Source organism: Rhinolophus hipposideros (assembly GCF_964194185.1).
Source record: "Rhinolophus hipposideros genome assembly, chromosome: 2".
NCBI lineage: Eukaryota > Metazoa > Chordata > Mammalia > Chiroptera > Rhinolophidae > Rhinolophus > Rhinolophus hipposideros.
Genome location: NC_138048.1, coordinates 10,220,798 through 10,464,590, shown reverse-complemented (window position 1 = coordinate 10,464,590; position 243,793 = coordinate 10,220,798). Strand labels below are relative to the sequence as shown.

Sequence of the window (243,793 nt, the reverse complement as noted above, 5' to 3'; positions counted from 1 at the left end):
AGGAGGAAAGGAGGATAAATTTTGGGCCTTTCAACCAAATGGAATCTTTAATACAGTCGTTAGGCCACTTATAGAGACATAAAGGATATACACGTTAAGACTCCCTAAAGCAGCACTCACCATAGAATTGTCAAATGTGTATTTTTACATCGTCTAGTAGCCACATTAAAAAAGTAAAGAGAAATAGGTGAAATGAATTTGAATAACACATTTGTTTAACCTAATATAGCCAAAATATTATCATTTCAACATGGTGATCAACTTTCTAATGTATTAAGGAGATATTTTACTTTCTTTCTTTATACAAGTCTTAGAAATCTGGTGTGATTCTCACACTTACAACACATCTCATTTCAGACTGGCCATATTTCACATGTTCAAAGGTTATATGTGGCTCATGGCTACCATGTTTGTCAGCCCAGCTCGAAAGGGGTATTTTAAGCCTACTGAACCTATAATATACGGGATTTTAGTAAGATCACTGAGGAAGCAGATGGGTTGCCAAATTAAAACAACTAAAAGTAATGAAAAGAATAAAACAAAAGAATGCTGAAGAAGTAAAGAAGAAAAGTAAAGACAACTTGGGAAGACAATGGATACCCAAAAAGCTCTTAGTTGCTAGTCAAATGGAAGTATCTAGGGGGGCAAGGACATGGAAAGAAAAGTCTGGGGACTGAAAAGTCAAAGTATGTGATAAGAGATTTTTGAATTACAAAGCTCAGTCAATGACAAGGCTAAAGATTTAATTTCCTTCCCCAGCAAAATGGTGCCTGCCACACCTACAAAAACGCTGGTCACATACGATGTGTGACAATTAAGTTTGTGAACTTGCCACCATGCGCTTACCTTGGCAGCATTGAACCAACAGCGTGGTGAGATTTTCATAACCTTGGTATATCAGTGTCTCACAGCTGTGTTCGTGTCAACGTGTGGCCGTGTCTTGCTGAGTGGCGTTCATTATTATTGTTGCATGTTTTTGTGTGCCATCACGAGAATGTCTGAGCTTGAATTAGAGCAACAAACAAACATTAAATTTCTTGTTAAACTGGCAATAGTGGAAGTGAAATCAGGGACATGTTAGTCCAAGTTTATGGGGATAATGCCATGAAGAAAACGGCAGTGTACAAATGGATTAAACATTTTTCTGAGGGAAGAGAACACGTCACAGATGAAGAGAGGTCAGGGCGGCCAGTAACAAGTAGTCCTGATGAAAACATTGCAAAAATTCGTCAAATAGTCCATCAAAATCATCGGCTGACTGTGAGACGCGTAGCAGACCAAGGAAACACAGATAAAGAAACAGGAAAATCTTCACTGAAAATCTTGGCATGAGAAAGGTGTGTGCAAAAATGGTCCCAAGGGAGCTCACCGATGAACCAAAGCAAAGGAGAGTTGAAGTTTGCCAAGAATTTTGGAGAAGCAAGACAATGTTTTGGGCCGTGTTATCATGGTGATGAAACATGGGTGTAACCAATACGACCCTCAAACAAAGCCTCAAAGTGCACCATGGAAGTCAGCCAATTCTCCACGACCAAAAAACTTCCATCAGCCCAAAGCAAGAATAAAAACGATGTTGCTAACCTTTTTTGATATCAGAGGGATTATTCATTACGAATTTGTACCAACTGGACAGTTAACCAAGTTTACTATTTGGAAGTGCTGAAAAGGCTGAGTGAAAAAGTTAGACGACCTGAACTTTTCGCCAACAATTCATGGCTCTTGCATCACGACAATGCACCAGCTCACACGGCACTGGCTGTGAGGGAGGTTTTAGCCAGTAAACAAATAACTGTATTGGAACACCCTCTCTACTTACCTGATCTGGCCCCCAATGGCTTCTTTCTTTACCCAAAGATAAAGGAAATATTGAAAGGAAGACATTTTGATGACATTCAGGACACCAAGGGTAATACAATGACAGCCCTGATGGGCATTCCAGAAAAAGAGTTCCAAAATTGCTTGAAAGGGTGGATGACGGGCTGGCATTGGTGCATAGCTTCCCAAGGGGAGTACTTCAAAGGTAACCATAGTGATATTCAGCAGTGAGGTATGTAGCACATGTTCTAGGATGAGTTCACGAACTTAATTGTCACACCTCATATTCAGCGTTTCCGCACCAGACTCTTAATTTGTTAGTTTCCTCAGAGCTATTCAGAGCTCTACAAAACAGACACGTACTAGACAGACTCAAGAAAGTGTTCAGTAGAAAATCAGAATGATAATTTTTTTATACACAGGAATAGGAAATTGGTATATCTCCTTATTCAGATCACCCCTTTGCTAGTTTTAAAGTTGTTGTAAAACAGATTAGTAAGCAGAAGTTTCCTTGGTGAGCATAAAGTTAAAGCAAAGGGAATTGGATAATCTCCAAGGATTGTTTACTCAGACTGCCCCACAGTAGAAGTCACCTCCCTGTGACAGAAATGGGACAGGTGCCACACCTCAGTCCACTTGTCCATTTGGTGGGTACACAGACAGGTGGTTACTGTCCAGTGCCTTCATTTTTCATACCAGAGCTTCCTGATGGTCCACAAACATGTTTTTTGTTTGTTTGTTTGTTTATTTTTTTTTTTTAGGTTTGTTTGTATTGCTTTAGGTTTGCATACTTCTGGACTCTCTAGAAAATCTGTGTCCACATTCTCAACTGACATGGGTCTGTTGGAGCTGAGCTGGACCTGCTTCTTTGAGTGTGAGCTGTTGTTACAGCCCCAACTGACCAGTTCCTTCAGAGGGATGGTTTACCTGGCTGGCTTCTCCAGCTCGTGAGCGTGAGACCCTATTATATGGAGACCTCTGCTAACCAGGCCTGGCCTCACGTTTTCCTGCAGAGAGAGAGACAGAGAGAGACAGAGACAGACAGAGACAGAGAGAGACAGAGAGAGGCTTTCTTATTGTTAACTAGTCAAGGATCCAGACTTCATCATCTGTTAGTTACAGAGTATAACCCATCTGTTAGGATGGGTTACATCTGATGAAAGTTAATCTTATATCTATTAATTAAGAAATATTTCAGTTCTCAGAGGATTATTTCTTTTCCCTGTTCTAGGGACATCCTCTTATACTTTTTTATATAACTGCTACAGCCACACAGAGCGAGAAAGCATGGAAAATATACTGGATGGCACAATCTGAATATTATACAAAATATCTTGACAGATTGAAATGATAAACTAAATGTCACAGAATCAAATTTTACACAAGAATAAACTTTTTACTCCCATCTACTGGACATATCAAAGATGCTTTGGTATATCTGTTGTTTGCTAAATCTAAAGCTTAAATTTTAAGCAATAAAAAATAAATATTGCCAACTGTTTGGTCTCAGTAGCATTTGGGAAATAGTAGTGCACAGATCAATTACATGAATCCTGTATATAACAGCATTTTTTTATTAGTACTGTTACACCATTGCCCAACATTCCCACCACTGTGCTTTTCCCAGAGCTGTTAACAAATAATAAAATTTACCAATTTGATTTTCATCTTCCTTCATTTCTTCTGCTCACCCTCTGGCAGAGATGCTGTCAATTGGCCAAGATGGTCAGCTAGAGGATGAAATTTTGAAAAGAGAAGCAGAATTCCTGCTAAGTCTTCACATAGGAAACCCGGGACTTGCCTCTAGAATTGACCACAAATGACTAGATAAAGGCAGTGGCTCAGGCCTCTCCTTCTGCTTCCCCCAGTGTAATTAACTTGACCTTCGGCACTTCTCCCTCGCTGCTCTAGCCTGACCCAGCCAATCTCTGCTCCCCACTTCTTTTCCAGTCCAGGCTGCTCACAGCCTCTCCAGCCTCTATTTACTGCCCCTCAAAAGGAACTCCTCTGTCTCCTCAAACCCAAGATGCCCCAACTTGAACTTAATGTCTTCCTTGCTTGTCACTGCACTCCCAGTTGGCTCCTGTATCCTGTAAGCAGGACAGAACCAGGTGGATGGAGTTCCAGGACTCAGGAGAAAAGGAAGAACAGTTCTTGGCTACAGTTGTGGTATGTGGAGCTGCGGAGCGAATATAAAAATTATGTCTCAGAGACAGTTACAAGTAAAGATGGAGAAGCGTGTCTCCTAGGGAGCCTGGAGGAGGTGGGAGCTGTCAGCCCAGGTGAATGGGACGTGGTTATGGTAAACGTGGGAGACGAGGGAATTGGGGTACTTTTAGTGCATACGCCTGCCAGAGCAAATAGAGGACAGACATCTCCCAACTTTCCAGTGTAGAATCATTTTATAGCTCTATCCACACTTCAGGCTATTGAATCTTTCTGGCCCAAGTCTCTCAGATTCATCCAGTTCTCAATAATCTCTCAGCTACAGCTCTAGCCCAGCCCTGCAACTTTTCTTACTTGGGATTATCTTTATATCTCACCTTGTCTCCCTGCCCCAGTTACTTCTCTTTTTGAAATCTAATGCACAAGGTTATCAGATAAAATTTTCTAAATTCCTCATTTCATACAGAAAACTCTTTGCTAAATCACTGCTACTTTGAATATACAGTTTAAACTCCTCAGCCTACAAATCAAGGTTTTCTCACAATGTGCTGCAGGGATGGGGCTGATGAGGGCGACATTTGGGGAGTCCATGGCGCCGTCATCCAGAGAGGTTTAGACCTCCTCTTCTTTAGAGTCCAGAGTCCATCCCTGAGCAATGGCAGCATGGCGGGGGCATACACAAATGTGGAACTGCTTAAACCAGTGTGACCAAGCAGTCATTTGCAACTCCACTGCCTCTTGCACTTAAACAAGATTATAGGTGCACCAGAAGTGGAGCCTTGGAAAGTTCTGGCTCCCTCTGGGGTAAAACAAAAGGTGGAGAAGAACAGGAGTAAAAAGCATTCCCATATCTGTACCACAGTGAGACCATCATCGTCTGGGCAGAGCCTGAGTTCTTACAAGGAGCTGGGGACAGGACTGAAGGGCTAAGCCAGCATCCTCCATTTCCAGCAGCGTGGCATTTTCAGGCAAAGAAAAAAGTAGTCATATGTGCCACAGTAGACCCATAACTGCTCCTTCCTAATGATGAAAGAAGGAAGTAGGTGTCCTTTTCCCCAATAAGCCTCAGTAACCCATTCAGAACAAACCACACCCAGCCAGGTCCAGTAAGGAAGAAGGTGTGCCCTCATAGCACGTGATGCTTTCACTCTCATTGGATACAAATGTCAATGAAGTAGGCTAGACTATTGAGATGTGTGGTCTGGGCCAGTTCACCCCTTAAATCTGTAGTGAGACCTTCCTGGATCTGGATCTGGAGTCCAAAGCAGTCCAGTATTCTGGGCAAGCAGGTGGAATCTAATCACATACTGGCCCCATGTTCCCCACCAGGCCAAGCCAGTAGACCTGCATCTACTTGGGGAGAGTTGTCAAGAAACTCCATTTGCTTCACACACGTTTGAGCATCTACTATGCACCAGGTACTTTAAATGCAGGGGTCACAACAGCAATGACTCTCCGTTGATGGCACTTTAGACTATAGAAGAGACAGACAATGAAGTAATCACGCACACTAGTATAAAAGTGCAACTCTGATAAGGGCCTCAAGGAGAAGGACATGAGTCTCTGAGGTTCGAGAAAGGGGATTTCTCATGGAAGCAATGCTTGAGCTGAGATCTAAAAACTGAATAGGAATTAGTTAGGCAAAAAGGAGGGAAGAATGTTCTAAGCAGCAACAGCATGTGCCAACAGCCTGTGGCCATTCAGACCAAAAGAAACCAGTGTACCTGGAGAGGAGAGTAAAGAGGAGCCAGGTGTGAAGTGAGGCTAGGAGGGAGAGAGGGACCAGAGCATGTAGAACAGGATAAGCTATTGAGGAGTTTTGTCTTTATTCAATAGGAAATGGGAAACCATTTAATGATGTTAAGCAGAAGAGTGTCACAATGAGGTTTATATGGTGAAGAGATCACTCTGTCTGCAACATAGAACATATTTTGGAGGAGAAGTGGTCAGAGTGGATGAGGGAGGACCAGTTAGTATGTAATTATCATAAGTCCAAGCAGGAAATGATGGTGGTTCTACTAGGCTGACAGGGGTAGTGGTGGAGATAAAGCGAGCAGATATGAGTGATGTAGGAGAAATAAACCGACAGGATTTATCTGTGATCAGACATGGGGGTTACGGTTGATGAGACAGTCCAGAACGACTCCTACGTTTCTGGATTGCAGGGCAGGAATGATGGTGGTGGTAGTCACTGAGAAAGAGAAACCTGGAGGGGAGCCACATTTCTGGGCTGGTGGGGTAGGTTAAGAGAGAATTTCATTTTGGAATAAGAATGAATGTGAGGTCACGTAGTAGGCATCCTCTAAAATGACTCCCAGTGATTCCTCATTCCTACTATTCACGTCCTTATGTAATCCCTTCCCCTTGTGTGAATTTGGACCTAGTGTTTTGTTTGTATTGAATAAAATAAAGCAAAAGTGATGGGATGTCACTTACAAAGAGACTGTGATTTCCATCTTCCTCTCACCCACCTGCTCCCCATCTCTGAATCCTCACTCTGGAAGCAAGCCGCCACGCTACAAGGAGCCCTAGGAAGAGGTCCCGTGGTAAGGAATGGACATCCCTGAGCAACAGCCTATGCAGACCTGAGACCCAACGACAGCCACCTGAGTGGCTTTAAGGTGGGTCCTCCCCCATTTGACCGAGCTCTGGCCAACATCTTGTTTGCAGCCTCCTGAGAGACTCTGAGCCAGAAGATCTTGCTAGGCCATGCCTGGATTCCTGATCCACAGAAACTATGAGACAATAAATGTTTGCTGTTTTAAGTGCTAAGCTTTGCTTTGGTACACAGCAATAGATAATTAATACAGTTGACTTTTATTTTATAAAGTCAAGTATTTCATACAAGAATATATATTAAGTTGAAAATTACATGTTATAGGTCTGGAGCTCAGGGACATCTAGACTGAAGATATACTCTTGAGACTCCTGAGCACTTAGGAAGAGGTATAAAGTGAAGGAGGAAAGATTATTGAAACAAGCCTTGAGGATCTCCATGATTTCCTGGCCAAGTACAGATGAATGAGCTCGCAAAGGAGATAGAAAAGAAACAGCTAGAGAGGTAGGAAGACAGCCAAGAGAAAGCTGAATCGTGTAAATAGAAGGCAGTGTTTCAAGAAAGTAGGGAATGGCCAAGTAAGAGAAATACTGAAATATTGGCTTTAGTCTGAGAGTAATCCACAATTCCAGCAAAAGCTTATGGTAAGACTGGGAAGGCAGAATGGTGTGGATTGAGGATGGGATATACAGAATCAAGACAGAAAAACATAGATAGCACTCTACAGAATTTGACCTGTGGAGGTGAGAAGATAGATCAGGTCATAACTGGAAGTGGATGGTAGTTGTTATTTTTTTTTAATGAGAGAAGTGTGAAATGTATAAATAAAATGGGAAGGATTCAAGTAAGAGAAAAAGATTGAGTATACACGTAGGAAAAAAGAAATAGTAGATAGTGTAATGTTCCTAGAAGGCAGGAGGGAATTCTCTTTAGATGGGAGGTAAGTCAGCTCTGCTACTAGAACGGGAGGGAAGAACCCGCAGCATAAGTGCTGAAGTCCTCACGAGGTTGTGTCCCTGCGTGAGAGCTCCTATTTTTTCTCTAACATAGTATGAGGAGGTCATCTGTTCAGAGAAGAAAAGAAGGAGATTGGAGTCTTGAGGAAAGGAGAAAGGTTTCCACAGTCACTGTGGAAAATGGGAGAATGAGAAACAGAACTGTAGAAAGTGTTCTGTGAGTGTGAGGACCTGTTTGAAGTTAATGACGTTGACCTTATAGCGGAATCAGCCTGCCTCATTAGGTAATGCTCAGCTGCATGGATGCAGGCACAGAGAAACAGATTGTTGGATTCACCTAGGTATAGACCTTAGACAAATGGAGGCAACGGAGGGGTAAGGGGGTCTATGAGAGTAGAAATGGGAGTAGAGAAATGTAGGGCATAGAAGGGAGTAGAGAAATCCTGCTCATGAAATCCATGCTGGGTAGAAAGGAAAAGGTTCATGGATGAGGAGAGAGCAGAGGACAGGCAGTGCCAAGGATGCTGAAAGGCCAATGATCCTCTTTTTGGTACTCCTCCCCCTGGAAGAAGGGGAGGTCACAGTCAAGCAGTCAAGCTTGAATCAGTAATTTAGGAGAAATAGCATTATAGGTGGTGACAATATCCAGAGAGTGTCTATGGGAGTGGGTGGCTGGAGTGGAGAGAGAAATCACTGGAGACAAAGGGAAGGTGAGCGCCTGAGTGGCTATGGTGTGGGACAGGCCACCCACCTGAGTGTCATCCAGACTGATCAAAGCTTGGATGTACTGCACAAGCAACTGATTTGTCCTAAGGAGTGGTAAGCTTTTTGCCCGTTGTCAATATATATAGTGAAAGAGAGGACCCCTAGTAGATGACAACAACACAGGGGGTAAAGCAGAATGTCTAAATGGCAGGAGCACAAAGGAGCAGGGTCTTAAATAAAACAGTGGAAATATACTGTGGGGGCATAAGGGAGTCACTGTGGCAGGCGCTGCTTGTTCTCTGCCTGATACTGCTGTCTCTTTTCTTTCTTACTAACAAAATTCTGGTTTTCTTCTGGAGTTCAATATGCCAGCTAAATACACCTATCTACCTAGATTCTCTTGCGTTAAGAAGCAGCCACTTGGCACACATCTAGCCAGTGAGATACAGCTTAACTTTACTAGGGAATTTGAGAATGGTTTTGGTTTCCTGATGCAGACAACACTCCTTCTTGCCTGAATTCAGGCATGATGGCTGGGCTGCAGTGGCCATACTGCAACCAGGAGGTTATACATATGAGGAAAAAGCAAAGATAGTCACAGACATATGAGCCCTTATTTTGACTGGCCACCAGAACAATGCCAGCAGCCATTTCTCATTATATGAAGATGAACCCTACTTCTTTAAGTCAGTGCTCTGCTCGTTGGCTTTTCTATTATTTGTAATTAATTATATTTCACATAGAGATATCAACCCACCTTGTTCTGAAATACAAGGGATCGGAGAACATAGTTGCCACATGAGAGGGCTGCAGGAGAATTAGTGCCCTCGGGGAAGAGGTCAGCTTCAGCAAGGTAAGAAGGAGGAAGGGAGTGCTATAGAAGAAACTACAGGTAGGGCGACTGCTAGTTATGGAGAAAAGATTCAAGGGCCAGGGTGGAAATGAATTAAGGAGGAGAGGAGGGGTGGATGGCTGAGGCAGAAGGGTGCACAAAACTTCATGAAAATGACTTCATGAACAGCAGATCAAATGACCATGTGGGAGTGGAGGTAGAGGTTACACGTTGGACCTTGACCAATGCAAACAGAAACGAGAAGCACGATGGATTTGATGTGCAAGTCCGTTTGAGGGCAGAAACCTGTGTTACCTTCCCAGAGAGATTACCAGGTTGCATGAGTGGGGCCATAACCTTCCCACACCTTCAGTTAGGCAAGAAAAGAGAAATGTCATCCTTTTGGCTTCTCTAGAGAATCAAGATGCAGGTTCAAAGCTGCATAATGAAACCTGGCAATTTCTCTGGATTCCTTCCAAATATCCCCAAGGGCAGGAATAGAAGCGGCCCTAGGGAGAAGGAGGGGCTGCGGACCACAGGGCCTGCCAGGGCAGAGTGAGGGAGGCATTCTGCCCTCTCCTCTGGTAATTGGCCCACTAGCGTTGTTATCTCCCTCAGGAGGCTGATGTTCCCCTCGCTGAGCCTTCATAGTCCCAAAGCTGAGTGACAGCTGTGCCTGATAGATCATCCACGTTGCCATGGCAACAGGCTTGGCCCTGGAGCCATGGGTTCATGACAAAATAATCAGGCCTCTCTTAAAGGTTACTGATGGGGGTTTGAGTAGGATGCAGACGGGAGGTAGGGGTTGGAGGGGGGGAGGTCCTGAAGGCCCAGAGTCAAGAATATTCAGGGTAGGAATATTACCCCAAGTGGTCAAAAGCCTGAAGAGTCTGAGAACAAGTACAAGCTAAATCCAACAAGGAGCCAGGGGTCAAAGGGAAGAAGTAGCATTTGGTCATTAAGTCTAAAAGACATTCCTGATGAATTTGGGGGTGGAAGAGGCTGATAGTGAGAATATGGGAAGAAGCTAGAGCAAAATGGGTGAGTGTCTGTGGTTCCATTTCATTGGCTGCTGGCTGCATGGTGTGGTGGCTGAGCTGCTTTAATATTCAGGGACTCTGGGAGGACACTGGCTGTCCCCAACCCTGTTCAGCCATGAAGAGCTTGCCTTTCAGGCTCTCTGCGGACTACACCTCCATTCTTGCTCTGAGTTAATAAAAACCAATTTGGATGCTGTTAGGACTCCATCCTCACCTTCTACCTCAATCCTCTTCCCTGATGGAGTTCTCAGCGTCTCTCTGTGGGCCCACGAAACTGCAGATACCATCCAGGATATCTGACCAATCTCTACCACACGACCTGGTTGGTAGTTTGTGCTATAGTTCTCAGCTAGGACTGGATATTTTGAGCTAGGACAGTTCTCTGGGTTAAGACCTAGACCCTTTCATAAGGAAAGGGTCTTTGAGAGTGTATCACTGTATTCCTAATATGTAGTGCAGAGCCTGTCACATAGTAGAATCTTAATAAATATGCATTGAATGAATGGGTCACAAAAAAACCTTCCCAGTCCTTGCTCACACTCCAGGACTCTTCTGTGGACACCTGCCATTGACCCTGAAAATCTTCCTTCTTCCAGGGTGGACCCTCTTAGAACTCAGACCTTCCACAACTTGCCACAGAGAACACCTGTGACCAGAAATTCCTGGTGTTATCCCCCTGGGTGGACCTTTGGACACTGGTGCCCGCCTGGACTGGGATAAGATTTCAAATGTTCCTTTAGCCACTGCAGTGGTAGCTCCTGTAGCCCCTCTTCGGTGACAATACATTAGTCCCCTGTCCCATTCTCAGTCTCAGCCTACTTCCTTCTCCTCATGAACTGAGGACCTATCATCCTTCACAGCCAAGCCCTGTGAGTCTGTGGGTGTTGTGGTGATGTCCCAGATGGCCTTAAAGTTCTCCCCGCTTCAATAGCCTAGGAGTAAAATGAGAATTAGAATCATGTAATTTTATTCTGAATCATAACTGAAGAAAAGCAAAATACAGTATCTAAAATTGTATTGTAAATAGTATAATAGTGTGTACGTGTATACACACACACACACACACACACACACATATATATATGTTTATTTTCTTATAGCACGTACCACTCTTTGAAATTATTTATGTATTTGTTAAATTGTTTTGTTGTGTTTTTTTCCAGTCTCTCCCATTGGAACATAACCTCCACGATGGCAGGGATTTTGTCCACTTTGTTCACTACCTAAATAGTAGGTATCCAGTCACATTGAATAGATGGATAAATTACTTCCGGAGAGTCTCAGAACGGCCCTCTGTGTACCTAGGAACCCCGTTCTCTGGCTGCCTGGGGTATGCCCATTTTCCTTTTCCATCTCTCCATTGGCATGTGTGTAGCCATTGACTCTGACTGCCAGCACCGCTGCCAAGGCACCAGTGCTTGCTTTGCTACCAAATGTCCAGTGCCATCTCCCACCCAGCTCTGCCCAAAACTGTTCAGCAGGGCCCAAGGCTGCACTTCCACTGACCCTGATGGCACGGTGGGGCAGAGCTGCAAGTCTGGTTCCCCACTGAAGAGGCAGCAGTCTCTTTCTCCACTCTTTGTATTACCCACATCCCAGAGCAAGGCTGCCTTGAGCTTCCAGATATTTTTTTGTAAAAATAACTCCTTTTGATTTTGGTGGTCAGTGCCTTTGCCTGGGAATCCAGCATAAGGCCATGTCAGTGACAGGCACAGTGGTGTATGCAGGTGTATTGCACCAAGCTCACGTGCATTGTCTTTGTCCTGTGGTCACTTTTATCCATTGAGGTCCCTTAATTTCTCCTTACAGTCCGTAGGAAGGTCTGCTGCCACTTGTCCCCTTGGCATGACCTGACATGCCTAAATCCTCCTGTGGGCACAGTTAGAACAGCATCTGGAATGGCCACAACACAAGGACTTTGGACTTTATTCTGTGAGTGATGAGGAGCAGATGAAGGCTTTGGAAGAGATTATCTTGAAGAACCAGTGCCTTAGGGAAAGACATTTATTGTCTATGTATACAATGAGACATGGGAGAAGACTCTAGCATACTTTTGGTCATCGTAATTCATTCCCCAAAGGTCCTGAAAGAACAGAATTCCACATCCTTCTCACAACTGGGAGTCAATGGTTCTCTCTGATTCTGGCTCTCTGCATATCTAGTAGGATATCACTTTACGGCCCTCTGTGGTTGGCTTTGTCATATGACCAGTTGTGGCCAATGAATTGTGGTGAGAAGTAATGTGTCACTTTGATTTAATTGCAGATGTGTGACCCTTCAGGGTTTTCTTTCCTTCTTGTGTGAAGAGTAAACTATACACCGTGACACAGTGGTGACAGTGGTAGGAAGTGGATTCACACTGGGACCATCACCTTAACCACCCACCATACCTAGCAGCCCTGAGATGGTGTCCACTCCATCAGGCTGGACCCCGAGATGCCTTGAGGAGCAGAGCCCTTGCCACGGATCTGTGAAGGATGAGGAGAATGAATAAGGTAGAAATCTCGTTTTAGTCCATTGAGGCTTGGATTGTTGTTACAGCTCAGCCCAGCCTATCCTGACTAGTATGTCTCCTTCTCAACTTTCTTCTCTGTTTTTCTTATCAAGTAATTGATAACTTCCAGGAGGCCCTGAAACCTTCCTTCCTGGCCAGGAACCTAGGGGGTTCCAGAGCCAGAAAAATGACAACTTAATCACAAGAGCAACACTTCAAATAAGACATAGTCATAGGGCTACATGCTCACCCGTGTAACCATTGGAGGTCGAAATCATGCGAGCATCAATTTAAACTACTGATTTTCTACAAAGCACAAAAACCTCTAGAAACATTGTCTTCTAGCATTGTAGGGAAGGGGACACCAGCCCTGAAATTTTTTTCTAATGTCTTTCTTTCTTGTTTTTTTAAAGATTTTATTGGGGAAGGGGAACAGGACTTTATTGGGGAACAGTGTGTACTTCAGGACTTTTTTGTTTTTCCAAATCAAATTGTTATCTTTTCAATCTTAGTTGTGGAGGGTGCCGTTCAGCTTCAAGTTGTTGTCCTTTCAGTCTTAGTTGTGGAGGGCGCAGCTAAGCTCCAGGTCCAGTTGCCGTTGCATTTGCTAGTTGCAGGGGGATCTGCCCACCATCCCTTGCGGGACTCGAGGAGTTGAGCTGGCAACCTTGTGGTTGAGAGCCCACTGGCCCATGTGGGAATTGAACGGCAGCCTTTGGAGTTAGGAGCATGGAGCTCCAACCGCCTGAGCCACCGGGTCAACCCCTAACAGTCCCTTTATGTGTTTTTCTGCTCCTCGTGTCTGAGTGAGTCTGTATTGGGCCTTTCTTAGTCCCTCCTTTTTTCTGTCTTTTTCTTCCTCTTAGGCTCCTGAGATTTGGTGGGGAGAAAGACTTAGGCCTTGGGCTTTTTACGTGAACTTACTTAGATGTTGTCAGTAAATGTGGTGATTTGTATTGTGTCAATTTAGCTAAACAGAAACTATTAATATGTTCCCCAGACTTCCCTTCCCTGTGTACTTCTGAGTCTACATGGACCTAAAGACACATTTTGTGCAAGATTTGGGTGGTGGAGTGGAAGCAGCCGATATATCCTCTTCATCCTTTGCACTTTCAGGAGGTTGGTGAGGTACGGCCCCCACAGTTGAGATTTGTGGGTTTGCCTTGTAGGTGTGGCATGACAGCCAGGCCCACAGCTCCTCCAAGCTGCCAGTCGATCCTCTCTCACCTTCTCTGACTCCTTAGTCAGGGGGCTTATGTAGCTTGGTGACAGGCACGAGTTTCTGCAGGACCCCTGTCATCAAAGTGGGAGGTCTGGAGGCGCTGGGAAACAACCTGGGTGCCAGCTCGTTCCACGGGAGTCCCACTCTCCCTGCTTCCCTTCCTGAGGGCCTGCCCTACAGTTCGAGGCCCAGCACCAGAAGCAGAGCCAACAGCCTTGTATGGATGGTTACGCAGCTCCTACTATGGTGTCCAGTCCCCACAGTAAATCACTTACTACTAGATAGCACTCTTCATTCTTCTAGTGAGCCCTGACTGAAACACACAGAGATGACTAATTTTCCCTCCCATTTTAATTGTTTGCCGAGCATTCTTGGAAATCACATGGGCGATGGGGATAATTAGCAAGCAGGCCAGGCATTCCTGAGTTCGCTCATCACCTCATCCAAATTGCTTCAGGTACCCCTTGTACAACAATATAGAAACACTGACGTCCTTAAAATGGCTGAAATGTGTCTTGTGAACTCAGCACCCACAGGATACCCAAGGTCCAAAACACTGTGTTAACACTTAACAAAACAAGGATGGTAAGGAATACATAGGCTAATTAAAGAGATGAGAGGACAAATGGAGAAAATAATATCTACTTCACATGATTTGGGGGAAGATTAAATGGGATAACGTTTGGATGGCACTTAGCCAAACACCTGAAAGGATGAAAATAAAAGAATGGATAAGTAAATCCATAGCTAATAAACATCAAGGGGTGTGAACTTCCTACAAGCGTGTCTGACTTTTAATGTGACTCAGCAGCTACACCATGTGCCAGCAGCCAATGAAAAGGAACTATAGACGCTCCTGCTCCATCTGGATTGACCAATGAACATTTTGCCACATTTATTGTTATTGTTGTTGTTGTTGTTGTTATTATTATTATTATTATTATCGATACTAGTAGTAACAGCAGTATTTTGGTAGAAATATTTGAGAGTAAATTGCAGACTTCATGACATTTTATCCCTCAAATTCATATATGTCTCCTAATAGCAAAGACATTCTATTTCACAGTAAAATCACAAATTCAGGAAATTTAACAGTGATACAACATTATTAGCTAATTCACAGTCTATATTAAAATTTTCCAATTGTCCTAGTGATGTCCTTTATAGTATTTCCCCCCACAATCCAGGATCACATATAGTTGTCATTTTTTTTGTCATATTGAAAAATCTTAGTCTAGTTCAAAATCACAAAGATTTTCTTTCTCTTTTCTTTTAGAAGTTTTATCATTTTAACTCTTATTTTTAAGTCAACAAATGGACTATTTGCTTACACAATGGTAATATACTCTATTAACATCATTGTTTATTTGATACTCATATAGTTCCAGTTTGGCCAATAGAAGGCCTTCCAAGCCAGTTTCCATATCCTTTTGAAAGTTTCCCATAACTTTTTGAGCACGTTCTTATTTTTTGGCACAATAAGATGATCCAGTCTCATCTTGTATTAATACTGTGTTTCCCCGAAAATAAGACCAGGTCTTAAATTAATTTTTGCTCCAAAAGATACATTAGGGCTTATTTTCAGGGGATGTCTTATTTTTTCATGTACAACAATCTACATTTGTTCAAATATAGTCATGTCATCTTCTTCTGGAACATCATCATAACGTACTAAATGTGTCCGACTGGCTGACGATCTAACTGGGGCTTATTTTCGGAGGTCTTATTTTTGGGGAAACACGGTATTATACTTTACTGGCCCCAGCCCTGAAATCAGCCATTTTTCCAAGGATCCCTGGTTTCTTTTAGTAGAGTGATGTTTAAAAACCAAGATCTGGGCACCAGCTTGCTCATTGCTATTGGAGAATTATTGGTTCTGCCTTCCTGTCTCAAAGATATGGTTGCAGCCTACTGGATGGCAGAGAGTTTGCTGAGTTCCCTAGGACAAAGTTTTCCACAGTTGCCAGGCAAGCAGTAAACAAGCCTCTGATACATAGTAGGTTCACAGAGTCGGTCAGGGCCCCACCTGGAATACTTGTTATCCCCACCAGGAGGTCCACAGCAAGCCGTCTCTCTTGTATACCTGTCTATCGAGCTTACTCTAATTCCAGTGCAACACATACCTCAGTATTCTCTTTAGTCTCCATTTCGTATTTCTGTCTGTCTTCTCCCACAGTGAGAAACCTGGCTTCTAACACATCAAGGTATTGACTTGTTTGCTTAATTCTACAATACACTAGTTTCGGAACTGTTACAACCATGGTCTACAAAAAACCTACCACGCAAATTTTAATTTTTTTTGGACTAGGTAATTAGTTAAAGTATTTGTTCAAATATTACTTGAATTAATTCTTTTGTTTTTCTTCCATGTGGTCATGCTATTAATTTGAAATGTGGTTCATTGGTTTCTGTTTGCATTTAATTTTCACTTTTCTCATAATTGTTGATTTAATTTTATTTTTGAATGTGTAAAACATTAACAATGTTTTGAAATTAAAACTATACAAAAAGGTACATGCAGAGAAGTGTTGATTCCTCTTTTATTCCTTTCGTTCTATTTCAACCCACCATCTGTAGGTAACTGATGTTACTAATTTCTGGCTTATCCTTCCTGTGTTTCTTTTTGAAGAAATAAGCTTTCTTACTGATATGACATACTACATATATTCTTTGGTGTGTTTTCTTTTTCTTTTCTTTTGCTTCAAAACATACCCTGAAAGTCACTTCATACCAGTTCACAGAGATCTCCTAATTTGTTTTCATAGCTGGAGAGCCCTCCATTGTATAGATAAATCAATCTCCATGTTAAGGCATTTAGATTGTTTAACTTTACTTTTTTTTTTACAATTACAAGTAATGCTGCATAAATAACCTTTGCATAGGTATTTTTGTATTGCTGGATGTGCTGTCAGTCTGGAGACAGAAACCATGCAGTAATTGAAATAGAAGTTTAATATTAAAAATTATTAATCTATGATAGGAGAATAATATAAAGATGTAAAGAGAACTCTAAAGGTAGAGTTGGCAAACTTTTTATGTAAGACATATGTCAGACAGTAAGTATTTTAGGCTTTGTCAGGTACTGTTTCTGTCAATATCATTCAACACACTATAGACAACATCTAAATAAATGGGCATGGCTGTGTGCCAATAAAATTTCATTTACAAAACAGTAGGTAAGATGGATTTGGCCAGCAGGCCATAGTTTGCCAACCCCTGCTCTAAAGAATGCCCTAGGGCTGAGAGAGAGTACCCAAGGAAGGATAAATTGGAAAAGGTCCCCGTCCAATGAGGTTAAAATCTAATTGGAGAAGACATGGTTGCAGCGTGCTGAATCCAGAGAGTTTGTTGGATTCCCTAGGCCAAAGTTTTCTACAGTTGCCAGGCAAGCAGTAAACAGCCCTCTGATACATAGGCACACAGAATAGGTCAGGGTCCCACCTGGAATACTCAGAATCCCCACCGGAAGGTCCACAGGAAGCTACGAGATCTGACAATTCAGTTCATGAATGTGTTGCAACGATGTTGCTAACGTTTTTTGATATCAGAGGGATTATTCATCACAAATTTGTACCAAATGGACACACAGTTAACCAAGTTTTACTGTTTGGAAGTGCTGAAAAGGCTGTGCGAAAAAGTTAAATGACCTGAACTTTTTACCAACGATTCATGGCTCTTGCATCATGACAATGCACCAGCTCACACGGTACTGTCTGTGAGGGAGGTTTTAGCCAGTAAACAAATAACTGTACTGGAACACCCTCCCTACTCACCTGATCTGGCCCCCAATGACTTCTTTCTTTACCCAAAGATAAAGGAAATATTGAAAGGAAGATATTTTGATGACATTCAGGACATCAAGGGTAATACCACAATAGTTCTGATGGCCATTCCAGAAAAAGAGTTCCGAAATTGCTTTGAAGGGTGGACTAGGCACTGGCATTGGTGCATAGCTTCCCAAGGGGAGTACTTTGAAGGTGACCGTAGTGATATTCACCAATGAGGTATGCAGCACTTTTTCTATTATAGTATGAGTTTGCGAACTTAATTGTCAGACCTCATAGTCTGGGTCTGGGGGGTGTCCCTAAGGGATCAGGCATTCTGGTACCACCTGGTTTCATCACCTTCTTTCCTACTCCCCCATCCCTGTTGCACACCATTAATGGACTCAATAGCTGGGAGCAAGTAAAAGCAAAGCGGGGCACCCCAGAAAGACACTAGCCCCCTTCCTCCTGCAATGTTCCTCCTGCGCCCTCTACTGACAAAGCTTAACATCGTGCTGTCTGATAAGGAGAAAGGCTTTGAGTCCAGTCCATTATCACAGAGCAGGTACTAAAGGGTAAAATTGAAGATGAGAGGCTCCTGTAGTAAATTGTTAAAAGTTGGATTTGTGAATCAAAGGGTAAATGATTTGGCAATTTATGAAAAATTTATCTCCATAGGGGTTTATCATTGTGTTTTTTCACCAACAATATATGAGAGTGCCCTGTTGTTATCTTACCACTTCATTAACAAAGAGCGTTGCCAAATTTTTTTGTCAAGTACAAAATCTTATTTCTTTTTAGTTTTAATTTACATTTCTTTTACTATTAGTAAAATTGGCCATCTTTCCACATATACTGAGTCATTTTGTTGTAAATTGTCTGTTTATGTCTTTTGTCCATCTTTTTATAGGGTGATAAAATAAGCTCTTAACTAGTTTAGAGCAGGAAAAAAATCAACTACAACTGCAAATGACTTGCGGAGACACAGTTTTGTAGAGTTTTTGTTGTTGTTGTTTTCCTGTACATTAGAGACCAAAGTTCAAATCAAAGTTTAGTTTATTTCAATATTTACTCAGTCCTTCCTATGGGTCCAGGCACCTAGGCAGACTAAGACATGGCCCTTGCTCTTAAGGAGCTTATGTCTTAGTGGGAAAATGTGTGAATTGTTTGGGAGACAATAGAACATAATGATTAAAATATGGATTAGGAGATAATACATGGGCTTGGATTCAAATTCTGGCATTGGTATTTCAACAATTAGCTGTATAATATTGGGTGGGTCACTTCCATCTTCGTGCCTCAGTTTCTTAAGATGGAAATAATAATACTTACCTCATAGAGTTATTATAAGAACCACATGAGTTATTATACGAAAATAACTAAGATACTGCCTGGTACATAATAATATACACTGAATGGTAGCTAAATAATAATAAATAAAAATGTTTATAATAATAGTGACAAAAGTGATAGAGGAATTTGTAGAGTACTATGGTATCATATATATGCTCATTAAATTTTAGTTGAATTTAAAAGTGTATTATGACTAAGTCATCAAAAATGTTTAAACCATAACAGTATATCTGGTTTAATAATAAAAAAACCTACTAAATTTTGTCATACAATTTTCTTAATATTGATGAAATAAAAGTAAATGCTTAAGTTGATAGAAAAATAACAAATATAGAAAGAACAAATCTGGCAATCTGACTTGTTAATTATATAAATAAAGTATTAGTGTAAAATGCAAGACTGTAGAATTCACACGTGATTGTCATCCATTGTTGGTTTTAAAGACTTAGTTTGATTCGTTTAGTAATTTTCTTTCAGTCTGTTAATCACCTAATTTATACTGTAAAACAAAAGTTGAATTCAAAGCTCATGTCTAATTTAAATATAAAATCCCAAATATTTAAATATATTTAATAAAGATGTTCAATTCATATGCTAATATCTACCTCATCTAACTCAAAAATGTTAGCAAAAATGTCCCAGGAACTATGATCTGGAATGCCCTGAAAATACAGCTTTAAGAAAAGACATTTGTTAATTTGGAGAGTTGCTGTGAGCTGCTGTCAGAAACTGATGGAGGACTGGCTACTTACTGCCTCAGCAGGGGGTGGGAATGGGGGAAATGGGGGATGGGGGGTGGCACACACACCCACTACACAACTAGACTGAGAAACAACGGCTTGAATCGGAGTAGGGGGGGGGGCGGAAAAAGGGGAAAAAAACCAAACCACATTTGTTTACTTTTACTTGATCACAAATGTCCCAGTTATGCCTTGAAGGAAATTTACGAAATACAGAAAAGTAAAAAAGAAGAAAAGGCATATGTAATCCTATCACTTATAGATAAATTTGGGTTGTACCATATTCAAAAAAATTCAACAAATATTTACTAATCTCCTACGACGTGCCAGTTCTAGTTTTAAACACTGGGACTGCTCCTGCCCCAGGGAGGTGAGAAGAAACCGTGTGTAGTTAGTCTCCTCCCTCCTGAATGAATGATGGCCCCTGCTCCCTGCATTCAAGACATGGCCTGTAATATCTACTCTGGAGCTATATTACACATGAAATAGCCATATGTTTTCTGGGGACTTCGATGACCATACACAGCACTATTTAGAACACAGACTGTAAATTCTAACAACACAATGCAAATATAACTTTTCCCAATGGCTTTCATCTTGGCTTGAACAAGAAAAGTATTTAACCATGGAAATCTTGACACAATTTAAAGCCTTGCCTTGCTTTAAAGAAACCTGAAATATAAAACCAAACTCTCAAAACATGAACAATCAGGTGATTATTCTTATTTAAATAGTGATCTTCTTTACTAAAGGATTTGCTGCAATCACTTTTTAATTTTACTACATTAACTGAACTATGAGTTGTTTTCATTCAAATCCTCCCCAGTGCTTTTAAATATTCTATTTAATTTACCAGAAATTGAAGCATAAAATTTTGAGAACATATTAACTGCATACATCTCTAAATATCTCAAATTTTAGCTCTTGCTTGAGTCTGTGGAGGATCTGGCTTAATGACTTAGCATGTTGTTTCTGCTAACTTTCGTTCTGTTAGAATGCAACTCAATAGATGGGGCTTCAAAACTTGGCCAAAATTGCATCGGTTTGCAGAATAGCTATAGTTGTGTTAAGATTCATATCTTTCATAACAGCTTCTAATTTTAAACTTTAAAGATCCTAAATGGATTTAGGTTTCTTGATAGGTTCTCAGAACCTATCATCCTTTTGCTTCTCATCCTTTCTCCTGTGTCCCCATGTCATTATTGGTATCAGAAGCACTTCAGGGACTTCTTCAAAAATCAAAATATAAGAATAAATATACAAGTCTAAAATGTGTCTGTCACCTTGCAGCCTTAGACTCCAAGGACATTTTCTTCTGGTATATTTAATTAAATAAAAGGCATACTGCTCAGCAATTGCCACTTTGACATATTCTATTTAAGGACTGATTGCATTTTATAACATTTGTGAGTGATATTAATATTCAAAAAAGAATCACAAGGGACCATCTGGAGTTGGATGGAAAGCAAGCATTCAATGAATGATTCTCAGAATGACTGCCCAACAATTTCATATGTTACTGGTGAGAGTGTAAATTGGTAGAACCCTTCTAGAAAGCAATTTTGCATTCCATGATTTGATTTATTGATTCCATCTGGGAATTTATCATAAGGAAATAATAAGAGATAAAAAGATGTTTGCCCTAAGATGCTTAGCATGGCAATTGGTATAATGGTGAAAATTAGGGGGAAAAGACTAAATACTGCTTCACAGGAGCTTGATTAAATAAAATATTACACCCATATAGTGCTGTGGCAGAGATTGCTGGCTGCCCAACATCTATTCTCTTATTTGTCATTAACAAGACCAGCAATGTGCTTAGCTAAAAACACTACATTTCAAAGCCTCCCTGTAAGGACAAGGGTGGCCAATAAGACATAAGCAGAAGCACTTGGGCGGGACTTCAAGTGCCTGGATTGCTGCCTGGAACCAGCTGTCTTCATCACCGAAATGACGGCTTGAGTTCCGATAGTATTTTGGGGACCATGAAAGAAAAGCCAGGAGAATTGCACTGACTGCAGTTCTGACATCCCTGAACCACTGTAACAAAGCCATCAGCTAGCTTCCAGATGTCTCATTATATGAGAGAAAAATAAACCATTACACGTTTATGCTAGTCAAACTGTTCATACCATGTTTCCTCCAAAATAAGACCTAGGCAGACAATCAGCTCTAACGCATCTTTTGGAGCAAAAATTAATATAAGACCCGCTCTTATGTTATATAAAATCCACTCTTATGTTATAGTAAAATAAGACTGGATCTTATATTAATTTTTGCTCCAAAAGATGCATTAGAACTGATTGTCTGGCTAGGTCTTATTTTTGGGGAAACACGGTAGCAGCCAAACATAATTCCTAACTTACACAGACAAAACATTTTGCAACCATTTAAAATTATCTTTCTGAAAAATGGAATGTAATATTAAGTGAAAAAGCCAGAATACAAAACTCTATAAGTGGTATGTTCTATTTTGTTCTTAAATTATGTATGTATGTTATATATGCATAAAAGATTATAAGATACATTAAAATGTTAATAGTGGCTGTCTCAGTATTGTACATTATTCATTACTATGATGACTTACACTTTTCTATGCTTTCTAAATGTGCCACATTGACAAGTTTTAAAAAGTTTTTAGAATTGCCCAATACACACAAATGATCAAAAGCTTTTATAGTTTTATGCTCTTTAACTGTCTATTTCCACTTTGACCTATCTCACTTGGTAAAATGAGACTCAGACAAAGAATTATGCACAATGATGTTTGATAAATATTATTTTTGATACTGAAAGAATGGAAACACTAAACACTAAATACCCAACATTAGGAAAGTTTATAATTAAATAAATTATGGTATATCCATCCTCTACTATGAATATTTAGAAATCATGATCAAAGTTAGAGAGAGAAGACTTTGGAACTAGTTTTAGAGCTATTTCCATGTCCCTAAATACCTCCACCCACCCACTGAAGTAATGATGGGCATATGGGATGGGGAGGTACCCTCTGAACTAGAAGGCATTTCTAGCCACAACTGAAATTAGATTTTTATGAGTCTACAGCAAGAAAATAGCTTTGCTGAGAAAGGGAGAAGATTTTTCTAAATTATGTTTATGTGTCAAGAGCCATGCCTGGAGGAGTTAGCTTTTCAGGTTCTGCCTGTCTGCCATGGCAGTAAGACGCTAATATGGCTGCCTAGGAGGAATGCATGATGTAATAAACATAGAAGCCTGAAGTGTACCCCTTCCTGATTAGAGGAAGAAGCAGCTAGTTTTTGTGCTCTGCCCACATGCTCTTGGCTAATTCATGTTTCAGTGAAAGCTATGTTGGAGGCTTCTATGCATGATCACAGCCCCCATCCAAATACCACTGTTCATCTCTCCATCTTCTGTAGCCAGGTGGGGAAGTGGGCTGGACACACTCAACTAATGAAAGATGGAAGTCAGTGGATAAATGTTCCATCCTTCCATCCTTTGGAGGAAATATTCTGAGGGAATTCTACCTAGTTTCCCAGAAGTTCCCCGGTGGGATTGAGCCCCAGTCACTTACAACAGCAACTACCTCAATAACACACCTTGTTTCAGCTTTTCCTTCTTCTCATTTCTGCACTCTGTTTTAGATATGACATCCCAAATAAATAAATTGCATCTCAACTCTTACCTCAGGCTCTACTTCTAGGGCAAACCAACCAAGACAGATGGAAAGATGTAAGAAGAGAGAGGTACCAATTCTCATTTATCCAAATTTGGGAACCCAAGAACATTAAGAGTAGTAACCCATTTCCCCTGGTATATTTGACCACATTTTCAGGAAAAAAAAATTAAATAGAATAAAAATATGTCAGATTTCCAGTCAAGATGGTAGAATAGGTAAATGCTGTGCTCACCTCCTTTCGGGACCACCTTAAAATTACAACTAAACTACAGGGCAACCATTATTGGCAATTGCCTGAAGTCTAGCTGAACCAAAGCCCTACAACTAAGGACACGCAGAAGCCACCTCAAGACTAGTAGGAGGGGCAGAGACATGGAATGGGTTGGTCCCACACCCCGGTGTGACCACTAAAAACCAGGAAGAGATATCTCAGCTGGGGAAGTGCCCCTGTGAGGATCAAGGGGTACCAGCCCCACCCCAGCCAGGGTTTCAGTGCTCGGGAGAGAAGGCCCCATAACTTCTGGCTGTGAGAACCAGTAGATTGTGGCTGAGTGGGACAGAGGGCAGCTGACTGGGCACTCCTCTTAAAGGGCCCATGCACAGACTTACTCATGGATGGAATCACTTGCTCTGAGCTCCAGCACTGGGACGGCAGCTTGAAAGTCACCAGGGACATACAGGGAGGAACTGAATTGTCTGGCACCAGAGCGAGGGCTGGAGAGGCAGGTTTCTCCCAGACACAGGCACTGATGAAAGCCATTGTTTCTTTGTTGAGCACTCTCTCTCCCTGCATGCAGACAAGCCAGATGCCATATCTGAGACTCCATCAGCCTGGCTATCACCTTTCCCTGCCCCACCCTAGTGATTCCCTGAGACCACACCCCACCCAACTTTCAGACACATCCCAGCCAATTCCAGTGGCTTTTCCATATAAACAGCATGTCTTGACTCATGCGATGGACTTACCTAAAATCTCTCAAAGGTTCACAAAACCCAACCAAGCAGCATCTGGCTTCAGCATGTCTCATACCTCTGGCTGACCAACTCTAGGCCTGGCACAAGCAACAGCTGGCCTTGGTTTGCAGCTTAGCTTCTCAAGGCACCTCCAAATACACCTCGGGTGGCAGGCATCTTTGGATTGCTTTGTTGTTCATGCTAGTTCTCATCCCAGGCAGGACACAGACTGCAGCTGAACTTGGCCTGTAGCAAATCCCCTCCTAGGAGGCCCTGGAGCTGGCAGACCCAACGGCTAACTTTAGACTGTGCCAGAGCATCACCCGGCCACCTCCAAGGAAGACACACTCAAGGGGCTGACTGGACAGGAACCAGAGCCCTGCTAGAGCAAACCGGCTCTGTAGGCTCAGCCCCTGCACAACAGCTCCTCCACTGTAGTTGCACCCAGTCCTCACAACCAATCAGCCTGAGGGCCAATCCCTCCCACTGATGGGCAAACAGCATTCAAGTCTCAACTACAGAAGGAGGACACAAGGGACACACCTGGAGCACCCAGCTCAGGTGACCAGGGAGACTGCACCACTGGATCCCACAGGACACCTACTACATAAGGCCAATCTACTAACACAAGCAGACATAGCAGCCTTGCATAAAAGAAAACACAAGGAGGCAGCCAAAAAGGGGAGACAAAGAAACGTCCCAAATAAAAGTACAGAACAAAGCTCCAGAAAAAGAACTAAACAAAGTGAAGAGAAGCAATCTGCCAGACACAGAGTTCGAATCACTGGTTATGTGGATGCTCAATGATGTTAAGGAGAAGTCACAAAGAGATAGGAAACATAAAAATGGAGATACAAAATATTAAAAAGAACCAGTCAGAAATGACGAATACAATAACTGAAATGAAATATACATTAGAGGGAATCAAGACTAGAATAGATGAAACAGAGGATCGAGTCAACAATTTAAAATATAAGGTAGCAGAAAACACCCAATCAGAACAGCAAAAAGAAAAAAGAATCCAAAAAAATGCGGACAGTTTAAGGGGCCTTTGGGACACTATCAAGCATACCAATATTGGCATCACAGTAGTATGAGAAGAAGAAGAGCGAGAACCAGGAATTGAAAACCTATTTGAAGAAATAATGACTGAAAACCTCCCTAACCTGGTGAAGGAAATAAACATTCAAGCCCAGGGAGCACAGAGAGTCCCAAACAAGATCAACCCCAAGAGGCCCACACCAAGACACATCATAATTAAAATGCCAAAGGTTAAAGACAAAGAGAGAATCTTAAAAGCAGCAAGAGAAAAGCAATTAGTTACCTACAAGAGAGATCCCATAAGACAGTCAGCTGATTTCTCAACAGAAACTTTGCAGGCCATGAGGGATTGCAGGACATATTCAAAGTGATGAAAAGAAAGGACTTACAATGAAAATTAGTCCACCCAGCAGAGTTATCATTTAAGATTGAAGGACAGATAAAGAGCTTCTCAGAAAAGAAAAAGTTAAAGGAGTTCCTCACGCCAAACCAGTATTACAAGGAATGTTAGAGGGAATTTATTAATACAAAAAAAAAGATTAAAAAATAGGAATAATAAAATGGCACTAACTATATGTCTATCAACAATTATTAGGTTGGTGCAAAAGCAATTGGAGTTTTTGCAATTATTTTTAACCTTTTAAACTTTAAATGTAAATGGATTAAATGTTCTAATCAAAAGGTAGGGTGTCTGAATGGATAAGAAAAGACCCTTACATATACTGCCTACAAGAGACTCACTTCAGATAAAAAGACACACATAGACTGAAAGTAAAGGGATGGGGGAAAAAATATTTCATGAAAATGAAAACAAAACAAAAAAGTTATGGTAGCAATATTTATAACAGATAAAATAGACTTTAAAACAAAGGCTAAAACAAGTGACAAAGAAGGACTCAGTAATCCCACTTCTGGATATTTATCTGAAGACACCCAAACGCTACTTCAAGGGTACGTGTGCACCCATATGTTCATTGCAGCATTGTTTACAATGGCCAAGATGTGGAGGCAGCCTGGGTGTCCATCGATGGATGAATGGATAAAGAGGAGGTGGTACATATCTATAATGAGATATTGCTCGGCATGGAAGGGAATGAGTTCTTGCTGTCTGTGACGGCATGGATGGACCTGGTGGATACTGTGCTGAGTGGAGAATGTCAGACAGTGAAAGACAGATGCAATGTGATTTCATTTATATGTGGAATATAAAGAACAAAGCAAACAAAACAGAAACAAACTCATAAATACAGAAAACATTTTGATGGTTGCCAGATGGGAGGGTGGTTTGGGCTGTGAGTGAAAAAGGGGAAAGGATTAAGAAGTACAAATTGGTTGTTACACAGTAGTCATGAGAATGTAGGGTACAGCATAAGGAATATAGTCAATAATATTGTAATAACTGTGGTGTTAGATGGGTACTAGATTTATTGGGGTGATAGATAGGAGGGGCTTGGGGGACAGGATAAAGTACAAGTTAGTAGCTACAAAATAGTCATGAGGATGTAAAGTAAAGCATAGGGAATATAGTCAATAATATGGTAATAACTATGGATAGTGCCAGGTGGATACTAGTCTAGTCAGGGGGAATCACTTCTTAAATTATATAAATGTCTAACCACTATGCTGTACATCTGAAATTAATATAAAAAATTGTCAACTATAATTGAAAAATTTAAAAAGGGAGGTGTTAAAGGTCAAGGGGAATAAGAGGTCCAAATTTCCAGGTATAAAACAAATAACTCACAGGGATGTAATGTACAGCATGGGGAATACACTCAATAACATTGTGATAGCTGGTACTGTGTCAGACAGTTGCTGGAATTATGGTGATTAATTCTTTAGGTATATAAATGTTGAATAACTATTGTGTGTACCTGAAATTCATACAATATTGTATGTTAGCTATGTTTTAATAAAAAATCTTTTTAAAAAGAAAAAATACATCAGTGCATAGCATGTAGTAAGGGTGAGTATTGTTTCATGAAATTTTTGTTTCAGGAGTGTGTGCGTCTGAGTATAGGGTCCTAATGTATTTCTCCTTGTGGACTGTGGTTAAAAAAAGAAAAAAGGCTAGAAAGCCACTGATCAAAAGGATACTGCATGAGTCCAAAGATTCCCTGCTCTGCTGCCCCCAAATCACCTAAATATTTATGAAAAAGTGCAATGACATGGAAAACTACTTACAAACCATTATCAAGATTGGGACTAGGAGTGATGGGAAAAAAAAATCATAAAATGTTGAATACAGTATGACTTCAACTATGAAAGAGAAAATCTATGAAGGAAAAGACCAGACTCATTCACTCATTTCCAAATCTATCCAATGGGGTAATTTCCTAAAATACTATTAGTAATGAAAAGGCACTTAATTTCAAATGAGTATTGTCGGCGGGTCTCCTGTGGGGTCTCTGCTCCTGCTCCCCACATAAGAATGCAGGAAATGGCTAGGCCAAAAAGGAACACCCACAGAGCCATAGGTAGGGAAGACATACCACTATGGTTTCACTGGAGGCTGGGTTTAAACGACATGCGACCTGCTGTCCGCTTTGCTGCCAACCGACCGACACTCCTCCACTCTCCTTGGCTTCCCTCCGTAGCCCGGCAGTTATATCAGTGGCCAATGGCTCAATGGTTACAGCTGACGGCCAACTACTACCTGAGCCGGCACCTCCCCTCATGAAGCCAAGAGCCTGGAAACTGCTCTCTAAGGCTCTGTCCCCACAAGTATTCTCATGTGAAATAAGGGAAAAGCAGAAGACACAGGGCAGAGATTCTGTGGGTCTTTTTCCACATGCCTAGAATCGTCTTTGCTACACAGAAGGCACGAACTATTTGTTGGACAAAGAGGGAAAGTTAAGAAGCTACATGTTCTCAGAGCCTAGTTTTAGAAGCACACAGCCTTGCCTGGCTCCAGGAAGGAGGGAGAGGCTGAGTGATGGCCCTGCCCCAAATGTTGTAGATAATTAGTTTTCCATTAGAAACAAATGGAATGAGAAGGTGAAATTATTTGAGTAGGAGAGGGTTTTGCTGAATCCTCAGACTGGAAGGCATCTGAAACAGGGTAGTTTTCTTTTTTTCTAGAATATGTATTGATCACTGAGTGACAAAAAGATTCAGTCACGTTCAATTTCAAATAAACCAAACTTATATCCCCTCACGTATGATTGTTCAATTGCATCCACCGCCTTTCTTCATAGATTGTGCTCTTCAACCTGCATTTGATTTTAGATTCATCCTCCCAGACCCATTCAGCTAAGCCAGTAATTCAACCTTGATGGGATGTCAATGATCCCCCAGGAAGATAGCAGTCACAGTCCTTCCAGGGACGAAGTTTTAAAAGACTGGTTTCTTTCACCTCTTTTCCTCCTGTGTATTAGAAAGATTTCTCCAAGTCAAGGAATTCATTAAATAGCATCATTTTGGCCTGGTGATTCTGAGATGCCCCAGCTGCACTTTGTTATTTAATCACCTGCAAAAAAAAAAAGCCATTTATTGCTTCTGGTACTTGAGCAGTAGATGGACATTGGATTTCAAATCTTCTATGAGTCCACTAAGATTCTGCTCTGAGGAAAATCAGGTGGCATTAGAACGCAGAATATTTGGGAGCAATTTTTTGCTAAAAGGCCTTACCTACTGAGGATATTATTTTGGGCAACTGGAAAATAAAGACTGAATTATAAAGCAATTTGTGTCCAGATACAAGTAATAGCCACTGAAATAACAAATGAATGCTGTATTATCACTGCTACTGAAATGAGTCAAAATTAATTCACAGAGAACCACTTTTCTAAAGATGGAAAGAATTAGTGGCTTTACTATCATGAACCCCCAAGAGAAGACGTTAGCATTTGTCAAATACTAAATGCAAATATTCAGAGAATTAAATAACATCGGAAAAGGCGAGGGAACAGATATTTTCCTTTTGAGTTCATAGAACAAAACCTGACACCTCTTTGAGTTACCTGATTGAGAATAATTTATTGAAGACAGAGATGAAGTTGGACTTGGTCTTACAATAACGGACGGAACACTTCCTTCTATCCCTGTATTCTGAGAAATTCATCTGACGAGAAGTTCTAGGCTTAGGAGAGGCACTGTTTAACACTTGACACGATAGTAGGATATATCCAAATGAATATTTCCATCCGTTGACTGCAGATGGAAACTTCCAGAAAGGAAGTTTAGGAAAGCAGATTTTAGGAAGTTTAGGAAAGTACATTTTTTCTATATTTTTGTATTTTTCAAGAATGAATAACAATAGGAAATTTTTATACATAAAAATGTCATTTATATACAAAGCAGCTGTCACGCAGGGGACCCTGCTCGCTGCGCCATTTGTCGTGCAAGGTCTCAGCTCCCACTCCCCGCCCAAGAACGCAGGACACGGTAAGGCCAAAAAGGAACACCCATGGAGCCATAAGTAGGGGAGTCAAACCAATATATTCTCGCTGGCGGCTGGGCTGGAGACACAGGAAGCAGGATCTACATAATCTGCCTAACAGCAGTCCGCGCTTGCCAGCCACCATCCTCTTGCTAGCCCCCATTCTCTCTCTGCTAGCGTAGCCACAGCCGTTATATTAGTGGCCAATGGCCTACGGGTTACAGCTGACGGCCAACTAGCCACAGCTGCTGGCATCTGATCACAGTTGATGGCCATTTACTACCCGAGCCAGCACCTTTCTATGTGAGGCCGAGAGCCTGGAAACTGCTTTTTTGGGGTTTTGTCCCCACAGCAGCTCAAATTGTTATTGTTAAATGCATAAAATAGTCAAAATATCAACTTACTGGTTTTTTGTGTGGATTTCTGACACATTTTGAAAAAAAGTTGAAATCAATTCACGATGAGAAGAGGTGAATCTCTTTACATCACTAACTCTCTGCTTCAGTCACACAGAGACAAATCTGCGTTTTCACATTTCAGACACCCAAGTGTAAGAGCTGCAAATACCCCAAGTATTGTCCTGTTCATGCTTCCTGTCACCACCAGGGAATCACTGTGGAGACACTGTGGCATGATGGGAAGCATGGGAATTGAAATAAAACACACCAGAGTTCAAGTCTTGGCTGGGCCATTTGCTAACTGTGTGATTCTAAATCATTTCCCTAGCCTCTTGGAGATTCATTTAACACAAATGGAGTTAATGTTACCTAATCCTTAGAATGATGAGGGTTAAATAAGTTACCACACACCAAGCACTTAGTCCAGTCAATAAAGGGTTACTGCTAGTGTACTCATGCTCACTTCAACAGTTTGTAATTACCATGTTGAGAATCTACCATGTTTCTCCATTCTCTGCAGAATAAAGCCCAATGTAGACTGACAGGCAGCAACCTCCAGATTAGTTCCCCTTCCACGCCCAGCTAGTTAACTCACTAAACCCTGAGTATTCTTTGGGTTTTCCTATTTGTTTATTCACTCATTCAATCTTTTATGAATTTATCAAATATTTATTGAGTGGCCTTTATAAAACAGGTGTCCAGATAAATGCTGGGGTTCTTCCAAAGATCAGTAAGACACAATCCCTACCCTCAAAGCGGGTCTAACAGAGGAGACAGCTCTCTATTTACACTGCAATGGGTACGTTGCTATGAAAGACCTAATGTGCTAGGAGAGCACAAAGAAAAAGCATTCACTCTGGACCTTTTTCTCTTTCTCCTCAATGTCTTCCTCCATCTCTATTGTAGAAATTTTATTCAGCTTTCAAAACTGAACAATTCCAAACGTGGACCTCGTCAGCAAACACGTATCGTGTGCATATTGAATGCTTAGCCCCATGCATAGTGCTGAGTAGTCATTAGAAAGGGTGTTTTCACAACTCTGAATTGCTGCTCATGTTATTATCTATCATAGATTCTCTTGTACATAGTCTCAATTATACCATCATGAGTCTCTATTCTTCAATTTAATTTTGTGTACCTTGAAACAAAGGATTGGGGGTTTTGGGGTTTTTTTTTGGATGAATGCCTACAGCTGCTAACAAAGCAGAAAGTAGATGATCAGTAAGTTTATTTATTGCTTCTAAGTCTAAGTGCAAGTTAAGTTTGAGGTCCAAAGTAAATTCTACAGATTGTTTAAAAGAATTAAATTGATTTAAAATAGTGTGCAGCATAGGCTATTGGCAGTGGCTACCTGAACAAAAAGGGGAATGGATTCTGGACAGACACTAACAAGCTCAGCCATATCTCTGCATGGGATTCTTTTGTTTTTCCTTTTGGATGTTATTACATTTGTTATTTATTTTGTCAGTTTGATATAACAAACAATACATATTCATTATGGAAAATTTAAAAATACAGATGAGAAAAGTTTTATGAAATGTATAATATATAAAAACAATATACTAAAGTATCAACAATAATAATGAAATCCATCTTGACATAGCCACCACTTGACTGATTCCTTAAGCACCTTTTTGTCCTTCCATCTCATCATTTCCCTCCTCCAGAAGCAACCACCTTCCTGAATTTTATCATTTTTTTACTTATCTATATGCTTTTATCACAAGAATGTATCCCTGAACTTAAATTTTGCATGTTTTTGAATTTTATAAAGTAGATTCATATGCCATGGTATTCTTAATATAGGATAACTGGGTTCCACTATTCAACACTGTGAATGTTTTGTAAGTATTATGTATTAATAAGATATTAATAAGTACTATTATGCATTAATAAGATATTGTCATCGGATGACGTTCACTTTAATGAATTTTCATCTTGAAAGAACTGATACAAATTTTCTGGGGCAAATGCCATTACGATAATTTAAATCCTCGATCAATTTTCTATGAAATTATTTCCATTTCTGTTTTATACTCCCATTTTTATTTTATTGAAATTATTTTCATTGAAATCAGATCTCCTTTATGTAGAATTTCCAACAGAGGTTTGATTTTCCATTCAAGTTTTTGTCCATATCAAACTTCTCTGATTATATTTTTGCTGCCTTGGGTTTTCTTTTGTAGCCCTCATTTTTTCTAATTCCAATTTTATCTGGGTCAAATCGAACAGATCTAAATATTATTAAGAAGGTCTAATGTTTGGAGTTTTGTTTTGTGTTCATAATTTCTATGAGTCTAATTTTCCATGGCAATTTTTAGTTTTCAATATCACGAGAAAGATATTCTCAGCAAGTTTGTGCTTTTGTAATACATTTTATTTGTGAGCAGTATTAGCCATTGTCAGTTGATTACTTCTCACAAGTCTAATGTTTGCTGGTTGTCTGTTCAAATTGTCCTTGGGGTGAAAACAGCAGAGTCCAAATAGTACTGTCAGTGGAGAAGGATCATAATTTCACGCTTCAGAAGTCACACACTGGAGATGCAATAGTTTTCCCTTTCTACTCTTAAAATACAATCTGGAAGAACAAGATGTCAAAATATCAGTTGGTGAGAGGCAAGTAATTGAGAATATATACTCCGCAGGACTGCCAGGGTTCAAACCCCACCGCTACCATTTACGCTCTATGACTTTTGACGGGTTATTTACTAATTTGTGCCTCAGGTTCCTCATTTTTGAAATAGGATAGTTGGGAGAATTAAATGAATTAATGAGCTCAGAACAATACTTGGCACATAATGACTACTCGGTGAAAGTGAGGTTCCATTACTACCGTTAGCCAGAACAATTATTTCAATGTCCCCCAAACATACTGTTCATATCTCTCTGTTCAACTGTGCCCCAGTTTCCTCTTCTGAAAAATGGGGCTATTGATAGTACCTACCTCGGAGGTAGGTACTACTATTGATAGTACCTACCTCATAGAGTTGTTGTGCAATCTGAATGTGTTTTACAAATGCTTAGAACAATGCCTAATGCAGGGTTAAGTGTTATGTTACCAGTTGCTTTTTTTTTTGTTTTAACCTTAGAGTGAGTTTACAGCCTCCTAAGGGCTTAAGAGCTAGTTTTCATAGAGATCATTAGAGAGACAACACAAGGACCCTTCGGCTCTGAGGTCAAAAGGTGCCACCAACAAGTATGAAAATATATTAAAAGCAAAAGGGAATTATGCAGCTATTTAAAATGATAATCCACAATACTGTAAGCTCTGTGAGGATAGAGATTGTTGTCCTTTTCTTTCTCTGTGTACTCAGCACCCAGAACAGTGCCTGGCACATCTTAGGCAGTCAAATATTTATTACATGATTGAATGCCTATGAATGCCTATGAACACCAAAAGTGTTTCTTTTTTTTTTTTTTACTTTAAAAAAAAATTATTGGGGTGACGTTTGTTAGTAAATTACATACATTTCAGGTGTAAAATTCTGTATTACATCATCTATAAATCCCACTGTGTGTTCATATCCAGAATCAGTTCTCCTTCTATCACCATATATTTGATCCCCCTTACTCTCATCTTCCACCCCCCTAAAAGTGTTTCTTATACGGTATTAAGTAAATAATGCAAGATGTTAAGTTACACTACGATCACAGCTTTGCAGAAATATATATACAGAGGGTGAAGACTAGAAAGTAATGTGTAGGACTGAAAATAGTTGTATTGTTATACTACCTGTAATATTGTTATATTGCCTTTTCATAAGGTGAAACAATGAAGGTGAAGGCAAAAAGTTCCTAAAGAAAAATTACAGCCATGTCAGAACTTTACATAATGTGGGGAACCACATCATTATCCTTTTAAAGCTGGTCTTGAGAAATCTAATTATGATCACATAGAAAAAAAATGTGACTTAAATCAATTAACTGGGACATGATTATTTTTTATTTCTGATTTCAAGAGAAAAGCACAAAGATACACAGACACAAATGGAATACATGGGATATGTGTATCACACACGCACACTTTTTCCGATTATAGCTTGCGCTGACTATCCATTCAACACAATCTCCTCAACTGTCTACGTCGTCCACCATATAATACAATGAGTATTTATGTTCATAATGATCTTTCTGGGGCACTGCAAGGACTTCGATTATCAAACAAAGATTCAATTACATTAACCATCCTGTACTTCCTAAGGCATTAAAGGGGCTAATGCATTTTTGAAAGATTTTTCTATGAAAAGATTTCAACAAAGAGTGTTGGGTTCATTTTTAGTTTACCAGAAAATTTAATTAATCGGAATGACTCTTCCCCTGAACATTCCCATTAAATGAGGTTTGTTTGTATTTTGATTTCTGAAAGCCTGTCCAGCTTCTTCCTATTAATAGTACCTAGTATAAAAGATGCAGTTCTTAAGTCAAAGTGCTTGGGGAAGACTAGATTGTCCTCAGTCTTTAAAACAAAAAGAGAACAGGCAAAAACCAACCAAACCAACAAACAATAAACCAAAAACAACCCCAAACACATCCTCTTCTTGAATGATTTTCTGACTTTGACTCTTAGATATGCCCCATGAAAGAATTAGCCCAATAAGAGAGAAAACAAGAGTTTGGGGTCTTATAGTTTCTATTTAAACCTATATTAATAAGTCTCATTTTGAGAAAATATATATTAATCATTAAAATCATTTATTTTCATTTGTTTTCCAGATTAATGGTTCTTCTAAAATCGAAAATTGAATGAGAACTTTGTTAGTTATCCCATTTGCCAAAGTTAACTGAAGCACATATTTGTGAAATTAGACATGGAGAAGTTCACCACCACCATCCACTCAACCACAACGAGAATGACTTTTTTACTGACGAGACAGGATTAAAAAAGAAGGAGAAATTAATATGTGTGTGATAATTCCTTCACCTTCCTTCTCAGTCCTGCCGGTGCTTCTTAAGGAGGAATCTGGGTCTCTTGTGACGATAATGGAGATAATGAGCGGAGCCGAAAACCTCAGAGGTGGGAGACAGATGAGAGGAGAACCCCTATGCATTGGTTTTGGTGCTTTTTAAAGAAAATATATTCATTTTCAAGTTTATCAATGTTTACCTGCACGCAAATAGATTAAGAGGACAATTATTTGCAAAGCGTTTAGAAGCGGCCTGCAGCCCCCAGGCCTCCTGCCTCCCCCCTCCCCCCGGCAGCAGGCCTCCTCACAGCCCGTCCAGCAGCATCCCCATCCCCAAGGGGCACAGCCCAGTACACTAGCGCGCATCTGTGTGCGGGCCAGGTTTGCGGGCACAGTGGTCCTGCGGTATCCGCAGCGGAACTCGTTCCAGGACCCTCGTGTCCCGAATGTAAAATGGCAGAGTAGTTGCACATGACTGTATTCGCATCTAGGCTACAACAGCGTCTCCCCGCACATCACTTCATTCGGGTGGATTCAGTGTCGTGCTTGGTCCGGGGCAAATTCAAGTTTTGCTTTTTCAAACTTTCTAGGGTTTTTTAACAAAAATATTTTCAATCTTACAATGTGGTTGAATGTGAGGATGTGAAACTCACGGTTACAGCAGGCTGACGATTGGCCAAATCAAGTCACGTGGCCACACCACAGCTAGTGTGGGAGGGGATACACGGGGCAGGCATACTGACTGCCTTCAGATACCATGAGAACCTCCAACACATCTTGAAACAACATAACTGTCTCTTGGGTTAATAATTTCCATTCTCCGAACTCAAAGATAAAAGTCACAGAGCCGAGTATTTTTATGGCTCCATCTCAGGTTAAGTGACGTCTTCTCAGGATTGCCCCAGGGGCTCTTCGTTCGCAACATACAGCAAGTTTCCAGTGTTCTCTTTCCCCATCTTTCCCTCTGCCTCTCTCACGTGCACTGAAGCAGTCTCCCTGTATTTGTTTTCAATTGCTGCTGCAACAAATTGCTGCAAATTTAGCGACTTTTTAAAGCCACCACTTATAATCTGTAAGTCAAAGTCCAGGGTACACTGCTGGGTGCCAGGCTAAAAGCAAGGTGTCAGCCAGCCTGGAGAGAATCTGCTTCTGGCTCCCTCAAGGTGCTGGAAGCATTCGGTGTTAGAACTATAGGAGGGAGGTCCTTATTTCCTTGCTAACTGTAGGCCAGGGGTTGTCTCAGCTTCCAGAGGCGGATCACATTCCTTGGCTCATGGTCCACAGTGCCTTCAAAGTCAACAATTGCAGATCAAGTCCTTCTCAAGTCTCCCATCTCTCTGACCTCTCCTACCTCGACCCCCTGCTTCTCTTCTGCCACATCTCTCTGACTGACTCTTCTGCCTATTTAAGGGCTCAGTTGATTACATTGGGCCCACCAGGAAAATCCACGATAATCTCCCTCTTAGTAGCTTTAATTCCATTTGCAAAGTTCTTCACAGCAATACTCAGATTAGTGTTTGGATAGAGGACACAAATCCTGGGACGACACCTTTAGAATTCTACCTATCATATCCCCCAGTCTCTTTTCTATGTTATAGTTCTCACAAAAATTTTCCTAAAATCCAGTCCGCAGTGGTGGAGTAAAAAGATTTCTTTCTCCTTTCCTCTTTGAAAATATTCTCAAACCACAAGGAGAATAATAAATTCAAACACAAACTCCGTTTTTTTAAATTAAACTAGAAAACATCTTTTCTACCACAATATATGGATAGAGAAAGCAGATGGAAGAATTATAAATTGATACTAAGTGTTGATGATGAGAAACAAGTCAATTTGCCTCATAGAAGTCCCAGAAAGTCTCATGAATTCAAGATACCTAAAAGCAAAGAACCCTACAGTTACTAATATTTGACATTCCCCAGTGAAAATTCCAGCTGACTCACCTGTGGGAAGCTCACCAGTGGTCATACCCCACTCATGCACACAGAGGTTCCAGTCAAATTTCTACTGTTTGGCTCTTTAATATAAACAGAGAACCAAAGATCACTAGACATTTGTAAAGACAAAGACCAAACAAACCAAGTCAAAACAACAACAACAACAACAAAAAAAAGACCCCAGAGGAAACTCAAGGGAACAGAAAACTCAGAAGTAAATATAATTAATATTGTCAGGGAGAAACAAGAAACTGCTCCCTTAAAATAAGAAGAGTATGCTGTAAAAGAGTAATTAGAAAACAAGAACGTCTTACAAATTAAAAATGTTAATCAAAATGAAAAAGTTAATATATGGCTTGAAAGATGAAGTGTAGGAAATCTCCCAGAAAATGGCTAAATTGAGAGGTGCAATAGGAAAGTGAAGATAAGAGCATTAAAAGATCATTATAAAACATCAAATATGTGAATAATAGGCGTTCCGGAAAGGGAGAGAAGGAAAAAAGGAAGAGGGGAAGTGTTATTAAAAGAAGAGTACAACTTTTCTAGACTTAAGGACCAAAAGAGCGTCACCCATGTTCCCAGCACAATGTATGATAAAAGGCTTATCCTAATGCACATTATTGTGAAATTTCAGAAAACCAGAACAAAGGAAAGATTCTGGAAAAAATAACCCACACTCAAAGATCAGGCATCAGTGCATTGCTGGTCCTCTCAACAGCAAGAGGAGACGTTTACAAAGAGAAGAGCAAAAGCATTTCTCACCTAGAATTCTGCGTCCAGATTATCAATCACATATAAGGATAGAATAAAGATATTGTTAGACTTACAGAGTTTCAAAACCCAAAAATCTCTTGTTCTCCCTTTTGCAGAGTGTTATTGGAGTATATGTCCACTCCACCTCACCCACCCACATATACGCACCTCTGTGCAATAAGGAAATAAACTAGGCAGGAAGATCCAGGTACAGGAAATGCAACAAAGAAGGAAAGAAAATTCCTAAGATGCTGGCGAAGGAAGCCCAGCTCTACAGCTGGGCAATGGACCTAAAGAGAAATCAGTGAAACCTGGAGAATGGAGGGATTCCGGAAGAATCTCTTCAATTAAAAAAAGAAAAAAGTGAAATAAGGCAGGAGAAATGATAAATTTTATGACAGATTTGACCATGTAGAAAAGTTACTAAGGGCTACTTTATAAAATGATTACAGTGTGTAGGAAGACCTCAACTATTTTTTTAAGAGCTCAAATAATTGAAAAATGAGATAACTTCTAAATTTCAAGGGGGAAAAGTAGTTAATGTTAAGTGTAATCTTAGTGCAATACTTGGGTCAAGATCTAACGATACAAATAAAAACTGCAGGGGGCTTTAATTAAAAAACAGAGATATGATTATATTACAGGATGGTAGACAGGCAAGAGAGAGTGTAAGTGAATGAGTTAGAAACTGAGTGGACCGCAAGACACAGCTAGAAGAGTTGAAAGTAGTTGCCTCCAGGGTGCTGGATGGCTGGGGGGAAAGGGGCTTGAGGGGCTACAGGTTTATTATAAACTTTTTAGAAATAATTATCTTTTTTATGTTTATCTGTTTCATGTAAACATTGATAAAATTAATGTTTTAGGAAGCACAAAATGCAGTTCCCAAGGTTTCCTTTCTCTCGTTGAGCTCTTAACTCCCTGGGATGTTTAGCTTCCGCCATAGAGAACAGAACCAGCAGACCCTCCAGCTGAATGCAGCCTCGTGACTAGTCTAGGTGAAACCCAGAAATCCCCAGACGACCGACAGAACTGTGAGATGCAATAGATAGTTGTTGTTTTAAGCCACTAGGTTTTGGAGTGGTTTGTTACACAGCAATAGATGAGTGATACAACATGTGACTAAAACCAATAGGTTTTTTCCTCCACAGGTACCTTAACCAGTATGCAATGTGTGTGAGAAGCACATTGCATACTGCTTAAGTGCACAGACTCTTAACTAAACATTTGCTAGCCATTTTTCACCTTGAGGCCTGGGGTGAATTACTAACCTGTCTCTCATTTTTCTCATCTGTGAAATGGGGATGATAGTAATAATGAATTACTGCATAGGGTTGTGAGGATTAAAGGAGTTGATACAAAATATAAGAAAAAAAAACATAAGGAAGGTAAAGCATTCAGAGCATGCTGAAGTCCACATACACCCTTAGTGTTAGCTATTATATCGTCATTATTCTTTAAGCAGATAAAAATGGTCAAACTCCAACTACTCTACCTGTAAATATAAATCTGAGTGGCAGTAAATTTGAGAGGCAAAATCCCTAGGAATAAGATGAGACGAACTGACTAGTCAGGCAGGCTTTTGTTTGTTTAACTTTTTATAATGGAAAAGTTTAAACGTATGCAAAAGTAGAGAAAATTGTTTGATAAATGCCTGTGGACTTAGCTTCAGTAGTTATCAACTCATGCCCAACCTGTTTCATTTAAATTTCCTCTTCCTGTCCCACACTGGATTATTCAAAGCAAATACTAGATATGTCATTTCATCTTTAAATATTTTAGTATGTATCTGAAAAAGATGAGGCTCTTTCTTGTAAATATAACCAAATGTCAGTACCACTCCTAAAAGTTAATAACTCTTTAATACCATCAAATATTAGAGTCAGAGTCAAATTGCCTTGAACTTTTTTCTCATACTTTGTTCAAATTAGTATCTAACCAAGACCTATATATTGCAATGGTTGATAGATAAGCCTGAGGTATGGTTTATAGAGTAAAAGCAGAGTAAATGCTTGATTCTTGCCCCTTATTTACCACTTTTCAGCCTGAGAGTTTGGAATCCCAGATCCTCAAAAGTTGAGCATTCTCTTCATCCTTTCTGGTCCCCATGTAAAATCAGAGGATGGGTTAGGTAATATCTAAGCTCTTTCCACCTCTATGACTCTGACATTTAATCTGGAGATTAATTACAAATTATTAATACTTGTAATAATGTAAGTATTACATTGAGGTGGGCTTTTCTCTAACCACTTTCTCCCTTCTGAGTGATCTTTCTCCTGTTTTCTGCCCAGCCAACTCCTAGTCATCCTGTAAAGCCCAGCTAGGATGTTACCTCACTGTAACATACATTTCATGAAACAAATGTTTTGTTTGTTTGTTTGTTTGTTTTTATAAGTAACCACAAGATTGCTACGGGGTTATGAAAGTCAATTTGGGGAATGTAATCATGAAACTAATGTTAAACGGGTGCTTATCACTTTCCACTTCCTGCCTCTCTACTCACACCATTCACTCCTCTGTCTACTCTCCTCCCATAGCACCTTGTACCCAATCTTTTGGAGTCATTATTATGGTGTGTGTTAGTTATTTGACCACATATGTGTTTCCTATGATCACATGTTGATTCCCTGGGTCAGTGAAATCACAAAAGAAATGTGGGTCTTATTGGCATTATCCAATATGGCTTCATGCCTCAAAGATAGTGATGAGTTTCAGGAACTAATAATGTTGGTGAATTCTCAAAGGCTCTTCACCTTTCGTTATCTCCATTCAACTTCCTATATATAGGATACTAAATGTGCTCCGTTGCCTATAGAATGGTCTTTATATGGGTGTAGGCACCCTGAAGTAAATGGTAGCCATAATCTCCTAGCAGTTCTCATCAGCCACGAAAACAGGTGTATCTTACCATATGGCATTTAGATGTGGCTGGGAACACCAGTTTGGGGAAATTCAACCACTGTGAACCCAAGAGAAGTGGGATTACTTTTCCGTGTGTGTGTGTGTGTGTGTGTGTGTGTGTGTGTATGTGTGTGTGTGTGTCAATGTGCATACAGGCTTCTGTCATTCACCCTCACTCATTTGACTTCAAAGCACGGGTTGCCAGTCAAATAATAAAAACAAGAATGAATATCCGATAACTTATCTGGCAAACACTTTGCATAAAGCCGCAGGGTGGGAACCACCAAAGATGGGAGTCCCTGCTCTCCTAGGAGAATGAAACTAATCCTCTCTGAGTTCTAGTTTGCTCTGAAATATAATGACAAGGGCTCGAAATGACTTGGCCAGAATGTGTGTGATGTTTTAAGCAGATCTGTGCTTTTGTGCAAAAAAGAAAGAAAGAAAAAGAAGCGAAACGTGAGCCCAGCATGCATTTTGAAGGGCTCCTTAAAATTTTGGAAGGTGTCTTAGAAATTACTTCAGCAACAGTTTGAAACAGTAACATTCCTGTGACCCATGGAGAGTTAGATACTTCAGGGTGCTATAAATATTACAGGGTCAGAATGCTCAGGGGAAAAAATATGGTTATTAACCACTCAAATTGGGTTGGGGCCATTCTTTGTTCTTTATTTTTACATATAATCCCTAATAGTTCCAAGAGACGGAGGACACAAAAATGACATTGCTGTTGATGTTTTTTGATGTCAGGAGCTACATAAACATTATGATTCAATGAGTATTTTTGCCAGGGTCCTTAAATGTGTTCCAGACCCTTCGGGAAATTATTTCCAACTCCGAAGGACCAGTGGAAAGTAGGCAGAGGCCGCAGCCACTAAACTTCATGTGAGGAACCAGGGCTGCTAAAGTACTTCTCTGTCCTCTCTGCCCCCCCCCCCCAGGGAAAACAAAACAACCACACCATGTATACTAAACAAAAACAAACTAATGCCTTAAAAATCCATTAAAGATGACTTAAAATTTATGTAACACATTGGTATAAATTCAATCCTGTCCCACCTCCCCCCATCCCTCGCCCAAAGGACGTTTTAGCATAGGCTGCGTGCAGCGTCTGATTGCTCCATATCCCACTGAGATTATTTTAGGCATAATGGACACCTCGCGCATATTACCTCGCTTATTCTGCCATAGCAGGCAGTTACAGTTCCAGAGGCGGTGAAGCCTTCAGGGTTAGACTGACATTGTCAAAACTCTCAGGGGACTTATACACACACACCCCACAGGCCAGACTGCCAATTTGTTAACCTGACTGAGAACTCAAGATTTGAGGAGGCTGAGCTGCCCGGCACGTCTGCTCCTTCTTGCAGCAAAGCCCCTGGGGAAAGCCAGGGCACTCTTGGAACGATACCTGGTATAGTCACAGGCATGGGACCTGAAGGGAGAGTGGAAGCTGGTGAGCCAGGCATGCACAGTACACCAGGCCTGGGGGCGAGTCTCCTGCACAGCCTTCCTTCCTCACACTTTGGATACTCCTATTCTAGAATCAAGTCATTCAACTAGAACAGTAACTGATGACACGTACTGTTCTAGGTCCTGGGAACAGAAGATAACCCAAGTTGTCTAGCAGCTTCCTATTCAGCGAGGGAACATGAGAGCTAATAATCAGCACTTGGGCAAGTTAGCCAATCAGCCCATCCGTTGCAGTGTTACTCAGAGGAAGCCACGCTGCATTCTCCGGAATCCGCTATTGCTCTATGAAACTTTTTTCATGTGTGTTTTCCTTTCAATGACAATCTAAAAAAATGGAATATGAGCACATGTTATTTCATCTGGATGGCCATCTTGTAAGTGAGAGTGGCAGAAGAACTTAATCATACACAAGACAGAGGAGGCAGGCCAAATACCAAGGCTGCTCTGCAGCCGGCAGGAGGATATGGGGAGAAGCAACTGCGTTTTAGCCACCACTTCAAACTGTGCTGTCAACTTGAATTTTATTGGTTTTTCAATTTTGTTTGTATTTCATGTACTTGTTTGTTTCGATTCATAATAATATAAGCTCTATAAGTGTAAGGTATTTATGTATCACTTTATACACATTCAAGAAACATTATCATAAACACAATGGAGATCAACCCAGGGGTCCATCAGAAAGTTTTCACTTTTCAAAGGGCTCCCCATCGTCCGCAGATTTGAGAAGCACTGGCTATGGCTGTCTTCAGTTGTGTTCTAAGCATGAGCACCTTGATCAGATTCTCTGCTAGCAACATGTTTGGGATACCTGTGCACGTGGGGATGGATTACCCTTTTGTGTTACATTATATTTACTGAACTCTCAGGATGCTGTACCACAAACTCCGCACATTGACTACACTACAGAAGCTATGTTCATTTCATATGTCATTCCCTCTCTCTTCCTCTTGTCTTTCTGTCAACATACGCAGGCATCGCACGAGAGCCTGAGTGTAATGAGTATAAATACGAAAGAGATAGGAATGACTCCCGCTTTCATGCAGCCCACAGGCCCGAGTGATGTTTTCCCAATGCTCCTGATGATAAGCCCACATGGAGACTTGTCAAAACACCCCTTTTCGGAGCCCATCTCAAGTTCACTGGACTAGATTCTCCAGGCAAAGGATCCAAGAAGCTGAAAATTTAGCAAGCGCCCCAGGTGAGTGCTACCATGAACAATTTTATGAACTTTTCTGGTGGACTCCACTTCTGTAAGTCTGAGGTAGAGTCTAGGCACTGACTGTGATCCTAAAGGAAGGAAGAAGTCAGCATTGTGTCTTAAGTAGGATAGGAGGTAATGATGTCTGCCTGAGAGCCAGGGATCACACCACCTATGTGGATAATGGATCAGTAAGGGGGGAATTAGAGCCCTGAGATGCGTCAGGAAGCAGATGGGCTACTCAGGACAAAACACATACTGACTCAGACTCCCCAGTGGCAGTGGGAGTTGAAATAGCTGAACAGACTTGACAGGAATTTAAGAGGAGAATCTACAGGACCTAAGAACGAATTGGTGTGGGGTTGAGGGAGAGAGAAAAGCCAAGGTTGACTCCTGAATTTCTGGGCTTAGGCTCCTGAGTGGATGAAAAGGCCTTTTGCTGGGATAGAAAGAGCAGCCGAAGAAACGTTTTGGGGTGTGGAAAGGGTTGATCATTAGTTTAGCCTTGGAAAATTTGAGACTAAAATGCTATAGGTATATCTATGTAAAGACAGATGTTCAGTATGAATCTATATGTATGACTCCTACTAAACACTGAGTGTTTGTGTCCCCCCCCCAAATTCATATGTTGAAACCGAATCCCCAGTGTGATGGAAGTGATTAGACCAGGACGGCAGTCCCTCATGGATGGGACTCCTGCGCTCACAAAAGAGGCCCGAGAGACTCTCACCCCTCCCACCAAGTGAGGCTACAGCAAGGAGACTGCTCTCGGTGAACCAGGAAGGGGCTTTTCACCAGAGTCTGCTGGAGCCTTGCTTGATCTTGGACTTCCAGCCTCCAGGACAGTGAGAAATAATTGTTTGCTGTCTGTACCCTGCCCAGTCCGTAGTATTTTTGTTGTAGCAGCCCGAGTGAAAACTAAATCCCTAGCTCAGGAGAAGAATCTAGGATGGATATTTTCACTTGGGAACCATCAGATAAAGGAATCCATGAAGATATGGCGATGGATAAGATGGCGCCGGGAGTGTGGACATAGAGAGACATGACAATGCCTAAGGCAAAAAGAACGCTGAAGAACATTTAAAGAAAGAAAATAACACATGGAGACATAAGATGGAGAAGAGATAGCCAGAGAGATAAAATGAAAACCAGAAGAGTAAGAAGTCATGGAAACCAAGGGGGGGGAAATGTTTCAATGGCCAGCACTGTGTGCCACCAGGGGATCAAATTTGATAAGAACTGAACACTGTCCACTGGACTTAACAAGTATTTCATTGGCCATCTCAAAATGAGAACAGTTTCACTGATACAATGAAGGCAGATACGAGCTTGCAGAGGAGGGGGAGGGGGTCAGGGAGTGCACTCTCTCAGGAAGTTTATCCATGAAGGGAAGGAGCAGGCGTGCAGGATACAAGGTGGAATGGTGAGAATGAGGGTGGGAGAGCGTGCTCAATGCTAACGGGGGGAACATATAAAGAAGAAATATTCGTAGCTGCAGAAGAATACTGTAAAACATAAGGTGTCTGGAAGGCTGGAGGGGAGAGGAAAGAAGATCAGTGAAGGGACTGGGCTGAGATGGAAGGTGATTTCAGCACATCCACTGAGGTGGTGGTGACGGGGAGGAAAGATGGAAGCAGAGGCTGTGTGAGCTTGTTGGCACACTGCTGGGGGTGAGTTGGGCCCAGAGTCAGAGGTCTGAGGAGAGCAGAGCACAGAAGAGGTGACGAACAAAACGTGGCAGCACTCTGGTGGCACTGAGCTTTGCTCAGTGAGCATGAAACAGTTGGCTCGGGGTGACTTCTTCATCAGCACCAACCCTCTGGGTAGAAAGGCAAAAAAGGTGGGTAACTGGATTCAAACAGGGGAGAGGATTTTCCAGATGAGTTTAGTGGACGAAAAATATAGAAGGCGTTGAAGTTATAGGTAAGAAAGTGGTTGAGGTGGAGAGGGAAAATTATGGTTTGTGACTGTGTGGGTGGGTAGCTACAGTGAAGTCACCAAGGTTATTTGAGTGAAGGATATTAGTTAAGGCAATGGCGAGCTGCTGGAACAAATCAACTCCAAAATCTCAGTAGCGGAACGCAGCAAAAGGTTTTTGTTTTTTTCCTTTCACTCACATACTAGGCTGATGCAGGTGTTCCTCACTGGACAGCTCTGCTCCAAGTTGTGAGCCAAGAACCCACCCACACTCCTTTCTCTGTGTGCCTCTGACATCGTCTACAAGGGGGCCCCACGGCCATGCTGAGGTTCTCCACTCTAGTTAGCAAAGGCGTGGCTAGCATGTGTGAAAGGTTTTTGCGGCCCAAACCAGAAAGTGGCATATACAGTTGTCCACCTTTTCTGAGGTTTCACTTTCCATGGTTTCGATGACCCATGGTCAATTATGGTCCAAAAATATTAAACAGAAAATTCCAGAAATAAGCAATTCCTAAGTTTTAAATTGTGTGCTGTTCTGAGTAGGATAATGAAATCTCTCGCTACCCCACTTGGAATATAAATCATCCCTTTGGCCATGTTTACCCTACCTATCTGTCAGTCACTTTGTAGCCATCTAGATTATCAGATTAGTTATGAGAGAGGGAAAGAGAGAGAGACAGAGACAGAGAGAGGGAGAGAGAGACCACATTCACATAATTTTTATTACAGTATAACGCATATTGTTATAATTGTTCTCTTCTATGATTAGTTATTGTTGTTAATCTCTTACTGTGCCTAATAAATTAAACTTTACCATAGATATGTGTGTATAGGAGAAACGTAGTATATATAGGGTTCAGTACTATCTGTGGTTTTAGGCATCCACTGGGGGGCTGGGAACACATCCCCCATGGATAAGGGGAACTGCTGTATGGCTTGTGCCCACACTGCATGGGCTAGAGCTCAGTCCCATGGCCCGTGTGCCAAGGATGCTGGGACATGAATGCCCAAGAAGACTAGGAAGTAGGGTTGGTGATCAACCAGAAGACTTGGTGACAGAGATCAGAGTGTTAGACCGTCATCCATTTGGATGCAGAGCCACCCAGATTGAGTGGAGGCTGAGGAGTGGAACTGTCTTGGTGCAAATTCCTTCAGCAAGAGGGACAGTGATAAGATGGCTGGGGAAGGTGGTAAAATGGGGCCAGGGGGTGAATGGCAAGAAGCTGAAAGGCACAGTTTGGGCCCGGCTTCCCTGAGGGTGGACATGAAAGGTGTGCAGGCTTTGGGGTGGGGGAGGATGGGCAGGGTAACCTCCACTAAGTGGCTGCAGCCTGGCGGGCACATAGCATCCGTTAGAGTGAACCTGGGATAGTCTTTAGGGAAGCAGCTTAGGATGTAAAGGATTTTATGAACTATGGAACAGCAGAGGGAGGCAGGGAAGAAGTTCAAGGGAAAAGCCCAGAGCAGGATGGACAGAAGAGAGATGACCAGAAGAAATTACACCTGAGTGGTGAGCAAGTGTTACAGGGGTATGTGGAAAGGAGGATTTAGCTGGCCCCAAAGTTTCCGAAAGAATTGGTATCGGCCATTCCCAGTGGTTGGAGGTACTCAAATCTAGTTACAACCTAGGCAGGTTATTCTTCCCACAGAATTCACATCTCTGGAGGATGAAAAGATGCTAGTCCCTCTGGAAGGAGTCAGCAGAGCTGTGGCTTTGAGGGTAAAGAGACAGAAGAGAGGCTCAGTCAGGGCTCCAGGCTGAGGCGATAGGAATGGGGCTGGGAGGCCCAGGCTGGGGCGGGAAAGTTCTCAGAGGGCCTCACGTGAACTCCTGGCACAGAGCAGGCAGGCTGGTGTCCTGAATTCCACTATAACGTGATCATTTGAGAGGAATAGAGAGCTACCAAGTCACGGCTCTCCGTTCACTGTTTCAGAGGTGAGAGGGCTCTGAGAACACAATGCAGGGATGGAAGCTGCCTGCTCACATCTCGACAGCACAGTAGCAAGCATAGCACAGTGGCTTGCTATGATGCATGATGAGGTAGTTCAGTATGAGGAGAAAGAAAACCCATGTTATTGGTTTGGGGGCCAAAAAATCAAAGCATAAGACCATCAGATTTGTGGCAGCAGTTTACGTTCAAAGATGGGTTTTATAAGTAATCAGAGTAGGAGACCTTGTCGGGTAAGGCATGGGTCTTTCCAAAAACTGTTAACTGGCACAGGAGGATGCCAACTTGATCCTACTTTAACGCTTATTCTGTTACTCTAATAGGAATGGAAGAATTACACTAACCGTGAGCATAGTGCCCACATCCCAGTGAAGTATTTCCTTTTCCTGTATTCACAGAAATGTTGTCTGATCTATTCCGAGATTCAGTGGAATGCATGTGAGCCAGAAATTGCAATAATAGGAAGGTAGAGGGAAGAGAGTTAGAGATGCAAGAAGAGAATTTATCAAATTTTGTATTTATCAAAATTTGTATTTATTTTGATTTATTTTGTATGTATTATTATTTTTGTATTTATTATTATTTTTGTATTTATTATTATTTTTGTATTTATTATTATTTTTGTATTTATTTTGTATTTATTTTGATAAATACAAATTTGTATGTATTTATTGTAATTTGTATTTATCAAAATTTGTATTATTTTGTATTTATCAAAATACAATTTATCAAAATTTGTATTTTACCATATGAATAATGGCATCTTTATTTTCTTTCTTTCTTTCTTTCTTTCTTTCTTTCTTTCTTTCTTTCTTTCTTTCTTTCTTTCTTTCTTTCTTTCTTTCTTCCTTCTCTTTTGTTAACAATAGGAACAATAGGAAGTATATAGTATTATAGTGCATTGAGACGAACAGTGTGTTAAGAGGTACCAGTAAGTCAGGCCTCCATTTCTGTAGTACTAACATCACTGATAGAGTTTGATCTGAAAGCAGTTTTATCATCTGTCCCATAGATACAAACCTCAAGAAGAGGTGTGGGTTTTAGAGGTGACTTTGTCTTTACAAATTAAAGGGGAAACCAGGAGGTGCGGCATGCCTCACTACTTTTGAACCACCCTATATAAATAACGCCGCACTTTATAGTGAAAATGCATTTGACCTTTAGGGAAAGACCTTTTTCACAAGGCAATCGAGTTTTTGCCGTTCCCTAGAGCATTTACTTAAGAAAGATTTTTCCTGTGCTCCAGCTTCCCTAGCCAAGACATTATTTTTAACAAACACTAGTTCTTCACTCAAAATTGTGTGGTTTAAAATCCATGCTTCGAGTGTGCTGTGATATTCTCTAATGGTAGAGAGGCATCACGACTTGAATGGATGATTTCAGGTTAGTCTGCAGAACTCTGAATGGAGACATTATGCTCTAAAAAGGAGTTTTTCAGGGTTTTTTTTTCTATCACAAATTGTTTTGACAGTTTTACCATCCATGGCAGATCTCTTGAGATTGCAAAAGAAATTTATTAAAAAGAACATAGGCCCTTCCCCTTTCTGACTCCATACTAGACTAGAAATGTCTTTGGGGAAGAGAGACCTTAACAAGGCATGGAGGAAAGGCATCCACAGAACCCTTATTATTCTCTTGACTTCCTTTCTTCAAAGTATTATAATTGAGGTCATTATAAGTCTTTGAAAGCAACACTTCTCTCCTGCATGCTATACCCACTCCCAGAAGATATTTATAGAAATAAAATAGTTCTCACATCCCTTCAGTAAAATTCCATGAAGCTGGTTCCAAATAAAAAAGAATGAATAATGTTTATCTAGGTCTGGCAGATGATGCTAAAATGCAAAAAAATTGATTAGTCCATCAATTCTATTATGTGCTGACACGAACACCCTAGCATTTGGGAGGTTGGCTTATTTTTAAGAGAAAATGATTTAGAAGATGCAAGGAAAAAACAAAAGAAAAACCCATTAATAGATATCGATTTCGTTGTAACATTAATTTGATAACTTTGCAATTGTATTTTAACAATGGTGAACTAGGTGACTTAGTATGCCTTGATGAAAACAAATGTATCTAAAACACATATGCATGTCAAGTTTATCATTTCTATTTCAGGGTCACAGAAAAGATTTGAGATCTGAAAGTCTGGATGTTGACATGCATTAGAAATCAATTCTCAACCATGGCAATTCAGACTGCTTCTTCCTGATAGCCAAAGAGTAAATATGAATCTTGACCAACTGATAATATCATCTTTCCCTCCTATGTTTCAGAGGAGAAGATTCCTCTATATTGAAGGTATATACACAGTAGGTCCTCAAATAACATTCTTTCATTCAATGTTGTTTTATTATGACATTCATGAGATCACAGGAACTTAACTCTTGTTTATATTAGTTAGCCTGTGGTGAATTCATTTTGTTACATGCAGTTTCACCACAGTTCCAAGAACCTATCGATAAACAGTGTTAATTGAGGACTTACTGTATTTGAAGTAATAAAGCTCTGCTTGCAGTACTTTCTTTAAGTACCTGCCTTAAAGCATCACATTTAAGCTTAGATTACTCCTAAGATTTCAGGAAAACATACACATACGTATTAAAGGCCCAGAAAGCTGTCAACTTACATTTATTTCATTTCTTGAGTTTTGAGGCAGCAATCTTACTGTGTTCATCTTTATAACCTGGGTTCCTTGCATGATGCCACACATAGTGGGTCTTCTATCAATGTCTGTTGGATAGAAGAGTGAGTGAATGACTGAATGAGGCTTTAGGAGAAGGGAAAAATCTGTATTGTAACTTCACTCACATGATTCAACCTGAAGCATTCTGAAGCCTCTTTCATTGGAATCAATTGATTTTCACATTCACATTCTGGTACAGATGCAGCCCTGGGCTCTTAAATTTCTTCAAGAGGAGGAATATTAGCATTCATCACATTATATTAAGGTTTGTTGAATGTGTTCAGAATCTCTCTAAGAAGATTCTGAACTCTATACCTGTTCCAGTTTTATATTCCTGTTGCCTAGCCTGGCATGTGACACATGATAGATTTTTCAATAGATATTCCATGAATGAATTAGAAGACTTCTGGAATTACATCCTAGTCTTTGAAGTCAAGTCACTGCACCCCTGTGGGTCACAGTTTCCTCATCCATAAAATGGAAACCTTTTATATTCTGTGACTCCTGCTAACAGACTAGAAAGAAATACTAGACTGAAGAGTAGTATCAAAGATTAGGTAACTTGTGGGAAATTTTCTCCATTGCAGAATTTTCAGGAAGGAGAAGGGGAAAAGAACTAGCACTTACCATATGACTTAAATAATCAACTTTACAGCCACTGTGTGAGATAGGATGTTATTATTCCAACTTTATGGATAAGAAAATTAGCTTCAGAGGGGTACATATTTTGCCCAAGATCACACAGCGAGTCAATGGTTGGGTCAGGATTCAAACACAGTTCTACTGATGCCAAAGCTCATTTATTTTATTGTTTGCATATGATTCTATCTGCTAAAATTCTGATAAGAAAAGAGAACTGGGGGAGCGAGGAACCGGGGAAGCGAGAGCTGCCAGGCCGGAGGAGCTGCCTTGCACATCCTATGTCTCAAAACTTGGAATGTTAAAACAACAAAATAACCTTTGCACTGGGCCCATGGCAACATTGTGTCCCAAAGTACTGTTGGCAGAGACAACAAGAAAGCAGATATCACAACTACTGGCCTGAAAATTAAAAACATTGTTTAGAATTAACGTCATTATGTTAGGTTATCTACACCAAGAGAAACGCCTTCCTTCTATTGATGTAATTGTTCCCCTTCCCTTTCTCCTAAATATCTATTGCCTTTTACTCCTAATTGGAACACTTGTGCCTATATTAGTATTCAATAAGAATACTAACTGGTATTCTTATTGATCTCAAATATGTGCTTTTTTGTCTCTCAAAAAAAACCAAAAACCAAAAAACAAAAGAAAGAGAGAGAAAGAAAGAGAGAGAACCAGCGAGGGTAGGATATACCATTTTCATCTTGTGTTTCTCTCTTTTACAATTTGAATCAAGAAAACATATGGGAGATTCTTGCTGGGAATATATTTCCTAATTCTATTTTATCGGTTTAAGCTCCGTGAAGGAATTAAAAACTGAGGGCATATCAAAATAAAAGAGAGAGGCTGTGAGGCAAATCGTAAGCAAGATGGCTCTACTAACTGGACACTAATAATAAGAGAAGGACTAGTGGAAAAATGAGAAAGTGGCCGGAAAGGCATGCCTGAATGGAAGGAGAGCAAAGAGTGTTTGCCTGATCAAAGCAAAAGGAGCAGGTGATAGGGATCGACGTAGGCGTAGGAATGACAAGTGTGTGGTAGTTTCACAAAAGTCCCATAAGGACCTCTGCACCATGTTCCTTATACTGGACACCTCGGCAGACATCAGGGTGGGATAGGCCAAACGTACATTTCTGATCTAATATCAGACCTCTCCTAGTTTCAAGGACTACTCTTTAAGCCTTTTACTGCTTGCTTTTGTTTTAACGGGTTCACCTTCAACATAACATGTTTAGGTGTGTAAGCCGAAAAGTACTAGGGATCGCTATGTTAATGAGGTCCTACTGCCCCCAGGCAATCCCAGGAGCCCTGTGGGATGAATGTGCTGCTGCTCTCCACAGGAAATCTGAAGCAAATCGATACTATATTTGACCGGAAATATACATGGATTTCTGTGAGGCCCAAGTTTCTCCCAGATGCCTTAGGTTTTCTCAAAAGTTACACATTAACTCACTACACTTCGGTAACCTTCTAAACTTCTAAAATAAGAAGTTTTCTCCAAATGGAAATTTGAAAAATCGAACTTTGACGGGAAGAAAGGGAGCAGAGAAGCTCCTATAAAGTGTATATGTGCAAGAAGCCAGGTAGCTGAGGATCAGCTAACCAAGAGGTTGTTGGCTCAGCCTGGGATGAACCAAATTAGCTGGGGCATTTTTTTTACACTTTAAGAAAGAGCATATATCATAAAGATCTTTGTTTCTAACACCATTCTCAATTCAAAGAACCAGGACTACTTAGAGAAATGGGTGATTTTCAGCCTGGAACAGGAACGTGCAAGATGAGCCTGGAGCATCTTAAAGTGCCAGAAAGTAAGGAAGTGCTCAAAGAAACAAAATAAAACCATTATTGGGGGGTATGTCAAAGGAGCACAGATGCCAATTGAAAGAGCTCCCAATAGGCAAAGCTAGAACTGTTTCAGCAAATAAGTAAAGTAGTATTGGATTACAATCCAAAGTGCAAAATAAATATCCATGAGTCCATACTGATATAAATAAATGATTAAATAAACACACAAATAAATGGGAGAGAAGAGACAAATCTCTTATGCAGAATAATTTATGAAACACTGCCCTCTAGGAGGTAGAGCATAACTGCCTTCTCCTTAACTCTTTCACTGCATTAATTGATTTCAAGCTTTTTTCCCCCCAAAAAAAGTACAATAAACAAAAAGTTGGTATTTTGACAATTCTATGCATTTAATAATAACAGTGTGAGCTGCTTTGTATATAAATGATATTGTTTTTAGGTATAAAAATTATTCATTCTTGAAAAACACAAAAATATAGAAAAATGTACATCTGCTTTCCTAAACTTCCTTTCTGGAAGTTTCCATCTGCAATCAGTGGATGGAAATATTCGTTTGGATATATCTGACCGTTGCGGCAAAAGGGTTAAGTGTGGGCACTGCAGAGTGACTTCCATCTTAAAAGCACATGGGAAGGTGGTAAGAGGAGGAGAATAACTTTGCCGCAGAGAAACTTGACAAGCACTATCTCACAAAAGGTCAACCTCAACAATGATACGTCATGTTTATAGTGTGCACCCCTGATGGGACTTAAGGAAAATGGCACTTTCCTTCGGTGGCTTTCCTCCCCCAAACCTATACCCAGTATAATGATCCTGAGAAAAACATCAGACAAATCCCCGGACAGAACATCTTACCACATTCCTGACCAGAACTTCTCAAAGCTATCAAGATCATCAAAGGCAAGGAAAATATGAGAAATTTTCATAGCCTAGAGGAGACCAAGGGACTAAATGTAAAGCAGCGTCCTGGATGGGCTCCTAGAATAGAAAACCTTAGATTTAAACTAAGGAAGTCAGAATAAACTACAGACTTTAATAACCACATTCATACTGGCTCATTAATTATAACAAACGTGCCACGCTAATGTAGAATGTTAACAGTAAGGGAACTTGGGTGCAGTGGAAATCGGGGACGAATAGAATATTTGTGAATTTGTTTTCTGTGAGGCAGGGGTAGACTGTGGCCTGAGCAATGGGATAAGTAGGAAATGAATGCTAACAGGACCTTTCACATTTCATTCAGCATCATTCCATTCTGTTCAAAACTCTTACATTGAAAATGTTTATAATCTGTGCAATTAAGAAAGTAAATGAAAAGTAATGTTTTAAGGTTTGTTTTGAAGTATTTGACGGCTACCTAATAATCTGAAGGTGGAGGATGTTTTCTAGGACGCAGAGGACGCAAGACACTTTTCGCACGAATAGGAACCAAACTTGTGACATCGTCCATGTGGTGTGTTTACGGACTACCCAGTCTCCCTGCTTTGGGCTGGTGTGGTAGCCGGTCCTCCAGTGAGGTCACTGTCAAATCCCCCTTTTGGTGCTCCTCACATCAGAGGAAGCTTAGTGGCCCCCACCTTGAATCTGGGCTTTTTGTCACTGACTTTAACCTACAGAATAGGGTAGAAGTGACATTCTGAAACTTGCACAGCTAGGCTTTAGAAAGAACAGCAGATGCCACTTCCCATCTCTTGGAAACCAGCCTTCATGCTGTGACAAGCCTAAGTCACATGGAGAGGCTCCACTTGCTTCCCTCTCTCTCTCACTCTCTCTCTCTCTCTAACAATATTTATTGTAAAAATTCTAAGAATATTAAATTATTTCAAGCAAAAAGAAAAATCCTGCCCCTCTCATTTGTTCTATATATCCATTCCCACCTTTTAGAATTAATAGTTTGATGGGTATTCAGGTGTGTGTCTGTGTGTGTGTGGGGGGGGTGGGTGTGTGTATGTTTAGAAAATGTTTTGTACTTCTTGTGTGGTCCTTCTTGTGTGGCTGCTACGTTCCCAGTAATATTTCTTTCTTTGAGAATGACTTCAATATAGAAAAATGGGTCTGGGAATATCCTCCATATTTTGTACCCTTCTCACACAGAGTGGATTGATCCAAGAATGGGCACCTGACCTAAGCCAAGACAATCACATTTCCTCTGTCCAGTGGCGTGTCGGGGAGCCTGCGAGTTGGGAGCTGAAACAGTGGTAGTGAGCTAAAGAGGCCTGTGTCCTGGGGCTGAGGTCTCGCCCTGGTTCTTCTCCTTCCCATTCCTGCATCGCAAGAACTCAGCATGGGCCTCCAGGCCATCAGTTACCTCAAGGACTCATCCAGAAAACAATTTTATTTTAATTTTTGCTGACGCTAAGCCAAACTAGCTTTTATTACTTGAAATCAAAAGGCTTTAGTGTATATATACATGTAATATTTCTGAAATAGGATCACGGAATTCATCATGTTCTGATGCTTCTTTCTTTCCCCCTTTGTTCTATGTATTGTGAACATCATTCAACATATTCTTTTTAGTGACTTACAGCATGTTATATGCTCTATATGGATGTGCTACGATATATTTAGTCATGCTCCTTTGGATAGGTTCTTTGAGCATTTTGGCCATAGAAACAATGCTGAGCACAGGGGGTAATTATGAGAAGCTGAAGGGAGAGAGGATATGGCTCCTTTCTTCTCCACTTTTAACTCCAATCTGTCCTCTCTCCCGAGTTTTAAGAAGCTCTAGACTCTGTAAAAGTTCCAGCAAAGAGAATTTTATACTCTGTGGACAGGGGAAGCCAACTAGAGAGTTCTGTCTGCCCACAGCCCCCATTCCTGGGAGCTTTGCGCAAAGCAGAGAATCCTGTGAAAGCCTTGACGTCAGACATTTGAGGCCCTCAGGGGCAATGAGCGCAGTCCCACTAAGTGTGCCATATCTCCGTGGTTCCAGGGACCTAAAGGAAATAACCGAGAATTCTCTGTGCGTCGGAGGCTGGGGAGTAAGCAAGCATCCTCCACAGATGCTGGGGAGTAAGCAAGCATCCTCCACAGATTCTGGGGAGTAAGCAAGCATCCTCAAGGTGACTCCGGAGGGGCTGGCAGCCTGCTGTTCTACACTGCAGCCTCACGGGAGGTGAGGTGAGGCGAGGCGAGACTGCTCCATCCTCTGCCACCTGCAGGAATGCTGCCCTGAAGGCGACTCCAGCAGACATGAGCCTCAGGAAGTGGACAAGAGCAACAAACACACCTCTAATGTGGTCTAGCAATCAGAAAGAGGAAGACCACTCAGGTCAACCAGAACATACATCCAGTAAAGTCAAGCTTTGGGAAGAGAAAGGTGGAAAGTTGATCAAGGAAGGAGAACTTGAGATGCAAGTAATTGCATACACGCACACGTACACACACACACACACACACACACACACCCCACTTTATTGAGCTGAAAACATGATTTCACACCTGAAAAATTCAATAGACAAAGGAGATTTACTAATAGTCTGGTAAATCAAATTGAAGAGTTATCTCAAAACAGAGAGCAAAAATGAAAGAGAGGGGAATCATTCGGGAAGAGGTAAGAGATGTGGAGGGTACATTAAGGGTACTAACTAGCAAATAATAGGTGTTCCAAAGAAGCTAAAGGAACTGATGGAGGAGAGGCAATAATTAAACAAATTAGAAGAACATTTCCCTGCAATGAATGAAAATTCGAATCTGAAAACTGAAAGGGCTCACCAAGTTCCAGAAATGAGTGATGAACAAACATACACCTTTAGGCATAGCTTGCTAAAATTTCTGAATTCTAGAAATAAAAAGAACAATCTTATATGCCCCTAGAACAGAAAAAAAAAGTTACCTACAAAAGAAAAAGAGTAAGACTCTCATAGCACTTCTCATTGGCCATATAGACAACTACTGCTAAGAGGGAAAACAGCCGTCCAAGAATCTGATCACACCAAGTTCTCATTCACCTGACTGGGTGGGCAAGGTGTTTTATGGACATGGCAGCCATCAGACCATACCTGTAATCCACAAGCCCTCACTATGGCAAAGATCAGCGTTTCTCAACTGGAATGTGCATCTCCTGAGGATCTTGTTACAATACAGATTCCAATTCAGCAGGTCTGACATGCAGATCAGAGATTCTGTTTTGTAAACAAGTTCCCAGGCGGTACCCATGTGGCTGGAGCCTGGACCGCAGACATCGACACTCGGGATGACCCTTTGGGTTTGAATCCTTGGCTCTACCTCTTCCTGGCTGCGTGAGCTTGTTCTTTTCTATGCTTGTTTTTTTTCAACTGTAAAATGAGAACAATGATAGCACCTGTCTCACCGATTTGTAAAAACTAAGAGAGATAACACAGATAACACTATACGCCAAGCACATAGTAAGCATTTGATAAATATTGCCTATTAAAGTAACGAAAGACTCCCTGGGGATGTGTAATGTGAGTGTTAAAAAACAGGTTTTTGGGACAGAAGCAGCATGCTGCAAAGGTCATTTTATTATTGTAACTGAAAGTATTGAATGACGTCAGCAAGTCTGGGACACTGGGGAGTGGGGAGGGATGAGTGCCAGCAGTGCCAAGATGTCCTCTGGGAAAGACAGAGGGGAGCGGAGAAACAAGTGCATCAGAACTATTGTAGAGTTCATCCTGTCAGAATAATTGTTAGCTTGTTTTCAGACAATAGAGAAAATGTCTTCCTATGAGCATAGGAGTACAGAAGGTACCTTGTCTGTTAACAGGATATAAAAGAACAGTAGAATTTCCATATTAACACAAAAAAATAAAATGAACTGAACAGAAAATAGATTAAACCAGCCAGAAAAAAATAAAGAATGCAATGTGAATCTTACAAATCTTGCAACAAAAAAAAAATCTAGAAAATGGAAAGTACAATCTAGGAGCACGGGAAGCCTTCTGGACAAATCCTGATAAACTAGACTCTTTCCTCCACCCCAATTGATCCACTTGACTATATAAAAGTGGCAAATTTGGAAAAATATTCATAAATATATATAACTATGAGAGAGACTGGCTAGCTGTTCACAAAACTGATTCCTTTTCCTCAAGGGACATACTTTCCTTCCACATAATATTTTTACAGTTTTATTGAGGTTAAACAAACCACACTTAATTGAAGTGTACAATATGCTGAGTGAAATAAGTCAGACAGCAAAAGACAAACACCATATGATTTCATTTTTATGTGGAATCTAAAAAGCAAAATAAAATTAAATAAACAAAACAGAAAGAAACTCACAGATACAGAGAACAAAGTGGTGGTGGCCAGATGGGAGGAGGGTTGGGGGATAGGTGAAAAAGGTGAAAGGGGTTAAGAAGCACAAACTTTTTTAATAGTTTTTTTTATTTTTCAATTACAGTTGGCATACAATATTGTTTGACATACAATTAGTTTCAGTTGTACAACATTATGATTAGACATTTATATAACTTACGAAGTGATCACCCCAATAAATCTACTACCCATCTGACACCATACAGTTATTACAATAGTATTGGCTATATTCCTTATGCAATACTTTACATCCCCATGAGTATTGTGTAATTACCAATTTGTACTTCTTAATTCCTTTAGCATTTTCATCCATCCCCCCCAACTGCCCTCCCATCTGGCAACCCTCAAAATGTTCCCTGTATCTATGAGGCTTTTTTTCTTTTTTGTTTGTTCATTTATTTTGTTCTTTAGATTTCACATATAAATGAAATCATATGGCATTTGTCTTTGTCTGACTTATTCCACTCAGCATAATACCCTCAAGGTCTGTCCATGTTGCTGCAGATGGCAAGATTTCATTCTTTTTTATGGCTGAGTAATATTCCATTGTATATATGTACCACATCTTTACCCATTCATCCATGGATGGACACCCAGGCTGCCTCCACATCTTGGAGGAATGCCTGGGAGTGCAGCACCCTCGTCTCACTCAGCCACAGTCTCCACTGGTTTTCTCTCCCTAGCACCAGAACGGGCTGGGGAGCTTGGTGTAGGGCTGGGACCCCTCACTCTTCAGAGGGGCCCGCTACAGCTGAGATATCCCGCTTGTCAGTTTTTAACTGCCACATGCAGGTGTGGGACCAGCCTGTTCCACGTCTCCATCCCTCCTACCAGTGTTGAGGTGGCTTCTTCTGTTTGTCCTTAGTTGTAGGGCTTCAGTTCGGCTACTTAAGGCTATTCTGAAGGATGGTTGTTCTGTAGTGTAGTTGTAATTTTGATATGGTCATGAGAGGAGGTGAGCACAGCTTTTACCCACTCTGCCATCTTGACCAGAAATCCCAAGAAGTACAAATTGCCAGTTATAAAAATAGTCACAGGGATGTAAAGTACAGCATAGGGAATATAGTCAATAACATTGTAATAAGTACATATAGTATCAGATGGGTATTAGACTTATGGGGCTGATCAGTTCGTCAGAGTTATAAACGTCTCAGCACTATGTTGTACACCTGAAACTAATATAATATTGTATGTCAACTGTAACTGAAGAATAAATTTTAAAATAAGAGTGAATTGAGCAAATGCCAAAAACAAACAAACAAACAAATAAATAAATAAATAAAGTATAAAGTATACAATTTGATGTGTCTTACTATCCATATAACACCCATGAAATCATCACCACGGCCAAGGTAAAGAACATGTTCATCACCCCCAAAGGTTTCTTGGTGCCCCCACAGTAATCCATTCATCACTCTCCACTCTACTCCAATGGGCTTACAGGTAGACTACATTTCTTCGTCTTCCTATAGGATATGGCCCAGTGCCTAGGTGCTAGTCAAAGGGATGTGTGTGAAAACAAGAGCGTTCCTCCAGGCCTGGCCTCCCACCTATGAGTCTTTCTATCTTCCCCTATGTCCTAGCTGGATGTTGACAGCCGAGGTGACCTCGGAAGACACGGCTGAGGATAGCAGCCCTCATTAACCTGGTTTTCTGAAGGACTGCATGAAGCCGAGTACTCCATCCCATTGCCAATTAACCTCTGTTTGTTAAACGACTGAGATTTGGATGTTTCTTGCTGCAATTTGTATTACCTTAGCTTGTACAACAATATTCACAGAGCTCTTACAAATTGACAAGAAATAAGCAAAGAACACAATGGGAAAAGGTTAAGTTCCCATAAGAGCAAATCCAAATTATAAACATGTGAAATATATGGAGAGATGTCCATATACTGGTAAGTATGGAAATTCAAATTAAAGTAACATATTAGACTATCATCAATTAAAGAGATTAATAATACTTGTTGGCAGGGATAAAGCGGAAAGGATACTGAATCATTAGTGGCAAAAATGTGAATTGTTAGGACTTTTGGAAAATTAATCTGGCAATATATACTAAAATGCTAAATACAATTATTCTTTGTTTTAGTAGTTCTACTCCTGGGAACCCATCCCAGGCAATAAAGATGATACAAGGATATCTCTGTAGGAGGATATTTATTACAGATTGTGTGTATGACAAAGACAAAAACAATTAAAACTTGAAACAAAAGGAATAATGGTCAGTAAAAGAATGGTTGAATAAATGATAGACTATTCATTCCATGCAAAGTTATGCTGCAAATTTGAAAAAGTAAATTACAGCTAAATCAGATGACCTGAGGGATTTCCATGAGGTTCGGTTGAGTAAGAAAAGGAAAACGCAGAAAAGTGTACATAACACAAATGCATTTTCATTAATCAATGACCAATGTCTTCTGGTACATATGTGTATAAATACGTGAGTATGTGCACGTGTGTGTGAAATTAACTGATCATGGAAAAGTATTTAAAGATAACTTAAGACATTGAACCATGGACTATCTAGTAGGATGGGAAAGGCGGTAAACAGGCTGAATAATAGGCCCTCTCCCCACCAAAAAATGACCATGTCTTAATCCTCAGACATATAATTATTACCTTATATGGCCAAAAGGACTTTGCAGGTATAATTAAATTAAGGATGTCAAAGCACCGCAAGGGTCCTTATAAGAGGGAGGCAGGTAATTAAAGAGACAGAAGAGAGCAATGCGATGGTGCAAGGAGGGACTGGAGTGATGCAGTCACAACCAGGGAATGCTGGCAGCCACCAAAAGCTGGAAAAGGCGAGGAACAGAGTCTCCTCTGCAGCTTCCAGAAGGATCCTGTCTACACCCGGATTTTAACCCTGTAAGACTCGTTTTGGACTTCTGGCCTCCAGAACTGTAAGAGAAAACAATTGTGTTTTAAGCCACTACATTTGTGGCAATTTGTTACCCATGATAGGAAACTAATATAGGGGTGAAGTTGGCAGAGGGTGTGTTAAGCAAAAATCTAAGATGACTCCCTAGTGACCCTCACGCTTATATATAATCCTCTCCCCATTGAGTGTGGGTGGAACCTGTGAAGGTGAAGGGATATTGCTCCTGTGATAATGTTATATGGAAATGGTGAAGGAATTTTTGAAGACGTAATTAGGTTTGACTTTGAGTTCATCAAAAAGAGATTATCCCAGATGACCTCACTTAATCATGTGAACTCTTTAAAAGAGGGCTTAGGCCTTCCTGGAGATCAGGGAGTGGAAGCTGCAGAGCCTCTGTCCTGCTGGCCTTGGAGAAGCTGGTCACCATGAGTTCTACAGCCATGGGACATGAACCATATGAGCATAGAAAGGGACCCGAGCCTCGCATGACACAGCAGCCCCCAAACACCCTGGATTTCAGCCTGTGAGACACTGAACAGAGGGTCCAGCTAAGCCATGCCCAGACTTCTGAACAAGAGAGAACAAAGGAAAAACCAAGGGAAAGAAAGAAATCACTGTACTAAAAAAAAAAAATGGTGATTATATTTATAATCATGTAAAACCATATAGATGTATATAAAGTAAAAATAAATATTTTCAAAGTTGAAAAATAAACCTCACACATGTTTGGAATTTTTAAGCACAATTGTACACTGAATTTAGAAGAATTTGGGGGAGTTGCGTGTGAGAAAGAGAGAAGGGTGGAGGTACACGTGCTGCTGTCATGTGAGATGAGAAAAATATAAAAGGGAAGGATTTTAAGAAGTGTAGCTGTGTGTTATAAGAGGAATTCTGTTTGGTGCACATTTGGGAGGTTTCCGTTGAGATTTTCATTGCATTCAATGATTTGGGGATGTCAGTGATATTCCTTTTGGATATAAGACGGTGCCAAGGCTGTCCAGAAGGTGGCACCTCCTTCTACAGATTGTGCTCCCCCATACTCCTCACGGCTCCCTAGAGCCCACCAGCAAAAGGTCACACTCCTTTAGCAGGTCTTCCAAAGCTCTTATCTTTGGCCCAACCTGTCTGTATACAGGGCTTTAGCTTTTTCCATTTAAATCGCAAAGTCATATTACTACCCTTAAAAATGTTGCAACAATAAATATTTTTATACATATATGGAGCCTTCCTATGTGGATGTATCAATAGGATAGATTCTTATCAGTGAAATTACTGGCTGAAAGAATATGCACATCAAAGTTTGAATCGTTATCATTTCAAACTGGGTCTCCATAAAAAAGCCTGTACCAATCATAGGTCTCCTTCATAGAGGGTCTGAGAGAGCCCATTTCCCCATATCTTGCTGCAATAGTATCGATATTTATAATACTGTTTATCACAAATCTTTTTAATTTTTACCTATCAGGCAAAAAAATGCTAAGAGCACATTTTTCTGATATGCATCAGCCATTTGTATTATTTCTCTGAATTGCCTGTACATAACCTTCCAGTCTGAAATGATTGTCGCCAAACGAAAGGCAAACCATCTTCTGTGGGATGTAGTGATAGAAAACCTTTCCCCTTCTAGCAATATCACTGTGGAGCAGTGAAGGAGTGAGTATCACACCATCTAAGATATTTTGTTACTCTAAAAAGCTGCTTTGGGAAAACATTCCGGTGAGTAACAGTAAAAAAATTCCTGCCAACTAAGGTACGTGATGCAGCACAAATGAATCATTAAAAGCATTGTAAGAAAAGCTCTCATTTAAGTATATAAAAATCAGCAGGGAGAGTTTTTCAGGGTTTCCTACAATAAACTACGCTGACTAATGCCTTCTCTCTTACAAGGTGCTAAAGCGTTGCCAAATTTATCTTGTTCACCTGCCTCACTCCGCTAACTTTCAAAGGAGCTGGGTCTACACTGTTGAAACTTCATCGGGTAATATTTAGTTATCCTTATTTTAAAAATACCTGGCTGAGCCAGCAAGGATAGCTCACTTCATTTATTTGTTCGTTCATTCATTCATTTATTCATTCATTCATTCATTCATCCATTCATCCATTCAAAAACTACTTAGCATGGATTACACACTAGGCATTCTGTAAGACTAAGAATACAGTGATGAACATCTGACATATAACCTGTCTTCATGGATTTATAGTTTAGTAGGAGAAACAAACTCAATAAAAGACCATTATTATACAGTGCAATGAAGGAGGCAGTTCAGATCATTGGAGGTGGCTGGTTTAGGGTGAGCATGGGGAAGAGAGCTCCAACCAGAGGAAAGCAGATGTCTTTTGTCAAAGAACTACCATCATGACCATGTGGTATTACCTAAGTGTGCACGTCACTACTTGGGCAACCATGGAATCAGCAACCAAATCTTGTGGAAGTTTTAAGAACCTCATTACAAAATCTCAGGCTTGTATTCAAGGTTTATGTTCCACGAGCATCTCTGCCCCTGCTGGCCAGGGAAGAGTTTCACTAGGATTGCTGGAAGCTCTTGCCTGCCCAACATTCATCTGACATTTGTAGAGCACCTCTTCCATGCCAGACTGTGAGCTGGGCATTGTGAATACCTGGCTGAATCAGATGCTATCCTGAGGGGTCACGTGGAGATGGGGAAGGAAATAGACAATAAATATTATTATAACTCAAGAGGAGAAATACGTAGCAGAGGAAGTGTGCACAACATGAGGTGAGAATGAAAGAAAGGAATGAACTCCCTACACCCAGGATTTGGGGATTGATTCACAGATCTTGATGAGTAGATATCTACCAGGCAGTCAAATTGGGGAAGGTTATGTGCTTCTTTCTTTAAAGAAAGAACACAAAGGCTGAAAAGAAAAAGAAATGTATGCAAGTAAAGAATGTGGCAGTGACCAAAGAACAAGATGCATGGTGGGCAGCAGAGATAAAGAGAAAGATGAGCAGTCTCCCACTGATGAGGGCCTTGACTGGGTGATTAAGCAATAATATGTGAACTATTATCAGTAAGAGGGGACAGTTGAAGGTGTTACACAGGAAGTATCCTGACAACAACCACCTGTGCAATGGGGGATTTATTTGCAGAGCCCACTCCAAAGAGTTTAATCAAGAGTTTGGCCCATGCCAAAAGAAGCTTAATCTACCTTTTCCTTCCCTCTCCCCCATTACAGCTCCAAATAATGCAGTCCCACAGTGGTACTGTGTACCCCAGGTCTGGAGATACAACTGCCTGAAACCAGCCATCCCGGAGGCTAATGTTCAGAAGCTAAGAACTACCTGCAAAAGTAATAAAAGCCGAAGGTAAAAAGTGAGCACCCCTGCACAGGTACCCCCAGGAACCAAACAGTGAGGAGCACAGAGGAATGCTGTTAAAAATTATTACCAGTTTCTTAGCGAGGATCAACTAGAGACAAATAAAACAAGCCGTTATCCGAGGTCAGACAAGTAAGTTCACGAACTCATCCTAGAAAAAGTGCTACATACCTCATTGCTGACTATCACTATGATCACCTTTGAAATACTGCCCTTGAGAAGCTATGCACTGATGCCAGTGCCTAGTCCACCCTTCAAAGCAATGTTGGAACTGTTTTTCTGGAATGGCCATCAGAGCTGTCTTTGTATTACCCTTGATGTCCTGAATGTCATCAAAATGTCTTCCTTTCAATATTTCCTTTGTCTTCAGGTAAAGAAAGAAGTCATTGGGGGCCAGATCAGGTGAGGAGGGAGGGTGTTCCAATGCAGTTATTTGTTTACTGGCTAAAAACTCCCTCACAGACAGTGTGAGCTGGGGCATTGTTGTGATGCAAGAGCCAGGAATAGTTGTTGAAAGTTTAGGTCGTCTAACTTTTTCACGCAGCCTTTTCAGCACTTCCAAATAGTCAACTAGGTTAACTCTTTGTCCAGTTAGTACAAATTTATAAGGAATATTCCCTCTGATATCAAAATAAGTTAGCAACATCCTTGCAACAAGTTCACGAACTTAATTGTCACACCTCGTCTATCCCTTTTATGTTTAGCTGACTATAACGACGCATGATAAACTTTACAGAGCTCTCATTTCAGAGTGTGATTTCAGTTATCCTCTTTTTTGCCATCTTCATACATTTCCAAGTTAAAGAACCCCTCTGGATATAGTTTTGTGTGTAGTTGTCTGTACTGAGCAGAGAGTCAAGAGCTCGGTATCCAGAGTGGACAAAACCAGTTAACAGGGCCCCCATCTGACTGCTGTCTGGATGTGTTACCTGCCATGCCAGTTTAAATGGTTTGGACTTCATTCTACTGCCAGAACATCTCTGTACAGTGATGAGGCTACACTGGTCCTCCTCGACCTTGGGGTAACCAGATAGCACCTGGGCTCTTTGCTTTCAGTCATAGTCCTGGGCTCTCTGCCTTCAGCTACAAATAATCTCTTGCATTTAGACCGATGGGAGGCTAAAAACATTACTGTTTCCTCTGCTTGAAAGGTGAAGAGATCAGGAAACACTTCTGCAATGGGGAGCTGTAATGAGCTCTGGTCATCATGCCTCTATCACCCTGAAACGTGGGCATGTCCAACTCAAAGCTCTGAATGCCTCTCTGAATGTGCCAAGGAAATATGCTTGCAGAATAGAAGACCTGGAATCGAGATAATGAAGGCAGATTAGCAGGAAGGATTTCAAGCAGAGAGGTGAACTCATTGTTCAATTACCATTTGAGATGCAATTACATGAAAGATATGAATAGCTGTTATCCATCGCTTCTTAGAAATGAAATGGAGCTGGGTTTAAACTGCAGCCTGAGGAGTTCATGTTAGATAAAAGTATGCAACAGGACCACTTCATGCTCCCGTCACCAGTGTTTATGAGAGGTTTACCCGCGTAGCTATCGGAGTCTGCTTGATTTGGAGTTATCAGTGCATTCGTCTGCTGCGCTCATTCATTTTCTTATCCACAATTCCTAGTACAGTGCCTCAAACAGAGTGGGCTCTCAATAAATGTCACATTGTATTAACTTGTTAAGTGATGGTGATCAGAAGAGACAGGCTGATCTTCTCTGAGGTTTGTTAAATACAGAACAGTGTTTCTCACCTGAAAGTCTTAGGAATTGTGCACTGTGGAACTATGACATATGCTTCTGTTCCTCCTTTTTATGGTTCACATTCCTGTCTCAAATTCTAAACCGGGAAACTCATATTCCCTTCCATGGAGATCACTGACTCACTGAATTTTCAAGAGTGAAATGTTATTGGTTGTGTTTCTAAATCTATGAGATGTCCTTTAGTACAAAGGCATTCTATAGATGAAGATTTATCATTCTGTTTGCTACACGTGATGAATTTATCATGCAGTTCCTGATTCTTAAGTTGCAAATTTTTCGCTTCCCCGTGCAGTCATCTTGTTCCCTCCCTGTCTACACACACTGCCTGTGCTGGACAAAGAACCAATTAATGTACTGTTTCTTTCTGCTCTGTGAACTTCACTATCTTGAAAGAGGAAGGGAGCATAAAAGCAAAACATTGTCTTTGCTATTTGTCTGAATTTAAACAATGTCACAGCTTTACTAAGACTTCTTTAAAAATGAATCATTGGCAATGAATAAAAGTCCAATCTGCATATAATGCCACAAGTCTTAAAATCCACTGTCTCTGTCAGGCTCCTGACAGGGAACAGGGGATACACTCAATTACCTAGGAATAATTGAGAAGAGTTTAATGAAAGGAGTCTTTCACAAAGATGGGCCAGAGTTATGGGACAACAAGAAATGGCGAAGCACTCAGGGGTGAGCACCACGGAGGAGTTACTCGTAGAGTTACAAGGACAAAGTGGTGGACCTGGAAAGAGCTGAGCACTGGGCAAGGGGCTGCCTGGCTGAAGAGGTGGTCTTAAACTGAAGAATACAACTGCCGAACCAAAACCTTACATGGAATAAATAACCCACCCTTTTTTCCCTGCCATCAGATCTCCTGATGGTGGCTCCCATTGGCCAAACCCAACTGGAGGTCTCCAGAGAACTCTGGGGGTACAAAATGTGTGTAGTGGGGAGGATAAAGAATATTTTGGAATATGTAGCCACTCACTGTATTGGTCGGGGTTCAATAGGAACAAATGGCAATCCCTAGTTGGAATAGTTCATCGAGAGTTCATTTACAAGATGTCTATTTACAAAAGTATGGGCAGGACAGGGGAAACCAAAAAGGACAGTGCAGAAATATGGAGTTAGGAGCAGAGGAGCTGTTACCACCTAAGGATTTCGGTACCAATTCCAGTGTGTGGGTTTTCTCCCCAAACCACTAAACAATTCTCAGCTGCTACTTGAGTGTCCTACAATTTAACTCAATTCTCACACTATCTACCCAGAGATAGCATCAGATGCCACAGGTTAAGGGCTCAGTCCCACAAGACTGCCCTCCACTCGAAATGCCATTCCCAAGTCCAGGTGGTCACCTGTGTCACCAAGACTCATTCCTTGGTTTGATTAAGCTAGAGCAGCTAACAAAACTCAAGAAACCAGTTTACTCATTAGATTACCAGTTTATTACAAATATTATTAAAAGATACAAGTCAACAGTCAGATGAAGAGATACATAGAAAGAGGTCCTGAACCAATGAGCTTCTGGCCCTGTGTAGTTGGGGGCCCGGCACCATGGCGCATGGAAGCATTCTGCTTCCCCATCCTGGAAGCTTTCTGGATACCAGCCTTTTGGGTTTTTATGGAGGCCTCATTACATAGACATGATTGATTAAACCCCTGGCCATCGGTGATTGAACTCAATCTCAAGCCCCTCTCCCCTCTCCTAGAGGTCAGGTTGACAGGACTGAAGTTCCAACCCTCCAACTACTTAGTGGTTTCCCTGGCAACCAGCCCCCATCCTCAGAGTACTAGGGGCTTTCCAAAAGTCATCTCATTAGCATAACAACAGATGATTTTATCGCTTTCAACACTTAGGGAATTATAAGGGTTTTAGGAGTGCTGTGCCAGGAATAAAGGAAGACCGAATGTATATTTCTTATTATAAATCACAATATCATACCACCTAGCCCCAAAGAAACAAGAGGAGAATGCTGATATCAGAATCGAGAAGGAGAGTGTGTGTAAAAGAGACTGCCTAGCGAGGAATAGTGAGCCTTGGTAAAGGAACACAACCAGCCTACGAGGGCCAAGGCAGTACATACCCTGATCTCCCCACCAATCTCCCCACCAATCTCCCTTCCAGGATTCCACCAGGGCTTCCTACTGGCCCAAACAAACTGGAGTCCAAGGCAAGGACAGTGGCATTCTGGGGATGTGTCCCTGTTGCTCAGCCTTGGAAACTGGAGTCCAAGGCAAGGACAGTGGCATTCTGGGGATGTGTCCCTGTTGCTCAGCCTCCCGACAGAGAGGTAGAGAAGGGTGAAAAGTGAATCTGGAGAGGCAACCAGATGCCTGGTACACTTGCTCTTAACTAAGTCCATTCCTTCCTTCTTTCCTTCCTTCTTTCCTTCCTTCTTTCCTTCCTTCTTTCCTTCTTTCCTTCCACTAAACTTTATTAACTTTTGTATCAAGCACTGTGCTAAATGCTCTCACAGATTATTTTGGTTAACCCTTAAATTTTCTCTCTCAGGCAGGGAATATAGCTTTTCCCTAAGCAAGCATCCTCCATCATGTTGACCTTTCAGCAGTTTTCAAACTTTTTTTGTGTGCAGCCATTTCCATTTATTATTCTCTTGGCTTTTGGAATCTTGTTTTCTCTCTCCATTTTTTTCTATGACTTTAAATGGCATTTTATTGAGTCCAGTTTCTTTTTTTTTCGTTAATCCCCTTTTTTATTTTTTATTTTTATTTATTTATTTATTTAAATTAATTTAAATTATTGGGGTGACAATTGTTAGTAAATTTACATAGATTTCAGGTGTACAATTCTGTATTATATCATCTATAAATCCCATTGTGTGTTCACCTCCCAGAGTCAGTTCTCCTTCATCACCATATATTTGATCCCCCTTACCCTCATCTCCCAACCCCCACCCCCTTCTTTTTAAAAAATTAAACCTCACTGGAACCCTAACATATGAAACTAAGAAAGCAGTATTTATTAGCGGAAATCGTAAAATGTAAATTTACAACATGGCATTATTAAGTTAACCAAGGAGAACAATAATGAGGTTTTTGATTAATGCAAAAGTTTAAAATCAGTTTGGCCTATGTTGACATCATCAATCACAAATATTGATAGACTCCCTGCAATAGAGTTTGACAACCACTGGTATAAGTGACTGGGAAAACACGAAGCTCCAATTTTTTTCCAGCCTACAACATTGGGAAAGTCCCTTTTGTAATCAAAATCTGACTGCTAGAACACAGGAAATACTACTGACAGCTGCACTTTTCTGGTCACCTGCTCAGGAAATATCTCATCCCTCTGAAAACTCATCCTTTACGCATCAGTTATCGAACACTTTGGAGCAGCTTAGCCTAGGAAATGAAGGCTCTTGTTAAAAACAGAGATTTTGGAAGCCAAGATGTGATTAACCATGTTGGCATCTTGCCAAATGAGCCGTTAACAAGGGCCAAAAAAACCCACAAGTGCTGATTAGTAATCCCTGGGTTTACAAAAGGGTTTTAGACCCAATCCTAACAATCCACTGTGACAGATGAGAAAATTCCCACCCTATTGTAGCTGCAACCGTGCTGCCTTTAAAAAAAAAGTATTAGTCTAATCAAAATTTGTTCATCAGTGCCTCTACTCATAAAGAAAAAAAAAATCCCATAAGATTATTTATATTTAAATTTAGCAGACTGGAAATCTCCTAGGCACTCTCCATAAAACATAAAATTAAACTTTGAATCTACTCATGAGGTTTCTAATGGTTAATGTTTGTTTTAAAAATGATCTGACATCAAATTTAGTCATTCATTCATTCATTCATTCATTCATTCATTCATTCAACCAATATTTGCATGCAGGTCATGTACCAAGAGCTGTTCTAAATTCTGGTGATACGTCTCAGTGACCTATACCAGAAAAAACACTGGCTCTGAAGTTGATTGGAATTGGTATACCAGTTTTGAATGCATTTAGTTCAAGTAAAAGAATACCAAAATGACACTGACTCAAACTGCCGTTTGATTTTTGTCCAGTCACCAGAAGTCTGCTGCCCGTGGTTTGGGGATTGGACCATAAGGGGCCACATCTCTGCTGTGCTTCTTGCATTTCTCTTCTATTCATCATTTCATGGTACCCAGAGGGCTCTGAGGGAAGGAGGAACGTGAGGAAATGGGTTGGTAACGGTGCTGTTGGAGGAGGGTTGTGGTGAATGACAGGTTCTGCTTGGGGCATGTTGAGTCAGGGGACTTGGTGATGTGATGACACTCAGCACACATGTCCTGGAGGCAATTAGAGGTACAGACTAGATTTGAGGAGGATGACTGAAGGAGCAAGAAGACGTGAGGAGTCTAAGCTGAGAGCTTAGGGAAGAGTTTCTTCTTAGATCTGAGAGAAATACTCTCTCTATAAATGGGGTGGTTTGAAGTGGAGGTGTGTGCAGACTGAACAGCTGAAGTATTATATAATGGCCTCATTCAAGTGGGGCCCTCGGGCTGAGGGGATTGGGGCCATACTGAGTGGTTTAGATTGGAAACAACTAGTGTGAGGACGTACAAGGGCTGAAGAAAGTTGGCTCAGCTGGTAGCATGATAAAACTTGTCATGATTCAGGTCCGCAGATTTCCAAAGTGTCCACAGCAGAAGTTCAGGGCCTCGGAGTGGAAACCAAGCTAGAGGACATGGATAATACAGGGTTGGTGATAGCCATGGGATGGAGTCAGGAGTACCCATGATGACCAGGTAGAAGGAGCTGACTAGAATCCAGGCCAGGCAGGAAGAGCATTCAGAGAATCAACCCTCTATGACTAAACCCCGTGGGGCCAGGCTCCTTCTCCTCCTTGGTCCATTATCCCTACAAGATACACACTAGGGATAGTCCTACACACTACACACTAGGATTCCAGTGGTAGATGAGTTTTCCCAAAAGAAAACAGACAAGGAACAATGGGAATCACGGCCATGAAGAAGTTGGCCTAGCTCCGGTTCTAGTGAAATTCCTACGTAATAAAACTTTATATCCAGATCCTAGACCACTTCTGAGGGGTTAAGTCTAAGTCCTACTGCATTGACATGTTCTCTCTTACTTTTATACTTTGTCTCTTATTCTTGTATTTTTAAGAGTGGGGCTCTTCAAGCCTCCCCTCCCCTATGGGAGGGTTTTCACTTAGAAGCAGGACATGCTGGTATCCCTGGTAAGAAGTTCCCTCTACTAGTTCCACCCAGCAGTGGCACTGATGCAGAATTAGCCGAACTCTTGTCACAGGATGGTCATTGACACTTCTGTGGCCTTCCAGAGTCATCCTTGGTTCATGGGGCAGTTCCTCCCCTGAAGATGGCGGGGTGGGGAGGTAAGCAAATTGCGAGGATTGAAGGATCTATTGTGGATAGAGAACCACGTCCGAAAAAAGTAGAGGGATGTGATTGGAGAACACCAAAAATGCCAAATATGAAGTCTTTCAAGTGGAAGGAACAGTGTCATGAGAATTTCTGAACTGCTGAAATCAAATAACAGCTCTTTTGTCTCTCCACATCTTCACTTGAGAAAAGAACTCTTTTGAAAGATGGTTTCTCTAGTCCCACAGAATTCAAGGCTGTTAGTATTGGAAGGTCATCTACCGGTCGGTCATCTAGTCCAGGCTTTTACCTGAAGCAGCAGGCACTTCTGAAACAGGCTTGGCAGCTAGCTGGCTTTTTGGATTCTCCTCAAACACTCACGGGGATGGGAATTCATTATTTGGTGAAGCAGTTCACTACTTTCTGGACAGGCCTGATTCCTAGACAACTGTATCTGTCACGGGATTGTCATGCCCTTCCCTGTAGCTTTCATTTATTTGTCCCAGTTTTGTTCTCTGGTGCTTCATGAAGTAGACATATTTTTGTTTCTCAAATGAGGATCCTTCCAATATTGCAATGCTCCTCTCAGGTTTCCATTAATATCCCCCTCCCCTTTTTTGAGACCGAACACCCCCAGTTCTTTAACTTCCCCTTCAGTGCATGACTTTGGACGCTTCACCATGCTGGTCTTCATTGCTCAGTTGGTCCTGCAAGCATGAGGTACCCAGATCTGGACATAGCATTGAGGACATAGGCTGACCAGGACGAAGAACATGGAACAATTCCTTCCCCTAAACTGGGCATCCATGATACAACTACTATAGCCCAAGCCTGCATTCGTCTCTTAAGTCTGATGAGGCTATAACCCCATCTTCTGGGATTTCAGTGTACTACCACTTAGCTCTGTCTTCTTACGGTTTTGTAGCTATAGTATACATGAAACTTGTCTTGAATTCTCCCTCTCTGAAGTCTTGGGCTGAATTCCATACCTCTTTTTGATCCCTGGGAAATTTCTTATCACCAATTGACTGCCATGATTGCTGCTCCCATTTTCCTGAATGAGGTATTAGTTCAGTTTAGTTTAGCAATATTTATTGAGTCATGCCATGTGCCGTGAAGTGTATTAGATGTTAGGTGGGGAGAGAGAATACAAGTGGCTTAGGGTATGATTTCTACCTTAGGGCAACTTGCTGGCTGGAGGGAGAAGACACTCACATAAATACACCATTACAGTGTGATATAGGAAGAACTGAAATAAATAAATGCAGGGGTTATGGGGACCCAGATGAAGGATTCTGGGCCCAAACTGGAAATTCAGGGAAGGTTTCCCAGAAAGAGAAGTAATTTGAATATTAAGTAAGAATTAGAGGGTACTGGGAAGAATGTGGGGAGACAGAAAAGACAGAGCGAGTCACGGAGGCAGGAAGCATAGCGGTGTGTGAGAGGAGCTACAGGTTACTTGGCAGAACTAGACAGAGCGTCAGGTAGCAGAAAAGGAGGGGTGAGGTCCCTGAAAACCTCACTCACTGCCTCCGGCATCACTCAGTAGGCAATGGGAGCCCTGAAATGTTTTAAGAAGATGGGAGAGTAATCAGATTTGCCTTTATCAGTCTGGCCTCAGTAGGAAAAATGGATTTTAAAAGGGCTAACCTGGAAGCAGACAGATGGGTTGGGAACACTCAGGAGTCTAATGTGTTAGGTCAATCAGGAGAGGTTGAAGGTGTTATAAAGACAGTGGTAGCAGGATGGGATGGATCCAGCAATGTAATGGGCATAATTGGCAAGCCTTGCTTGTAGATAGCTGCAAATAACAGAGAACAACAATAACAAAAAATCCAGATTAACTCCCAGAGATCTGGATTGAATGGCTAGGAAGATGGTGATACAACTAGCTGAGAAGGTAGAGGAGATGGCTGAGGAACCATGAATTCAAGTTTGGACATGTAGAACTTGAATGACTTATTGAATATACAATTATAATGTCCAAAAAATAATGGGACTTATGCATCTGAATGTCACAGGAGAGACCAGGCTGGGAGATGGGAGTTCTCAGTTCCTTAGTGGGAGTTAAAATCATGAGAATGAATGAGCCAGTACAAGAAGAATATGTAAAGAAATAGCCATGGACCCAGTATACGACTGTGAGATACACGAATATTTAAGGCAGACTTTACAAACAAATTCAGCAATGTTTTCTTTGGTTGCCACCGCCAAATTTGATTTTGTTGCTAATATTTAAAAATCAGGAAATTTTACCTGAAAGTTAGACTTTCCAGATTCTCTTAAAATCAGTATTTCTGGACCCACTAGGCTTGCATTTTCACATACGCAAACTGAGTAGCAGCTTTCTCTGTTAAATGGGATACATGTTCTCTAATTTTTTTACAGCCTCTTCTACTCCCCCCTCCCTAACACCAAGTCTAATGCCAACTTCCATTATCATTACTATGGTGCTGTTATTTCATATACTTGATTCATTTATTTGTAATACTTGTCTGGCCCTGGTAGATACTTTAATTTTTAATTCCCAGCTTAAGAGGTGAATAAAGTAAGAGGATCCTACTGAGAGAGACCAAGAGGTACAGTCAAAGAAATGGAAAGAATCCAGGAGAGAAATATCCCTGTTGCCAAGAAATTTCAAGAATGAGAAGTCCAGTAGTGTTAAGTACTGGAGCAAGATCTAATAAGATAGGGATTGAAAAGTGCCCATTGGGTTTTCAACATGAAGAATGTTAGAGATCTCTGCCAGAATCATTTTCAACAGAGGGATGGATAATGGAAGTGAGATCTCAGAGATGTGAGGAGTGAATGGGAGCTGAGGAAATGGAGAAACAAGTTAATTTTCCTCTTTCCAGATACTTGGCTAGAAAGAGAAGCAGAAATCTGGGCAGTAGCCATAGGCATTGGGAGGCAAAACGGCCAAAAGAGATTGTTCTTTTCCAGAAGGAAGGCTTTGAAAATATCTATGGATTGTATGCAAAGAGCCAGTAGAAAGGAGAAAATTGGTGATATACAGAATGATAATACATAGAAGAAGGTGCCAGAAATGGGAGGCATGAGGTCAAGAGTAAAGACAAAGCGGCTGACTTTGAACTGAAGAAGGAATTCTTTATTCCCATGAATGGTGTAGAGGAGAAGATGATGGGAAATGGCAAGTTTGTAAAGTCAAATCCTATGTCTCATCACTTTCTTGATAAAGTAGAGGGAGGGTCATCTGCTAAATGTGAGAACTGCAGACAGGAAATAAAGTTCTCATGGAGAATGGTGAAGGGTCGTCAGAGCTCCTGGGTAGGAAGGGGAGAAGGGGACCATCACAAGGGTTGTTGAAAGGCTGCAAGGATCCAGCCACTGCCGGAGGCTGGGAATTCTCAGTGACGCCAGTCTGGATGGTTGAGTGATTTTCAGTGGCCCCTTAGATATAAACTCAGATATGTAGTGTATTTACTACAGCACATGGCAATCTTTAGGGGTGGCGAACACTGCGGCTAAAAATACAGACCTAGTGAAAAAGCATGTGTCACTGTCATCTTTAAAGCATCAATGTTCTAGCAACTTCGGGTGATCTCTTGGTGTCATCTTTTACATATTTCCCAAGTTTTAGCAGCAGGAGGAAGGTAGTACTTGGCTCAAAAAAGGCTCTCATCATAATTGGTTTTTCCAGTTTTCAGCTCACTGAAAATTGCTCATTCTGGTCCAGACTAACTTGACCGTGTGTCACGGAAGTTCAAAGCACAAGACAGAGGTAGAGGCCAGAGCCTAGCCAAGGGGAGGGTTACAACGCGAATTGAGAAGATATTCTCAAGAAAGAGCCAGCAAGAAGGCAGCACGAATTTAGGGGCAAAGCCTGGAGTGGGGTAGGAGTCAGGGACAGAGGGGAACAGAAGGAAGGGAATTAAGAAAAGAGAGAAAGAAGAGAGGAAGGGAGAAGTTGAAAGTACAGAGACAGAGAGAAAGAGAAGCATTAAAAAAGAAAAGTGAGGAATAAAGCAAGAAAAAAGGATAATCCCAACTCTGGAACTAAGAAGCCTGCCTGGGAATCAGACCCTCCCAACTGCCTTGGGAGCTGGGCCTGGGGCCCCACCTGTGAGTCTCTCCGTGTTGGTACCACAAACACTGGGGACACACCCGTTCCCACCCACATCCTCCATCCTGCTGCTGAGAGTCCAGGCCTTTCTGTTTTAAAATGTCTATGTCAATTACATGGACAGTGGTGTCCGGGGGAAGCTGTAAGAATATAACTCGGCAGAAATGTCTTCCCTTTTTCATTGCTTAGTCTCCATGTAAACACAGTAGGGTGCCACTAAGCCTCACAACTAGGTCTATTTTGCTGAAAAGACAAAAGTTAAAATAAATTGAGAGGTTTAAAACTTTCTTCAGCCCTCGCCTGGGTATATGATCACCGGTCCTCCACTTAAGCAATCTGAGCCTATGTAAGTTTTTAAAAAATTGTAAATAAGGCTCCATTCAACTCATCATTCTATAAAATGACCTTCTCTGAGTATGAAGGTACAAATATCTTGCAAAACCCCATCCTCAAGGAGCTTACTGACTAGCAGAGGGAAAACACATACCGTGTTTCCCAGAAAATAAGACCTAACTGGAAAATAAGCCCGAGCATGATTTTTCAGGATGACATCCCCTGAACATAAGCCCTAATGCGTCTTTTGGAGCAAAATATTAATATGAGACCCGGTCTTATTTTTGGGGAAACAGTTTTTGGGGGTATTGCCAATGCCAAGGTGGCTCTTAGCTGAGGGGCTGTTAGCATCCCCAAAATACCCCTTAGGTGTTATCCCAGGTTTTTACTGTTGATATTTTGTATTTGTCTTTTATTTGTTTTAAATAACAGCTTTATTGAGACTCACCTTCATTTTTTATGTGATGTTGTAAACTACACCGCCACCGTCTTCCAATTGGATTGCCTACTTAATCCCCTCTTTCTAGAAATTCTGGAGTTCCCCAGTGTGTCACAGACTACCCCCAGGTTTGGTGTTCGCTAGGACTTGTGAGACTCATGGCGAGGGCTAATTACGGTGAAAGGTACAAAGCAAAGTCAGCAAAGGGAAAAGGCTCCTGGGGTGAAGTGTGGGGGAAGCTGGCACAGGTTTCCAAGAGTCCTCTCCCAACGGAGTCACACAGGATGTGCTCAATTCTTCCCACAATGCATTGTGACATCAAGTCTGAACAGTTGTCCACTAGGAAAGCTCAATAGAGATTCAGTGCTCAGGGTTTTTATTTAGTACCCCAGGGTTTTTACTGGAAGCTGGTCACCTCTGCCTAACACACCAAAATTCCTGACTCCCAGAGGGAAAACAGGTGTTCAGATGGTTTTGGCATTCTCGTCACTTCCTTTTTTATCAGTGTAGAGAACTGTTCACCATCAAACTCCCAGACACAGGCCAGTGGCCAACCTTGCCAGCAGCCTTTCCAAGCACATTATTTTCTGCAAAGCAACGTAATTAAGATATTTATTGGTTATAACACATTGACTTTGTAATATTGCCTGGGAGCACTTAACACTAACATTATAATATATTACATACATCTGTATGTATTCAGTTGCCTCGTTGTTTAATTTCTGCCTCTCCTAGTAGAATGTAGCTCATGGGTGTTAGGACTTTGTCACATTTACTGCAGTACCTTTAGCACCGGGAACTGGGCTTCTCCCATCATAGATGGTACTCGACAAACACTGGCTGAAGGAGGGAAAGAGGAGGCCAGCAGTTCAGCCTCGGGCAGATTCAGGCGGGAGCTTCCCTGGAATCCTCAGGGAACACAACTAACTCCTTCCTGGGTAGCCCTGGTGATAAGATGGGACTAGGGCCTGAGGAGTACTTTTTAAAGGAAGTATTTTGATCGAGATTCCTGGTTTGGTGCAATTCTAAAGTCAGTCTCCGGAGTTCTCACCTGCAGTTGTATGAAGAAAACATAAGAATGTTCTGTATCTGCTCATGACTTTTCCTTTCTCTTATTAAAGATAAACTCGGTGCTGTGTTTCTCCCCACTCTCAGAAATATTTCTAATGTCCAGATTAAGTATTTCCTAAGGGTAGAAAAAACGATATTACTTTTGAAAAGCAACTGTCTGTGCAGCTTGGAGAAACCCTGAAGGACTCATGAATGGAAAGGGATCTCTGGACTGAAAATCAGTTCACACTTAATGTCTCCTCCAGCTATTGCTCTGGCAGTTGAATGGGGTCAGGTTTCCATCTTATGTAATATGATGGGACAATTCAACTTTCAATGAGTGTAGCAAATTTCCCTAGAGCTACATAGGACAGAGCTAAGTGGTTACATAAACACATACGGAGACTTAGAAATTTTAAAGGGAGACTTAGAAATTTTAAAGAGAGGCTAAATACTCGGAGGGACATGTCACCTCCAGGGAAATTAACAGCTGGGTCAACAAGCAGAACTCTCCTCCAAGTTACACGTGGATCTCATACAGTTTTATGACTGTACTACGGAAGGAGGAAATGACTTTAGGTACACATTTTTCATGACTCACTCTGTGAAGAATAAAATGATCAATACCTTTTATCTTAGGATACCAGAATAAAAGAAAGGTAATACATCCCTAAATGACTGCAGGGCATAGTGTTTGGGGTCAGAATGACGTATCAGTTGGGGATGCAGCAGGAAGCAGCCCACTCAAACGGACTGGCTGAAAGGGTTTCACAAAGGGACTAGTGACAGAGGTGTGGACAGGTTATGGGAACTAACAAGGGACAGTGGGGACCCAGGGACTAAGGACTGCAGGAAGCTTATACGAGTTTTAGGCCTGATGAGAACAAAGGACACAAGTGGTGTTACTGGAATCAGCAAGCTCTGGAGTTTCAGAAGAGCCACCCACCAGGACCCGGAGCTGTAGGCAGACAGGCTCAGAACCAGGAGAAAACTGTGTGGAGAAGGGACAGGGGCTGATAAGTATCCCAACCTCTCTTCCTTCCTCCTCACCAATATCCTGCTGATGCTTCCTACTGCCCAAAGGCAACAGGAAGCCAGGCACAAGGAAGTCTGTGTAAGACAGGAGAGTACAGAAGGCACGGAGCAAGCCAGAGAAGGGCAGAGAGGGGGTAGGCAAGCTGGAGGGCATGTGGACAAAAGTCAGCACAAGTGAGCACCGCTGCTCTCACTACCACTCATCTGCCACCAGTGGTTGGCCCCTGTTGAATGTGTTAGGCACAGGCCTACGTCCTTTCCATGAAGAATCACACTTCACACTCAGGAAGTGATTTACCACAAAACTAACCAAGTGAAGCTTCAGAGCCTCTCACTTGTACAGACATCTTTCTAGGTTCTTAGAGGGACTCTAAAAAACTAGTTTATATAGTCATGTTTTGACAATTTGTAGATGTAAGCCATGTTTACGTTAAGTAATTAAGATGGCCGTCTCTTTCCATTCAGACTTCCCTACCATCAGCTTTCCCTTCTTGTCAGGTCACACAGAGCGCCTGTGGGAGTTTTTTGGATCTGGTTAATGAGGAGTTGGGATTATACTTAATTGGGTTCAATGGGATATTTTTAGGTGGTTTACAATCACCCTGGTGGAGAGATGGCTTTCAGGAATGCTCCCTCTGTCCATGGATAGATTCATCATGAAATAGCTTCAGAGCCAGGGATCACATCATGATATGAAAGTGACCAAAGCATATCATGCTGGATATGTGGCTGTGCAAGAGAAACAAGATTTGAAAGAAACCGAGCCAGAAGCTAGTCTCTGAAATTTTTTTCCAGTTATCAGATGTGTAAAATTGTAAGGGGAGGATTGAATTCTCATTGATGTCTAGACAAAACAGAAGTTCTCTCTTGGCAAGAACATACTGTATAGTTCAGAGCCTACAATTGTAATAGCATTGTACTACCCTCTCCACTTTTTTGATGAGAATTGTGTGAAATGGAAGGGTAGAATCCCTGTGCCAGTTGGGCATAGACCAATTATCAGCACTGCTTATATGCAAGCTATTATAAATTCTGTATCTTATGATAGATCTTGTAAGTCACATAATCAAAACTACAGAAACACATCTATGTAAATATATTCTAAAACAATGTAATAATAGCTGATATTTACAGAGCATGTGTTATATGTCTGACAATGTGCTAAGTACTTTACAGATAATTCATTTAATCTTCACAACCTTTTGAGGTAGGTATTATTGTTATTCTCTTTCTGGCTTTTATTTTCAAAAGTCTAAACCCATTGTTGAGAAAAAAATTTGAGGTGAGAGATGAATACCTTTCCGGGAAGCGTGATCAAAGAAAGACTTTTCTCAAAATAAAGCTCCAAGGACTGGAGCAGACCACAGTGGATGGATGGCAGGCTTTTGTAACCATGATGAGCAAGGCCAAAGCATGGTATGGAAATAGCTACATGCAGACTTGAAGGAAAAACTTGGGCTGGGACAGTGAACACTTCAGCAGAAATGAGAACATCTAGCAGGATAGAGACCTAAAATTACGATGAAGTTGATTTACAAAAATTAAAGAAATAATTCTTTTTGGACTTGTAAGTTTGAGGACTAATATTTATATCTAAGTTTAACTCTGTGAAAACAAAATCAAAGGAATTATACACCTTAGCGTCACCTCTTTCAAAATCTGGGTTAACTAACAGAAAGCATATTGGTTTTGGGGCCAAAATCACCGGCTTCAAATCCCAGTTCTGCTATTTATTAGCTAAGTGACCTTGAAAATTGTTATTAAATCTCCCCCAGCCTCAGTTTTCTCAACTGTAAAATGAGTGTTATTGAGGAAATTAAGTTAGGTAGTACATTTAAAACTCCTAGCCTGCTACTACATGACAGGCACTTAAATATCGGTTCCCCTTTCAAATGAAAATAAAATCTAAACACATTTTCTGGCGGAAAGTGTTGCAGAAGCACAATACATAGTGCTGTTCCAACAACACCTAGCTAATATGCTTTATGAAGAAACCCACTTGTAACTTAAGAAATTTTTGAACTTACCCAACATTTCCCCTCTGCTTTCTAAAAGTGGAAACCAAGGAGGTAACGCGTTTCCATCTGTGCACCCACACCCTTCTGAATATGAATTTACATAAAAGCCATTTCAGTCTGTTTATACAGGACTACTTGGCTCTGAGGCAGATAGATCTGCTTCAATTAGAACCTAATCCTGCTCACCTCACACTGGCAACGCTCTCCCTAAAACCAGCGAGAAAGAAAAACAATAGTCCATTTAATTAAATTATGCTGAAGCCCGAATTCAATCCATCCATGTATAAAGAAGTAAGATTTTCAATGTTGATTACTACTCCACGTATAAAACTCTTACTACCTGCTCCCAAATCTCTTCCTAATAAACAATGATGTTTTCCCGCCTGGCAGTTTTTATTTTATTTTTAAAACAAATTAAATGGGTCCAGGTCTAGACACACAAAAATTATATTGTTTCCCTTTCTCCCTTTTTTCAGCTCTCAGCTTTTGGGACTTCCTCTCTGTCTTTACCCCAACTATCCCATCTAAGGTGACCCCTTTCCTCCTGCTGCCCAGTGATGTTCCGTTCCTTGGGCAGTACCCGAGCTACCACTACATCTCTTTCCCCTGTGCCTTGCCCTTTTCTTTCTGCTAACTAGTCCTTGTTAGCAGAATGCATAGCTCTGCCTGGGACCTCACCCTGAGCTATGCTAGGCCTCTCCTATTTTTGCCTGCCTAGAAGTTACATCAAGGGTTGTGTATGGAAACCAGAGTTCACTAAGGCCCTGACTAATGTATTGAATGATTTGGTGGCCAATATAGAGTCTGCAGCCCAACCCAGCTCTGAATGAAGGGCTCAGTAAATTTCTGACTCCATATTGCTCTGTGTGAAAGTGTTAAGGGCCTGCTTCCTGGAGTAATTGGCTAAGGAGGAAGAATTAGGTAGACAGATTAAAGATTCGAGAGTAGAGCAGTTACATGCAAGCCTGATTGTGCCATAAAATAATCCAGGGAGCTTTTAAATAATATTGAAGTCCTAGCCCCATTCCACCTGATTTAATTTATCTGGTATGGGATTTGGGGTGGGTCTTTTTTTAAATTGTGATAAAAAACAGATAATTTTCCAGCATAACCATTTTTAAGTGTATAAATTCAGTAGTGTTAAGTATATTTGCATTTTTATGAAACAAATCTCTAGTACTTTTTATCTTCAAATCTGAACTCTATACTCATTAAACAATAACTTCCCCATTGCCCCTTGCCCCAGACCCTGGTAACCGCCATCTGACATTCTATCTCTATCAATTTGACTACTTTAGATATTTTATTTAAGTGGAATCATAAGGTACTTGTCTTTTTGTGACTAGCCTATTTCACTTAGCATAATATTTTGAAGAGTCAGCCAAGTTGTAATCTGTGACAGGATTTCCTTCCTTTTTAAGACTGAATAATATTCCATTGTATTTACGAGGTCTGACAGTTAAGTTTGCAACACATCCTAGAAAACGTGCTCCATACCTCATTGCTGAATATCACTACGGTCACCTTTGAAGTACTCCCCTTGGGAAGCTATGCAGTGACACCAGCATCTAGTCTACCCTTCAAAGCAATTTTGGAACTCTTTCTGGAATGGCCATCAGAGCTGTTGTCGTATTACCCTTGATGTCCTGAATATCATCAAAATATCTTCCTTTCAATATTTCCTTTATCTTTGGGTAAAGAAAGAAGTCATTGGGGGCCAGATCAGGTGAATAGGGAGGGTGTTCCAATACAGTTATTTGTTTACTGGCTAAAAACTCCCTCACAAACAGTGCCGTGTGAGCTGGTGCATTGTCGTGATGCAAGAGCCATGAATTTTTGGCGAAAAGTTCAGGTCATGTAGTAAACTTGGTTAACTGTTTGTCCAGTTGGTGCAAATTCATACTGAATAATCCCTCTGATATCAAAAAAGGTTAGCAACATCGTTGCAAGTTGGCAAACTTAACTATACCACATTTTGTTTATCTCTTCATCTTTTGATAGACATTTGGTTTGCTTCCATCTCTTGGCTATTGTGAATAATGTTGCAATAAATGTGGGCATGCAACTATCTCTTCAAACCCTGTTTTGGATTCTTTTGGATATATACCTAGAAGTGGGAATGCTGGATCATATGGTAGTTCTGTTTTTAACATTTTTAGGAGCCTCCATACTGTTTTCTATAGTGGCTGTACCATTTTACATTCCCAGCAGTGGTTCCAATTTCTCCACATCCTTGTCAACACTGGCTATTTTCTAGGATTTTTGTTTGTTTATCTTATAATAACCGTTCTAATGGTTATGAGGAATGACTGTGGTAATGGTATGAGGAATGACTGTGATATCTCATTGTGATTTTGATTTGAATTTCTCTAATGATTAGTGATATTGAGCATCTTTTCATATGCCTGTTGGCTATTTACATCATCTTTGGAGAAATACCTATTCAAATATTTTAGCTACTTTTTAAATCAGGTTATTTGATTTTTTATTGTTGTTGTTGCTGTTGTTGAGTTGCAGGCGTTCTTTTTCTTTTTTTTTATAAGGAGGGCACAGCTCACAGTGGCCCATGCAGGGATTGGACTGGCAACCTTGGTGTGACTAGCAGCCCACTCTACCCAACTGAGCTAACCGGCCACCCCATAGGAGTTCTTTATATATTCTGGATATTAATCCCTTATCAGATATGTGATTTACAAATATTTTCTCCCATTCCATAGATTGCTTTTTCACTCTGCTGATTGTGTCCTTTGATGAATAAAAGTTTTAAGTTTGGAATATTTCCATTTGTCTATTTTTGCTTTTTTTATCTGTGCTTTTAATGTCATAACCAAGAAACCATTGCCAAATCCAATATCATTAAAGTTTTCCCCTATGTTTTCTTCGAGGAGTTTTATAGTTTTGGTTCTTACATTTAGGTCTTTAATCTACTTTGGGTGGCTTTTTGTATGTGGTGTACGATAAGGGTCCAACTTTATTATTATTATTATTATTATTATTTTGCATATGGATATTTAATTTTCCCAACACCATTTGTTAAAGAGATTTTCCTTTCTCCACTGAGTGGTCTTGGTACCCTTATCAAAGATCATTTGACCATATAAGCAAGGATTTATTTTTGTCCCACTGGTCTATATATCCGCCTTTATGCTAGTTTCACACTGCTTGGATTACTGTAATTGGTGTCCTATCAGGAAGTGTGAGTCCTCCAACTTTGGTTTGTTTGTTTTCAAAATTGTTTGGGCTATTTAGGGTCCCTTGAGATTCTACAGAAGTTTCAGGATGAATTTTTCTATGTCGAAAACAAATGCCATTGGGATTTTGATAATAATTACATTAAATGTGTAGATCATTTTGAGTAGTGTGGACAACTTAATAATATTAAGTCTTTCAATCCATGAACACAGGTTGTCTATCTATTTATTTGTGGCCCATCAGAGCTTACATTTCCCCCTAGCCACAGTCATTTCTTCGGAGATGGGCACATTGCCCCTTCAGAGCCAAGGAGACAAAGGGAGAATTTTCTTTAGATTTCTGAAGCAAAAGCAAGTTCTATTCCCATGTGTTTTGCACTGAGGGCATGCAGAGACTGAAGCTGTTGTCACCATCAACCCATGAAGCCTGAGATGGATGTCAACACAGTTAAAGGCTGAGACAGGAGATGGAGTGATATGGAACATGGATGATTTCCTCTGAGCCCAGAGGCCATCACTACTCCTGATCTTTTCAGTTATATGAGCCCAAACAATTCCCTTTATGCCTAAACCAGTTTTCGGTTGGCATTTTGGTTATTTGCAACCAAGATCCCAGCTGATTTAGAAAACAAGACAGCTTTTCAAAGAGTGGGAGACCAGGGAGCCAGACCCAGGCAGCCGTCCTGGGCCTGAGCTTTCAGCCACCAGACAACGATGCCCTTGAGCAGAGCCTCATCCCTGGGGAAGGCCAACCTACAATTCAAACAGTTGGCCAGCTTGCAAGAATTGCTGCAGTCTCCAAACCCATCGCATCTGAGAGATGTTTGCAGGTTATGCTCTTCCCTTCCTCCACCTCTATTCCTTAGGCTCGCAGCACCAATTCTCTTCTTCCCATCAACATTGCTCTCAGGGAAAGCTCTAACTAATTCATTCACGCTAAGGTTTACGTGACTCATACTTGTTAAAATATCTACATTTTAAAAGGGGACGAAATATCTTCATCATGAATAAAATTTCTAGTGATGGAATTTTTTAGACACATGTGAGTAGTCACTTAAATAAAATGTTAAATTGCCTTGGTTCCTTGCACTGTCTTTGAAGTCTAATTCATTGCAGACAAATGAATTTGTCTATGCCTATATAGCTCTGTATTGATCATAAACACAATGATACAGTACTTTATTAATCATTATAGAATGCAGCAATTCACAGTAGGCCTTGTAGTTTACCCACCTCCTATTTGAAAAAGTGCAAACTGCCCTCAGAAACATCAATGAAAAATCACCATGACCAATAGTTATTGAACACTTATTATGTGTTCCATATGCTAGGCATTTTTCTAAGAACTATATATACATTACCTGATGTAATCCTCACTGACACTCTAGGAGGTACCCACATTTTAAATCTCACATCGCAGCTGAGGAAATTAAGGTGCAGAGAAGTTAAGTAACTTGTTCAAAGTGGCACTGTTACTAAGCAGAAGAAAACTACGGAGCTAAAAATCTACATGGGCACCAGGGTGGACCAGGCCTCCAGGGCTCCTCTTAGGCCCCAGGAATCACAACTTGGTATCTAATGAAATCAAGACTGAAAAATTATTATTTTAGAATCACCGAACTTGGGATTATCCAATGTGCCATTGAAATAAGAGAAAAATGAGATCTAGCCAGAATATCAGAAATAAAACTAGACCAGACATCTAATACTTTCCAGTCTGTGCTCTCTGCATTCATTCATTCACTCCTTCATTTATCCAGTATAAACATTCCATAGAAAATGTTGATTTACTACACATGGAAAATGTTGGGAATGCCAAAATTAAAAACATAAACCTATAAGCAAAACAAATAAGCTCTTTGCTCTCAGAGAAACAATAGTGTTGGAGAAAAGGTGTTGAATCATTACCATAAAGTGCAATAACGCACCAATCAGCCACTTACAAGTAGGAGCCAACTCTGTGTGTGTGGGTGGGGGGGGGTACCAGGAAGTCTTCACAGGGGAGAAAGAGCAGGAACTTTCTAAGGAAGCCAATGAAGGAAAGAACGATCAGGGAGAGAAGGTGAGACCAGGTATGAGATGCAGGTGAAGTGTCTGGGGAATTGCAGGGGTCTGGTCACAGGAATTGGGGCCAGGAAGATGGGCAGAGAGGGTAGTAAGCATTTCTTATGCCAGGCGAGGAATAATTCTTTTTTGGGGTCATGGGTGTTCTTGGTCAGATTTGCAATTGGAAACGAATTAAAATTTTAAAAGTCTGTGGAGAAGGGGGTAGAGCTGCGGAGGTGTGCTGGGTGAGGGATTTTAAGTATGGAAACCATCAGGTCAGATTTACTGCAGGGCTGAGATGGGGGTACCTCTGAGGAGCTGGGAGGAAAATGGATGGGGTTGTAGGAGTCAGGTTCAGAGGCCTGCATTAGTCAGAAGAGAGCTCATGAGAACCTACCTTAGGCAGGGCTGCAGAGATGGGGAGCAAGGGTGCATTTGAACGGAAACGCACACGACTTGGTCACGGATCAGGTACGGAGGGTGAGAAGAGCAAAAAGAGGCAAGTCTGCCTCCCTGGTTTCTGAGCTGTGCGACAGAACGGATGGTAAGCTTTCCACTTCTTTTCCACAGTACAGGCAGGGTGTAGACAATTCAACAATGCAAAGCTCAAGAAGTAACAGTGAAAGCTCCCTTGTCCTCATCCTCCTTCACCTCCAGTGTCACTCCCCAAGCTGAAGCCACTGTTAATATTTTGGTCAATTCCTTCAGATGTTTTTCTATGCCCGTGTCAAACTCAGTTACTTTTTTAAACACAAAGAGCACTTCTGCTACAAAGACATACTGGCAGATCGTTCAAGTTTCTCGAGAGAATGTTTGCAGTCCACCATGGGTAGCACTGCGTTGGCCAAAGTTTCGTGGGGGTGTGGGGGGAGAGCCCCTCTCTGGGAGTTCATTCTGGGCCGTCATCGATTCAGCCCTTGTTATAGCACCGTCATTCATAAGCCCAAAAAACAGCTGCACAATGCCCAAGAGTAACACAGCCTTCACGAAATCGATAAACCTTCTTAATGAACAATTCGCCTATAATACAGGTACATCCATCTCCAAAGTTAAATATAAAATACATTCTCTTTGGTATTCAATGCCCTGGAAATCCCAACAGGACTGTTTGTATGTACATCAGCTTTCAATTGGAGAATTAGATATGGACATTTTTCTTTCTCCTGTGACGTGGATAATATTACTTCTACAAATTAAAAATAAGGCAAATGTCATAAGGATGTAAAGAGCTGACTTTGATGGCATATGCAACTGCAGTTAAGAGGGATATCTCTTTCATACACACACACACACACACACACACACACACAATATAAAAAAAATCACTTGATTTTCAGAGGAAAATAAAATCTACCTTTTTTTATAGAGCTAAAACAAATCATATTGCACACACTAAATTGTGCATATTCCCATAGGGAATTCACTGGTTGGGAGACACAACAAGGACTAAAAATGGAATAAAATAGCCCCATCTGAGAACTCTAAATCTTTCCAAAGTTTTGTTTCAGAGAGAACCTGTATCAAAAGATATATTAGGATGGTAACTATGCATACTGGGACATTAGGTAAGAAAAAAATTAAGCCTAAATTTGTCAAAAATTTAAGTCTCATGTTTAATATTTTTAACTTGATATGAAAATAGAAACTAATATGTATAACTGTTAATTCTTGATTCATTGGTTTTCTTAAAATGTGCTTAATATTTTAGCTGTTTCAAGTGAGGCATCTCCCCAGTTCAGAAAGTAATTATAATATGAACAATAATAATTATTATAAAGTATAACTAGACTTTATCAGTTTATCGAGCATTTATTATATGCCAGGCACTATTTCAAGGTGCTTATATTATTATTCCATTTTATCCTTGCAATCCATTATTACCCCACATTTAGTACTGTGTATTATAAACTCAAGGGCTGCTTCACCAAGGGGTTGCTTTGGGATGACAAAACATTCAATGAGGTTTCAACAACATTTGTGAGAGGAAGCCTTGTCCAAATCTGCTATTTGGATCTGCTTCATAGCTGAGAGTCGGGTATAGAATAAAGTGGAACATAAGCTCCTGCTTCCCCCGCTGGTACTCACAGCGTCCAAACTCAGAAACATTACCCTTTTGCATCTTGCACTAGTGGTTGTCAGGATAGGGTGTCCAATGTGAACACAGAAGGGAATGGCTTCCAGGTCTCAAATTAAAGAGAGGGTGTGTATGTCTCGGGGAGCTGCAGTGGGTGACGGTGGAGACATGCACAGACAAGGACACCCCCAGCAACAATGAGAGCCCACCCCAAACAGACTTATTAAAGGTAGAATTTATTGCTGTCAAAATAATCAGACAGCCCAAACAACCAAAACAATCATATACATGTTGCATTCGAATGCTTACAAAGGCATTTTATTAAATGAAAAAAGCCCGATGTAGAGTTTGCATGGGATATGATCATCTGTTTAGAAAGTAGGTGGATAGAAAGAAATAGGGATAAATAAGAGAGAGGGAAGGAAAGGAAGGGAGGGAGGGAGGGGGAGGGAGGGAAAGGAGGAAGGGAAAGAGGAGGGGGGGAGAACCAGAAGAAAATACATTTGAAGAAGGGTGGTGTAGAGGTGCTGCTTGCCTGGGGCACCACATTCCAGACTCTGGCCCTCAGCTTTGCAGATGCCTTAACTAGATTTTCCTAGCGCTCAGAGAACAGTTCTCTTCCTGGGGGTAGACTCTCACTAAGGGCACAAAATCGGAAGAATAAATCAAAACACCAGTTTCCTTATTTAAAGCAAAAGCTGAAACTTCCAAAGGGACTGGCACTCTCCCGCTCTGGACAGCACCTTCGTCCTGGCAGAGGGACCCACACGGAAAGCCAGATGACCCCTGGGAGCAGACAGCTGTGGTCAGGTGATGGGGTTCCGTGAGTGTCCTGTAAAGGCTCAAGCATCATCATCTTTTTGTGTCTGCGTCCATTGCCAGGACGATCCTGTATCAGGAACCCAACACATTAGATTCAAGGACCAAAATCTCCCTCGCCCAGCAACTGACGGCACATTGCTAACTTTTCTCTCTCTGACATTCTCTTTTAAATTTTCTTGGCTGATACTTCTGATTGACACATTTTCTCTTTAGACATGTTAATACCATTTATTCTGCAAAGGCTTTAGACAGGCTACTATAGCCAGGCTTTATTTGCTCCTCCCACTTCTGATCTGGAGAAACATTTTGCCTTTAGGGCTTCATTTGCACGTAGGTACACCCATTTATTCCACAGTTAATGGTATTTCTTGAGGGGCCACTCTGTGTCAGCAGATATTTGTTCCATGCCCTGGAGATATAATGGGGAACAGGAAAGCTCCCTGTCCTCATGGAGCTCACATTGTAGTGGACAAACAATGATCAGGCTGACCAACAAATAAATCCTATAATACAATTTCGGTGGCAATAGGAAGACAATAAAACAGCAATGCGATAGACAGTGGCTGGTCAAGGCATGCTGCTTAGGTAGAGTGGTCCATAAGGAACCCTCTGAGAAGGTAATATTTGAGCTGAGATCGGCATGGAGAGAAGGCACCAGCTTTTGGAAGGTCTGAGGGACAACCACTGGCCGCACAGGGAAAAGCCAGGGTCAAGTCCCTGAGGCTGACACAAGCATCAAGTGTCCTAGGAACAGCAGGCAGGCTGTGTGCTGAGCCCTGGGAGAGAGGATAAGAGGAGATGTCATGGGGTAGACGAGTAGGACCACAGAGGGATTTGCAGGCCACATGAGTGTGCAATGGTATGGTAAGTGCAATAGGAAGTCACCAGAATGTCTCTCAGGAGTTTGGTGGGATCTGACTTACATTTATAAAGAGAGGACAGTTGCCTGCTGAATTGAGAGTGACTTGCCCAGGCAGAGACGTTAGAAGGCAATTGCTAGAGCCCGGGCCAGAGACCATGGGGACTATGAGCAGGGTGACATCAGGGGACATAGTGACCTGTGGTCAGGATCAGGTGCAGCAGAAAGAATGTGTTGACAGACTGAATGCAGCAGAATAGGGGGTGGTGAAATAAATCAAGGACAGCTCTTTGGATTTTGGCCTCAGCTGGGGTGGGACAGGAGTGCCACTGATGAGATGGGAAAAGCTCAAGACGGGAGGAGAAATAGGAACTGTGTGTTGTTCTTGGTAAATGATTTATCCAATCACCACAGTTTCATGATTCATCTCTCAGAGTTTTAGAGGAGACTCAGCTTACATTCTTATTCTTAGAACTCCTGTTCCTTCCCCCAACCCCATAATACATGGAGCCAGAAAACTCAAATAACTGAATTTTTCCTTCTTTCTATTTTATGAAAAAGAAACACATGACAAATAAACCAAAGTGGAGTTATTTAAAAAAAAATAAATACAGAACTTCCTGGGTGTCATAGGGTCAATACAGTTTCAGCCTAATCCTCTATACCATCTGCACCCTCTGCCCCGCCTGACAAGAGCTAATGGTCCAAGTGGTGGTCACTGTGGTGATTCCAGACGATTGTAGAGTATGCGTGCCTTCTGAACTGTCACAGAAAGATGAACCTGTGTGCAGCAGAAGGTTAGTGTTAGGTAGACACTGCCTTACATGTTTTACGCCCTTGGCAGAATACCAGAATGAACTGAAACACTTCACAGAGATTATTTAATTCAATAATTTTTCAAACAAGTTGGGGGTGACTCCCGCAAGAATTTCAGATGTGTGGTAACTTTTAAAATGCCCCCCGCCAAAGATACTAAAATTATCCCTTGGGGTTTTTTTCTTCCTTGGCTGCTTCTCTCAACCCATTGTGATGACAGCTCTTGCCAATGACAGTGTTCCTTATCTGCTGCCTAGGCAGAGAAAGGTTGAGAACCACCAATCTTGTCAAATCTACCAGTGTGAAATAGCAAAAAATAAAAGTCAAAGAGGAAAGTTACGTCCGTGGTAATGGCTAAGTTAGTGTCAAGACCGATCATGGAGGCCGGGTCTCCTGGCTATGCCACTTCTTCTAAAACATGCTGACTGTTTATAGTAGAACGAATTTTGGAAGAAGTAGTTCTTGAATTATAGTTTGTTTGGAAGAAGTGGTCTCTGTATGTAATAGTATATATAACTCTGTTAAACAAACTATTGAATTGATTAGAATACCCTATTTTTCTATTCTGAGAAAGAGGTTAATTCACATTTAACTTATTACATGAGAAAATATCTAGAGAGCAATATGATGAGTGTTGGCATTTCAAAATATTTTAATTATTTAACTGTTTTTCTTTCTTTTAGGTGTAATTTAACTAGGTATAATTTACATTTAATATAATTTTCCCTTTCTACGTGTACAGTTCTAGAAATTTTGACAATTTTTTAAAAAATTTTAATGCAGATTTAAATTTTTTTTTTTAATTGGGGAATATTGAGGAAGAGTGTGTTTCTCCAGGGCCCATCAGCTCCAAGTTGTTGTCTTTCAATCTAGTTGTGGAGGGAGCAGCTCAGCTCCAAGTCCAGTCACCGTTTTCAATCTTTAGTTGCAGGGGCCACAGCCCACCATCCCATGAGGGAATTGAACCAGCAACCTTGTGGTTCAGAGCCCACACTGCAATCAATGGACCCATCAGCCGCCCCGACAAATGTTTTTAGGCATGTAAGCCCACCATGATCATGACTCTGCAAAGTTCCCTCTTGCCTTTTAATAATCAACACCTTTCCCCACCGTTAGGCCGTGACAATCATTGATATAATTTTTGTCCCAACAGTTTTGCCTTTTCCAGCTATCACGTAAATGAAATAATTCAATAGCATCTGACTTTTTTACTTGACAAAAAGCATTTGAGACTCATCCATTTTGGTGCATGTGTGAGTAGTCTGTTCCTTTTTGCTCCTAAGAAGTATCTCATTATCTAGGTGTACCCCAGCCATGCACAGTTGGTGGACATTTGGGTTGATTATGAATAAAAACCACTATAAATATTTGTGTACAAGTTTTTATGTGGCCGTATGCTTTCATTTCTCTTTAATAAATATCTGGAGTGGGGCCATTTTGAAAGTGTATGTTTAACTTTTGAAGGAACTGCTAAACTGTTTCCCAAAGAAGGTGCTATTTTCCATTCCCACCAAGATATGTGAGTTTCAGTTGCTCTGTATCTTTGTCAATACATCCTCTGTATTGTCAGGTTTTTGCTTGTTAGTTTTTTTAGTCATTTGAAAGAGTGGGTTGTGGCACCCCACTGTGGTTTTGCCTAATGCTATTCAGCATCTTTGTGTGGGCTTATTTGCCACCTCTCTCTCTTCTCTGATGAAGTGTCATTAAAATACTTTGCCCACTCTTTTTTTCTTGGGATAGTTGTTTCCTTATTGTTCACTTTTGAGGGGTCTTTATATGTTCTGTACACAAGCCTTTTATCAGATATATATTTTTCACATATTTCCTGCCAGTCTGTGGCTCTCCTTTTCATTTTTTATTATAGTGCCCTTCAAAGCCTAGAATTTTAAAAAATTTATCAGTTTGTTTATAATTTTAGGGTTCATATTTTCTTTCTCTAAGAAATCTTTACCAACGCAAGGTCACAAAGATTTTCTCCTCGAAGTTTCTCATATTTTAGGCTTTACATTTAGATCTATAAACATACTTCTAATTAATTTTTGAATAGGGTATGCTTTTTCCTTTTTAAACATCTTTGTTAAGATAATCTTTTTCATAATGGTAAAACATTTCTTGTGTCAATAATATGACAAAGTCATTGGCTAGCCTTCATTCCAAGAGAAGCGAAAGCTGAAATGAAGCTTGGTTCTCTTTCCTAAGGAGCCCAGGTTCACTGAATTTACATCTCTTCTCAGAGTGCCCATGGCTCAGTGCCCAGGTATTTTACACCATTTAAAAACACAGTGTAACGTCTGATCCGCCTTGCTGGTGATTTTCAGCACATGAAAAGTCACAGTTTTGGCTCCCAAGTATGGTAATTCCATAGGCTGTTGCCAGTCTAGCTTGGGTTTCTCAGTACTCACCACCCTGTTACCTGTCTTTGGCTGCTCATCTTGGAGAGAGACTTTAAAGATAAGGCATTCATAGCCCTCTAGGTTGCTTGGTCTACAATTTGCCTTTATTATTTTCCAAATAAGAACTATGCACAGAGAACACACACAGAGCAGTCAGAAAATTAATAAAGATTTTATATGAATTTCAATCTGAATTTCCTGGCAAGGGACTCTTAACCTAGAAAATCTGCCTTGCTTTCCAAGTGCTTAATGAAACTGTCTAGGCCACTAGGTTTAAATGTTTGGCTTTAACACGTCACTGCCCAAGTGACCAGCCTGTGTTTCACCATCCACGGGGACAGTATGGTCTAGTTTTTCTAAGAGGCATCAATAGACAGTTCATTCAGGATCTTCTCACGGGTGGAATATATATATATATATATATATATATATATATATATATATATATATATATATATATTAATTTATTTATTAATATATATACTAATTAAACTGAGAAAGAGAAGGAGGAGAGAGAGAGAGAAGGTAGAAGGAAAGCTATTTGAAAGATTAATTCATGTGCAAGCTACCCTAAAGCTGGACAGAAAGAACCAAATCATAGTTCTTTGCAGAGCACACATGGATGCAGGCAGATTTGCTGAAGGACACGATAGTCTGAGAAAGTGAAGAGGAGGAAGGGATCTCACATTCAAAAGAGGTTGGGTAGGGGCCTGAGCAGCAGCGAGGGGCTGAAAATGGAAGGGGAGTCCCTGATCATCTATCTAACTGATCTGTAATCCAGGCCTTGTCGTGGTCACCTAGTGAGGCCGCTCACTGGACAGCGGCCAGCACAGCCACAACCCACCCACAGCAGGGCTGCTTGGCTATGCGCTCAGACTCAGTTCAGCCCTCCGCAACTCTTCTTTTCCTCTCCTGAGGAAAATCCCAGGAAGTTAATCCCAGGAAGTTCATCAGCACAGGACCTTGTGGTTCCTCCAGGATTGAAGGATGGGACCCTGGACACCTATGGGGGTAGTGACAGCATGAAAAGGGAGGGCTCATCCTTCATGAAGGCGGGACCAGACAAGACCAGCCTGCTTGAAATCTCCTGAGCTAGGGCTATGTGAGACAGGCCCTGTGATGAGGCACACGCAGCCCTCACACACATGCTTCCATACCACACACGGGGCCCACGGCAGTCATCCTTCACTCTGCTGGCATCGCAGCCAGTTTCACCCTGTGTACTGCACCAAGAACCAGCCAGGAGCTTTCTTTAGAAATCAACAGGTAAAAGACTAAGAAACCTTTGAAAGCGTAGATCTACATTTGACTTCTTGGAGGGAGAAGGGTGACAGCTGATAGAAAAATGGAGCCTTCAGTTTGGGCAGTAGAGGTCAATTCAAGATCTTTTTTATGGAAAAAGACTCTGCTGTCTTCTCTCTTTCTGCAGAATGGCTCCCAGCGCTATGACTTGTTCTCTCAGCACCATGACTAGATTTCTGGGAGACATGATCTGATTGGTCCAGATGTCTATTCTTAATCAAAGCACACTAGAAAGGGTGGGTCACATAGTATAAATGTGGAGAGTTTATCCCAGTGGGTATTGAAGAATTTCTCAAAGAAAGGGTCGAGGGCTGGGGAGACACCCCAAAGTATATGTTACACTATCACAGCACTTGTAATAGTCCTGTCACTATTGGCTCTTGTGAACGCATTGTCTAGCTAATTGTCTTTTCACAGGCAGCCTGCCAGCCCAGATTTCCCCAGGCGATTACGTTTTTAAACCTAAAGACATCTTGTTGCTTTGGTTTCATTCTTATAAACTATGAAGATAATCTTGAATCTCCATTTAGTATCTATTATTTATAGCTGTCTGCCCAGAATCAGTGCTCAAATAAAGGTTTGATATAAAGCTAACATTTTGGATGACATATAGGCTATGTTTCTAAGCAAGTCACTGATAAAAACGTACAGGGGAATTAGTCCAAAGATCTCTCCAGTTAGCCTCACTCCCTTGTTTTTGGAGTTTTGACAAACTATAAATTCACCTAAGTGTGCTATTATCCAGTTCTTCGTCATGAGAAGGGTTTTGGAGACTTTTTGATCTGTATGACTGAAAAGTAAGTTATCCTACTACCTGAAACATCTTAACAGAGGAGGGGTAGGAAATTTAATAATTGCCCCAGTGTGTCTGAAAAGAAATAAATCCATACACAGAAAGCACTTAGAATAGAGCTGAGACAGAGTAAGTCCCCATATGTATTAAATTTTTGTTAATACTGCTACTATTACTCTGAAGCATGTCATCACAGAAATTGTCATTATCTTATGTGTCACACACCCACCCAAGGAAAACATTTACACAACAATAATAATTGGTAATGACAGAATCAAACGACTTCAAAGTTTGCCATCTCAATACATCTACCCCAGGTTACAGCAGTGAGGAAAATTACTATCAATTTCCCTGTACTAGGAATCTGGTCCATCTATTATTGTTAACGTAGGTGTTTCAAACTGTGGCTTTCCTGTTGCCTTCTTTAGGTTAACTAACTTTTTCCTCCTTCCTGTAATAGCTCAGACGTTCTGCTGGGTTGAGGTTTAAGTATCAACATAGTCTTGATATAAGATACCAACGAGAAACCCAGAAAAACCAAAGGGTGTCACACATATCTTGTTTGACAGATCATACCAGCAGCAATTTTCCTCCCCTTCTGGCTCTCGCTCTATAGCTGCTCTGTCAAAGAAGCTCAACTCTTGCACTTACTCTAACTATCCCCATAACCATCATCGACCCTGAAAATCCCTGCACTGAATTCTCCCTCTCAGTCCAAACCCACTGTGGGTTCATCTGTATTCCAGGAGAACTTTGTTTTCTTTTTCTTCCCTTCCCTCAACCCTTTTAATCCTCTAGTTCAAGCAATTAGCTCTACAAATATTAGCTGCAATCAAGGTCTAGCACATGTGGTAATTTTCCCCCTAATAAATCAATCAATTCTTTCTGTGGAGTGTTTTTCCCCCTTACAGTCATTAGAGAATTACAATGCTACTTGAGGATCCCCAGCAACTTGAATTAGTCAAGAAACGTCAATCAAATTTGCCAGATTTTGCTTTAAAGATGAGAAAAATCGGATAGATTCACAAAGGCCTCTTGTGTTAGAATAGGAAGCCTGATAAGCCCTTGTTGCATTTCTCTTGGAGAGGCTTTAGCATATAATGATCCATTTGGAAGAAAATCAAAATCAGTATTACCAATGACAAATCAGACAAAACCCAGAAACTCTCATTAAATAATCTAAAAATTCATCATTGGAATAATTTCTAGGCAATGCCATATTCTATAATAGCTAACAGGTTAGAACAGCAAAGGAATAAAAAGAGAAATAATCTAGCAAATGGACTAATTTTAATTTCATAACATGCAAAGAACTGTTTTTAGTTAGAGGGGAACTAAATGATCAACTGCTTCTCAGAGCTTACTTTAGGGTTGGGAGTGGGGGGTGGTCTTTGAGAATAAAGAGTGAGGGGGGCCCAGTGGCAGAACTCCTCGATCCCATCCTTTCCAGTACAGAAGCTCAATTTTTAACTCTTGTTTCACCCAAGAGTTTAGTTGAGGAAATGGTTTCACTGGTTAAAAAAAATTCAGAATCGCCTATGTAGGCCGAGATCACTTTTCATACATGAGTAAAATGAATGCCAGAAAAATTAAGGAATTCTTAGTTTAGTGATAGACTTGGAACTGAACCCAGGCCCTGGATCACATCCTCCTCTCAGTAGTCTTTCCACACCGTGCCACGCTGTCTCTTACACAGAGAGAGTAAATCAGGTGAGAATTCCCAGGCCTTTGGATTTGGGACTTTTTTTTTGTTTTTGTTTTTGAATGACTATAAGGAAAAATAAGGAAGCCCAATTAGTGTGAGAAGAGACATAAATGTTATGTTGAAAGCGAAGACAGAGTCTGCAGTTGTACTCGTTTCCCTCTATTCTTTGGAGTCACGCTGAAGAATTATATCATCCAGAACCTGAAAGGGGCCACGGGGGAGGATGCGAACGCCTAGTTCCATTTCCTCATGTCACCAAATGCATTGCTATTAAGATTGCGAGAAGTAAAGATTTCAGTAGGCTACTTGGTGAAAACTTGCTGACATTAATGACTCAAGTTCTCAGAGAGCCTGCAAGGAAAATGGTGTCATCGCTGTCATTCAAGACATTTAAGATGAAATTTCAAAAGAAGGCTGTCAGGCATAATGACTGCCAGATTCTATTATATCATTCCGAGAGGGTGGATCACACACTACTATGCAGCCTGTGGGAGGTGAAGATTAAAGTTTGAAAAGAAACTGCACAGGCACAGAGAGGAGGTGAGGTGGGCGTGCGACCTGAGGGCGGCTGCTTCACGACCAGGAGACATCACCGCGACATTCCCATGGTGACTTGGGGTCTTTAGCATTGGATATGATGGAACCTAACACCATCAGAACATTTCAACAAGATCATGCTCTTGGGGCTGAAAAAAATTCAGGAAAGTGTGAGCTATAAATGGTCTAGATTTATTAATTTACAATTAGAATATTCCCTCTAGTGACCAGATGTTTGTGTCTGCATGCATTCCAGTACCAAGACAGCTGCAAAGCCTTGTCAGGAATCACAAGGCAGCCGTGTGAGAATGGGGCACCCCTGGTTCTCGGCCTGGGCTGCACATTGCAATCACCTGGGGTGCTTTAACACTAAGGCCACTCTAAGTCCAATAAATCTAAATCTTAGTTATTAGGACCCGAGGCATCAATAGCTTTCTCATCTCCTCATGTGATGCCAGTGAGAAGCCCAGGCTGAGAACCCCGGGTCCAAGCAGAGGTCATCCAGGCCCCCTGGGAGTCCAGTCTTTAGCCTCATCCCTTCCATGTAGGGATTCATACTCTTGCATTTCGTAGACCACTGAGGTTTTGTTTTGTTTTGTAAATTGGGAACAGGTATAAGTTTGCCAATTTTTTAATTTGCCAAGTAAGAACATTAAAAATTCAACTACCATGATTTTATAAAGAAAGGAAATCTTTACCACAAAGATCAGGATCAAAGGTTAACTCACTATGTCATAACTACTTTTCTCATGTTTCTACAGATCAGGGAAATTTTCGTTATAGACTGGTGCATACTTAAGAACTGGTGTCATCTAATTGCTCTCTGCATCCATAATCAGGGCTCTTCTTGGATAGCTGATATATTTGGCTAGGTTTTTATTCATTAAACCACTGTTTTATGTCACCTACCCTTCTCTTACCACATCCTTTCTGTAGAGGTATTAATAATATTGATTATGTTGTAGGTAATTTCTGCTCCCAGGCTTGGAAATGTTCTGTCTCTTCCAATTACGGAATATATTGATTTAGTTAGCAGAACTCTCCTTAGACATCTTAAACTACGGTTTCTGGAATGGGTGTGGCACACATACCTCCAGAAAACCACTTTTTGTGGGCACTGGTGCCCCCTTGTTTTGCTAGTGAACAAAGATGGCAATTACTCTAAATCCAGCCGAGAATTCATTGGGAGGCCAAATAACCTGTAATTAGTTGTTTATTGGGTGTGTCAAGTAATCTGAACTAAAAAGACTTACTGATATCGTAAACCTAATTTGGAGTGCCTCTTTTGAATCTTGTGTATGCCCCATTCTTTTGAGGCCCTGGCTTATGTTGCCCGCCTCTTCCCCCAATGAGATCCTGGCATTCTTGAGTCAATTCTATGCGTAGTTGTCTCTTTAACAAGACAGCCCCTGGCAACTACTAAGAGAGAATAGCTGTGCCAAAAAATCCCAGTCTATATTCTCCTCAAAGTACACACAACCTAGAGACTCATCTATGCTGACAATGGTGTAAAATAAATCTTCATTTATTCATTTCTTTTCAGCTGCCATGCTGAAAGGTAGATGAAGAGAATAGAAGCTAGCACAAACATGTGCTTTTGACCAACTGGAAAAATTCTATTTGCAGATGTCTCTGTTCTTCAAGCACCCAAGATGTATCACTAACAGTGGGTTACTCTGTCCTTGTGACCCCCAGTTCAACCCCACCCAAACTGAAGAGCTTGTCATCTCTTCAAGGTCAAGGGCTGCCTAGAACACACATAAACCTCATAATTAGAAGACCTGGATTTGAAGTCAGCCTCACTACTTTCTTGGGCAAATTGCTTGATCTCTCTGAGCCTCAGTTTCTTTACCTTTAAAATGGGGATATCATCATCATATTCACCACCATACCATCATCATTTTCATCATTACTTTATATGGTATTGTGAGATTAAATAAGAATTCAGGTAAAATACTTAGCAAGGTGCCAGACATACTCAGTTCTTACTAAAAGTTAAGAACTTTTGTTCTAAAAGTTAAGAACTCTTTGTTGATCAGACCCTAGTACAACAGACATACAATAGATATTCAGTAAACACACACACACACACACACACACACACACACACACACCAGCCCTGTATCTGTTTGCGGGAGGAGGAATCTCATTGGAAATGCAGAATGGAAATGGTGTCGCTGAATTCCGAACTTCGGTTTTCAGATCTTGACAATTTAACCAAACTCCCTTTGCTACTTAATCTTGCTCATGACTTTGTCTCTTGTCCTCCTAACCCATCACCTTGGCTGGGACCCTACTTTTCTACGGCAAATTCTTAGAGCTTTCTATCTGACCACAGTCCCTTTTTCCCATGACAATGCCTTTGTCTTCTTTCCAGATCTTCCAGATCATGGTACCTCTCAGACTCAGAACGACGTTCCCTTGCAATTGTCCAGAAGCAGCCAAATGTTTTAAAGGGAAACATTTAGTAATCTAGATATTTATACCTGCATCTCCATAGTTTTGTTTGCCAGGAAAAATTTGAATCATATGCTTCATTGATATATTTGTTCTAAATCATGGATCTAGGAGAAAAGAAGTTAGGAAGACAAGTCCCGGTGGTTGGTCTGCAGGGGTGTCCAAACTTTTTTCAACATTTTTTTACCAAGGGCCATATGCGGTAAAATACACAAACAGCCGGGCCACTCACTCGAGGCGAAGTACGTATTGCCTCACCTGGTTTATCTAAGTAAACTAAATATATTTTTGGAATTTGCTGCGGGCCAATTAACCATGGATTGTGAATCGCAGCTGGCCCGCAGGCCACGGTTTTGACACCCCTGGTCTAAGGCATTTCACATCCATGCAAGACCCACTTCAGTCCCATCTTTGGTCCCGGTACAATTAACATTTTTCAGAATCAATTAATATCAATAAACAGACGTGTTTTTTCTAACTCTGCCAAAATTCCTCTTCTACCCGCCCCCAACCACACAAAAAAACAACCCACAAAAATAAAAACACATCAACAAATGAACTTCTCAAGTTGCTGAAAATTTACCATAGGAGCCAAGTCTGTTTCTGAAAGTTTCAACTCATCCAATCAGACAAAAGGCTGAGGAAAGGGGAGGCATCTATCACGTTACACAGAGGACTCCATCTGTTATCTTAGACCTTTGTTACCAAGTGACACAAGAGGAGATACTCGAAGGCTGTTTGAAAGAGTTTTATTTTACAGATTCTTAGTCCAAAGATTTCAAACTAAAGAGAAATAGAAGCAAAAGAAGCCTTCACCCTGGCATTCTACTGACATTTAACCTGGCCAGAACCTCTGTCGATCGTGAACTTGCCTTTTCTGCTGGGATCTGGCCATTCAGCTTCTATAATAAATGCAGCCAAGGGGCAGTCGCTTCTCGACACTCACGAAGGTCTTGCTTTTGAACGTCACCCTCACAAAAGCCATTTCTCATCATGCCAAGCCAACAGAAGAAAGTCATTTTTTGCATGGCTGGGTTGTTAAGCTTCGTGTGCGCCCTCGGAGTGGTGACAGCCCTGGGGACACCCTTGTGGATCAAAGCTACTTTCTTCTGCAAAACTGGGGCTCTGCTCGTCAATGCCTCAGGCCAGGAGCTGGATAAGTTTATGGGTGAGATGCAGTACGGGCTTTTCCACGGAGAGGGCGTGAGGCAGTGTGGATTAGGAGCGAGGCCCTTTCGGTTCTCATGTAAGTAACAAATGCATTGCAATTCCTTAATACTTGAGGCACACTTGTTGCATGGAATTATTTTTAAGAGTCTTGTCCGGTCTAATGCAGGATTTTTTAAATAGCTGCAAACCATTTGAAACACCTATGATCTCCGAGCCATCTCTTCTTCCTAGTTTTTATGATTTTGTGTTTATATTATTAATTATTTCATCCTTGCTATTATTTTTATGACATTATTATTATTATGACAGCATATAGTTAATGAGTTACTATGGAGTTAAATTTCTTCAAAAGATAAGTAATTAAAATTCTTCTTAAATATTAATATTTACATAAGAAATTCGGGGGTCTTTTTAAAAAAGGAGGGACTTAGAGAAACAGGAAAGCTGCAAGCCGTGGTTTTCCTTGGTTTTTTTTTTAAAGGGTCACTGTTGTGGTCTGCATGACCAACCCTAGCTGATTTTCCACCTTGCTCACGACTCTGTTTCGGGTCTGCTTCCCTCTTCCCCTTGCTAGGACCTTTCCTGATGATAAGTATTCTCTTGTTTCAAACCAATTTGGAATCACTTAGCTATAGCAATTGGAAACAATCAGCTGCACTAACTGGGAAAGAAATAGTTGCCTATTTAGTACAGAAATTTGCAACTCATTGATCTTCAAATCAGGCAGAGAACGTGAGACAGTTTTCCTGTTGCGATTTTTGTGAAATGGAAGTATTATCTGCAGTATTTATAATCTGTTTATCTTAAGAAGAGAATTTTTTAAAAGTTACCATGTGAATAGGCAACTCATTAAATGAAAATTAATAAGAAGTCATTTGTTATATCTCTCACAGCACACATTCAGAAATTATTATTATTTCAAAAGGGCTGGTTTGGAACAATCTTATAAAGACACAGCCAGTAAATTAGTGCATAAATCACTCTTCAGGAAAGGAGCTTACCAATTGAGGCATTTAAAATGAACTATTATTTTGCCTGGATATTATTTTCTCTAGCATAGGTAGAAGACTAAATTAATTGAATTTATTATTAACATGCAGTGTCTAATTAAATTTCAATGCTGGCCTATTTATATTTCTGCAACATTCCTTGTATCTTCTTAGTAGTTATTGGACACCAAACTTTCAACTCACAAAAGTTCATAAGTGTTATGAATTTTCATAAGGTGCCAGAAATTCACCAAGCATTAGTCTTCAGCTTTTCAAGATATTATCATCCACTAGATTTGATGAAGCGGATACCAACTCTTTTTGCTGAATGGTTTTAATTTACTAGGGTAATGGGGCTGTTAGAGTTGTTTAGCTTTCACTGGGGCAGGGGTGTGGAGGTGGGTGGAGAACAAAGCACAATGTCACATGATTTGCAACTGTATTAAAAAATAAAAAAGGAAAAAAGATAAGTGAAAGGATTTAACCATAAGTCACTGGCAGCTAAAGCATGAGTAAAGCTTCGCACAAATGTATTTAGACAAAAGCAGGGAACATCCAGTGACTTTGCTGGAACCTTTGCTTTTTCTACAGTGAAATGGAGATACCATAGGACGACCTAAGCCTATCTTCTCAACGGTGGCTTCCTTCAAGCCAAATTCAAAGCCTCCAAAAAGCTCTGAGTGGATGATTCTGTTTCTTCCAAAGTCCAATTTATAATTAGAGTACAACTCATTTCCAAGAACTTCCCTCTTTCGCATTTTCCCTTTAGAAAGTTATTAAGCAAATGTTTGGATTTGCAGAAACTTTCCAGTATAAAAGGAATGCAAAAGGTAACTCACCAAAGTATCAGTCATTTCGTGGTCAGTTTTATTCATGTTGCCGTGTTACCTTCAGTTAATATGAATTCGCATTCCAATTCTGCTAGATTGCTAAATGCTACCTCACTGACCAAACTTTTCGTTTCCATCAGCATTGGCCAACAGAAATATAATGCTAGCCACACAAGGCACGTGTGTAATTTTAAATGTTCTAGTAGGCACATTAGAAAAAAAAAGTAACAGGAGACAAGTGAAATTAATTTTTAGAGACATTTTCTTTAATGCAAGATATCCAGAATACTGTTATTTTAACTCTTAATATATATAAAAAAAGTATTGAGATATTTTACATTTTTTTTTGGTGGGGTGCTAAGTCTTTGAAATCTGGTGTGTATTTTGTACTTACAGCAAATCTCAGTTCATACTAACCACATTTCAAGTGTCCACTAGCCATTTCAATGTGGATAACAGCTTTCATACTGGACAGTGAAAATCTAGATGGAGATTTACTCTGAATAAATTGGGCATTGATGGTCTCCATATTTTAAATGAATTTTTGCTTGGTTGTCTACAATCTTATGTGTGTTATTTTTATGTGCAATGTATGTGTCACTTTTAAAACCCAGATATGTGTTGTAACGTGAGGATGAAGAATGGACCAGAAAAATAGTTAGGCTATGTTGTCATTTTTGTTCCTATTGAACGTTCCCTGTTGACTACTCTATCTCTTTTAATTATAACAAGAATCTTCCCTGCCAGCATGCACAGTTATGCTGGGAAAATTTCTGCCTCATTTACTCCGGCTGGTTCTCATCCATTTATGGGTCAGTGGTTCATTTTCTAGAGGTCACTGGCATTCATACGTAGCACACAATTTCATTCATTATAATGAAGAACTGTTTTCTTTGCAAGGCAACACAACTGGTGGGCTTAATTTTTCCTGAGGTGTCACCTGTAAAATTTTAATGATGATGGTTAAACTCTAAGTGTGCCATCAAGACAAAAACTGCTAGTTTTGCTCTCAGTGTGTGTGGGTAGGTTTCTGTTTTGGTGGCTTGAAACACTGCAGAGGATCATGAAAATACAATATCCAAGAATCAATGGTATCAATCATTCCTAGGTATGTTGATCTATTCATTGCCGACACATTCAATGAGCCAGTGAAAACTCATGGAATCTTTTTTTTTAATGTGAAAAATAAAAATGAACCAATCATGTGTCAGAGCTTGCAACTTGAGCCTTACTTTAAAAAGCATTTTAATTTGTACCTTATGATTGAAAATTTGTAAAAAGCTTAACAGAGGTTTAGCTTATTTCATATTTTAGAAAAGCAGAGTCTCTTTACCAAATAAAGCATGTGATCCAGATTGCAGAAGGGATGTTGAAATTACTTCTGTGAGCAAGCAGGTGGCTTCCCAAACAGATTTTGGGGTAGATGACTTAGGATTTGGGATCTCTGTGACCTCTGACGCTCTGTCTCCACACGCCCTGCAAACGAGACTCCTGTCTCCTGCTATCCCCACCTGCCCCAGATGATTTACTGGTCACTGTCCTGCACACCTGCACCTCTCCTGTCATCCTGCCAAACCACAGCAGAGCTGGAAAGGTCTCTGACCAACCCTCTTCTGTCAACAGTGCCTGTCTCTTCTCCTTTCTTAGTGTGTGGCCGGTGTGGAAGCAGGCATGGTGGGAGAGGGAGGGAAACCTGGGAGTTCACCTGGGAAGATTACTGGTGGGAGGGGTGGGGGAAGGAAGCCACTTGACCATTTCACCTAGTACGCATGCGCAGTTCTGCCATTTAGCTGTGTGTTTGGCAGGGGGACTATTGTCTACTCTCACTCGTTCATTAAAACAGTCCAACAAATAGAGATTCTGTTTTCTTCCCATTATAAAAAAGTGATTAGTGGGAGAGAGGAGAGTAATGTTTAAGAAGCACCAGTGTGAAGGAAAATTTCTCCATTTCTCTCAGCCAAATAACTTTTTCCTCCTTTGTAATTCCCAGACCTTGAATTTTGCTCTATTATTTCAAATCACCTGGTATTACAAGTATTTCTCTGCAAGGAGATCCTGAGCTCTCTCTCCAACCAGACCTAGCACAGTGCACACCCCCAAGAGGTACTTAGTAAACGTTTGGTAAACTGACACTTTTGACATTAAGCAGCCAAAGATTGAGGCAGATATCTGCCACTCACTGGGGATGAGACCTTGTGCAGATCACATCACCTCATTGGTTTTCGGTTCTTGCATCTGTAAAATGGGAAGTAAAACTAGGTGATTTCCAGCATCTCTTCCAGTTCAAACTCTCTATGATCTGAGGGTCTGGCTGTTCTAGGAAGTCTTTCCTGCTTTAAAACTGCATGACCTGTGTAGTCTCAGTCTCGTAAAGCCTCTGTGGACAGATTTCAGCCCCTCATCAGAAGTGGTGAGTTTTGTGTGCCATTACTCTTTGGTCCTCAAAGTTCAGGATTCTGAAATTATTCTGAAATATCTACCATTTGTCAGGGGTGATGAGACAAGCAAGCAGTTCACAGGAGTTGGCTCATAAGCTGTTGGGACAGGCAAAGAGTTAACAAAAGCGAGCTTGTGGGCTAACAGGAATGAGCTAAACATTGACCCCTTGACTCTGACTTGCCTGCCCAGTACGGCACCTGCAGGCTGACAAGCACCTTACATTCATCATAGGTGGAAACAAAGTAGTTCCCAATCGCAATGGCAACCCCCTACAAACTAACAATCACCCATCACAGATGGGAACAGAATGGTTCCCAATCACAGCAGCAGCACTCTGCAAACTATTATAACATCCATCATAGATGGGAATGGAAAATTCTCAGGAGAAGACAATTGTAATGGCAGCCCCCCTGCAAGCTGACAAGCATCTGGCACCCTGCATGGAAAAATATAAAACCCCAGCACGCCTTCTTATTGGTGCAGCTGTCCCCCATGGGACTCTGCCCTGGCACAACTCCATTTGCCAGTATCTCTCTCTTGCCCCTCTGGCTCCACAGCTGTCTCCATCAGACTGCCCTGGCAAAACTTCTGCCAGTTCCAAACAGAAATCTTTCTCTCTCTCTCTCTTTTTGACTTTCAATAAATTGTCTTACTCTTGTAGAGTCTTGTAAAATTCTTTTTACATTCTGTGAATGACCAGGGGTTAATTCTATGCCAAGACAAGGGCCTAAGTGAAATTTCATTATCAAAGTGAATGCTTCTTTTCTTCCTGTCTGTCACAACCTTTTTGTGTAGAAAATCACAGGTTAAAGAGGGAGAAAATGAATGAGATGCTTTGGAAATCTAGGGAGATGGGTTAATGGGTTCCAAGAGCAGGAGCAGCCATAAACACTCAATTTAGAAGGTATTACTGAGAAAGCAAAAAAGGAAGGTCAAAAGACAGGGAGAGCCTGACCTCCTACTTCTTCCAATTTTTTCTTTCTCCATTTTTCCAAGAAAATCCTCGTCCATCCTCACTAAAAAAATATTCCCCTTTCCAGAATCTGATTTCTTAAACAGATAATGGCAAGAATTTAGGAATGACCAGTGTGTTTGACACTTCAAAGGTATTATTTCCCCAAAGGCAGAACTTAAGTAGAAATGATCCTCAAATTGGTGAGAAATATCAGGAAAATGCTTTTGAGGAAAGGAACTTCTGATTCTCCTTTTGTAGTCCAGGAAAAGAACCTTTATTTCTCTCTCCTTCCTAACAAATGCCTCTAATATCCTCACCAGAAAAAAATATTCCACAGAATCAGCCTTGAGAATTATAATTTTGCACATGTATGTGCATGTGCGCACATGCAGACACATGCAGACACACACACACACACACACACACACACACACACACACCTTCCTTCCTTGTCAAATTATCCTCCACGTCAAAACATTCAGAAGGCGAATGATTAACCTGGCAGCAGCCCGTCCTTATGTATCAATAATCACTCTACATGTAAATGGTTGAATTCACCAATCCAAAGGCAGAGTGTTGGGATGGTGAAATTACCCTTCACCCTAACAACCAGTAAAGTAATTGACCTGGGCTTACCGGAGAGAGGAAACAGAGGCTGACAGAACTGCTTCTGAAGCTGCATGGCAGCTAAGTGGAACTTCTGGAATTAACCCCTGGTATGTGAGCTTTAACTTTTTGAAAATGACTCCAAAATTGTTCTCATAATTTACTGCTCTGTTTTCTCTTCTAATATCAGAGAGTAACTCATCTTCCCCAGGGATGTTCAGACAACCTGGAAGAAAAAAATATTTATTTCACCTGTCCAGTTATTGTGTGCCTTATAAGTGCCAGGCATTTTGCATATATTATCTCCAACCCTTCCACAAAGGTGTTAGGACACTACTCCTGTTGAACAAATATAGAAATTGGAAACTCAGAGAGATCACAAAAATTTCCCAAAGTCATAGAGCTAGTAGGAGCAGACCTGGGATTGAAATTCAGATGCATATTATAGGTCATGCTCATTCCTCTGCCACTTTCTGTCTCCTTACAATATGCAAAAGGGATATAAAGAGATGACAAAAAATGTAAGGGCAGCCTTCAGTTTCACCATCTATTTAAAAAATGATATTGGTACTTCACAAGAGCTAGTTTTCATATGTCTATGTGATACTATTTGGCCTTAAGACTTGATGTCATTCATTGTTTCTTGTGTTCACAATTTCAGTGAAAATAGTAAAGCCAAGCCTATTTAATAATCTAGGTTGAGCAGGTCACATGCTTACGGCTAATCTTTTGGTTTCTTAATTATATTATTACCATGATGTTGACTATGTTAAAGACAGAGATATTTGATTGTTTATGTGGTTAGCTGACTAAAGATCACTGTCAATGAAAATTTTCATGGTACAATCTTCAAAGTTAGTTACTTTGACTACAACAATTATTTCACCACAGCAATTACCAAAATGGCAGGCTCTTTCCTGGGGTGACATGAACAGTTTCAACACAGAGACAGGGTCAAAAAGAAAAGCAGGTATATAATATAGCATTTGATTCACTGTCGAAATTTTCCAAAAAATTGCATTAAGAGCCAGTGGAGAATTAGAGCATAAATTAAAATCTGATTAAAAAAAAAAAAAGAAAAACAAAAGCTGATTTTTATCTCTCAACTCTATCAGGGATTTCATAAAATTAAAGGAACATTTTTAGCAACAAAACTCATTCACATTAAACAATGACAAATTTGCCGTTCACCTAGTCATGCGGCTAAACATGGTTGTGGTATGATGCAGTTTTATTATAGGTATGATAGAACTGACTAATAGCAAACTGTACCTGGCAGACTAATTTATGCAGGATTCATATTTCGCTCACTCCCAGCATGTTATAACTGTGGCAAAGCCATTCTCGGGAGTTATTACCCCGACATAATCATACCCTGTGGATTAGGAGCAGTTAAATGGGTTCTGTTATCAAAGACACATATGTGCCAAAGCAGCTGTCATCCCTACGCCACTGTGGGTGATTAAGACTCATTGATGGGGCTGCCTTCGAGTCGGCTTGAGTCAGGTAGAAACACTTCAGCTGAGAGAAATTCAGGTGAGGTAGTGAGGAAATTGTATTTTAAATGGTTCTATCATAGCATCAAGTCTCCTCGTTTTAAGTGCTGGGGTCATGGATTTCATTCTCCCTGACCACACAGCCATTAGAAGCCTGGCTCAGTACCTGGGTGTGAGATTATGGTGATATTAAAGGACATGAATGCATTGAGCTTATGTCAGGGAATTTCTTTTACTGGATTTTCATAATGACTGGCTGCAGATGGGCTGAGGGGAAAGTCAGATCAAGAGCATTTCTGTAAAAAGAAAGAAATCTTCCCTCTTATTCCCTTTCAAGAAAATGAATAGCCCAGCACCAAGGGGCCAAATACAACTTCTTTTTTTTACCTGGCTTTTATGTGAAGAAGGACCAGCTGAGAAGGAAAACAGGACCTCTGAAGCTACCATTACGGCTTTAATCTAGGAAGCAGTTGCTGCTCCATTGCCGACATCATTCTCAGAGGCCCACATCATTCTCAGAGGCTGCCATCATTCTGAGAGCTTCACAGATGGTATCACCTGCATTTTACATCTGGCCAGATGAAGGTGAAAAGGGTTGATGAGACCCGAACCATTAGACCAGTGGTCCGTAACCCTGGCTGTGCTTTAGAATTACCCAGGGAGTCTTTCAAACTACAGATGTCAAGGCTCCATCCTAGACCAAGGGAATCAGGCTCTCTGCAGGCAGGGCCTGAGCACTGGGAAGGTTTGGAAGCTCCCCAGGTGATTCTAAGGTGCAGCCAAAGTTGGGAACTACTGAGGTGGATGGTGTCCATGACAGGTTAAATCAGGTGAGGTCAAGAGTCAGAAACCCTTAATGTTAGGGATGGTGGGGAGCCACAGAAGGAAGGTGAGGGAAGGGTGGGGGGAGAAGCAGGATTTAGCACTATTTCCACACAGTTAGGAAGTTTTCTGGTCAGACTCAAGCTGGGATCCTTGGCTTTCATTCCTTTTGCTCTTCTATGAAGGGTCACGCATTTTATCCATACCCACCTGGCCCCACAGGGAATAAGTGCTCTAATTGATGAGTTTGCAGTAAGAAATTGAACATACTTGGCTTCCAGCCCCCAAGGCTTCCCCTCTTTCCACATCTGCCCACCAGTGACAGGAGCCTGCTCTCCCCCTGGTTAGGATGAAGGAGCCAGCTTTGCCCTGGGTGGGAAGCCCTCAGCTGTCCAGCCCTGTCTTGACTGGGTGGTCGAGGCTGCCTAATCCAGCAGAACCTGGTGGATGAGGTCAGCCATGTTCTCCAGCTGTTTTATCAGAAGTACAGCTGACATTTTGCCCTCCATCTGCCTGTTGCCTGTGGAAGGGCTCTGCTCCTTCCAAAGAGACTACTGTGTTTCCCCGAAAATAAGATGAGGTCTTATACCGTATTTCCCCCAAAGTAAGACCAGATCTTATATTAATTTTTGCTCCAAAAGACGCATTAGGACATATTTTTAGGGGATGTCTTCCTTTTTCATGTACAACAATCTACATTTATTCAAATAGTCATGTCATCTTCTTCTGGAACATCGTCATAATGTAGTAAATGCATCTGTCTGTCTGACGATCCTAACTGGGGCTTATTTTCGGGGGAGGTCTTATTTTCGGCGAAACACGGTAGAGATGTGCCGTCAGCCCAAACAGGGGTCCTCTTAGAGGTGTGCCGTCAGCCCAAACGTCATTTGAGACAAACCAAAGAATGTCCAAGGAACTGCACAAGGGGAATAGAAACAAGAATGGGAACAATAAATCAGATCCTGAGGAAGGTCTGTGACAGATATCAAATAAGTAATTAACTACAAATCCAAAGTTCCTGTATTATTTACAGCAATAGTCAGCCACCTACTCAGGAAAAAAAAAATCTAAGCTACAAGACAGAAAGTTCTCCTGAATTCCAAGTAATCTAAGGACTCCCATGGGGGTATTTTTGGTTCCAATGTACAGATATGTTCTCTGACCACCTGTAGGCCAAATAACTACCACCCACCCTCCATGATGGGTCCTGAGACTTGAAAACACAGACATTCTCCCTGCACTGTGTTCTTATACCTCCCACTCTTCTCAACGGGAATACAACTCTCCTGCCATTCTCATCATTGTAAAAAAAAAATATTTAGGGAATTAAAATTTACAAAGAGCTTCCACATAAGTGATCTCACTTGTATCTCTCAAAAGCTCTATGATTTATTTCTATTACAATCCACATTTACAGATAAGGGCACCAAGGCATACAGAGACCTACGTGTATAGTAAGTCGCAAAACCAGATTAATTCCAAACTCTCCTACCTTCAAAAGTTATGCTTTTTCCAAGCTCAATGTTACTTTTCAGTTAATGCCTGGCTATTTGTCTCCCTTCCCACAAGTTCCTCCGATCTTCTTGCTTTGGTGGTGTATGATGCAACTGCCTAATACTCTTGGTTAATTATAGGTTTCGATTGGCCTTACTAATTCCTATTGTAAGAATTGTAAGATAAAAGATATGACTGTTAAAGTGAAATCAGTAATATATAAAAGGAGAACAAAGTTTCAGGGTAAAATGTAACAGAAGAACCCAGCAGATAGAAATAAAATAAATTCTAAGGCAACCGAAATGAAAGCCATACATTTAGAGGTATCAAATAAAACATGGATTAATGGCAAGCAATAAAGGAACATACTTAGCAATTAGTAAAAACAAATAGTTTTTTAAATGTTACTCTTATTATCCTCCAATGATCTATTGAAAACATCATGACTTTGCATGCAAGACACAAATTCTTCATAAGTTAAAGAGTATATATGCCCCCCCCCAACAACAAAAAGACTACAGGGTGCTTATTACATGCCTAAGCATTTTCTAGACTCTGAGACTATAAAGGGAATGAGATAGGGTACTTGTTCACAAACAACTCAGAATCTAACAAAAGTGATTTTCTTTTCTTTTTTATTTCTTTCAGGGCACTAGATTATTTTGTCCATACATATATGTCACTTACTAGTTTCCAAAACTGTTCCTAATTTATTACTCAATTAGAGAATAAACTTTTATATTTATTTATTTATAATTCTATTTAGTTATTTTCAGTGACAGAAGACATTCAATACCATATTAGTTTTGGCTGTACAGCCTAGTGGTTAGACATTTAGGAGTATATAACTTACAAAGCTATCCCCCTGATAAGTCTAGTACCCATTTGACACCATATGTAGTTATTACAAAATTATTGACCATATTCTCTCTGCTGTACATTCCATCTTTGTGACTATTTTTAAACGACCAATTTGTACTTCTGAATCCTTTCCCTTTTCACTCAGCCCCTTAATGCCCCTCCCTTCTGGAAACCATCCGTTTGTTCTGTGTATCTATGAGTTTGTCTCTAGCAGAAGTGTTCCTAAATAACCAACCGCTTGTAAAAGCTATACAGGCACATTGGTCAGAATGGGGTAGGTTATGCTTTAATAAACAGTCCAAATGTCACAAATTGAAATCAACAAAGAATTATTTTTTGCTCACGGCACATTTTCTTCAGAGATCAGCTAGTCCAGGATGAAGCTACCATTTGGCAGATTGCCAGCTGTTGTAACAGAGAGAAAGGGTTGTGGAAACTTTCACACTGGTAACTAAATTCTCCCAAGAGACCCAGAACTGACATATGCCACTTCCACTCATATTTTATTGGCCAAGGCCTATTACCTAGCCATGCCTCACTTCAGAGGGGCCAAGACATGCAAGACCATGAGCCAAGATGAGGAAAAACGCGAAGTGGAGGTGGTTGAATCGCACTCATTACTATCACAAGTATTGTGTTTGTTCAGAAAGCTCCAAGAAGAAGAGTTACTCTCTCAGGGCCAGGCACAAGGAAATTGGAGAAGAGTTCTTAAGGATAAGTTCACTAGAGGGCATTGAAGAAGCCATTCTGAGCAAAGGAACAGCGTGAGCAAAGGTATGAAGAGGCCACTGTGGCCAGAGGACAGAGACTGTGAGAGAAAAAAGGAGGAGAAATAGGGCTGGAGAGGAAGGCAGTGGCCAGAACATGGGAGATTTCGCTCGCTGGACTGAAGCAGTAGATTTTATCCTGTAGGCAATGGGAAGCCCTTTAAGGATGTTAAGCAGTATGGGACAGGACAGCAGATGGATTGAAAGAAGATCCAGAGAGAGGTGGGGAGACCAGTCGGGAGGTTCCTCCAATATTTGGTTTGGGTCCCAAACCAAAGTATTGTCAGAGGGATGAAAAGGAGGGGAAATCTTTCCCAAATAGTCAGACACAAAAATGAACAGAAAATGACAGGATAAATCCCAGATTTCTGCTGGACAAGATAGCTCTCATAGTTCATCAAGATAAGAAATAAAAAAAGGAGGAAGTTTAGAGGGAAGATGAAATTATTCTTGGTTATGTTGAATGAGGTTCCACGTACGGGCCAGCAATGAGAGATGCCCATTAGTTAGGCAGGTCTAGAGCTCGTGAGCGGGACCTGGGGTCGAGCTAGAAAAGAGGCATCAGCACATTAGAGGTGGTAGTTGGAGCTGTAACTGAAGATGAGGTTGTCCAGGGAGGGGAATCGAATGGGAAAGTGGACAAGATGAGTTCTAGGAAACACCGCTCTGTATGTGGAGAGGAGGAGGGGCTTGCCAAGGACACTGAGACGGAGGACCAGGGACCTGGAAGAGCACAGCTGGGGGAATCCACAGGAGGAGAATGCTTCAACAGGGAAGTAATAGCCAATTATCCCAAACACCACAGAGATGTCAAACGATAGACAATGAAAACAGTCCTTTGAATTTTACACCAGAAGGCCACAAGGGACCTTTACTAAGGCAGTCTTGATGGACTGGTGGGGAGGGGGTGGGGGGTGCTTGTAGGAGCTGAGGAGGATGGCAGGGGAGGACTCAGAGAAAGACTGAGGTCAGGCAGTAGCTAGAGGAAACCTAAGGCCAGGTAAAGGGAGTGTGTGTGTGAGTGTGTGGTGTGTGTGTGCGGTGTGTGTGTGTGGTGTGTGTGTGGTATGTGTGTGGTGTGTGTGTGGTGTGTGTGTGTGGTGTGTGTGTGTAGTGTGCTGTGTGTGTGGTGTGTGTGTGGTGTGTGTGTCTGTGTTTGTGGTGTGTGTGTGTCTTTGTTGTGTGTGAGGTGTGTGTGTGTGTTTACAATGGGAAGATATTGAGCATAATTCTATGCTAGAACAATAGGGAAGAAAAGGATGAAGACAGCTCGGAAAGGTAGGAAATGGATCTACAAAGGACCCTGCAAAGATGGGAAAGGGTGGGTCTGAGAGCACGTGGAGAAGTCCAAGCCTTGGACAAGAGAAAACATTTTTTTCACTAAAAATGGAGGGAACGTTGGGCATGGACCAAAGAGAAGGTGTAGGTGGGTGGCAATGGGAGACTGAAAAGCTGAGAGAATTCCCCCGATAGCTCCTGTTTTCTGTGAAATGGAGGAGTTCAATTCACTACACCTTTCTGATCCTTTCGCAAGCCAGGTACACACGTAAGACTAAGGCAAATGGAGGCGGGGGTGTGAAAGGTGCTTAATAGTGGGGCTTGGGGATAAGGCGGAAGGTGAAGGGATTAGAAAGCACAGTCAGTAACCGCAAGATGGCCACGGGGAAAGGAAAGTCAATTTGGGGAATGTAATCAATAATATTGTAAAGATTTTGTAGGGTATCCGATGGACACTTGTCTCATTAGGGAGACCACCTCAGGGATGACGTAGATGCCTGCTCACGGCACTGTACACCTGAAGCTGAAGCTGAACAATAATGAATGTCAACTATAATTTTATTATATATATATGTATGTATATATATGCATATATATACATACATACATACATGTATACATACATATATACATATATGTATGTATACATGTATGTATGTATGTATATATAGTCACAAGAAGCAGAGTGCAGCATTAGGAATAGAGACAGTGGAAATGTAATGGCTGTGTGCGATGTCAGAGGGGTAGTGGATGAGGGGAAGGGGGCTGTCACTGTGTGAGGGATATAAATGATAAATGTCTAACTATTACATTGTTCTGTGCACCTGAAACTAATAAAAAATAAAAATAAATTTAAAAAATGAGTGGGGGAGGTTTGGCATATCTGAAAAGGGATAGAAGATAAAAAGAGTGGTAAAGGCTTTGTAGAATGGGGGGGACCACAGATCAGAGGCTCAAGCAGTCACCATGCAACCAGGAGAGTGGGGGTGCAGAGGCAGGGGACACAGTACAAGGAATAGAGCCCCCCAGCAAATGATGGCGGAAGGATAAATTTCCTGCAGAGAGCGTCCGGGGGACTGCGTTTTCACTCCAAGTCATTAACTTATGACTTACTCTGCTTGGTGTCATAGTATAGCAGACTATAGTAATGAGAGCATGACAGCCTTTCTCTGCACGCTGAGCGAGTTATGCAATGCAGGTTTCCTTTTTCCCCCTCTCCCACCTATGACTCTGGTGTCTTCTATTCTGCTAGTAGGAAAGTAAAACCAATCACTAGTTTCTTCCAGTTCTGTTTCTGACTAGATATCTTGTCAGAAATCCCTGCTTTCCAGACTATAGGGAGGAGGAATTGAGCTTTGAACTAGGGTTGAAACATTGGAGTTTAATATGGATGTTACAAACCATAACTCATATTCATTAGATTACCTTGTATCTATACATATACATATGGCCTTCTTTTAGAAAGTACTCTGACTCAAGTAATTCCCTTCCTGGGAATTCATCCAAAAAGGTTATTCTCATTCGTCATTCACCTTCATAATAAGAAAGAAAAAGGTATGTGCTTGAAGCGGTTCATGAAAGCATCAGCTATCATCATGAAACAATGGAAGGCAACTCAATGGACAGCAGCATACCAGTTTAATGGAAAAATCCATGTAATTATTTCAATGATAGTTTTGAAGACAACATGTACGGCATGGAAAATGCTCATATTCCAAGTAAAAAGAACAGAATGTGACCTCAAAACTGTATTATGATCACAGAATATAGGAAAGAAATATTAAGATGGACAAATGGTTGACAGGGACAAAAATAAAGGAAAATCTTGCTATTTATGTTGGTAGGATTGTGGGTGAAATTTTTATCTTAATTTCCATTTCACTGTCATAATGTTGTTTATTTTAAAAAAAAGTTCCTTCATAAACAGTTGCACCTTTGGACAAACTAACAGAAACATGGTGAGAAGCAAGTCTATCTTCCTTCCAGTCCTCTGGCCCTGCTAACAAAAGAGTTTGGCACGGTCAAGTTTTAGATGAATTCTTCTACCAAATCCCAAACATTATAAACCTGTTGCTAAACACCAGTCAGTTTCCATGTAACATGCTGACAATCACCCAAGTATGTTGAATTAAAGTTTTTCTTTTAATGAAGAGATTTGGAATTCCATTCCAGTTGCCAACGAGGTCTTTTAACTTCTTTAAAAAACTCCAAAATCATGCTGGATTCTGTCACCCCCTCTGATGACTACTTTATTTTATCTCCATTGCCCCGGATTCTCTCCAAAAACTCTTTCAATCCAGCTTCTGTTACCACCAGCCCCCAGAAACAGCTTAAATCAAGGTCAACAGGACTGCCTGACTCAGTGGACAAATTCTGGTTCTTAACCAGAAATTGCCTTCACATTTAACACTGCCACCACCACGCTCCTCCCCCACACTTCCCCTCTGGCCGTGTGTTGCTAACTGGTCTGTCGGCTCTTTTTCTCCCTTCCTTCCTTGCCAATATGGTGTTAACTCCTTTCAGTCTGAGCCAGTGTCTTCCCCCAAGAAACCTCAGACCTGCTAACCACCTCAGACTCCATTCCTGCATCCTACTCGAAGCAACACATATCCACCCAACATATGTGTGTCCAACAGCTATGTCATGCATTCTCAACAACAGCAAGAATCCCCCAAAGGGATAAAAATTGGTTCTTGGAGGAGAAAAAAAAAAACCAAACCCTTACTCTTTAAAAAGTGTATACGTGTAGAAAGCACAGAGATAAACACAATACAGAAACCAATATACAATATACTTGTGGCATTAAAATTTCATGGTGGGGGGAGAGTAGTTAGGAAAAATGTCTACAAAGACTTCTGTGGTGAGGAGCAACAATGAACACAAAAGTTGAGAAATACTCATGTACACTGTTCCAGGCACCTCTATGTGCTAGGAACAAAGCAGTGAATGAAACAAATCTACACAGAGGTCCTCATGTCATGGGGAAAATAAATAATAAACACATAAGTAAAAATATAGAATTTGTCAATGGTGGTAATGGCTGTGTAGAAAAATGAAAGAAGGAAAGGGGTTCGGGAGTGGGGAAGTGACTGGACAGGAGGCTGCAACTTTAGATAAGGTGGTTAAAGAAGGCTTCCCTGAGAAAGTGGCACTTAAATAAAGATGCGGAGGTCACAGAGCAAGCCAGAAGGATGTCTGGGGAATAGTAAGTGCAAAGGCCCAGAGGTAGGAGTATTCCTGGCATTTCTTAAATACTGTAAGGAGACCGGTGGCTGGAGCACACTAAGTAAGGAAATGGGTAGCAGATGAAGTCAGGGGTCTGGCAAGGAGTTCAACCATATGTGGCCTTGTTGGCCATTGCAATGATTTGACTTATGCTCTGTGAGATTAGAGTCTACTGGATGGGTTTGAGCAGGGGAGTGATATAAACACATTCATTTTTTAAAGATCCCTCTGGCTGCTGGGTTGACAGTAGATTGTAGGAAGGAGGCGTGGAAGCAGGGAGACCAGTTAGGAAGCCCTTGCAGTCATCCAGGTGAGACCTGATGGCGGCTTAGACCAGGGTGGAACAGCGCAGATGCAGAGAAATGACCAGCTTCTGAGGGTAGTGCCAACAGGGGTTTCTGATGGGTTGAACGTGAAATGTGAGAGAAAGAGAAGAATCAAGGATGATGCCAACGAAGAATAGACCTTCCAGCAACCGAGATGAAGAGGGCTGAAGGAAGCAAGTGTAAGGAAGGGAAGAATATAAGTTCAGTTTGGGACACATTGAGACGCCTATTCAATATCCCAGTCAAGATATGTAACAGGTAATTAGAAGACATACAAGTGTTGGATTCAGGGAGAAGTCTGGGCTGGGCATACCTGTTTCAGAGCGCTTCTAGGAGAAGGCATGACACTGGGTAGAGCGCCAAGGGAGCAAGAGACAAGCGAGAAGAGAACAAACGTCAGAACTGAGAAGGCTCAGATGACGATGAACCGACAAAGTACATCAACAGACCAGCTGGTGACATGGCAGCAAAACCGAGAGTCTGGTGTCTGAACCCAGGGAAGACAGTGCTGCCAGGAGGAGGGAGCGAGCTGCTGTGTCGCGTGTGGACCACAAAGGATGAGGACGAAGAACTGGCCTCTGGGTTGAGCAGCTGGAAGCTCTCTGGTGCCTTGGGAAATGTTATACGGCGCAGTGGGTTCGAGAGCAACAGCTGGAGAACTTTTCTGAGATTTTTTTTTTTAAGATGAGAAAATGACAGCATGTTTGTGTGCTTATGGGACGGATCCAGGACAGCGGGGGAAACTGACCATGTGGCAGAGAGAAGACAGAGTTCCTCAGTAGTGTCTCTGAGGAGGTGAGAAGGGACGGGGGAATGGGCCGTAGATGGGCCACACACACCTCTACCAGCCAACCTCAGCCAGGCACTTACCACGTGCTAGTACTTCCTATGCGGAGGCCACTGCATCCTCACAAATCTGAGAGAAAGGTAGAATTAATCTTATTTTTCAGGTAAGGAAATCAAGGTTTAAGGGAGATCGCAGAGTTAGAAAATAATCTGGCTTGGGAGCCTCTTCTGTCTAATTTCAAATGCCTGGCCCTTTCCCAGGCAGCCCCATGGAACACCCTCCTTATGCAGGGAGGGCAACAGACCCGTTCACCTGCTCAAAGTTGCACGGTGGATTCGAATCTGGGGTGCTTGACTCTCGGTCTCACGCTCCTTTTCTTTTCCCAAGATCTGCCTCCCCCATGCCAAGGGGTCCCTTTGCTGAGCTCTCTCTCCCATCTGGGAGACCCCACTCATTCCAGAATTTGTTCCTCCTGCTCTTTTTTGTTTGCAGTCTGGTTTATTGAGGTATCTGCTTGAGAGTGCTTCTAGGAAAATCTTATGTATAGTGAAATTTACCCTTTTGAGGTGTACGGGTCTATGAATTTTGACTAACACATAGAAGCATGTAATACCACCACAATCAAGATATAGGACATTTCTGTCACCTTCTAATTTTCCTTGTATCCCTCTGTGGTCAGTTTCCTTCCCCATACCCAAACCTGGGCAACCACTGATCTGTTTTCTGTCCTTATCATTTTGCTTTTTTCAGAATGTGAAATACATAGAACCACAATATGCAGCTTTTTGAGTCCAGTTTCTTTCACTTTATATGGTGTATTTCGGAGTTATCCACGTTACTGGGTGTGCCAGTAATCTGTTCCTTTTAGTACTCAGTAGTATTGTACCACACGGATGGGCCACAGCATATCTATCTTTTCACTAATTGATGATTATTTAGGTGGTTTCCCGTTTTGGTGAGCATGAATAAAGCCACTTCAAACATTTGCATGCAGAGTTTTGCGTAGACATATGTTTTTCATTCTTTTAGGCAAACATCTAGAAATGCTATTGCTGAGTCTTACGTTAAGTCCATGTTCAGCTTTGGATATCCATATGTGAAAAAAAAACACGCCAAACCCTAACGTTGGCCCTATACAACCTTTACTCAAATCCTAGCCTTAAAAATAAACCTAAAACAAAAAAAACTTCTAGAAAAATACATAAGCAAAATGGTGGCCTTACATTAGGCAAAGATTTCTTATATTTGACATCCAAAAAATGATACATAAAAGAGAAAAATTGATACACTGGAATTCATACAAATAGAAAGCATACTTCAAAAGACACTGATAAGAGAATGAAAAGACAAGCCACAGCCTTCGACAAAATGTTTGTGAATTGCTTATCTGATAAAGGGCCAAACATGCTTATAGACTTCTCAAAACTCAATAATAATAGTAATACAATCCAACAAAAAAAATGCACAAAAGATATGACCAGGGCCTTCACTAAAAAAGATATATGGAAACCAAAAAACCTCACAAAAAAGATGCTCAATGAAATTAGTCATTTGGCAAATGCAAACAAAAACTATAATGAAATAATGTACACATCTATTAAACGGTAACAATGTTTTAAAAACTGCCAAAGTGCCAGCAAGAATGTGGAACACTTGGGACTCATACATTGCTGGTGGGAGGGTGATGTGTTCTAGCCACTTTGGAAAACTTGACAGTTCCTTGTGAAGTCACACATACAGGAGCTGAGGGTGGGCTATGGGTTGACAAGGAAGGGGAAATGGGAAGCTTTGGGAAAGGAGGAATTCTTTTATATCTTGATTGTGGTGATGGTTACACAGCTGTACTAGTTTGTCAAAACTCACAGAACTATACACTGCAGAGGAAGAAATTTTACTGTGTTAATTTTACTTTAATCTTGAAAAGGGGAACAAGTAAAATCAAAGGCAGCAAAGCTATTATGTGACTTTAGGCAAGTTACTTAACTTCCCTGTGCCTTACCTTTGAAAAAAATCTATGCATTGAGGATAAAATCGTACCTTCCTTATGTTGCTGTAAGAATTTAATGTGTTGATTTGAGCCAAGTACCTGGAACACAGAAAATCCTGCATGATTACTGGCTGTTATTTTTATTCTTCTTATTATGACTTGCATATTGCTCTTTGAAGAAGTTTGATTATGAAATAATAGAGAGAAAAAAAGGAAATCAAGGGATTGGGATGGTTTAAGAAGGAGAGACCTAGACACACTGACTCATACACAAAGTGGAAGAAATCAGTGATAAGAGAATGAAAGAGAGGGAGAGTTAATTCTGAACGCACAGCCCAGTCCTCTGCTATGAATGTGGCATGAGCTGCCCGTTCTAAGAACTAACTCCATTTCACTTGTCAACAGCTAATCAAGTAATTTCTGGAGGCCCGAAGTGACTTCCTAAATTAATGACAACCGCTTCACAGAATAAAACGTTCACATCATTTTTCTGTGTTGTAATCCTAAACCTAAAAGAAAAGAAAGGCCAAACAACACTACCTCCCAGCTGTATACTATCCAACACCATTAAGGTGACACCTTCCAATATTTCCTCAAATAGTTTGCTCCCAGTTTCAGCCAAGGGAAAGTCATGTTAATGTAGGTCAGAGAATGGAGGGCTGTTATCAGAGTTCTGGATGGTCATTACAGACTCAGGGAATTTTCATCCAAAAAGAAACTGGATAGAATGTAAGTGTAACCCATAGGAATCAGTGCCCAGCTGGATAACTTTCTCACAAAAGTGGGAATTTTAAGAGACTTCATAAGAATTAAAATGCTCCACATGACAATTTTAGTTTCTGGCTTTTCTTTCGAGGAGGCAAATCAGTGTAACTTCTTTCTGCATTTTTTTCAATATGGTAACAACCCTCAATTTTCAAATAGGCTTCACCTAACTACCCTATTGGAGATGAAGAGGTTCTACCTCTTTTACAGGTGGGGAGATAGAAGGAAGCAGGTATGGGGTTTTATTGTAACTGCTGGTACAAGCCACATCAACAGTTGATCGAGTGCAAGAACAGCGGGTTAGATTGATGGAGTTGTCTCAGGAGTTGGAAGCTCCAGAGGGCAGTTGATTGTAGTACAAGAGCTGAAGACTTTTCTTATTCTCTCTCCCTCCCAGACTCTCTCTCTCCCTCCCTCCCTCCCTCTCCCTCCCTCTCCCTCTCCCTTTCCTCTCCCTCTCCCTCTCCCTCTCCCTCTCCCTCTCCCTCTCCCTCTCCCTCTCCCTCTCCCTCTCCCTCTCCCTCTCCCTCTCCCTCTCCCTCTCCCTCTCCCTCTCCCTCTCTTTCTCTTCAACCATATAATTTCTAATTGATAAGGACTTTTAAAAATACAACCACAATACCCTTAACATTAGCAACAAAATAATATTTATGTAATGTCATCTAATGCCCAGTCCATGTTCAATTTTCCCTGGTTATCTCAAAAATATCTCTTATAAATTGTTCATTCAATATCCGTACATTGCATTTGGTTAATATGTCTCAAGTCTCTTTTAATCTAGAATAGTCATAGGAATGTTTTATGTCTTCAATTTTTAGAATTTTTTTAAAAAGTATTAATATATTCATTAAGTAGATAATGCTCGCAGAGCAGTAAATTTTTTCCCCCCAAATATCACCCCTGAGCCCCCGTTTTTCCCTCTGGTACGTGGGACTGATAATAGTCATATTTTATGGGGGTTTTGAGAGAATTAAATCAGATAAGTATTTAAATAACTGTTTATTATTATACACATTCTCCTTTTGGCTTGCTCCTAAATGATAGAATGATACATATTTCCCTTTATTTGTTTGATTTTTTCCATCTAAATTCATACTTCGAGGATAATTCCATACCTATTCTTATAGATTATTTTCATTATTTGTAACATTGACTTTTATTCCATTGTATGGACGCCATATTGATAGACATGTAAGTTATTTCTCACCTTTTGCTTTTATGAAAAACAAACAGATACTACAATGAATATGCTTGCAATATTTTATTGGATTAACATGCAGAAATATTCATAGGATGAACTCCTGGAAATAAAATTGCAGAACTAAAGCATATGCGTATTTTAATGCTTTATCGGTATTGCCCAACTGCGTCTAAAGAAGGTGTACCAAGTTATACTCCCAAGAAAAATGCACAAAGGTCCCCATTTCCATACACTTCAGCTCCTTGGACATTGCTAAATGTTTTGATCTTTATAAATATAATTTGTGCAAAATGGTATCTCATAGATTTACAATGTGCATTTCTCCTATGGTGAGAAGATAAAGGAAATATGGTGCAATTAACCCTCACATTCCAATGACCTGCCCGTGACTCCTGAGTGAGAACCCCGAGTGAACACCAGCCAGATACAAACGCCCTTATCTGTATTCATGAAGAGAGTGCTCCCTGTCCGATAGCGCTCAGCACATGTTATGTACGGACATATGTAATTAGTTCCACCTAGCCGCAGTGAAGGGCTTGTTCTGACCCAGTGCGACTCCCTCACCTGGTCTCTTCCTGACACACAGTCGCTATAGGACATGCATTTGCACAGCTGACCACTTTCTCCTCCTTGCACCGTTGTCTTTCCTGGGCTTCCCGACCGTCCCTCTCATGGATTTGCTCCTAACTCACAAGCTCTCTTTCTCATCTCCTCGGCCGACTTCTTCTCTCTTCTGTGTGGGAAAACATAGGGGAGACCCAGGGCTCCTTCCTGGCCCTTCTCTCCTCTAACTACAGCTCGTCCATAGGTGATATCCATTCCATGGCTTTAAGTTCCAGGGCCAGGACTAGGGTGAGGCCACAGAGGCAGCTAGGACATAAAATTTAAGGAGACATTCACTCCTAGGCTCTGCAAGTGCAGGGTTGGCCCTGGAGAGTGACTGTCTCCTTAGTTTTATACCCTAGGCACCTTCTTGTCTCAACCCTTGTCCCTCATCACTACACATACCTGCCTTCTCCCTGGACCTCCAGACACATAAGTGCTATTTGACATCTCTACTTGGAGGCCTTAAATGCAACTCCAACCTAAAATATCTAAAACTGGACTCTTGTACCACCTCTCCCTCCCATGCCCAGACCTGCTCTTTCTGCTTCTATCTCGGATAATAGTATCACCGTTTATTCTGTTGCTCAGGCCCAAAATTCAAGAGTTAGCCTGATTCCTTTCTTTCAACAAGTCCTGTCTTCTATCTCCAAAATATATTCCAAATTTGACAACTTCTTCCCACATCTACGCTACCCCCTTAGGCCAGGCCATCTCTTGCACTGTATATAGCTGCCCCCACCGACGACCCCGGGCTCCCCTTTTCCCCTTAGACTCACTGCTCAGTGGCTAGAGTGATATTTTGACATCAGAGAGATTGTGTCACTCTCTTACTTAAAACCCCCCAGTGGCTTCCAGATGAATTTAGAATTAAAAACAGACTCCTTACCTGGGTCAATAGCCCAGAATCTAGCGGGATGATCACCTTCCCCCAGCACAGCAATCTCACTTCCACCTCCCCTCATTCACCTGGCTCACCCACCGCTCACTCCTCCCCAGGCCTGCTCTTCCCCAGATCCTTACACAGCCACTTCCTTCTCAACATTCAGCTGTCAGCTCAGGTGTCAATTTCCTGACCACCCCCATCCACTCCCAATCTCATTACCCTACTTTATTTCTCCACAGACGTATCATCATCTGAAAATGTCTTATTGTTATCACTGCATAATAATCCCCCACGGCTCAGGGGCTTAAGACAAATTGGATTAGTTCAACTGGACGCTTCTTGATTGAGCCTCTCCTGCTGTGGCAGTTAAATAGCAGCTGGGATTAACATCTTGTGGGGACTTGGCTGGGCCAGACATCCAACACTCTTCCCTCCCAGTCAGTTGTTCCTCCAGGTGGCCTCTTTCTCCAACAGAGAGCCTGGAATTCCTGCATGGCAGCTCAAGCCTCCAAAAGTGATGAAGTGGAAACTGCTGGTCCCCTTATAGCCTAGGCCTGAAACTGGCACGGTGTCCTCTGCTGCCATATTCAGGTGGTCAAACAATCATAGGCCATCCCAGGTTCAGGAGGACCGAGGAATAAATTCTACCTCTTAAAGGGGAAGTGACATGTGTGTAAAAGAAAGGAGGGGAGGAATTGATGGTGGCCATCTTGGGCAATAAACTCTATAAATAAATATACTCTATAAATAAATATAAATAAACATTGATTTGTTTGTTTATTTGTTATTGGCTATCTACTCCCATTAGGTTATAAGCCCCATGAGACAACAGGGGCCATGTCTATCTTGTTTTATGGCTCTATTTCCAGCACCTAGAACAATGCCTGACACATAGTAGGTGCTCAATAAATAAATTAACCACATGATAAGTGTTTGGGGACCTAAAATGGACTGGACTAAGCTTCCCCGGATTGGTTTTGCCAGATTTGCTGCTGTTCAGCGTGGTGATGCCTCACCAGATAAGAGAAATCCTACATTTATAAAGCATTTTATTTCCTCTGCAAACAAGAAAACTTATCCTGAACACAAAATCTAGAAATAGATTTGGCGTGTTTTCCAAATGGAAAATATGTCTTGTACCACCAGAAATTATTTTCCCACAGCTTGTGCTACACCAAAATATTGAAATTGACTGCAGATATCCCATTCTTTACATCGGTGTGGGCTAGAAATAGTTTTTGTTTTTCTTTTTTGTAGCAAAGGAAATATAAAAACCTACTGATATTTGAACCTTCCCAGATTTTTTATATATATATATATATATATATATATATATATATATATATATATATATATAAAGATGATGACTGAGAAAGGTCATTAAAAGTTTGGTCATACATATGTATAGTTTTTGGTTATAAAGCCAGCACTTGTTTATTTAAGTAATTATATATGACCAAAGGCAGAAAAAAAAATTCCCTCAAATCTCCCCTTCGCTGGTTTTCACTATAAAATAGTCTCTTGTCTAAATCATTTTATCAATCCCTTGTAAATTAGTAAGTGAGAATGTGCTCGTCAGAGGGATTTTAGTAATTTTTGAAGTTAAAAAAAAGAGGGATTTGTTTCTTAAATTTACTCTTGCAGACGACGGTTAATTAAATGTCTTTTAATGTTTGTTTTGTCTTCAGTTTTCCCAAATTTGCTGAAAGCGATCCCAGTGAGTATCCACGTCAACGTCATTCTCTTCTCCATAATCCTTGTTGTCCTGACCATGGTGGGGACAGCTTTCTTCATGTACAATGCTTTCGGCAAGCCCTTCGAAACTCTGCACGGTCCCCTAGGACTGTATCTGCTGAGCTTCATTTCAGGTGAGGACAGAATCTACCCCAAACGGATGTTCCAGGGTGTCCAAACACAGGTTCTACCCAAATACAGAAGTACAGTGTGTATGTAGAAATGCTCAGTAGCACTATAAATGATAGCAAAAAGTGACGGAAAATATAGTTATCCAACAGGAGGGAATTCAATCAACATGTGTGGTAGTTTATGTGAATGACTATGATGCTGGCATTCAATTATATTTTTGAAGAGGATATAATCAAAAGGATTAATGCTTGTATCAAAAAGTTAAGTGAAGAAAAGCAGTGTATAAGATTTTATAAACATCGACCTAATTGGAATATACATATATATGTAGGATTATATATGTATATGATTATATATGTAGGATTATATATATGCATATATAGTATTATATATGTAGGATTATCTCTCTCTCTATATATATATATATTCTCTCTCTCTCTCTCTCTCTCTCTCTATATATATATATATATATATATATATATATGTAAAATAAGTAAATAAAAAATAAGTAAATAAAAACCACCAAAAAAAGCAAAGGGCCAGTGTTCCATCACCCTTATGAGTTGCCATATTCAGGCCCGTAGGTACTTTGTGCAGCCTAATGGTAGGTGTATCTGGGCAAGGATAAATTCTAAACCCAGAAATTAGTTCATCCACAAACATGTGCTACTCATAACCAGAGCTGATGGAAAAGGATATAAAATCCAATTAGGGTCATAGGCTGCTTAGGATATATTTACAAGGAGGCAAAAGATGAGAAAATAAAAAAACTATGTATATCACTCATATGTAGCCATTGCTCTACATAATATTTTTGATTTTATCCCACTCTAAACTTGCAGAAAGACTCAGTACTGTGTCATATTCCCAGGAAGCAAGGAGTTTTATTAAAGATTTCATGGAGACATGAGAGATTACAACTCACACCAGCCAACAGTGAATTGAAAATCCCCGTTCTCCTATGTTCTATTCTCCTTTGAAGTTGCCCTTTGACTGTCACCAGGCTCCAGGCCCCTTCTTGTCCTTGATACCACTCCCTTCCCGAAGTATAACTCAACCCCATCTACTCACTTGCATAGCTCCTTCTCTATGAAACCAAGCGGCTCGCTCTTCATAGAAGGCACGCAAGCCCGTAGCTGTTATTGCCTACCACACTCCTTCAGGCCTTAACCCATGCAAATCTTGCCCACCAAATGACTCATCCATCCAAAGCAGTTGTCTCTCTAGTGGGGGTTCTGCTAATATTTTTTCCAGATCTTTCACAAACAAATAATACCATTTTCAATTGTGCAACAGTGATTACGCTATGAGGGCAGAGTCCAAGTCTTTCTCATTTCTGCACCTCTAGCCACAGCATGCAGCATGAGGCTCGGCACACAGTGAACAATTCAATATGTATTGTGGACTGGAAAAAGCAAGCCCAGAAGGAGACATTAACTTGGTCACTTAGTACAGTAGAGGTTAGAGAAATCAGAATTCAAATGGTTTACAATTACCAGCAGAGCAGGCCCACAGAGGTGGTGGGACGTGAGTCAGAGAGAGATGGATGGAATGTCGTAAAGGAAGGCCAAGGGCTTTGCAATCAGGGCAGCAGAGCAAGAGCTCAGGTACCAGGTGTGGATAGACAGACCAAGTGTCATGCGGGGCGGCCTGCGGGGTCATATATTCTGCGGGAGTCATATATTCTCGCTGGCGGCTGGGTCGGAGACACAGGAATCAGGAGCCACACTGTTCACAACCCTTACTGCTCCGCTCTCAGGCTCAACCACCATCTTCTTGCTAGCCCCCATTTTCTGCTAGCATAGCCACGGCAGTTATATTAGTGGCCAATGGCTCACAGGTTACAGCTGATGGCCAACTAGCCACAGCTGATGGCCATCCAATCATACTTGATGGCCATTTACTACCTGAGCCAGCACCTTTCCTCATGAGGCCGAGAGTCTGGAAACTGCACTCCTGGCTCTGTCCCCACACCAAGACAGAGATCCAATTGCACGGGAAGGTCCAAGATACAAGTGGGTTTTGCCATTATTTCCCCCATCCAACATACCAAACCAAACTGGACCGTGTGCTATTTTAGTGAGGGGCATTGAAGCAGTCGGGTCAGCTAGAAAACAGAACACATGCTATTTTAACAGGGATTAAGCATTCAGCAGTGGTTCTTAAGGTGGGGTCCCCAGACCAACAGCATTACATCAACCTGGGAACTTGACAGAAAAGCAAATTCTCAGGCCCCACTCTAGACCTACCGAATCTGAAACTCTGGGCGTTAGGCCTGACCATCTGTGTTTTTAAAGGCTGTTTAGGTGATTCTGATGCAAGCTCAAGTTTGAGAACCAGGTTTATAGGGAATTGATTAAACAGGAGACCCTGAGGAAACTCAGAGACAGTAGTAGTATCAGAAAGCAGCTCCCGTCGCCAGGGCTTAGAGAACCTAGACACTTAAGGAAAGGCCTGGGGCACTGGATCTCAGCCCACTGAGGAGATGGCACTGTACCTTGAGGAGATGGCACTGTCAGGACCCCATGAGGCGGCTCTGGATTGTGGAAGGGGCTTGGGAACTCCCCGCTGCTGTCACCAGTGGAGAGAAGTGCTCCTTCTGCAGCAAAATGGAAGGAGCGGACTCTCCCCTGCCCTCTCCCCCTCTCCAGGGCTCTCTATTGGCAGAGCCTAATGGGAAGCAGCTGACAAGGCAAAGCAAGAGTCTGGGGAGTCTTGACCCAGCCTCACAGAGCAGAGAGAAGAAGAGCTGGTTTGAAGCCAAGACACAACAGCTTATTAGCTGGCACAGCCATCTCACACTCCAGCTTCTGAATGAAATGCAGAAGAACAGCCCATTTGGAAGACAAATTATTTGACAATTTTAACGGACGACCAAACTAACGGTATTTGAAAAGCAAGGTGACTCAGACAATGCAGTATTTAATCCAAGTCCCAGATCTTAGCTCGGCTTCTGGCCAAGTCTAATGCAAAGAAAACCTGAGCACAGAATATATGTGGAAACACACAGACCTTGTGCTTACACTATAGCTTATTTATTTTTGAACTTGTTGCAAAAGAAGGAGCTCAGTAAAGGTTTGCAGGTGAGAGAAGGAAGAGCAGGGAAGAAAGAAAAAGAAGGAGCTAGCTCCAGATCTGTGTTTTGCAGAGGATAAAGGCCTAGTGTTTCCAGATCATCTGTGGTTTTTTTTTTTTGTTTTTTTTTGTTTAAAGTCCCAAATCCTTATTTTTAAATACCAAAATTTTCAATACTTTAAAAAAAAAAACTGTGCAGGACGATAAAACATTTTTGAGGGTCAGATGGACTGACAGTTTGTGACCTTTGGAAGTAAACAGGTCACTAGTGAAGACTACCTCATCCCCCTTCAATCTATAGACAGTCCGCAGAAGCCCCTGGAGTTTTGGAAATGTTTATCTGAAGTTGTAATATTCATGGAAACTGTAGCTCTAAACCTTAACTGTAGAAGGGTGGGGGCTTTACAGCCCTTATCACAAATACTCTAAGTGTGAGCGAATAAGTCACACACTCAGACCACACCTGTATTAGGCGGTCCTTTAGTTCCACTGTGAGAAAGCCCCTAGGGAGCAGCTCACTTCTACTGACTTTCCTTCGCTGTGTCTCTGCCCAGGTGGCCTCCCTCACAATCAGCAGAGAAAACTCCTTCCTCCTTGATGTCATTTTCTTCTTCTCTCACTCACCCCCTAGATTCTGCCTTTTCTTGTGCTGATATCATTCCAGGGTTATTTCTTTAGCTGTCTACCCCCCTACTGGATGGGGACCCAAGGTTTGGCGTCCTGAGGCAGCAAGACAGAAAAAAAGGAAGAGAAGTCTTCATGTTGTCTGCCCCAGTCCTCTCACACTACCCAGAATAACAATGCTGTGAGCACCTCCTTATGTCTCCTGAGGAGGTGCAATCCAGACGCTGGAGGTAGAAAAGAGAGGGAACAATGCTTTGGATTCGGCCACCAATGCCTTCAGTTACCACAGCTTGCTCATATACTGTCGCTCCCGGACCAGACGGTCCTTGCGTTTTTCATGGACTTTAATTTAGCACATCACACTCCTCAGCCTTCTCCGTGTACCATCTCTGACCGCTATCATTGTTCCATGAAATCCATGTAAGTCGACTTGCTCTTTCTTATCCTGTCAATTATAAACTAGGTCTGAAAAATTGTTCCCATAGTTAGGATTTTAGTAATATCTTAATGACTCCCTGCAGTTCATTTTCAGCCGTGATTCCTTTTCCAGGCTGTGCATTAGAATCACCTGAAGAGCTGTCTAAAAATACTGAAGCTAGGTCCCACGCTACACTAATTAAATTGGAGTTTCTGGGGCCCTGGTATATAAATATTTTTAAGCTCTCTCAGGTCATTCTAATGTGTGACCAGGGTTGAGAACCACTGTCCCAGGGGCATACATTTCATTTATTCAACAAACCCTGAGTGCATGCCCATTGTGCGCCATTATAATAGGCACTGGTGATACCACCAGGTATCAGGCATGCAGTCCCGATAGAGCCCCCAATATAGTGGGAGAGTCAAACAAAAGTGTACACAAATAATTACATAAAACAATAACGACAGTTAGGGTGATAAAGAGGCTGCTATGATAGAGAAGGAAGGGGAGAAGGAGACGGGGTTCTGACATGGTGGTCAGTGAAGGCTGCTCAAGTAGCTGAGTTCTACAGCTACATACGATCCGAGGACCCTCAGAGAACTTTCCAAGGAGAGAAGCACACCTGAAGACTCTGGGGAAAGTAGGAACTGAAAGCAAGCCCATGTGGCCAGGGAGTAGGCAGTGAGGGGGAAATGGGAAAATATTAGATTAGGCAGATCAGTTGATGCCAGTTAATGTCAGACCTCAAAAGCCACGCTAAGTCTTTTAGAATTGATTCTAATCGCAATGAGAAGCTTGTGGAAGACTTTAAGGAGATGTCATGTGGCTGATGTACCTTCTAAGAAATGTCTGGTGAAAGACTAGGCTATTGCATTGGAAATGGAGAGAGATGAATAGACTCTAAAAACATCTTGAAAGTAAGTCCAAAATATTGTGCAAGTAGCTTAAGCACTTAGTAGGCAGTGGTGACATTAAGCAAGATGAGTAAGACAGGGCAACAAAGAGGTGAAGAGAGGAGCTTCGTACTAAAAATCAGGTGTTCTATTTGGGGCAGTCTGAGAGCCTGTGAGATGTTCAAGTGGAGATGTCAGTAGACAGTAGGCTATATGAGTCTAGAGTTCAAAGAAGAGGTCGAGATGAAAGACATACATTTAGGAGTAGTCAGGAAATAGATATTATTTAAAGCAATGACAATGGATGAGATCATCTAAGGAGAGAACGTAGATAGAGAAATCTTGGCCTAGGACCAATCCCTGAAGAACACCGTCAGTTAATTTGGGGTTGAGGAGAAGAGGGAGCCAGCAGGGGACAATGACTAGGTGTGTCCAAAAGGGGAGAAAGGACACCAGGAGGCTGTGGCGTTCCAGATGCTGCAGGAGGGGATGTTTCATGAGTACCAGTCAACACTGAGGTCTGTGAGTCAATGGGAGAGTAAATGGGGGGGGGGGGAAGGCGGCAGGGGGAGGCAGAATGTGGAAAATAGGGTCAAAAACACTTCCCTTGAGATTTATAATCCAGTAGGGGAAAGAGAGAAACACACACAAATTAAAGAGGTGGAAAAAGAGAGAGACAAAAAAGAGGGAGCTGAGTATAGAACCAACTGGACTCACAGTTTCACACTGGAGCACTGATATATGAGTGTATGTCTTTATATCTTCCATTCTAGAAGTTTCCCAGTTGATGGCAGGGTCCCAGACCTGCATGTAAAAGAGAGCAGCCTAGGTGGAAGACTTGCCATGAGTCAACAGTAGAACATTCTAGATAGTTCAGTGAAAACTGTCTGAGGATGATATGCAATGTATTGGCTCAAGCTTTTTGGAGGTGATGAAAAAGTCCAAAATGTGGACCTATTGTAAATTACACGTATTATGTCTTCTCTTCCATAAAGCGTTATGTTATGAGTTATGCCAAGCAAGGCAAACAAATAAATGACTGCCTTCCTTCAAAAGGGGGATGCTCCTAATATGGGTCTAATTAATTATGATAATTACAACTGTGGTAGGGAATATACATTAGCACAGTCATATATGAAACGTGCGGATAGGAAAATAAAGAGCAGTACAAAAGTAGAAGAATGCTTATATGGCATATCAGCTTTAGTATCAATAATGGCCTCTGTGATACGTCTGGGGCACATTATTCTGCAACTGATGGTGAAAAACTATCTGTAACTTGTCTTACTTCAATCCTTACGGAGGAGCTGTTGTTCAGAGTCCAAGACAGAGATCCAGGGGTGTCCCGGTATCAAAGCCACGGAGCCTGAAGGATAAGGATCTGTGGTAGGAAAAATCAGAAATGAAAATATTCTCATAGTTTCTCAGCACAGACTCTAGAAAGGAGGCCACAGAAGGAAAGAAGTAATATTAGCCAGCCCGTGATGGCAATGGCAAGGAATTTTGTTTTGATAGGCAGGCAGCGGCTGAAGGGGCAGGAGTGTAGTGAGAAGACCGCATTCTAGGTCACTCACATACGACAAAGGATGCAGTAGGAGGACTGTTTAACTCACTGTGCAAAGGGCCCAGCCATGACCTTACACAAGGAGATGCTCAACCTTGTTCCATTACAACAATTGCAAAGAACTCCTTCCCTGCTCAGGATGTGCACATGTGTCTTCCCTTCTGTTTCATTTAGAGTCACAGCCCAAGTCCTTGCTATGACCTCCAAAGCACCACTTGATGTGCCCACCCCTGAAACCCACACACACACGACTCACCTCTTACTCCTCTCTGCCTGGCTCTCTTCCTCTCTGCGCTCGCACCCCCTGGTTCCTTTGCACATGCTGTTCTCTCAGCCTGAAATGCTCTACTCAAATATCTACTCTCTCACTCTCTGACTTCCTTCCAGGGGCACTAAAATGTCATCTTCTCTCTGGGGCCACCCCAAGTCATCCCCCTCCCTGCTTTATTTTATTATCCTTAGTGCATTTCACACTCCACTAAACTATAGAATGCACTTACTTGTTATTGCCCTTCTCTCCACTGCCTCCACCACTGAGACTCCATGAGGAGAGAGATTCCTGTCTGTTTTGTTCAGTGCTGTACCTCCCCCTGTCCACCACAGTACAGTGAGCACCCCATAAATATTTGTTAAGTAAGCAAACAGTAGGAGCAGCTCTGAATATTTCCTGGTAACAAATGACATTCTCCTTTTCTGAAAAATCAATTCAAATTAGAAAAGAGCGTGTTTTTAGACCATTTCTTCTTCGCACAAATAACCCTTGTCACTAACCTGACACTTGTAAAGCTCAAGGTAGATGAGGGCTCTTCCACTGTCCCTTACAGAAGAGGAAGAGAAAAAGCTGAACCCAACTGGCGTTAATCCTTCATCCACACCTGCTCTTTAGAAACACATGACCAAATAGCTCTCCATCCCGACCTCGAAATCTATGCATAGTTATTAGTTTGCTTTACTGTCCTTCTGTCCCTTTTCTAGATGGTAGACATTGATCTCTAAAGCCGTGGGAAGCCAGAACCTCTTCCATTTGGGAAAGAAATCTGCAGGTTATCTCACCTCCAATAAATGACTTTGTAGTGAGATTGCATCATTTCACAGAAAATTAGCACTGACACCTGCAAAGTTGTGGCTTTCCCAGCCCCACTTATCATCTCTCAAGACTCTTTATAGAAGAAAATTATCGATTTATCATTCTGTAGAGGAAATGGAATACCTCTAACATTTGTCACCTATAAGAGAGTTTAAAGATAATATGGTGTTAGCTTTCTGGAAATGTAAATGTTGGTCCTTACTTTAAATGAAACTGAAATTCTAATTTATTATTTCCCAAATACAATCTCAGTGATAATGGGAGATTGTTTCAGTGTCTTTTTTTTACCCTCGCCTTTGAGGACACATTTCTACCAAAACCATGGTACCCTGGACTCCCACAGATCCTGGCAAGAGGTTCCCACCCAGGAAAGCACAGTCATGCTCAGGGGTCAACCAGCGATGAAGAAGCAGTTTTCATGTTGGCTGTGACCTTAGTTCCCTATGTTGTAAGGACCGGAAGAGAGAGGTACCCAATTCTGCAGCCCCAGACAGCTGCCTGCGAGAGTCAAGAGTGTGCCGTGTCTAGCACATTACAAATGTTTGATAATTGACATAATTCATGGTGTGACAGCCTGTTAACTCAGCAATCCTATTCACTCAGAAATTAACTCAGTAATCAAAGTCCTTAAAAGAAAAAAAAAAATACTACCGTACCAGCCAGATGGTGGGGAAATCAAAACATGAAGGAAAAATTGCCGGTCTTTGAGTAAAACACTGGGCAGAAAAACCTGAGTCCTAGGTTTGGTGATATTCCAAATTGTAGCTTGAGCAAGGCTTGGCAGGCTTTCCTAGGTCTCATGTACTCTAACCTTTCTTGTGAGCAGGAGCCGTGTTGGTCCGATGGACAGACATGTGGGGAATCTGTCTAAATGGCCCCAGCTGAGTTTGGGCTCTTGGTATACAAGGAAAACTGGGCAAAGGAAGAGGGAAGCATACAGGCCCGATCCAAACATTTGTAAGGCCTTGGGCAAGAGTATTAATGGAAGGGCACATACTCTGTGCCTAAACAGTTAAAAGTTAGACTCTAATAAACTATTCACAGAGCCATGTTCTGCGCTCCTACCTTGACAAACATCTCTCCCTGAGGACCTGGAAGGCCAGAGGCAAATTTAGAATTCTTGAGCTCAGGGAATTCTACACTTGAATGTGGTGATGGGAGGAGAGCTGCCCTGTCTGTCCTCTTTCCTTCTCGTTCCTGGTTCCACTCTGTAAAAAACCCCCCGCATACGTGTGCGGACCCTCCATTGTGTATCTGAGCTCTGACCACATCCCCAAACAGTTGTGCCTTGGCCACCTTCAGGCCTCTGGGCTGTGTACCAGCTACAAAGTCTGCCCTTGGGAAGACTGGCCCAGGGAAGGTACCTGTGTGACCATGGAAAGCACTCAGGCTGTTTGGGTCCCAGGAATACATCTAGAATGTGAGTCAGGGACTCCAGATGGGCCTGCCCCATGGGACTTCAAGGATTCCTCACGCCATGGGGAGAGGGCTCTCCTGAAGAGAGAGAGAGCAGGACCCTCTGAGTATGGGACCAATAGCAGAAGCCCCCTTGCTGGAGTCTAAGGGCCACACTAAAAACGGGCTAAGCCTTCTTCTCACTGTCACTCACCTCCATTACACACCTCTCCCCATGTCCGCAGCAGCCAGGCCACCAAAACAAACTCTTTGTGTGTCTCTTTTGGCCCATCAGCCATAAACTGTTCTCTTGGTCTCCCGTCTCTTTCAGAGCCATCTACAGGGAAAAGCAAAAGTATCCTAAATTCACACTGAATTATTTCCCTTCATATCTCTTAGCAGTGTTGGCAGAGATTCAGGCTGGGTTTCTACGCTCTGACTCAGAAATGACAAAATTGACCTCATGGCCAACCCCAGAATCCAGAGCAGAATCTTGGACCATCCTCTCAACGACTAGACCATGCGTTCTGATTCGAGAGCTTGTGCGCTTAAAGTATTAGCTGTGGCAAAAGGCTGTGAGTTTAAGACACCCCAGGAAACTTCTACTCTAGGAATGTGAAATGCAGTCTCACTACAACACTGTCTCCTTAACAAAGTAGTACCTTTAAAATATTTAACAACCTGAAAAGGAAACCGAGCTTGAATTTTCCTTTCAAGCACTAAGGAAGTACAGTGTTTCTCTTCTGTCTGAAATTCACCACCTCCTCAGACAAAGAAAGCTCTTACGGTAAAAGCAATGGTATTCTCGCCACAATTTTCAAATAAAAGATACAGAGCAAACAGTATTGCAGCCTTTTTTGTTGGATCTAACAATAAAGGAATAATACAGTTTTGCCAGGGGAGAGCTCTGGTTTTAAGCTCAGAATACAAAAATAGGCTGACAGATTTTACAAAGGCATATTTTCAATTACCGCTCTGAGGCTTGTGGGAAGTAGTTTCATCATTTGATTATTTGGGGGTGTATTATGATGATCCAGCTGATGGGGCCAGTCCTAGGTGAAATTCTAATGGAGAAATGTGATTTCCCCTTTCCTGCTCGCTCCCATCCCCCACCCCACATGCTCTACCTTCACCCCAGCACAAACCTGGCCTCTGGAAAAGGAATGGGGGCCTTTGTTTGCATTGCTTCTCTCCTACCCCCATGCTCTCCTCACACAGTCCAGCCTCCTTTTGCTTGCCCAGGCCACTCCCAAGACACCTTCCATGATGCTGTCCACCCCCTCAGCAATAGCCACCTGTACCTTCCTTACACTCACTGTGACCAGTTTATCATTGTCTGAGCTGTGTTCCCTGCCCAGTTACACTCTGTGTTAGAGCAGAAACCACATGCATTTTCTTTAATGTTTAAATCTCCATCACTATCCCTGTGCTCGGCATGTAATCAATCTAATTAAATAAATGAATGAGTGAATTAATGAATGGAAACTTAAGCCGCTATGTTGCTGCTCCCAGGGTATTTGAATGAACTATAATTGAAGAACAAAAAGCACTTACCCCTGCCTAAGGAGTCACCTGCCTAATGGGAGAGTATTTGGAGGAACAAGGCACTAATACATTCTTTTGGGTGGTCTACCTGATCTAGTCAGGTTTTCTTGGTGTGTCGTAGGGTAACGGATTACGGTAAGGACTTTCAAGAAGAAAGGAATACGTAAACACCATAGGAACAGTTACCAATTAGTAAGCATTTATATGTGTCCATTGTAATGCCAAGTGCTCATCATGCATCATCTCTATTGCCCACATTTTATAGATGAAGACATTGAGAGTTGGTGATTAAAACAGCCTAATTTCACATAGCAAGTGGTGAGCTCAGGTTATGAACCCGAATTGGTTGGACCTAAGTCAGGAAACCTTCTCAGTCGGACTTGTAGGAACTGGCACCGCTTGGGGTAGCCTGTGATGCAGCACCAGCTGTGGCAGCGCTGGGAATCCCAGCCGTCCCCTGTGCCCCTGCCCCTGCCCCCTTGCCACCCCCTTCTGCCCCTGCGCCATGCACCCACCTGGGGTCCCCCATTCTCCATCCTCAGTATTTCTAGGCACCAATCAGTATGGATGCCTTGTCCTGCAGAGGTTCCACCCAGATCACAGCTGTACCGGTTAAAATTAGATCAGGATACTAATAAGTGATAAACGGGGCAAAAATAATAATAGTGGATTAAGTAAAATAGATGTTTCCATTTTTCTCACATAAAAACCTAGAGGCAGAAGTCCAGGGTTGATCTGGTGCCTGGGACGTAGAGTCCCCCTTTTTGTTTATCCATAGTACATGGCTTCCATTTCTGAGGCCACCTGGTCCGAAATGTCCCCTGGAGCTCCATCGTTTGCATCCATATTTCAGCTGCATGAAGAAGGGGGAAAGAGAGGGTAGGTCCCTAATACATGCATACATGAAGGAGACTTTCCTACCCTGTATCCCAGCCACTCTCAGCCAAACAATGCAGCCTTTATTCAAGGTAGCCATACGTTCAGGTAAAAATTCCGAGTTACAAACAGGAGAGCAGACACTCTCTGCCTCAATACTTTATCTATGACCCCCTTTGCTCAGACTTCTCTGGGCAGCTGTGGCCAGGTGGGAGCTGGAGTGGAGGAGGAGTCATGTAACTCTCTAAAAGATGCCTTAGAGCCTTCCACACAGGGTTGTATCATGGCATTTCTCCTGCATGGCCTATGAAGTATTTTGAGAAATTTGTTCAGAGAAATTTGTTCTCTTGAAGCTGCATCTTAGTAGTGGCTGCTTTGTAGCCTAATCCCACCGTTGTGCTTTTAAGGTGCCGAGCAATTCAGCCTTCTCATCATGCAAAGAGGAACATCTCCCAGTCTTTGAAAGAGCAGCTTGATTCTACCCCCCACAATCTTCTCTCTCAGAGCCATAACCTAGGCATTACCACCTATCGAGTAGAGAATCAGGCTCATGATTACTAATTTGAAATGGTATATTTTTGCAGGAGAATGCAAATGAGGATGATGGTCAAAGGCTTTCTTCAGTTTGCACATTAACTCTCTTCCCTGTTCCTTACAATCAGGAAATATTTGTCCCAACATGTTGTTTGTTCCTTTTGTTGCAGGCTCCTGCGGTTGTCTCGTCATGATTTTGTTTGCCTCTGAAGTGAAAATCCACCACCTCTCAGAAAAAATTGCAAATTATAATGAAGGGACTTACGCCTACAAAACGCAAAGCGAAAAATACACCACCTCGTTCTGGGTTGTTTTCATTTGCTTTTTTGTTCATTTTTTGAATGGGCTCCTCATACGACTTGCTGGATTTCAGTTCCCTTTTGCAAAATCTAAAGACACAGAGACAACAAACGTGGCTGCAGATCTAATGTACTGAAAGACAAGCATCTTGGTAATTTTCCAAGGGAGCAAAAGGGAGCAAACAGGCTGACATGAGAACTTGCTGTGGTCACTTGGACATAGTTAATTTTGTCCATCATTTTAGATGGCCCAGTAAAAGCACCTAAATCCGAGACGATAATGTTTACAAACTATGTACTAAGGGTACAGGTTGGAAAATAAGGGGAGCAGAAGGAAGGCTTTGGAAGGTTTTGTTACTAGAATGGACAAATTATTATTCCATATACATATCAACGTGCAAAATGCCTGCTCCATCAGGGAGGAATTGAAAGGCGGGGGTGGGGGGGAATATATTTTAATACAAACGAATACTATTTCTGCTATATCCACACATTCGTTGCTACAGATACCAGAAAACAGAGCTGGAATCATTTCCTAAAATGATAATGCATTAAATGAGCATCGATAAAATATATCAGTGCATTTTGTTGAAAGTTCGTTTAAAGCAGTCTTACTATCTCTGCCTGTTGATCAAAATTTGCAAACCTCTAACTGTAAAAAAAAAAAAAGAAGACAAAGCTAAGGGTATTTTCGCTTCTGTGCTGAAGACCCCACTATGTTAATACCGTACTTTCAATGGAGGGAACTGCTGGGACCACTGAGGAATCATGAAAAATTACTTTCCCAGTAAATGTGATGCAAAGTGACTCGTTGGGGCTGTTTCTAACTTTAGTGTCTTGAGCACTAATTTCCAATTACGAAAATTATGTTACATTCTGGGGTCATGGTGGTAGCACTACGTCATCCCGAGTTTTGATCTGGCTGTCACAAAGCAAGTCATTTTTCCCCCCCTGAATTACCCATGAAATTGATTTGTAACTGACCAAAGACTATAGCTGAGCCTGAAACTGACCCTTCCTCTCTCCTCAGCCTGCTATTCTTAAGAAAATGCACAGGGAAGAAGCAGAGAATGACAGAGAACCCACCACCAGGCCACTTGCCACAGCTGCTGGGTACTTAGCCCTCACAGAGTTTTGAAAGGGCTAATTTTTCAAAAAACACGTACTTTTCCCTTTTTGGAAAAACTTACAAGAAACGAATGACTGTTCGTATAACTGAGAAATAATTTGCTCTGGTGGTGATTTGCAGCCCACAGGCTGACATGAGAACAGACATGCTTAGCTTCCAGATGTTAGTTCCTCCACCTTCATTCAGGAAACACACCTGGAGAGCTTCTAAAAGACCACAAGTCAGTCTAGTGATGAAAGGGATGTTTGGTTTGGTAATGAGGTAATGAGTTAGAGCCCAGTTATGGAAGTCTTCAGCTGAAATGGTTAAATACACAGCATCCATAGCTAGGAGTGGGCAGGAAAGCCCAAGAACCACCACTACTTGGGTAATTGGCCCAAGGGCTCAGAAGGCCAGGCCCCCCTCTCTCTCTTTCTCTCTCTCTCTCTCCCTCCTCAGAGATTTGAAAAACTTCTAACACCAAGCTTTCTTCTTTAGAAAACAAGTCTCTCATTGTTCTCTGTTCTATAAAAAGAGAAAACTTCGAGCAGCAGCTGAAAATCTAATGAGAACCTAACAGGCAAACTAACAGTTCTATTCCCTCTATGGAAAGTAGAGGCTGGGCTGCTGATCCCTGGAAATTGTGACGCACACAAAAATAAAACGAGATACAATATGGGCCCTCACACGAGTGCGCTTAAGCTTTTCCCTCTTTCTCACAGATGAAATGTGTGGTCCCCAATGGTCTAAGAGTAACCCTCCGAGGAGAGATCTGTCCAGGACGTCTTTTCGCAGCTCTCTCTGTGGGGATCAAAGGCCAGGGAATAACATTCATCACGCTGTGTCCGACCTCCCTCCCAGGTGGCAGCCAGCATTCTCACATTCTCATGGGGACACAGGGCCCCCTGCTGGCCCTGGAGTGGCAAACACAAGGCCACGGTTGGGCGCTCTGTTGGTTCCAAGTGGTCAGTAGACACCCTGAGCACCACCAAGAATTCTCAGTGTTTATTACGCCATGAGAAAGACTGTCAAGAAGCTGTGCAAGCTGTCTGAAGTCCTTCAGGGTCAACCCTGCAGTGAGCTTGCAAGATGCTTTCACTGGAATAGGAGGAAGCTTCAGAACTAAACTGCAGACAGGGCAGCTTACAATGAGAAGGAGAAAGGCACTTTACAGTTTGCAAAGGTCTTTGGCTCCCTTGGTCCCAACCACTCCTCCACAGCCGCTGCTCTCACTTCACTTTACAAGCGTTCAAGGTTGATCAGTTTAGCCGGTTGGCTCACATGTTACACAACCCTACGACACTTCCTCTCTTCTCCCTCTGCCCATTTGCAGGGGAGACGCAGCAGCTCCCTCTCAACTCTGGTGGAGGGAAAAGGTGCACAACACTGGCCTCATTATGGTGCATCAGCTTCAAGGTAAGCACGGCTTGCCATGCCAACGGGTATTGGTCCCAACCATTTACCTATCAAAACCTGAACAGGAATCAAGGGGGAGTCTGGAGGTGGGGAGAAGGGAGCTTTAACATCTCTCTCAATTTTCCTCAACATCTCCCCTTCTGATAAGATCCAGTATAGGTAAAAGGTCCAGTACAGGTGAAAACAGGGTGGTTGTTACAGAAATGCTCTTTCGAGACCAGTCCCAAGCTACCCACCCCGTTTTTCTTTTTCTTCCCTCCTTCTTCTTTTTTTTTTTTTAGGTGTTCAATAAATATTTTTTATTTGATCTGAATTGGGCTTGACAGTAACATCTGGCAAGTCAGAGGACAGTGAAAAAACCTACAATAAGCTACTTCGCCATCTTGACCAGAAATCTCCTGCCCTGTTTTTCTAGTAGGTGCCTGGCTGTCCCTGACGTCTTTTATTTAGATATTTGTAGCCTGTGCTGTTTGGTTGCTCGGTGTTTGATCTGGCAAGACGCCCATTCTCAACTCCTTTCACTGAGACTATGGTTCATGGTTCAGGACAGATAAGCCCCACCTCCAAGTGACAAAGGACAGAGTCATGCTTGTCAGTTTAGAGAAAAAGGTACCTGTTCCTTAAAACAAACAGGCAGAGAGAAACACTGGGTAGGTGGGGGCCCTGGATTCTGGGATGAAATTCCCCCTCGGGAAAAGCTCTCCTGCTAATCAAAACGCTGTTGTAAACTCCATAAACTTATACTTTGATGTACAGACTTTGTGACTCCCCCACCCACCCACCTACTTATGTAACCATTCACACCTGCTGTGTCTCAACCCAGAGCTCACTGGGCTATTTGGAAAGTCTGGATGAGCCTGAAACTGACTGGAAGACCCAAATAAGAAATCTTCAGAGAATGCCCCCTGTGGGGTCTAAAGGACAGTATTAGACAATGGTTGTAGAGACCCGGGAGCAGGGGCGGCAGGAAGAGAATAGGTATGGTGTGGTGAAAGCCACCCAATACTAAAGGCAAGTGTTTTAAAGGATTGTGTTTCTTTGCTAGCATCTTGGTCTGAAAGATTTTGGGCTCTCTGCTCCACCCGTTCGACAGACAGCCGCGTCTTCCTGCGCAGTACCAGCACGACCCTGAGACACGATGGTGAAGGTCGGAGTGAACGGATTTGGCCATATTGGGCGCCTGGTCACCAGGGCTGCTTTTAACTCTGGCAAAGTAGATATTGTTGCCATCAATGACCCCTTCACTGACCTCAACTACATGGTCTACATGTTCCAGTATGATTCCACCCATGGCAAGTTCAAAGGCACAGTCAAGGCTGAGAATGGGAAGCTTGTCATCAATGGAAAGTCCATTACCATCTTCCAGGAGTGAGATCCCGCCAACATCAAATGGGGTGATGCTGGTGCTGAGTATGTTGTGGAGTCCACTGGGGTCTTCACTACCTTGGAGAAGGCAGGGGCCTACTTGAAGGGTGGAGCCAAGAGAGTCATCATCTCTGCCCCTTCTGCAGATGCCCCCATGTTTGTGATGGGTGTGAACCATGAGAAGTATGACAAGTCCCTCAAGATTGTCAGCAATGCGTCCTGTACCACCAACTGCTTGGCCCCCCTGGCCAAGGTCATCCATGATAACTTCGGCATCATGGAGGGACTCATGACCACAGTCCATGCCATCACTGCCACCCAGAAGACCGTGGACGGTCCCTCTGGGAAGCTGTGGCGTGATGGCCGAGGGGCTTCCCAGAACATTATCCCTGCTTTACTGGCGCTGCTAAGGCTGTGGGCAAGGTCATCCCTGAGCTGAATGGAAAGCTCACTGGCATGGCCTTCCGCGTCCCTACCCCCAATGTGTCAGTTGTGGATCTGACCTGCCGCCTGGAGAAAGCTGCCAAATACGATGACATCAAGAAAGTGGTGAAGCAGGCATCGGACGGCCCCCTCAAGGGCATCCTGGGCTACACTGAGGACCAGGTTGTTTCCTGCGACTTTAACAGTGATACCCACTCTTCCACCTTTGATGCTGGGGCTGGCATTGCCCTCAACGACCACTTTGTCAAGCTCGTTTCCTGGTATGACAATGAATTTGGCTACAGCAACAGGGTGGTGGACCTCATGGCCTACATGGCCTCCAAGGAGTAAGAGCCCCCTGGACCCCCAGCCCCAGCAAGAGGAAGAGAGGCCCTCGACTACTGTAGAGTCCTTTTCCCAAATTGATCCCCCAACACACTGAGAATCTCCTGACCTCGTCTCCATCCCAGACCCCCCTAAAGGGTAGGGGCTAAGGGAGCCCAGCCTTGTCATGCGCCGTCAATAAATAAATGTACCCAGCCAAAAAAAAAAAAAAAAAAAAAAGATTTTGACCCACTGTGAAAGTGAACAAAATGAGTTGCAAGGTAGATGTGTCCCTCACTTGGCAAAAGTCCACTCTTGCCCCTGTGGACCATGAATATAATTCTGGAGGACAGCGAGACTCAGGCACTTGTAAAAGCTCTTGTTCATTCATCCAGTCTGGTGGGTGAGGAGGTGGCCTGGCCCTCAAGTAATTCAAGCCCATGCGCTACCAGAAGCATGCAATCTCAGTGCACGCAAGCTGCTCGCTTGTCATGGCAATTTCCTCAGGTTCCAGTTTGCCATGGACTTTCCCTAGGCAAAACAGTGTAGCGTATCTAACTCAGTGGTATGGATTTCTGGATGCCACAGCTCTCTGATTTGTACTTCAGTTGCTCTCCTTCCATTCAACCAAGTACAATGGAGAGTGTGCCTGAACATAGAGAAGGACAGTGTCTGTTGCACATCCCCGGCCAGAGACCCAAAGGAGCTGGTGTATACCCTGTTATTTGCTGCCATTTAGGTGTTCTCTTCTTAGGCACACAACTAAACTACACTTTCCAGCCTCCTTTGCAGGTGGGCCCATGTGAGTGAGTCTAGACTGGTGGAATGTAGGCAGCAGTGACCCATGCTACTTTCAGGCCTGGCCCTGAAGAACATCCCATGCAACACTCCAGCTCTGGGGGCGGCCGGATGGCTCAGGTGGTCAGAGCACAAGCTCTCAACAACAAGGTTGCGGGTTCAATTCCCACATGGGATGGTGGGCAGCACCCCCTGCAACTAAAGATTGAAAATGGCAACTGGACTTGGAGCTGAGCTGCTCCCTCCACAACTAGATTGAAGGACAACAACTTGGAGCTGATGGGCCCTGGAGAAACACACTGTTCCCCAATATTCCCCAATAAAATTTATTTAAAAAAAAGAAAATCCTTCCAGCTCTATCTTTCCCAGTACTGCAGCCTTGGAGGTCATAGTATCCAGACGACGAGACTACAAATTAGAGGCAGGCTTCATGACCTGCACTGGAATGTGTCAAGAGTGGTAAATGAACTTTCTGTAGAGCCACTGAGTTTGGGTGGATATTTGTTACTGCAGCTTAGCCTATCTTAGCCTAGCCAATGAGGCCCAGCCAACAAGGCCCTCTTCTCCATGATAGCTCTCCTGTTTCATGCCAGTGAAACACTTCTCTAGGTCTCTTGAGGTGTAGCCAGAATCTAAGAGCACTCCCCACTATCAACAGTGAGATGTTGTCTGTGCCACTGTTCTTGAAGTTGTGGTTCTCTGACCACATTACCACTCACCCACTCAAATGAACCACAGAGTGAGTTTTCTACATAAATATCTAAAGACTAAATAAACTCTTTTGCTTATGCTGGTATCCTTTGGCATTCTTTCCAAATGACAATAAACCCTTTCTTATTCATTCAACAAGGTTTTATCTTGCATCTGCAATGGATCTTATGCTGTGCATAAGGCACTGAAGATTAGGGGAAGGAAATGTAAAAAGAGTAAAAGATTTGTTTTTTTCTTGATCTTTGTTTTTTTCTTGATCTTTTCTTGATCTTTGGTTGAAAGAATATCCTTTAAGACTCTCGCTTCTTATTTTCCTTTTAAAGATTCAATTTACTTTTTTTCTGGTTTTATTTTTATTTTAAAAACATTTTTATTAAAATATAGCTAACATACAATATTATATTAGTTTCATGTGTACACAGTAGTTATTCAACATTTATATCCCTAAAGATGTGATCACCATGATAAGTCCAGCAACCATCGGACACCGTACCAGCTATCATATTATTGACTTTATTCCCCATGCTGTACATTACATCTCCGTGACTTATTTTTTTAATACCTGGAGATACCTTCACCTCCTTTTTAAATTTTTTTAATACCTGGAGATACCTTCACCTCCTTTTTAAATTTTTTTAATACCTGGTGAAATACCTTCACCTCCTTTTTAAATTTTTCAATTACATTTGACATTCAATATTATTTTATATTAACTTCAAGTGTACAGCATAGTGGTTAGACATTTATATAATTTAGGAATTGATCCCCCTGACTTAGTCTAGTACCCACCTGGCACTATACATAGTTATTACCATATTAGTGACTATATTCCTTATGCTTTAGTTTACATCCCCATGACTATTTTGTGACTGCCAATTTGTACTTCTTAATCCCTTCACCTTCTTCACTCTGTCCCCCAAAGCCCCTCCCATCTATAAACTCAATAAATCTAATATCCATTTGACACCATACCTAGTTATTACAATATTATTGACTATATTCCTTATGCTATACTTTACATTCCTGACTACTTTATAACAATCAACTTATACTTCTTAATCCCTTACCCTTTTTTGCCCATCCCCCCAATCCCTCCCTCTGACAACTATCAAAATGTCCTCTGTATCTAAGAGTATGTTTCTGGTTGTTGTTTTTTTGTCTACTCTTTAGATTCCACATATACATGAAATCACATTGCATCTGTCTTTGTCTGTCTGACATATTCCACTCAGCACAACACCCTCCAGGTCTATCCATGCTGCCACAGATTACAAGAGATCATTCAAACAATATTCCATTCTATATATGTACCACCTCCTCTCTATCCATTGATCCATCGACAGACACCGAGGCTGCCCCCACATACTGGTCATTGTAAACACTGCTGCAATGAACATATGGGTGCACATGTCCCCTTGAAGTAGTGTTTTGGGTTCTTTCAGATAAATACCCAGAAGTGAGATTACTGGGTCCTTTTTGTCTCTTGTTATAGCCTTTATTTTAAAGTCTATTTTTTCTAGTGTAAATATTGCTACCCCAGCTTTTTGTTTGTTTGTTTCCATTTTCATGAAATAACTTTTTCCATCCCTTTACTTTCAGTCTGAGTGTGTCTCTCAATCTGAAGTGAGAGTCTTATAGGCAGCACACATAAGGGTCTTGTTTTCTTATCTATTCAGCTACCATATGTCTATTGATTGGAGCATTTAATCCATTTACCTTGAAAGTAATTCTTGATAGATGTGTAGTTATTGCTATTTTATTATTCATATTTTTGACCTTTTTTTCATCTTAAAGAAATCTCTCTAAGATTCCTTGTAATACTGGTTTGGTGGTGATGAACTCCTTTAGCTTTTTATTGTGTGGGGAGCTCTTTATCTTTCTATTTTATATGACAGCCTTGCTGGGTAGAATACTCTTGATTGTAGGTCCTTGCCTTTCATCACTTTGAATATTTTGTACCAATCCCTCTGACCTGCAAAGTTTCTGTGGAGAAATGAGCTGATAGTCTTATGGAAGCTCCCTTTAAGAGGACATCTGGGTTTTCTGTAGGTAACTAACTGCTTTTCTCTTGCTGCTTTTAAGATTCTCTCTTTGTCTTTAACCTTTGGCCTTTTAATTATAATGTGTCTTGGTGTGGGCCTCTTTGGGTTAATTTTGTTTGGGACTCTCTGACCTTCCTGGACTTGTATGTCTGTTTCCTTCACCAAGTTAGGAAAGTTTTCAGTCATTATTTCTTCAAATAGGTTCTCAATCTCTTGCCTTCTCTCTTCTCCTCCCTATGAAGCAAATTAATCCACACAGGGAAAATGGCAACTGTCTCTCCAGTCCTTACCCCAAAACTACACAACTCAGTCTCTACCCCTATGTCTCTGATGCCCCCTGAGTCACTGTTCCTCCACCAGAGCCCACGGTTAGTACCTGTGAGTGAGTGAGTCTGTGTGCAGTCCCTTTAAGAGGACATCTGGATTGCCTGAAGCCTTCCATCCCACCCAGATGGTCAGACTCCCTACTGGTTTTTCACAGCCAGATGTTGTAGGGGCTCCTCTTCCTGGCACTGGTACTCTGGGGAGAGTATTAGGGATCCCAGTGTGGGGCTGGGATCCCTCACTACTCTGGGGGAATCTCTCCAGCTAAGATATGCCTCCCAATTCGCAACCACCACACAGATGTGTGGGGCCGGTCTGTTCCACATCTGTGTCCCTCCTACCAGTCTTGATGTGGCTTCTTCTTTATATCCTTAGTTATAAAATTTCTGTTCAACTAGACTTTCGATAGTTCTCCAGGTTCATTGTTCTATAATTTAGCTTTAATTTTAATATGGTCATGGGGTGAGGCAAGTAGATTGTTTATCTACTCTGCCATCTTGGATCTTCAATTTATTATTTATCTTCAATTTATTATTAAAGACAATTTTAAAAGTTTCCTAGAAAGAAAACCCAAAGTAATCAGATGACCTTCCTTAACTACATAAATTACCCCCAAAATCAACAATTATCCTAGAGTTTCAATTTTCACAAAATGCTGCAAGCACTGTGTACTGAATTAAATAACGCAAAGTAGAGCTTTTCATCTGAAAGAGGCAGGAGGGAGCCTTCTATCACTGTTCAGGTTTGGGGTGTTCCCTGTGTTGTGCTTATTCAAGTGGCCATTTCCCCTTCCACAATACCACGTCCCCCTACTTCCCTCTCCTGAGGGAATCTTCCACAGTTCTGGGTCAGACAAGGCCTGAGAAAAGTCTTGGGAAGACCAGGGAATACAGTCAGTAATATCGTAATAGTTTCGTACTGGGTCAGATGGTTACTAGGCTTACCATGGGGATTACATCATAAGGTATATAAACGTCGAATCACTATGTTGAAACTAATCCAATGCTATATGTCAACTATACTTTGATTTAAAAGAAACGTCCTGGGGCCCAGAATAGTGTCCCTCCTGCAGGTTGGTTGATGGGAGAACTACTCCCTGCTGTCAGCTTGGGCTTTACCTGGAGGACAACTTGACAGTGACTCAGTTTTCCCAATTTTCTCTGGTGCCGAGAAAAGATGGTACTTGCTCCAGCAGAGAGATTCTAGGTTTAATCTAGGAGTACATCTTCTCTCCTGCTTAATCCCAGCCCTAGGAATTTTCTAGTTAGTTTGGAGACAAAAGAAAACTTGTTCTGTAAGAGTGTGTCTGACTGATTTACACCCAGATGAATGATGACTGGATTTAACATCACTGTTTAAGTTCACTGTAGTCGGCCTTCTCCCCAAAGCTTATGTGTAGCTGCCTAGACTGGACACAGGTCCCCTGCAGTGCAGAGGAAGAAGTGAAATGAGCATAGTGGGCAGGAAAGCACAGCAAAAGGAACCTGCAAGGTATTAGCTCACCACACACATTAACACTAAACTGGAAACTCTCTGCTTCAGATTTTTCTTTTTTATTACTTTTTAACAAACTTCATAGCTGCCCCCCACAAAATATGCTTGCTCTTTCCTTTTTAATACATAAATATATAAAAATGTTAAATACTTTGTTATATCGATTAACCCTCTATCCTTTACCTCAAAGGAAAGAAAAGCTTCCTATTTTAGTTAATAACTTGGTTGGGGTGAATTTCATATGAGACACAAAAACCCACTTGAAATGTCTCAAGCAAAGAGTGAGAGAGTAAGAGCAGGAGAGAGAGAGAGAGAGAGAGAATCAGAATGATGAGAAGAGTGAAGCCCACCCTCCGGCCCAGCTGTCCTTGGTCAGATGCCCACCCCTGCTCCATACTTGTGAAGTGAAGGATGGGTGACTTATGGGTACTGGGAGTGGCTCGGTACAGAGGACGCATGGTGGGGGGAGGGAGGGATAGAGGAGTTATCACAGAAAATGTGGATTTAGTAGGTACCCTCATAACTACCCATCAGGGTTGATTGAAAAAATTGTACTTCTGTATCCTACATATTAATCTGTACTCCTAGTGGGTCATTTGGTCTAGTTTCTAGCCTTATAATGACTGACCAAATTTCCTTCACAATTTTATTGTTTTCTAAAGAGAAAGACATTGAGATACACTGAAAGAAAGACATGGAGTCACAGCTTTACTTTTTTTGTGTGTGTATCTAATTCACAGATATCCCTGTTGACTGAATAGTACTTCCTTAAAAAAAAAAAAAAGATACTCTAGATATCTTTTTTCTAAAAGATACTGAATCTAAAAGTATCTAAAAGATATCTAAAAGATACTGAATAGGCAAAGCAGTTTCATTTATAGACTTATTCATTCTATTCTAACATGGCAGAATGTTTACATCCTTTCTCTGGTCTTCTCTCACCCACATCACAGCACACCTATGGCCAGACTCGCAGGTATATAAGGAGCTGGGGGAGCAAATTGTCCAGAGCTGAAGTCATGTTTACAAACACACACTTCTGGGCAAGAAGCTGACATCAAGACTTCTTATCTTTCTCCTCCCGCCCTTCTAGCTATTCTGTGAATCACATTAAAGTTCTTTATCTCATGAGATACAGGCAAGATCAATGCCACACCTTTAGCATGTGTTTGATGTCTCCCTCCCAGTGGGACTGCAGGGACGGACTTCCCATGGGAGTCTTTGCCCCTGGTCACTGCCTGGAGATGCAATATGAACTCAGAAAGTCTCAGTCATCAGATTCAAGGTGACTGCTCTCCCAGACTCATTTGAAGGGTGTTTTGCTTGTGGTGTAGTCCCATAGCACAACCACAGAGTATCTTATTTTTTGGAGGACTAGAGAAGTGTATTTCTGGTCTTAGTATTAGGAGGCATTGTCTTTCGTCAAAAGCACTGTTGCTTGTTTGTTTGTTTGTTTCTATGGGTACCATCACTCACTGTAATTTAGTCACCAAAAAGCCTAAGGCCACACGTAATGTCTAGGATTTTAAAGGTGCATATTATATCCTACTAACTAGCTTTATTCCTGGCTTGATTTTGGGTTCCTATGATTTTCAAACTTTTTAAAACTTATTTACCTATCTCTTCTATTTTATAATCTTCTCATGAATTATATGCTAGTTGCTTTAGGTTTTTAGAACAAGATGGGATGTAAATTTTTCACATCTAAGTCTTTCCATCATCCTTGGACAAAAGGGCATAAGAAGAGATGTAAACAAAATATAACCTGATCCTCAAAACGCTTTCACTTTAAATCCATTCTGTTTTGTTCCCTGCTGAATCCCCAGGTCCTAGAACAATGCCTGACGTGCTAAGCACTCGATAAATGTTTGTTGAATGATATGACCAATTTTCAATCCTTCTTTCTGTCGCAGAGAACTGACTGCTTCTAATCTTTGCCAAAGTCCCTAAACTCAGTCCCCTGCCTACCATCTCGCATGTACCCTTCTCCGCAGTTTTCATCTAACCATAAACGTAATGGGGCTTTCACTCCTTCCTTTGAAGGGGGTGACTATTTTGAGACAAAAATTCTGTTGTGCTGACACATCTTCTCAATCCTTAGCCAATAGCTGCCTACAACACTCCAGAGAAGACGCTAATGCTGGTTCTGAGGAGTGAATCAAATCACTTATAAGATATTGATTAAGCTTCCACCAGGCACCCTACAGGAAAGAGAAGTACAGGGCGTGGCCCCCTGCTCTTAGAACTTAAATCGGTTTCTTAAAATCATAGAAACTATGCTGCCACTAAAACACAGATCATCTTCCCAGTAAGTGAATTCAAGTTGAACCAGCTTGTGGAAGTGGGAAAGAGACTGGGTTCAAGCTCCAACTCTTCCTCTCATCCATTCTGTGATGGTAGGGCATCACCTAACTTTTCCTGACCTTTGCTTGCTTGCCTGAAACTAATCTCAATATCCTCAGAATTGCTCAGTAGATGAACATAAATTGCAATCATATTTGATCTAATTTCCAGTTTTTGATGGCTGTTAATACACAGCTCCGTGCCAAATTGAGAACCAAGGCATTGCCTCCCCACCCCTGCCCTCTTCCCTAATCCCTCCCATTTCATTCTGGGAGTTTCAAAGTCTTCCTGTTTCCTCAGGAACAAGTCTGTCCACACCAAGGCAGCTCACAGCTTACCCCTGGGTCTGAGGCCTCTACGAGGGGCACTGCTTTCCCAAGGCAAAGGTATTGTTCCCTGAGGGACGTTCTCCCACCCTAAGGTCCCAGAAGGCAACAAGCTCTATGACAAAGGTGGGGCGGGGATGGAGAAAAGCTCCTCTCAAATTCTGCTGCACACTCTCTCAACTGTGTTCTCCACTAGCCTTGTTTGTGTCTGGGATGTCAAATACATCTCACAAGAATGCTCAAAAGCAATGAAGTGACCAGGTTTAAATAAGAAAGAAAGGAAGGGAGGGAGGAAGGAAGGAAGGAAGGAAGGAAGGAAGGAAGGAAGGAAGGAAGGAAGGAAGGAAAGAAGGAAGGAAGGGGGAGGGAAAGAAGGCTCAAAAGCAGATCCACAGACTGAGCATGACACAAATGCCACATGCTTGCCCTGTCTTCTGTCACAAATCCCTCCTCTCCTCTCCAAGTACCCAGCTTCAAAATGTCCTTCTCCAACCCAAAAGGAGAAGCCTCATGCTTATCAGCTCTTGTAAATGTCTTGTCAATGCATCTAGAAGGGTCTCCAGCCCATCTTCTGTGGATTCAAGATCTAATTCACAGCTGGATTATCCACTATATGAAAGATGAAGCACCCGAAAGATCTTTACAATTCCTGATGGCTGAAACAGCCTATGTAGGATTGCAAGGAATCCAGTGCTGCCATGAGAGCACAGTACCACTAGCTGGGGTGGTGTGTCATTGGGAGCCCCGACTTCGGCCATGCAGGGGCGAGCAGAGGCGACCTGGGCCTCCAGAACCTGGTGGCCCCACCCCATGCACATCTGGGAGTCTGTTCTATGCAGGACCGGCCACACAGACCAAGGAGACAAGAAGGTGGATAATCATTATTTTAAGCCCCTGATATTCCTTAGTCATCTAATCTTAGAGGTTTCTTCTTCCCTTTGTTTTCATCTTCTCTTATGTTAGTACTACTTCCCATTTTCTTTAAGCAGTGAAAGGTTTACATCATACTTTTTAAATGGCTCACTTTAGAAATTGAAAGTTTCTGTGAAGGGCACCTTGGGGGCTTTCCAAATCTGCTCCCTGCTCAGAAAGTTCAAAGCTCTATCTTCAGCACCTTGTGAGTTGCAAATACTCCAGAGTCCAAGTGGAATTAATCACTGCCTCCAGCTGAGGTATCATCCTGGCACCCGTGAAAGGTAAGGAGGACAGGGTTGGCTTAGCAAGCTGACAGGGCCAGAGGAAGACATATGCAAGGCTGATTTCGATTTACTCAGCAGGTCGGCACCGGCCCTGGCCCCGAGAGGTGTTCAGTGTTCTGGGGAGGCTGACTGTGGAGGCTGCATGGAGGAAGCACGCCGATCCGGGCGAGGAAGCCTGTGTGCTGGAAGTTTCTCCAGCAGAACATTGAGAGGAAATGGTGTAGTTAGATTTACACAACAGAAGAACACTATGCTGGGGCTTATAGAGGGGGGATAAGAACAGAGACTGGGTCACCATCAAGGACATGCATTTTGCAGAATCTCACCCAGGAGATAATAAGGGTGTGACTCAGGCAGTGGAGGGATACAAAAATGTTTATGAGGCAGAATAGTCAGGATTCAGTGATTGATCAAACATAAGAAGTAAACAAGAGCTGTCTTCGGAGTTGAGTTCAGTTCTCTACTGAAGTCTCTCTCCCCTACCGCAATAGCTTGAATAAAATCTCTCTTGACATTTGTTAACAAGTGTCTGGCGAGAATTTTACCTCTTACACCACAGACAAGCCACCCAAATGCTCTGAAGTGAGTGAGGAGTGAGGAGACAGAATGTAGGACTAGAGCCTCAGAGGTGGGACCCACAGCAAGAGGTCTAAACACTTGAGAGGTGTCTCAAGGGACAAGGAGAAATAACCAGCTAAATATCTGGTCTCCTATCTCCAAATCTCAAATAGTTAAGCTCACCTGTGATTGCAGAATGTGGTGTGGATGTGTGCAAATCTGGAAATGCACACATGTGGACATGCACACAAGCAAACTAGGTACGGTGTCAAGCAGAGGTGGAGAGGGTCGAAACCTCTTCCATCACTTCTTCATTTCTTTTCTGATACACAAAATTCTTTTATTGGGAAAAGTATGTTTTATTATATAATTAAGAATAAAGGCTTACATGATCATCCTGGAGAGGTATATATCTATAAATTCCCATGTTTTACAGTGTCAGTGATTGCTGTTGGAGCCTTTTCTAATGGCTAATTTTGATCGGAAAAGAACATGGAAACAGTAAGAAACCACAATTTACCTTTCACTTCGAGAGGATGAAAGGGCACACACTTATAAGACAAGGGCGCCAAAAGTTAAACTTTGCCAAATTTGCCAATAATAGAATTGCTTAGTTGAGGTTCTTGTAGGGAAGAGAAACTAACAAATTGGACCGAAATGGAATTTATTGAAGGACAAAGGTTTCTCACAGAATACAAGGGCTGTTTGACCTCCAGCATTCAGGAAAGACTCCAGCAGCATGCACAGGTCCCACAGACCTCAACCACTAATAGGATTCTATCATCATCACATGACCCTTGAGTCCAAATGCATATTCCCAAAATAAACAATCAAGCCTTTTTGAGACAAGATTCTATGCCTGAATCAATCAGCTGTGACTAGGAGGGAGGGGCTCAGGCACTGACACAGGAGCCCTCTACGAGAAGGGCAGTGTGGTCAGATTCAGGGAAGTGCAGTACACCAGGGCTCCCTCCACACATGACTTCCAAGAAGTGGCCTTATCCTTTATAAAGCCCACAACTCTTCGCATCCTAAGTTATCACATACTGTAAGCTAAGCAGGGACTCTTTCCTGTGATGCAATGATACCCTTTTCACAAAAGGCTTACAAAGCTTAGTTAACTTACCCAGTCACAGATAGGCCAAGTACAGGAAGCAGGACTTAAACCGCTGTCCTCTGAGCTACAAAACCAAGTATGTGATGTGGGTGTGGGTGTGGGTGAGATGAGTAACCATATGGGTAGGAATTCATGAATAATAGGTTAGTGGGTGTCTGGAGCAGAACTGAAGAAATGTGGCCACTTGTGCTCCCCAACTAAGCTGTGTATAATAAGGCAGGGAAGAGGGGAGGAGGGACCAGAACACAGATGGAGGAGAGAGAGAAGCAAGAAATAGACTCAGATCAAGAGGGAGAGTCCTGGAATCTGCACATAAAGGTATCCATAAGGCACCCCAGACAGGCTATTCATTGTCCCCCAATAGCTATTCTCCCCTTACAATGTAGTAAAAACATTCTTAGTAGAATGAATGGCTGCCCAGCTAAGGGCTACATTTCCAACCTCCCTTCCCACTAGTGGCCACAAGATTCTGGCCTATGGGATGTGGGCAGAAGTGAGATGTGCAAAATCCATGTCACACTCTTAAATGGCATGTCCTTTACTCTTTCCTCCTTCCCACACTCTGGAATGCAGAGTTAATGGCAGGAGGTGAAACAGCCATATTGGACCATGAGGTGCCAGCCAAGTATGAGGATGGCAGAGCCACCAATGGAAGAAACCTGGCTTCCTGATAACTGAGAAGCTACCAATCAATCACTGCCAACCCAGACTTACTGTCAAGTCCAAGAAGTAATTTTATAATGGTTATATTGAAGAAATAATAAAATGCCATGCATCACGCACGGTATCATAGTAGGCACTAGTAAAGGCTAAATGTTTCTGTGATTGATGTGTAGGCTAAAAATACAAAAGAAAATGTGGTGTATTTGGCTAGAGAATCAGTGGTAATTTCTATGTCTTCTTTATCTACTTTAACAGTTTAAATGATTATATATTAATAGTAAAATTATTAATAAAGTATATTCCATCAGCTTAAAAATTTAAATGCTTGGAACTTTCAACATAATTATTCCTCTTCAGGGATTTTTTTCTTTACTCATAGGGAAACTTTCTTTCCAGATATTTCTATTATAAACCCAGCTACAGTGACTGTAATTATAGACTTTTGGCTTTTGTGTGAAATTTTTCATAGACCAAATTTCTTTAAAATGAAAAATTTTAATTACTACTTGTGAACATTAAATATTTTAAACTTTTTATTACGGATAATTTCAAATATATACATGATGAAAAAATAATATAATGAATCCCTACGTACCTATTGCACATCTTCAACTACAAATTCCTGCATAATTTTACTTATATGACCTCCTCCACATCTAATCCTCCCAAAGGATTATTTCGAGGCACACCCCAGACATCACATCATTTCATCAGTAAATATTTTGCATACATCCCAGGATAAGCATTCTTTTCAAAAACATGATCACAATATCACAACTAAAAAAAAAAAACCAATAATTCTTTATTATTGTTATCAAATATACAGTGCTGAAATTTCCCTAATTAGCTCATAAATTTTTTTTGCAGGATCCAAATAAATTCCATACATTGAAATCAGTTGATATGTCTCTTTTAATACATAGGTTATGGGGACTTTTATGAGAAAGACCAAGGAGCTCTCGCTTGTTTAAGTCACTGTTAGCTTGGAGTCTCTGGGTCACAGCAGGGACATCCTAATACCTCATTTCTCCACTAGACCTGCAGGGGCTTCAGCCTAGAACCACTGCAGAGTCTGGTTCTCCAGGCAAGCCTGTGGCTCATTACCCTGGTCCCCAGGCCTGGGCAGGGCGAGCATCTAGCACCCAATCCCATCTTGGGCCAAGACATTTCTAGTACTTTTTAGGCCACCTATCAGCCAGAGCTCATTGGAAGTACCACATTTCCACTAGGAGTAGTCCAGGCCTGGTTCGCCTAAAGCCTAGAATTTCTTTTCCAGGTTGCAAAAGAGCAATTCTGAAGGGCAGCCAGGTGGCTCAGCTGGTTAGAGCACGAGCTCCCGACAACAAGGTTGCGGATTCAATTCCTGCATAGGATGGTGGGCTGTGCTCCTTGAAAACGACAACTGGACTTGGAGCTGAGCTGCTCCTTCCACAACTAGATTGCAGAACAATGACTTGGAGCTGGTGGGCCCTGGAGAAACACACTGTTCCCCCATAGTCCCCAATAAAAAAATAAAAATAAACTTAAAAAAGAGCGTTTCTGAGAATTAGTCAATTTGTAAAATGGTGTTTCGGGGACCTAAGGGACCACCTAGGTCAGGAGGCAACAAACATTTTCTGAGAAAGGCCAGATAGTAATTGTTTTAGACTTAGCAAGCCATACAGTCTCTGTCACAACTATTCAACTCTGCCGTTGAGTTAGAAAAGCAATCATAGACAGCATGTAAACAAGTAAGTGTGGTTGTGTTCCAATGCAATTTTATTTATGGATACAAACTTGAATTTCATATAACTTCTGTGAAATACTATAATATATTATTACATATTATATCTTATATGCATACAGTTATATTATACTATGAAATAGTATATATTTTGTGTTATGAAATATTATTATTTTAATTTATTTCCAACCATTTAAAAATGTAAAAACCATTCTTAGCTTGCTGGTCATACATACACAGATGGCAGACCGGATTGGTTGCCTTTGGGCGATAATTTACCAATCCCTGATCTAGCCCAACCTTCACATCTCTTTTACCGAGAATTAAACTGAGGGCCAGAGAGGTGAATTAATTCACCCAAACTCACACAGCAAGTTGATGACAGAGGTCAGATTGGAACCCAAGTCTGCATCCCTTAAAATGCACAAAAGAGTGGAATACTTTAGTATGCAAGAACAGTATACTCAACAATTTGAAAGGCCAAAGACAGAAAACCAGAGCTTATACTCAGCGCCATATGGATACATAATAACAACAGACAGCCTGACTGTGGTGCCCAGTTTCCTAGTAACCACAGCCTCTCTGATGAAAAATTGCTCCAACTTGTTATTTATAACTTATTTCCCAATAGGAACGGTGAGTGATTTGTTTATATTTAGTTACAAGAGCCAGGGAAATCCTGATCTACCATCTTAGGGTAGACACAAACCTTGTAGCCACAGCTGCCAGGAGATGGAAGAAAGCAAGGAAGTGGCAATGTACAGTGTTATCCCTGTCACCACCAACAAAGGTCACATACAGCAATTACTGACTGTGTGACACAAATAACAGATGGTGTGAGGGGAACCGGGAGGGAAGGGAAGCATTCCTATTTATACTTTACGGAGGCAGTCATTATGAAAAACCTTTCTGCACCTAGTTCATTACTGGGAGCATCTGTTAATTCTGCCTGCCTTTTGACTTTGTTAGCATTACTTTGCTTCTGGTTCCTACAGTTAGGTTCCTGAGAATGAATTCTGCAGTCTCTGAAGGGCTTTCTTGGTTCCATCGAAAATTGGGTGATCTGAAGTCCAGGGAAAGAGCACAGAGCATGACACCAAAGCACAAACAGCCTTTAAATAGCAGAAGCTTCATGGGCCTGAGTCAGAGATTCCATGTGGAATCAGGTACAATTGACAAATTAGGCCAAAAGTAAAGAAAGTAAGCACTGAAGGGTTATCTGAAGATTATCTACTGTTGTCCACCACCATTACCACCCTTTTCTTTAAACTTCGGAGGCTCAAAGAGGGTAAATGACTTTTGTAAGATCACGCAGTATATTCAGTGAACCCATGTCTCCTTACTCCCTATGAACTTCCTGTTGTCTCAGCAGCCCCTAAAATAAGGCAGAAAACACAAAGCAGGCAGAGGTGAAGCATCAACACAATGCACTGATGCAGAGCCTTCCCTTCCTTTCATCCACAAATGCAAACAGACCATTACATGTCATTGCACAATCATAGGAAAGTAGTCAAAAAGAGACATTTGTTAAAAGAATGAGGAAGACAAGCTCTAAAACAATAATCCACCCCATTTGTGTGGCACTTTTAACAGAGACCTCTCATCCCCCTAAGTTTTGTAACAACTCTAAGAGGGCAACCAGGCAGGAGTTGTGCTTATTTTGAGGAGAAACAGCTAAAAGTCATAAACACCTGCTATGTGCCACTCTGGCCTAAATGCTTTTTAGGTATTAATGAACGATTCTTCATCGTGACCCAATAAGACGGTTAAAATTATTATCCCCATTTTACACAAGTAGAAACTGAGGCACAGAGAGGTGAAATGATTGGCTCAAAAACGCTGCCAGTACACAGATGTGGTGGACACACCCTCGGGTGATCCTCCCGACAAGTCATGCTTCTGTGTAATACCTGCCCCTTGCATGTTGGTGGGACCTGTGACTTGCTTCTTAGCAACAGAATATCATATAAAGGAGGAAATTACATAATGATAAAGGGGTCAATTCTCCAAGAAGACATCATTCTAAATGGGTATGTGCCTGACAACAGAGCATCAAACTTTGGGAGACAAAAACTGATAGAACTGCAAGGAAAAATAGATGAATCCACTATCATAGTTGAATACTTCAATACACCTCTCTCAGAAACAGGCATGTCCAACAGGCAGAAAACAGGCAGACATAGTCAACAATACCATCAACCAACTGAATATAGTGGACATCTATAGACTGCTTTATCCAACATCCTTCTCAAGCTCGCATGGAACACTCACCAAGGTAGACGACGATCTGGGGCATAAAACACACCTAAAATACTGTAAAATGTTAGGTTGTGGCCCATGTTCTGGCCCCTAAACATACCTGCCCAGTTGACCTGTTGACCTCTTAGAGTTGTTACAAAACTTAACAAATTTAAAAGAATAGAAATCACATAATGCCTGCTCTTAGACTACAATGGAATTAAACCACAAATCAATAACAGAAAGATAACTGGAAAAACCCTCAAATATGGGGAGATTAAAACAACATAGTTCTAAATAACACACAGGTCAAAGTAGAAATCTCAAGATAAATTTTAAAATATTTTGAACTAAATGAAAATGGAACACAATTTATCAAAACTTGTGGAATGCAGCAAAAGGAGTGTTCACAGGGAAATTTATAGCACTGAATGCATACATTAGTAAAGAGGAAAGATCTAAAATCAAAAAGCTAGTTTTCTCAGGAAACTAGAAAACAGAAGAGCGAATTAAATCCAAAATAAGATAAAGAAAATAATAAAAATTAGAGATGAAATTAAAAACAGGAAATCAACAGAGAAAATCAACAAAACCAAAAACTGTTTTTTCTAAAAGATCATTAAATCAATAAGCCTCTAGCCAGGCTAGCTAAGACAAAAAAAGAGAGAGGGTACAAATGACTAATATAAAAAAAAGAGGGGACATCACTACAGATCCCATGGACATTAAAAGGATAAAAAAGGTACACTGTGAACAACTCTACGCTCACAAAATTGGTAACCTAAATGAAATTGAGGAATTCAGTATTTTGCCATGTGTAATGAGCACCCACGTTTTTGGCCCAAACTCTCAGGGAAAATAATCTTTCATTTTATTTTTTTAATTTAAAGTTTTATTTGTTTGCATTTAAGTACTTGTTTTTTGTATTATAAAGGAGTTTTAGCATCTATTTTTTAACATATTATGGTACAAGAAATTTTATGTGACAAATAATTACAAAACACAAGAACAGATACAAGGTACAAGAAATTTTATGTACCAGTAACAAATTTACGATATTTACGCATCATAGAAGGCCAAGAACTCTTCGGTTGTAAGATTGTCGTAAGTTCAACAAAACTGATTAACTTATTCCAGGGTATTATTTTGCATACGGATATCATTATTGATTTCTAGAGTTACACTTTTAACTCACAAGAATAAATAAAAGAACTGAAAACATTTATATAGATATAGAATTAATACTACCCATGTATAATGCGCATCTAATTTTTCCTTCACAAATTTGGGCAAAAAAGTATGCATTATGCATGGCAAAATACGGTACTTGAGAGACACAATCTGCCAAAACTCACACAAAAAAGAAAAAGACCACGTGTATAAGCCAATAGAATATGGTAAAGGTTATAGGATATCACTCTCATCATGTTACCTTAAATGGCAAAAGTAAAGGGATTTTGCAGATGTGATTAAGATCCCTAATCAGTTTGACTCTCAGCTTATTAAAAGGAAGATTAGATTATCCTGGATGGGCCTGAACTAATCACATGTGTTTTTGTGTGTTTTTTTAAGATTTTATTGGGGAAGGGGAACTTTATTGGGGAACAGTGTACTTCCAGGATTTTTTTCCAAGTCAAGTTGTTGTCCTTTCAGTCTTAATTGTGGAGGGCGCAGCTCAGCTCCAGGTCCAGTTGCCATTGCTAGTTGCAGGGCACAGCCCACCATCCCTTGTGGGAGCTGAACCGGCAACCTTGTGGTTGAGAGGACGCGCTCCAACCAACTGAGCCATCCAGGAGCTCAGCTCAAGGTGCCGTGTTCAATCTTAGTTGCAGGGGGCAGAGGCCCCCATCCCTCCTGGGACTCGAGGAGTTAAACAGGCAACCTTGTGGTTGAGAGCCCACTGGCCCATGTGGGAATCGAACCAGCAGCCTTCGGAGTTAGGAGCATGGAGCTCCAACCACCTGAGCCACCAGGCCGGCCCACATGAGTTCTTTATAAGAGATCTTAGGCTTCCCCCAAGATTAGAGAATTAAAGAAGCAGAGACTCCACTTTTTCTGCTGGTCTTAAAGAAACAAGGTCTGTAGTCACAAGAAAATAAATTCTGCCAAGCACTAAGTGAGCTTAGAAGAGGACCCTAGTCTGAATAAGAACTCAAGGCCTGGCCTACACCTTGATGGCAGCTTTGAGACCCTGAGCAGAGGACCCAGCTAAACCATGCCTGGACTCCTGACCCAAGGAAACTTTGACATAATAGGTGTTGTTTTAAGCTGCTATCTATGGTAATTTGTTACGCAGCAATAGATAACTAATACAGTAGAGAAGCAAAGATTCCCACCCAAACAATCTGACTCTAGGCCATGTGCTTTAAATGCTGGTTCTCAGGTTCTTTCTGACACCAAATGAAATGTCATTTATCCGTCTGACCAACCAGCTATCTAAAGTAGAGGTTCCCACAATCCCCTTCTCAAGTTAATAATTTGTTAGAATGGCTCACAGGACTCCGCTTTATTTCTGCATAATGTTTTATGATAAAGACTACAAGTAAACAGCCTGATGAAGAAGGTGAGGTCCAGAAGGGTCCCGAGAATAAGAGTCTCCGCCCCCAGTGGAGCTGGGATGTGCCATCCTCCTGGCACGTGGATGTGTTCACTAACTTGAAAGTGCCCCCATTTCCATTGTTTAGGGTTTTTATGTAGGTTTCACTACTAGAAATGATTGATTAAACCATTGGCCATTGGTGATTAACTCAATCTCTAGCCTCTCTGCCTTCCCCAAAGTGGGGGCTGGGGCTGAAAGTTTCAGGCCTGTCATCAAGACTTAGTCTTTCTTGTGGCCAGTCCTCATTCTGAAGCCATCGAGGGGCCCAGCCAAGCCTTCTTAGAACAAAAGAGAGTCCTGTCACCCTTGTCACTCAGGAAACTCCAAGGGTTTTAGTTCTATGCCAGGAACTGGGGACAAAGACCAAATACATATTTTCCATTATACCACACTGGTCTTTGGGCCTCTTAGATGAGGACTAAGACTCATACAGTAACCAAGTGACCAATCAAAGGCCACATGACCAGTGACTGGGGGACTGAGTCAGGACAAGTACCCCACTCTTCTCACTTTAATACTTCTAACTTCCAGCTCTATCCCTGACTCAGGCTGCTACTCCTAACATACATAATGGCAGGGGAAAATCATTTTGTTTTGTTTTTTAAGGAGGATGCAGTTGACAGTGGCCCATATGGGGATCGAACTCACAACCTTGGTGTTATTAGCACTATGCTCTAACCAACTGAGCTAACTGACCATGCCTTAAAGGAGAATTTTTCACATCTAAGAGGTAAGAAAACATTGGCTATAGGTTAGGAATTTTCACATACCATGTTTTCCCAAAAAGTAAAACCTAGCAGGACAATCAGCTCTAATGCATCTTTCGGAGCAAAAATTAATATAAGACTCGGTATTATATTACATTATATTATATCATATCATACTCAGTATTAATTATATTATAATATTATATTATATTATATTATATTATATTATACCCAGTCTTATATTATAGTAAAATAAGACCAGATCTTACATTAATTTTTGCTCTAAAAGATGCATTAGAGCTGATCGTCTGACTAGGTCTTATTTTTGGGGAAACATGGTAAGTCATGTTCATTATGATTCTATGAGGTAAGTCAAAGGAGATATGGAAAGTGAAGCTCGGAGAGACTAACTAACTTTTCCAAGGTTACACAGTCATTGGGAGGCCCTGGGATTTGACCCTGGGTCTGACACTCTCTTTCTCCTCCACTCCACACCACCAAAGAACAAAAGGAGAATATATCAGCCATCTTCTAGTTTCCAGTGGATTGGTAGAATTCTTTTAGGAAGGAATATAATCAGGAAATTTCCATCTCCACAGAAAGTGGAACTAAAGAAAATGAATGATAATTAAAGCATAAAGGATTTAACTTAATCCTAAAGAAGAGCTTTCCAAGGGTAAGGTTAATTAAACACTAACGAGATTTTGTTAAAAAAAAAAATGAAGGCTCTAAAATTCTGCTTCCGGATGTCTGTTTATGAATCATCATAGGAAAACAGCAAGAAAAAAAAGGGTTGGGGATAATTTTGCAAGCTAGTCAAAATGCTTGCAAGCCCAAGGTTTTCAAATCTGACTGAGACTAAATTGAGTAAATGATTATAAAGATGAGTTGTAGCTTTCTGGGAAACTATAGCAAATGTTAATAACATTAAAATTTTACATACTGGGCTAGGCCAGTGACTTAGGCGATTGGAGCTCCATGCTCCTAACTCCGAAGGCTGCCGGTTGGATTCCCACATGGACCAGTGGGCTCTCAACCACAAGGTTGCCGGTTCTGTAAGAGTAGGTTAGCATAAGAAAGGAAGCCATTTTCTGGATGACCTTAACAGGGTGTGGACCAGATGTCCTGTTTGAAAAGAGCTTATCTTGTTAACTGCCGACTGGGTGAGGTACAAGCTGGCTTATCTTCTCAAATCCCCAGAATGTGGTACAAGCCCATGATATGTATACTCTTTGAAGCTATGGAAAATTACTGGATGCTTTAAAAATGTTATATAAACCCTTGGCTTTGAGTGCTCGGGGTCCTTGTTGAAACCCGCTGCGTCGGGCAGATACTCGGACCCCAGCTAGCTGGAAATAAACCTCGCTGTGTGACTTGCATTATCGCGTGTGTCTTCTGTCCAATTGAGGGGTGGTCGATTCTAGACCTTAACAGTTCAACTCCTCGAGTCCCGCAAAGGATGGTGGGCTGCGCCCCCTGCAACTAGCAACGGCAACTGGACCTGGAGCTGAGCTGCACCCTCCACAACTAAGATTGAAGGGACAACAAGTTGACGTGGAAAAAAAGTCCTGAAAGTACACTGTTCCCCAGTAAAGTCCAGTTCCCCCTCCCCAATAAAATCTTTAAAAAAAATGTACATACTAATTTCCAATTTTGGAATACATATTAGCTTTTCTTGTGAAATCATTGGTATTATTTTTCAAAATAATCAACAAAGTAAGAAAATGGATTCAGATTTTTGCACTTACACAGTGGATTTCCATTATAGGTGAATGATTTCTGCAATACCTCTCCCCCCCCTCCCCCACATGACTGGAAAACTCTCCTCCCTATGGTCCCTGCATGGTATTTGTTCTTTCCTTTTGCTACAGCAGGCCTGTGCGGACTAAGACCCCATATTCTGCCCCAATCCATTGATGCACCAGGGGCAGTCTTGGGACCAGAGTTTTAGGTCAGTTCATATGCCATGGGTTGGGGGCAAGGGCTTTAAAAAGACTGAAGGGGGCAATCCCAGATTCTACATATTGCTGTACCTGCCCCTTGTCCTGTTCCTCCAGATCTGGCCCAGGATCCTCTAATACCATCTTTTCTTTCCACCCCACATCTTACAGCCAGGCCTCCTGCTCTAAGTCTTTGGACAAGAAAGTGGTGGTTTCCTCTGGATGTGGGAGAATCACATGCTTAACTCTTGGTATATTTCAGAGATCAGCTCTTTCCTTTTGTAGAACACTTATCAACATCTAACTGAAAGAGAAAGGTAGGGAAGTAAAGACAGTACTTTCTTTGTTGAAAAGGATGGGACCATGAATTCCAACTTGGGAATAAAAGGAATAGAGAGGCTGGGCAAGGGACGCTCAAGGACAATGATGATATTTGGCAGTATGTGCCAAAGTCTTTAAATGACCATATTGTTTGATTCAGGGATTCCATTTCTGAGAATTAAACAATGGGAAGATAAGTAAGGTCAAATAAGTGGAGTGATATGCCATTTTCATAGATTAGAAGTCTCTATAGTAAAGATATGAAATTATCTCCATTTCACAGATGAATAAACAGAGGCACAGAGGGGTTAAATAACGTGTCCAAGGCCATACAGGTAGTAAGAGGTGAAACCATGATTCAAACTAAGCAGTTTGAGCCCAGAGGCCATGCTCTTTACCACCCAGCTGTCTGCCTACCCCTTGGGCTCCCACAGCTCCCATTCCCCAAGCCACAGCATTTTCCCCTCTGCGTGTGTCTGTTTCCTCCACTAGAAGAGCAGGAACTACATCTTATTCACTTTGGCATCTCCAAATGCCTAGCACACGGGAAATACTCAAAATATGCTTTCTGAACCCAACAGGACAGTTTATTGGTAAGTCACCAAATCATTGGGATTTATGCTTCTACCTTTACAGAATTCTCTGTAAATTAGGACACAGACCTGGTGTTACCACAGACTCAAAGGGGACCGGTTGCCTCTAAGCCGAAAGCAAATCCGAGCAGGAGTTTGCTGCAAAGGAAGTACAGGTTTGTATAAGGAGTTGGCGCCAAGTCCGGAGACACAGGTGAGTTAGTGTCCTCAAACACCTGGCTCTCCGTGGCCTCCAGTGGCTCAATTATACAAGGGGAAAATCATTAATCATGGTTGCTGTGGAGTTGGGGTTGTGGGCTCTCCTGATTGGTTGGGGATGAAATCCGTCATGGCTTTGGGTCCTGGTGTCAGTCATGGCACTGTTTGGTGAGGTTCCCAGGCGGTGCGGTCTGTGGCGCTGTTCTCCTTTCATGAGTCTGGAGCTGAAATAACTGAGGCCAAGGTGTTCTCTTTGACTAAAACCTTATTCTAGTTTGAGGTTTGGTTATGGAATCCTGGTCATGGCTGATAGAGCTGAAGTTTTATTCTTAGGTGAGTTTGACGCTGACCAGAACTTCATGTCCTAAGAGCTTAGTGATTAGAAGGAGTGGACATACAGCATACGTACAGGTAGAAGGATCAGGTAGGAAAGAGAGAGCGTGAGTGAGTCATAGTCCTGTCAGGCTAAACAAAGCCAGCCTGGATTAAAGCAGAAGGTATGCCAAAGACATGAAGTTCACGTGCAGTCACAATAGCCCAAATCCATAGTTAATAATGATTCTTTAAAAAAACCCAGTTTTTTTAGCGACTCCCCTTTCTTGGTTTGGGGTTGGTAAATAAAGTAAATGGCAGATCCAGAACTTATTTTTTAACATGACTTTCTAAATAGGAATTTTTTTCATACTGGGGGTGACCAATAAATATTAAATCCTGACACCACCATTAAACCTATAAAATGATAAAGAGGAAAACAATAAAGATTTTTTAAAAAAGAGAATTTATGGTTCAAAGAGGGAAATAAGACAGGATGTTTAATACCTTTTATGTTTACTACAAAAAATACTAAATCTGATGGAAGTTTATGGGACCTGTGAATAGGAAATGGTTAAACAACCACCGATAATTAGTTTAAGAAACTGGAAACCCAAGCGAAATTGTAGACACCTAAATCCTCCTCTGGTTTAGGTAGTGACTTGTTGTGTTTCAAGGTCTTTGTAATATTCTATACAACCAGTCTCCTCATCCCTGACCACTGCAGTCATAGGAAATCCAAATAGCCTCATTGCCTTGACCTCTTAGCATTCTCGGGATTTTACAAAACTTGTGATCAGAAATGTTTATAGAGAAAAAGGCCTCCTGCTGAAGAGGTTCAATTTTAGTATTCAACCAAGACAGAAGAGACACGAACACTTTTACTGGTAAGGAGTTCGTTTTTGACAAACACCATTGTATACTCAGGGTTCTCCAGAGAAACACAACAAACAAAATAGAAGATCTCTCTCTCTCTCTCTCTCTCTCTCTCTCTCTCTCTCTCTCTCTCTCTCTCTCTCTCTCTGTCATTTATTTTAAAAATCTGCTTACATAATTGTGGGGCTGGCAAGTCTGAACTATACAGGGCAGGCTGGCAGGCTGGAGACCCAGGCAAGAGTTAATGATGCAGTTTGAGTCTGAAGGCAATTAGATGGTAAATTTCCTTCTTTCCTCCAGGTACCTTAGTCTTTTCTCTTAAGACCTTCAACTGATTGGATGAAGCTCACTCAAGTTATTAAGGATAACCCAATTTACTCAAAATCTATTTAAATATTAATCCCATCTAAAAAAATACCTTCACAGCAACATCTGGACTGGTATTTGACAAAAAACTGGGTACCAGAGCCTTGCAAGTTGACATATAAAATTAACCACCACAACCATCAGCATTCTTTATTATGCCAGTTATTACAGCTACAATTCATTCAGCAACCGGAAGAGACGTACTTTCTCTCTGAAATTTCTCTCTGAAATCCATCAAGCCAGTCCTTCTTCAAACTGTATGCAAATTTCTGTGTACTGAAATCTACGTCAAATATCTGTTGGCCAGTTTCTTTCTTGGCTTGCGTATTACCCAGTAGTAGTTGATACAGCTTTCTGATATCAACAGGGTGGCTTTTACTGCTTTGGCTATGTAATTGTGTTCACAAACACTTCTGGAGGCACTACAGCATAAGGTACTATTACATTCCACCAGCATGTATCGCTCATCAATTAAATTATCTGAGTTGCTTTGATACAGATAATTGTAATCCTTTTGTTTATAAATCTGTGTCTTGAATTAAATATTCATGGCATCTACACAGTGAACAAAAATACACAAAGTATTCCACCTCTGATAAAAGTTTAATCATGATCTGACAGCAGGGGCTTACAGAGAGCCCAGGGCAGCAATTGGGTGGTGTGATCTCCTCGCTGGTCAAAAGTAGGGGTGGCATTCTTCACCTGGCCACCTGTGCCAGCCACGGCACTTCTACACTGCCAGACCTCTCTCTCCCACCTTAACAACTTCCTTCTTCCAATTACTTACATTTTCTAAATGGCTATGGACGTCTCGGACCAGGAACAAAGCTCCCAAGAGCTGGATTTGGAAGAGATAACTGGGAAAATTTCATTTCTTGACAAATGGAGGGAAATCTTTAGCTATCACGGGTAAGGTGTTCTCGTTTTCTCATTTCTCTAGAATGAGGGATTTTAGGTATTTAATGAGCTTTCCCCTTGCTACATGAGAAGTTTCCATTATAGGTTTACATTGAAAATGCTTCAGGTATAACTATTTGCAGAAAGAGACTTCTCGAACAAGGTTTGGGATGAGGAGGTTTGAGGGTCTGAGGGCTGAACAGAGTGAGTAATTTTCTCGATGTTTTCTTTTTTCGTTTATAGGTTGGGAAGCAATAATCCAGCTCCTCAGGTAATTATTTTTCTTGAAGCCTCTATGTTTTTGCTCTAGTTGCTTCTTCAAATAACCACAATAGCAGCATCACGAGCATTTATTCTATGCACACAATGTCCTGTCACTCAGGCACCCGGCATTTTGTGTGGGAAAACAAAATCAGAAAGCCTGTTGAAGATCTTTTCTTGTGCTTTCTTTTTTTATAAAGATCTCTTCCTACTTTTCAGGGCTATTTTTCATCATTAAAAGCACCATATGGTTATTATTTTAGAAAAAAGTAATATTAGAATCTAGAGTTCCTACACTGGTGAAGTAATGCTATATATTCTGATGACCAAGTGCTTCAGTGTTCCTGAAGAAAAGTAGTTTTGAAAATACTTACCTTAAAAAAAAGGGAAAAAAAATACTTATCTTTATTCAGCTTTTGAGAAATCGTTTTCCTTCACCATTTTTAAATAAGGGAAAGATGACTGAATTCTGGTGTTAAAAAGGTATTTTAAAATCTGTAATACAATATGAGATAAAAGATGTTTGTGTCTCATGTCACCTGAAATAGACTTTGTATTTCCGGTACTAATTCAATCATTGAACAAACACAGCTCAAAATATTAAGGTTATTTTCAGTAGTCTATGATATGGATCAAACAATTGCGTTATTAATATTTTAACAACATAACACTAAAGCATCTTGCCCCAGGTAACCTGTGATCAAAAGCTTTATTTGTGCTAAATCTCTCTTAACCATAGATAGTCTAAATTAGAATCAGGGAGATAATGCTTCTATTTCAGTGCTAAAAGTGTTAAGTGGAGATAGCTACCATTTGGGGGAATAGAATACTCAAACGATAAAACAATCTTTGAAAGGGAAAAAAATAAGTAAATGTCAGGTTATGCCTTACACAGGTGGGGGAAACCTACTGCCACAAATGTAAAGATTTTCCCTTTGATTTACAAAATGCTTTTGATCCCATCAGTAGTCTGTGACTTGGATGCTGTGTTTCTGAGATAAGAAAGCATCTTCGCCTCTAGTGATCCAGAAAAACTGAGACGGCACATTCCTTCATGTTTCAGCTACCAATAGGGCAGATTTGTTTCATGACATTAGTATAGAAGTTAAGTAAATTGGAAGAAGAGTTGATACTAACTTATATTAAAATGTCATAAAATCAGTCAAGAAAAGTAAAAATAGATTTTTTTCTTAAAGATGGGGAGTGTGAATTTTTAAAAGAAAATTATTATACTCACTTATTGGGGAACAGGAATCTGAGAGAATTAAAAGGAGGTAACCTGACTTCATTTATTGGCCAGTTAACAACATAATGAAAAATACCTCATACAGACCTGAACGATTCATTCACTGTTTATAAAATGCTGTCTTCTCAAAACAAGAGACAGTGACATTTACATTCTTCTCTAAACATAATTTCAAGTCAAGGTCTTGATGGCATTAATTATGTTTCCATAGTTACATTTAACCTCTTCAAGTCACATAAAACTTACGAGAAACCCCTTTGACACAGACACTGGGATTTTTCTGCCTCTTTTATTGCTATTTATCACAATTTTCAGACATCTTTAAAAGGGCGATAACATTTCTGGAAAAAAATATTTCAGAGAGAAAGAAAGAAAAGGGGGGGAAGGTCACCACAGCTCTCTCTGCTTTGTTTTTTGGTGGTGGCATTTTACACAGAATCTTGAAGGCAATTGTATATCTGCTGATGAAAGTGAAGATGGAACAGGAATACCTCAGCCCAAAGGACAAGGACATTTGCCATCTAGTAGCCTTTGTTCTATTCCCAACCCCTCTATCATCTCTTCAAAATCAGGCGGCTTTCCTATCTCCCTAGCAATGGCCACGGTAAGTATAGCTTGTCAATTAAACATGAAACGAAACGTAATCTTCCCCAAACAACAAGGCTGGAGAATCTTATCTGCTGTCATGTGAGAGTATTATTGAAGATAAGACTACAGATGGTTGTTATTGGTAAAAGGAGAATATAATTTAACTGATTTATTTATGGGATTTTTCAAGGACACTGGTGACATTACAGTCTTTTCCTCCCAAACCCCAAGAGTCTCTCTTTATTCACTTCCTCAGTTTACGATAGTTAAATTTGAAGGAGTAAGGGAGTCAAATTCAAATAATTCACTATATAAGGTAGGTCAGACGCCTGCAAACAGGGAAAACCATGTAGACGCAAGGAGCTGATCTCAGGAAAGAAAGGTTTTCTGGGGCTGCCAACTAATAGGCAGATTTGAAAAGCACCTGATATTTGAGGACCCAAGTAGATCTGGAAGCTTCCAGTTCCAGGGACCATTTGCTCAATTCAAAACTTGACCAGGGTGGGGGCACGAGGCTGAGGTAGAGACCCAGCCAGGAGGCAAAATCAGCAGCATCTCATTGGATCAAACAGGCCAAGGCTGGAGGCAAGGCCGGGGCAAATGTCCAAAGGATCAGCTGTTTTATTCAAAGAGGCAAGCCTGGGAAGTGGGGACGCTTAGCCAGGGTCGAGCCAGGAAAACAGTACCGGCTAGGGTGAGAGATCCCTCAGTTACACTGCCCTCCAATACAGCCCCCACATTCACTTCATCCCCCAGCCCAACCTTCACACTACATTCTAGAGTCTCTTCTGGGGTCCTAAGAACAAGAGGACATGTTGCCCTACCCCTAGGCGTGTGTACAGAAACCACCCGGGGCCAGCCTGGTCACCTGGGCAAAGATCCACAACACTTCCTTGCAGTTACGCCCACCGTGTGCTTATGGCTGCTCAGTCTGTGCTCTACACACAGGGTCCCTGCTGAGGGGTGAGGGGACTGGAAGTCCCTCTGGGGAAACCACACAGTCTCCATCTGCTTTTTGTGGCACGGAGGCCCAGCGGGTCCTGATGCAGTATTTCCTACTCTCAATAGAGCCTTTCCTTAAGCTCCCCAGATAGAGCATCATCAGGGACTATAGCCCCCCAAATTCTTTCTTGATCACACATATCCTCCTCATAGACTTCACTGAGCAACTCTCTACTGTCACATTTGCAGTACGAATGTACTGGGAGGGCCACCTGCTCTTTCTCATTGTCAAAAATCTTTCCGCCTCAGAAACCATCCCTCGGTTGCTCAAATGCCAGATGTCACAGGAAGATGGGACAGCGGGCTCTCATAAGATGCTGCACTTTGCTCATTGGCCCCACAGTCTCTGGACCGGGCCTTCACTTGTGTCTTAGGTACCTTCTGGGTAGTGAACACAGGTGAGGAGTCCCCAGTCTCAGTGGTTATACGGCCACATTGTGCTGCAGGACCAAAGTTGGAGCAACTGTCTCTATTTTACTGGACAAGGTAATGTTTTTAATGACAAATCTCTAATAAAAATGCATTATTTATCTCTGAAGTAAACTTCTATGGAGAATGTCACCTTAAAATTTATACATGTCTGGAAATAGGCTACCTTTTGTGTGACAAAGAGAGAAAACTAAGATTCTATCTTGGTATTTGCCAATACCAAGAAATCTTTCCTCACCTACCTTTTTGTACTCTCTGGATTTTGAGAGTGAATGTACAATCTATTTTTTAAATACACACATACAAATTTTAAAAAATCGCAGAAAGCATTCACAGATGTTTCCAAAGTCTTCTAGTCTCTCTCTATATCGTAGAGGCAGCAGAGTGTGGGTCTGAATTTTCCCACTTCTCTACAGACACAAACGTGATGCAATTGGAGACCTCCCCAATGACTTTTCCAAGGTAATTCTCTTCCTTTGGAAAAGGCTGGGAGACAAAAGAATCAGAACACTGTAGCCTGAAATGAGTTGATGGAGTATTAAGGAAGTCCCAGAGTAGAGGTAATTGATTTTTCTTAAAAAAAAAAAGAAAAGAAAAGAAAAAAGAAAAGAAAAGAAAAGAAAAAAGAAAAGAATTTGGTCTTATTCCCATTATGTGGGCCAGATGATAGTGTGTCCTTTACACAGCAGTAGCATTAATTAAACACACCCTAGCAGTTCAAGATGATGAGCCTTGGGAATCTGAATACGTGTGTTGCAGGAGGCAGTTCAGAAGCTTGACCAGTTCTAACCGACGTTTTGGCAGTGCAGCCATTTGGCAAATTATCAGAGCTATTGCATCCTAATACTCACTTACAAATGTATTTTGTTATTCTGCTGTTCTCTTTCCCCTTTCTGTTTGAAGTAGAGATGGGACGAATTTCCTGACATTGGCACACACTTTTTGCTGGGAATCTGCTGAGAAAGTGGGGGATGGGTGAAGCACCCCACATATCCTTGCTCTCCCCAGCTCTCCTGCTCCTCACCTTTTTGTTGCCCTATTTCCAATACTAGACTTCTTCCTCCCCACAAGCTAACATCTTATAATGTGTGCCATCAAGGCTGCTGGCCCAGGTGAGACTGGACAAGGTGAGTGTCAGACTCTGTGCTCTTCTACCAGCCTCACCCAGGTGTCTTCCCTCCCTCCAGCGGCAGTTTCCCGTTGTTCTTCTCCAGGACCAGCCGGGAACACACCCCTGTAGTCCCAGAGCCTCTTTCATCAGCAACCAGTAAACAAACCCCTGGGGTATTTGCAATACCACTCAGCAGGATCATATTAACAATGAAAAACTGGGAGATCCAAATATTCTGGGGGAGACCCATATGAAGCTGTAATAGAGGATAACAGGCAATGGGGTGGCTCTGGGGAGCAGGAAGTCCATCCCGGTATCCCCAGCATAAGGTCTGGCCGATAGATGAGCCTCAGGAGATGTTTACTTAGTTCATTAATGCACTGCTCCGGGCAATCCCTAGAGAGGCAACTTAGTATGGGGTAGTAGATATGACTCTTGTGCCCTTTCAGATATGCCCTCTACTTTCTCCACCCTGCTTTCTGCCCAGGAGACTGACCTGGAGGGACGCCATCAATAGGGCTCCCTCCTCCTCTGGCTTCCTATTGAGTCTGACCAATGGGAGCCCTGGTGGGAGACTGGGGAAAGGGAAGGCAATGAAGTCAGGTTGTGCATAGCTGGCTGGATCCCTCTCTGATGCAGTCCTCTCCCCAGGACGTTCTCCTTCCCTGCCTTTTCAGGTCTAGGGGACATGACCACTTCTGGCTGTAGCAATTGTGGTTCCCTATATATAGCCCACATCTTTGTAAACAGTCCTTGTAGTAAACTTTCCTTAAGTTATTTATCCTGACTTGAGAATGCCACCCATTTCCTGCTGGGATCCTGATGAGTGCAAGTTGATTTGGGTCCTGGCACTGCCATTTACTAAGTATGTGACCTTGGACTTACTACTTAACTGCTCTGGGCTTCAAGTCCTTTAGCTGTAAGATTAAAGGGCTGAATTAGATTATCTTTTTAAAATTCAACAAATACTTATTGCGAGCTGCTATGTACCAGGCACTACTCCAGAAGCTGACAAATCCATGGTGACCACACTCCAGCCAAGAGCCAACCACACTACTTGATGGGCTAGGAGAGGAATGTCTTCTCTGGGCTCATAATTCTAAATTTCTGATTCCATGATGGTCCACTAATTTTTAAGGCAAGAAAAGATTAAGGAAGACACTTCATAGGGAACTATTCTACTTCAAGTTGGGTGGTGAGAGTGGGGTAGAAGAGAGCTGGATGGGGCCATGTGGTCACAGGGAAACGCTAAGCCCAGGGACAAGAGACAAAGCAGTTCGAGTAAGGTGATTAATCCTGTTGGGAAGAATGACCCAGGACCTCGGTTGTGTGTCTGTGTGTGTGCGTAATGATCGTCATTATTATCATCCCAGCAACCAGAAAAGAGGTAGTCATTATAATCCTGGAAAAGGAACACAGGGAGAAGAGAAGAATTATAAACCATGCTTGATTGTATTAAATAATAATGATCATTACAGTCATTTATTAGGACCATTTACCATTTGTGTCTAGTTACCAGGAAGCACAACAACATACGCTAATCATTGAATGTGTCAGGTCAATCTTGTTACACATGCTATCCGATCTGAAAGTCAATGTTACATAGAAAGATGAGTCATCTTTGCTGTCACATTGGCCGGTGGGGACTGCGCCCCTCTGTGCTAGGCCTCCCTGAGGTACATCTGGACAGTGACACTCCCTTGCTTGGAGGTGGCCGTCGGCAACACAAACAGGAGATGGGATGTTTGCTTGCAGAATTTTTCTGATTGAATTTGTATGCTAAGTCTTCTCAGTCTCAACCGTCTTAATCTCTCCTTCATGCACGGCTTCTCCTCGCTTATTCCTGCCCATCTCTGGTCTCTTCCCATCTGTGTTAGGTCTTTCTTCCCCTACAACATAAGATGTGCCAGTGTAGACAGGCTGTGTTTTCAAAAAGGCAATAACACTCTGCATTTATGCAGCATTTACAGGTCCCAAAGCCCTCTTCCATACTTCTCTTTCCAGGATAGCCATGGTGTGGACCGAGCAAGGATTCTCCCCCTTGAAGGATAAGCAAATAACATCTTAGAGAGGCTGGGCAAGCTGCTCAAGTTCTTGTGGTTAAAAAGGATCATCACTGGAGCTTCTCAACACTGGAGTTGGGAGTGTTCAGCCTTTCTTCTGTGCTGGGCAGCCTTGATGTCAGGGAAACGCTTTCTGTCATTTTCAGTCCTCTCCTGGAGATGTCCTGGGTGGTGGCCCTCTTTGGCCATGGTACACAGCATGTCTGTTTTCCGAGAGCAGCCTCTGTGCCTGTCTGCTCCCTCTTCTGATTTGTCATTGCCCTGAGACTCCAGACAGGTCCAATTCCAGGCCCTTGTTCACAATGAAATGCACCTTCTTCTATTTCCTGTAAAGCCAATCTTCTCTTTTGAGAGTGGGAGCTGAGATGGCCAGTAAATAAACTCCAGCCATGGAACCAAACCCTGGTCCGATGAGGGGAAGACCATTCCAGAAGCATGCTTCTCCTGCCTCTGTCTTTAGAAACATAAGGGCCTGCTCCGTCGAAAGCTGGGAGGAGGTACCTTGGCACCAGAGCAATTGGACTCCATTTTGTCCACACGCTTCTGCTGGCTCCAAATACTAGCATCAGTGCCAAGGTACTTTCCAGTCCCCGATTCCATTTTCTTCCTGCTCCATGGCCCCAGCATACACACATACACACACACACACACACACACACACACACACACACACACACACACACAGTGTTCCAGTCCCACTGAACTGCTCCCCGTCCCTGGGCACCCTAAATCTTTCTCTTTGCATTACCGGCAGTAGGCCCTCTGTGCTCTGTCCCAAGAGAGTGGGATATGTGCCTCTGCTAGAGCATGGGGGTGCTTTTAGGGACATGTTGCTAAGTAACTTAATAAATCACCTGAGTCACCTCCTGGGAAAATTACCCCTTATCCAGTCTGGCATGCCAGGGAGAAAGACTCCGGGGAGAACGTGTTCACCTCTTTAACACTTCTCACCTCCTGTCTTAATCCAAAAGAGTGTGAGCGCAGTCAGAATTTTACCAGCAACAGTTTCTAGCCATAAGTCAACAGCATCATTTTATTTCCATTATTTTTTAAATCATGTTTGGCAGGCAGTTTTGATTCCCATTTAAGGAGGTAATATGAAATGTCCCTTTCTTTTATTTTTTTTAATTTAATTTAATTTTATTTTATTTTTACATCCCTCACACCGTGAACCCCCCTCCCCCCATCCACCACCACCCCGACCTCACACCAAGCCATCACATTATACACATAAAATTATAGTTGGTATTCTGAAATGTCCCTTTCAAATAAATGTTTTCTAAGTTGGAAAAGAGTGGCCCAAGCTACTGAAAAATATTAACTAAATAATAATTGGCACGTAAAAATGACAGCTAGGATGGCACATACAGGATTGAAGCTGGGGAGGCAGAGCAGGGGTGCTGGAATGGGCACAAATCCCAGCTGAGCTTCCACTGGCCTTAGGCAAACACCTCTCTGTAAAAGGGGGATAATAACAGTACCTGCCTCGAAGAATTACATTTACATAATGAGCAGAAAGCACTTAGCCCAGGGCCTGGGGCATAGCAAATGCTCAATAAATGCTATGCCATTTGCCAGCCTAGTTCAAATGCCACTTTTTCCATGAAGCCTTCCTGAGTCCTTCCATCAAAAGTTCTCTCTCTTTCCTCTGTTCTCTCACAGCGCTTTGTCCTTGACTTATAGAACTTCACACATTCTTCTTGCACATAGTTGTGGGGCATTTGGCTTTCTACATACCTATATCCCACAAAGGACCTAGCACATGCTGAATGATTAAATATGTCTCTGATTATGAATGGATTCTTCACCATTGACGTGTTTGATTTTTAAAGACTGGTTCCCATTCTTCTGATAAACTCTAAAAGATTGTCTCCAATGTCAACATGCTGTAGAGTATTCCGGAAAACCTTAAAGATTCTGCGGTAAGAGAATAGAGAATGCTTGTTTAATATCAGTTAAACCACTACTGTACCCAGAGTCGAGTCTATTCCTTTTTTCCGGAGCACGTCATGGAAATAGGGACAGAGTAGCAGCCGTCGTGGGCTACAGGGAGGTGAAGGAGATGGCTAGCAATGAAAGATGAGCTAGACACAAGGGACAGATAGGGACAAGGCGTGGGGCTGACATAGAGCCTTCGCAATAAAATACCATAAGGGAGCCGATGTGACTCTTTTGCACAAGACGTTACCAGTAAAGGAGTGAAATGGAATCACACATAAACCTGAGTGGGGGAAGGGCACAGGCCGCCTGCATCATTTCACCACCTTACTGCAGGTTGCTTAATGCGGAATGTGTGTAGAAAGAGTGATCTTCGTTTGAACCGTCTATTTTATTTCCCCTCTGCAGAAGCTGCGGGAAAGCCTCTTTGGAAATACTGTCCATGTCTTCAGCCAGGAATGGAAAAAGGCCTGTTTCAGGTTCCATGATCCTTTTTCTGACCTGGCTTTTGCTTTGGAAGTGGGAAAGGTAACAGCAGATGATAATTTTTTAAAATCCTAATCCCATATTCTCTACCCATGTTTCCTTCCGTCCTCATTCATGTGAATGCATGTTTTCATTATAAGCACTTGTAGAAACATCTTAGTAATTTAAAATTTACCCTTAAATGATAACAGGCTGTTTATAACATACTGTCGGGGTTGCAACAAAGACTCAAACTCCTTTTTCTCCTCCTGCCCCACCCCCACCTTCTAAACGCTAGTTTTCCTGGCTCTTCTCTCCAAGTTAAATATCCCTGAGGATTTAGAGGCAGGAGAAGATCTAAGAGTTTCTTTCTAGTGTGTTTAAAAACTCAATAATTCATGTCATTGATCACCAATCACACAGAATTTCGAGAGCTAGCCATCTAGTTTCTTACCTCCTACAAATCTACACATTCGATATGAAGCCAGGGCATGGTGGAGGAGGACATGTGCCCCCAGGTGCCAGTCTTGGGGCTCCACAAGAAGCTGGTCCCTGCAGGTTCTAGCCAGCCAGGGCCCACAGGGAGGGATGGCACATGTGCAGCTCAGTGTCCCTTGCTGAGCCTCGTACGCTGTACGAGGTGGGGGCGGGGGAGTTGAAAAGACTGCAGAGAAGAATAGATCATGACATCCATTTGCAGGAGTTCTCTTGTGTAATGTTAGCCCTGAGAGGTTCCATTGCAATTGTAAGCCCTGCTCCCAGCCTTTTCCTGCCTCACCATTCATCCTTCCCTTTTCAGGGAGGTGCCCAAAGCATCCAGATGGCTGTACAAGGATTCATCATCAAATACTTGTTGTTTACAAGGGAGGGAAAAGACTGTAACTTCCACCGGTAAGAGGCCTCAGAGAAAGAGTTACTCATTTCATGAAAACTTTTATATGCTGAATAATTATAAGGGAGAATCCCTTGGATCTCCTCAGGAAGGGGACTTGCTCATAAGATAGAAATGGGTCTTGTTCTCCCAGAGGGGCTGGATTTCGTGACTGAGGAGGGCTCTCCTGGACTCACTCTCAAAGTTCAGTTGCAGAATAATGTTGACGGTTTTTATGCTCTGCTGCAGACCACCCTGTCAGGGAAAATTAAGAACAGGTCTCAGGGGGGCTCTCTTGACAATATTTTATGGGAGGCCCCAACCTAGTAATTCCATGGAGGAACAAAAGGGAGATGAAAAACCTGCTAAATGAAGGATTAATCTTTCTATTTCATGAGGCTAACAAAAGTACAGTATTTGGTAGTTGTCTACTTGAAAACTCAGTTCAAATTACTTTACTCTCAGATGTTAACAAACCCCTGTGCAAAACTCTATGCTTGGTATTAGAGAAAATATAAATAAGTAAAAGGCATCTGTCTGCCCTCAGGCAGGATAAGTTATCACCCCAAACTGAATCTAAACGTATAATATATTCTAAGATCGTGAATTGCCAGTTTCCTCAGAAACAGAGCCAGAGATGGGAATTCTTTACACAAGTGGTTTGTGAGGGGAATGCCCCCAGGAGAAACCTGTGAGAGAGTGGGGGAAGCAAGATAGAGAAAGAGAAGCTAAGGAAGAAAGTGGGTTTTGGAGAAGGCTAGCCTCAGCCAGATCTGGGGGAACTCAGGGGTGTCATTACCCCATCTTCTGATAAGGGAGCAGGGCCTTAGTACCTCCCACCCGGGTCAGGCATGGCTGCAGGCAGTCCTTCAGGAAGGGATATAAGTCCTAGTGACTTCTGGACCAGTTGGCTCCAGTTCTTCAGAGAAAGTTGAAAAGTAGGAGCCAGTAGCAGCAGTACCTGAAGCAGCTAGGGGACACGTCTACCAGCAAAGAAAAGGGATCCCTGGGAATTGAGATGGAACACACACAGTATTTGCTACAAGAATGTAAAGCATTTAGCACAGTCCCTGGCATGTGGCAAATACTAAATACATGGTAATGAATGACCGCGGTTATAGACCTGCCCTATGAAGCCTTCCGGAACATTCCCAGCCACAAGTTCTCTCTCTATTCTCACAGCACTTTGCTTTATTCTCATCTGCCTTGTACTAAGGTCTTGGAGTATGAGGCTCCTTGATACTCATTTCTGTATCACCACGGAATTAGATGGGTTCTACAAATCAATGTGTCAATGCTAAATACGGGGAAAACAAGCACAGTGAAGATGTACCACATAAAGATTGGCTCCCATTTCCTGGGAAAAATGACAGACTGGGATTACTACCCAATAGGAGTGTACTGCTTAAGCTTAGGGACTCACGAGCTACACTGCCTGCATTCAAGTCACTGCTCTGTCACTTTAAAGGTGAATGACCAGCAGCAAATTATTCAACTTCTCTGTCTTACTTTCTTCACTTTAAAATGAGAGTGATAATAGTATGTAGCTCACAGGCTGTTGTGAGGATTGAATGAGCGTAGATGTGTGAAACGCTCAGGACAAGGCTGGGCGCAGTGAGTGCTGGGTGAGCGGAAGCTACAGGTTAGGAAGGTCACCTTGAAGTAGGGCCCCAGTGTTGCCTGGATGCCATCAGCCAGAAAAGACAGGTGTGACATGCACATGACAAACGGACAAGTGCATGAGAAAAGGCACGGAGGTAGAATGTGGAAAATAAGTTCAGGGGACTGACTGGTCAATCTGGGGCAGAGGGTTTGTAAAACGGAAACCAGGGAGATAAAACGGGAAGGATTATTTGGGGTTGCACGTGGAAAGGGCCTGTGTTATTGGGTTAAAGAGCTTGGACCAATCCCTGCTGACATTCAGGAAAGGGGACAGGGGTGGGACTCAATCGGGGCATTAATATAATACACAGAGTAGGAATGGCTGAGATCACCAAGAAAATCATACACTGCTATAAGGATGCCAGTTCCAGTGACAGCAGAGAGGACAAGGCCCCCCATAACATTCTCACAGGGTAGGTTGAGGAAGGAACCCTGTATTCAGAAGGATTCATAAAACTGGAGGCCCCATCACTCGGCTAGATGACAGTCCATTCCAACGTTGTTCTCCCACGTCCTGCTTTGTAGTTTAGTTGCAATAAGCCAGCAGGAGCAGGAGAGGGCCCTCGCTGCCGTGCTCGCTGACATCCTGTGGGCTGCGGGAGAAGCTCAGAAGGCCACCCTCTGTCTTGTCACTGAGGAGACTTACGTCGCCTCGACTCCTGACCACTCTAGAGACGATTTCACAGAGCGGGTGAGTGCATTCCTACCCATCCTGCCCAATAAAGGGCCCATGAAGCCCGAGTGAGCACTAACTGGAGGGAAGCCCTATCAGTGGTCCTGTAAGGATCTAATGTGATCAAAGGATCCTTCCAAAGAGGCAAGACCCAAAGGCTGGAAGTGATCCAAGCAGCCAAAATGGAAAATCCTACTACAAATGTCTCCTCCCAAAATTGACCATGATCTCATACCTGAAATAATCATAAACTGCATTTCCATGCCCACTGTCTTAAACATAGCTAAATTCTACCTATGCTGGAAAAAAAAATCTGTTTATGGTTTTACCACTCAAGATATCGTATTGATTTAAAACTGAGGGATGTAAAAGTGAGGCTGAGAGCCGCCCAGTTTTACCACGTATGTTTTACATGGCCTTGTGTAAGATAATACGTCCGTATTTAGCAATGTGATTTTGCAATGAAACAAAAAATCTTCCTTGAGGTGGTAACAGTGAGTTGATATCTTATAGATGTAACTTTCATCTTCCTTTTCATTTTTATCTTCTATGCCTGATTTATAGCTCCAGCTGTTTGAATTTTTAAAGAAAGAAGCCACTGAGAAATTCATCTATGATCATTTACAATGTGTAAGTATTTAAGTGTTGAGATAATTCCTTTATGTTGAAATGATCTTACAGGAATCGCCTTTCTTTTATAAGGTGTATGTTTAATGATGCTTGTTAAGAAAACCAGGTCATTTTGAGGGCGAAGAAAGGGCAGAATGAGAGAAAGAGAAGCCTGCCTCTCCCTCTCTACAACCTGGAAAGAGGTAGATCACACACAGGCCACTCACAAATGCTGCCTTCTTCCTGGCTAATCAAACCCAGAGAATAGCACTATAGAGGTCATATACCAAGATTTCTTTTGTGGGAAGAGAAAATGTTAAGGAAGTTTTCCCTTATCGAATGAATAAAATACAAAAATGGTAGACAACTACGGCAGTTGTCTAAATTGCCAAAGTGACCATTCACAATGACTCTAATGAAATGATTTCCAGTCTGAAAGAGGTGGCTCTGTTTCACCTCTTCTATCAGCACCTTCCACACAATGTCCTCCCCTGAAGTGATTCTTCCCCACCCCCAGGTGGGGAGGGGACTAAGTAGTGGACAGTAATGGTTGAAAATGGAAAGTGCTTTTTTAGAGATTCCTCTGTGGAGAAAAGAATGAAAATTGATTTTCTAAAGAATCAGGAGTCTACAATGTGAAAGTAGAGGATAATTAGCAGGGTAACCATGAAGCCATACAATTTTGGATTATATGGAAGGGGAAATGTGATCCATGAAAGTCATTGCTCCATTCCTTTCAAAGGCCACAGAGGCCGAAAACTTGGGCATGAGTCCTGAGCCACAATGACTGTATGATCTTGGTTAAACCTGGGTCCCTTGGCTTGCCTCTCCCATCATCTCATGGGTCAATGTCATAGGCAAAAGAATCATCCCCCCAAAGCTGTCCATACCTTACCCCCTGGAACCTGTGAATGTTACATTCATGGCCAATGGGAATTAAGGTTGCTAGGCAGATGATGCTTAGCAACCTTAATTCCCACTGGCCATAGAGGTTGCTAGGGAGATGATGTTGGATTATGCAGTTGGGCCCAATGTAAGCACAAGGCTCCTTAAATGTGGAAGAGAAAGGAAGAAGAGAGGGGAAGAAGGATGTGATGTGAGAAGAGTGTCACCACTGTGATGGCTTTGAAGATGGAGATCCGTGAACAAGGAATGTGGGCAGGGCCACAAGAAGCTGGAGAGAGAAAGGGAAAGATTCTCCCCTAAAGCCTCCAGAAGGAATGCAAGTCTGCTGACATCTTGATTTTAGCCCAGTAAGACCTATCGCAGACTTCTGATCTCCAGAACTACGAGATAATAAGTCTGTATTATTTAAGCTAAGCTACTGAATTTACGGCAATTTGTTATAACAGTAATATGAAACTAGTAAACCCTGTATGACAGATTTTACATACTTGTGAGGAAATGTTACGCTAGAAGCCTGCTGGCAGACTCTTGGCTGTGGGTGGGAGATGTTTAATGAGGTCACACAGATAGGGGAACCCTGGAAGAAATGACCCTTCCAGCTAAAAGAGGCAAACCCGTCCCGCTCTGTCTTCTATCTCTTCAATTCAGACCTGGGAGAGTCCGATTCAATAGGAAGGACCCTCACATCTGTAAGGGACTCTTAAAAGTTGAGAATCAGAGGATCAGAGGGGAATCTACACACATGCTTCCCCCATTAAAGACTAAGAGTAGAGTTAGAAGAAGTCAGAAAGGCCCTAAGCAGAAGCAGACGGGCAGCACGTGTGGGTTTGGCCCAAGAGCTACCTGGGCCAAGTAGACCCAAGCTGACCTTGACCGTAGCCACACTGGGGAAGGATTGGCACCATTTCCTGAATGACAGGGGACTCAATGCATACACATCATAAAGGGCACTCCCTGCCCAGGGGTTGCACACTGTGATCAGCTCCGGTTCAGACCTTTCCCAAACCCCATTCACCATCAAAATGTACCAGTCCTATGTCCCATCTTAAAGCATACGTCTCAAGGTAGAGGTCAGAGGGCTGGCTATATGTAAGCAGTCGACCTATTGTTATAGGTTGAATTGCATCCTCCAGAAAAGATATGTTCGAGTCCTAACCCCCAGTGCCTGTGAATGTGCTCTGACTTGGAAATAGGCTCTTTGCGGGTGCAATCAAGTTAAGATAAGGTCATGCTGGATTTGGGTGTGTCCTAATCCAGTGCCTGGCATTTTTATAAGAGGAAGGAAATTTGGACATAGACCCACATATGCAGGAAGAACACCATGTGATAATGAAGGCAGAGACTGGGATAATGCAACTCCCAAACCAAGGGCCACCAGGGATTGCCAGCAGCCACCAAAAGCTCAGAAGATCAAGGAAAGGTACTCCCCTAGGGCTGCAGGGAGAGCATGGTCCTCTTCTGACACGTTGATTACAGACTGCTGGCCCCCAGAACTGTGAGAGAATAAATTCCTATTGTTTTAAGCCATTCAAATGTCTGGTAATTTGTTACAGCAGCCTATGACCCACATGGTGTTTGTTTGTTTGTTTTTGAGTCTGTGACAGTCAAAACCAATCAGGAAATTCCACATAAAAACCTGGATATTTAGCTTTTCCCCTCAAAATGAGAAAACCTGGCTGCACTAGACCTATATATAACTTAGCGTGTCCTCAATTAGCTGAGAGTGACTCCCATTAGACAATTTGTGACAGACAGGCTGAATGATGGCACCTAACTGGTCAAAGGGACTTGGCAGATGTGATTAAGTTAAAGATTTTGACATGGGGAGATTATCCTGGCTTATCCTGGTGGGCTCAACTAATCACAGGGGTTTTGTAAGGGAAATAGGATGGCGGGAGCGTCAGAAAGAGATGTGGTGCCGAAGGCAGGGGGAGAAGAGGCTATGTGATGTGGGATCGCATGCCAAGGAACGAGGACAGCTTCTATTAGGTTGGTGCAAAAATAATTGTGGTTTAAAAGATTAAAAACAACTGCAAAAACAGCAATTACTTTTGCACCAACCTAATAGTAGCTGGAAAAGGCAAGGAAACAGAGTGTCCTATAAAGACTCCAGAAGGAACACACGCTTGCCAGCAGTTTGGATTAAGCCCAGAGATATCCATGGTGGACTTGTAACCTCCAGAACTGCAGGATAATGAAACCGTGTCGTTTTAAGCTCCCAAGTCTCTGGTAATTTGCTACTGCAGTGATAGGACACTAATACACAAGAGTTTTTCAGTTTGCCTCAGGTCCCATCTCTTCCCATTTCTCTCACACCCTGCAGTACACCCATTTGGGTTCCTGTCTGGCTCCTATGGCACTGGAATTTGCCTGGCACTGGTTCCTATGGCATAGGAATTTGGTTTCCCACCTGAGAGTCCTGCCCGTGCCACGTCAGAGATAGCAAAGGGGACAAATGGATCCATAAATGCATTTTAGCAGAAGCTTTCCTGGTACAATGCTCCTAGAGGAGAGGTGTTAGCCCCGGGCACCTTGAAAGTCAGCCAAGGAGCTTCTTTTCAGCAGGTGGAGTATTGACAGAAAACTAAGATAAGGCAAACTAATGAGAAGCCCTGAATGGTTGTTGGTTAATTTGAATTTAATCCTGGAGATCCCAGGGCACCTTCAGAAAGTTCTGAGTAGAAAAGTAACCTAACCAAGAAAACAGAGGAGAAGCACCTCAGAGAGGGACAGGTACTAATTTTATTGAGGATGTAGCCTGTTCCAAGAACCCAGGTAAGTATTGGGCACGGTGTCATTCCACTTTTGCAATCAACCTGGGGAAAGGGTATTATTGGCAATTGCAGACGAGGAGATTGAAACTCAAAGAAGACGGTAGATAAGAGCAACGAGGGTCTCCAGAAGAGAAGTTTCCAAGAATATTTTTAAAAAGGAAAGAAAACTGGAACTGACCGATTACTGCGACTCTGTGGAAAACTGCACTGAGAAGACACTATCAGAAAACAAAATTTGCACAGACATAGTAATGTAAACACAACATTATTTGACTTAACTAATACTGTAATACAACTAAACTGGGAGGCTAGGGAAGAACAGCAGTGGTGACAGTGAACAGTAAGATATTCTCTACCACAATACAAACTCAGTATCTAATGGATAAATTGGCGAATCAAAGGCCAGCATTACACATTTATTATTTTAAACTATGGAGATACGCAAACCTAGAAGAAACAACTTAAGGAGGTGAAAGTGGTGCTACCTTTAGGAAGGGGTCTAGAAAGAGTGGGGAGCGAAGGGACAGGAACTGTATTTTGTTATAAACCGTTTTTTTTACTATATGAATTTATAAACTATGTCTATTTTAAACTATCTGTTGATAAAATATGAATAATAGCAACATATAAACTTCTTATCTTAAATATATTGTTCATCATTCCAAAATATACATATAAAACATTTCAATTAAAAGGGACAGAAAAAGCTAGGGAAAAAAAAAAGAGCTAATAAGCAGTAGAACTGGTTCGGAACTTAGGTCTGTATGACTCCAAAGCTATTTCTAGAAAGCCTCTCTGCGCCCCCTAAGTTTAATGGGCCAACCAGGAAGAACGCACTGACTGAGGAGAGTCTGAGTAAGGGGGCCCAGGCAAGAGCAGCAGTGGGGTCTGGGCGAGGATAGATGCCGGGAAAATGAAGAGGAAAGATACACTACGTCTTAGCCATGATTGGAAGAGAAGTCAGAGATAGACAGATAGACGTGGAGGAAAGAAACATCGGTTGAGAATCAAGAGAATGGTGGTACCAGTGGCAGGCCTGAAATAGGGAAGGAGAACACATTTGAGTGAAGCTAGATCTAAGGAAACAGAGAGACAGCTCCAGCTGTCCTTCCAGCACCTGGAAAATAAATCTCTCAGGCTGTGAATCCTTGAATTCATGCATAGCTGCACTGCTTTCAGGCTAACATGCTTTTCTTTTGTTTTCCATGCAGTTCAAAGGGGAAGCAAGCCGTGGTGTCATCCTGTTTCTTTACAGCCTGATCTTCTCCAGAACATTTGAAAGGTACATTCTATAAATATTTGGGTATGTATTTCTTATAGCTCTGGGCCACATAAACCATGTGGGGAAATATTTTAATGCCCCATTGGAAGCATGAGTGCACTTTTTTTCCTAGTGAATGCTCTCCTGTTGCTACATCTTTTTCTGTAGTCGGTTTGGCCATATTAATATGTGTCATCAAGAAAGTTTGAATCTGCCTTTTTGTTCCAATAGTCGGTTTCTTCTTCTTATAGTTATAAATATTGGCAGACAACAGCAAAGCTTATTTGTACAATTTTCAGATAAAATATTTTACTATTTATATGCACAATAAAATACATCCACAAATACTTATTTTCTCTCTGTGATGTATAAAGCTCTGTCCTTGGCACTGTGGGGAATACAAATAAAAGAAGACATGCAGGTTCTCGGACCTCCTGCAGGTTCTAGTCTGAGAAAGGCAAGAGGTGCACACAGAGCTAGGGGGCGAGTCCCAGGTGGTACTTGATGTACCAAATGAGGTATAAAGACAATGAGTCTTAGCGGATTCCGGAAGGGGAAGGGTCCCCAGCAGATAGGGTAGTCAAGGAAGGCTTCTTAGAGGAAATGGGCTTTCTTCTGGGCTCTGACAGAAAAGTCAGCTTTTGAGAATCGGAGAAAGATAGAGAGCCCCCAGAAGGGCAGAATTAGAAGCCCTGAAGCCATGTTTCTGAAACTTGTCTTTTGTGTATCACCATCACATTTTTATGGTCTACATTATTATTTGCTCAAGTTTTCTTTAAATTAACCCACATTCAAACACCAACTTCTTCCTAACCATTAATATCCTTTAAATCGTGTATTTGCTGTGCTAAAGAAAAAATGTATGAAGTACATGTCTATAAACATTTTAAATGCTCCTCTCTATACCACCTCAAGTCATGCCATACTTTAGGGAACACTGCCCTGAATTCTACCGATGCCACCAAGGAACTCACCCAGTTTGACCCAAGTCTTAATCACAGAAGGTATGACCGCCAGTCCTGTGAATAGGTTCTTGCAAGAACACAGCTCTCAGAGCAGCATGCAGCACCTTTCTCTGGGTGACAGCAGAAGCCACATTTCACCTGACTTTAATATTGGCCAGGGTAGAAACGCAACCCCTGGTCTCTGATGAAACAGAAGAAGATACCCTTCCATAGCCAAGACATGGGCTTAACCCCCAAGCTAGCATTTTCCATTTGAATGTCTGTTCAACTTTGCCTTGAGCCAGCACCCTCTGGAGTGTCCATGTGTCACCACCCTAAGCCAAGCAACCCTTGTCACTCTGAGCAGTTTCTCTCCTGAGCTCAGCATCAGAGCACACACACAAGAATTCTGATGTGTGAGTCCTGCAGCTTCTCCCTTCTCCCTCACCACTTACCACAGGCTTCCCCCAACTGTGTCCCTAGCTTTCCCAGTCACCTATGCAGCCCCAGTCCCATGAGCTTTCCCCAGTGAGAGACGGAAACACGCAAGGCACTTGGGAGGGACAGTGGCGAGGGAGCCCATGTAACTGCTGCTTTGTGTTGGGGGGTGAGGGGAGGAGAGGCTGCAGGTTCCTGGTGCCATCATGGTCTCTGACCAAATATCGATGGCTTCTCCCATTCTGCAGGCTTCAGAACGACCTAGATGTCTCCACCGCTCATCTGTTACAACCAAACGCTGGAGGCTTTCTGTGCAGGCAGGTAGGTTGGATGACTGACTTTGTATTGTAGAATCTGAATTAAGTTATGTTTTTTTAAAATTAAATATATTATCTGTTAAGTGAAAGACTAAGGTGATACCCTCAGTTTGTTATCAGTTTCTACCTTCCAATTTCCATTATAGTCCTTTCTAGTTTACCTCTGAGAGCCCTACATCCCTGAGGTTCTAGAAACATTAGGGAATATCTTGCCAAGACCCAATAGAAATCCCTAATACCTAAAAGAAAAGTACATAAAGTCATCTTAGCTTCATGCTTCTTAAATCACAACCATGGAAACCAAAGTTTAAAAGAACATAAAGGCAATAGGATCACAGTGGGACACGTGGGAAGTTATGGGGAGCAGCTCAAGAAAAGAAGTCAATCAATCATTGTTTTAACACTACCAAATGTTCAAGACCTATGTTTTTCCAGAATTATATATTGTGTGATTTCATTATTTTCAGTAGAAATGGTCATTTTTAAATGATTATTAAAAGAAAAAAGAAGTCCTTGTGTCATTGCTACCTAAAATGTAAACATTTGTAAAAATATGTTATCTAGGCAGTTGTGAACATGATTTTAACTGGAAGAGCAAGTCCAAATGTCTTTAATGGCTGTCAAAACGGAAAGTCTCAGGAACTATTGCACGGAGTCCTGGCCCGCAGTGACATAGGCTATTTGCAGTGGGGTAAGGACACCTCCAAGGATGACAGGCTTTCACAGGTGAGTGTGCTCTGATTCTCAACCACACCACCAGACTGTCAATATTTTGACTTTTTTTTTTAAGTCTCTATATTCACGTAGTTCAAATATGAGCTTGCCTTTACTGCTTTCCTGCATACCCCCCCCACACACCCCACCCAAACACATATGTACATGGAGACTTTCAGGTCTAAATGGAAATAGCCAACTCTACTTGCTTCATATTTTATTGTATATATTTTTATGTAGAGTATAGGTAACACATATAGTGTGCAAATAATTTTTTTAAAAAACTTGAACTATACAGATCAAGGGGAAGTCCCCTTGCATGTCCCTCAGCCCCAGACCCCCCTTCTCAGAAATCAGCACTGTCAGCAGCGGATGGGTATCTTCCCAATCCTTTATGCAAACGAATGCACATAGTCTATCTATTACCCAAAGACTTTAAAAAAAATCATTAAAAAAAAAGGGGGAGCCCACTCATGAAACTCCTCTGAAAAAGTTTTCCAGCTCAGGGGATTTACAACTTCTGACAACCAGAATGCAGAATGTGCTGTTGAAAAGTACAACCAGAGAATTACGTAAGATGAGATTCTGGAAAAAAAAAAAAAAAAACAGGAGAGAGAATGAAGAAGCAAATATATTCATCTCAAACCACAAATCAAAAATGCTTCTGTGACATTTTCACAAAATTTGAAAGCTCATCCTAAAGCTCAGGAAGGCAGGGTAGATTCTATGAAAAGCAACTACTTCTCTGGAGTGGCCTTGAGACAAGCTGGGATGCAGTCCAAAGTGATGGTGACAAAAACCTCCAGACCTCTCGGTTCCCAGCTTCTCCCAGCTACCAACACCAATCGAGTCCCCTGCTGCTCAGCGCCTGTCCTAGCCTTCCCTCTCCTTGCTCCAGCTCAAACTTTCTTTTGTGTACACAGGGCTTCACAATACATAAGGTGCTTTTACATCCATAGTTTCACCCATCTTTCCTCCTACTGTTGGCTCCAGCTACCATGTGTTATATGCAATCAGCATCTCACAATACATACAAATCATGTGATGGCATGTGATGGCATCCGGACAAGAATGTGTTTCTATGCTAGAATTCGAATATTTTGTGTGCACACGTATCTTAAAAGTTTACTTGTTATTTCTCAACTTTGAAATCTAGGTCTGTCATAGAAAAATGAGAAGTGACAGATAAGCTAAAAGTAAAATTGATCCCATCACCAATTCTATCACCCACAGGTTAATTCTTCTAAAAATGCCTCCTTCTCTTTTTCTTTTCTTTCTCATACAAATACACATATGCTTTATTTTACTCTTCTGAAGCCTGCTTTTCTCATTAAACACAAATATATTTATATGTTCTTCATCATATTTAATGGATGCAAAGAGTTCTACTGTATAAATGTGAAATACTTTGAACATACCCTGGACAGAGACTGGATTCGTTACTATCAAGTTCCTAATCACTCCAGATGATTTGGGAATTCATCTTAGAATCTGATACATATAATGACAAGGAAAACTAAGTCAGAAATAGGAAATTTATAGATTTTGTTTTACATATGTTTCTTTTCTTTCCACCATGTCTGGTCAGTAGATGTCCACAATCTAGAATTCTGTATCTATCGGAGCCCAGCAATGTGCCAAGACTCAGTTTGGAGAAAAATGGCAGGATATACTTGGAGCAATTTTTAAGGAGTGGGAACACAAAAACCACAACAATAATTTTAGTGCTTTGTCTACTATTACAAAGCTCTTTCACGATATTATTTCACTATATCCTCATTATAAACTACAAAGATTTAAAACAGTGTTTCTCATATTTCCGTCATTTGAGTAGGTAATTCACAAGCTTTGTCATATCTCCACAGCACCTCTGCTATTAGTTGCTTAATATGTTTCTTTAAATCAACTCACTTTTAAAATTTGAATCTAACCTTTTCTGCAGCAGTAATACAAGCCTTGGAGTTGACATGCTATTTATTTTTTTCCTAATACATATTTAAACAACTAAAGTTCACCCCTTGTGCCACTGATGCCTCTCATGCCACATGCCACCCATGGGCACACTTTGGTATAAAAGGGAGGACGTTCCTGCAACATGTTAGAAACATCCCTGGTCTGAAAGCCGGGAGACTTGTTAGGAGGCCTTGCCCTGCCACTCACAGGGGTGTGACTTGGCCCAATCACTGACCCTGTTTCCTCACCTACGGATTAGCGTCCTGACACCTGTCTTGCAGCCACGGGACTGATGTGAGGAGCACACAAAGTCATGAACACTGAAGCCTGTTGGCAAGCAAATGGGACCTATACACATATGACTTTGTAATAGATGACCTGGCATAAGAGTAAAGTATTTCCCTCAGCCACACGCATCTGGCAGCTCCTAACGGTGAGGCTCTGTGTCCCATACAAAGACGAGTCGGACGAGTCCATGGGCCAATCCACCACATACACTGAGTGCCATAGGAAAGACGCAGGCAACAAATGTGAGAGAACTGTGACCTCAATACTGACTGCACATTGAAATCACCAGGAGAGTTTAGTTCTCTTAATCGATTTTGTTCTTTAGAGCAGTTTTAAGTTCACTGTAAAATTGAGGGGAGATGCAAAGATTTCCCGTATAACCCCTCCCCATTATTAACATCCCCCCTCGAAATGGTACACCTGTTCCAGCTGACACAGGATTATCATCCAGGGCCCACTGTTTACATTACAGGTCACGCGCGGTGTCGTACCTTTTATGTTGTACATTCAAATGTATAATGACACGTACCCACATTTATAGTAACATACAGAGTAGTTTCACTGCCTAAAAGTCCTCTGTGCCCCACCTGTTGAGTCCTCCCTCCCTGCAACCCCGGGCGACCACCAATCTTCTTACTGTCTCCATAGTTGTGCCTTTTCCAGAATGTCATGTGGTTCGAATCATACTATGTACATCGTATGTCATACATACTATTTATGTTATACATACAGACTTCTCAGATTGCTTCTTTCCCTTAGTAATATGCATTTGAGTTTACTCCATGTGTTTTTACACTCAATGGCTCATTTCTTTATAGCCCTTAGTAATATTCCATAGCCCTGGAATATTGTGAATAATATTCCATTGACTAAATAACATTCCACTGATGTACCAGGGTTTATTTAGCCATTCGCCTCCAAAGGGCATCTTGGTTGTCTCCAGGTTTGGGCAATTATGAATAAAGCTGCTATAAACATTCTTGTGCGGGTTTTTGTATGGACATGTTTTCACCTCCTTTGGGTGAATACCAAAAAGGATAATTGCTGGATCCTATGTTAAGAATGTGTTTAGTTTGGCAAGAAACTGCCAAATGGCTTTCTAAAGTGGCTGCACCACGTTGCGTTCCCACCGGGAAGGGATGAGAGTTCCTGTTGCTCCACCTCCTCACCAGCATCCGGTGTTGTCAGGGTTCTGGATTCGGGCCACTCTACTAGGTGTGTCGTGGCACGTCACTGTTGTTTCATTTGCGTTTCCCTGATACCATAGGATGTGGAACATCTTTTCACATGCTTCTTTGCCGTCTATATATCTCCTTTGGTGAGGTGTTTGTTAAAGGCTTTGGCCCACTTGAAGAGCTTTTAAAACTATCAATGCCCGGGTCACCCCCAGGGTAGTGTCCAACTTCTGTGTATAGGACCTGGGCCCCAAAGGGCCCACACTTAGAAGGCCCTGCACGCGCTTTAATGCTCTGCTTTGCTGTCTTAAAATTCTTAGTAGTTTTTGAACAACAGCCCCTGCATTTTCGTTTTGCACTGGGCCTCACAAATTGTATAGCTGGTCCTACCCAATGACTCCGTTTGGTCTGGGGAGCATCTGGGCATCAGAAGTTTTAAAAGCCCACAGGTGATTCTAATGTGCAGCCAGGGTTAGAAATTTCTGCTCAACCTCGGCACGACTGACATTTTGGACTGGATAGTTCCCTGTGGAGGGGGCTGTCCTGTGCATTGTGGGATAATGTGGCAACCTCCCTAGCCTCCACCCACTAGGACCGCCCCTTAGGGTGACAACCAAAAATGTCTCCAGACACTGCCAAATGTGCCCTGGGGGACAAAATTGCCCCTGGCTGCACCACTGCTCTAAAAAAAGAGGGGAAACAATCTGGTCAGGCTTGGATGATTAAATCCATTTTGTGTGGAACTGGAAAACTAGCTATTTCAACTGACATTACAAGAAAGGGTATCTTCTTTCAGTATCAGAAAGGTTGACAGCTTTCTGTTCCTTTGTAACATGTGCAAGGCTTTGGGGGCAAGTTTCAGAATTTACCTTAGCTTAAAATTAAACAGGTGTTTGCTAAATAGCTACTAAATTGCTCTGAGAAAATGGATTGTATCAAAGACTATGCCACACACACAAAAAAAGAGAGTGAGGGAGGAAGGAAGGCAGGAAAGGAGGCAGAGAGAGAGAACAATAACCTGAGAGTCAAGAATTTATAGGCATTCAGTGCTATCGTTTTCTCTAGATCACATTTCTTTCTACTCAAGTCAGCTCAGACCAATAGGGTTGCTAAATTATGCTCTAACAAAAATTATCTGAAGATTTTAAAATATTCTCCAATAACAAAGTGGATGTTTGCCAGGACCTTTAAGTCAGTCAAGAGGCTGAGGCATAAGGTAAAAAATAAAAGCTTTCCTGCTGGGAAGAGGACAAAATGTACCAGAAAACAGGACCACCCTCGTAATGCTTGCCCACAAAGTTAAAGTAGGGCAAAGAATGCAAATTGCTCTGGTTAGCTTTAAAATCGACATAGAAATCAAATCCACAATGCTTCTATCTTTTTGAAAAGTGACTAATGTGGCTTTTCATCCTTCCTTCTTGGACGCACTGTTCTATCCCCAGGGAGACTCCTGTGAATCCTGCCCTCAGAGAAAATTGTCTGAAATTGTGCACTAATGGTTTGAAACCCTGAGAATGTTCATTATGTTGTCTCTGTCATGCGCCTGGAGTTTGGTTTCAGAACAAATGTATTAAAGAGCAAATATAGGCTGGCGGTTAGTTTTCTTACTGAACTGCTGAAATAGATGAATATGTTAGACGTATACACGTATCCATATGAAGTTTATTTTATCTGAAGGTGCTTTTTTATTCTTTCTATATCAGCTCATTATTTTAGGAAAAAAAGCAACCCATAACTCATCTATATTATTAAAAATCGATATATACAGAGAATGCCAAAAAAGTATACACATTTTAAGAAAGGAAAAAAAACTCTATTAAAATTGTAATAATATAGACCGCTAACAAAAGACGCATACAAGTCACATTTGACTTCCGCAATTACAAGAGGTGCTCAAAGTGATTACCATCAGCTTCATTTTAATATCGTTTTTTCCTTTCTTAAAATGTACGTACTTTTTTTTTTGGCACCCTCTGTATATATGTATAATTTTATACTTTTTCAACATTGTTAAAAATGGTAATTAAAGAAAGTATAGCAGGCCCTCGGATAATGTCATGTCATTCAACACCGTTTTGTTACGACGTTGACGAGATACCATAGGATACCTTGTTTCATATCAACCAGTCCATGGTAAAATTGGTTGCAAGTTCTGTGTCGTTTTGCTTAAAGATGTCGTTTTGCTTAAAGTCTCAGAACCTACTGGCGGCGTTACATAGGGTCTTACAGTGTATGTGAAGCTTCCTTATTCACGGTCGTGCTAGCACCACGTATGCGAGTATGTCCTGGTGCCAGCCTCTCTCTGAGCCACTTGCAATGACATCCTGTCTCCTTTAAGGCTCACTTCCACCAAGTCCTCACCAGTGCTAGTTTACGTCCAGTGTGTGCTGTCCGCTCATTCATTTCGCGCAGAGAAATTCCAGACTGAGAAAAGCGTGGGCGCCTTGCCCAAGTGTCGGCGCCAGGGTTATGAGCCAGATCTGTCTACATTCCAACCCATGCTGCCTGTCATTGTCATCGTCGCTTATTTTCTGATAACAGGGCCAACACCAAACGCCCATTCTTGGAGTTGCTTTTATAATCTATCATATGTGAATATTTACTTCCAGACGTGGACTTGCACGCTATAAAATTGAATAGCTAGGATATTAGGTTGGTGCAAAAGTCATTGCGGTTTTTGCGATTATTTTTAATCTTGTACACCACAAGGCCTTTTGCACCAATCTAATACATACACGGGTGCTGCACTATGACATTTTGGTGGTGGCAGAATCATTTCGGGGCTTTAGAATGGATGACAGCTGTGCTCGACAAGCTACAGCCTTATCCGTTGACTTCTAGGTTTGAGCAATTGTGAGTCTGGATTTATTGTGAACTGCAGGTCCCTGGGGCACACACTCTCTAAAGTGTCTTCCCGCCTTCACCTGCTGGCTTGGCAGACTGCATCTGTCAGGTGTATGCCAGGCGGCAAGCTCAGTGGCACTCAGAGATGTGCTAACCAGAACCCATCGGGCTACAGTGTATGCAGAAGTCTAATATTTCACAATAATTTATCACAGAACTGAAATACCAGGCAGAGCAGAATCATGCTCAGAAAAGAGCCAGATGTAATTTTAAGTATCACTGGATTGAAGACCCCCCGTCACTCTCTTCCTCTCTACTCCGCGCGGCATGGGGACTCCATATACGTACTGTGAATATGCCAACTGCATATATAAATAAGTGTGTTGTGGGTATTTGGGGGCTCCTGCCTAGGATGCCTGTTATACAGCGGAAGACTAACTGTACGCACTGACAATTAAAACCTAATATAAGAAAGGTTGCTGAGCTGAAAAGAAAACCAATATGCTCCCTGACAGAATCTGCTGAGGGGAAACTCATTGTGTAATGCTGTCTGTCTTTCCAAAGTAAATCTCTTTTTACTCTGGGATAAAAATTGCAGAGATTGCAAAAACACACGTCTTTCAGTCCCAATGTCATAGCCCCGTGGGGCAGATTTTTTTTTTAAATGGAGTTCTCATTAGATGACATAGTAAGCCCCCTAGAGTCCAGCAGACTGACGGTGCCCGTGGGACACGGCCAGCTACCCACAGGATGAGGCAGTCTTTTGGAGCCTCCTGTCACTTTTTTATTTGAAGATACAGGTTTGAGTGTGAGGTTCTAATACTTAAGTGAGAGCATAAAGCAGTTTGAGTCTAACACCATCTGGAAAGCCTGAGGAGGTTCACATTATCTTCACACCTGCCACAGAGAAGAAAAATCAACTCTGATTTTGAGAAGGGACTGAAGCCATTTAGGTCTTGCTGGAATTACTCCCCCAGCAGCCCTGCCAGAGTATATCAGTCGTACCCTCTTCCCTCTTTACATGTTCCCTTTAAAGAGACTGTTAGAAAGAAATCCAACCATGAAAGTATCAAGCGAAGCTGCACCCACAGCCCTCCCAGGAAGTCACTGAGAGAGCCTCCTGCAAACATGCCAACATACCTGCAAACTGAGAGAAGTTACATCGACTCTGCATTCCAGGCGGCAGAGAGGAGAACCAGACCACTAACAGTTATGCATGGGATCATCTCCAGGAATCAGCAAAGAAAGTACAAGTTTCCCACCCCCTTTCTCCTTGGCAGATTACCAGACTGGGGCTTTGGGACTTGCAACATCAAGCTCATTACGCAAAGGCACATTCTAAGCACCATTGTTCTAGATGGCATAAAAAAAAAAATAGGAATTACATGGACTCAATTCTTGGCCTCCAGAGTTTAGAATTTGTCCATCCTTCTTCCTGTCCTTGGAGACGTACATTGGCTTAAATGATACATGTTATGAAAGATCTGATTGCTGCATGTAACGCGAACCTACTGGGCTCATTACAATGAATGAACTTAAGAAGAAAGGTGTTTTATTTATAGCACCGCTGTGTCACAATTTAATTTCCTTTTTGCCATGGCAACATGAGGCAGCATGAACTAATTCTGCATTGGTGGAATCTCACCAATAAAACATATTTAGAATCCTGCTGGGCTGGGGGGATCGCTGATAAACTCTGTCTACCTGAAAGCAATACAAATTCTTAACTAAAAATTCCAATCAAACAGATTATGTGGTCGGCCAAGAAAAGAAGGAGGTGTAATATTGGGCTGGATTCAACGTGGGGGGGTGCTTCGTTTATTTTTGGTAGGATTCACTTTAACCCTGCTGTGTTCTCGGCTATCATCCTATCATCGTAAGGCTCTCCTTTGAGATTTAATGCCCAAAGTACCAGGACAGTCATGCATGACATTTTCCTTTTCACCAGAATCTCTCAAAGCCAGCAAGGCTCCGCCTGCTCAGTGTGGGGTCTCTGGATGGTCACTCTGGGGGTTGGAGGTGTTGGTATTTATAACGACCGTGACCCTCGAACAACACTGGTTTCAACAGTGCAGTCCACTCATGCGTGGATATTTTTCAATAAATATCTATACTGTTTTCGATCTGCAGTTGGGAGTCCACAGATGTGGAGGGCTGAGTATGCATTAATCTATACCATTTTATATGCTTATAGGGGACTAAGCATCAGTGAATTTTGGTACCCACAGGGGTCCTGGAAGCAATCCCCAACAGATATGGAGGGACAACTTAAGTTTGGAGGGAGTCAGAAATTACACAGGGATTTTCAATTGCCCAGTGTTGTTTGAGGGTCGATTGTACTTTATTTTCCTCTTATTCTAATAAATTCTCCAATAGCTTTGAGTTCAGGAAAGAAAACTGTTGCATAAAGTAACAATAGTGTGATGTCACACCTTGCAGAGTATATTATCTGAGCGCCAGTTGAATTTTGCCTACATTACAAAGATTGTGTGTAAAACAATATCATATGTGTCATATTCTATTACCTCAACCTCAACATACTTTACAGGAACTTTATTGGTTTAAAAGCAGCCAGAATATCTACCAGAAGCTTAAAATGAGTGGCATTTTACTACAAACCCCCCTCAATTTCCTAATTAGTTTATCCAAGTTTTCCAACCCTAATAATTCCATGTCATATTTTGAGAACCTATAATTTTAGTATAGAAGATGCCATCCAAGAAGGCCTAAGGAAGCACTTATGCTATAACTAATGCATGGTTACAATGTTATTTTGAACTTGGGGGTGGATTCTGGAACGTAAACACATGCGGCTGCTTCAGTGGCACATCCTCTGTGTTTTATTTCAGATGCAGCCAGTGGGCGACTTGCCCCACGTTTGATTTGTGAGAGGCTCATGTTATACTCAGCCCAGAGAGGTTAACTGTAGTGTGAGTAGATGAGAAAATCCTGCACCCACTGTCAGCTAGTGCAGATTGGGGTGCTAGGCTCGTACGTCTTTTTAAACTATCAACCAAAACTGAGGTCATTTCTTCCAAACACAATAACATAATTTTTCTATGGTAATGAAAACAGAAAAGCTTAAAGACAAAAGCATCTATGATTCACCACAACCAAAGAATTTAAACTAAATAAAAACAAGATTTGAATAGAACTATTGAGACATAAAAATGTCAAGTTAGCCTTTCATGCTTGGATTTACAAAATGCGTGATAATTTTTCAAAGCTGGATTTTCCATAAGACAGAAATTTGTTCCTGGACCCAGAGTACAACTCTGAGGACCGAGAAGAAAAGAGACAAAATGGGATCCTACCATTATGGTAAGACACACCAAGGCGAAGAGTCCAGTTCCTCTCCCAGGCATCACGTGGAAATGATGGGTTTTTTTTTTCCCATTTTAAATGACAATCGTTTTAAAAATATGTGTTTCTCTGCTTCTTTAAACAAAGTGGTAGATATTTTTAATAGAAATGTGCTATAATACCGTAATTCCCTCGGGGGCTACTGAAGTATGCAGAACCCTTTTACTGCAGAGCTTGCCAGAGTGGTGCTTTTGTGAGTCTAATCCACTAGCTATGATAATTCAAGGCCAAACTGACAGTTGCCTGGAAAAAAGCAGATAACAAGCTGGTTAAAATAGTAAACTTAATATTATATATAATATGAAACTGGTACACTCGGCTCTAAGTATGAGGTATGACCAAACAATATGGTGAATGTTTAAACAAAAGAAATTTATTACAGTGAGACACATTGTCATTAATCCCCCTCAAAATACTCCCCCTTGTTTTGAGCACACTTATCCCATCGTTCTTGCCACTTTCTGAAGCAGTTCTGGAAGTCCTCTTTCGTGAGTGTCTTTAGTTGCGCTGTCATGGCTGCCTCCATGTCCTGAATCATTTTGACTTTGGGGAAGAGCCAGAAGTTGCATGGTGCCAGATCTGGTGAATAAAGTGAATGAGGACACATCATTATGTTTTTGTTTGACAGAAATTGCCATGTACTAGAAGTGATGTGTGACACGGAGCACTGTCATTGATGGAGGGTGATTTAAAACACACTTTAAAACACACCTTCTCTCAACAGTAGCTCACTCCCGACTGACTGCACTGAAGAAGTTGAAACTTGTCACACGCTGTTACTAAGGCTCGATGCGCCATTTCCCTTATTGAAGATCCCCCCCTTTCCATTGGATGATGCTAGGCAGCAGCATTCACCATAGTTCTCAATCACAATGGAAAAGCTCTGTGTCACACATCACTTCTGGTGTGGCAATGTCTGTCAAGTAAAAACATTACAGAGTGTCCTCATCCACTTTATTCACTGGATCTGGCACCGTGCGACTTCTGGCTCTTCCCCAAAGTCAAAATGACTGTGAAAGGTAAATGTTTTGAATCGATTCAGGACATGGAGGCAGCCATGACAGCGCAACTAAAGACACTCACAAAAGAGGACTTCCAGAACTGCTTCAGAAAGTGGCAAGAACGATGGGATACGTGTGTTTGAAGCGAGGGGGAGTATTTTGAGGGGGATTCATGGCAATGTGTCTTTTACTGTAATAATTTTTTTTAATTTAAACATTCACTGTATTTTTTGATCACACTTTGTATAGCTCCACAATTGACCTACATATTAACATGAAGCTATGTGAACATATGTGTATGTGTGTTCCCCTCATTTCCCTGAAGCTTTTTCCTATATTCAAAGTATTGCATATTTCTATATCCTAAATATTCTTTTTTCTATATTCTAAATGGTTAGTGTTATCAGAAGTTTAAACACCTGCTGAATAAAATATTGTCCTATCTTGGAAATAGGACACAAAACACTAGTGGGAATTACACTGGTCAATAAAAAAGAGAAATTAAAGTTCCCTTATTCTATCCTTCCACTTATATTTCAGTTTATCTATGTATTCTCTACCTTGGTTCAAAACCAAACGGAAAGTGGTTCCACCTTCTCCATGAGACTACCCTCAAAAAAATGTTTTAAATAAAATCCATTAAGAGAAAAAATGCGGCACCCCCACCACACCACCCATTCATAAATGTAAATTCATTCACGATGAAGCTCTTGTTTCAAATCTTACTCTACACACAGTGCTCTGCACGGCTATGAGTGCAACGAGACGCCTCAGAGCTGCTTTGTGATCATGACGACGTATCAGCATCTACCGTGACGTGGTGCCGTCTGTGTGTTCACCTGCACTCCTTTCCCCCCGCCAGGTGGGCAGCATGCTGAAGACTCCCAAATTACCCATCTGGCTGTGCAACATCAGTGGCAATTACAGTGTCCTTTTTAGCACAAACAGGCAGCTCTTATCAGACTGGAAAATGGAGCGTCTCTTTGATCTGTACTTTTACAGCGGCCAGCCCTCACAGAAGAAGCCTGCGCATCTTACAATAGGTGAGCGTTTCAGCCTCTGAGGGCTGTGTGCTTTAATGTGCTCCAAGAGATGGGCTGCCGACGTTTAACAGCTGTGTGGGTATTCATGCTCGGTCTGCAGGAAAATGCTTAGGCTTCATTTCTGAAATGAAACCAACTCAGGAACCCCATGGGCCGAAACCCCAGGACTGTAACCTGGGAATTCCAAACGTGCTGCAAATAAAAGCAGAGGATTAGAAGTAGCACAAAGGAACAAACAACCTCTAGGTTAGAGAGAAAACACAAGGTGTAGTCAAATTTCCAAAAAGCCTTCTCCAGGGTCTTTTATTTTTGAGCACAAGGCATTTAATGCCTAAGGAAAAAACTGGAAAAACAAATGGGTTGGGGGGAAGGGGCTTTCAAGTGGCCAATTCAATCCCACAGTGGAACATTAGATGATCATCCAGTGACATAAGTAACCAAACTGATGGTGCATTTCTGTTCAGATTAGTTCAAAAAGCATTTATGAGGGCCTACTAAGTGCCAGGCGCTGTGCTTGACACCAAGAAAGCAATGAACTAAGGCACAGTCCCTACAAACCTTAGGAGGGTCCAGTCCAATGGGAAAAGCAGACAACCACAGGGGTCATTTCATTTCAATTTCAACCACATTTAGTTTTTTAACTCATAAGGAGAAAAGACTAACCTTAAGAGGTCTTTAAACACTGGCCCTTTGGACAAGGGAATAAGAGTGATGAGACCGGAAGTCTGTCTCCACACCTTCGCTTCACCGAGGGAGCCTTGTTGATTTGATGTGTGACTCTGCATTTAGCATCGCAGGCCTGCCATTAAGCCTTTTTCATTATTCTGACTAAATCTGGAAAAGTAGCTTAGTGACTGTTTTATCTAGGAAGCTCCTAATTCTTTTTCTTTAATAATGAGCACTATATATTAGCAAATTTAATTTAGTGGGACATTGACAATATGTTCTTTAAAATATATTATCATTTCTACTTGACTGTCTTCTTTGAGGAAAGCATCATTTTTTAATTAGCTCACATGCATCCCAAACATTCTGTTCTGGGCGCTGTCTTGAAAGCTTTGCATATATTATCTCATTACATTCTCCCAACAGTCATGAGATAGATACTATGATACCTACTTCTACATAGAGGAAACTCAGGTGGCCAATAACTCGTTACTAACAAAGTAAATGAGGCTGAGAGATCTTAAGTATGTTATCAAACATCATATTGGAACAAATATGGGCCTTGAACTCAGTTCTTGACTACCTCACTAGAATACCTCACCCTTCACCCCAAAATGCAAATGTACCCTTAGAAGCGTTGAGAGGTGACAGCTCCCCCCTTCTCCTGTTTTTCCTGACACCATCATCCAGTGACTTACACCTGGCTCTATGTCACGGTGTTGGACCGTGCATTACAATACTGAATGTGACTTATCAATATTCATGTTCCAAAATACACAACGACCCAGCGTACCACACATTTGTTTTGTATGGGGCGTTTCTATATCCCATTCCTCTCTGCTTAACCAGTTCTAGGAACACAACTTGCTAAGCCCAACTCCTGCCCACCCATCCTGTTTACCTTCCTTCCTGGCTTCCTCTGGGATGGTGTACATAAGCTGGGGTCTAAATGCCAGCTGTTCCTCCCTCAGATACTCACTCCCATTACTGGGAAAGGAATCAATGTGACGATGAACACAGACCAGGAAGACGGTTTTCTCCAGTGGAGATGGTAATCAGAACCAAGTGGACAGAGGCCACCATCAACTGGAATGGAACGGTTCCATTTTTCTAAAGAGAAAGCCAGGATGTGCAATGAAGGCTGAAGGGTCAGAACTGCTGGAATGCAAAGCTTACGTTGGGGGAGACCATGTCACCTCTACATTCCTCATTCATGAGCCCCACAGAAAAACCCCATTAACCATTTTTCCTCCTTTTTATTGTTCTTGTTGTTGTTACTTGTCTCTGTTAAGCCCTCTGCAGTTGCTTGCAGTGGAGAAGCATAGGCCCTTCCAGTAGGGTCTGCAAGGTATACCCTCCGTACTCACATAGACTGGTTCCTTCATTTTATCCAAAAGAGAAAAGGAAGTCTCCTTCCTGCATGTTATTTCCAAAGTAGTCTTTTCTAGGTGTGATTCTCCCTGAGGATTACGGAAGAGGGCAGCTGGCTTTCATTTGGGGATGAAGTCATTGCTAATGTATCGTCAGATTTTTAGTTATGGCAAGAACTCAAGCCTTCTCAAAGACTTCCTGGTATGGAGAGCATTCCTTTCCAAGGTCACATTTCATGTGCCCACATTCGCACGTTCTTGTCATTAAAATAGTAAATGGGCTTCTTCAGGCTTGGGCTTGAAGCGGGGGCTATTCCTGGTAGGCTGACAGCTCTAGCAGCTGAATTGTGGGTTCAAGCAGTCATAGCAATGCTATTATGTTTGTTTCTTTTCTTTATAAGCTGGATATAAATATGTAGACAGATAAACTGAGAAAGAAGTCTGATTCCTAGATAAAACTACATTATATATAAAAATAAAATCTCTTATGTCATTGTTCAAAGGGGAAACAGTTCTTTTTAGAATGTGATCTTTCCCGGTCCTGTTGAATGCCTCCACTTTTGCTGAGCAAATACACAGAGGAAGACATATATTCTTTGTAAAGAAGCACATGGGAACCACCTAGACCCTTTTTTCTCCCTGCCCCATTGGTTTGCCAACTCACATACTTAGAACTTTGTATTCAAAAGCCAAAGTTTAGTTTACAAAGAACAACTTTTCTGCACCCATTTTCCAAGTTAATTTGTTAATGCATTTTCATTTGGCTCAAGGAAAACTGTTTTAATAAGGAGCACACAGAAAATGAAACCTCAAGGTGAATAATAAATTACGTCAAAAGAGAAAGCCAATTTGGCTTGGATCGCTGATTCCAGTGTCTTTATCACTGGTGTTTTCATTCAGGATTTTAAATACATTGGACCAATGAGTGGATCCCTACAGACCCTCATCTCATTTGATCTTAGTCTTGGCAATATTGTGCTTTTTCTGAGGTGCCGCCCTGTTTTTGTTTTACGGGCACTGAGCTATTTTTATCTGAGTGTTTCTTTTGGAGTGAACTGCTGGGAAGCTCAGAGCACCATGAGAAACCATAGAAAGTGCATCAGCCAGAATCCCGGCCACAAGTGAGAGATCTCACTGCAAATGTCCCACACAAGGACATCCCTTTCTAATAGGGATGGTCCAGCTAGGGGTCCATGACTCTCTTAGATCAGTCATGACTGAGCACAGGACATGTGACCCTGTAGAAGGAAAAAGGGCAGGATGACTTGTGTAGACAACTAGCAGCGTTGTCTGGCAGTGGATTAGTTCTTACAAAGGCATTTTTTTAAAATTAATTTTATTGGGGTGACAATTGTTAGTAAATTTACATAGATTTCAGGTGTACAATTCTGTATTACATCGTCTATAAATCCCATTGTGTGTTCACCACCCAGAGTCAGTTCTCCTTCCATCACCATATATTTGATCCCCTTTACCCTCATCACCCACCCCCCACCCCCTTACCCTCTGGAAACCACTAAATTATTGTCTGTGTCTATGAGTTTTTCTTTCTCATTTGTTTGTCTTGTTCTTTTTGGTTTATATACCACATATCAGTGAAATCATAGGGTTCTCTGCTTCAAAGGCATTTTTTAATTGACCTCATTTTTAAATTTATTTCCTGTCCCTTCCTTGTTTTTCCTTTGAATTTTTAAATTATTTATGTTATATTATTTTGCCATATTTTATAGGTTGTTGTAATCTGTCTTAAATTAATCCTGGAACAAATCTATAAATAAGTAGAATAATAGAGGAAAGATTATTTATGCTTTATATATAAAGGTATAATAATTTTGATATATAAAGGTATTAATCACTTCGTATGTCAATATTCAGTGAAAATAAGTTTTTATTTTATCTTACAAACAGAGCACCCAGTAATACTTGAGCTTTTGGTTTTTTTTAAGGTGAAAACATGATATTTAAAAGTAGCTAGAAATTCCTGGGACCTTCAGTTCACCTTTGAACTTTCTGTGTTTTGAAAAAAATTACTTTAATTGTCCTTTAAGCTTCTGAAACATCGAGCAGGAGAAAGGCATTTGCTTTAGGATAGAGATAATTTTTCTGAATAGTTACCTAGTCTTTAGTGGGACTAGGCCCTTGAGGAGATGGCAAATACTTTTCTTTTTCTCAAATATCGACTTGGACTTGTTTGTCCCTCAAAATTTGTGTTTGTTCTTAAAGAGGATGTGTTCAAATTAGTTCAAATTTTTCAAGTATATGCTCATGAGTGTTAGAAGACCAGTCAGGACAAGGCCATGCGGCAGGCAGGCCTGAGAGTCCTTTCACCTCACACTGGCTGCGTTTGGCATTACACTACCCAGGTTACATGCAACCTGCAGTCACACCTAGACCTGACTTTATTTATAAGTGAGTAATACAAACTATAGCTAGATAGTGTTGAATGTTGTAATTGCTTTGTCAGGGCTTTAGAGACACACTGTTCATTCATTCATTCATTCAGGAAACTTTTAAACCTCTCCTATGTGCCAGGCACTGTGCCACGGATGGAGAAATACAGAGAACAAAACCAGCCATGACCCCTCTTCTCTCATGGAGCTTAGGCTCTTCTGAAATGACATTCATCAAAAAAGTCACTTTAATGAATATAAACTTGAAAACTGAGGTAAGTGTTCAGAGGGAAGGGATTTCTGGTGTTTAATATCTCCTAATAAAGGCCAGGAAGTTTAGAAAAAGGCATCTTTGTTCATCTTTGAGGAACAGACTGTTCAGCTGAGGTAGGAAGGCTGAGGAGAGATCACTAGGAGAGGCAAAGAAGGATGAGGCGCTGAAAATTCCTGTGGTGAATGAGCCTGAGGAACAAAGAAGCCAGTGGACGGCAGTGCAAAGAGCAAGTTGGAGAGTGGCCAAGAGGCAACTGGAGGGGCAGGTAAGGACCCACCACAAGGCAGCGTAGATGAGGAGCTGTGGGCAACCTTGGGATGTTTTAAGTCACCTGGTAAGTTTTGCATTTTGGGGAAAAATGTGGCTCAGTGCGGAGAGAGTCCAGAGTGGACGATGAGACTAGTTGGAAGGCGACAGCAGTGGTCTAGGCAAGACAGGAACAGAACAGAGCGATAGCAATGAAGGTCGACCAAAGTGGGCCACTCGGGGGGTAAATACTCATACACAAGGGCAAGAGTTTGATTGTAGGAGGAGGGAGATGAGGAAGGAAGACTCGGGAATGACTTCCAAGTTTCTGGTTTGAAAACTGGTGGAAGGTTGTGCCTCCACCGAACTTGGAAACACTAAAGAACGGCTGATTTGGAGGGAAGAAAATCACAAGTTCAGTCTTGGACATGAATATTCACATGGAGAGGTAGAAAAGTGGATTAGAAATAAGGATCTGGGACTCAGAGGAGAGGTTTGGACCAGAAAAATAAGTGTGGGAGTCACTAACGCTAAGTAACATGATGGTCTAGCATAAGATTGTCTGAGGAAGGTACAAAGCAAGAAGAAAGCTGGGCCTGAAACTGAGCCCTAGGGAATTCTAGTGTTAGCAATCAAGTAAGATATGATGAGCCCGAAAAGGAGGCAGAGAAGGAGCAGCCAGAGACATAGCAGGTGGACATCTAAATAAAAGGTATTTTCAAGCTCCTGGTTGTGTGAGGCCCAGACCTTCTGTCATTTGTGGGAGTCTCTTTAGAATGAATGAATGGGTGAATGAATGAATGATATTTTCAGTCAATGACTCTTTATGTTAAAAACCAGAGAAGATCAAGTTTATTTATTTATTCAATCCAGCTAGTTATTTTCAGGATATCCTGGTTAACTTTAATTCGGTTGAATATATTCATATCCCATCTCCTTCCAAGAAGGACTTGGGATGGCTGATAACTAGTAAACCTTCTGGGAAAGGTCCTCTCTTTTTTTCAGTTATTGAAAAAAAAAAAAATCTTCTCACTACTGTCCACAAGGTGGTGGTATTAGAGTGACTTCTTTCAATCTCATTATCCAATATAATTATCAAAGAAAATATGGGCAATTTACTCACAACACACAGAAAAAGTAAACAATTATAAAATTGATGGAATGGCTATTTAATCTTTGTGATGATTAGTATTGCTGTTACTAAGCATGGTGGGTTGGATTATCTAACCCAGGAGTCTTCCTCTCTCTTCCACTCCAGTGGGGCAGCAAGAACTGTAAATGTTAACTCCAAATAGCTCCATCTGCACCACCACCCTCCTGATGCAAGCACCATTACCTCTCACCAGGACTTTTAAATTAGTCATCCAAGTTCTCCCCTTACCTTCTCTCTGTCCCTTTCCAATCATTTTTCAATGCAACAATCAGTTATCTTTAAAATTTTGAATCTGATCATAGTATAGTAATTTATATTACACACTGTACTTTTTTATGTACTTTACACCAAATGCCAAAATCTTGACATGATTTACAAGAACCCATAAGATGGCGTTCCTGACTCATCTTGTGCCAGATCCATCTCATGTCACCCTCCTTCTCATCTCTGTGGTCCCCGCAAGGCAAAACATCCCCAGTTCAGGGGCTTTACACATACTCTTCCTTCTGCCCACAATAATCTTCACCCCTATCTTGTTCTTCAGATCTCTGCTTAAAAACCACTTCCTCAGAGGGGCCTTCTCTGACACCATTCCCCGTCCAATAGGTCTCCCTGGTTCTCTCTCATAGTACCTTGTTCTTTTCTTTTACATTACTTACCATGGTTTACAATTATGTATTTACCTGTATGCTTATGTGTTAAATGCCTAACTACCCACTAAACCAAATGGTTCTCAAACTTCTTGGTCTCAGCACCCCTTTATGTTCTCAGTAATTATGAATAACCCTAAAGAGCTTTTGTTTTTCTGAGTTTTAGCTATTAATATTTATTCTATTAGAAAGTAAAACTGAAACTGTTTAAATATTTAGTAATTCACTTAAAATAACAATAATAAAACCTATTGCCTAAATAGTAACGTAAATTGTATTTTATAAAACAAAAACAAACAAAAAAACTATATTTTCCAAGGAAAAAAAATTAGTGAAAAGAGTGGCATTATTTTACATTTCTATAAATCTGTTTAATGGCCAACTTAATATGAGCCGGCAATATCCTCTTATCTGCCTCTACATTCAATCTGTTGTGATATGTTTTCAGTTGAAATACATGAAGATAAAATGTCCTGACATACGCATCTAGCTGGAAAAGGATGGAGAAATTTAATAGCTTTGGGGCTATTCTTTTTTGGTACTACAAAACTCTACAAGGAGTCATGTCTTAAAGGTTAGTTACAACGTGGAAACTGAAACCATATCGATGAACTTTTCAGATTGTTACATTAAAATCCATTGGTGTATTTTGCACTTTAAATGAATCTTTCCCATGCATTAGTCATTTGAAAATTATTGGTTTGTTAAATTATGAAGATCATTAAATGTCATGTTTTATAATATAATTTCAAGAAATCACATTAGTTACTAATAAATTATTGCTACATGCAACAACATAGATGGATCTCACACACATAGTGTTGAAGGAAAAAAATCAGATAGGAAATAGTGCACACTATATGGTTCCATTTACAAATAGTTCAAAAACAGACAAAACTAATCTGTGGTGATAAAGGATGGAGTGGTTACCTTTGGAGGCCAGTGAATAGGAAGGGTTCAAGGGGGGTAGTGGGGTGCTAGTTATGTTATATTTCTAAATCTGAGTGCTGGCTACCCAATTGTGTTCACTTGCAAAAATTATACATTTCAATATATGTTCTGTTCTATATTTATATAATAGTTAATAAATATTTTTCTGAAATAAGACATTTGAGAATAGACCTATAGATCAGTGGAATGGAATTAGGAGTCCAGAAATGATCCCTGCATTTCATGGCCAATTGATTTTTGACAAAGAAGCCAAGACAATTCAATGGGGGAAAGAATAGTTAATTGTTTCAACAAATGGTGGTGGACACCTGGATATCAACATGCAATAAATGAAGTAGGTGAGAAAATTCCAGTGTCAGTAGTCAAATAAGGTACCTCACACCATACACAAAATTAACTCAAAGTGGGTCATAGATTAAAATGTAAAAGCTAAAACTAAAACACTCTTAGAAGAAAATATAGAAATAAATCTTTGTGGTTGTGTATTAGGCAATGGTATCTTACATATAATGGCTAAAAGTACAAGCCATAAAAGAGAAGATTGGTAAGTTGGACTTCATCAAAATTAAACTTTTGTGCTTCGAAGGACACCATCAAGAAAAGACAAGTCACAGACTGGGAGAAAACATTTGTGAATTGTGTATCTGATAAAAGACTTGTATCCAGAATACATAGAACTCGTACAATTCAGTAATAAGAAGCCGATCCCATTTTAAATGTACAAATGACTTGAATAGATATTTCTCCAAAGAAGATCTACAAATAGCTAAATAAGCACACAAAAAGATCTTTAACATCAATAGCCATTAGGGACATGCCAATCATCACCATATAAGATACCGCCTCACACTCACTAGGATGGCTATAAATCAAAAAGACAAGTGTTGGTGAGGATGCAGAGAAATTGGAACCCTCATATATTACTTGTGAAAATACAAAATGGTGTGGCCACTTTGGAAAACAGTTTGTCAGTTCCTCAAGATATTAAATATAAAGCTACCACAATAGCCAGCAATCCCACTCCTAGGTATGTACCCTAGAAAAACAAAAACGCATGTCCACAAAAAACTTCCATGCAAAGGTTTCTATCAGCATTAATTATAATAGTCAAAAAGTAGAAACAACTCAAAGGTCCATCAACTGATAAACGGATAAACAAAATATCATATATCCATAAAATGGAATATTACTCAACCATAAAAGAAATGGTTGACTGTAATATAGATGAACTTCAAAGAATTATGCTAAGTGAAGAAGTTAGTCACAAAAGACCACACATTGTATGATTCCATATATACAGAGGGTGCCAAAAAAACGTATACACGTCTTAAGAAAGGAAAAACCTGTATTAAAATTACGCTGGTGGTAACCACTTTGAGCACCTCTTGTAATTGCGGTTACATGCGGTTACATGAGGTTAAATGTGACTTGTATTCATCTTTTGTTATCAGTATATATTGAACATTACAATTTTAATACACTTTTTTCCTTTCTTAAAATGTGTATACGTTGTTTTGGTACCCTCTGTATATAAAATGACCAGAATAGGCAAATCTACAGAGGAGAAAGTAGATTAGTGTTTGCCTACGGCTGGGGGAAGGAGAGGGTAGATGGGTAGAGCGGATGGAGAATGGCTGCTAATAAGTATAAGGTTTCTTTTCAGGATGATGAAAATATTCTAAAATTAGATTATGGTGATGGTTACATACTCTGTATAGAACTGTATGGAATATAAATTATATCTCAATAAAGCTGTTCATAAAACATAGCTCTTCATAAGGAGTACTGATACCATTCTTTTGAAAGGGGTCGTAGTAAAATTATAAGGATCTGATAGATTTGCAGGGACAAAAAGTCTCTTTCCTAACCAGCATGTTCTGAGAGGCATAACTTTGTCTGGGAGAGGGAAGGTGATGAAAATGCCATCACCCTCCCTCCTCCCCAACATAACAACACAGTTCCTTAAAAAGAAACTGGTCTTTGGCCTGTTTTACGCCCTGAAATCAGACTCTCCCCTACTAGACCAAGTCCTGTCACCTCTGTTAGTTTTTGTCTTGCATGAGATCATAACCCCACACGAGAGATGTAACTGGCGGCTGCCTGTCCCTTGGACACCCGAGGTCACTGCACCCTTAGTGCTTGAGTGGCTGACCGCCATCATGTTCAGGAGAGATGCCGCAGGGAGCACACAGGTTCTCCCCAGCAGCAGCCCAAGAAGCCACATTGTGCAGAAACTAATCAGACTCGACTAGGCAGAAAAACTAGGAACCTGACAGGCAAAACGCCAAGTGGCAGGTGAGTGACTTGCTTGACTGCTACTTAAAAGTAAGCCAGAGCTGCTAACCAATCAATTTAAAACCAGAGGAGGCAGTGGGGTGGGGGTGGGGTGGGGGAAAGTGTGCACAAGAGCTGGCCGGATGAACTTAGCTGTCATTTTTAAAATAAAATCGCCCTTTGCTCGTGGCTGGTTCTTAGACCAGCCTCAGAACACAAGCAGTGCCCAATCACAGATGAGGTGAGTGTGCACGTGATGAGTCATTTCGGGACTGTGAATCCAGTGCAGAATAACATCAGATAGACCCCCAGTGCCTAAATTTTCAGGGTAGGAAAAAGGCAGAAACTTGCTACGTGTACATGGCTGTAATCACCGCTGAACGTTGTTTGTAGCTGCTCCAGAGATTGGCATGTAGAATGAAAAGCCAATTTGGAATGTGTTCCACAGAGTGAGATTTCCCCTTTTGGAAAAGGAACGGTGCACCATGGAAAGCACTTTGCTCCTTGCAATGATCTGGGTCACTCTGCCCTGCGTGCTCAGGTTGGGGCTGCTAGCATAAGAGAAAGCATGAAGCAGTCATTCAGTATTTTAGTAGGTCTGAGGATGTAAGGTAGGAGGGCTCTCTTTGTTCTGTCCTCCACATGGTACCTCTTTCCAGGAACAACTAAAGAAATTTCTGTGAACAAATGCCATTCCAACCTACAAAGACACATCTGGGCTGGGTTTTTTTTCCTAGCTTCTCCCTGGAAATCCTGAGAGCATATTGGTAGTTGTATTTACATGGAGTCTGCTACTAAGCCAATAACCATTCAGTTCGTTCCATGTTTTTCTCTCTTTCTGCCTTGTGAGTCGGTCATCTCTTGGTCTGAGAAATAAATTTAATCGGTCCTGTGAAAGGTATCATTTGGTGATGTAATCAAACAGAGAGAGAGAGAGAGAGAGAGAGAGAGAGAGAGAGAGAGAGAGAGAGAGAGAGAGAGAGAGAATGTCCAGAGTGTCTCAAGACAGACTGGTAAGAGGCAAGCTGCCCAGCGAGCTGACCTGAGAACAAAGAGAACAGTACAGCCTAGTAATTGTGCTCATGTTTTATAGAAAAGCTGTAACACATACCTGTTTAGTCCAAAAAGCTGACTTCCTATAGTAAATCTGGCTTGTCATTCTGTATCAGAAGAAAATAGTACCTTCTCTGCCCTTGTTTGCTCTTTACCTAACTACGGCCCAGAATCCATTTCAAAACAATGAGGACTACTATACATTAAGAACTTTGGGCTCTTTCAAACAATAGTGAAACCCTTATCACAGGAAAAACAAAATGATTCAAACTTCATTGAAAGTTTAATAGTTAAACATTAGGTATATGTTTTGAAACACAATGTGTCCACGCACTTTAAAGACGTGGTATTGAAGAATACAGATCATGATTCCTAACTTGGACTTAGGTCCCTACCTGTCAATTGCTCTCTCTCTCCTCCTCCTTACTCCTGCCTCTCTGGCTCTAAAGATTTTTTAAATTACCAAATCTTAAAAGTGATTTTGTCATTCACATAAACACCCTAACATAAATTTAATATTTTTAGGGCAGCAATTAACATTCTGAGAGTGACCCAGAAAGGCTGCCTGTGAGATGATAGTAGCATGGTGGTATCAGGCAAACGATGACCAAAAATTAAGTTTGTTATTAAGTTACAACAGGGGACACCTTGTGTGTGCAATTCAGAACCACAGGAAATGGCTTTTCCTTTCCACATTACAGAATGGAATTTAACGCATGATGGCAGAGAAATCCAGACTTGTAAAGAGGCCACTGTCCACGCTGAGCGAGGGGGCCTTTCCTCCAGCACTCCTGCTCCTGAACATTCTGTCATCCTGTCACCCACCTCCATCCACACCCACGACACCCTGCGAGCCTCTCATCCCTTCTTCTCAGCACCCGGGAACAGGGAAGCCCCCAGTGCCACCTTCCCATTTGGCCAAATTCCAAGAGCCCTCTGCTACAACGGAGGAGGTTCAGACTTAAACAGAAGTCTCACATTACCACCTGGTGCCTTGCGTCCTTCTTTAACCTTTGAGTTAAATTCTAATATTGCATTGGGAATGCGGTTTAGATGGCAAGAGAAAGAAAGAATCACAAAGAAAGCACATGACAGATTTCCAAACTGACTCACCTCTGTCAGTAGATTTTTTTTTTAGCTCATAATCAACAGAATATGAAGTAGATTGCATTTAAATCATGTGTTAAGCTTGCAACATGCTTCCCATGTATAACGATTGTAAACTTCACAATGATCCTGTAGGTGGGTTTGGTAGCTTGTTTTCTAGGTGAGGAAATAGATTCCGAGAAGGTAAACAAACTGCCTGAAGCCTTATATCTACCAAATTTCGAGGCCAGGACTAGAAGCATCCCGGGCTCCTTCCATCCTTCCCTTCGTGGCCATCTGTGTATGCTCCTCAGCCCATGGGATGCGGCTCACGGGGCAGGCAGCAGGGTGAGAGGAGGGGAGGCCAGCCCACCACCGCCTGTGAGTCGTGAGGGGTGATGGAAAGGGTGACTTCAAAGCTGAGGCCTGTTCTGCCAGTCCTGTGCCCCAAATAGTGCCCTCCAGGGTCTACAGCGGGATAACCAAATTTTGGAGTCTTTCTAAATGACTCCAAGACTCCTGTTTCCTCTAAAAGAAAGTGAATGCTGCCCCAGCAGGCCGTTGGTCTTTGTTTGCACAGCATTCATTCATTCATTCTTCATTCATTCATTGTCCACCCCTCCTCACTGAGATGTAAGCTCCTTGAGGACAGGAATTTTGTCTATTTTGTTCACCGAAAAATTTCAACACTTAGTACAGTGCCTGGCACATTGTAAGCTCTGAATAAAAATATGTTGAGTAAAATACACAGGTCCTATAAGCTTCCCCTATATTGATTAAATTATATCTTACCACCACGTGCATTTAAGGCTATGGGCAAAATTCCCAGGAAAAAAGAGAAACATGAGAGGAAGCTGCCCTGAGAGGGTCCTCTGTGCCAGGGGCCATACTAATATAGGGGAGGAGGTGGGCAGACAGTACCAACAATCATCTTTCAAAACGGCCATTGAAAAGGAGAGAAGCGTTGCTTATAGTATAACTCAGTAGTTGTTTTTTTTTAATCCCTAGGTAGTCTCTTGTGACAAAACTGTCAATTTTGATATTAATGCAAATGTGTATCATAATTTGTAACTGAGATAGATCCCTAAAGGAAACTCATGCTACCAAATATTGATTACACCTCTGGTATAAATGCTTAATAAATAACAAAAGGTTCTTCGTTGAAATGTCACACAGCGTTAAACAGCAAATCAAGTCCACGTCTTGGGGGTCTAGGAATGGAGTCTGGAGCTGCCTGCACAGTGGACTTGGCTTCTCAGTGTCTCTTTCTCCCCTGCAGTTACAAAGGAAGCAGGACGGATGGAGGCGAGAAGAGAGGGAAGGAGCAGCAGGGGGCAGGAAAAGGTAGAGATGATGGATGTGGTTAGAAAGGAGGTGTTTTAAGTGATAGGCACAGTTTTTTAAACCTAATAATTAAGCAGAAAAAAGTGAACCTGGTTTTCTAAGGTGTTTGATAATAACAAACAAATAAAAAGCTGGCTATCAGAAGCCTTATTTCAATAGCATGTAGTGTATATATTGTTTGGTGTGAACCTAGGTTTTTATAACGTGGTGCACCTTACTTACTTACTTAGAAAATGCTGCCAGCAGTTCTCTGGTGGGCAAAGACGAAAGGTCCCCTCCAAGCAGATCTCTGTCTTGCCTGGTCACTGCAGGCAGTTGGCTGGACTCCCATGAGCAGAGTGTGCTGACTGCGGGCAATTCCCAACTCCCAATCCAGTAGCATCACCTCTGAGGATTGAAATTAGCCATGGTAAGAGAAGTGACATCATAGAAATTGGCAAACAAAAAATCAAGGCTTTTTATTTTCTTGGGGATCTGGTGGTTAAACATTTACCAATGTACCACTGATTGAGGAGTCCTTTTAACAACAGAAATGTAGGATGGTAGCCACCCAAGGCCTGGAGAAACGGGTATAACTGGTCTCTATCTTTTGTGGAACTTAGCAAAAGCTCCCCGTTCCCCTGGTAAGTTGGACTGGAGGATTTGTGGGGATGAGTAGATCTATTAGCATAAAATACCCAAGGTCCTTTTGGGTAAGAAGGTATTGTAATACCCCACCCCTGCTTACTGAAATTCAAGTTAGGGAGATTTGTTAGAAGAATCTTGGTGTGATCCAAGCAAGACCCAGTATTAGCAAAGGTCAACAAGGTCACGATATAAAATTACCCTGAGGAAAAGGGGTAGTTTAGATCTGGTCCAGACTCACCCAAAGACCTTTAGGTTTGGAAAGGGGGTTATAGGTTCCTTAGCTGTGTCATTCTTCAGATGTTTCAGGCTTTGGGAATAAATCCATGACTGTAAACTTAAAGCTAACATATAAAGCACCTCTGTAATGTATCAGAGAACACCAAAGTCACATGTCTAACAGCACAGAATTAGTCTTCGAGGACAATACCATGATGTAGTGAGTGGCAGAGGAATGATAGTTTCCCATGCTACTCATGCCTAGCATCTGAACGCAGAATGAGAACCCTATCTGAAGTAAACTCCCAGAGTTCAACAAATAAGGGGAAATGGCGCAGCCTATAGAACAGAACTCAAGAGGGAGGCCCTGGGCTTCGTGCTAACAAGATGGCATAGCTGCTCAAGCAGTCACATGATAGGCAGAGAACACTTCATATGCAGATATACAAGAAAACATTCGAGTAGTAAGACTAATTATCACGCGATGTTGGTATCGTAGATGATTTTCTTCTTCACACTTTATTTTTTACATTTTTTTAACGAAAGCCTGAGCCCTCACGTTTTGCTATTGTATCAAAAACATTCCAGCTCTTGCTAAATGCAGGAAGTTGCTCCTGGACCCAGAGGGTTGGCAGTTTCAGGGTAATGAGGGAGCCACCTCCCTGGGGAACTGTACCCTGCAGTTCCAACCTTTCCAGGATCCGCCCCACTCAAGGCACAGCGGAGACTGGCAGCACAGGGGCTCAGTCGTGGGCCCAGGGTAGGGCCTGGGAAGGTGATGGGCTGTCACCAGCCTCGCAGGACAGCTACAGCCAGAATCACAGACTCCTTGATACAGGCAACAGCAGGAAGACCACCTAGCCCAGAGGCCCCCAGCAAGTCCCCGGCATTATATATTAGATGAGTGGGATATGGCTGATCTTTTCCCTTTTCCCCGAATGTCTTTAATATCATGTTCTTACAATTTAATAAAATAAAAGGCAAAAATAAAATTGGCCAACAGGTAACAGATAAGATGTCCTCTGAGTATTATTTGAAGTAAGGACTCCACAGTCAAGATGAGACTCTTGTACTGTTTTTCCTTGTTGAGTGTCTGAGGGGGAATTTTTTGTGGGTGTGAGGGGGGAGCGGGGGTTACTTTTCTTCTCACATTAACTTGACTCTAGAGAGATGTGTTTCCAAGTCCCAAAAGCCTGAGGCCTGCAGCTCCACCTCCCTATCTGCCCCACCCCCATGCCAATGCCAAGCTCCTCCGTGACAGACAGAGGCAGGAACCACTCAACCAAAGACTTTAATAACTTGTTCTCTACATGCTAACATGGGATCAATGAGATCTAAATTGAAATGTGTGGTTGAATGGCTTTCGGAAAACGTCCTGTGCCTCTAAGTCTTTGCAGAAGTTAAAATCTCCTTCAGGGAAAGGGGGCAGGTGGGGAAAGTACTCATGTGGATGCTATTGTATACCTCACCCTTTTCACAGACAGAGCAGAGAAGAAAATGAATTGATGCTGCTGATGGAATGGGATTTGAGGAAACAAGGTGTTCTCCAGAAAGCAGAGTCTGAGAGGCGAAAGTGTCTATATTGCTTCTTTCTTAGGGATGGCAACTCCATGGAGCTGCCATGGAGTGAGGGGTGAGGGAGGGAAGCAGGGATGAAGGGAAGGCCATGCAAAGGTGACACATGGGGAATGCACCTGACTGCTCGACCTCATGTCAGTCCTCTGAGAGGCCATCTCAAGTCCGCCTCGAGATCCTTCAGCCAGGAGAGAAAGGGCTAAAGATTTACCTACCAGTTCTCATCTCAGGCGGAAGGTCCACTCCATAGGGTGTTACGTGCCCTGCACTTCCTGTTGTGTACCTGTGTGCACCACATGAGGCTCCACAACTTTCCATGCCTCCCCATCAACAGGGAAGCCCAGGACAGCAGGCAAGAGGTCTGAGGCCCAGGCCTGAGGCTGGGTGCTGTTGGATGGCACCTGCGGGAAGACCATGCACAGCTGGTCACCTGCGGGAAGACCATGCACAGGTGGTCACCACTGCAGCTGCAGTACCTGAAGAGATGGGCTCATCTTCACTGGGCTGACTCATACACATGCTTCCAAAATCAGACCAGATACCCCTCCTCCAGGAAACCTTCTCTGACGAGCCACTCCGCCATCATTTCACTAAACTCATCCACTTACGAATAAGTACACTGACCAGTTATTCTAGCCACAAAATTCTTCATGGAACGGCTTTAGAGTCTATAAAGTAAGTTACTAAAATGTCAACACTCCACATGTTGATTTAACACAGCACAGTTACATACCCAAGAGACACTCCATAGTGATTTTTAAATTCTTGTTCATTGTGGCAGACATTGGTAGTTCACTTCTCTTCTTCTTCAGTAATATAGTCATACTAATTTATCAGGGCACATGGCTTCCCAGAACACATTTCCCAGGCTCCCTTACCATAAGGGGGAGCCACATAACTCAGTTCTGACCAAGGGTATGTGAGCAGAAGTGAGTAGTTCAAATTCCAAGCTGGGTCCTTAAAGGGAAAGAAAGGGTGAGTGCTCCCGCTGTTCTTTTCTCCCTTCCCACTGGTCTGGACGTGGGTGGACACTGTGGAGATGGTCCATCCCCACAGGGACAAGAGCAGCACCCTCAGGACGGTGGGACAGAAAGACAGAAGGAGCCTGGGGCCCTCACCCTGCTGCTTCCTTCCCAGCCCGGACTCTATATCCAGACTGTTAGGTGAGGGAAAAGTACCTCATACATTCATTCATTGCCCAAATGAAAAAACTGAATGGACTGTCCTATACACTTAGGATTTCCTACGTTCTAGGAACTCAGAGGAGGGATGTGGAGATAAAAGATGCCGTTTCTACCTAAAAGAAGCTGTTATCTTGGTGAGGAGGGAAACTACAAAAAATTACACACACACACACACACACACACACACACGTGATAAGTGCTCTAACAGAATTAACAACAGGTGCTACAGGAGTGCACATGAGAGGGTCTCCTGAAGGAGGTGATGTTCAGACTGATTTCTAAACAAAGCAAAGGCCTTCACAGGGTATGAAGAGCGAAAGGAACAGCATGACAGACACAGAGGCAAGAGAGACCAAGGTGCTTTCAGGTGAAAAAGAGGTGGAGCCAAGCAGTAAGAAAGAGGTGGAACCATTGGCTCTGTGGTCAGAATACGCCGGTTCACCTCTTACTTAGTCTAGCACTTATTGGCTATAAGTCAGTTACCTAAGGTCTTAGGCAAGTTACTTAACTCCTCTGTGTCAACCTCCTAGAGTTGTCATTAGGGCTAAATGAGATAACCCATGTAAAAATCCTCAGCACAGCATCTGACTCGTGGTACAGAGCAGGCTCAGTAAATATTAGCTTAAAAAGAAGAAAAAAGTAGTTAGATATCACTGAAACCCAGAGGGCAAAGTGAAGAGTTACCAGAGATGAGGCTAGAGGGACAGTCTGTGACCAGATCATCAAAGAGATTGATTTCATCCCAAAGCCTAAGGGATTTTAAGCAGGGACCTGACATGGCCAGACAGTTTTCTGCCTTCCAGAGCTCAGTTTGACAGCAGAGTGACACATGGTCAGAAGGGGTCAGGCTTTCTTTCTAAATGAATCTCGCTTTGCACAAAGAAAAGCATTATTCCACACATCACACCCCCTAGACAAATAGCTCTTGTAAATTGTAGCTGGTGAAAATGGATGGGCTGAGTAGTATAAACAGGGGGCCTATCTGCTAATGACCATTAACAACTCCTGACGGGGCCTGTTAATGTCTAAAAGAAAAGCTTACTACTTCTTTTGCATTATTACTCTATAACAGCCTAAATTCCTACTTCCTGTCCTGCTAAGAAAAATTTCCATGGTCAGATGACCAAGAATGTTATTTGCCTCCTGAAAGCGGGTAAGCCATTACAAAGGGCTCCCTCTAGGGCTAAATTCGCTGAAGTTCTTCTCAAGGTGAAACCTGACTGACTTTTTTGCCTGATTTTTCCATGCAAGCATACCAGAAAAATGTCCAGGCATTTGCCCAGGTGTTTACATCCTTCAGAAAACCTGAGTATGTTGAACAGATCTGTGGGAGCAGAGCGCTTCTGTGGGGGATTCTTAAAACATCCTCACCTGGTGTCAGACCACCCAGCCCCTGTCATGTAATGATTTTCCTTCCTTCAGAAATAGTAAGTATCAAAAACATTGTGTCTCTTTTCCTTCAATAGAGAATGCCAGATAAGGTCTGTACACTTTCCTGTATAATATCTGCACAACTGCACTAAAGGGAAATAAATAACATAGGCAAATTCCTGCTGGAAGGTTGCGGGGGAGGGCTTTCTGTCTCAAATACAATAAAATCACCATGAACCAAGATCCAACGGGATTTCTCCATGAGTAGTGAGTGTAAGCAAATTCACCAAAATCCCGAAAGCTTCCCAGGAAAGACAATAAGAAGCACTAGAATACCGCTTCCATTTTCTGGAAGGGCAACCAGTTAGGTCCGCACAGCCTCAGCTTTAAAGGCCTAGGAGACCCCTTGGTCTTTAGATTATCCATTTTATAATAATGGTGATCAAGCACTGAAGAATAAGAAAATTACATGAAACACCTGGAGACACACACAACCTGGGAAATCTCTGCCTCTGAAAAGGGTACATTCATCCATCATAGGATCGCTTCTGATCTCCCAGTCGCCTGTATCTGAAAGTCTAAATTTTCACATGGGAATTCACAGTTAAGTCTCTCAATTACTGGAGGCTGGGTCTTGTCTCCTCATTAGCAGGGGCAATCTCCTGTCGTGTCACATGCATGGCTAACATCCCATTATGGCTTCTCCATTACTTAGCTCTAATTATTCTAAATTAGTGTTTTCCCATGGCACACCAAGAAGGGAGGAGCAAACCTCTTCTCACTCTTTAAATGCCTCCTCTATTCCTCACCCTCAAAACATTGCAGAGACAGGTGGTATAGCTACAAGGACTCTAATTGCCTCTGACAAAGCAGAGCATTGGCAGTATGACCTTTCAAAGGTGTGGAACAATGGAAATGAGACAAATTCGGTTGATTCCAACATCCCTTTGTCATGAGCTTACCAAACCTTCAATGATTTCTGCATTTGAAAAGCAGAAATTGTTCATTCACAGATTGGGGGAAACTTCAAGATTATTTTTATAGTTCTTCAATGTCAGCTACTAGAACAGGCAAATACCCAGAATATGCATATGTAGATTTATTCCATCTCCAAGTTATCGCTGAGGAATTCATGATTTATTATACACTGCCACCGTATTGAAGTTAATTATGTACATGTATTATTCTTCTACTAGATTAGAAAGCTGGAGGGCAGAGATAACATCTATTTCCTCTTTACTTTTGGGAACAAGCTGGAAAATATAATCGTGCATACAGAAATACACACACACACACACACACACACACGTTGCATACCCCACAGTCCAGCACAGTACCTTTCCTATTACACTCTTCAACTATTAAAAACAAAAAGTGTGTTCAAAGACTTAATGACAAAAATAAGATGAAAACTCTCAATACAGGTTATTGCCAATACTGTCAAATATAGGTACAAAGAGATAGACGCATAAAAAGGATAGTTAGAAAACACCAAAATATTAACAATACTTATTATGAGTGATAGAATTTGTCTTTATTCACAAAATGTCCAAGGTTTTCTTTTTTACAATAAACATGTATTATTTGTATAATCAGGAAAATGTCATTCTAAAATATTTCTATAACAAGCATCTACATTGTTAAACAGGTCCACGTATAATTTTTCAAGATGCTGAAAGCATCTAAGTTTGCAATGCGTGTGTACCTTTGCAGATAGATGGACACCTTCCCAGAAGTACTAGGCAAGCATGGGTCACTTAAAGGCATCTGCTTTCAGACCATATGCTTGCTTATGTGCTCTGCTAAAACCGACCCCCCTCGGACAGGAGGCTGCCCTCTCCCACACTACCCCATACCCATCCCAATCTCACGGTTGTGTTGCTGCAGGGTATAAAAGCCTCTGAGGATATAAAAGGAGGTGTCTTTGTTAATGAAGTAATCAGGAACCCATAACCCATGCAATCTTTCTATCTCATACATCATTCTGTTAAAGGAGGTGGTCAGCCTTAAAACAGGCCAGCTGCTGTTAGTGTGCCTGAAATTTGGAATAGAGAAAGCTGATGGGTTTAGTTAAATGTAACTGTAATTTTGAAATGTAACTGAGTATTTTGGCTTGTGTTGGGATGTTGTGAATTAAAATATATGATAGAGTGTGGAGGGGGAATCATAATTTTTATTTAACAAGCCTCTATCTCTTTTGTAATTTAAAAACATTTCACTTTTTATTATGGAAATTTATAAACATACAAAAATACAGAGAATAGTGTAATAAACCCTCAAATACCCATCACCCTGCTTCAACAATAATCAGCATCTTGTCAGCCTTGTTCCATCTCTATTTCCCTACACACACACACACACACACACACACACACACTACTTTGTTAGTGGCGAAGTAATATTTCAAAGCAAACACCATACCTTATATGTCATTTACCTATGACTATTTCTGTACACAGATCAACAGATACATCTTTCTATAAATATCACCAGAATGCCATTATCACACCTAAAATATGATTCCTTTATATCTTCTAATACCCAAGCCATATTTAAATTTTCCTAATAGTCTCAAAAAATATCTTGTTTTCCCAGTTAGTTTGTTGGAATTGAAATCCAAACAAGTTCCATGCATTGCATTTGACTGCATTAAATCTATTTTAACCTGTTAACAGTTTCCCTTTACCATTTTTTATTCCTGCCATTTATTTTTTGAAAGAATTGTCCTTTACAAGTCCTTTCATTTTTATAGCTATGTAATATTCTATTGCGAGTATGCACCTCAGTTACTCAGCTACTCCTTTATTTATTGACATTTGCATTCTTTCCATTTGCACTTATAGTTTAGTGCTGCAATGAAGAATTTGTGTGTGTGTGTGTGTGTGTGTGTGAGAGAGAGAGAGAGAGAGAGAGAGAGAGAGAGAGAGAGAGAGAGAGAGAGAGAGAGAGAGAGAGAGAGAGATTTCGTATTTTTGCTGGTAAATCTTTAAAGTGGATTTCTGGAAGTGGGATTGCTGGGATAGTAGGTAAATGCATATGGGCTATTGCTAGATTTTCTCAAATCCCCTCCATAGGGGTTGTACCATTTTACATTCCCACCAGCAATTTAAGAGTTTGTTTCTCTAGAGTCCTGTCAATAGAATTGTCAAACATTTGATCTCTTTTTTTGCCAGTTTTACTTCTCAACATAGTTTTGTTTTTTTTCCCTCATCTTGAGTTTTTTGGGGTTTTTTTGCAGCTATCTCAAGAATTGGTTGTTTTCTCCCCCCATACCACTAATGCTTGGAATAGGTGTCCTCTTAATGTGTCACTGCCACTTTGAAGCCAGTGTTCCTCCCTCCTCCCTGAATCCCAGCTCTGAATTTCATACATCTACCCCCACCACTAACCCATCGCATACCCAGGTCTTTCCCTCACGCTTCTCTGTCAATTTCACTTCTCTCAGTGTACTTTCACCTTGCATTTCCCTTATTTTGAATGAAACTAAATATTTTTCCTTATGATTATAAGCAATTTGCCATTCTTTTGCTGGGGACTGTTCATATCTCTTGTCCATCTTTTTATCAGCCTATCTATTTTCAAAGGATGAGTCATCTGAGGGAAAATTCATGAGAGCAAAACAAAGAGCAAAGATTAGAAATTCTGATGCTAAAAATAATTTTTTTATGTATTTAAACACAAGCAAATATTTTCTGCTGTTCTCAATACTCATGATCTAGAACTTGTCATTAATTGGAAAGAAAAGCAACTTGGAGCAGACAAAGCAGTACAGGGTAGTGATGCTGATTCTTTTAAATGCAACAACATTTTCTAGATAGGTCAGATTTTCAAGACACACTGGAATTAACCTATGGATAATATTTTCTTAGATTATTAGTCCAGTTAAAACACACCTTACTATATATCATGAAACATTTAATTATAGTAAAATCTCACTTCATTTTATAAAATGTTTAATATTTTAATCTATTAATGAAAAATAAAAATTACTTGCTAGCTGTTGGAACAATTAGATTTTGGCAGTATTCACCTTTCTCTCCTATAAGATAAATTGAAAAAATTTGATTATAGTATCCAAAAATTATTAAAGTTATTTCTGATTATTATGCTAAATTCTAATATAATTATTCTCCAAGACAAAATGCCAGGGTTCCTATGTGCTGCCTCATTTAATTATAGGAGGAATAGTATGCCTTTATCAAACAACTGGCTTCAACTATAAAATAACTTACTATGTAATTCACAAATTGCATTGCATTATTACAATTTTTTTAAAATAGCTGTGATTTTAATTTATTTGTATAACTTACTATTCAGTCAGGATTCTATCAAAGAAGCAGAATCACTAAAATGGGGTTTGTTACAGGAATTGGACCTCATGCAATTGTGGGAACTGTTTAACTAATTGTTGTAAGTGTATTAGTGTTCTCCAGAGAAACAGAACCAATAGGATAGAGATAGAAATAGTGATAGACAGAGACAGATAGAGATAGAGATAACAGATAGAGATAAATAGATGATAGATATAGATAGATAGATAGAGAGAGAGAGAGAGAGAGAGAGAGAGAGAGAGAAATAATAGATAGATAATAATAATAGATAGGTAGGTAGGTAGGTAGATAGATAGATAGATAGATAGATAGATAGATAGATAGATAGATAGATAGATAGAACTGGCTTGCATAGTTATAGAGCCTGAGAAGTTAGTCTCAGCAAGCTGGAGAAACAGGAAAGCCAGTAGTGTAAGTCAGTCTGAGTCTGAAGGTCTGAGAATCAGGGGCTAATGGTATAAGTCCTGATCTAAGTCTGAAATCCTGAGAAACTGAAGTACCAAATTCCAAGGGCAAGAGATAAATGTCTCACCTCAAATAGAGAGTGGATTTGCCCTTCCTCCACCTTTTTGGTCTATTTGGGTCTTCAATGGATTGGATCGTGCCATGGATCACGCCAGGCACATTGGAGAGAGCTATCTGCTTTACTTGGTTCACTAATTCAAATGCTAATCTCTTCAGAGACACCCTCAGAGACACACCCAGAAATAATACTTCCCAGCTCTCCGGGCATCCCTTAGCCCAATCAAGTTGATAGATAAAATTAACCATCCACACTAAGGCTCTTGGTTACCTGACTGACGCTGAACAGGCAATCAGGAAGGGAAGATGGATGTAGAGTGAGCAAGAACAAGAACAAGCTAAAACCCACAGGCTCCAACTGGAGCTCACACAGACAGATTGAAACCTACGTCACTTCTGACCTGTCGTGTCCTGCAGAAGCCAAGGCCTGTCAAGTTGCTAAATACACATCTTTGCCCAGGTGTCAGAAAAGCTAAAGTAGACTCAGCTTCTGCCTCTTGCCAACAGGTGGACCAGCAGATAAATAACAACATATGAGCTACAAAATGGATGCCGCTTCACTTCCTCCATCTAAATCCCCCAAGACTCTCCTTCGTGGTGAGCCCTAACAGGAAACGTGTAGGAAAGGGAATTCTAGGTAATGTATTTCAGCCTCACCAATATGACACATTTCAGAGTCACAGCAGCCTACCCCATTGTAAACTCAGATGCAGACACATGTCCTTAAACCACACATAATCTCCAAATAAAGACAAAAACAAAGTCACACTTTTGCCTAACACGATACAACGACCCCACACACAACCAAAACACACGAAGCCTTTCCCAAAGAGGGGATGCAACGTCCTTTTTTTGTCCTTGGGTGATGTTCATTCTTCTAGCTGATTCACAATCCCTTTTTGCTATCCTGTAACATACATACTGAGATATAAAGTTAAATACTATTAATACATTTTATGTTAGACGATAAAAGGGTAAAAAGGGAGGAAAACCAAGAATATTTGGTTGATCTATATCAAAATAAGAAAGGAATACCCAGAAGTATTATGTTTTTGCAACTGGACAAATGCTTATAGTTCTTACTTTTCACATTCCCATTGCCCTTAGCAAACACCTCAGCTAGTCATGGTTCCTTGCCAGGTGGAGAGGATAAATCAATTCTATCAGGTCCACGTGATTTAAGTAATGATCTCACTGCTTTCATAATTTAGTTTACAACTTATTTCTCAGCAGTTGTCATAATATCCCTTGAAATATGCAGAGTTCAAAGAATTGAACATCATTGGTGTAGCAAGACTCCTTCCATGCCCATCTAGTTACACAAAAGCATAACTTGTTTTACTGTGTATCACTTTATTGTGCTTCACCAATGCTGCATTTTTTACAAATTGAAGGCAAGACCATCCACCAGCAAAAATCTCTTATTTGTGATGAGATTGCAATAATCTCTTAATTGTGGTGGTCTGGAACTAAACCCCCAAGATCTCCAGGGTATGCCTGTATATAAATAAATGTGCTCATTTCTTACTTCAATAAAAATAAAATTGGGAAAGTTAATTGATGCTAAACCTTATCTCATTCTAGAAATAAACAATATACTTCCAGATACATGAATTTTAAAAATCATATTAAATTTATTCCTAATACAAGTTTAATTTTTCTTTAATACATGTTTATCAAAATTTATAATACATTTATATTATTTTGATCAATTGTATACAAAAAACAACTATAATGATAACCCAATCTAAATAATGTTTTTAACATTTAGAGCCTTTAGGTAACAGGAAATAAAATGAATTACAAAATTTTCATTTTGTAATGCATATATAACATGCATATATTTGTTGCAGAAAATACAATAGGGCAATCAATAAAAGACTCTGAAGCATAAAAGTATGTTAGAATAAAATTTTACAGGGTAAATGGAATGGAAATGCAAGTTCAAGGAGAAAAAGTAAAAAAATAAAATTTCCTATTTTAAATATTATAGAAAACCCTTTATAGGGAAGTAAAGCTTGTCCGTATGTTTTTAAAATAGAATAGCAGACATTATATCATTGCAGAATTCCATTCAATATATTTAAAAGATCAATACATCAGTTTTAATTAGAAAGAATAATTGCTACATACCAGAAATTATATCCTTTGCTATTATATAAAACTGTAATGAAAAATTTTAGATGTCAACTACAAACTGTTCACAGTTTTTCAAAAAAACATTTTTTTGATGTATCTAGGCAAAGATAAGAATATCAGCCAACACTTTCTGAGCCATTACTACTTACCAGACATTATACTAACCTTTCTTATAATTTAATAGTCTGGTGACAACCATCTCAGGTATATATTATTATATTTATTTTACAGAAGAGGGAACTAAGGTTTAAGAGGTATCATGTTATCTATAATTTGCTGTAAAATATTTGAAAAAATAAACAGTGTACTATAAATGTTTGTATTAGTTAGCTCAGTCAACACCCTCTGACAGTCATGCCCTAATCAGGAATACAGACTCCAGGGGTAGTTTGCTGGCATTTAATCAAAAGGCTCACTTCAGAGGGGGCTACTACAAGGTCCTCACCTATTTTTATCTCTAACCAACACTTGAAGTTTTTCCATTAACATAATGGATATTAAAAATGAGTTTCAGTTTGTTCAACATATAAGGATGACTAAAATAATTTAAAGAACCCAGTAGCAATTATCAAGAATTATGGAGGAGATCCAAGATGGCAGAGTAGATAAACACAGTGCTTGCCTCATCCATGAACACATCAAAATTTCAGCTAAATTATAGAACAATCAACCTGGAGATCCATCTGAAGATCTAGCTGAACAGAAGTTTTATGACTAAGGATATAAAGAAGAAGTCACATTGAGGCAGGTAGGAGGGCTGGAGACATAAAAGAGGCCGGCCCCAGACCTCTGTGTAGCAGGTGAAAATTGGAAGGGATTTCTCAGCCAGACATTCCCCACTGAGGAGCAAGGGACCCCAGCCCCACACCAGCCTCCCCAGCTCAGAGTACTGGTGCCAGGAAGAGGAGGCCCAACAACATCTGGCTGTGACAAACAGTGGGGATTGTGACCCTTCAGCTGGGACAGAAGGCTGTGGGAAACCAGACATCATCTTAAAGGACTCACACAGGCACTCACCCTGGGCTCCAGTGAAGAAACAGTAACTCTGGAGGTATCGGAGACATGTGGGGAGAGACTGAGTTGTGTAATTTGGGGTTGAGGCTGGAGGGACAGTCCCCATTTTCCCTCTGTGGGACCCTGTGCCCATACAGCTGGCAGGTGGGGGCCATCTTGCCTGTATTTAGCCCTCCCCCACAGGGAAAATCTGAATCTAATTACCTGGTGAGCTCCTCTGCTCTACCCTACTGACTCACTGACACCCTGCCTCACCCAACTTGCATACCACCAGAGAGCTTTATCAGCAGCTGAACCTTATGGGAGCCAGCAGGTGACAGCAGGCCTAGGAGTGTCCTGGCTTTTTGTGGAGCTACCCCAGACCCAGTACTGATGGCAGCCATCCTTCGTTCAAAGTGTGGCCTCTCCCACATACCTCCAGGTACAGCACAGTCAGTGACCAACCTTGGATCACTCTATAGCTCCTACTCCCTGGCCACTCACAGTCAGTGGCTGACCTGGTCCTGAACTGGAACCCCTCCCAAGAGGCCCCAGAACCAACTTACTTGGAAGTTGGTTTAAGACCACAGCAGAGCACCACAAGTGACACACACACACTGGTCTCAACAGACACCAGAGCCCACTGGGCTGAATTCCACTGCATGGGGTAAGCCCCCTGCTCAGGAGCCCATAAGCTGTGGACGTGGCCAAACCCCACAGCCAGTCAGCCTGAAGGTCAATCCCACCCACTGACATGCCAACAGCAATCCAGGCTCAACTATCACAGGAGGGCACACACAACCCACACAAGGGACACTCCTGGAGCACCCAGTTCAGGGGACCAGGGAGACTGTGCCACTGGGCCCCACAGGGCACCTACTACATAAGGCCAGCGAGCAAGACTGGGAGACATAGCAGCCCTACCTAATACATAGAAACAAACATAGAGAGGCAGCCAAAATGAGAAACAAAAAAATACTTCCACAGGAGAAAAGTACTGAAAAAGAACTAAACAAAATGGAGGCAAGCAACCTACCAGATACAGGGTTCAAAACAATGATTATAAACATGCTCAAGGAACTTAGAGAGAACTTCAACAAAGAGCAAGCATAAAAAAGAAGATAGAAACCATAAAAAAAGAACCAGTCAGAAGTGAAGAATGCGATAATTGAATTGAAGAATGTACTGGAAGAAATCACCAACAGACTAGATGAAGCAGAGGATCAAATCAGTGATTTAGAAGACAAAGTAACAGAAAACACCCAATCAGAACAGGAAAAAAAAATCCAAAAAAATGTGGATAGTTTAAGAGACTTCTGGGACAACATCAAGCATAACAACATTCATATCATATGGGTACCAGAAGGAGAATGGAAAGCAAGGGGTTAAGAACCTAGTTGAAAAAATAATGACTGAAAACTTTCCTACCTGGTGAAGGAAATAGACATACAAGCCCAGGAAGTACAGAGTTGCAAACAAGATGAACCCAAACATGTCCACACTAAGACACATTATAATTAGAATGACAAAGGCTAAAGACAAAGAGAGAATCCTAAAAGTAGCAAGAGAAAGCCAAATGGTAACTTAAAAGGGAGCTCCCATAAGATTGTTAGCTGATTTCTCAACAGAAACTTTGCAGGCCAGAAGGGATTGGCACAAAATATACAAAGCAATGAAAAGCAAGGACCTATATAGTCAAGGGTACTGTACCCAGCAAAGCTATTATTTAAAATCCAAGATAAAGAACTTCCCAGACAAGAAAAAGCTAGGGAAGTTCACCACCACTAAACCAGTATAACTATGAATGTTAGAGGGACTTCTTTAAGATGGAAAAAAAAGATAAAAAATATGAATAATAAAATGGCAATAACTACGTATCAACACTTGCTTTCAATGTAAGTGGATTAAATGCTCCAATCAAAAACATAGGGTGGCTGAATGGATAAGAAAACAAAAACCTTCCATATGCTGCCTACAAGAGACTCCCTTCAGACTGAAAGACACACACAGACTGAAAGTAAAGGGTGCAAAAAGTTATTTCATGAAAATGGAAACAAATAAAAAAGTTGGGATAGCAATACCAGACAAAGTAGATTTTTTTTAAAAGGCTATAATATGACACAAAGAAGGACTCAATAATCCTACTTCTGGGTATTTATCTGAAGAAATCCAAGATGCTACTTTGAAGAAACATGTGCACCCATACGTTCATTGCAGCATTGTTTACAATGGCCAAGATGTGGAGGCAGCCTGGGTGTCAGTTGATAGAAGAATGGATAAAGAGGAGGTGGTACATAGATACAGTGGAATATTGCTCAGCCAGGGAAGGGAATGGGTTCTTGCCACCTGCGACAGCATGGATGGACCTAGAGGGTGTTGTGTTGAATGTAGTGTTTCAGACAGAGAAAAACATATCCAATGTGATTTTGCTTATATGAGGAATCTAAAGAACAAAACAAGCAAAAGAGAAACAGACTCATAGATCCAGAGAATATTTTGATGGTTTCAGATGGAAGGGGGATTGGGGTGGTGGGTGAAAAAGGGGAAGAGATTAAGAAATACAAATTGGTTGTTACAAAGTAGTCATGGGGATGTAGGGTATAGCATAAGGATTATAGTTAATAATATTGTAATAACTATGTATGGTGTCAGATGGGTACTAGACTTATTCGGATGTTAGATGGGAGGAGGGTTGGGGAATAGGGTGAAAAAGGTGAAGGGATTAAAAAGTACAAATTGGTAGCTACAAAAGAATCATGGGGATGTGAAGTAAAGCATAGGGAATACAGTCAATGATATGGTAATAATTATGTATAGTGCCAGGTGGGTACTAGACTAGTCAGGGGGATGAGTTCCTAAATTATATAAATGTCTAACCATATGCTGCACCCCTGAAATTAATATAAAATAATATTAAATATCAACTGTAACTGAAAAATTAAAAAGGGGGGAAGGTGAAGGGCGATAAGTGGTCCAAATTTCTAGGTATAAAATAAATAAGTCATGGGGGTGTAATGTACAGCATGGGGAATATAGTCAATAACATTGTGAGGCTGGCTGGTTGGCTCAGGTGGTTAGAGCGCAGTGCTCATAACACCCAGGTCCTGGTTCCATTCCCACATGGGCCAGTGAGCTGCGCCGTCCACAACTAGATTGAAAAACAGCGATTTGACCTGGAGCTGATGGGTCCCGGAAAAACACACTGTTCCCCAATAAAAATTAAAATAATAATATTGTGACAGTATGGGACAGTGTCAGATGGTTGCTTAACTTATCATGGAAATCACTTCTTTAGATATGTAAATGTTAAATAACTATTGTGTGCACCTGAAACTAATATAATATTGTATGCTACCTATATTTTTAATAAAAATCTTTTTAAAAAATAAATTTAAGAGCTCAGTTACATGATTGGCACATAAGAAACTGAGCACTTATCAACCCCCCAAGGCTAATGGAGCATTGTAAAAATTCCTGTGCCCACCTGCTGATTCCAGAAGATTGTTGGTTGCCTGAGCCCACCAAAATGGTTCACAGAATCCCGCCACTAGAATATAGTTTCGTTCGTCTCAGATACAACTTTTATGCATGGAGCACACCATGAAGAATTAAGAGCTGGGATTCCATCAAGCTTACTGAACAGGGAGTGTGCATGTTTTGTGCTAGTAAATGTCTACATGTAGTAGAATTCAGCCTGAGACCTCTTTTCCTTGAAACTCAGTAGTGAGGTTGCAGCAGTTCACATAACATGGTCCCCACTCCCCCAAATATCGGAGTGCCCAACATCTACCAAGAACAGTTTGTGCTTTGCCCACCTGGGATAGGGGTGTTGGCACAGAAGTTTAAGAAACTTGCTCAAGGTCACGTTGGAAGTGATAAACTAGGATTGGAAGCTGGGGTTGCCCGCCCTTAAAAGCCACCCTCCTAACTATCCTGCTGCTCACATGCACATGGGAATTGACAGAAAGCAAGGACTCAGGGTGACAGTAATGGAGTAAGGGGTCAGGGAACAAGCTGGGTGATAGATCAACTTCAATGCCTCCTTCCTGGCAAGTGTGAGGTTCAGAGGAGTTTCCCTCTAGAAAACCAAACAGTCCAGAAGCATTAAGCGCACTCTGCCAAATTGGAAATTCTTTTCTCTAACTCAGCCAAGAGTGGACCTCCACACTATTCAACTATACCAATAAGCACACATAGCTATGGGACATGTGGCTCTAGAGGGGGAAATGCTCATTCTTGAGGCGTTACAAAGGGCAATCAGCAAAGGTAGCTGGTGTGATTCACTCTTTTTAAGATTCTTCTTTTTCTCATCTGAGTCCCAGCCCTGACATGAAGAAATATAATGAGTGTATTGAGGAGCCTACACTTAGTAACAACACAAACATGAAATAGTTGTATTTTTTCTTCCTCACTGAACCCCAGCTGTCAAATATTGACTCTTCTTTCTTCACTGGGTAACATGACATCTTGGGCAGATCTACAGTTCTAGCTATCAAAAGTGATGAAAAGGTCCATGCAGTTTGTATCTCCCCATCTTATGTTTGATGAAAGCATTCTCCTCCAAAACAACCAACCAGGCTACGACTATGGGGGCTGATATGAGGAGAGACGGTCGTCTGCTTTCTCACCTGCTCCCACAAAGAGTTCCTGGATGAGAAATCCAGCTGTTGGCTCACTTCATCCAATCCCTCAGCTCCTGCCCCTAGCAGTCCCGCTCTGAGCTTCTTGCTTCTGGGGTTCCTCTCACCTAGCAGGCAGCTCTCTAGACCCCCTGGGAACTCACACATCCCTGTCTAACCAGTCAGTGATGTCTGCCCTACGGCCATCCCCCCTCAATTCCACCCTCCCTCTCCAATCCTCTTTTGCCCTGCTGAGTTAGGTGAAGGGCAGTTCAACAAGTCCAGTGCCAAAATCCATGTCCAGTCAAGAAACTATGACTGTGATTGGCTGAACAATGGCCTCCCAAGATGTCCATGTCCTAACAGGTGGCACCTGCAAATAGATTAACTTACATGATAAAAGAGACTTTGCAGATGTAGTTAAATTAAAGCTCTTGAGACAGGGAGATGATCTGGATTATCTTGGTGGGCCCAAATTAATCACGTGGGTCCTAATAAGAGGGAGGAGGGTCAAAGTTAGGAGAAGGCCATGCAATGATGGAACCAGGATGAGAAAAGGCAGGGAACCCTGCCAACACCTTGACTAGCTCACTGGGACTGATTTCAGACTTGCAAAGCTGTAAAATAATAAACTTGTATTGTTATAAGCTACTAAGTTTGTAGTAATTTGTTAAAGCAGTATAGAAAACTAATACAATAACCATCCACCCTTCCTGCAGGATGCCTGTTTTTATAAGCGACCACCCCTGGGATCCCTTCACTTGACTTTAGTGTTACATTAGAACGCCACAACACCCTCCCAGTCCCATAAACTGATGGCTCACAACTCCAACACTTCACTTTCTCCGCTGGCCCCCACCCCCCACCTGCACTCCTACCCTCTGCCAGCTGTCTGGGAAGGTCACTGGGGTGATGGCTGGGTTGGCTGGTGATTGGCCCCAATTTTAAGAGGCTCCTTGCTATCTTTTTCTATATATTGTGGGAAATACCAGGTGTGATCAAACAACATAGTGACTGCTTAAATAATAATAATAATAATAATAATAATAATAATAAATTATTGCAGTAGGAGCCACAGCACTTTTGTCTAAGAAACCTGTGGTTCTCCAGGGTGAGATCCCACTCCCTTCATTCCACATCTGGGTGCCCCTTGTAGGAATTTAGGACTTTTTATTATGCGGAAAATATTAAAGTGCCTGTTACAGCTCAACATGTTAACTCATTCCTTTGTAATGAGATTTTACACGATCAACAATGAGGCCTGGTTTTTTGTTTTTGTTTTTTTATTGGTTTTTTGTGCTTGTGGTATCTTGCTTCACCTCATGTCTAGCTCACAGCAATGTAATCCAGCAATTAGAATTAAGATAACCCAGAGCTATGCAATGCATGTGATTGGTGGAATTCATTCATTCCTAAGGCTTGCCCCTCACCCTCTGCCCTTTGCTGATTGGTGTATCGGTTAGGATGTAGTCAACTGCAAATAATAAAAAATACTGCCAAGCAGTATTGTCCATCAATAGAGAGCTGGTTAAATAAATTGAGGTCTGTCTACTGCTATGGTCTAAATGTGTCCCCCCAAAATTTATGTGTTGAAATCCTAATGTTCAGTGTGATAGTAATAGGAGGTAGGGACTTTGGGAGTTGTTAGGTCATGAGGGTGGAGCCCTCCCGAATGGCTGAGTGTCCTTATAAGACAGACCCCACAGAGCTCCTGCCCTCTTCCACCACGTGGGAGTACAGAAAGTCTGTGACCTAAAAGCGGGCCCCCACCCCATCATGCCAGCACCCAGATCTTGAACTTCCAGCCTCCAAAACTGTGATAAATAAATGTTTGTTGTCTGTAAGCTATTCAGTCTGTGATATTTTGTTATAGCAGCCTGAATGAACCAACACATCCACATAATGGAAAATTACATAGCTGATAAAAAAGAATGAGGGTGCTAAATGCCTATATGGAAACATCCCTGGGACATAAAGTTGGGTGACAAAAGTCAGTTGTGGAACATTGTACATAATATTACCATTTGTATAAGAATGGGGAAGGGTGCATATTTGTTAACATTTGTCTGAAAAATACTGAAAGACTACCGAAGCGGCTTTTCCAGTTGCCTGACAAAGAGGAGGGGACAATGAAGACATTATACCTGAGGACAGGGGTAAGAATGAGACTTCTCAATGTGTAATCTTAGACTGTTTTCATTCTGAGCTAAATGAATACACTAGCTATCAAAATTTTTCTATCTTAAAAAAATATGGTTATCATGACGTTACTATTCGGAAAATCTGTGTGAAGAGTATATGGGACTATTTTTGTACTATTTTGTAACATGTTTGTAAGTGAAATTACTTCAAAAGGAAAAGTTTTTAAACCTTTGAGATAGTATTAGGACAACAAATAAAAGTCCTAAAAAACAACATGAATATGAAACTTGCAATTGCTGAGAGAGGAAGCAGGAAAGAGAAGTGGGGGTGGGGGAAGGAGGGCACGAGAAAGTCAAGTGACTAAGAGGATCAGAGAAGAACTGACAAAAATGTTGGCCCCTTTTTCCATTGTCAGCTGCCCAGATTTTTACAAACAAAAGGAGACTACACTCTTACAGGTGAATTAGTGGTTCTTGACAGTGGGGCCGCAGGGACAAACGTCTCCTGGAGCTCTGCTTTCCTGCCAAATGCCTCTTCTCCCTTTCTGCTCCCCAGACTGCAAGGAGCACTGGTCGAGAAGGTAAGGCTGGAGCATTTTGATTTGATTTGATTTGATTTGTGCCGGAGTTGGACGCACTTAACTCACACAGGCTGCAGCAGAGGGCAGCGTTCACACACTTCCTTCCACAGAAGGGATCACGCAAATTAAATCCTCACACTGTGAGTCAAGAAAAAATAAAAGCCTTTACTGCAGGTAATGTGTTTACCACCAGCCCCAGTTCCTGGACGCTAGAGCCTGGCTACAGCAGCAGGGAAGAAACCCTGGAGGTGTATCCAGGGAATCCTGCAGGGCAGCTGGCTCTAGGTAGGACCGATCTCAACATTCTCGCAACTTCTGCGTGCACAGAGATTGCACTACCCCAGGTCCTCGTCTAAGAGCCTAAGGGAGTCCCCAGAAATGGGACAGTGAAAATAGTGCCAGCCTCCAGACAGTAGGAATCAAAAGTAAAATAAAAACAACTGTTCAATGCACCAACACCTTGTATTCAGATCTCTTTCTTTAGCCCTAAAGCAATCATCTACATTTAATTTGGGTCTCATTTTTTTTCATAGTAAACTTTATAATGTTGTATTTCTTTTTCCCTTCACTAATGGCGTGGCAATGGTGGATTCTATGGTCAGGATTCAGATACTGCCTAAGTTCTATACTACATAGTAATGACTTCTATTGGTACAATAATATTATGTTGTACTGCTGTTTATTGAACACTTACTAAGTGCTTTGCATACTTGATCTTATTTAATCTTTACAACAAGCAGAAAGTACTTTATCCTTAAAGTAAAGAGGGAAAAGATGAGGTTTAAACTGTTTAAGTCATTGCCCAAGACCACTCAGCCACAGCATTTCATCAAATCTAAGATGACACTATTATTTTAAACACCATTAAGAAAGAAAAATATACTGCCAATTAAACTAGATGCGCCACACTTCCCAAGTTAGAGGTGTTCAGTGTGAAAAGATACGGGTGTTGATCCTGCATGCAATAGTGAGTGGTAGAAGCACTCTGAAGCTCTCCTGTTCACTGGGCATTTGTACAGTCATTATTGAATTTCTTCCTCAGAATGATCCTGGGGAAAAAACAGGGATAATTATCCCCATTTTCAGATGAGGAAATAGGTTCAGAGTAGGTGAGCAATTTGCCCCAAGTCACACAGCTTTCAGTTATAACTCAAATATGGAACTTCTAGTTCCTATTTTAGTATCTTATCTGCTTTATCCTGCAGCCTCCATTCACCTCAAGAAATGCCTTAAATATTAGTTATGTACCAATGGAATTATCTGCACAAGGGTAGAGGATGAACAAGAGAAGCCTGGCCATATTATCTTGCTGACCTCTTTGGTTGTGAGTGAAATGCTGCCCTTTATCCAATTTAATTCATGCGACACTTATTGAGCATATGCCATGGGCCAGCAGACACTGTGCCAGGAAGGAGACCAGAGTTACTTTAGTTGACAGACTTTAGTGTGAAAACTTTAAAACATCAACAAGACAAATAATAACAAGAGGCTGTGGAGAAAAAGGAACCCTCATACACTGTTGGTGGGAATGCAGATTGGTGCAGCCGCTATGGAAGGCAGTGTGGAGGTTCCTCAAAAAATTACGAATAGAATTACTGTATGACCCAGCAATTCCTCTCCTGGGTATCTACCCAACAAATCTGAAAACATTTATCCGTAAAGATATATGTGCTCCGATGTTCATTGCAGCTTTATTTACGGTGGCCAAGACATGGAAACAGCCAGTTTCCTTTGATAGATGATTGGATAAAAAAGATGTGGTATATATACACAATGAAATACTATTCTGCCATAATAAAAGATGAAATAGTGCATTTACAGCAACATGGATGGATCTGGAGATTATTATGCTAAGCGAAATAAGTCACAGAAAAAGTTGAGAACCGTATGATTTCACTGATATGTGGGATATAAAACTGAATGCAACAGAAGAACAAGACAAACAAATAAACAAAAACTCATAAACATAGACAATAGTTTAGCAGTTACCAGAGGGTAAGGGGGGAGGGAGGTGGTAGATGAGGGTAAAGGGGGTCAAATACATGATGATGGAAGGAGAATTGACTCTGGATGGTGAGCACATAATGTGATATACAGATGATGTATTACAGAATTGTACACTTGAAACCTATGTAACTTTACTAACCATTGTCACCCCAATAAACTTAAAAAAAAAGAAGACAGTGAACTCTCAGATACCCTCCGTCTACATTGCAGTTATTAACCTTTTGACATATTTGCTCTCTCCATATGTATATTGTGTAAACTAAGAGAGCATAAGTTGTAGACATCGTGATACTTCACGTTAAATATTTCAACATGTATCTTCCAAGAACAAAGATGTTTTCCTACATAACCATAATACCATCATACTTGTGATGGTCAGTTTTATGTGTCAATTTGGCTAGGCTACAGTCCTCAGTTTTTCAATCAAACTTTAATCTAGGTGCTACAGAGAAGAAAATTTGTAAATAAGATTAAAATCCCTAGTCAGCTGTTTTTAAGTAAGGGAGATCATCCTAGATAATCTGGTGGGCTTGATTCAATCTGTGGAAAGGCCTTAAGAACAGAGCTAAGGTTTTCTGGAAGGAGAAATGCCATCTGCAGACGTCAGCTTCACTCTGTGCCCAAGAGTTCCAGCCTGCCCTTCCGATAACCTGTCCTACGGATTTCAAACTTGCTATCTTAGTCTGTTTGGGCTGCTTTAACAAAATCACCATAGATGGTGTGGTTTAAACAACAAACATTTATTTCCCACAGTTCTGGAGGCTGGGAAGTCCAAGGTCAAGGTGCCAGTAGATTTGGTGTCTGGTGAGAGCCTGCTTCCTGGTTCATAGACAGCCATCTTCCTGCTGTGTACTTGAATGGTGGAAGAGACAGGGGAGCTCTTTGCAGTCTCTTTTATAAAAATTCTCATCCCATTCATCAGGGCTTTACTATCATGATTAATCACCTCCCCAAAGCCTCACCTCCAAATATCATCACCTTGGGATTTCAACCTATGACTTTTGGAGGGACACAAACATTCAGCCTACAGCATTTGCCTAGCTAGCCCCCACAATCACATAAGCCAATCCCATGCCATAAATGTCTTAATATATATCTCCTACTCTTCTGTCTCTCTGGTTAATCCCAACTGATTACAATACCTATGAAAGTTAACACTATGCCCATAGTCTCATCCTTTGTTAATGATTCTTAACCTGAGGTCACAGGATGTGCTTCAAGGGTCAGGGAAGAGCCTGAAACTGTAGGCAGCTTTTGGAAGGTCTGCACCTTTTGTGAACTTCTCTGGGGAAAGGCAAACTTTCACCAAATCCTAAAAAGTGCATCACCCCCGAAATGACCAAGAGCCACTGCATCAGACACATCTTCTAGCTCTGTAAACCTGACAGCAAGTGACAACCGCTGATTGGCTTTACATGAAGCCCATGTGAATCCCTGAGAGAGAAATTTGATTTTCCTCTGGGTGGTGGGAAACAGCCTGCAACCCAGTGGTGGTTGCAGAGTTTCATTCTCTTTAGTGCACAGTGGCCCAAGATATTTACAATATGTTTCGAACCTCTGAAAGACAAGGACACAAGGGGCTGGTAAAGTGGCTCCAAGCACAGAGCAATTGTAATTTAACCATCCTTGTGGAGATAAAGAAGCAGAGTAAGGATTTGCATTTCATTTTGATGACATTTTTAATCAATATTTGGCCCCTCAAAAAAAGCTGAATAATAAACTAGTCCTTTGGCCAACATTCCTTCTTATCAAGATTAAAAAGTAGAAGAGAGCAAACATGTCTGTTATCAATGGTGGGTAAGGGGGGGAACAAACAGTTGTGGACTGGCCAAGTTGGAAGGTGCCAATTAATGTCAGTCAATATTACACAGAGCAGAAAAGTGTTTTTTTCCAATGTCATTCTCATGCTCGCTGCGGGGGTGGGAGGTCAGAGCGAGTCCTGCATGCCTTCCCCACCAACTGCCGCCACCAAACCTGACCGCGTGGACGAGCTCTCCCGCTGGAATCGGACCATGCTGTCCAGCGAGCTGCAGACGTACACCTGGATGGATGCAACTTTGAAAGAACTGGCTAGTGTAGTAAAAAAAAGTATACTCAGAAGCTAGAAAGAAGGGCACGCACTTTAATTTTGCAATTGTTTTTTACGGATGTTAAACGACCTGGCTTTTGAGTAAAGGAGATGGGCAATGCCATGCCTGGGGAAAGGGGACTGACGATGCCATGACCTGCAGTCGCAGAAGTTCCAGACAGGAGATTATTTGGACACAGCAGTCACCCCTCCAAATCGAGCACCACCTCCTTCCGGGCGCGGAGGTCATATTAAATTTTATTGACTATTTAAAATAAAATATTTTTTCAACAACGCAGCACATTCCTAAGAAAGGATTCGCACCCCCCATCCCCGCCCCTTTCAGTTTTGTTAAGTCCCTAAAAGAGATCAGCTTCTTAAATACAGGCAGTCATATGTACTATTTACAAAGTCTAACTTGCATACATCAGGTAGCCACTGCCCATGACAAAGCAGAAAAGAGCAGAGCAGAATTACACTCTGAAAATGTGCTCCTCTCTGAGCAGGGAGGAGCTAAGTGTCTCTCCCTCTGATGGCTCCTTCACACAAAGGCTAAACCCAGCCTAGGCCCTGGGCCCATCCATGTCTGAGTAGGAAACAGCCGGCAGCTCAGTCCCAGGACCACAAAGCTAATGTCTGGTGTTGCTGGAATGCGTCCCGGGCCCAGGTGTATAAAGATTTCCTCACCAGATGTTTTCTCACCCCAATGCGGGGCCAGTTCCACAGCCCCAGCTTCTTCCTTTTGTTTCCTGCCTTATGACTTGAATTCCCACCTGTGACTGCAACCTTCTTCCAAATACCTAAGTTAATTCCACACAAAGGGGCAACAGGGTGCTTGATTTGAGAAGGAAATTCCATTCCAGAATTGGACATGCATTTGTACCAGTCGTCACTGTGGAGACTGGGGAGAAGTCAATGAATGTCCTGAATTCTCAGATCAAAGTATAAACGGGGCTGGTAGAGAAAATGTTCAAATTGCCAAGAGGAATTCAAAGATCTTTCAGGGTCACACCTTAGTGCCACACCTTCCTGCTACTGAGTAAGCTGAGAAAGCTGAAACTTCACACACACACACAAAAGTACATAAGAGAAATTTAAAAGTTGGTTAAAAATCATAAAAAGAAAAAAAAGACCATAATAAAATGCAGGGGGGAAAACAAAAATAAAAGTTATGAGAAACAATGAGTAAAATAAATATAAGCTAAGAAAAATGTCAAAGTGAGCTAAAAGAAGGTTGCATAAAATAAGAACAATGTAGGGAAAGAAAAAAACATAACATTTTCCCTTCCATCTTCATAGGTTCTTTGGCCAGGCCCGGCAAGTAAATCTGACAAAAGACAAATGAACAAGAGAAGAACAAAGAGAAGTTAATGGCCACGTGCATCGCATGTACACATGGGAGTACGCGGTGATGACTAACTCAAAACAGTGGTTGGAACTTGGGCTTATACAGCATCTCAACAAAAGAACAATGCATTTTTAGAGAAGTGACAAGACAAAGGAAAAGGATTTTGAGTTTCGACTGTGGCAAATTGCAGGAGGGTAAATGTATGGGGGAATTCACAGAAGATAGGGCTAGTTAGTAGAGTTTGCTATGTGGATTCCTCTGGTGTAGAGTTGTCTCTGGTGATTAACTTCTGTCTTTCCTGCTCGAGACAGGAAGGGGACACCTTTAAAATTGATGTCCCGCTTTTAGGTGAATAGGAGCAGGGCAGAGAGCTTTCCTTGTGTCTACATCTTCTCAGTTTCCTTGAGCTCAAAATAATCTTTATGCCAAAGTGACATATTTTGGGGTGACATGTTCTGGTACCCTTCAAAAGCAAGCTATGACGATTAAGACACAAACAAATAGAATAAGAGGGCTCAAATGTGTGAGAGAGAACGCCATCAAATAAAGTGTAACCTGAGTAAAACTGGGCCTCCATATTCCAACCTTAGAGTGGAACAGCATGGAGCTCCATCCAGAAGAAATCCAAGGTCACTTCTGGATGGAACAAGGAAAAAGTAGAAATAATTGCTGCAGGTCTTGTGAGGAAGCAAGATAAGGAGAACTTTAGTGCACAGGACAGCAGGACTGGTCTGTGAAAGCTGAATTTTGATGCATTGCATTGCCAGAGCCCAGCTGTGAGCAGCTGTTAGAAATTTCACCACTGTCCTCCATGCAGTTCCCAGCACACCAAGCTTCTCTCCTGTCTCCTCCTTCGCTGAGGTACACTGCTCATGCACTACCTTGTTCCAAAAGCCATACAGCTTGATAAGTGACCACTGTCTCCCTGGGACCTGCCTGGAGGAGTGGGCCTATATGATCCAATTGGCCTAATCAGACTGATCCTTTTTCTCAAAGGGGGCCACACTCCCCCAATCTGGAATTCTAATGAAGGATATCCCCTTTATAAAATGTAAATAATACCACACTCACAAAAAATAAAGTATTTAAGAGGATAGGCATAGAACAATTAACCCTAAAAATATTTTAAACTAAAATGGCAGAGCAGTGCAGGTTCAAGGTTTAACATTAACACTGTAGGTCCTGGTACTTCTGACTGTCTACATACAGGCTGTGCCAAGCCCAGACTCAGGGAAATATGGAGATAGACAAGTGAGGGAAGCCTGAGAGTTGTAATTTGTCATTATCTCAATATGAACTGATGAGGCAAAGCAACTACTGAAAAAGAAAAAGAAAAAGAAAGAAAAAAGGATGATGTCTAGTTACACTAATATGCCAAATGAAGTCCATGCCCTTTGCCAGCTTTAATCAACCAGTCATGGCTGCCTGGAGTGAGGTGTTGAACATCGTGAGGCTGCATGTGGATTCAGCAGAAGGAGTGTCAGGATCAATTAGCAGTGCCAGTCACAGGTGGAGGAGTGGGGAGAGGCCCTGCGTCTGCAGTGCTCTGCTGGCCCTGGGCCTGGGAGCCAGTTCTCAGGGGGCAAGCTGTGTCTTACCAGATAGTCATGTTCAAAAAGTCATAAACACAACGGCCTGCAGGAGGCAAGCAGGTACCATGAAAGAGAAAAGTAGGCCGAAGCGATCTGTGCCTCTGTTTGTGGAGAGCATGTGGCTAGTAGAATGTTTTGGACGGCAACTAATAGCAAAACCCAACTGCCTGGCTTGAATAACATGCAACTGTATTATTTCACGTAACAAGACTTTTTGATTGACAGCGTGTGTCAAATGTGCCACGGTGAAGGTTCTAGCTCTAGTTCCCACTCTTCCCTCGGCTCTTTCCTCCTCTATGTGGATGCCCTTCATAACCATTATATCCACCCACAGCCAGCGACTGGTTCAGGAACCCAGGCTTAGCTCCCAGGGCCAAGAGAGGGGTAGGCATATGACCTAATTGGCCTAATCAGCCTGCAGGGAATATCAGGTGTCATGCTTGAGGAAGAGGTTTTCCTTCCTGTGGATGTGAACAAGGAAGTTTATTGCCCAGGCGCAGCTGATCTTCATCTTGTTACCATGGGGGAAAGTTAGCTTGAGGTCACTTCCACATGGAGGAGTGAAAAGTTGAGAAAAGAGTGGGAAATAAAGCCAGGACCCTCACTGCAGCACATCTGGTTTAACATGCCTCTCGAAGTCCAACATGGATCTCACTGGGCTCAAATGAAGAGGTTGGGAGGGCTGCATTTCTTCTGGAGGCTCTAGAGGAAAATCCGTTTTCTTTCCTCCTTCAGCTTCTAGTGGTCTCCTGCGTTCCTTGGCTCGGGGCCCCTTCTTCCATCCTCAAAGCCAGCAATGTTGCATCTCTCTGACCATTCTTCCCACAGTCACATCTCCTTCTGACGACAGCCAGGAAACTGTTTCTGCTTTCAAAGACCCATGTGATTAGACTGGACTCACCCCAATAAGAGATAATCTCCAATTTTGACTGAAGTCGCTTTTGCCATAGAGGATAACATTGTCACAGATTCCGGAGCCTGGATGTGAATAGCTTTGACAGGATGTTATTCTGCCTACCATACTGCCTCATGATTTCTTGAGGCCCAGATTCACACTTTGTGGTTGTCTATTTCCAAACTGTAGATAGAGGTCAAGAACTTCAGAAAGTATTTCCCAGGAATAAAAAGAAAAAATTAAGTGGACCCAGCAATGTGTACCAATTGTAACAATCTCTCCCTGGATTAAATGAAGAACTATTCAAAAGGGTCTACAGGTTAACTTTAACTAAAAGAAAGCTCAGCAAAGCCCAAATTAAACTGTGTAGGTTCCATGAAGTCTTTGGAGAGCTTGCAGTATGAAAGGGAGGTCATAGGTGAGATTATATTTCATATTCTCATGACCCCAAAGACACAGTAACTTTTATGTCAAGCTGTAAATGAAATAAAACGTTGGCTTCTGAAAATTGTCAGACCAAGAACATATTGACTGGACAATAAGATACCAGGGGTGCCAAGAAAATGTACACACATTTTAAGAGATGTTATCTATGTGTTATTTTTCAAAGTTGAATTGAATTGTGGTCACAATGTGTAGTATGATGTTCACTAAAAAGATGGTGTTAGGCAAGACAGTCAAAGAAAATGGAGGAAGCGTGGTTGTTGTTCAAGGAGTGCAAGACCATTTTGAAGTGGCATTTGAAATTTGAGAATGTTCTCCCGACTTAACACCCCTTGACTTCTACCTATGAGGGGCCTCAAAGGATGTGGTGTACCGTAGAAAACCGGCTACATTGGAGGTACTTCGGGAAGAAATTTAAACTGCATGTGCAGCAATACAAGTGGGCACTTTGGTCAATGTTGCTCAAGCAGTAGTTCGCCGTACTCAGAAGTGTCTGGACACTGATGGTAACCACTTTGAACACCTCTTGTCATTGCAGAAGTCAAACGTGACTTGTATTCGTCTTTTGTTATTGATATATAGTATTACAATTTTACTACAGTTTTTTTTTCCTTTCTTAAAATGTGTATACATTTTTTTTTGTACCCTCTGTATGTAACTCTTCAGTCACCTTCTCAACCCTTTTAACTCTGGGGATTGCCATTCAATAGCTACCCCAGTCATGGAAATTAACTTATCCAGTTAAAAGGAAAGTGTTTTGCCTGAGGATGAACAACAGAGGATCTGGCTACAATGAAAAGCTCTCCTCTCTTAGCTTGGCTACTCAATAGAGAAGGTAGAGGGAAGAGTGAAAACATCAAACAGAAGAAGCAATAAGGAATTTTTCCAGCCACATTTTTTTTTTTCTAATAGCAACCTGTGCAGGGGCCTGAACACAGGGAAACTGGGCTCAGCTGACCTGCATTGTAGCCTCAGCTTGACAATTAACCAGCTTAAAGACTGCTCAATGGCTTTAACTTTTTAGGGACCATCTCTCACCCATTTTTTCAAATTCTAGAAGTATTTATGTGCATCTTATTTTTAAAATGCATTAAAGAAAAAATTCATAATACTCCCATTCCATGCAAACACACACACACACACACACACACACACACACACACACACACACACACACACACATCCCTCCTCTTATCCTATCCTATAAGAATCAAAAGCCTAGTGGGCAGTCTCCCAAACCTTGCATGTTGCTTGTGTGCAAACATATATTCTTATATAGAGAGCTTAAATGTTTTCTTTTTTACAAAAACTAAATATACTATGTTCAAGATTCCACAATTTCCTTTTTTCACTCAATTTACCTGTCCTTTAAAACAGTTCATATTAATCTAATTCATTCATCTACACTCATTTAAATTGAAATTATCAACATACCAAATTATATCCTACTGATGCACATTCAGGTACGTCTCAGTTATGTTTTGTTTTGCCACTAAAAAATATGCAACAAGCATCCTTGATTACTTATTTTTATGTTCTCACAGTTTCATATCTGAAGAATATACTCCAGAAAATGAGATTTGAGGCAAAAATATTTTAAATTTTAATAGATGTGGCTATATTACCTTCCCAAAGACAGTAATAATTTCCATTCTTACAACACATGAGGAGGCCTGTTTTTCCACTCCCCACCAGCACTGTATGTTATTGGTGTTTTTTAATTTTTGCCACTTGATGAAAAAATGGTATTTCACATTTCTTTTGCATTTCTGAATGCTAGTAAGGTGATTCAGCTCACTCTTTAGTAAATTTAGTTAGTAAGTCAGACTTTTAATTTGGATATACACTATGCTCATGAGAAAAAAATGGAGCAGTTGGACTAAATCTCTAACAAAATAACCTGCAACTGTTACCTGCAACATCATTTCAGCCAGAAGTCAATCAGTGCCTGAAACTAGACCACTGTTTGTCCTTTGTGTTATGTTTGGTCATTGTGCAATAACACTTCAACCATATTTTAAAGAAGATTCTCAAGAAACTTTCAAAGACACCTAAATTTCAAACAATGACCACCACCAGAGGCAGGAGAGATGAATGCCAAGTTGAACGCAAACTTGTTTTTGACACGTAGGCATTGCCAAACCTGAAACAGAGGAGAAGTCAATAGTGACTGCCTAAAAGTACTGAATCTAGGAGCATTCTCAGGCTGACGAGGGCTCACTAGAAAACAGAGAGTGAGTAGCAATGTGTGCCATGAGCACAAGTATATAAAGGGACAATATCCCAGGTGGGGAACCCTGATATTGTCCCCAAGTGGGAAGAGAGTGGGATTAGCACCTGGGGCAAAAGTGCTGAAGCTTGGGGGGCGCCAGATGGCTCAGTTGGTTAGAGCTTGAGCTCTGAACAACAGGGTTGCTGGTTTGATTCCCACATGGGCCAGTGAGCTGTGCCCTCCACAACTAGATTGAAGACAACAAGCTGCTGCTGAGCTGCCAGAGGGATGGCCGGATGGCTCAGTTGGTTAGAGCGCGAGCTCTCCACAACAAGGTTGCCGGTTCAATTCCCCCATTGGATGGTGGGCTGTGCCCCCTGCAACTAAAGATTGAAAAACAGCGACGGGACTTGCAGCTGAGCTGCGCCTTTCACAACTGGATTGAAGGACAACTACTTGGAGCTGATGGGCCCTGGAGAAACACACTGTTCCCCAATATTCCCCAATAAAATTTATATATATAAAAAAGTGCTGAAGCTCTTAATCTGGGTAGAAGGAAATACATCATCCTCATTATGCATTATGCACAGCCCTCACCCCTCCTTCTCACTGAGAGGGCAGGAACCAGGGATCGGAATAATCCTCCCCCAACCCCCCCCCCACCTTAGTCCTCTTCTTTGACCCTTTTTCATTTTATCCAGAATTCACCTGAATAAAAATGTTGTGGGATATGTGATTTTCCACACCCTAAATCCACTAGGAATGGCCACACAGGGCTAGTAAGGGAGGAATTAAATGATGTTTGAAAATCTGCAGAGAAATTGTAGACAAAATGACAGGCATAAAATCTATTGTTCTTTTCAGAGAATTAGCTTCCAAGAAGGAAAAGGGGGGGGGGAGGCCTTCTTATTGCTAAAGCTCAGAAAACCCACATCCCAGCTCCCTCCAGGCATGGTTACATCTTTCTCCAGAAAATGAGAGTTGTCCAGACGAGTCTCCCCATCACCTTCGTCCCCGCGAGCGGTCCTCCTTTATCAGGACATGGCCTGACCCCTAGTGGTCACACTGCCTTCCTCTGCACCAGCTGCGCTCCCTTTTCCCGTGTGTGCGGACAGGTAAGAGGCATTTCCTTTGAAAAACTCATGTATGTAAATTACTACAGTAATGGGTCTCTGACTTTAAGGTTTTCAAAACAAGTAAACTTCAGAGACATTAATAGAGAGGCCTACACATCAAAGAACACAAGGCATTTCTCCTGAATGGATTTTCTCCCCTGACCATAAACTCAGGTTCCCAAAGCCTTGAGGCCGGTCTTTTAAAAAGGAGTAAAGAATTGCATCCAAGATAAGGAAGTGTCCACACACTCATCCAAATCCACTTTGCTCAAGGCTTCATGAAATAGGAAAGCCTAGAAACCAGAGAATTTTCACAGTCCTGTCAAGCTCTGTGTAAATTGTGGCTGATGCTGCCTAAATTAGTTCTAAAAAGTGGGGAAAGGCAATGGAAGTTTGTGGAATTGTGAAATACTGTAGTTCCTGCTGTATTTCATGAGGCATTGAGCAAGGGGTGGAAAGATGTTGAAACTGAGGTAAATGATTTTGCCTGAACCACATGTGGGTCCATTCCAGAGTCTTCTTCCAAACTCCAGCGTGCTTGGGTCAGATCTAACTCAGGATGAGGTGGGCTGAGCCCCCAGAAGGAGTGGCTCAGAAGCCACAGCTGAAGAAATCTAAGGTTGGCGGGGTTTCCCGGTCTACACACACATGCACGTGCACACACACACACACTACAACTGGCCTCAAGTCCCACATTGCTCTCAAAAGTAGGATGACCCCCATTTTAAGAAAGGGAAAAAGAGCTGAACAGACCAAAGGAAATACACAGATGGCAAATAACATTAGGAAAAGATGCTCAGTATCGTTTTTCATTAGGGAATTGCAGCACAATAAATAAAGTAGTATTGGGCTAAACCCCCAAGTATAATTTAAATATCAGAAGACCATACTGATATAAATAAATGATTAAAAAATTAAATTGGGGAAAATAGACAAATCTCCCATGACAAAGAATTCCAAATAATGTGTGTAAGTACTCCCTGACGAAGGGAGCACAACT

General features: G+C 41.6%; 2 protein-coding genes, 1 long non-coding RNA gene and 1 pseudogene across 7 annotated transcripts; 3 read left to right on the top strand and 1 right to left on the bottom strand.

Annotated features, from left to right (window-relative positions):
* Positions 1–2,346: 2,346 nt before the first annotated feature.
* Positions 2,347–126,723, bottom strand: LOC308504283. 2 transcript variants are annotated; one of them, XR_013994339.1, is made up of 3 exons: positions 126,624–126,723; positions 49,729–49,832; positions 2,347–3,545 (listed from the first exon to the last, which is right to left on the bottom strand). It is a non-coding gene; the product is annotated as an uncharacterized lncRNA (long non-coding RNA). The 2 variants fall into 2 exon arrangements; XR_013994340.1 differs by lacking the exon at positions 2,347–3,545 and adding an exon at positions 28,541–28,766.
* CLRN1 (clarin 1) lies at positions 99,767–136,573 on the top strand (the record flags this gene model as incomplete). Of its 3 annotated transcripts, none has more annotated exons than XM_081064536.1 (3): positions 99,767–100,019; positions 123,949–124,128; positions 136,308–136,573. In XM_081064536.1, the coding sequence occupies 3 exons, from the start codon at positions 99,767–99,769 to the stop codon at positions 136,571–136,573; spliced, it is 699 nt and encodes a 232-aa protein (XP_080920662.1). The 3 variants fall into 3 exon arrangements, with proteins under 3 accessions (XP_080920662.1, XP_080920661.1, XP_080920663.1); XM_081064535.1 differs by having other exon boundaries at positions 136,266–136,573; XM_081064537.1 differs by lacking the exon at positions 123,949–124,128.
* A 3,491-nt stretch (positions 136,574–140,064) lies between these two features.
* Positions 140,065–141,264, top strand: LOC308507497 (glyceraldehyde-3-phosphate dehydrogenase-like; annotated as a pseudogene). The gene has a single exon. The product of its transcript is annotated as a glyceraldehyde-3-phosphate dehydrogenase-like (transcript).
* Positions 141,265–165,322: 24,058 nt separating this feature from the next.
* On the top strand, positions 165,323–199,136 carry MINDY4B (MINDY family member 4B; the record flags this gene model as incomplete). The annotated part of the gene is made up of 12 exons (XM_081072624.1): positions 165,323–165,429; positions 165,661–165,688; positions 167,361–167,528; positions 174,464–174,583; positions 175,320–175,411; positions 177,579–177,744; positions 178,291–178,356; positions 183,227–183,297; positions 184,907–184,979; positions 185,540–185,701; positions 197,176–197,356; positions 198,994–199,136. 12 exons carry the CDS (start codon positions 165,323–165,325, stop codon positions 199,134–199,136), a joined length of 1,377 nt encoding a protein of 458 aa, XP_080928750.1.
* Positions 199,137–243,793: the final 44,657 nt, after the last annotated feature.